This window comes from Periophthalmus magnuspinnatus, chromosome 1, assembly GCF_009829125.3.
Source record: "Periophthalmus magnuspinnatus isolate fPerMag1 chromosome 1, fPerMag1.2.pri, whole genome shotgun sequence".
Taxonomy (NCBI): domain Eukaryota; kingdom Metazoa; phylum Chordata; class Actinopteri; order Gobiiformes; family Gobiidae; genus Periophthalmus; species Periophthalmus magnuspinnatus.
Genome location: NC_047126.1, coordinates 35,007,548 through 35,262,691, shown reverse-complemented (window position 1 = coordinate 35,262,691; position 255,144 = coordinate 35,007,548). Strand labels below are relative to the sequence as shown.

Genomic DNA, 255,144 nt, shown 5'->3' with positions numbered 1-255,144 from the left:
TATTTATTTTTAATGATGTCATTTTAGGTCCTCTCTACGCACCATTCAACTTTAAATGAGTTCGTGTCTCATCATGCACCGCACCTACGCAAAAAAGGGAAGAAAATCGAGTACGCTAATTGTACACATTCAAATGTTCATGGTCCTGTTTATGAGTTTGATTTTACACAAAAAAGGTGAGAGTGGCTCACTGAAAAACTGTTGGCTAATGCTAATGCTAGCTAGCTTGTGACTGTAATGTTATTTAAGAGAAACTTGTTTAACAGCCATCAAGCCCAGGCCTTAGACCCATTCAATATTCTCTCTAAATCACAATAAATGAGAGTAGTTTAATTTTAAACAAACCACGATCAAAATAGTATCTCATTGCCAAACCCATTTTATCTGTCAAAGCCCTGCTCCCTTTCACGTTGACACACTAGTCCAAGGGTGTGAGTGGAACGGGCACTCTTGCTGCTGTGGTAGTTTCAAAGATGTTTACAAAATGGACAGACATCAAATTATCAAGCATGCAATTGGACTTTTTATTGCTCTTTGGAGAAGCTCAGGTCAGCACAGACTGCATGAAGTGGACTGAGTGAGTGTGACGTCACCCACAGCATTCGAATCCAGTCAAATGAAGCTCATCGAGTCTAGCAGTTTTAGCGGTCAATTTGGAGCAGAGTTCCATATTTGGAATTCTGACCATGAGTATCATAGCAACCAAAGAGCCAATCTGGAGTGAGGCTGTTGAACTACTGGTTTAGCAGGGAGCGAGCGCTTAGCAACGCTAGTGTTAATAAAAGGTTTCACATCTTAAATCATGGACACAATAGTGAAATAAAAACCCCAGGATCATGTAGAGGGTTAATATGAACATTTAAGAACAAAATGACAAGTCTGACAGCAGCAGTTACAGAGAGAGGGGACACAGTTTTTACATAGAAAGTGAATTGAAGCCAGAGTCGATGGAACCGGATGTGCGCCCATAATCATTTCCTGTTTGGAATGTGTCGGCTAGCAGGTTAGCTATGTCCATGAGCTATGTCCATGTATAGTGGTCAGGTAGACAAAAGTATCTATTGACTGTACTTTTCTAGCAAAAGAAAAAATATACAGTCTGTCAACGGGCCAAAGCATTGTAGGAGTGAAGATGTTTCGCTGCTCATTGTAGGGTTCTGGACATGCAATAAATAATGCTAGAAGTCATGTTCCAAATTGGAAGTTAGCATGGGAGCGTTTCCAGCTGCAATTCACTTTCTATATAAAAACTGTGTCCTCTCTCTGTACCTGCTGCTGTCAGACTCATTTTGGTCTTAAATGTTCGTATTAACCCTCTACATGATCCTGGGGTTTTTATTTCACTATTGTGTCTGTAAATCAAGATATGAACATTAATAACAGATATATCAGGTGCATTTGTTTTCTGTGGTTGCTCTGGCTAGAGTTAGCAACAGGTTTGATTGACAGCGTTGCTAAGCACCCGCTCCCTGCTAAACCAGTGGTGCAGGCGGGAAAGGGGATTGGCTCTTTGGTCGCTATGATACTCGTGGGTTTAATTCCAAATATGTAACTTGGCTTCAAATTGACTGCTATAACTGCTAGACCCTATGAGCTTCATTCGACTGGAGTTGAATGCTGTGGGTGACGTCACACTCACATTATCCACTTCTTTATACAGTCTATGTTTTTGCTGCATAAACCATGTCTCCATGGTGCCCAAAGTGTTTATTTGAGTTCTGTTTTTGTCGCAGGTTTACTCACTGTGTTTGTTTGTCACTGCACTTTCACTTTGGAGGGTGAAGATTAGGAAGTGTCTCCAGTTCACAGTTTTTTCCTCTGATCTGTTCCCCCTAAACACTCACTCTCCTGCTCGGCTAAATCCTGCCGACTGACAGAAGTTTCAAGCTAAAGTTGTGCATGTGTCACAGGAGAAATCCAGGCTCTGTTAAGTGTGTGTGGATTTAGGAGGAAGTAGGGAGTCGGTGACCTACTGCAGTAACGCTACATGTACAACAAGTACAACAAGTACAACAAGTACATCCATATGGTATTTTGGCTTTGACAAAATGAAAACAGTGATTGAAATACTGAGAAAACATGGATACAGCAAAATGCAACCTCCAACGAACAACAGAAAGAAAAACACAATGGACGGAAGCAGAAGCAGAAAGGACTAAACCAGGACTGAACCAGGACCAGGACTGAACCAGGACCAGGACTGAACCAGGACAAGGACTAAACCAGGACCAAACTGAACCAGGACCAGGACTGAACCAGGTGCAGACCAGGACCAGGACTAAACCAGGACCAGGACTGAACCAGGACCAGGACTGAACCAGGAGGAGACCAGGACAAGGACCAGACAGGGACCAGATCAGGACTAGGGTTGAAAGAGGAGCAGACCTGGTCCAGGAGCAGGACTGAACCAGGAAAAGATTGGGACTAGACTAGGACCAGGACTGAACCAGGACAAGGCTGGGACTAGATCAGGACCAGGACTGAACCAGGAGCAGGACTGAACCAGGATCAAGACCAAGATTGAACCAGGACCAGACTAGGACCAGGACTAAACCAGGACCAGACCAGGACTGAACCTGAACCTGAACCAGACTAGGACCAAGACCAAACCAGGACTGAACCACAACCAGCACCCAATTTGAAGGTGCACTTTTCAGGTGGTAATAAAACAACCATAATGACCTGCACGACCAGTGAAACGTTTGGACATGCCCTCTCATCCAATGTTTTTTTTCTTTATTTTGACTACTTTCTACACTTTATTTACACACAGAAGACATCAAATATATGAAGTAAGAAACATGGAGTTATGTAGTGAAGAAAAAAAGTTAACAAAAAAAGAAAAATCGAAGTTATTGAATGAGAGAGTGTGTCCAATCTTGTGACTGGTAGTGTAAATGTCAGACAGTATCTTTAATGCCATACTGTGGAATCTTCCAGGCAAAGCAATAACATTTCCATGTAGACTAAACACTGTGGAGTGTGGAGAAGCATTACCATTGCTGTACTGTACATCAAAATGTTGACTCAAATGCTCTCCACTGCAATGGCCAGTTTAAGGAAGCCATTTTGTCATTTTCTAGTATATTCTAATGGTGAGCGGTGATCTGAACTGCAATATGTCCATTGATGGGCAGAATACTTTGAAAATGTATTTAGTTATAGAATACTGATTTAAAATATATTTTGGGACGTGTTCTGTTACATGGTCTGATCTGAGTACTGTGTTCTGAATATTGAGAATATTTTACACCAAATTTTATTATATTATAGCAAAAGACGAAGTTCAAATCTGTCAACTGGACAAATCGTTGTAGGAGTGAAGACGTTTCGCTGCTCATCCAAGCCGCTTCTTCAGTTTTGGCCAGAATGCTGATGGCCACTGCCTTATATCTATCTGTAATACAGCTGTCTTTCAATGTCTTCCTCCTTCTCCAGCTTCTGTAAGCAGTCTATGATGTTCTTCTTGTACCCACTGGTAGGTCTCGTTTCAGCAGTTCATAGGTGGCGGTGTCACTGAGGAGGCTGTTCTCGTAATCAGCTGAGTTCAGGATCATGGTGCATCTCCCTTTGTCAGCTGGCAAAATAATGATGCTATGGTCCTTTTCTAGAGCAGTGAGAGCCTTCCTTTCCTCTCCTGTTATGTTGGAGGGAGGAGGTTTGGCGCTGCTCAGTGCGGCTGTTACTTTCAGTCTCAGGTCACCAGCTTCTCCCTCTGTAAGCTTATTGTTTCTAATGGCTGTTTCTGCTGCTGTAATGTAGTCCACTGTTGGGATCTGGTTGGATGTTACAGGGAGGTTCAGTGCTTTGGAAAGTACCTCTCTCTCTCTGACTGGGTAAGCTCATGGTCTGACAAGTTCTTCACCCAGTATTCCCTGTTCCCAGGATGGCCGAGTCCATCCTCTGTCCTCCTGTCTCTCTGATTCCTTTGTTCTTGTAGTTGCATAAACTTCCTAATGTGATATTCTTTGGTTTCCTCGTGTCATTTAAACTGACTTATGGCTATGAAATTGTAGATCCTCTGGGCTATTTCTTCTGGGACTAAGGTGGCTACTCTGCTTTTGAAGCTTTCTATTTTAAACTTCAAGTTATTAATAAGAAAATGCATGATTCTGAGGTCGAGCATTTTCCTAAGGTAGGTTAAGATGGCTGCACTCTGCCCTAGTTCAGGTGCTTTCTTCTGTAATACCTTGGGTATTAACTGATTCTGTCTACATCTGAGGTTAAACTCTAAGTGATTCTTTTTCTCTGCTAATTTCTTGGTAATATTTTCCAATTATCTTGACAGTCTAATGGTGGTAGGCCTGTAGTTCTTATATTATAATTTAAAAATATATCATAATAGGGTCTGTGCTCAACAGCACCCTCAACCTCTCTGTTAGAGTCACTACTTCCTGTCCAGTTTTATTTCTGTGAAGTTTTTGGAGAGTCACAATAAAATGAATAGATATTTAAAGATGAGGCAGTGGACAGGGAGCTGCAGGTGGGTCAGGGGTCAGCGGTCAGAGGTCAGGGGTTAGAGTCAGATACTGGACAGGGAGCTGCAGGTGGACGTCACTGACAAGTTAAACACTACACAAATAGTTGTCCCTCGCTATATCGTGGTTCACCTTCCGTGATCTTGCTGTTTTGCGGGGTTTGTTCGAGTAATTTTGCATGCTTTTTTTACAGTGAACTTTAAAATGTTTGAAGTTTTACTTTGCAGAAAAATGTCTTTCCTGTGTTTTATTTTAGTGCAGATTACAGTTGATGCTAAAACTACCACTGAAACTAGATACTAGTTTGAACAAGTATCAGTAGTGGAATCATTGAGCCTTTATCGACAAGAATGTGTTGGATCTGTTGATATGTTGCATCTGATGTCATCAACATTCCCTGGGGCTGTGATGCTAACTATAGGCACTGTTTTGTCTAAGGCTCTGAGTTAGACTTTAATCTTACTTTTAATTTAACACAATCTGAGCAGAAAGAGCTGACTTATCTGGAACTATAACAGGTGAGCTGATTTGTGCTGTTAAACAAGTCTCTCTCAAATAACATTACAGCATTAAGCTAGCTAGTATTAGCATTAGCCTACAGTTTTTCAGTTTTGTGTAAAATCAAACACCTAAACAGGACCATGATCCTGTATTGATCACAGGCTCCTGAAAATGTGCTCTTTAAATCCATTTCATATTGTAAAAAAAATTAAAACTTTTTTTGGCTGTGTTGCTAATTAGTGCATTGTGTCACCATGGTAATAATGCCTTATACTTAGTCATTATTCATTCACTTCACACTCTAATGGAAGCGAGGCTGCCAATCTGCACCATCGGCCCCTCCGACCACTACCAATCATTCACACACACACCACTTTCATACTAGGCATTGTGGGTGAAGTGTCTTGCCTAAGGACCCAACGACAGAACTTGGTCCGAACGGGAATGAAACCGCTCAAACCAAGTTCGGAGCCACTGTCGTACCATCTAAACATTCTGCCAGTGCACATGTAGAACACCCCTAGTGTGATGTCATTGCAAAGCATCAATATTGGAACCAGTACCAAACCTGATGTGATAATAATAATAAATGATGGACCCAATTTTTGTTCATGTCATTGAGCCAAATTAGTGCTCCCCAGAATTAGATCTGTGTGCATCTAATATATATATATATATATATATATATATATATATATATATATATATATATATATATATATATATATATATATATATATATATATATATATACCACACTAATACAATGTTTGACCCCCTTTCGCCTTCAGAACTGCCTTAATTCTACGTGGCATTGATTCAACAAGGTGCTGATTCATTCTTTAGAAATGTAGGTCCATATTGACAGGAGCATCTTGCAGTTGATGGAGATTTGTGGGATGCACATCCAGGGCATGAAGCTCCCGTTCCACCACATCCCAAAGATGCTCTATGGGGTTGAGATCTGGTGACTGTGGGGGCCATTGTAGTACAGTGAACTCATTGTCATATTCAAGAAACCAATTTGAAATGATTGGAGCTTTATGACATGGAGCATTATCCTGCTGGAAGTAGCCATCAGAGGATGGGTACATGGTGGTCATGAAGGGATGGACATGGTCAGAAACAATGTTCAGGTAGCCCGTGGCATTTAAACGATGCCCAATTGGCACTAAGGGACCTAAAGTGTGCAAGAAAACATCCCCCACACCATTACACCACCACCACCAGCCTGCACAGTGGTAACAAGGCATGATGGATCCATGTCCTCATTCTGTTTACGCCAAATTATGACTCTACCATTTGAATGTCTCAACAGAAATCGAGACTCATCAGACCAGGCAACATTTTTCCAGTCTTCAACTGTCCAATTTTGGTGAGCTTGTGCAAATTGTAGCCTCTTTTTCCTATTTGTAGTGGAGATGAGTGGTACCCGGTGGGGTCTTCTGCTGTTGTAGCCCATCCGTCTCAAGGTTGTGCGTGTTGTGGCTTCACAAATGCTTTGCTGCATTCCTCGGTTGTAACGAGTGGTTATTTAAGTCAACGTTGCTCTTCTATCAGCTTGAATCACTCTGCCCATTCTCCTCTGACCTCTAGCATCAACAAGGTATTTTCGCCCACAGGACTGCCGCATACTGAATGTTTTTCCCTTTTCACACCATTCTTTGTAAACCCTAGAAATGGTTGTGCGTGAAAATCCCAGTAACTGAGCAGATTGTGAAATACTCAGACCGTCCCGTCTGGCACCAACAACCATGCCATGCTCAAAATTGCTTAAATCACCTTTCTTTCCTATTCTGACATTCAGTTTGGAGTTCAGGAGATTGTCTTGACCAGGACCACACCCCTAAATGTACTGAAGCAACTGCCATGTGATTGATTAAATAATTGCATTAAGGAGAAATTGAACAGGTGTTCCTAATGATCCTTTAGGTGAGTGTACATCTTATGTCTGTTATGGTTATTTTACTTCCCAAAAATAGAAAGCATTTCAAGGACATGCAAAACTGGATAGATTGGTGCCACTAATGCACTTTAATAATATGCAGATAAACATTTATAATCACACCTGCTCCTGTTTTTAATGTTTTAAATGTGAATATGCAGATATGTGTTTCGTTTTTGTTTGTATTGTTCTGTATTTGAACAGGGCCCTCATAAAAAAGAGCGTGGTATTCTCATTGGGCTTTTTCTGTACAAATAAAGAGAAATTATATGAAATAAAAAAATGAAATCCTTATGGCCAGACCCAATAAATACAACTGATTCATTTAGGCTGCTTTTTATTTTCCGTAAACAAGAAAATAACACTGGTGCCTGTTGGCCTGGGGACAGTAGGGGCAGTATGTGGAATCAAACCTTCAACCTGTGAGTCAGCAGCTCTCAACACTTTACCAACTTTAAATCACTGTCCTTCGGATCACTTGAAGAACAAAACCACCTTTGTCTACTTCTTTCCCTATCTACCCAAGGGACATGGTTGTTGTGTCCTTGAGCAAGACACATGATCTATCGCCTTGCCTGGTTGTGACAGGAAGGTCACCCTCTACTGTTTACCTGAAGTTCTCTCTAATCACAGCTGTTTTTGTAGATTAGCGTAAACCTAATCTTGAAGCACATCGTCCAGCGTGTGCTTGGCGTTTCTGCACGGCTCTCTCGTTGTTTGACCTCCCCTTTAAGCGTTTCCTTTAATCTGCCATGACACAAACATGCCTCCAGTTTTACAAATCCGTTAGAGACCCTCCCGCTGATCCTTCTTCCTAATTTATAAGAGCTGTCAAATTGTGAAGCAGAGATAAAGATGGGACTTGTTAATAAACTCGTGTGTTCTCTTGAAACCCTCTTCTTTCACACTGACTGAGGTGCTGGTGTTGCAGACAGATTGCGTTCCACATTGCTTCATAATGCCAGTTTGTTTGTGAGACGGTGGCGATGGCGCACATAAAGCTCTACCCATGATTCATTGCTTTAATCAGTCAGCCTCTCCGACCTGGACCCAGTTGGGCTGACACATTACTGCCCGGTGTAAGCGGCGGCTGCATCGATCGTGTTTAGGGTGCTGTGTCTGCTTTTAGGGACAGTTAGGTGGAGAAAGTCAAACAAGATGGTCAAATAAAGTACAGGCAATTAGGTATTTAAGCAACTACTGCAAAGACGTGTGTGTGTATGTATTAGTATGTTTGTGTGTGCTTTTATCTATGTGTGTGTGTTCATTTGGGTGTGTCATGATCCCTGTCAGTCCTCAACTCACCGATCGATCTACCGTCATATTGCACTTTGAACATCTGTAAATAAACCCTGTTAAACCTTTCCCCGAGTCTCTTTGGTCCCTCCTGTCAGTCATTACGACAGAACGATCTGGCCACAATGGACCAATCAGTCTCGGGGTCGGATCAAACGCTACACCGGGCGTTTTGCATCATTTTGGATGATTATTGGACAACACGAACAAACCATCCAGACCCTGCTCGACTGTAACCACACTCTGACCGAGCAAGTTTCCCAGCTCTCCAGGTCTCCACTCTGCTCACTCTCCTGCCCTCAGCTCCCACCGTCGCTGCCATCTCCGGAACCACCGCAGTGCCGTGCCCTCTGGGATCAAGAGGTACCATCTGTGCAACTCTACCTCCAACGCTGCCGCACGGTCTGGAGTAGGACCAGAGCTGCCCTCCTCCAATCCCGGGCCAGGACTAGGTCAGTCCGTTTGGCTCATCCAAAAATATCCCTCTTAAAACAGACTACCGAAAACTCTCTCCTTGCCTCCTGGGCTCCTTCAAGATCACAAAAATCAGTAACCCATCTGCAATACAGGTTCAGCTTCCTTCTTCCCTCTGTATCCATCCTACATTCCACATGTCCCAAGTCAAGCCCGTCCATACCAGTGAATTTTGACCCTTTCATGTGTCTTGCACCGAGGAGAGGCTTCCGTCAGGCCATTCTGCCATAAAGACCCAACTAGTGGAGGGCTGCAGTGATGGTTGACTTTCTAGAACGTTCTCCCATCTCCAGACTACATCTCTGGAGCTCAGCCACAGTGATCTCTGGGTTCTTCTTTACCTCTTTCACCAAGGCTCCTCTCCCCTGATTGCTCAGTTAGTTTGGCCGAACAGCCAGCTCTAGGAAGGGTTCTGGTTATCCCAAACGTCTTCCATTTAAGGATTATGGAGGCCACTGTGTTCTTAGGAATCTTAAGTGCGGCAGATTTATTTATTTTTTTTTTGTAACCTTGGCCAGATTTTGGCCTTGCCACAATTCTGTCTTTGAGCACTTCCTTTGACCTCATGATTCTCATTTGCTCTGACCTGCACTGTGAGCTGTAAGGTCTTATATAGACAGGTGTGTGGCCTTCCTAATCAAGTCCAGTCAGTTTAATCAAACACAGCTGGACTCCAATGAAAGAGTAGAACCATCTCAAGGATGATCAGAAGAAATGGACAGCACCTGAGTTAAATATATGAGGGACACAGCAAAGGGTCTGAATAATTAAAGCCATGTGATAGTTCAGTTTTTCTTTTTTAATAAATCTGCAAAAATTTCGTGTTTCTCTGTCAATTTGGGGTGTTGTGTGTTAATGATGATATATACTTTTTTTTTTTTTTTTTGTACAGTAACGTTCTGTAAAGTCTTTGAAACCACATTCTGAACATCACACAACACTCTCCTGTCCCAGTGTGACCTGCCGTGGCGACATCATATCCACCACACTGGAGCCTTTGTTGCAAATCTTCATTGATTTTCTGGCTGCTCTGTCGTTTATTGCGGCATAAGGAGCATGAATCCATCACCGCTCTTTTCTCCAGAGCTCAGGCCTGTGACGTTACAAACACACAACAGGCTCAAGGTCATCTGAGCCGTAACTGCACTCTGCACTCTGCTGCTGTTTGTGTCTATCTGATGTACATGTGTCTGTCTCATGTATATAGTATGTTTAGCCATTGTCTTTAAATCAGACCTATTCTGAAAAATGGACTTTTCAGAGCTTTTAGACATGTTATAGTTCTTTCCTTCTTATTGAGCCTCTGAAGATTCGTCTTTATGTAATCTTTAATCAAATCTTACTTTCAAGACGCCATTTTACCGGTCTGTCACCGTTTTCACCACTGCACCAGTTTTATTTTCTTAATAGGTGATACTGGTAGGATTTGGCAGTGTCGCGTAGACATTTTGGTACTAACGAAAAAAAATCTGTGGCAGTTATCCATAGAGGGCAATAACGTTTATGGCAATGTCAGCTCCCATTGATCCACAGAGATGAGAACCATAGAGACACAAGCACAATAGGACTGATTTGATCTTTTATGTTTTCTCTGAGCTGGTTATTCAGGGGCCACACTGTGAGACACAGTTACACTCTCATGGTGTTGTTTCCTGTCCTGGTGGCACAGCTCTGTCATCCCCTTCTCTCACAACAAAACTTCAAATCTCATCCTGAAGTTGTAGTTTCAGCTGTGTGTGTATATGTGTGTACATCTGTGTGTATGTGTGTGTATGTCTGTGTGTGTGCGTATGTGTGTTTGAGTGTGCATGTGGGGGTGTATATGAGTGTGTATGTGTGTGTGTGAGCATGTATATGGGTGTGTGTGTGGGGGTGTGTAGGGGTGTGTGTGCCTGTGTATATATGTGTGTGTGTGCATGTGTGTATATGTGTGTGTGTGTGTGCGTGTGTATATGTGTGTGTGTGCATGTGCGTGCTCGTCCTCTGAGGTCATCTCTCGGCTCAGAACACACTGCGTCTGATTCTTCCTGTTTGTGAGACTCTGGGGGTCTTCAGTTTGGGAGCATGAGTTCAGGGCTCTGTCAGTCTTACAGTGACAGCGGGGTGGCTCCGTGGTGCCCCCTGGTGGCTCTAAATGGGCCGTCTCCTTGGTGATGTCACCTCTTCTGTGGCTGCTGTCAAAACATTCTGGCAGGGAGGGATCGTCTGAGGCAGAGCTCGCATGAATCTAACCAGGAGCGGTGCCGTCGTTCCTCAGTGTCACTGTCCTTGGTGTAGTTTTACTGTGTTGATACTTTGGCTCACGGGGGTGTTCTATATGTATGTTTATGGTGGAATGTTGAGCAGTTATCATGGTAATACAATCCCAGCTCATCGTCCTGTTTAGGATTTTGATTTTACACTAAAAGGTGAGAGTGACTCTCTGAAAAACTGTTGGCTAATGCTAATGCTAGGTAGCTTGTGGCTGTAATGTTATGTGAGAGGGACTTAGGTAAGTGAGTACTTTATGGTCAAATTGCATCAAAATGAAGCTCAGATCAAAGTCTAACAAAGCTTCAGACAGAGCAGACCCTCCAGTTAGCATCACATCTCCAGGGTATGTTGATGACATCAGCAAAGTATCAGTATAGTTGTTTGTTTACTGGTTAAACAGCTGCTCACTAGGATTTTAAACAGGACACTTGCTGTACCATTATGAGCCTTTTTTGATGAATCTCACACACCAAAATTTTATATATAGAAACTAGTCAGTAAAAATATATTTTTTTTCTTTTTTATCTGGTGTTCCCTGAGTGAAGGGTACATGCTATACAGTATCTTAAAATACAGCCCCATTTAGCTTGTGTCTCTATGGTTCTCATGTCTGACCCCTGTGAACCATTTTGCTATAATTTACACATTTTAAATCAGAATATTCATCTAAAACCACTCAATAAACGAAAGAAGTCCACTGACTTCCGTGTTCCGTGAGAAACTGTAGTGTCCAATGGGAGCTGACATCGCCGTAAACGTCATCACAAGAAAGCGCCGCATGCTGTTGGCGCCCCCTATGGATAAATGCACATCACACTAGATTTGTACCAAATTGACTATGCAACACTGCTGAATCCTATGAGTATCACTGATTAAGAAAATAAAACTGGAGAAGGAAGTCCGTACATCACAAATCTACAAAATGGCATATTGAAAATAGTGGATTAAAGATTAAACTCAAACATGAATCACTCCAAATACAACTTCAGAGGCTCAATGAGAAGAAGCGACTAGAACATGGATAAACATCTGAACAAAACAGTATGAAGATGATTTATTATTATTATTATTATTATTATTATTATTATTATTATTATTATTATTAGGCCCGAGCCTGGGACAATGTCCCGGCGAGGGACTCAATAAAAACCGCGTCCGAAACCCGGAAAATGGCAAAAATTAAATAGTAAACATGCCCCAACATGCCAGTGAGTGTTGACAAAAATTAGAACTCGATGAGCTCTAAGTGTCACAAAAGCCCTAACCCCGAGAAAAAATAACAAAAGACGACTCGGTAGCGCCACCTCAAACTTTGATTTTCCAGTTTAAGCTGGAACTAACTAACTAACTGGAGACAATAGATGTTTACAGTTTCAGTGTAGTTAGCCCCTCCCCTCAGATAGATATAAGACAGTGGCCACCAGCATTCTGACCAGAACTGAAGGACCGGCTTAGATGAGCAGCAAAACATCTTCACTCCTACCATATGTCCAGTTGACAAATTTTAACTTTGTCTTTTGCTATTATTATTATTATTATTATTATTATTATTATTATTATTATTATTATTATTATTATTATTTGCACGAAATGATATACAATTTACATATGTCAGATTTTTTTTTGGTTCCACAGCGCCCAGCGAACTTTTGAATTGGACCAAAAAAATTACTTTGACATAAACATTTGAAATTTGGCATGGACATTTGGCTTGGCAAACTGAACAAAAAAGCCAATGAGAACATACCTCTATCTGCAACCATGTTACCGTGGTAACATAATAAATGTGTCATTGAAATGAATGGGGTTCAGAGTACTGGACTTTGTTGTAGACTAAATAGATGCTCTACACTCATTAAACTATGGCCTAAAATTCAAGATTGGCAAAAAATGTTGTATTTTCATGTGCAAAAAAATTAATGTTTCAAAATGACTCAATAGTGCCATCTCAAAAATCTAAATACATTGCGGCAATGAGAGACCTTTTTCATCGTAGACAAATGAAATTTGGTACAAACATAGAACATGTCAAGACAAGTAAAAAATTATATTATGACCCCACCCTAAACCCTACAGGAAGTCGTCCATTGTGGGCGGAACCACATTTTTTCAAAATTTTACCTCCCACAATTGAATTTTTTGCGCCTCGGATTTTCATTAAAAAAAAATTGCAAACTGGTCTCAATTAACTAGACCCATGTGGGATTATAGGCTACTCTCCTGAAATTTTTTTAAGTCATAAAATGTGGGTGTGGCCAACCTCGATCCATCCATCCATCCATTTTCTTCCGCTTATCCGGAGCCGGGTCGCGGGGGCAGCAGTCTAAGCAGGGACTCCCAGACTTCCCTCACCCCGGACACGTCCTCCAGCTCCTCCGGTGGGACCCCAAGGCGTTCCCAGGCCAGCCGAGAGACATAGGCCCTCCAGCGTGTCCTGGGTCTTCCCCGGGGCCTCCTCCCGGTGGGACATGCCCAGAACACCTCCCTAGGGAGGCGTCCAGGAGGCATCCTGAGCAGATGCCCGAGCCACATCAACTGGTTCCTCTCAACGTGTAGGAGCAGCGGCTCTACTCCGAGCTCCTCCCGTGTGACCGAGCTCCTCACCCTATCCCTAAGGGTGCGCCCGGCCACTCTGCGGAGGAAGCCCATTTACCCAGGGTGTGGCCAACCTGCAAAGAAAAAATACATTTTTTGGAAGTTTTAAATGACTTGTAACTCAGACATGCAGTTCTCCATTTCCCGGCATTAATATACATTTTGTTCAAAATGTTGATCTGAGTGCAAAGATATACAATTTACATATGTCAAATATTACATTACTCCACAGTGCCCCTTTTTGAAATTTTGAAAGGGTACACAAAAAAAATTACTTTGTCACAAACATTTTAAATTTGGCATAGACATCCCTATTGACATACTGAACAAAAAAGTCAATGACACCATACCTCTATTTTCAAAGGTGTTTCCATGGCAACGTCCGGCATTTCTCATTGAAATGCATGGGTTTTGGTCAACTAGGATGAAAAATATTTACTGTGTCATAGACCATTGAAATTTGGTACACATATTCCTCTCATCATACTGAACAAAAAAGCCAATGAAGACATACCTCTATTTCCAACCGTTCAGGCGTGACAATGTCATAAATGGTTTCATTGGAATGAATGGAGTAGTATTACTGAGACGCTGATTTTGGGGGGAGGGGCGATGTAAGCGGGAACGAAAGGCAGGATCTTCACTGTGGCCTGTACCCCGCGGTCGCAAGGGGTGGCGAGGGCCTTTATCACTGCTTGCAGTTTTAATTATTATTATTATCATACATTATATGATACATTTCAGATTCATCAGCTTTTTATCTGAGATGAGGACATTCTAACAGCTGGAGCTACAGTGGCTAACGCTAGCACCTTTGCACCATACTACTCTATGATCTCTCTGTTAACAATTGGAGCTAAAGTGGCTAACACTAGCACCTTTTATGATCGCTCTGTTAACAGTTGGAGCTAATGTGGCTAATACTAGCACCGTTACACCATAACACTTTATTTCAGAGTGTTTTATTCATAATCAGATCCACAGTGAGATAAACCAGAGCTTCTATATGCTTCATTCAGTCGTGTTGTGTCCAGTTAAACACCTGTCACTGTTTATATGACTCTCCCAGTGCATTGTGGTCTATATTGACTGCTCTAGTGACCAGACCTGAACAATAAATTTCCAAGTGCATTGTGGGAACTTTTGAGTGCACTACATTTTCACCAAGTGGACATTCAGACACCATAAAAAATGTGCGTGGCCCCTAAATAGTGCCCCCTGTGGGAGAGAGTATAGACATTCAGACACTTTTTATTTCATTTGAACTTCTTGTTTTGAAAATCTATCCTGTGTGTCTCCGTTCCCTCTTCTGGTCATAATATTCCGCCTGTTATATTTAATTCCAAAATGGCTGTCTTGATTTTCCCCTCCTTGCTTCTGTAATCACAACAAGGACACGATATGTGCCACTCACTCTGTTTGTCTGGCTCTTCGTCCCAGCGTAAACCCAGCGGAGCCTCCAGTCAATCTGCTCCATAATGAAAATGCTAATGATTTTCCCGGTGTTGCCCCAGTCCTGTCAATCACCCTCACAGCTCCAGTCGCCTCTGGAACCGTCCCAAAATGTCCGATGAGACCACCAGAGAAGATGCTTCCTTTAAAGCTCCTGGATGTCATGTTCTAATGCTGTTTCCTCCTCAAAAACAGACCTGGAGTTGTATTTTGTTTCATTAATTATAATTAGTCTGCATCTCCAAACCTGAAAATGCTCCGTTTCACCTTGTGATGTCATGAAGTGGTAGTTTTCAAAATAACAGCTCCTTTTACCTTTAGTTCAGTAGAGATTGGCAATTCCAGGACTGAAATGATCCAAATGATTCTAGTGAAGGTGTATGGAGTTTATAAACACAGTGGAGACACTTCCTGTATTACCACATGATGACATCACAAGGTGGAACAGAGTGTTTTCAGTTTGAGAGAAGAACTCAAACTGTGTCATATGGGCCCTTTAAACAGTCTAATATGGGCCCTTTAAGTTGCAGTTGGTTTGTGAGAAAAATCAGTAATGAATGACTTTGAGTGCGGCTTTGTTTGACCAGACAAAAGGCAAGGCAAGGCAAGTTTATTTGTACAGCACAATTCGTACACAAGGTAATTCAAAGTGCTTTACAGAATAAGAAAGACATTAAAATCACACAAATCAAAACATAAATAATCACAAATAATCATCATAAAATTAACATTAAAAGAGAAGAGTGCAGAATAAAAACCTGTCAGTCATATGCACAGCTAAACAGAACTGTTTTGAGTCTGGATTTAAATATTGTCAAAGTAGAGGCCTGTCTCACATCTTCAGGAAGATTGTTCCAGGTTTTAGCTGCATAAAACTTAAACGCTGATTCCCCATGTTTAGTCCTGACTCTGGGCACCAGCAGGAGGCCGGTCCCTAAAGTCCTCAAATTGCGAGATGGTTCATATGGCACTAACATGCAAAAGCAGGTTGAGGTGTAAAATCGAGAGCACAGAGAAAGAATCACCCACCTCCAGAGGCAGGAATCACACACACACACACACACACACACACACACACACATACACCAGCAAACACGCGCACACACACAAACACACATACACAACAGTAGTAGTAGTAGTAGTAGTAGTCGTAGGAGTAATAGTAGTAGTAGCAGTAGTAGTAGGAGTAGTAGTAGGAGTAGTAGTAGTAGTAGTAGTAGTAGTAGTAGTAGTAGTAGTAATAGTAGTAGTAGCAGTAGTAGTAGTAGTAGCAGTAGTAGTAGTAGTAGTAGCAGTAGTAGTAGGAGTAGTAGTAGTAGCAGTAGTAGTAGTAGTAGTCGTAGGAGTAATAGTAGTAGTAGCAGTAGTAGTAGGAGTAGTAGTAGGAGTAGTAGTAGTAGTAGTAGTAGTAGTAGTAGTAGTAATAGTAGTCGTAGGAGTAATAGTAGTAGTAGCAGTAGTAGTAGTAGTAGTAGTAGGAGTGGTAGTAATAGTAATAGTAGTAGTAGCAGTAGTAGTAGTAGTAGCAGTAGTAGTAGTAGTAGTAGCAGTAGTAGTAGGAGTAGTAGTAGTAGCAGTAGTAGTAGCAGTAGTAGTAGGAGTAGTAGTAGCAGTAGTAGTAGGAGTAGTAGTAGGAGTAGTAGTAGTAGTAGCAGTAGTTGTAGTAGTAGTAGTAGCAGTAGTTGTAGTAGTAGTAGTATTAGTAGTAGTAGTAGGAGGAGTAGCAGTAGTAGCAGTAGTAGTAGTAGTAGTAGGAGTAGTAGTAGCAGTAGTAGTAGTAGTAGTAGGAGTAGTAGTAGTAGTAGCAGTAGTAGTAGCAGTAGTAGTAATAGTAGTAGTAGTAGTAGCAGTAGTAGTAGGAGTAGTAGTAGCAGTAATAGTAGGAGTAGTAGTAGCAGTAGTAGTAGTAGCAGTAGTAGTAGGAGTAGTAGTAGTAGTAGTAGGAGTAGTAGTAGTAGTAGGAGTAGCAGTAGTAGCAGTAGTAGGAGTAGTAGTAGTAGAAATAGTAGTAGTAGCAGTAGTAGTAGGAGTAGTAGTAGTAGTAGTAGTAGCAGTAGTAGTAGTAGTAGGAGTAGCAGTAGTAGTAGTAGTAGTAGTAGTAGTAGGAGTAGTAGTAGTAGTAGTAGTAGCAGTAGTAGTAGTAGTAGTAGTAGTAGTAGTAGTAGTAGCAGTAGTAGTAGTAGTAGGAGTAGTAATATATATATATATATATATATATATATATATATATATATATATATATATATATATATATATATATATATATATATATATATATATATATATATATATATATATATTGGTCATATGTGTTTGTTCTGCTGCTTCTTCTGTCTTTTGTGGAGTTGTGTTATGTTTGATAATTATTACTATGACATATTTGCTGCAAACACACACTCGGGCTCTTGTTCCGTGGCCGCAGATTAAATGAATCGTGTTGCCATGGTTGCGTGACACTGGAGCGCTCTCAGAGGACATGATGGGAGTTCCCTGACTCGACTCCTCGCCTTGAGTCCTCGTCTGGACTCTCGCTCCGACAGTAGCGGCCTGCGTGCATCACTTGATTAGAGCCGTGCTTTGTTTACACATTCGTCTTCTCCGCTTTGATCTTGCAGCAGGATGCATTGTGGGACAGGAAGTGTTTCTGACCTTTGCTGACTTCAATAAGGGAGAATCGATGAGTGTTGTTGTGCGGATAAGCAGCCTCCCAAATTGCCTTGTAATACGCCGTGCACAGAGATGATGTTTTAAGCTCGTGTTGAGAGCTAATGGGGAAAAGTTTCATCACTTGTTTTGTTTCATTAGTTTCATTTCTGTGCTTAGCAGATCTGATTCCTCTGAGAATATTTTTAAGCAGGCTCGTGTGAACAAAAGTACAGTCTTCCCTGGTTCATCGCGGGGGTTAACTTCCAAAATCAGCAATAGGCAAAATCTGAGAAGTAGAAAGCTTTTTTTAAATAATTATTATATAAGTTTTAAGGCTATAAGACTCCTGTCCACACACTTTATACACTTTTCTCACACAGGCATTAACATTTTCTCACATTTCTCTCTTGTTTCTACAGTCTCAAAGTTCAAACCTTTGTAGATTTTTAAAAATAAGCACAGTATTATAAAATTAAACTATGTACTGTAAATGAAAATTATAGCTTTTATAAATACTGTAACAAATTTAATTTTAAGTAAAACTGCAAGCAGTGATAAAGGCCCTCGCCACCCATTGCAACCGCGGGATACACGCCACTGTGAAGATCCTGCCACTAGCTCCAGTTTACATCATTATACAGAGGTATGTTTTCTTTAGCTTTTCTGTTCAGTATGGCAATATGGATGAATATGCCAGATTTCAAATGTTTTTGATAAACACATTTTTTTTTAGTTCCATTCAAAATTTCAAGAGGGCACTGTACAGCAATGTATTGTGTCAAATATGTAAATTGTATATCAATGCGGTCAGATCATTATTTTGAACAAAATGTATATTAATGCTGGGAAACTTCATGTCTAAGTTATACACAAAACAGCATTTTTGTTTTACATGTTGGCCACACCCACATTTTTTTTACTTCAAAGGAGTAGCCCATAATCCCACATGGGTTTAGTTCTTTTGGACCAATTTGCTAGGTTGTTGGATGAAAATCCATGGTGTAAAAAATTCAAATGTGAGAATTAAAATTTCAAAAAAACTGGGTTCCGCCCACAATGGCCGACTTCCTGTAGGGTTTAGGGTGGGGTCATAATATCATTTTTTAACTTGACTTGACATGTTTTATGTTTGCACCAAATTTCATTTGTCTACGATGAAAAAAGTCTCTCATTGCTGTAATGTATTTTGAGGTGGCGCTATTGAGTCATTTTAAAACATAAATTTTTCGCAAACCTTGAATTTTAGGCCATAGTTGGATCAGTGTAGAGCATCTATTTAGTCTACAACAAAGAGCAGCGCTGTGAACCCCATTCATTTCAATGACACATTTATTGTGTAACCAGCAGTATGTCAAGGGGAATGTGCCAAATTTCAATTATCTATGAGGAATTAGTCAAAAAAAAAAAAAAAAGAAAGAAGAAAGAAAAGAATTGGGGTTGTTACCGAGTCATTTTTCAATGTTTTTAAGTACAAATTTCAAAAAACAAAAAATGTTGCCAATCTTGAATTTTCTCAATGGTCTCAATTTGGAAAGAAATGGAATTTTTTTCCACCTATTATTTTTCGCCTAAACCATAAAAGCTAAAATCATCTGACTTTCTCATATTGTGCCCCATCACAAATAAGGCCTCTGTGAATTTTTTCACATGTTCGTGACAAATCGATTGTCTTCTATGAATTTTTGAAAATTAAATTTGAAGAAAGCGTATCATTGCGTCTCAAATCTGCATAAATGCTGTAGCAGTAGTAGTCGATCCTTCAACCTTTGGTTTGGGGGCCAACACTCTACTACTACTACTAGCCAACGTTAGAGCGTTGACAAGTAGTAGTAGCAGTAGTAGTAGTAGTAGTAGCACTAGCAGCAGTAGCAGAAATAGTAGTCATTATAGAAGCCTAATGGTGGTAGTAGTAGTAGAAAAGCCAAGTAGATGAAATAGTAGCCACAGTAGTATTAGTAGCAGTCTTCAAAGTCTAATAGTTGCAGTTGTAGTAGAAGTTTGTAATTGTGTACCATGTTTTCACACAATAATATAAGGCAACTTAGTGTAAAAGTATTCAAAGTATTTAGAACATAGTACATGTAAAGTAGTAGTAGTAGTAGTAGCAGTAGTAGTAGCAGAGCCGCGGTATAGGGATGAAAGAGCCGCATGCGGCTCCAGAGCCACTGGTTGCCGCCCCCTGGCCTAGTCCCTCTTTATAGGGGAATCATGGAGTACGTGTCCCCTTTAAGAAGATGAGATTTTCTGCAGATGTGAAAATGAAACATGTTTTCGTGCTGAGCTGTGAGGCCCACATGAATTCATTTACCCTGAATAAAAGATTATCAATGGCCATAATCCGGTGAGTGTGCCTTGAGTGTGTGGAGCGTGTGCAGTTTAAGCCAGTCTGAAGGAGCCCTGTGACAGCTGCGTCCCCCATTACTCACCCTGTCATCACCCCGACATTCTGAACATGCAGCACTGGGACTGAATCAGAGAAGCACATCCAGTAAAAGAAGACGAGCTGGTGCTTAGGGAAATCCAAGAGAACATTCAATGTGACCATAGGCTCCAAATTCACCCCTATAACTGCTAGCCTCGATGAGCTTCATTTGGAGCCGAACGCTGTGGGTGGAGTCATTCTTACTTAGCCCACTTGGTTACACAGTTCGTGATTGTGACAGAAATATATCTGACTGCCCAACTGCATAAATGATGAAAAAGAGGGTGAAACTGTTCAGTGAGGTTCATTGGGTCTAAAAATTATTTTTTGTAGATTCTTTCTCAGTCCAAGGTTTAGTTTGCTTTCATCCCTAACAGTTTGGACTGCTCGCTGGCGCCTGAGAGTGGTCACATGATGTTGCTGTGACGTGTCTGGTCAGCTGATTTAAACAGCTTTTGGCGCTGTCTTGCTATTGGTGGAGGCAGGATCACAGCACCATCTGCAGTCTGACTTTTTCAGATCAGTATTCCAGGTGCGTGAGACTAAAAGGCCCCCTCGTCCCGGTTTATTGTCCTGTGGACATGTTTCTCTATTTCTGTTGCCTCCTTAGTCGAGCGACAATGTTTGTTGTCCTTTGTCCCAACAATGTTTGCTCCGTCCCAGTCCAGAATGTGGTTTCTTTTTTACAATAATCAGAAATGGCCAATTTCCACCTGGGATACTGTCCCGAAGAAGTCAAGCTGCAGATGGCGCTGTCGTCCTGTCTTCACCAGTAGGAAGACAATTTAAATCAGCTGACCTGACATGTCGCAGTAACACCTTGTGACCACTTTGAGGAAGACTGCTGGTGAGCAATCCAGACTGTCAGATATAAAAACAAACTAAACCTTGATCTGAGAAAGAATCTATAAAAATATCCATCCATCCATTTTCTTCCTCTTATCCGGGGCCGGGTCGCGGGGGCAGCAGTCTAAGCAGGGACTCCCGGACTTCCCTCACCCCAGACACGTCCTCCAGCTCCTCCGGTGGGACCCCAAGGCGTTCCCAGGCCAGAGAGACATAGGCCCTCCAGCGTGTCCTGGGTCTTCCCCGGGGCCTCCTCCCGGTGGGACATGCCTGGAACACCTCCCTAGGGAGGCGTCCAGGAGGCATCCTGAGCAGATGCCCGAGCCACCTCAGCTGGCTCCTCTCAACGTGTAGGAGCAGCGGCTCTACTCCGAGCTCCTCCCGTGTGACCGAGCTCCTCACCCTATCCCTAAGGGAGCGCCCAGCCACTCTGCGGAGGAAACCCATTTCAGCCGCTTGTATCCACGATCTTGTCCTTTCGGTCATTACCCAGAGCTCATGACCATAGGTGAGGGCAGGAACATAGATTGACCGGTAAATCGAGAGCTTCGCCTTCCGGCTCAGCTCCTTCTTCACCACAACGGACCGATACAGCGACCGCATCACTGCAGACGCTGCACCGATCCGCCTGTCAATCTCCCGCTCCATCCTTCCCTCACTCGTGAACAAGACCCCGAGATACTTGAACTCCTCCACTTGAGGCAGAGACTCACCACCCGGAGAGAGCAAGCTGATTCTCATCCCAGCCCCTTCACACTTGGCTGCAAACCCCAGGTTCTTCTTCTATAAAAATACACTATATATATATATATATATATATATATATATATATATATATATATATATATATATATATATATATATATATATATATATATATATATATATATATATATATATACACATCAGCGAAGCAAACACCATTGTACAGAGTCTGGTGTGTCTTACCCAAGGACTCAATGACAGCATTCATCTGTGGGAGCTGGAATCACACCACCAACCTGCAGATCAGTGGACAAGCACTCTACCAACTGAGCCACTGTCATCCCAGTCCAAAGGTATTCCCATATTTTTTAGCTCGTTTGGCAATGAATTTTAAATAGCCTCCAAAATCACTTAGTTATCGGAACAGTGCTTTTGTATTAACACATTGTCTTGTCGTTAACTGCTGGATGAGACTAAAACAAACCCGGGCCGCACTAGACAAAGGAGTGTGTTCTTTGGTTGTGCTCCGTGTGCTGGGGCTTTTAAGGCGGAGGAGGCATGAGGCTGCTTTAAAGTAGAGATAGCTCATTAGGCTCAGAGACAAGGAGCACAGGGACCTTTACAAAGAGGAGCCGAGGACACGAGCCGGAACAATCGGAGCCAAACATCTATGTGCCAACACGAGGATGAGGCGCTGCTTCTGTCACCTGTGGCTAGCCCTACACTGTGGAAGCCATTCCTACAGAGCGCTGTGGAGATAATGTCTATATTTACTCAGTGTGATGCTAAACAGATCTGAAAGCTTAAGCCTCGGGGTTTTCTGCAAAAGCTTCTTAGACTGTGATGATTCTCCTGCATATGAATGGTACTATGTGTGTGTGTGTGTTTGTGTGCGCGCACCCACATGTGTGGCAGGGGTGTATAGCATTGTGGGGACCAAAATCTGTTCCCATGATTCTGTGAAAAAAATCCTCATAATTTAAATTTCTTTATAATCAGAACTGTGCAGAACTACTAGTCCTTTCTTCTCGTTGAGCCTCTGAAGTTGTATTTGGAGTGATTCATGTGAGTAATCTTTAATCCACTATTTTCACATTTTGCCGATCTACTCCCCGTTTAACCTCCACCAGTACACTCCCACTGTGACGTACACGCCCACTGTGATGTACACGCCCACTGTGACATACACATTTCCTTCTTCAGTTTTATTTTCTTAATCGGTGATACTTGCAGGATTCGGCAGCGTTGCATCATCATTTTGGTACAACTGAAAAAAAATGTGCTGCTCTAAAGTGGTGTGCAGCTGTCCATAGGGGGCGCCGACAGCATGCGGCACTTTGTTGTGATGATGTTTACGGCGACATCAGCTCCCATTGACACTACAGTTTTCTAACACGGAACTCAGCGGACTTGTCTCTTTTATTAAGTGGTTTTAGATGAATATTGTGATTAAAAATGTGTAAATTATAACAAAATGATCCACAGGGATGAGAACCATAGAGACTCGAGCACAATAGAACTAATTTAAGATTTGCTATGGTTAGGGTTAGGATTGGTCTCATGGAAATAAAAATAGGTCAGTGTATGTGTTTGTGTGTGTGTGTGTCTATGTGTTTGCGTGTGTGTGTTTTTGTGTGTGTATAGATATATTTGTGAGTCAGATATTCACAGCGCACACACAAACAGAAGGTGTAAATCCCTGTTTGCTCTGCAGGATTCTTGCTGATGGAGCCAAAACTATAGAGGTTATACACAGACGTCATTTTATTTGAAAAATGCTCCTCAGCATTCAGACTGAGGAAGAACTGTGGAATTATGGGTAGAACAACAGACTAAATGTTTTTTTTTTTCTTTTTTCTTTAAGTGTTTTGAGCTTTTATAGGAGAAAAAGTCATTACTCACCACTGACTCTGATGCTGTCACTCTCAGAATTCAGACTGTAGTGATGTCGTCTGCGTAACCTCTGTACCCACAGCCTGCAGACAGGGGGCAGTATGTGGGTGCTGAGCTGTCAGTCAAATCCACATGTAGCAGAACAAGTGATGCGTGAAGGATCTCACTGTCATTTTCTTTCCAGACAGGGCCTTCCAAAGATCAGCGCTCCACAGGGCTCCAGCTCCGCTCCAGGCAAACACTGTCCTCTGTGTTTGCACTTACTCTTTTAAGATTATTTAAGAGTCTGTCAAATTAACACGATGACGTTAAAAGGTTTCATGGCTGGGTTTCAGACAACGTTACAACATTTTACAGGCCAATCATATTTAATACAGATGGGGATAGCTAAAATGAATAACACAGTGAGTTCTTGGGTCTAATCACTAGTAGAAATGATCAAGTTCAACATTTGTAAATTTATCTTTGGGATATTTCATGGCAAAGTACAATGTAATCAATGGGGAAAACTGGCTCTTGCTTATAGACAAGAAGTGGACTAAGTGAGTGTGACGTCACCCACAGCGTTCCAAATGAAGCTCATCGAAGCTAACAGCTATAGGGATGAATTTGGAGCTGCGTTCCATATTTGGAATTCTGACTGCGCGTGTCAAAGAGCCAATCCAGAGCAAGGCTGATGCAGGTAACACCTGTCGGTTTCTGTTTTGTTCCATAAAGAACAGGCACAGAGGCACAGGAATCATACTGTAGATCTTTATTGTTAGTTACAGTAATACAGACGGGATAAAGGCAACGTCTGGCAAAATTAAAAGCAGAGTCTAAAGCAAAGTCAAGTGAGTAGAGTCTAAAAAAGAGTATAAATCAGAGTCAAGTGAGTAGAGTCTAAAAGAAGAGTATAAACCAGAGTCAAGTGAGTAGAGTCTAATGCAGAGTCTAAAGCAGAATCAAGTGAGTAGAGTCTAAAGCAGAGTCTAACGCAGAGTCTAGTGAGTAGAGTCTAAAGCAGAGTCTAGTGAGTAGAGTGTAAAGCAGAGTCTAATGCAGAGTCTAGTGGTAGAGTCTAAAGCAGAGTCTAAAGCAGAGTCTAGTGGGTAGAGTCTAAAGCAGAGTCTAAAGCAGAGTCTAGTGGGTAGAGTCTAAAGCAGAGTCTAGTGAGTAGAGTGTAAAGCAGAGTCTAATGCAGAGTCTAGTGGTAGAGTCTAAAGCAGAGTCTAAAGCAGAGTCTAGTGGGTAGAGTCTAAAGCAGAGTCTAAAGCAGAGTCTAGTGGGTAGAGTCTAAAGCAGAGTCTAGTGAGTAAAGTGTAAAGCAGAGTCTAATGCAGAGTCTAGTGGTAGAGTCTAAAGCAGAGTCTAAAGCAGAGTCTAGTGGGTAGAGTCTAAAGCAGAGTCTAACGCAGAGTCTAGTGAGTAGAGTCTAAAGCAGAGTCTAGTGAGTAGAGTGTAAAGCAGAGTCTAATGCAGAGTCTAGTGGTAGAGTCTAAAGCAGAGTCTAAAGCAGAGTCTAAAGCAGAGTCTAAAGCAGAGTCTAAAGCAGAGTCTAATGCAGAGTCTAGTGGTAGAGTCTAAAGCAGAGTCTAAAGCAGAGTCTAGTGAGTAGAGTCTAAAGCAGAGTCTAAAGCAGAGTCTAGTGAGTAGAGTCTAAAGCAGAGTCTAAAGCAGAGTCTAAAGCAGAGTCTAAAGCAGAGTCTAGTGGGTAGAGTGTAAAGAAGAGTCTAAAGCAGAGTCTAAAGCAGAGTCTAATGCAGAGTCTAGTGGGTAGAGTCTAAAGCAGAGTCTAAAGCAGAGTCTAGTGGGTAGAGTCTAAAGCAGAGTCTAAAGCAGAGACTAGTGAGTAGAGTCTTAAAGCAGAGTCTAAAGCAGAGTCTAAAGTAGAGTCTAGTGAGTAGAGTCTAAAGTAGAGTCTAAAGCAGAGTCTAAGGCAGAGTCTAGTGGGTAGAGTCTAAAGCAGAGTCTAAAGCAGAGTCTAATGCAGAGTCTAGTGGGTAGAGTCTAAAGCAGAGTCTAGTGGGTAGAGTCTAAAGCAGAGTCTAAAACAGAGTCTAGTGAGTGGAGTCTAAAGCAGAGTCTAAAGCAGAGTCTAAAGCAGAGTCTAGTGAGTAGAGTCTAAAGCAGAGTCTAGTGAGTAGAGTCTAAAGAAGAGTCTAAAGCAGAGTCTAAAGCAGAGTCTAGTGGGTAGAGTCTAAAGCAGAGTCTAAAGCAGAGTCTAGTGAGTAGAGTTTAAAGTAGAGTCTAAAGCAGAGTCTAAAGCAGAGTCTAGTGGGTAGAGTCTAAAGCAGAGTCTAAAGCAGAGTCTAGTGAGTAGAGTCTAAAGCAGAGTCTAAAGCAGAGTCTAGTGAGTAGAGTCTAAAGCAGAGTCTAAAGCAGAGTCTAGTGGGTAGAGTCTAAAGCAGAGTCTAAAGCAGAGTCTAGTGAGTAGAGTCTAAAGCAGAGTCTAAAGCAGAGTCTAGTGAGTAGAGTCTAAAGCAGAGTCTAAAGCAGAGTCTAGTGGGTAGAGTCTAAAGCAGAGTCTAAAGTAGAGTCTAAAGCAGAGTCTAAAGCAGAGTCTAAAGCAGAGTCTAGTGAGTAGAGTCTAAAGAAGAGTCTAAAGCAGAGTCTAAAGCAGAATCTAGTGGGTAGAGTCTAAAGCAGAGTCTAAAGCAGAGTCTAGTGAGTAGAGTCTAAAGCAGAGTCTAAAGCAGAGTCTAGTGAGTAGAGTTTAAAGTAGAGTCTAAAGCAGAGTCTAAAGCAGAGTCTAGTGAGTAGAGTCTAAAGCAGAGTCTAAAGCAGAGTCTAGTGAGTAGAGTCTAAAGCAGAGTCTAAAGCAGAGTCTAGTGGGTAGAGTCTAAAGCAGAGTCTAAAGTAGAGTCTAAAGCAGAGTCTAAAGCAGAGTCTAGTGGGTAGAGTCTAAAGCAGAGTCTAAAGCAGAGTCTAAAGCAGAGTCTAAAGCAGAGTCTAAAGCAGAGTCTAGTGAGTAGAGTCTAAAGCAGAGTCTAGTGAGTAGAGTCTAGTGAGTAGAGTCTAAAGCAGAGTCTAGTGAGTAGAGTCTAAAGCAGAGTCTAGTGAGTAGAGTCTAAAGAAGAGTCTAGTGAGTAGAGTCTAAAGCAGAGTCTAAAGCAGAGTCTAGTGAGTAGAGTCTAAAGCAGAGTCTAGTGAGTAGAGTCTAAAGAAGAGTCTAGTGAGTAGAGTCTAAAGCAGAGTCTAAAGCAGAGTCTAGTGGGTAGAGTCTAAAGCAGAGTCTAAAGCAGAGTCTAGTGGGTAGAGTCTAAAGCAGAGTCTAAAGCAGAGTCCAAATCAGAGTCTGAAGTAGAGTGTAAATCAGAGTCTTATGAGTAGAGTCAAGTGAGTAGACTCTATAGCAGAGTCTGAAGCAGAGTCTGAAGCAGTCTCAAGTAGAACCTAAGGCAAAGTCTCAATCAGAGTCGAGTCAGTAGAGTCTATTCCAGAGTCTAAAACATAGTCTAAAGCAACCCTCCCAGAGTGGGGGGTCAGTCATTCCTGTATGAAAGGAAGTATGACCAGAACGTAGCTGCTATCCTCCGTTAGTGCGATATATGGCCACAGCTGCATGAGAAACAGAACATTTTGCAACATTGTAAGAAAATAGTCAATGTATTATATTTGTATATTGTCCACATCCCCCTTCTCGCCTGCACTGCTGCTTTAGCAGGGAGCAGGCCCTTAGCTACACTGTCAATCAAACCTGTTGCTAAAGCTAATGGGAGTGATCTTGGGGAAAGAATGCACCTAATTTGTCTGTTATTAATGTTCATATCTTGATTTACAGACACAATAGTGAAATAAAAACCCCAGGATCATGTAGAGGGTTAATACAAACATTTAAGACCAAAATGAGTCTGACAGCAGCAGTTACAGAGAGAGGACACAGTTTTTACAGAGAAAGTGAATTGGAGCTGGAGGTGCGTTCATGCTCACTTCCTATTTGGGACGCAGCAGCTAGCACACGTGTCAAACTCAAGGCCTGTGGGCCAAATGCGGCCTGCCACGTCATTTTATGTGGCCCGCGACAAGGTCAATTAAAAGGTATGACTGTCTTAAAATATCAGTTTATCAGGAGATACACAGTTACACAGTCATTTTTTTTTTTCAGATCAATGCAATATTTATAACTTGAATAAGTATACAAAAACAATTAATTAACAAGATTAAAAAGTAGTTGCATTTATTTTACGTTAAATTTGGTTACATTTATACTGTCTTAAATTATATCTGGCCCTTTGAGAGCAGCCATTTTATTTATGTGGCCCTCGTTGAAAATGACACCCCTGAGCTAGTTACCTATGTCCATTTATATATACAGTTTATGCTCCTGCATCTGTTAGTATGACATCATCACATCTGAAAAACACCAATCGTGAACTTTATAACTTGAAACTATAATAGTAAGTATTCGTTTCTCACAGTACAGTTCAGTTGACAGTATCACTAGTTATCTAATAGCAAAGTTTAGTTTAAATATGAACTACTTTGTGTAGGAATCATGCTGTAAACATAAACCTGCCTGATTCATTCCCGGCTGGGCCTCTCTACAGCTTTGACTGTGTTCTGGTGCTGTCCATGGTGCTGAAATCCTGAACTGGAGCTTTGAGGCTTATAATGCTGCAGACAGAAGGCTGTTGACAAAGCAATCTTTAATAATTAGATACGCTTTTGCTGTTACACATAATTAACTGTTCTAAATAATTAACGTTTGCTAACAATATATGTTTACATTTTATGAATAAACCAAACTAATGTGACCCTTTTTCAATAAAAATGTCGTGGAAATGATCTGTAACATTAACACCAAAACGTACAAGAAGACTGTTTATTATGTTTGCACCAGTAAACGGACAGTCTCACTACTGACACTGAGTTTCTGCTGCAGTCGGCCAGAGCCATGGGGTAAGAACAGTAAAATACTGCAAGGTCCAAGCCTTCTAAGCTCAGAGAGGTCACACCTTTACATAAATATCTGAGTACAGGTAAAGATGATCAAAAAAATAAACATGTGAAATAAAACAGCAGACATGTATGTTTTTATTATTATTATTATTATTATTATTATTATTATTATTATTATTATTATTATTGTTTTATTTAACCTTTATTTAACCAGGAAAGTCCCATTGAGATTACTAATCTCCTTTTCAAGGGAGTCCTGGGAAAACAGCACAGTTACATTTCATTACACACATTTTCAACACACCTCAAAATGGATTCTTAAAAGCAATTACAAATCATAGACTTAATTTCCAAACCTGTAAATGGAAAGCACAAAGTTACCTGAAGCCTTCTGTGAGACTAAAGGATTCGACAAAGACGAGCGTGGCTTTGAACACTTCTTGCAGTGTATCTTGGACAATGGAAAAACTACACACAAAACTAACATTTCTACCACAAAAAGCTTTTCATTTGATTCTGTATAAACAGGAGCTGAGTGTTTTTCAGTCAGTTTGGTTTATATTTCTGAGGTTAACATCTGGTTGGTCATCATTTCCGCTTTCCCCTGAAGCTCTTCTTCTGAAGCTCTTAATTTGAAAGCACCAGCCGGACGTGGAAGCCGAGCTCCGGCAGCTTGAAGCAGCACCAGAGCACCAGGCAGTGCCACTGGGCCGCCACACTCGCTCTCTCCCGCTCTCGAGTTGCGCCTCGGAGCTCTGCTCTTGCAAAAGCAGCGCACATGAACGTGTCTCCTTTGGAAAGCGCATCAGCTCGCGTGAATTTCACAAGGAGCCTGGGACATTTTTCTCCTTTGTGGACCCTCCAGTTTCGCTGTGAACCTCGGGGTTTATGGAATAAGCTGGAGACGTTATGATTACGCGCGGATAGCGGGACGAAGCGCATGAAACTTTGACTCGGAGCAAGGCACTTTAGAATCTTTTAACTGATGCTTTGTGTTTTACCTGCCCGCTGGAAAGGACGTCCACAGAATGTCTGACCACGTCCACTTACAGATGTGGTGGAGCTCAAGAATGCAGGGGGTCTCGTGTTTTGGAAAATGACTGGCAGCATCGACGCTAAAATAATGGTCAGAAGATGTCTACTTACCTTCAAACCGTTCAGGTGAGAGGCGCGTTTCTGTGGCTGACCGCGTGGAAACATGAAGAACAGGCTCATGTCAAGCTGTCCACGCGAGCCACACGCCCCTTATGAAACGCTAGACACCAAGGAGCATGTAGTTGTAAAGCCCGTGCCATAATGAGACGTTACGTAGAACCAAACGACACGCGCGCGGCAGATGTTTCCCTCAGAGAGGGGCACATCCTAGGAATCAGACTGGTTTAAGGTTTAATAGATGAATCAGGTTGTTTCATAAACGAATCAGGTTGGTTTCACGGGGATGAAGCCGTAAATCCCGTAAGGAGTCTAGTTGTAGCTCATAGCAGCGACTCGAGCGCTAACTTGGTTCCATCGTGAGCGCCAGGGCTGTTGTTGATCGGATGCAGCGGCTGAACTGCTGGAGGTTTGGAAACGCCACGGCGACTGCTAAAGACGTTGTGGTTTTGTGGGTTTTTAAAGGGAGGGTTCCTTTGTGTCCATGGGGGTGCAGCGCGTGCAGCTGTAGCCTCCTGTTTATAACTCATTCATTTTTCATTTCTCTTTGCTTATACAGAGAGAGCCCAATGAGATCAGCACACTCAGAACAATGCAAAAGCACAACACATAACTGCAGAACTGTCCATTTAAAACAAAACAGGAGCAGGTATAAGTATAAATGTGCATTAGTGGCACCAATCTGTCCAGTTTTACATGTCCTTCAAATGTGTTCCATTTTTAGGAAGCATAATATAACCAAAAGCTTTTTTTACAATGTTAGTTCATCCAGTTCATCAGTTTGTTTGTCAGTTTGTTGTCGTAGTCCCTTATAAACACATTTTATACAGTTTTGTTCTCTTCTGTCAAATAGCGATGGACAGCCTACTTTTCCATAGAGTGAACAGTGATGGGTTTAAACTCATCTCCTTTTATGGAATGAAGAGCTGATTGAACCACTTCATGACATCACAAGGTGGAACAGAGCATTTTGAGCTTTGGAGATGTAGATAGACTAATAATAAAGTGTTACTCAAACATGTGTGAATGAAACTAAACACAACTCCAGGTGTGTTTTTGAGGAGAGAACAGGTTTAGAATATGACTTAAAGCTACAAGAGTCAGTTTTGTGTTATATATGACCTTATAAGATAAATGTGGGCTTGATCATCTGCCAGAATCGAAAACAAGAGTCATTGTAGACGAATGCGTAACCGAAGTCATCGTCCACCTGTTGTTTTTGTTTTATTAATCTCTTCATACACTTGTGTATGTGTGAAGTAGCCTACATTTTGAGTTAACCCCAGCTGTTTAATTATAAACTATATCACAGACCGACCAACCAGCTCAATGTGTGAACAGCAGGTTTTGAACCTTGAATCCACATGTCGTCAGCTGCAGGGTCTTGCTCTGAACATGAATAACTGTATTTCCTTTGTCTGAGGGGAGCTCGCAGTGGTAGATCATCTTGGTCCCATCATCAAGTGTGATCACAGGGAGGATGGAGACATTCAGAGGCATGACTGCAAACTGTACGCACAAGCTAACATGTTTTATATGTGTACGTAATGTGAAAATGGCTCTTTTTAAAGAAGTGGACTGAGTGAGTGTGATGTCACCCACAGCGTTCAGCTCCAAATGAAGCTCATTGATGCTGGCGGTTATAGGGACCAATTTGGAGCAGAGTTCTGCATTTAGATTTCTGACTGCGAGTATCATAGCAACAAAAGAGCCAATCTGGAGCAAGGTTGTTGAAGGTAACACCCCTTCCCGCCCTCACCGCTGATTTATCTTGATTTACAGACACAATAGTGAAATAAAAAAAAAACCCAGATCATGTAGAGCAGGTTAATACAAACCTGAGACCTTTAAGACCAAAATGATGAGTCTGACAGCAGCAGTTACAGAGAGAGGAGACACAGTTTTTACATGGAAAGTGAACTGGAGCCAGAATCGATGGAGCGGGAAGTGCGGCCATGATCACTTCCTACTTGGAACGCGGCAGCTAGCAGGTTAGCTATGTCTATTTATATATACAGTCTATGGTTCAAAACTTACTGCATGCCGCTCTATACTGCCTCCGGTGGTGCAGTTACAGTGAGTAAATTCAAGAAGCTGCAGGTTGTGTGTAATGATGAAAGTCCCACACTGAACGCTGTGATCAGAAACGTTGAATGTAAATGTACGAATGCACCTGAGGACTCACAAAATGAAGTTTTAAACATTTTAATAATGCCTGAGCAGAGCAGTGTCAGACATAGGTATGGATTCTTCCATGGCTAATGCAATACTGATTAATTGGAATATGGGGAAACCGGTGGTCGATATGTAGGGTCGATTTTTATTATTTTTGTCAAATTATGTTAGAATAGTTCATAGCACAGCGTTAAACATACCTGTCTCCATGGGGACAACCAGTTGCACCACTGGGCCAAATTACAAGTCAGATCTGTGGGTAGGCGAGCTCCTTTACAGTAGGAATCCGTGTTTGTCAAGGTATTTTTGAGCAATAAAAATACCAGTAATGATTGTTGCTGGTGTTTTTTTCAGACCAAGGTTTAGTTTGTTTCATATCGGATGGTTTCGGCCGTTCGCTAACGCTCTTCCAGCAGGTGGTAACGAGATTTAAACGGGTTTTGACTTTAAATTCACAACGAACATGCCTACAGTTCCTTTTTACCTTCAACAGAGCAGCGTTTGAGCAGTTATCTCTTTGCATTTAAATGTTCAGATAAACCTTTGTGTGTATTTTTTAGACTGCAGAATGACCAAGACAGGATTTAAGGCAGGTGTATCGGCCCATTTCTACTGAGAGGTACACGTTTGATCTCTGGAGGAACTGGAGGAAGTGCTTATATGGACTATAGACCATTATTCTTGTTGTATTTGTTTTTAGTTTTTAGTTTTTTATATGGACCTAGACTTACTTCACAAATCACCCTGCACCCACCTTCAGGCTGTAGCATGAGTATATGTGTGAGGAAGCCAATTAGCTGATAGCAGATCTCTCCTCTGATCCAATTAAAGGGAGCCGAGCGTTTACTTTAGGCACGTTAATTAAAGAGTCGTGAGGCAGGACCAAGGTCTAATCCCCCTATCGCCCACCTAATGCTACTTTAGAAGAAACGACAAAACGATAAGAGAGGGAACGATCGCCCCAGGACGGCACCAGATCAGCCCGAGCTCCTGTATCGCCGCCTGATCTCGTGCATCAGAGTCTGTGAGATGGAAACGGCAACTGAACATTTTAGACAAACTATATTTTCACTCTCGGATCAAAAGATAAAAACTGATTTTTTTAATAGTCCTCATTTTGCATCTTGTCCTATTTAACTTTGCTAACCTGTTTAGATCTCCCAACAAAGCATGGCCCTATAAGTGTTGTATTTATCTTATTTACCGCCATCGGGTTGTATTATTTTGCATGAGGCTGTCGATCTTGACAGTAAATCAGTTCTACATGGATTACAGAGCTGTTTTAAAGCCTCCAGAGAATCGTAAGGTGTTGACTTGTTGGCCACATTGGAAGCTGATATCTAATACTGCCACAATCTGTGTAAAAAGTGGACTAAGTGAGTGTGACATCACTCACAGCATTCGGCTCCAAATGAAGCTCATCAAGGCTAAAGCAGTTATAGGGACAATTTGGAGCAGAGTTCCATATTTGGAATTCTGACTGTGAGTATTATAGCAAACAAAGAGCCACTCCAGAACAAGGCTGTTGAAGGTAACACCTTCCTGTCCGCACCGCTCGTTTAGCAGGGAGCAGCACTTAGCAACGCTGTCTGTCAAACTTGTTGCTATCGCTAGCGGAAACAACCTTAGAGAAAGAAGGTGCCTGATCTGTCTTTTATTAATGTTCATATCTTGATTTACAGACACAATAGTGAAATAAAAAAACTAGGATCATGTAGCGTGGGTTAATACACTGCCTGGCCAAAAAAAATGTCACCACCAAAAAAAAAGTTACGCACTCTAATATTTTGTTGGACCACGTTTAGCTTTGATTATTGCACACATTTGCTGTGGCGTTGTTTGAATAAGCTTCTGCAATGTCACAAGATTTATTTCTGTCCAGTGTTTTATACATTTTTTTGCATTGATGATGGTCGAGTCTGACCGCTGCACAAAGCCTTCTCCAGCACATCCCAAAGATTCTCAATGGGGTTAAGGTCTGGACTCTGTGGTGGACACTCCATGTGTGAAAATGATGTCTCATGCTCCTGAACCACTCTGTCACTATTTGAGCCTGATGAATCCTGGCATTGTCATCTTGGAATATGCCCGTGACATCAGGGAAGAAAAAATCCACTGATGGAATAACCTGGTCATTCAGTATATTCAGGTGTCAGCTGACCTCATTCTTTGAGCACAGACTGTTGCTGAACCTAAACCAGACCAACTGCAGGAGGCTCAGACTTATTTGCTTAGTTAAATCCAGGTGGTGACTTTTTTTTTTTTGGCCAGAATGTGTACGAAAATTTAAGACCAAAATGACGAGTCTGACAGCAGCAGTAACAGAGAGAGGGGCCACAGTTTTTAAAATAGAAAGTGAATTGGAGCCAGAGTCGATGGAGCCGGATGTTCACCCTTGATCACTTCCTATTCGGAACGCGGCAGGTAGGAGGTTAGCTATGTCCATTCATATATACAGTCTATTGTCTATCAGTATCAGATCGGTGTGTCTCTATTCGTATTTATTTCTATTCTTGGCATGATTGCGCAGAGTGGAGCTTGAACAGAACAGATGGGCTATAATATTTGCTTATTTCATTATGCTGTCGAGGTCTGGGAGGGACAGCACAGTAAATGAGCACATGGCCAGATGTTTGGATGCTTCTGGTCTGTTGTAAGCACACAGCGTACATGGAGCTTATTCGTGTTCTCAGACTGGAGCGGTCAGCGGTCAGTGGTCAGCTCTTGTTGCTCTCATCATTATTGTGAAGCACATTCTCTATACAGTGTCATTTCAGCACAACATAAATCTATACACGTGCTCTAAGAATTGTTCTGTTTGGACCCTGCAGTGGTTCATATGTTTTTAGGTTTCTTTAAATGCACATAGGCAAAGCAGCTCTGTGTTTGTGTAAAGTTTATGGATCTGAGCAGTCACCCTCTGCTCAGTTTTGATGTATCGCTTTGGAAAGACGCCACTGCTCCTTTTTATCTCGATTTCTCAAACTTTTGACATAATAGGAGGCCGGCTCTCTCACTTTTTCAATGCGTCTCCTGGCTTGTTTAACAGACTAATGATTCAGTTGCAGTGGCATGAGGCAGAAGTTAATCTTTCATTTCATTCTGAGGTGTTTACTGGGCCTGTTAAAGGAGCTCTGTGGAACTTCTGGTGGACGGTCGGCACTGAGACACAAACATGCCTCTTTCTAAACACAGAAGTGTCTTTGGTGAAGTATTCATTTTATTTGTATAGAATTTAACATGTTGTCAGTGACATCCACCTGCAGCTCCCCGTCTATTGTCTGACCCTAACGGCCTGACCTCAGACCTCTGACCCCTAACCCACCTGCAGCACTCTGTCCACTGTCTCATCTTTAGATATTTATTAATTTTATCATGACAGAGCCTCACAGAGATAAAACTGAAAAGGAAGTAGTGACGCTAACAGTCAGGCTGCCATTAATTAAAGTACGACTGAATCTTGATGAAGGTACATAAAAATCAGCTTATGTTTCTGTCGTGTAATAAATGGGTTGAACACTCCTCTGGTCTGTCCTTGAAGCCTCCAGACCGTGTCCCACATCGGCTCTGTCAGGGAATATAAAGTCACGCTGGACGGGAGCCAAGCCACAGCGCCGTACTTAACAGATTATTCACATCGTCTTCATATCTTTGGGTCAATCTAAGCAGAGCCTATACTGTTGATGGGAGCGCAGTGTTCTCCTCTTCATCGATATTAAGAGCTCTTGAGGAGGACTTTGCGTGACTCTGGAGTAGGAGTGTGTATTTGCACCAAGCCCAGCCCTCGCTCGGGTTTGGAGAGGAAACGATGGATGTGAATAATGCAGGTGTTTGTTATGTTGGTGTTTGAGTTTTGAGTGCGACCTGTGTGAGGTGGGCCCTGCGTTATGGAGGAAGCCTTAATGAAGTCCACACAAGGACTCAGTGTTTCATTATGAGCGCGACGGTACCTCAGTTGATAGAGTGTATGTATGAATGGACATAGCTAACCTGCTAGCCACCATGGTACAAATGGGAAGTGAGTATTGCCGCACTTCTGGCTCCATCAGCTCCAATGCACTTTACATTGAAAAACTGTGTCCTCTCTCTGTACCTGCTGCTGTTGGACTCGTCATTTTGGTCTTAAATGTTCGTATTAACCCTCTACATGATCCTGGGGTTTTTATTTCACTATTGTGTCAGTAAATCCAGATATGAACATTAATAACAGACAAATCTTTCCCTGAGGTCACTCCCGCCAGGGTTACCAACATGTGGACTGACATCATTGCTAAGCCCCCGCTGCCTGCTAAACCAGTGATGCAGGCGAGAAGGGGCGTTACCTTCAACAGCCTCGCTCCAGATTGGCTCTGGTTGCAATGATACTTTTGGTCGGAATTTCAAATATGGAACTCGGCTCTAAATTCACCGCTATAACTGCTAGCCTTGATGAGCTGCATTTGACTGGAGCCGGTCCATGCTATCGACATAAACATCATTGGTTGAGCTGTGCAATTCCAGCTCTTACAGATGAATACTGTCGCTGTTTCCTTGGGCAAAATACCCGGCTCGACCTCAGTGTCTGTGTACACCGGTGTATGAATGTGTGAGTGAATGGGTGAGTGGTTTCTTGATAAAACACTCACCCATCCGTTCCTATATAAAAATGAGACTATTTACCGCTGTAGTCAATATAAATACTATAAATTGTTATTTACCAGGACACATTTTAAATCAGATAAAGATAAAAATATGCAATACTGATGCTCACTGAAGGCTTAGATAAACAATATTTACTATTCTACACCAGCACAGTTCACTTTAAATCTCCACCTACAAATGTTAACGTGCACAACCTCTCATTCAGTGTTTTTTATTTTTTATTTTATTACTTTCTACACATATAGAAGACACCAGATATATTAAGTAAGATATATAGAATTATGAAGTAAAGAAAAAAGGTTTAAGCCTATTTCTTTTTATTTTATATTCAGACCCTCAAAGTTCCACCCTGTATTCAGTAGAGATATTTAACTTGTTTCTTTACTACATTCAATTTCAATTCAATTCAATATATTTTTGTAATGCCCAAAATCACAACAGTTGTCTTGAAGGGTGTTCATGTTTTGGTTGAAACCGGAGTACCCGGAGGAAACCCATCCAGACACGGGGAGAAACATGAAAAACTCCACACAGAAAGGCCTGGGCGACCCGGGGATCGAACCAAACCTTCTGCTGTGAGACATGAGCCACTCAGCCACCGTGATATACACACAAAAACAAACAGGAAAATCAAACAACAGGAAAAATCTGATAAAACAAGAAAAATCGGCCAGGCGAGGAGGAGGAGAGCCGGGCGAGGAGGAGAGGGAGGCGGGTGGAGGAGAGCCAGGCGGGGAGGAGGAGAGGGTCCAGCTGTCATCAGGGCATCTGAAAGAGTTACACTCCACAGGGGGAGTGGGACAGGGGACAACATGTGAATAGCATATTTCTTATTTCTCATATTTGATGTCTTATGTTTGTATATTAAATGTAGAAATGTAGAACAAAGGAAACAAAGAGAACAATAGAGGGAGCCAGCAGGGCCATTAAAGGTTGAATGCAGGCCATTAACCCTTTAATGGCTGAGCACACTATAGACCAGTGTGGCTCGCCTAGACTTTTATTCTTTTTAGCCATAAAAATCATGTGAAAGGAAGTATCAGAATGTACTGCATTTTTTCACTCAACTACCTCAATTTTACATATTCATCTGTATTTTTTCTTTGACTCATCGAATAACTGACTGGGAAAATCCCCGCGGCACCTGTGCTCTGATTGGTCATCTTCAAGGGACAACGCAGGCAGATTACTGTAATGACAGTAAAATATTTAAAGAGCCCCATGCCTCTGTTTGAGATCATCACTCCTACAATGATTTGTCCAGTTGACAGATTTTACTTTGACTTTTACTATAGTAACTATAGTGTAGTACCATTACCACCAGGAATTGTTGTGTGCAAATTACAAACAACATAATTAGTGTATTTATTTATTACCTGGCAACACGGCACGTTTCACTGCTCTGTGATGTTTGTATGTTCTTAGTGTCACTTACAGGATCTGATGACTACAGAGAGTTTGGATGTGCATTCCCTCTTTGGTCCCATCACGGTCCTCGTTCACACACACACCCCTGCACACACCCACACACCCACACACACACACACACACACACACACACACACACTTGAAGCGTTTCTGATGGGAGCTGCAGATATACATTTCTCCAGCTTATAAAACGAAGCTCTCCACTGACTGCTTTTCCTCTGTATTCCCCTTTTTGTTCTGCACTAAATCCTTCAAGGCGGCTTCTCTGCGTTTGCTTTGAAGGAGCGTTTTCCACCTTGTTACTGATGGAGAGACCGTGGGCTGTTCCGTCCAGCAGATCAGAATCACACGAGTGTATAATAAGATAACCTTTGATCCATTTAAACTGGAGAGAGTGGCTTAACTAGAGCGGGATTTACTCTCACACAAAAGAGCTGAAAATCAAGCCTTTCAAAGTCCCAGGCTGCGTCTCTCGGGAGCTCGCACACAGGGACACACAGGGACACACTGGGTTACAGTCTCTTCTCCCTTTGGAGCTTTTTGATGCAGTTTCAAAAACACCATGAAGGCAAGCTGCACTTTTGAGGAGTCTTCTTAAACATGTCTCTCTTCACCAGCTCACACCAGTTTTTACTTAAAGTGAAAGTTGAAATGGAAAAATATTCAGCAAATATTTAAAATTTAGACTTCATTCAAATAAGTCGGTATAATCCCTCAGTCGTCCAGGTCTGATCCGTAGTAAAAGCCAAAGTTAAATCTATCACCTGGACAAAAAGTTTTAGAGTGAAAACCTTCGGCTGCTCATCCAAGCCACTTCTTCAGTTCTGATCAGATTACTGCTGGACTCTGACTTTTCACACAGATATAAGGCAGAGTCCAGCAGTAATCTGACCAGAACCGAAGAAGGACGAGCAGTCATCTTCACTCCTACAATGATTTGTCCAGTTACAGATTTAACTTTGGCTTTTACTTTGAGTAATAATAATAATAATAATAATAATAATAATAATAATATTAATAATAATAATAATAATAATAATAATAATAAAGTGTAATCTGTCAAATCCCAGATGTTTTGGCCTGGTTCATGTTAGTATCTCTGTAGTGGCTGTTTCCACATGATAAATAGCAACATTACTATAGTCAGTCTCAATGATGAGTCATAGATGTTAAATCAGTCCTATTGTGCATTTTAAATCACAATATTCATCTAAAACAACTTAATAAAAGAAACGAGTTCGCTGACTTTCGCTTTAGAAAACTGTGGTGTCCGATGGGAGCTGACGTCGTCGTCAACGTCATCACAGTGGGCCTGTATGTCACAGTGGGTGTGTATGTCACAGTGGGTGTGTATGTCACAGTGGGTGTGTACGTCACAGTGGGTGTGTACGTCACAGTGGGTGTGTACGTCACAGTGGGTGTGTACGTCACAGTGGGTGTGTACGTCACAGTGGGTGTGTACGTCACAGTGGGTGTGTACGTCACAGTGGGTGTATACGTCACAGTGGGTGTGTACCGGTGGAGGTTAAACGGAGGTAGATAGGTAAAATGGCATTGATTTAAGATTACTCAAACATGAATCACTCTAAATACAACTTCAGAGGCTCAATGAGGAGAAACGACTAGAACACGAATGAACATCTGAACAGAACAGTTTGTGGAGTAGGTCTGATTTAATTATGCAGTCCTCAATGTGGTAATTGTTGTGACAAGACTTCTAAGGTAGCGCTGGTGTTAGCTAAAAGGATCTTTAGCTTAAAGATAATATGACACAGTTGTGGATCCAATTAATGTAAGTTCTGTTTCTTTTTCAAAAAATTATTCATTTATAAAGTTACATAGACCTCTGCCTTCCATCTGAAATCGTTGCATCGATTTCCAGACTGCTGTGGAAGCCTATTCTCATGTCAGATGTACAGACCCTCTTTTCTTGTTACTCTTGGCTCTTAGCACTCCCCATTTCCTCCTGCTTTTGATTCGTGAATAATCCGGTTGGTTGCGGGTGCTCTGGGGTCTCTGTTCTCGCTGGTTTTGGCAGCGGTCGTCCCCCTGAGCCCTCCAATAACGTCAGTGTTGTGGAGTGCTTCGCCCTTTGGCTCCTGTCTTTGCCTCTCCTCTTCGTGATGATTGCTCTATTTGTGCTTCAGGAGCGGGCTACTGTTCCTCCACTGTCTCGGATCCGTCTTCAGTGGCTTTGAGCGCTCGCTCTTTCTCTCTCTCCATCTTTCTTCTTTGCCCTTTTCCTCTGCCTGTCCATCACTCTGACTGCAGGGTCCCCACACATCCACATGGAAACATGGAACATGGACATGGAAAACGCATGGAATATTAGAAAAAGGGCCAAATGTCCTGGAAAATAAATATCTTCTCCTTGAAAAACCTCTAAAAACCACAAAATCCAGGAAATTACTCTTCTCTTGTACAAAATTTCTTGGTGGCGGACCCCCACGTACAGTTGTCCCATTGTTTGTGTTTTAGGAGCGAAACAGTACCATCCTGCGTATTCAACACTAAATACTTTGAATATTTTGGGGTGACCTATGTCTAAATATACGATGCAATCAGACCAAGTGAATTTATTATTTGACCCATCTGCAACATACCAAGATGCTGTGATTATGTCAGTGATGTCCTGTGAAAGTCCTGGAAAAGTCCTGGAAAGGTCCTGGGAGAGTCCTGGAAAATGATTTCAAGCAAAGTGTGGGACTCTTCTGACCGTCTAAGCTGTCTGTCATAATGGTCCACTTTACTCTTCACATTACAGCACTGTCAGCTCAGACCAGGTGCTGAGGCAGTAGTAGCTCTAGTGCAGACTGTTGTTTTGTGCTTGGGCAAGACCATAGACTGTGTATATAAATGGACATAGCTAACTTGCTAGCTGCCAGGTTCCAAATAGCAAGTGACCGTGCTTCCGGCTCCATTAACTCTGGCTCCATTTTGCTTTCTATGTAAAAACTGTGTCCCCTCTGTTTGTCACTGCAGCTGTCAAACTCGTCATTTTGGTCTTAAATGTTCGTATTAACCCTCTACATGATCCTGCCATTTTTATTTCACTATTGTGTCTGTAAATCAAGATTTGAACATTAATAACAGACAAATCAGGTGCCTTCTTTCCCCGAGGTCACTCCAGCTATTGTTAGCAACAGGTTTGATTGACATCGTTGCTAAGCGCCCACTCCATGCTAAACCAGCGGTGTGAGGGGGAAGGGGCGTTACCTTCAACAGCCTCGCTCTTGATTGGCTCTTTGGTTGCTATGATACTCGCGGTCAGAATCCCAAATATGGAACTGAGCTGCAAATTGGCCGCTATAACTGCTAGTCTCAATGATTAAACCAGGACTAAACCAGCACTGAACCAGGACTAAACCAGCACTGAACCAGGACTAAACATGGTGAATCATCATTTGAGTTCTGTGCAGTTAAAACCTGGAAGTCTTCCTGAAGATGTGAGACAGGACTCTACTTTGACATTGTTTAACTCTGCACTCAAATGGTTCTGTTTAGTTGTGCATATGACTGAAAGGGTTTATTCTCTTTAAATGTTACTTTTATGATGATTATTTATGTTTTGATTTGTTGTATTGTGATTTTATTGTCTCTCTTATTCAGTAAAGCACTTTGAATTACTTTGTGGACTGATTGTGCTTTACAGATAAACCTGCCTTGCTTTAAATTGACCGGTTGGGCAGTGTAAATAAAGAGAACGAGCTTCACGTTTTGTCCCAAATGAAATGTAACCAAATGCCGCTTTCCCCATCTCATTTCTCCATTTTCCCCCCTCGCCATCCGCACGTCTCTGGCTCTAAAGTCGAGCCTAAATCACTTCTGTGTGTGTCCGTTGCAGGATATTCGTGGTGGGGATTGGATTCTTCAGCCTGTGCTTCCTAATGACCTCTCTGGGGGGGCAGTTCTCAGCCAAGAGACTGGGGGACTCCCCGTTCACCATACGCACCGAAGGTAATAACACTCGCTATGTTTGTTTGCAACGTACACGGAGATGCTGCTGTGCCAACACTATAACTCCATACAATCTAATCAGAGTAACTGTCAGCTTACACGCCCATCGGAACAAATCAGAGAGACAGAATTTATAACCCATGACATTCATGAAACATACGGAGAGATGGGTGGTCACGGCGAAATCAATAGGGCTAAGATAGTTGTTGTAAATGTATTGCTTTGGTCCTGAGCGGTGACTGCGCACAGCCTTTCTCCGTCTCATCAAGTCGAGTGTTTCTCAAACTGAGGGGCGGGTAACACAGATGGATTCACACAAGTCTTTTAGCATTTAGAGTGGTCCAGTTTTTTTTTCTCTCTCTCTCTTTCGGATGCTGATAGTGTTTCTCAGGCCCATTGGCAGATATTTGGGGGTTTGGGGCAAGAACCCGCACATGGGCCCCTCTCTAATATGAATAAATAGGAACAGAGATCAACCGATATTTTAGGCAGCTTTTGTTAATCTTCCACAAATAACGTTATTTAAACTTACTACAACCTCCCCCCTACCCCAAACTTTTAAGAGAGCTGTGTGGTCACGTTTTGCATAGATATCTCTTTTTATGAAAGTGTTTTAAACAGCAAATCGAACAAACACAATATCATTCTGTGGTGGAAATTTAAGGCCGATAGCTGATGTGCAAAAAAGGCCAAATGTCGGCCCCAAATATCCGTCTATCTCTAAATAGGAAGTGGGCCCAATTCTCACAGACCCCTTTTTCCCCCTTTGTCGACGCCCCTGGTCTTTCTCCTCAAATGGAATTGTTCAGTTCATTTCAATTAAAAGATGAATTAAAAAAAATGTTTCTACCACATGGACGTGCTGCTGTTGAAGGTTGTATTAACTGATTAAAAACAGACAGGGGGCGCTCATTTCAAGACTAAGGGACAGAGGGGGGCCCATCCAGGATAGAGGGGGCCCATCCAGGACAGAGGGGGCCCATCCAGGATAGAGGGGGCCCATCCAGGATAGAGGGGGCCCATCCAGGACAGAGGGGGCACATCCATGACAGAGGGGGGCCCATCCAGGACAGAGGGGGGCCCATCCAGCGGAGGATCCAGGCCCACAGAACGGGGTCAGGGCAGAGGAGGTGCATCTAGGGCCCAGTCTGCGCGGTTTTCATGAATCAGGCATCAACACTTATCATAAAATATAATGTAGGGCTATGGGAGACTAAGAGCTTGTTTGAATATGGCATTTGTTTTATTCATGAAGGACTCTAAATGAACACAGCCTCATTTTTGATCAGCCCCTGCGTTTACAAACTGATTTAAGATTTTTAATTATTTTGTTATTTGCAGAGATTGACATTTAGCCAAGCAGCAGCGGCAGCAGCGGCCTTGTTTATTAAGCTCTGTCGACCTGTGAATAAGAACCCTGAAAAAGCGTTCTCGCATTTTAAAGACACAGCGCGTTTGTTTGTATGTGACGTATCTAGTTTATTTAATCGTAGGCAAGGCAGGTTTATCTGTGTAGCACAATCAGTCCACAAAGTAATTCAAAGTGTTTAACAAAGACATTAAAATTAAAATACAACAAATCAAAACATAAATAATCATCATAAAAGTAACATTAAAAGAGAAGAGGCAGAATAAAACCCTTTCAGTCACATGCACAGATAAACAGAACCATCTGAGTCTGGATTTAAACATTATAAAAGTAGAGGTCTGTCTCACATCTTTGGGAAGACTGTTCCAGGTTTTAGCTGCACAAAACTGAAATACTGATTCATCTGGTGTAACTTTTGTTTAGTCCTGGTTCAATCCTGTTTACTCCTGGTTTAGTCCTGGATGAGTCCTGGTTTAGACCTGGTTTAGTCCTGTTTCAGTCGTGGTTTAGTCGTGGTTTAGTCCTGGTTTAGACCTGGTTCAGTCCTGTTTCAATCCTGGTTCAGTTCTGGTTTAACCCAGGTTCAGTCCTGGTTCAGTCCTGGTTCAGTCCTGTTTCAGTCCTGGTTTAGTCCTGATTTAGACCTGGTTTAGACCTGTTTCAGTCTTGTTTCAGTCCTGGTTTAGTCCTGGTTTAGACCTGGTTTAGTCCTGGTTCAGTCCTGATTTAGTCCTGGTTTAGACCTGGTTTAGTCCTGTTTCAGTCCTGTTTCAGTCCAGGTTTAGTCCTGTTTCAGTCCAGGTTTAGTCCTGGTTTAGTCCTGGTTTAGTCCTGTTTCAGTCCTGGTTTAGTCCTGGTTTAGTCCTGATTTAGTCCTGTTTCAGTCCTGGACCCTGGTTCAGTCCTGGTTCAGTCCTAGATCAGCCCTGGTTTAGTCCTGGTTCAGTCCTGGTTCAGTCCTTGATCAGCCCTGGTTTAGTCTTGGTTTAGTCCTGGTTCAGTCCTGGTTTAGACCTGGTTTAGTCCTGTTTCAGTCCTGATTCAGTCCTGGTTTAGTCCTGGTTTAGACCTGTTTCAGTCCTGGTTTAGACCTGGTTTACTCCTGGTTCACTCCTGGTTCAGTCCTGGTTTAGACCTGGTTCAGTCCTGGTTCAGTCCTGGTTCAGTCCTGGTTTAGTCCTGGTTTAGACCTGGTTCAGTCCTGGTTTAGACCTGGTTTACTCCTGGTTCAGTCCTGGTTCAGTCCTGGTTTAGTCCTGGTTCAGTCCTGGTTCAGTCCTGGTTTAGACCTGGTTCAGTCCTGGTTTAGACCTGGTTTACTCCTGGTTCAGTCCTGGTTTAGACCTGGTTCAGTCCTGGTTCAGTCCTGGTTTAGACCTGGTTCAGTCCTGGTTCAGTCCTGGCTCAGTCCTGGTTCAGTCCTGGTTCAGTCCTGGTTTAGACCTGGTTTAGACCTGGTTCAGTCCTGGTTCAGTCCTGGTTCAGTCCTGGTTTAGTAATGGTTCAGTCCTGGTTTAGACCTGGTTTACTCCTGGTTCAGTCCTGGTTTAGACCTGGTTCAGTCCTGGTTCAGTCCTGGCTCAGTCCTGGTTCAGTCCTGGTTCAGTCCTGGTTTAGACCTGGTTTAGACCTGGTTCAGTCCTGGTTCAGTCCTGGTTCAGTCCTGGTTTAGTAATGGTTCAGTCCTGGTTTAGACCTGGTTTACTCCTGGTTCAGTCCTGGTTCAGTCCTGGTTTAGTAATGGTTCAGTCCTGGTTTAGACCTGGTTTACTCCTGGTTCAGTCCTGGTTAAGACCTGGTTCAGTCCTGGTTCAGTCCTGGTTTAGACCTGGTTCAGTCCTGGTTCAGTCCTGGTTCAGTCCTGGTTCAGTCCTGGTTCAGTCCTGGTTCAGTCCTGGTTCAGTCCTGGTTTAGACCTGGTTTAGTCCCGGTTCAGTCCTGGTTTAGACCTGGTTCAGTCCTGGTTCAGTCCTGGTTCAGTCCTGGTTCAGTCCTGGTTCAGTCCTGTTTCAGTCCTGGTTCAGTCCTGGTTTAGACCTGGTTTAGTCCCGGTTCAGTCCTGGTTTAGACCTGGTTCAGTCCTGGTTCAGTCCTGGTTCAGTCCTGGTTTAGTCCTGGTTCAGTCCTGGTTCAGTCCTGGTGTAGACCTGGTTCAGTCCTGGTTTAGTCCTGGTTCAGTCCTGGTTTAGACCTGGTTCAGTCCTGGTTCAGTCCTGGTTTAGACCTGGTTTAGACCTGGTTTACTCCTGGTTCAGTCCTGGTTCAGTCCTGGTTCAGTCCTGGTTTAGACCTGGTTCAGTCCTGGTTCAGTCCTGGTTCAGTCCTGGTTCAGTCCTGGTTCAGTCCTGGTTCAGTCCTGGTTCAGTCCTGGTTCAGTCCTGGTTTAGACCTGGTTTAGTCCCGGTTCAGTCCTGGTTTAGACCTGGTTCAGTCCTGGTTCAGTCCTGGTTCAGTCCTGGTTCAGTCCTGTTTCAGTCCTGGTTCAGTCCTGGTTTAGACCTGGTTTAGTCCCGGTTCAGTCCTGGTTTAGACCTGGTTCAGTCCTGGTTCAGTCCTGGTTCAGTCCTGGTTTAGTCCTGGTTCAGTCCTGGTTCAGTCCTGGTGTAGACCTGGTTCAGTCCTGGTTTAGTCCTGGTTCAGTCCTGGTTTAGACCTGGTTCAGTCCTGGTTCAGTCCTGGTTTAGACCTGGTTTAGACCTGGTTTACTCCTGGTTCAGTCCTGGTTCAGTCCTGGTTCAGTCCTGGTTTAGACCTGGTTCAGTCCTGGTTCAGTCCTGGTTCAGTCCTGGTTTAGACCTGGTTCAGTCCTGTTTCAGTCCTGGTTCAGTCCTGGTTTAGTCCTGGTTCAGTCCTGTTTCAGTCCTGGTTCAGTCCTGGTTTAGTCCTGGTTCAGTCCTGTTTCAGTCCTGGTTCAGTCCTGGTTTAGTCCTGGTTCAGTCCTGTTTCAGTCCTGGTTCAGTCCTGGTTTAGACCTGGTTTAGTCCTGGTTCAGTCCTGGTTCAGTCCTGGTTTAGACCTGGTTTAGTCCTGGTTCAGTCCTGGTTCAGTCCTGGTTTAGACTTGGTTCAGTCCTGTTTCAGTCCTGGTTTAGTCCTGGTTCAGTCCTATTTCAGTCCTAGTTCAGTCCTGGTTTAGTCCTGGTTCAGTCCTGTTTCAGTCCTGGTTCAGTCCTGGTTTAGTCCTGGTTCAGTCCTGTTTCAGTCCTGGTTCAGTCCTGGTTTAGACCTGGTTTAGTCCTGGTTCAGTCCTGGTTCAGTCCTGGTTTAGTCCTGGCTCTGGGCACCAGCAGGGGGCCGGTCTCTGTAGTCCTCAGAGTGTGAGCTGGGTCACGTGACTGTCACATGTGGGAGTAGCTTGATGGCAGTAGTTTGATTCATGATTAAAGATGGCCGCTCAAGTGATTTGAAAAAGTCCCAAAATTCACAGTAGCGGAGGTCATTGTTCCGTGTGGTTGGTTTGGTGTTTTGGGGCTGTGTTGGTTTGGCATCACACTGGGGTCCTGACTCTCAGCAATGAAATGGCTTTAACACCAGCGGGGGAGTCACATGACACATGAGGGGAGTCACATGACACATGAGGGGAGTCACATGACACACGGGGCAGCGGGGGAGTCACATGATACATGAGGGGAGTCACATGACACATAAGGGGAGTCACATAACACATGAGGGGAGTCACATGACACATGAGGGGAGTCACATGATACATGAGGGGAGTCACATGACACATGAGGGGAGTCACATGATACATGAGGGGAGTCACATGAGGGGAGTCACATGATACATGAGGGGAGTCACATGAGGGGAGTCACATGACACATGAGGGGAGTCACATGATACATGAGGGGAGTCACATGATACATGAGGGGAGTCACATGAGGGGAGTCACATGATACATGAGGGGAGTCACATGATACATGAGGGGAGTCACATGAGGGGAGTCACATGATACATGAGGGGAGTCACATGAGGGGAGTCACATGACACATGAGGGGAGTCACATGATACATGAGGGGAGTCACATGACACATGAGGGGAGTCACATGACACATGAGGGGAGTCACATGATACATGAGGGGAGTCACATGAGGGGAGTCACATGATACATGAGGGGAGTCACATGATACATGAGGGGAGTCACATGACACACGGGGCAGCGGGCGAGTCATTTTCTTACAGTGGGGGATATTTTCTCACTGTGTATTTTGCTCCTCTTGTTTTATCTTGTACTGTATTTGTTGCTAGTACTTGTACATTTATACCATTTAAATACTGTCATTGTGTCCTTGGGCAAGACACTTATTCCACATTGCATTGCTGTCTCTGTACACTAGTTTATGAATGTGTGTAGGGGTGTGTGTGAATGTGTGTATGAATCTGTGTGTGTGAATATGTGTGTGAATATGTGTGTGAATGTGTGTATGAATCTGTGTGGGGGTGTGTGTGTGGGGGTGTGTAGGGGTGTGTGTGTGGGTGTGTGTGTGAATATGTGCATGAATGTGTGCATGAATGTGTGTATGAATCTGTGTGTGAATGTGTGTGTGAATGTGTGTATGAATCTGTGTGTGGGGGTGTGTGTGGGGGTGTGTGTGAATGTGTGTATGAATCTGTGTGGGGGTGTGTGTGTGAATGTGTGTGTGAATCTGTGTGTGGGTGTGTGTGTGAATGTGTGTGTTAATGTGTGTGTGAATGTGTGTGTGAATCTGTGTGTGAATGTGTGTGTGAATCTGTGAGTGAATCTGTGTGTGAATGTGTGTGTGAATCTGTGTGTGAATCTGTGTGTGAATGTGTGTGTGAATCTGTGTGTGAATGTGTGTGTGAATCTGTGAGTGAATCTGTGTGTGAATGTGTGTGTGAATCTGTGTGTGAATGTGTGTGTGAATCTGTGAGTGAATCTGTGTGTGAATGTGTGTGTGAATCTGTGTGTGAATCTGTGTGTGAATCTGTGTGTGAATGTGTGTGTGAATGTGTGTGTGAATCTGTGTGTGAATCTGTGTGTGAATGTGTGTGTGAATGTGTGAGTGAATCTGTGTGTGAATGTGTGTGTGAATCTGTGTGTGAATCTGTGTGTGAATCTGTGTGTGAATGTGTGTGTGAATCTGTGAGTGAATCTGTGTGTGAATGTGTGTGTGAATGTGTGTGTGAATCTGTGTGTGAATCTGTGTGTGAATCTGTGTGGGGGTGTGTGTGTGAATGTGTGTGTGAATGTGTGTGTGAATGTGTGTGTGAATCTGTGTGTGAATCTGTGTGTGAATGTGTGTGTGAATCTGTGTGTGAATGTGTGTGTGAATCTGTGTGTGAATGTGTGTGTGAATGCATTTGTGGTTTCTTGAAAGAAAAGTGCCGTATAAAAATCATATATAAATGTGACCATTTACCATTTTTACTCAGGTAGAGAATCGATTCTCAAAAGTACAAACTGATACTGATACTTAAAGTAGTATTTGCTACTGCTACTATTGCTTCTACAACTAGTACTACTACTACTACTACTACTACTACTACTACTACTACTACTACTACTACTACTACTACTATTACTACTACTACTACTGCTACTACTGTTACTACTTTTACTACAACTACTTCTACTACTGCTACTACTAGTACTACTGCTACTACTACTATTACTACTACTGCTACTACTACTACTACTACTAGTACTACTACTACTATATCTACTACCTCTACTACCTCTACTACTTTTACAACTACTGCTACTGCTACTTCTACTACTACTACTGTGCCTGTGTATTCACTCCAACCACAGACAGGTCAGAATATGAGCAAAACATTTTACTGCAGTTTTTGTCACATTGTGGTAATGGAACATAAAGTAAAAGTAGTAAATGAGATGAGACTTCACACTGAGCTTCATTTAAAACTGAAACATGTTGGAACACGTCTCAGTCACTGAAATCAGGAGCGTGTCTAAACTGTGTGCACGTGACGTCAGAGCGAGTGCGAGCTAATGGGCCACAGCGGTGGAGGTCACTGGGGATTACGGTGATAAAGTAAGATTAGCGAGTTTGTGTGCTAAATTAGGATTAGCGTTTATGCCGCTCTGGAACGCAGTTGATTAATGAAGTAGCTCCGGCTTTAGCCTCGGCAGACATCTGGAGGAGCTCATTAAACACCGGGTCCAGGACGGCCCCCCCACAGGACCTGTCTGTGGACGTGGACTGAGTGAGTGTGACGTAACCCACAGCGTTCAGCTCCAACTGAAGCTCATCGCAGCTAGCAGTTATTGCGGCTAATCTGGAGCAGAGGTTCATATTTGGAATTCTGACGGCAAGTATCATAGCAACCAAAGAGCCAATCCAGAGTGAGGCTGTTGAAGATAACGCCCTTTCCCCCCACAACACTGGTTTAGCAGGGAGCGGGCGCTTAGCAACACTGTCAATCAAACCTGTTGCTAGCGTTAGTGGGAGTGACCTTGGGGAAAGAAGGCGCCTGATTTCAATGTTCATATCTTGATTTACAGACGCAATAGTGAAATAAAAACCTCAGGATCATGTAGAGGGTTAATACGAACATCGGAAAACACGCCCATGATCACTTCCTGTTTGAAACGCGGTGGCTAGCAGGTTAGATCTGTCTTTGTCTTATTGCATCATGTTTTTGTCCCCACATGCACTACCAAAACGCTTAAATATTCAGCACTCTAGCTTCAGACTTCCACGCCATCGAATTACATCATAGATCAAACATTTTTGCTGATTTTAAAGTCTGTTGATGTGCGTTTGTGATGAGCTGGCAGGAAATCGGCTGTTAAATGGGGCGACAGAGGCAATGTGGGACAAGACGGGGACCGGAGAGACTGGAGAGAGGGGCCCATCTGCCTCGCTCTGCAAATCAAGCCGTGCAAAAACAACTAGGCCTTTCATTAAGTCTGGACTCCCACAGTCAGAGGAGCGCACACACACACACACACACACTGAGACGAGCCGCACGTTTCATTAGCTACATGCTAATTCTGCCGCACTTACAATGAGGAGACACACAAACACAGCTAAAGGGCCAGTGCTCCAGGGAGGCGGAGCCGATCGTTCTGGTTGATTTCTGCCTCTCCTGTAGGATTCGCACGTTTGGCATTTTAATTGTAGAGTTGTTCATTATGGGTAATTACGTGGTATTGTATTGCATTTCATTTAGGGCTGCAGCTAATGACTTTTTTTTTCTTTTGGCGACAAGTCAATATTATTCTGAATGATCTTTTCGAGTTCATGCAGGTGACGTCACAGCTTTTGGAACTGGTTTAGTGAGTGGAAAAGGTACAAGAGAAGAACAAATATAAAAAGTCCACAACTCTGAGAAATATATAGTTTGTAGCTAACATCAGGGGAGTCCAAAGGGAAGGAGGCCAAAAGGTTCTGTTGTCCCCAGCCCAATGGTCTTAAGGGCCCGAATTGGACTCTCTTCCTATTAATTTTTTATTATCGTGGGGGGGGGGGGGGCAAAGTGAGGCTTTTTGCCCCAGGTTCCCAAAATTCTGTCCACGGGCCTGACATGTAAACATAAACTGGGTAAAGAAGTGACGAGTGTGACGTCACCCACAACTTCAGCTCCAAATGAGGCTCATCGAGGCTAAAGCCGTTATAGGGGCTAATTTGGTGTCAAATCCGACCACGAGTATCTTAGCAACCAAAGAGCCAATCCAGAGCGAGGCTGTTGAGTAGGGCTGGGTATCATTGAGAAGTTGCTGATACACTACATACCTCGATTCATATATCTTGATACTGTGCACTTTTGATTCGATACAATATGATACGATATATTTCAAATCCATTCAATATGATTCAGTGAAAAATGAAGGCTTTCAGGACACTTAATGATCAAACTTATTTTCACACAAAATAAATATGAATTTTATTTATTTTTTATTGATCTTCCATTTATTGAAGATGAATGAACATAACAAAGTGCATTTTGTTTTGTGCATTTGACCAACTAAAACACATCAGACTGTTCCATTGTCCAGTATTCCTCATCCACAGCTTATAAGACGACCACATTTACATGGAACAGGGACGTGCAGTTTACAGCTCTGAAGGATCACAACATATTAACTAAATCACAACTGTGATACTAAGTCTTTGTTAGACCAAAGTTAATATGAAATAAACCTGTTTTAATCATCAAAACAGTCAATCAAATGTTCTGTATAAACGAGTTTCTTTCCTCTAAATAAGCCACACAAATGTAGTGCTGTGACAGAATAATTTGGTCAAGTATACAAAAAAAGATCAACATATTGACACAGCAGCCCACGATATTGATAGTGTGTCATTAAATGAAACGATACGGTATATCGATATTTCAATACTTTTGCACACTAATTCTGTTGATGGTAATGCCCCTTCCCCAACATTATAACATAGATCAGAAAATAACGTAATATGGGCCCTTTAAATATGCCGTTTCAAATACACAACAAAATTAAACTTAACAAATGAGTTTAACTGTTCTAACGTTTCCTCATCACAAACAGACCTGGAGTTGTGTTTTGTTTCATTCACACATGTTTAACACACAAACCTGCAGATTTAGGCTGAGTTCTTCTCTCAAACTGAAAACACTCCACCTTGTGATGTCATCATGTGGCAATACAGGAAGTGCTCCACTGTGTTTTTAAACTCCATACAGCCTCATTAGAATTATTTGGATCATTTCAGCACATGGACCTGCTAAACTCTACTGAACTAAAGGTAAAAGGAGCTGTTCACTTGAAAACTACGTGTTACTCAAACATGTGTGAATGAACCAAAACACAACTCCAGGTGTGTTTTTGAGGATTGAACTGCATTAGGTTGACTGTTTACTGCACACCACACTGCGCACACAGCATTTTGATTCCTGTAAGCCTTTTTATATTGACTGTTTGGTGGAAGATCTCACCCCTGAAGCTGATAATCATCTGGAAGATGAGCAGACATGTTTTTTATTTCAAATCCAACCAAATCATTTCAGTTATTTTTGGTTGGATTTGATCTCGTTTACACACAATGACAGGCGTATTTGTACACAGCTTTGTCACCACAGCTCAAGTCATTGTGATCGTGTTGGTATTAGCTTAATTTGAACATATCCCGCTGCCGGGGATTACGGGCTCGTGCTGGAGGTGAGAGATGTCAGGTTTCCATTTAAATCCCCTGCTTTGCTCTGTATTGCACGAGCTCAGGCAGTGTAGGGGAAAAAACAAAACATGGAGAGGAACTACACATCAGATATTCCTCAGGTACAGACTTCTGAAATACAGTGGTCCCTCGTTTTATCGCAGGAGTTATGTTCCAAAAATAACCTACAATAGGCTTTATTTTTTACTGTAATCCCCCTCACCACACACTTTATACACTTTGCTCAGACAGACATTAACATTTTCTCACATTTCTCTTTTGTTTAACTGATTAATAGTGACTCAGGTGTATTCCACAGTTCCTCTGACTGTGCCTCTTCATCCTGGCATCGCTTGACATTGATTGATTGATGTAATAAAATGAATGGAGCTTATGTATATAAATCAAATATTAAATCTTTCAATCGATGAGTTTCATTTGGAGGTGAACGCTGTGGGTGACGTCACACTCACTTCTTTACAGTCTGTGGGTAGAACATATGTCAAAGTTATAGTTAAAATACACAAAAATCTCACCTCAATCAAGTTTTGTATAAAAAAAAGATAATAAAATTACATTATAAATTAACTACTACTTTGAATAGTATTTTTTTTACTACTACTACAGTACAAATTGGCAGCAGTACTTGCACTTTCACTTTAGTAAAAATGTTCTTTCCCACGGCCTAATCGCTGTCAAATTGTCACACCCGGTTTGTGTACACGGTCAAAGAAAATGAAACCATAATTAAAAAGACACATATTAGCTGTAATTCTCCGTCTCAAATATTTAAAAGCTGAGGATGGTGTTTGCTGATCAAAGCCGGTCCCGGAGGATTATGTAAGTCTGGTACATTAACAAGACTCCAGCAAGTCCCCAAACTCTGCCTGTGTTTGTTTAGCTGAAGATCTCGGGCTCCTCGTCGTCCCTGTGGGCTGCCGATAGGAAACCAGCGCAAACATGTTCCTGCCTTGATGAATTATCCTCCCTTTTATCTATGTAGGTCTCACGGCAACCGCCTCGGAAGTGATTTTAATATCCAAGGAACATTTTGTTGGGAGACGCCACATATGCTCAGAGCCGAAAGCGAGTGAGACGAATGTTTGGCTTATTTGCTGCTTTAAACATTTTTTTCCCGCACATTCTGACAGGAGAAGAAGATCCCCAAAACATGTCCTTACTTTGCCTTTCATATAAAACAAAGTGCAACTATTGAAATAATAATAATAATAATAATAATAATAATAATAATAGAAAGCTTTTAAGTGCCCAGTTCATTATCTTTATTTATACAGCAAGACCCAATGACAGCATGTACGCTCTGTTTAAAATACAATAGAAACCATAAACTGTATGTAAACGGACATAGCTAACCTGCTAGCTGCCATGTTCCTAACAGGAAGTGATCATTGGTGCCCTTCCAGCTCCATTGACTCTGACTCCAATTCACTTTCTGTGTAAAAACTGTCCCCTCTCTCTGTAGCTGTTGCTGTCAGACTTGTCCCGCTCTACATGATCCTGGGGTTTTTATTTCACTATTGTGTCTGTAAATCAAGATATGAACATTAATAACAGACAAATCAAATGCCTTCTTTCCCCGAAGTCGCTCCTGCTACGGTTAGCAACAAGTTTGATTGACAGTGTTGCTAAGCTCCCACTCCCTGCTAAGCCTGCAGCGGTGCGGGCGGGAAGGGGGTGTTACCTTCAACAATCTCACTCTGGATTGGCTACTCATGGTCAGAATTCCAAATATGGAACTCGGCCGCAGATTGGCCGCTATAACTGCTAGCCTCGATGAGCTTCATTTGACTGGAGCCAAACGTTGTGGGTGATGTCACACTCAGTGAGTCCACAGGAGTGACCTCGGGGAAAGAAGGTACCTGATTTTTCTGTTATTAATGTTCATATGTTGATGATCATGATAATCACTTCCTGTTTGGAGCGCAGTGGCTAACAGGTTAGCTAAATCCATTTATATATACAGTCTATGGGCTAATCCTTAGCCTTACGCAGACATGTGATCTGGTATTAAATGTTCATTAAAGTGTTGTATGTTTCAAGCTAACGTGCTAACAACTTCTCATCTCCCAAGGCTCAATTTCTTGCCTCTTTCATGCTTTTCTTATTCAGGTTAGCAGTTCATCTGTAGCACCCATTCTCTACAGTGATTTTTTTTTTTTTTGTGCCTTGGCTTCATGTTGAACAAATCTGGCGTGACGATCTCGGGCATGTCAGCAGCACAGATAGAGTAGGTCTTGTTGCCTGGGGGACGCTTAAATAAAATGTGCGTGAGCCTGAAGAGGTGAACAGGAATGACCAGATAAGGAACAAGAGACGCAGCAAAACGTTTCATGTGTTTGAAGGCGACATTGACCGAAATTCAAACCTTGATTCTAATTTTGGATCTAAGTGACATGGTAGACAAATCCAAACAGTATAGCAAAAACAGCATAAATCAGCCCTGTTGTGCTTGAGTCTCTTTGGTTCTCATCTCTGTGGATAATTTTGTTATAATCATCCACATTTTAAATCACAATATTTGAAAAAAAATACTTAATAAAAGAAACAAGTCAGCTGACTTTCGTGCTAGAAAACTGTGGTGTCCAATGGGAGCTGATGTCACCGTAAACGTCATCACAACAAAGCACCACATACTGTCGGCGCCCCCTATGGACAGCTGCACATCACACTAGAGCAGCACATTTTTTTTCATTTGTACCAAAATGACTGTGATGCTGCCGAATCCTACGAGTATCACCGATCAAGAAAATAAAACTGGAAAGGAAGTGTGTACATCACAGTGGGCGTGTCACAGTGGGCGTGTACGTCACAGTGGGCGTGTACCGGTGGAGGTGAAAACATCTGATTGGCAATATGGGGTCTAGAAAATAAGAGATTAAAGATCACTCAAACACGAATCACTCCAAAAACAACTTTGAGAGAGTAAACAAGAAAGAAACATTTTGCAGAATAGGTCTGATTTAAAAGTGTAGCACCAATTTTGCCATAAAAGTGTCATTTTAGGCAGGTGGTCACCCACGGCCTTTTAGCAGAGCTGAAAAGGAACTAATTAAGCCGTACTGACAAAAATTCAAACCTGGACTTTAGTTTTGTATCCCTGTGATAAGATTCTCAGACAGTACTTGGGCTAAAGGTGCTAAAGGTCCCTGAGCATGAGACTCAAGTATCTCTCAGTACCTGGAGTGGACTGAAAACTCCCGTTGAACCCGTGTTAAGAACATTTCACTCAGTCTTTATGTTCTTTGTATTTCCATCAACTCTTTTTGCAGCTTTTTGCAGGATTTCATTATAAACTCTTGATATTCACATTTCGCATACCTCCAAAACAAGAATGAGATTAGCTACTTCTGCAGCCGATTTCGATACTATGACGTTAATAATCTGCCAGTATGAAATCAACTGACATCAGAGCGGAGACTGAATACAGCACCATTTTTCTTTAAAACAAAAATAAAACAAAACAGAACTGATCCATATGTGTTTTGTAGCAGGTGTTTATCCCTCATGTAACAGAACAGATTTGAAAGGAAAGTTCAAACATTATGAGACTTTCTAAGCTGCTTGCGATCAGGAAATAGCCTTATTTAATCAGTTTATTTGCCAAACAAAGATATTGGCTGGACCGATATTTGGAAGTCGATATCTGATCTCAGTAGTGTCCCGATGTGTCCACTACAAATACGGCGACCATGGCTCAGTACATGGTAGAGCGTTTGTCCTCTGCTCCAGTGGTTCAAATCCCGCTCTCACAGATTAATTTAATAATCTGTTAACAAACTTTTATACACACACCTGCACCTGTTTTTAATGTTTTATAAGGGTTTGCTTGTTTGATTAGTTTATTTTTCTGTTTGTCCAGTGGTCCGTTGCTATATCACGGTTCACCTTTCGCAGTCTCGCTGTTTTACAGATTTTTTTTTTGTGTGCAATTTTTTATGCTTTTTACAGTGTATGAACGTACATTGTGTTCTGCGTCAGTACAGAATACATTCAGACAAATTTACATAAATGTTGGATCGCAGTGTGACTCTGAAGTGCTGTATGTTTCCAAGTTTTCTCCCCGACAAAATCCACAATGTCAATGAAACGTTCAGTACCGACAAAGGCATCTGCACCTGTGCCCAAAAGGCCGAGGGAGATGCTAACCATCGCAGAAAAAGTTGGACTTCTGGACATGCTGAGGGAAGGCAGAAGTTACATATCTGTAGGGGGCGCCATTACGGAGCAAAAAGGGTTGTAACTGCAACAAGACCATCATAAGGATGGAGATCAGTGACTGCAGGAAAAAGAACACTACACTGGATACCAACTTCATCTGCACAAAGGTCAAATGATTTATGAACCCTTTGCTGACAGCGATGACATTCATGACAGTGAGGAGCAGGATGATGCTCAGGCCATCGATGAGTCCTTTTCACACAGTACCAAGCCCATTCAATGCCAGCAAGGGCTGGTTTACAAATTTTCAGAAATGCCTTGGACTTAAAAGTGTTTCTCTGGAGACTAATATATGTTCTTCACTCGGAAAAAGACATTACAACGGAGGTGTGCCAGGACAAAGAGGTGCAGTCAGAGGAGCTGTGAAATACACCTGAGTCACTATTAATCATTTCATATGTGTCCAGTCGTAGGTTGATCATTAAAATTCAATTTGTTACAGTATTTCTAAATGCTGTCATTTTTATTTACAGTACAGTATAGTATTTGGTTTTGTTCTATAATACTGTGCTTATTTTTAAAAATCTACGGAGGTTTGAAGTTTGAGAGAGTTTAAACAAGAGAGAAATATGAGAAAATGTTAATGCCTCTGTGAGAAAAGTGTATAAAGTGTGTGGATAGGGGTTTTACAGCCTTAAAAAATATATAATAATTGTAAAAAATAAAGCTGATACTTTGTGGATTTTGCCTATTGAACATAATCCATAATAAATGAGGGAATACTGTATTGTATTTTAAACCGGGCGCCCATGAAAAAGAGACCCCAAATCCTCTCATTGGCTTCCCCTGTGTAAATAAAAAGATAAAGAATACCATTGTTTTTGTGTCCTTGGGCACGAAACCACCTCAGCACTGGTGTGTGAATGTGTGATGGTGATAAACATGACTTTTACCATTTGCTCCACTGACAAAACCCACACACTCCCCAAAGACAATAGAATACCTTTAATATTGTCAAGATTAGCTCCCGACAGCTTTAAACCAACACAAACCTACCTCAGGAACTCCGCGCCCGCACTTAGCCCACCCCTGACGCCAACACAGAGCAACGACGAACCCACCCGCCATCTCCACGCGGCGTTGTTCTGACCTAAGCGCTATTATCCTGCTGTAAATGAGCAACGTCTCCACAGTGGATCACATTATGGTTATGTCTCCTGGAACCGCGTGGCCATATGCTGTCTCAATTACCCACAATGCATCAGGCCTTTGTCTCGTCGGCATTGTCGTCGTCGCTTCCTCCGCCGCACACAGAACGTATTGCTTAATGGTGTTTATGGAACTGCGTGGACCCTCTGGCAGACCCGCTGCGCTTGCCGGGGTCGTCTCGTTGGCTCTGTGTTGACAAAGGCGGCGTTCGTGTGCTCGTGTGCTGCCGCGGCTGATAAGGCCATAAACGCCGTACACCGAGCGTGACGTTTTTTTAGTGTTATTATTTCTCTCCTCTAGCCAATCTCCCGGTGCCGCTCCCCGCTGCACCTCCGCTCCCCGTCGCACCTCGCCTCTTATTCCAACAGCCCCAGAGATGAATACATTAGGGCCAGCATGAGTCAGAATAATTGCACAGTAGCACTTTCTTTGTTTTGTTAGTTCACTTATTCTGGACACTGCCTTTCTCGCCCTGAAATAATTCTCTGCAATCCCCAGGTGGATGTTTCATTTGAGGAGAATATAATCGTCAAGTTTGTAAAGAGTTTTTGGGAAAAGTTATCGAGAAATAGAACAAATAGAATACACAAGCTGGGCATAAACGAGCAGAACATGAGTCTTCTGACTGAATAAAAATGCACATATTACTAAATGGAGCGGTTGCCTAGCGCTGGCTTACAGTTACACTATGGCACTTTCCAGCTGCTAACACTGAAGCGAGCTAAAGCTGAAGCCTGGTTTGTTTGGGGAGCGATCCACGCTCATCTAATCCTTCAAAGTAGCTAACCGGAGTTGGCGCTGAGTTGCCGTAGAAACAAGCACTCTTGTACAAACTTAGAAGAAGAAATATTGCAGTAAACGATAATATTCAAAGTACTTTAAGCCAGAGGATTCAAATAAACCAATCTTTAGACCGTCTCATAAAAGGCCTCCGCTGCAAATAAACAGCAGAATGAAACAGTAAAGAGCCGCACGAGCGACTTATTCCCCGTCTCCTGCTCAAATCTCATCGTCTTACATAAAAATGTCAAAAATCTCCCCACTATTGAAAAGGAACTGTACAAGTGATAAATACTGAGCCCAAAGTACATAGTTTCAACTGAACGATTGTGAAGAGCTACTCCCTCCTGCTCCCTCCTGCTCCCTCCTGCTGTTGCCTGCTCCCTCCTGCTCCCTCCTGCTCCCGCCTGCTCCCTCCTGCTCCCTCCTGTTCCTCCTGCTCCCTCCTGCTGTAGCCTGCTCCCTCCTGCTCCCTCCTGCTGTTGCCTGCTCCCTCCTGCTCCCTCCTGCTCCCACCTGCTCCCACCTGCTCCCACCTGCTCCCTCCTGCTCCTTCCTGCTCCTTCCTGCTCCCACCCGCTCCCTCCTGCTCCTGCCTGCTCCCCTTCCTCCTCATACTCCCACATGCTGAACAAACATCTGTGGAAGTGCATCATTATTCCCACATTATTAAAATGATCTCATACAGTTTGTATCATGCACTTTTCAAATAAAACGTGAAATTTTTCTTTAGGACTCACGGTAGAAATGCATGTTTTTCAAAGTTAAAATAAGAATAATGTGACACACTGAAGGCAAACCGTTTAAAGCAGGTGGCAGACACCAGGAAAGTTCCATAGTGCAGCTTTAAATGTTTGAATGAAAGATTTACTACACTACACTACAAACCATACAACTGTCTGTGTTTTTGAGTTTTGTTTTGAGCTGCCCTGGACAGACTGACGGAAGCATTACTGACAGTTGTCCCTTTAAAACACACATGTACACACACACACACGCATGCACACACACAAAAACACTTACACACCCACACAAACACACATACACTTTCACACACACATTCACACAAAAACACACACACATGCACACACACACGTACACACACACACACACGCAAACACATACACTCATACACATTCACACACACACACGATCACACTGTGACCAGAGCAGTCCAGAGTCATGCCCGAGTACAAAATAGTTCTTACTAAAAAAACATCCAGTTCCCTCATCCATTATCAGGCAAATGCTCTAGAGCTGAGCCACAAGCGTGAAGCTCGATCCACAGATCCAGCATCAAAAGAACGCACTCGTCTTTTAACAAGAACAAAGGAAACATTTTTACTTTACAAAAATAGGCCATTTCAGGTAAAGTTTTTCATATTGTGAGTCGTGTTGTCAATCGATGCAGCCGACTGGAAGAGAAAACAGCTGCTGGCACAAGAGCAGAGGGAGCCCAGCTAAGCAGACAAATGCATGCACAGGTTAGCATAAATAAAACATGTCCTCCTCACTGTTTTTGTATTAGGGCCACAGTGACACACACGCACACGCACGCACACACACACACACACGCTGCTCTGTATTGGAAGCACTTTATTAGATGTGGGACTCGAGAAGCAGTCGCACGACGCCTCTGAGGCCACGGCTATTTCAGGGAATCCAGTCTGAACAGGAAGTGCTCTGTCTCAGGGACAACAGACAGCACAAAACAAAGGTTGAGAATTGGAAGCTTTGATAAAAATAACTTGGCTCCTCCTCCTCTGTACTGCGTCGCGTTCATGTTGTGCAGATGTGGCATTTTTCTCTCCTTGTGTCTGTTTTCTTATAGAGTGATCTGTGTCTGTGTGAGGCTGTGATTGTTGGAAATTAAAGAGTTGAAAGTGCTCAAACTGCAGATGCACTCTTTATGTTTATGTTTATGTCACCATTGCCCTCAGCATAGACTGTGTATAAGTGGACATAGCTAACCTGCTAGCTGCTGCGTTTCAAACAGGAAGTGATCGTGGGCGCACTTCTGGCTCCAACGACTCTGGCTCCAGTTCACTTTCTGTGTAAAAACTGTGTCTCCTCTCTCTGTAACTGCTGCTGTCACTCATCATTTTGGTCTTAAATGTTCGTATTAACCCTCTACATGATCCTGGGGTTTTTATTTCACTATTGTGTCTGTAAATCAAGATATGAACATTAATAACAGACAAATCAGGTGCCTTTTTTTCCCTCTCCTGCTAGCGTTAGCAACAGCTTTAATTGATAGTGTTGCCTAGCGCTTCTCTCCTAAATCAGCGGTGTGGGAGGGAAGGAGCGGTACCTTTAACAACCTCACTCCAGATTAGCTCTTTGGTTTGCTATGATACTCACGGCCGTCACTCAGCTCCAAATTGTCCATATAACTGCTAGCCTGGATGAGCTTCATTTAGAGCTGAACTCTGTGTGTGACATCACATTCACTCAGTCCACTTCTTTAAACAGACCCTGACATAAAATATCACATCATGTACACCACCAGTCAAAAGTCTGGACATGCCCGCTCATTCAATGTTTTTATTTTTCTTTAGTTTTACTACTTTCTACACTTTATACACACACAGAAGACATCAGATATATGAAGTAAGATATATAAGGTTATGTAGCAAAGAAAAAAAGGTAAATACGTTTATACATATTTTATACTCAAATCCTCCCTTTGCTTTGTCGAAAAATATTGAATTTATTACATAATTCCATATATCTTACTCACAGACTGTGTAAAGAAGTGGACTAAGTGAGTGTGATGTCACCCACAATGTTCAGCTACAAATGAAGCTCATCGAGGCTAGCAGTTATAGGCGTGAATTCGGAGCGACCATGAGTGACGACCATGAGTATCATAGCAACCAAAGAGCCAATCCGGAGCAAGGCTGTTGAAGGTAATGCCCCTTCCCGCCCACACCACTGGTTTAGCAGGGAGTGGGCGCTTAGCAACATTGTCAAACAAACCTGCTGCTAACTCTAGCGGGAGAGACCTCGGAGAAAGAAGGACCTGATTTGTCTGTTATTAATGTTCATATCTTGATTTACAGACACAATAGTGAAATAAAAACCCCAGGATCATGTAGAGGGTTAATACAAACATTTAAGACCAGAATGAGTCTGACAGCAGCAGGTACAGAGAGATCTCCATCTTTGTAGATGTTACAGACTAATAATAAAGTGTTACTCAAACATGTGTGAATGAAACAAAACACAAGTCCAGGTGTGTATTTGAGGAGGGAACATTAGACTTACATGACATAAAGCTCACAAGCGTTCATTTTGTGTAATATATGACCTTCAAAACTTACATTTCCACAATTTATAATCTATATTTAATTAAAATATAGATTAATTTTCCATAAAATGTCAAATAATGACATTGTTTTGTAACATATTAACTCATTATTCAGTAACAGATCATAAATGAGTGACTGTGTGTAAACAGAAGCACACAGTGTGTCCCCTGGCTGTGTTTGTGCCGCTTTTTGGCCGTGGGCTCTTCTCTCTCAGGAACACTTTAAAATGGCGTCACCTGTCAGCTCCGATGATGGTGCCGATCCATTCCACTTTTAATAAAAGACGTGTCGAGGCACAATAGAATCAGCGTTTTAGACCAGCACCTCCCCGATCCCTCACTCTGTGTTTCTGTCACATCCTCAGAGACGAGCGGATCTGTCTGAGGAGCCATGAATCATCTCATTGTCACGGCTTTATTATTATCGGGGCTGGTTACAGTCAACACGACATTTTGTAGTGGCAGAGTGGTTAGCTATAGTGACGGAACGTTGGGCTCTTTTACGTTTATTTCAAAGAGTCGTTCACTGCTCTTTTACTATTTATGACAATTTAAGCCAAAGTGAGAACTCATTCATCCATTTTCTTCCGCTTATCCGGGGCCGGGTCACGGGGGCAGCAGTCTAAGCAGGGACTCCTAGACTTCCCTCACCCCAGACACGTCCTCCAGCTCTTCTGGTGGGACCCCAAGGTGTTCCCAGGCCAGCCGAGAGACATAGTCCACTCATTTTAACAACAAACTAAAAACAAAGAGAAATGACCAAGCTAAGATTGGCTTAAAATGGTTCAAACTGAAAGTGTTTACCCCACAGACTGTATGAAGAGGTGGACTAAGTGAGTATGACGTCACCCACACCGTTCGGCTCCAAATGAAGCTCAATGAGGCTACAGCAGTTATAGGGCCAGAGTTTCACATTAGGAATTCTGACTGTGAGTATCATAGCAACCAAAAAGCAATCCGGAGCGAGGCTGTTGAAGGTAACGATCCATCTCACCCGCACCGTTGGTTTAGCAGGGAGAAGCCACTTACCAAATCTGTTGCTAATGCTAGCAGGAGCAACCTCTGATTTGTCTGTTATTAATGTTCATATCTTGATTTACAGACACAATAGTGAAATAAAAACCCCAGGATCATGTAGAGGGTTAATATGAACATTTAAGACCAAAATGACGAGTCCAACAGCAGCACTTACAGAGAGAAGGGACACAGTTTTTCAGTAGAAAATGTATTGGAGCCAGAGTTGATGGAGCTGGAAGCACACACATGATCACTTCTTATTAGGAGCACAACAGCTAGCACGTTAGCTATGTCTATGGTCGTGTATAGTATAGTTGATATGGTATTTATTGTAACAGGCCTAAACTACACTGCCTGACCAAAAAAAAAAAGGTCCCACACTCTAATACAGGGGTCGGGAACCTTTTTAGCCGAGAGAGCCAAAAAAAGTCACATATTTTAAAATGTATTTCCGTGAGAGCCATACAATATGTTTTAACTCTGAATACAACTAAATGTGTGATTTTTTAAACAAGACCAACCATTTTAGAGTATAAGAAGTCTCTGACTGTATTGTTAATATTTGTTTTAATAACATCTGTGGGAGCCAAGTTTTGGTTGACGTTTGGTAATGCGCAAATTCAGAGTGTTAATATTTTAATGTTAATAAATGATGTTTTATGTTAATATTTGATTTATATGTATACGCTACACTTGTTTTATTGCATTAATGTTGATTTTGGAAAATATCTTAGGATTGTCATTATTGAAGTTTTATGTAAATATGTTACCGTCACTTTAAGAGCAATAGAGCGCACAAGGAAAAACAGCACGCGCTGTGAGAACGTGTGAGGCAGCGCATAAAGACGGAGCCAAATGGTTTTCTTACTGTAGTATTGTTCATTTTTGAGAATTACTTGATTTGATTACTTCTGTATTTATGTGTAATTTATTCATTACTTATTGTGTTCACAAATGTCAGCTAAGATTTATCTGAGAGCCAGATGCAGTCATCAAAAGAGCCATGTCTGACTCGCGAGCCATAGGTTCCCGACCCCTGCTCTAATATTTGGTTGTTCCGCCTTTAGCTTTGTTTACCGCACACATTTGCTGTGGCATTGTTTCGATTTCGCTTCTTCAATGTCACAGATTTATTTCTATCCAGTGTTGCATTAATTTTTCGCCAAAATCTTGCATTGATGATGTTAGAGTCTGACCACTGCACAAAGCCTTCTCCAACACATCCCAAAGACTCTCACTGGGGTTAAGGTCTGGACTCTGTGGTGGACAATCCATGTGTGAAAATGATGTCTCATGCTCCTGATCCACTCTGTCACAATTTGAGCCTGATGAATCCTGGCATTGTCATCTTGGAATATGCCCGTGTCATCAGGGAAGAAAAAATCCATTGATGTGATAACCTGGTCATTCAGTATATTCAGGTGTCAGCTGACCTCATTCTTTGAGCACAGACTGTTGCTGAACCTAGACCTGACTCATACCTATATGCTCATACATATTTGCTTTTTTTTTTTTCTGGCCAGGCAGTGTATTTCCATTTCCACACCCTCCCCCAGAAAAGTTACTCTGTGTACTTTAAAAATACTACATTTAAAAATACCGGCTTTAATCATGGTTTTAGTCATATTTCTGATGTGGTATGGGTCTAACGTAGACCTGGTTTGGTCCTGTTTTACGCCCTCATTAAGGACGAGTGTGTTCAAATTCCACACGCTCGAGTCCAGACATGAGCACGTGGAAATAACGACCTCCCTGAGACCAACTCCAGAACAGAAACATACCAACGCTGTACTTCTCATTATCATCATCATTATCGTCATTAAAATCATTACATCTCAGTGGGGAATGGAGAGAGGAAAAGACGAAGCAAAGACCAGAAGAAGTAAATAAACAAATGGGGGACGAGATTTTATGAACGTTTGATTTCTACGGTACTTTTAAAATACAACTGATGGTGCCCAAAGACAACACAAAAACAACAACAAAACCAAACAGAAAATACAACACACAGGCAAAGAAGTACGGGAAAAAGTATGACATTTTGTTACACAAGTAAAAGTACTGATACATAGGAAAAAAGTTACGTGAATAAACATGAAAAAATCACATGAAAAAATCTACTGAAGTAAAAGTATTAAAGTACCAGTTTAAAAATGCACTTTAAGAGTAAAAAGTATTTCACACAAGTGTTGTTAAATGGAGTGATATTGATAAAAAAAAATAGACATCACAGCAATAATATGAGAAGAAGAGGAGAGGAGGAGACAAGGAGAGGAGAGAAGGAGAAGAGGACAAGAGGAAGAGAGCAGGAGAGAGGAGAGGAGGAGAAGGAGAGGAGGAGAGGAGGAGAAGGAGAGGAGGAGGAGAGGACAAGAGGAGGAGAGCAGGAGAGAGGAGAGGAGGAGAAGGAGAAGAGGAGCAGGAGAGGACAAGAGGAGGAGAGCAGGAGAGAGGAGAGGAGGAGAAGGAGAAGAGGAGGAGGAGAGGACAAGAGGAGAGCAGGAGAGAGGAGAGCAGGAGAAGGAGAGGAGTAGAAGGAGAAGAGGAGGAGGAGAAGACAAGAGGAGGGGAGCAGGAGAGAGGAGAGGAGGAGAAGGAGAGGAGGAGGAGGAGAGGACAAGAGGAGGAGAGCAGGAGAGAGGAGAGAAGGAGAAGGAGAGGAGTAGAAGGAGAAGAGGAGGAGGAGAAGACAAGAGGAGGGGAGCAGGAGAGAGGAGAGAAGGAGAAGGAGAGGAGGAGGAGGAGAGGACAAGAGGAGGAGAGCAGGAGAGAGGAGAGGAGGAGAAGGAGAGGAGTAGAAGGAGAAGAGGAGGAGGAGAGGACAAGAGGAGGAGAGCAGGAGAGAGGAGAGGAGGAGAAGGAGAGGAGTAGAAGGAGAAGAGGAGGAGGAGAAGACAAGAGGAGGGGAGCAGGAGAGAGGAGAGGAGGAGAAGGAGAGGAGTAGAAGGAGAAGAGGAGGAGGAGAAGACAAGAGGAGGGGAGCAGGAGAGAGGAGAGGAGGACAAGGAGAGGAGGAGGAGGAGAGGACAAGAGGAGGAGAGCAGGAGAGAGGAGAGGAGGAGAAGGAGAGGAGGAGAAGGAGAGGAGTAGAAGGAGAAGAGGAGGAGGAGAGGACAAGAGGAGGAGAGCAGGAGAGAGGAGAGCAGGAGAAAGTAGATATTGATTAAAAATGAGACACATTTTGGTCACAGAAACAATATAATACATCAGTTTCTTAACTTTTCTTCAAAATGTTGTCTTTTTATTTTTGTTAGTTTTGTTTATTTTTGTGTATTTATTTTTGTTTTGCTCGAAACCGAAGTTTGAACTAGAAAACTTGAGTAAGGATGTTTCCACAAACATGGTAAAAATAACCCCTCAAATCATATGAAAAGGACTTTTTACTTTTTAGTCCTGCTACTGCTCTCAAATGTACTCAAGTAAAAGTAAAAAGTACACACTGTAAAATGTACTTAAGTAAAATACAGCTTTATTACAGTACTTTGTTACCTTTCAGCACTGGCAAAGAACAACAAAACAATAAAACACCAAGATCCTGTCGAAGTTGAATCAAACGCCGAGAGAAGAGGTTGGCTTTAAACTGATCATTTTGTAGCCTGTGGTTTTGTAACAATGTGGTGTATTTCTTTGCGTTCTACTTAATTTGTTTGTTTTATCCGTCTCACATTCTGTTTGCTTGAGTCGTCATTACTGTGCGTCTGAGGCGGAGGACGGCACTTCCATTTCATTTGGAACATAAGGTTTGGCTCGGCCCCTGAGAGCTGATGTGTGTGATTAACCCAGCGTGATCGATCTGTCTCATTTGGTTAATGCTTCTCAGAGACGGCCTCTGTTGTTCTGCCGAGACGGAAACGTGCCCAGCTCAGCATCTCAAGCCTCAGTTCAAATGACACGTAAACCTTCATGATGTCACACCGCACGCAGGACTGTCAGCTCTATTAACACTGCAGTCTGTGTGACGTTACATAAGACTGTTTGTGCTGCTTTGTGCAAATGAATTTCCACACTGTGTTTAGAGATAGAGCGATATACTGGGCCGATATTTTCTGGTTTTAATTAATTAAACTGTATCGGCCTTAAATCTGAGTAAAGAAGTGACTGAGTGAGTGTGACGTCACCCACAGTGTTCAGTCAAATGAAGCTCATCGAGGCTAAAGCAGTCATAGGGACCAATTTGAAGCAGAGTTCCATATTTGGAATTCCAACAGCGAGTATCATAGCAACCAAAGAGCCAATCTGGAGAGAGGCTAATGAAGTTAACGCCCCTTCCCGCTGTTGCTGCTGGTTTAGCAGGGAGCGGTCATTTATCCCTATTGTGGCAGATGCTATCGTCGCCAGTAGAGCGCGGTTGTGGACTTTTCATTACTGTAACTTCACAACCAATTGTACTTCATGTAAATTCAAACGGCATCTCAAAGCAGCGGCATGGGGCTGTTTAAATATTTTACTGTCATTACAGTAATCTGCTTACGTCGCCCTCGAAGATGACCAATCAGAGCGCAGGTGCCGCCTCAGTTATTTGATGCGGCAAAGGAAAAATACGGATGGATATGTAAAATAGAGGTAGTTGTGTGAAAAAATGCAGTACATTCTGATACTTCCTTTAGCATGACTTTTATGGCTAAAAAGAATAAAAGTCTAGGCGAGCCACACTGGTCTATAATGTGCTCATTCCTTAAAGGGTTAAATCTGTTGCTAACTCTAGCAGGAGCGATCTTGGGGAAAGAAGGCACCTGATTTGTCTGTTATTAATGTTCATATCTTGATTTACAGACACAATAGTGAAATAAAAACCTCAGGATCATGTAGAGGGTTAATACGAACATTTAAGACCAAAATGAGTCTGAAGGACAGAGACAGAGAGAGGACACAGTTTTTACATAGAAAGTGAATTGAGTCGATGGAGCCAGAAACGCGCCCATGATCACTTCCTGTTTGGAACATGGCAGCTAGCAGGTTAGCTGTGTCCATTTATATAGACAGTCTATCATTATGGCTGACCTTTTGCCTAAAAATTTAATCATATCATATAAATCATATCATAAATCTTAATTTGAACACTTCAGTGCAAAGAGGTAACAGCTCAAAACATGACTACAACTCTCTGGTTTATGATTTCAAAAATGCTGTGAGTAAGTTTGTAGTCATTTGAGTTACATAATTTGGGGAAAGTAATCAAAATCTGCCTTAAAATATTGTTAGAGCTTATCAGCCATTGGTTTCTCTAGAATCGAAATAATCGGTATCAGCCATGAAAAAAAAAAAAAATCGAGCGATCTCTAGCCATGTTCATTACAAAATATTATAAAAACTGTCCACAGCACTTAACTCCATTTTATGTGAGTTTCGAGTGAGGCGGCAGCGAGCGCCCTCCTCTGAGATCACTGTTCAGACTGAATTATAGATCGCTTCACTTGTTTTACAAAAAGTGTGTCAGATCTCATTCGACACACAGCTGCTGTAAATGGAGCTTATGGTTGTACAGGCCAACGAGAACACCATAGACCGTTTATATAAACGGACACAGCTAACCTGCTAGCCGCCACGTTCCAAACAGGAAGTGATCATGGACGCACTTTTTGTCTTTGATTGACAGCGTTGATAAGTGCCTCGCTCCCTGGTTTAGCGAGCGGGAAGAGGCGTTACCTTCAGCAGCCTCTCTCCGGATTGGCTCTTTAGTTGCTATGAAACTCATGGTCAGAATTCCAAATGTGGAAGTCTGCTCCAAATTAGCCGCTATCTGCGAGCCTCGATGAGGTTCATTTGGAGCTGAACAGTGTGGGTCACACTCCCTCAGTCCACTTCTTCATGCAGTCTGTGGTTGTAACTACCTGAATACACTCCAGTGCTAACCTTTGGCTCATAGGCTCCATGTTTTTTCGCGTGTGTGCTGTTTGCAGTGTATCTCCTGCACTCACTGTTACTACACAGTGACATCTATAACTCCACCAATTAGCTTGTCTTGTCTTGTCTGCGGGAAGAGAAAGAGCCCAGAGTAAACCGCCGCTACCTCTAAACAAAGACGGCTCCTTTCTGCCGCTCCACAGATCGATACAAAATACCAATCAGAGCCACCACTGTCACCGGCTCACACATACGACTGAGATAAGTGCTGCGTCCAGCCTCTTGTCACCAGTTTGTTGAGTAAAAGGTCCTGACTGAGGGAGCTTGGTCCAAACGGGGGTGTGTGTGTTGATCCAGATAATACCGGACTTTTATAAGTGCAAAACAAATGAAACACTTACAAACCCTGGATGACAAATTAAATGTGTATCATTACATGAATAGTAAAAAAGCAGCTTAAAGAGACACTTGAACGCTTTTTGTTAAAGGGCCATATTACACTATTCTCTGATCTGTGTTCTGATGCTGTTTCCTCATCACAAATAGGCCTAGAGTTGTGTTTTGTTTCATTCACACAAGTTTAACACACAAACCCTGCATATTTAGGCTGAGTTCTTTTCTCAAGCAGAAAACACTCTGTTCCACCTTGTGATTGTCCAACCATCCATGTTCTTCCTCTTATCCAGGGCTGGGTCGCGGGGGCAGCAGTCTAAACAGTGACTCCCAGATTTCCCTCACCCCAGACACATCCTCCGGAAAATAAAACATATTATGCATTTTTAGGGTTGTGAACTTAAACATAACTGAACTAATTGTAAATCACAGTGCTGATTTAAAATGGCTCAATAGAGGATCAGTTGACTTTCTGTTCTAAGCTGTAGAACAGACGCGCAGCCCCTCCTTTTCGTGACGTTTGAGCAAATTTACATGATTTTATTAATTAAGGTTCTGTGGCATTTTTTAATCTGCCATGTTTGACCCGGAGAAGGAACGTGTAAACAGACACTTCCTTTATGCCCAGCCATACAGGATTACTTAAACATGCCTGGATCCAGAACACACCACTTCAACGCTTTACCAAGATGTGAGCCTGATCAGCGGAGAATCTGCTTGTTTTCAAATGGGTCAGGGACAGGTGTAGTCCATCTGTAGCGAAAAAAAAAAAATAAGAAAATGTCACAGGAGGCTGAAAAACATGCCTGACAAGCCTGAACTGTTAATCTGAGGTGAGAGAAATGTGATTTTTATTTGCAAATTACAGGTGATCAATGAGTGCCTTCGTTTCACACGTGTCATTGAAATAAACAGATCTGATTGGACTCTCACGTTTGACCGGGATTGAGACGCAGCAGAGGGACAGGAGACCAGACTGATATAAAATTGTAAAAAAATACAGTCTGTGTAATCCCTCAGTTGTCCAGGTATGATCCACAGTAAAAGAAAAATATAAACTGCTTGCTTGTTTGGCTGCTTGTCTGCTCTGGTCAGATTACTGCTGGACACTGCCTTATATCTGTCTTTTACTAGAAAAAACACAGAGCGATATGTGTCTGGATTTGGAAATATGACTTGAATGACTTTTATAACATGTTTAAAAGCTCTGCTTTATGTCATATACCTTTAATAATGTGTGTGCAGGTCGTCTCACAGGCCTTAGTGCGTAGAACACATATAATCTAATAGTACAACTTGCACTTGGCACGGCCCGTTCTCTCACATTAATATTTGAGCAGATTAATCCATAATTGATTCCACATCCTCTGGGCTTTATTAAGTGTTTTTGCCTCCATGCACGTTAGTGTAATTACTGCACACTACACAACATGGGACCATATGTTTCTATGTGAACGTTCAAAGTGTGCGAGCGTTGAGGGTCTGCACCAGTATGGACAAGAGAAGCACTTTGTTGTTCCTTAAGTCATTGTGTAACTGCTTGTGTCAGCACACCTCCTCTTAGATACTGTCTCGATAATGCGCACGGCGAGCATGTGCTGAAGTGCTACACTTACACGGATGTGGACATGTTTTTCACCCGGGCCACAGGGACACAGTTCTGTGCAGGACAGTGAGCGTGCCGACAGATGTGAAAGCCCTCTGCAGATTACGCTCCCTGTGGAAACGGGCCAACTGGAGCCAGGGGTCAACACTGGCTTCCAAAAATATTAGCTCTTCTGCTGCTTGTCCTAGTTGTCAGCCTTATTTATAGAATCTCTGAGCGTTATGACATTAACTACTTGAAATGATCTTTTAGTTATAAAACAGACCAAGTGGCTGCTCAGTGCTATGGGTGCGAAGCATAAACTGTATAAAGATGTGGACTAAGTGAGTATGACGTCACCCACAGCGTTCAGCTCATCGTTGTCCGCTGTTATAGGGACGAATTTGGAGACTGCGAGTATCATGGCGACCAAAGAGCCAATCCAGAGCCAGGTTGTAGCAACGCTGCCATTCAAACCTGTTGTTAACGCTAGCAGGAGCGACCTCAGGGAAAGAAGGAGCCTGATTTTTCTGTTATTAATGTTCATATTTTGATTTACAGACACAATAGTGAATTAAAAAACCCAGGATCATGTAGAGTGGGTTAATTTTAAGACCAAAATGACGAGTCTGACAGCAGCAGTTACAGAGAGAGGGACACAGTTTTTATATAGAAAGTGAATTGGTGTGCTCATGATCACTTCTTATTTGGAGCACAGCAGTTAGCAGGTTAGCTACGTCCATTTATATTAACAGTCTATGGTATGAAGACACGTAGGTGGTGGTTTTGAAGTCTCACTGTCACTACAGCAGTGTGGCCTGATGCAGCAGAGATGGAACTGGCAGCATTTGGGTTAAAGGAATAAAGGACAGGATAGGTCATGATAACACATTTTGAAGTTCGATATATCGCTGAAGTAAATATAGACAATAAATAATAATATTGAAACAAATTTATGCCACTGACACAAAAACCCAAGAGCAGATTTAAACCACAAAAACTATTATAACTTTACAATAAATGTAAATTAACATTTACAATGTTAAAAATCATGAGCTGTGATAAATAAACGGCAGAATGAAACACTTTAGTTGCTAGTTTGTATCTGTAATGAGTCAGACAAGTTATTCATTCAAATGTTTACAGCTTAAATCTCATCATTGAGCCTAAAAATAACCAAAAATGTCCCAGTGGCACAAAGAAAATATACACATGATAAATATTGACCCCAAAAAATATAGTTCCAGCTTCACATATTGAGTCAATGTAGTGATTGACAGGTGGATTAGCCAATCAGGGACCAGACCTGCAAAAACATTCTGTAGAATCAAAGAGCGAAGCCTAAACTTGGTTAATCTGAGGTCATTTTATTTGTAAATCACAGGCGACCAATGAGCTTCTTTATTTCACATGTCACTGAAAAGAACAGATTTGATTGGATGATCATATTTGACTTGAGACACAGCGGAGGATGAGGGCAGCAGATAAAAAATATAGTCTGTGTAATCCCTCAGTCGTCCAGGTCTGATCCACAGTAAAAGAAAAATATCAAATCTGGCAACTAGACAAAAAGTTTCAGAATGAAGCTGCTCGTCCAAGCCACTTCTTCAGCTCTGGTCAGATTACTGCTGGACACTGCCTTATATTTGTATTTTAATATAAAAAACACAGAGAGATCAGTCTGGATTTGTGAGGCAATAAATAATACGACTTGAATGACTTTTATAACGTCTTTAAAATCTCGTCAAAGTCCATTTTACACCACATTTTACCCCAAAAACATATAGTTCCATCTTTCATATATTGAACTTTAAGTCGCTGTGGTGATTCTGAAGACAGGCCTGATAAAACAATGCTGTTCTGAGAGTTTAATCACTTCTTCCACATTGGTTCACATTTATGAACTTATGAAGCTAGTGCCATGTTCAGTTTTTCTTCATTTTGTGGGAAATACTCAGAGAACAACAATACTTCAGAGCTCTATCTGCTGCTGACAGTTTCGGTGCTTGGATCTGCAGACACCTCTGACTGCTCCCAAAATGCTGTTTATGCTTTCTGAGGTTTGACTGAGCCGTGCGCTAACAAGATTTGTGCTAGCCACAACACATTTCCACACCCACAGTCAAAACTTGGCACATTTACATATTAAAATGTGCCAACTCCACTGTGAATTTTTATATCTTTGACATTTTCACTATTAAGCACATGTTCAGCTGTCTCGTTGGAAGACGCTCTGATATCACCAGCTAAACACTTTCTTTGGAGTTTGCAACTCGTCCTGGCCTTAGGACTGGGGCACATGTCCATCCTAACTCCACTCTCGTTTGACACATCATTACCTGTAAGTCACTGTGCAGCAAGTGTCAGTCCTATAGAGTGAGCCAGAGACAGAGGGAGGGACTGCTGTGTCTGCTCAAGTCTGTAGTCTTTGCAGTGCAGCGTGGGAGGAGAGTGGACACACAGGTCAGGAAACTGAACGTGTCAATCTTGAACGCATGTGAGGAAAGGAAAGATAAGGAGAAGAGTGGACACCATGTTTGTTATAGTTTTGAGATGAAGCATCTTTTAAAATGTCTTCTACAGCTGCTTATCCAAGACACTTCTTCAGTTCTGGTCAGATTACTGCTGGACACTGTCTTATATCTGTCTGAAGGGAGGAGCTAACGACACTGAAGCTAACACACTTGTTTGTTTACAGTTTCTGTTGGTTAGCTAGATCTATCTAAGTGCGAACTGTGCCCGAGTCATACATAGCGTAATCATTCAGGCCCCTAATGGCTGCTCTCACATCTATTAGCATACTGGCTATTAGCATACTGGGTAGCCCTATTGTTTTCTTTGTTTTGATTTATGTCTGAGGATGGAGTTATAAATAGAAGATGATGATGATGATGATGATGATGAAGATGATGATGATGATGATGATGATGATGATGATGATGATGATGATGATGAAGATGATGATGATGTCATCTAAGGCCTGATTTCCTGTTCAAACATGGATTGTCTTTTCTTGTTTTTCTATCTGTTTTTCTTTGTGTATTTTTGTTTTGCTCAAATTCTGAACATGTTAAAAATAAACCCTCAGCCTTTTCAGCAGGTCTCAAACTATAATCATACTTTTCAGTCCTGTTCAAAAATGTTGTGGAGTAGAAAGTACAGATACTGCTCTCAAATGTACTCAAGTAAAAGTCAAAAGTACACACTGTAAAATGTACTCAAGTATAAAAACATCAAATTAGTACTTAAGAACAGTACTTTACTACTTGTACTTCATTACCTTCCACTGCTGCCCGTAGCTGGACCTGCTTGTCGCCATGGAGCTAGTTTAACGTGATTCTGTGGAACATCTCAGCAAATCTCCATGGAGACGAAGAGACAAGGACACGAGGAGACAAGGAGGGACTGGACCATCAACATAAACGTGAACATCCATCCATTTTTTTCTGCTCATCTGGGTCCCGGGTCACAGGGGCAGCAGTCTCAGCAGGGACTTCCTTCACCCCAGGCACGTCCTCCAGCTCCTCCAGTGGGACCCCAAGGCGTTCCCAGGTTAATATTCCCATCTATGTCACGTTTTTTGAATGGATGTCATTCAAAGCAGCACAAAGGCATCGACTGCACATGTTAAAGCGTCTGCACTGCTACACGACGCATTGTGATGTGTCCTACTGATGGAGGGGGGGCTTTAGGCGCAGCTGTATGAGATAATGAAGCTAGTCTCGTCTACAGGCTTCTATACAGAGCAGTTATCCATTCAGTCATGTAGAAAAGAGACTGCACATAATCTCAGTGTTCAAAAGTACAACGAAACATTTTACAACCATGTCTCTATTGGAATGAAAAATGAGCAGAAGTGATCAGATATAAACACTTCCAGCCTGTGACTGTACGGAGAGATGAGGCTGCGCACGCTGCTTTGGCTTGTTACTGCAATCAAAAACAAGGTCGTCCCAAATGTCATCGTTCCATTTAAAGACAAACACTCGAGAGCCAGTGTAGTAATCAGGAAGATGCTAACACTGCCTGAGAGGTGGCTCTGGTGCGCGAAAGGAAGAGCAATCACTTAAAAGACTCGGCACGTTTTCAATTGTCCTTCGCTGATGCTAATTATGATGGTGTGCATATGTTTTTGCATCAAAGGTGATGGTCCAGTGTTCCCTCGTTTATCACGGGGGTTACGTTCCAAAAATAAGCCACAATAGGTGAAATCTGTGAAGTATCAGCTTTATTTTTTACAGTTATTCTATATGTTTTGCAGCTGTAAAACCCCTCACCACACACTTTATATACTTTTCTCACACAGGCATTAACATTTTCTCACATTTCTTTCTTGTTTAAACACTCTCAAAGTTCAAATCTTTGTAGATTTAAAAAAATAAGCACAGTATTATAGAATCAAATACTATACTGTGCTGTAAATAAAAATTACAGCTTTTAGAAATACTGTAACAAATTAAATTTTAATGATCAACTGATGACGTTAGACACATAAGAAATGATTAATAGTGACTCAGGTGTATTTCACAGTTCCTCTGACCGCGCCTCTTCGTCCTGGCGCTGCTCCACTGTTGTGTCTTGTAATGTTCTTTTTCCTGCAGTCACTGATCCACAAAGCTGAAGCAGACTCCATCCGCATGATGGTCTTGTTGCAGTTACAACCCCTTTTTGCATCATTGTTAAAACTTATTGCTGCTGTCGTCCTTATGTTATTTTCCTACAGGAGACACGGCATGTCCCTTAGCCAATCTGGCTGCAGAACACAATACACATTCATATAAAATAAAACATTTCACTTTCACAAAAAAAATCAGTGAAACAGCGAGACCGCGAAAGGTGAACCGCGATATAACGACGGGGACAATTGTACTTCTGGACTGAAGGAGAGCTAAGGAAAGAGGTTACGGACGTTGTTTATCATGATCGTGGTATACCGCTGATTCTGAGGGGCCAAAACCATGTGGGCGTGGTCTGAACACCTTTGTTTGCAGTTTCTTTCCATGCTTAAAAAAATAAATAAGACCACTAGACTGTGGGGCTCAGCTGGTAGAGTGCTTGTCCAGTGCTCTGAAAGTCGGTGGTTTGATTCCCGCTGTCTCGTGTCCCTGGGCGAGACACTTGACCCGCTTCACCCTCAGTGTCTGCGCCTGTGACTGTTTACCATTTAAACTCTGATATCTTTGTCTGTTGGGTCTAGAAATGTCACAATATTAAAAATAGTACGGTGATTACTGTGAGAAGAAACATCCCAAATAAATAAATTGAATAATTAATAATTCTGTCATTTTGATATTCATACCTCCATAACTGAGAATTGTGCAGAGTTTAAACCAGATCAGTTCTTCAAATTGTTCCGTTCAGATGTTTATCCATATCTTTAATCCACTATTTTCAAGACGCCATTTTGTCGATGTACCACCGTTTAACCTCCACATGCCCACTGTGACGTACACAGACGCTGTGACGTACACAGACACTGTGACACGCACTTCCTTCTCCAGTTTTATTTTCTTTTTTTTTTTTTTTTTTTATTTTGAAGAACACCCAGTGACATAGAAACACATACAATATTTACAGCTTACTATTTACAGAGAAAGTTGTGTTGATGTGTAAAAGTGTTAGGGGGGGGGGGAGTACAGTACGGTACCTGCATTATTCTGTCTTGGTTGGTTTTCTTTGTAAGTATGCGTGTGTGTGTGTGTGTGGGGGGGGGGGGGGGGGGGGGGTGTATGAGTGTGTGTGCGGAGATAAAGAAGTAATACTAATAATATTAATAATAAAAGTAAAGATAACGATAACAGGTTTTATTATTGCTGTCATACTCAGTGTTGGTCAATATTGCTCTATGTTAGTTTTGTGGTCCTAATGGTGGTATTGGTTATTTAGATTTAAATGTAAAATGTGTGTGCATGCGTGTCCTGTACAATGCATTAAAAGAGGCAAGGTTTTGGTGAGCCCGCACTCAAGGGGCAGTACCCCCTAGCAACGCGCCCATTCCTTGCTAACCCTAATCTTTTTATGTATTTGTTGTCAATTATTATTATTATTGATTAATAATTAATTTATTATGATTAATAATTGTTATTATTGTGTGTATATATATATATATATATATATATATATATATATATATATATATATATATATATATGTGTGTATATTTAAATTATTATTTAATAATTCATGTTCTTTATTTTAATATTTAATATGTGTGTTTATATTCATCCATTTATTTATCTCCATCAGAACCACAAATTAATTCAATAAATAAATTAGTTAATGAATAAGGCAATAATAATGACAATAATAGTAGTGACAGCAACAATAGAAACGTGTACATACAATGAAAACAATAACACAACAATAATAGTGATATACAGCAATAGTGGTGGTATGATTGCAATTATTGTAATAAAGTTTACATAATGTCGTGTGTGTGTGTGTATGTGTGTGTGTGTGTGTCTTTGTAGGAATGGGGGGGTGTATAGGAGTGTGCGTGGCATTCTCATAATTACTATGTTAATGGTGTTGTAATAGTCTATTGGTGGAGTTTATGTTGTTGATATTGATGACTGATTGAAAACAATATTGAAGTGGTTTATGAATGGTGTCCAGGTTTCCATGAAAGACGGTATGTCATCCTCAAAGTATGCTGTCATTTGAGAGGTTGAAATGTGATGGATGAGTGAGTTAGACCAGTGTTTGATGTTTATTGACTGTTTTGATTTCCAGTTTTGTAGAATTATTTTCTTGGCGATAGTTAGAGATGTCAACAAACTGTTTTTATATTTAGGTGGTATGGTGAAAGTTGTAATAATGCCAAGTAAACATAGGGATGGGGAGGGAGGAATTCTGCAGCTCAGGATGTCTGTGAGTTTGTGTGTAACTGTGTTCCAAAAACCCTGAACTGGTGAACATTCCCAGAGTGCATGTAAATAAGTGTCTGTGACTCCCATGGTGCATTGTGAACAGGTGTCTGTGTCTGTTAGTCCCATTTTGAATTTCTTGTATTGGGTGATGTGTGTCCTGTGGATAACTTTGTATTGGATAAGTTGTAGATTAGTGTTGGATGTCATTGAGAATGTATTTTTGCAAATTTCTGTCCAGAGTTCGTATGTAGGTGGTGTATCTATATCTGTGTTCCATTTGAGTTGTGGTGCATGTATTATATTGTCTGAATGGATAAGTTTGTATAGTTTGGAAATGAGTTTCTTTGGTTTCTTGATATTCTTTATGTTTTCTAATAGTTGAGGGGGATCCAGGGTATTATTAGTTATATTAATCTTGCTTTGGATAATGGATTTGATTTGTAAGTATTGAAAGCGATTATTGTTGTTGATTTCGAACTGTTCCATAAGTTGTCTAAATGTTATGAATTTATTGTTGTGGAATAAGTGGTGAAGGTGAGTGATGCCTTTTTGTTCCCATGTGCGATAGTGAAGTGGGGTACTATTCATGTGAAAGTCAGGGTTGTGCCAGATGGGGGTGTATTTACAAGGTGCCGTGGAAGAATTAGTTAATTTTAAGGCTTTCCACCAGGCTGTCAGAGTTGTTGAAATGACTGTGTTCTTGAAGCAGTTATGTTTTTTGAGAGTAGTATTCATTGAGGGTATGTCTGCCAAAGAAAGATTTTTTAAATATGACTGTTCCAAAGAAATCCATGTGTTATTATTGTATGTTTGTCCTGTCCACTTAACTAGATATTGTAGTTGATTTGCCAAGTGATAGTGGATGAAATTTGGTGCTTCGAGGCCGCCTTGTGCTTTGTTTTTTTGTAATGTTGAGAGTTTGATTTTTGCTTTTTTGTTCTTCCAATAAAAGTGTATCATTAATGAGTCTAGTGTCTGAAACCATTTGTCCGGAGGTGTAGCTGGGATGTTTGCAAATAGGTAATTCAGTTTGGGGAGGATTTTCATTTTTACTGATGCTATTCGTCCTATTAGTGAAAGTGGTAAGTTTGTCCATCGTTCAAGGTCGTTTTCTATTGTTTTAAGCAGAGGGTTATGATTAAGTGAGAACAACTCTGACAGCCTGGGGGAAATGTTAATGCCTAAATACTTAATGTTACCTGTGTGCATACCAGGGAATGAATCCTGAGCTGCAGAACTTCCTCCTTCATCTGAGAGAGGGAGTATTGTTGATTTGTTCCAGTTGATAGTGTAGTCTGATATGGATGAGAATGTATTTATAATTTTGAAAGTTTCGTGTAATGATTGCTGTGGTTTTTGTAGGTACAGTAGAATATCATCTGCATATAGGCTGATTTTATTATGTGTGTCCGAGACGTATATTCCTTGTATGCTGTTATTTTGGCGTATTGCTACTGCAAGCGGTTCAATGAATAAGGCGAACAGCGAGGGAGAGAGCGGGCATCCTTGTCTAGTGCCCCTGTGCAGTGTGAACGAAGGTGAGGTGATACCATTAGTTGTGACTGTGGCTCTAGGTGAGGTATAGAGTGTCTTAATCCAGTGGATAAATGACTCCCCGAAGCCAAATTGATGGAGTGTGTGGAAAAGAAATGTCCAGTTTACCTTATCAAAAGCTTTTTCTGCATCTAATGAGGTTATGATTGTCCTGATATTTGATTGTTGAGCGATATTGATGAGGTTGAATAATCTACGAAGGTTGTCTGAAGAGTTTCTATTTTTGATAAATCCTGTTTGGTCGGGGTGAATTAATAGTGGTGTAACTTTTTCTAGCCGGAGGGCAAGTGCTTTTGTAATGATTTTTAAATCTGTATTAAGTAATGAAAGAGGTCTATAGCTGGTGGGTTGGGTTGGGTCTTTGTCTGGTTTAAGTAATATTGTTATGGCTGCTGTATTCATATGAAGAGGGATTTGAGATGTATTTTTTATTTCAGTCACTGTCCGGTTGAAAAGTGGTGATAGTAAATTCCAAAAGTGCTTATAAAATTCAGGGGGGTATCCGTCGGGACCGGGGGCTTTGTTGTTGGGCATCTGAAGGAGGGCTTTATGGAGATCTTGCAGTGATAATGGTGCATCTAAGAATTCAGCCATATCGGAGGGTAATTGTGGTAGGTTTATGTTTTGGAAAAATGATTTAATTGCTGTTGGATTGGATTCTTTTTCTGATGAATATAAGTTCTTGTAGAACATACGGAATGTGTTATTAATTTCTTGTGGATCATGAGTGATTTGATTTTCAAAGGTCTGTATTGATGGAATTATTGATTTGTCTTTTTTTCTTTGAAGTAAGTTTGCAAGATATTTACCAGATATATTATGTTTTTCAATAAGTTCATATTGGAGTTGTTGCATAATAAAGTTGTTTTTTTCCTGTAAAATTTTGTCTAGTTGTAGTTGTGTGTTTCTCAATTCAGGCATATTTCCGTTTTCTGTCAATGTTATTATCTTTTGATGTAATTGTTGTTCTAATTCTATTTGTTTTTTCTTTTTGTAGGTTGAATATGAAATAATTTTCCCTCTTAAATATGCTTTACCGGTTTCCCAGAGTGTTATTGCAGTGGTCTCCGGGGAGTCATTCAGTTCCATGAAGGATGCCCACTCCCTCTCTACCATCATATTGAATACTGAGTCTTTGAGTAGTGAAAGATTGAAGCGCCATCTCAAGGAAGGTTTGGTGTAGTAATGAAATTGTAGTGTTAGACTGACTGGTGCATGGTCACTAATTGAGATAGGATGAATTGTGGTTTCTTTTATATTAGACAAGAGAATATTGCTTATGAGGATATAGTCAATTCTTGAGGAAGAATGATGTACCGCAGAAGAGTGTGTGTATTGTTTTTTGTGTGGGTGTGACAATCTCCAACTATCGCCAAGTCCAAAGTCTGTCATGTATTGTTTTATTGTGTCTGTGGAATGCCAGTGTCTATTATGTCCTGCGATGTGTGAGCGGTCAAGGTTTGAATCCAGTACTGTGTTGAAGTCTCCAGCGATGATTATATTTGAAGCTTCGTTTAATTTTGAGAATATACAGTGAAAAAATGAGGGGTCGTCGGTGTTAGGTCCGTATATATTAACTATTGTAAATTTATTGTTGGACATGGTGCCATTGATGATGACATACCGTCCCTCAGGGTCAGTTATTGTCGAGAGATGGTTGAATATAAGTTTGTTGTGTATTAAGATTGATACTCCTCGTTGTCTGCTGTTGTATGTAGATGAATATATACTGTTAAATTCTTTAAATTGTAGTAGATCAAGATCTGAATTTGATAAGTGAGTTTCTTGTAGAAGGCATATGTCTGGTTTTAGTTTATGAAGTTCGCTGAAGATTTTTTTCTTTTTCGCCTGTGTGCGAATGCCACGCACATTCCAAGTGACAAATGTTAATGTGTTTGGTGTCTGTATGCACATGTGTTTGTGTTAGGTGTGCAAAACCAAGACAGAGCAGACAGTAAATGCATCATTTGAATGAACTGATAACAGGAAAAAAATGTTGAAACTTGAAAATAAGAAGTAGATATAAAATAAACAAAATTGGATAGGGGGTTGAGAAAAAGAAAGAAGAGGCATGGCAGTATATGTATGTCTGCAAGTGAGTGCGAGTGTAGGAGAGAGAAAGAGAATGAATAAAGATAAAAGGGAGAGTCATAGTCCAGAGCCATTGGATAGAGTTATTAACTGGGAGTGAGGAGACTAGTGCAGTTCTATATGTCTAAAGTAGTTAGTTGAGACCTGGGTTATATGAATCAGTTTTGTATATGAGAGAGCGAGCAAGAGAAAGAGGGAGAGAGTGCGCGTGTGCATGCGTGCGTGCGTGCGTGTGTATGTCCGTATGTCTGTGTCTGCGTGCGTGTGCGCGTGTCTGTGTATGCGTGGGGGGAAGAAGGGATGTATGTATGTGTGTCTGTAGGTTCTGTGTGTTGTTGAGTTATGGAGAGGTTACAGTATTGGAAAGTTTAGTAAAGCCAAGGGGTTATTTCTGTATTCCGGTATAGCTGTCCATTTATGTAAAGTTTGTCCGAAACAATGATTGCAGTTTTATTTTCTTAATTGGTGATACTCGTAGGATTTGGCAGCGTCATGTCGTCATTTTGGTACAAATGAAAAAAAATGTGCTGCTCTAGTGTGATGTGCAGTTATCCATAAGGGGAGCTTTCTAACGTGGAAGTCAACAGATTTGTTTCTTTTAAGTAGTGTCATAACGGCGGGGTTGGGGGTGGACCAAAGACGTGCAGGACTCGGGACAGGTTTATAGTGTTTTATTTACAGTTAGTGATAAATACAAACAATAGTCCAATAATCCAGCAAGAGATGCGGGTAGGGTGTGAGCAAGAGCCAGGGGCGTGTCAGGGAGATGCTGAGACGGGAACAGGGATCTGCCGGGAGCGGACCAGACTGGGAACAGAATCGGAGGAAGCAGAGCCTGAGCAGACAGGAGAGCGGGAACCGGAGCCGGGGCGGGGTACTGCCGGGGTCCAGGACAAGACAAGGAGGTGAAGGTAAGAAGTTGACAATACCAGAGCTGGAGCACAGAGTCAGGAACAGAGCCAGAAGCCAGGAGCTAGGGAGGTCAGGAGAACCGGAACCTGGGAGGCAGCAAACTCCAATTAGCATCAAAAAGAGCAAGAGACAAAAATGCAAAAATAGAGCAGGTTTAATCACGTTGACACGCGGACAATCTGGCACTGAGTGTCTTCTTCCAGCTCCTCTTAAGCACGGCAGGTGGTGGTGATTACCCTGATGGGACACAGGTGCGTGTGGGAGGAGCCGAGGACTCCGCCCAGCTCCAGGTTCAGACAGGTGAGGGAGGGGGAAGAGCACACAGGAACGCAAAAACGGAGCAGAGATACGTGCCTCATGACAAGTGGTTTTAGATGAATATTGTGATTTAAAATATGTAAATTATAACAAAATCCACAGAGATGAGAACCATAGAGACACAAGCACAATAGGACTGATTTAGAGATTCTGCATCAAATTACCAGATCAGTGTGAACATCAAGTTCATCAAAATCAAATAAAAGCTATGAAACGGTCCAAGTTTGGCATCCTCCTATTTTCACTACTACCAAACAGAAAAAAGACGTCTGAGAATAAATCAAGAAGTACGATTTGAACAAAGTTTGCAAAGAAAACAACGAAACATCCTGACTCTGAAGTGTCAGACAAAAGCCCGATTACAGCGCTAGCTTCAGTCTCTGCACTGTCTTCCATCACTTTGAAACAGCAGCGCTCGCAAAAGAACTGACACACAGCCCGTGTTAATAGGCCCTGTGGCTCCCTCCACGTCTGCCGCTCTGTAATATCCTCTCGTCTATGGCCAGTCTCCTTCCTGAAATCCAATTTGGCTTGACATGCTCGGACTAATGGTTTGAAATGCCCAAATCAAACGCGCAATAAATATTTAAAAAACCTCTGAACAAAACGCAAAGACCAGGTCGATTCTTCCTTGAGCCGGTTCCATGTTACTACACCCGGCCTTTCCCCTTCACCGGGCGCAAACAGCATCCATCTTGTTTAATGCTCCTTACATCTTATTAAATTGTCTTCGAGATCATTGGTATTCATTGTGTTTACTTTATAGCTAGCGCCATATTTCACTAGCTGCACGCTCCATTTGCTGTATTTTCATTTGCTTAAACCACACACTAAAAGTTCCCGATGGAAGCCAACCGAGTCTGCAAAAAAAAACAAAAAAAAAAAACACATCCAAACGATACTGCTTGGCGCCGTAATAATTAAACTGCATGTAATCTGTGCTAATTGAAAGTGGGTGTGTGAACGAGCGGAGGGGCCGGTGGGGGACTCTGCGGCGCTGGCGGGGTTCTAAGGCGCCGCTCTGTCTGCTCGCTGAGGGATGCGGGCCCGGTTTTACTGTTGATTGTATTGGGTCCTTTACGGTGGGGAAAAGGAGGTGGGAGAGAGCAGCGGAGATGAGGAATCAGGGCGAAGGGCGAGGAGACGGGGAATGGAAAACGTGGAGGATATGAGAGGACATATGAGGGACTGGCGCTGACGGTGTCGATATCGAGCGCTGATACTGGTGTTTTTATTGGCTTGGATCAGATGTAGTGAACAGCATCGTCCACACGCTAATGTCGCGGCTAAAGCTAAAGCTAAAGATCGGAGCAGCTTAAACACAGACTAAATGTATAAAATGTGTTTATAAAATGTATTAATAAGGGGCTATGACGACAGAATCTCAATATCTCACCTGTTTGTTGAACTTTTAATACAAGATCTCATTATTTTCTATGTCTAAAAACTGGGCAATAGAGAGGAGGAGAGAGGGAGCGAGAGAGAGAGACAGCGAGAGGAGAGAGAGGAGGAGGGAGAAGAGAGAGAAAGAAAGAGGAGAGGACGAAGAGAAAGAAAAGAGAGGGAGTGAGAGAGGGGGAACATAAGAGATGGAAATGGACTACATCTGAAGGACATGTAAAACTGGAGCCACTGCAGCACTTTAATAATGTGGAGATAAACATTTATAATCACACCTGTTTTTAATGGACCTGTGCAGTTACGTGTTGTGTTTGTTTTTGTTTGTATCGTTCTGTATTTAAAAGAGAGTCTGGTGCTCTCATTGGGCTCTCCCCGTATGAAATGAAAAAAACATCTTTAGACCATTACTTCTGTCTGAGGTCGTTAGCCACACTGTCCTCACAAACACGCAAACACAAATATTATATTTATAGCTCTTATCGAGTCCTCACTTTGCCTTCGTTCCTGTTCGGCTGTGTGTTTGTGTGTTTCTGTGTGTGTGTGGGTGTGTGTATGTTGGGGTGTTCCTGTGTGTTTGTGTTTGCTCTCGGGGCCCAAACGACACAGGTCCCCAGTTAATTTAGCTGTGTCAACTCCCATCCAGCAGCCTCTCCTGTCACTGCTCATCACAACAAAATACTTTTCTGTCTCATGAATATTCAAACAGCCCTTAAGCCAATCACAGCAGCAGCCTGGTGTGCTGTAATATACAGGTGTGTGTGTGTGTGTGTGTGTATGTGTGCGTGTATGTAGCAGCCTGGTGTGCTGTAATATGCAGGTGTGTGTGTGTGAGTGTGTATGTGTGTGCGTGTATGTAGCAGCCTGGTGTGCTGTAATATACAGGTGTGTGTGTACGTGTGTGTGTGTGGGTGTATGTGGGGGGGGGGGTGTGTGTGTGTGCGTGTATGTAGCAGCCTGGTGTGCTGTAATATACAGGTGTGTGTGTGTGAGTGTGTATGTGTATGCGTGTATGTAGCAGCCTGGTGTGCTGTAATATACAGGTGTGTGTGTGTGAGTGTGTATGTGTGTGCGTGTATGTAGCAGCCTGATGTGCTGTAATATACAGGTGTGTGTGTGTGAGTGTGTATGTGTGTGCGTGTATGTAGCAGCCTGGTGTGCTGTAATATACAGGTGTGTGTGTGTGAGTGTGTATGTGTGTGCGTGTATGTAGCAGCCTGGTGTGCTGTAATATACAGGTGTGTGTGTACGTGTGTGTGTGTGGGTGTATGTGGGGGGGGGTGTGTGTGTGTGTGCGTGTATGTAGCAGCCTGGTGTGCTGTAATATACAGGTGGGTGTGTGTGTGTGTGTGTACGTGTGTGTGTGTGTGTAATGTGTGTATTTGTATGTTTTTTGTGTGTATGTGTGTGTGCGTTCAGTCGTGTCATATTTTCCATACAGTTCATATCATTATCACTGCTGTAGAGACAGTGGGCTGTGATGATCACGCCCCCTGGTGGGTGGAGAAAGCAACATTCTGTTTATGTTTTTGATAAATATTTTAAATTATTTCACATGTAGGATGTGAGTAACAGGTACAGTCACAATCACACATTCTGAAGCACGACACATTGCTACAGAGAAATGGATCAGTTGTGTCTTTTTTGTAAATAAATGCTGTTTCCAGTCTCTGCTCTGGGGCTTGGGGCTATAGTAGACCCGTCACAGTGACACAGTTAGAAGTTCGCTGAAGTAAATATAGACGATAAACGATAGTACTGAAACTTTTTTTTTTTTTTTTTACAAGACTTGGAGGTGTGATGCTAACTACTCTGCTCTATCTGAAGTGCTGTTACTCAAGTTAGACTTTAATCTGAGCTTTGTTTTAACACAACCTGACTAGAAAGAACTGATTTATCTGAACTCCCAACAGGTGAGCTGATCTGTGCTGTTAAACAAATAACATCACAGCCATACGCTAGCTAGCTTTAGCGTTAGCATTAGCCAACAGTTTTTCAGTGAGTCGCTCCACCTTTTTGTGTAAAATCAAACATCTAAACAGGACCATGAACTGGGACTGACACACTTTACACAGAAAGTGAATTGGTACTAGAGTTGATGGAGCCAGAAGCACGCCCATGATCACTTTCTGTTTGGAACGCGGTGGCAAGCAGGTTAGCTATGTCCAGGCAGAACACCCCTAGCATGATGTCACTGCAATGTACACAAGTGGACAAAATTGTTGATACCCGTCGGTTAATGAAAGAGAAACAGTGGTCACAGAAATAACTTGAATCTGACAAAAGTAATAATAAATAAAAATTCTATAAAATTTAACCAATGAAAGTCAGACATTGCTTTTCAACCATTCTTCACAAATATTTTAAAAAATAACTCATGAAACAAGCCTGAACAAAAATGATGGTACCCTTAACCTTTTGAGGCCAACACTGCAATCAAACGATTCCTGTAACTGTCAATGGGACTTCTGCACCTCTCAGCAGGTATTTTGTCCCACTCCTCATGAACAAACTGCTCCAGTTGTCTCAGGTTTGAAGGGTGCCTTTTCCAGACGGCGTGTTTCAGCTCCTTCCAAAGATGCTCAATAGGATTTAGCTCAGGGCTCATAGAGGCCACTTTAGAATAGTCCAGTGTTTTCCTCTTGTCCATTCTTGGGTGTTTTTATCTGTGTGTTTTGGGTCATTGTCCTGTTGCAAGACCCATGACCTGCGACTGAGACAAAGCTTTCTGACACTGGTCAGCACATTTCTCTCTAGAATCACTTGATAGTCTTTAGATTTCATTGTACCCTGCACAGAGTCAAGACACCCTGTGCCACTGTGAACATAGTGGAAGCTATAGAACATAGCTGATGTGTCTTGGCAAAAAGTTCCATTTTTGTCTCATCTGTCCATAGGACATTCTCCCAGAAGCTTTGTGGCTTGTCAACATGTAGTTTGGCAAATTCCAATCAGTTTTTTTTTATGATTTGTTTTCAATGGTGTCCTCCTTGGTCGTCTCCATTAAGTCGACTTTGGCTCAAACAACGACAGATGGTGTGATCTGACACTGATGTTCCTTGAGCTTGAAGTTCACCTTTAATCTCTTTAGAGGTTTTTCTGGGCTGTTTTGTTACCTGTCATATTATCCGTCTCTTTGATTTGTCATCAATGTTCCTCCTGTGGTCACGTCCAGGGAGGTTGACTACTGACCCATGGATCTTAAAATTCTGAATAATATGTGCAACTGTAGTCACATGAACATGAAGCTGATTGGAGATGGTCTTATAGCCTTTACCTTTAACATGCTTGTCTACAATTTTCTTTCTAATCTCCTGAGACAACTCTTTCCTTTGCTTCCTCTGGTCCATGTTGAGTGTGGTACACACCATGTCAAACAGCACAGTGACGACCTGTAGCTCTATATATAGGCCCACTGACTGATTCAAAAAGATTGTAGACACAAGTGATGCTGATTAGTGGACACACCTTGGACTAACATGTCCCTTTGGTCACATTATTTTCAGTCTTTTCTAGAGGTACCACCGTTTTTGTCCAGGCCTGTTTCATGAGTTTTTTGTTTTTTTAATATATATAATTCTGTTGAAGCATGGTTGAATAGCAATGTCTGACTTTCATTGGTTAAATTTCATAGTTTTTTTCAGATTGAAGTTATTTCTGTGACCATTGTGAGTTTTTCTTTTTTTTTTTTCATTAACTGAAGTGTACCAACAATTTTGCCCATGTGTGTATCAATAGCACAGACTACAACATGTTCTTGTTTATTATTCTAAAATGACAGAAAAAACATTTTTGTCATGTGATGTAGTTTTCAACAGAAGAATGCCTCCACCTGTGCTCACACCTGTGCTCACACCTGTGCTCACACCTGTGCTCACACCTGTGCTCACACCTGTGCTCACACCTGTGCTCACACCTGTGCTCACACCTGTGCCCCACCTCTGCTCACTCCTCTACTCACACCTGTGCTCACACCTCTGCTCACACCTGTGCTCACACATCTGCTCACACATCTGCTCACACCTGTGCTCACACCTCTGCCCCAACTCTGCTCCACCTCAGACGAGTGTTACTCCGTCCTGATCTTGCTTTTGGAGCTGTGTTCATCGAGCGAACACAAGGTCATGTGTTTTCACTGGCACGTCCTTCATACATTCTCCGTCACACATGTATTACTGCACACGCGCTCTCCTGTGGCACCGCCCCCTGCTGAGTGGAGGAGAAGGGAGTTGTTTCTGATGGTGCAGTTGACACAGATCTGCTCTGTTTTCAGCTCACATGAAAAGCGTCTATTTGAACGGGCCGCGAAAGGATTTGACACGGCAAAGTCACAGCGGTTTTGTATTGTGAAACTCTCTGCCGTTTCGATCAGCTCGAAGCAGAGCACAGACGCACCGTGATGAGTTCATAAGAGCATTTTAAAGCTGCTCCATGTGTGTAACGTCGATGGATTTTTGCAGGGCCACTGGTGTGACTCAAGTGATGAACACTTTAAAATGACTTACATCGTTTACAGCAGCATAAAAGTGGGCCAAAAGTTTTTGTTCTATCAAATTTTACTATTCATATGACTCATCGCTCAAATATGCCCTCATTTTAAATTGAAACAGATCTGAATAAATCGAGCCAAACTCTGTGTTTTGTAGATAAAAGGGTTTTTTTTCAATACATATCTGGGTTTTGGACCATTGCCTCCAAATCCAAGTTTTGAATTATGTAGTTTCCTTTTGTTTTGCTAAACAACTTTGACAGTGAACTTCGGGGCCACAGTAGCTCAGCTGGTAGTGTGTTTGATCCCTGAGCTGAAGGTTGGCAGTTCAAATCCCACTCTCAACATAAAAAAAAAACAAAGCGTCATTGGTAGAGTGGTCAATTTACTGAGCCACAGGCTGGTGGTGCAATTCCAACTGCCTCTGAGACAAGGATTTTTTTTTTTAATGAGAGACATACTAATTTGATAATGGTGTATTCTGGTATCTTTAGACCAGTGGTTCTTAACCTGGGTTCAAACCCTTGGGGTTCGGTGAGTCAGTCTCAGGGGGTTCAGCGGAGGTCAAGACACGCACCCGACTCATATGATTTGTGGACTGCGAGCGTCTCCAGAAGCCGGCCGTGTCCCAATTTGACAAATGCATGATTCGGTGTGCCTATCGAAGCACCCGCCCGACTTAAATGCGCCGTTCGAACGCAGCAAGCGTTTAAGGGGACTTTGGTAAATTGAGACACAGCATGAGACACGGCCAGAGTGATGCCCCAGCATTGACTGGGAGGATCCCGGCGACAACTGCGCTCTGATTGGTCGTCTTCGAGGCACCGCAGAAGCACATTACCGTAATGACAGTAACATATTTAAAGAGCCCCATGCCTCTGCTTTGACATGCCATTTGAATTTACATGAGAACGCAATTGTTTGTGGAGTTACGGTGTGTGTTAAAATGTTAAAAATAACAAAATAGCATAAATACAATAAGTTAATTATTGGAATACATAAGATTAAAAATTAAAATCATTTCAGTGTGGTAGTGTTAAAAAAGGTCATGTCTTTGTTAAAAAGTATGTATGTAATTTGTTGTGAGTTCATGCATTGTACTGGTTTTATTCTTTGAACACAGTGATGTTAATGCACGATTTATTTTGTGCACCAGTAAAACACACATGTGTCTTGAATTTGAAAAAAATCATATTTTATTTTTCAATAAAGAAGGGTTCGGTGAATGTGCATATGGAACTGGTGGGGTTCAGTACCTCCAACAAGGTTAAGAACCACTGATCTAAACAAAGGTTTATTTCCTCACTTTCTATAGATGTAACCCCGTATCCAGAGCAAACTGACTGTTCTGACACACACACACACACACACACATTCACACACCAGTGTCTGTGTACACTGTTGTGTGAATGTGTGTGTGAATGGGTGAGTGAATGTGTGTGTGAATGGGTGAGTGAATGTGTGTGTGGTTTGTTGATGTAAAGTACTTTGAGTGACTTGAAACGCGCTGTATAAAAATCTGACCTTTTACTAAAGTGAAGTAAAGCAAAAAATAATACAAAATATAATGAAACGCATTTCTATATGTCTGTTGTATCCCTCAATCAGGTTTCATCTGCAGACTGTATAAAAAAGTGGAACTCTGGTGTGAGTATCATAGCACCCAAAGAGCCAATCCAGAGTGAGGCTGTTGAAGGTAACGCTCCTTCCGCCCACACCGCTGGTTTAGGAGAGAGCGGGCACTTAGCAACACTGTTAATCAAACCTGTTGCTAACGCTAGCAGGAGCAACCTTGGGGAAAGATGGCGCCTGATTTGTCTGTTATTAATGTTCATATCTTGATTTACAGACACAATAGTGAAATAAAATCCCCAGGATCATGTAGAGGGTTAATATGAACATTTAAGACCAGAATGAGTCTGACAGCAGCAGAGACAGAGAGAGGAGACAGTTTTTACACAGAAAGTGAATTGGAGCCGGTGTTGATGGAGCCGGCAGCTAGCAGGTTAGCTACATCCATTTATACATACAATATATGTTTCCATTCCATTTTTTTATTTTTTATTCTGTCAATTTTTAAAACTTGTCCAGATAAATTTTCTTCATGTCATATTATTTTTTATTTATTCATTTATTTTTACTAAAACATCAAGGCTCCAAATCACAGAATGGACCGTGCAAAGGTATGTTGTCTTAATTGTGAGTCAGTTCAGCTGTGCGGTTTGCGAGCTTACAAATAGATCCAGATAGATCAGACACGGTCCGTCCCTCGTGCATTCTCCCTGAAACACACGACCCAGGCCCAACGCTCGTGCTCCCTCAGTTTTCAGCCGAGAATTTACTCTGTAACAAGAATTCTATTCACGCTTCACGCAGTTCGCTCCTCGAGAGACTTTCAGCCCCCATGCCGGTAAATATTCACTTGAGTTGTGTGGGATACGGCAGCCCTTTAGGGACACATGCAAGCCTATATAATGTAATTCAGTGTGAGTTGCAACAGGGGTTCAAGGCTAAGATTTCTTCATTCGAGGGTTATAGACTGTTTGTGTGTATGTTTCTAAGGTGAATTATTCCGGGCCGTACCAGGGGAGGCCAAACCCAGCGTGGAGAGAAAACTAGCTATTCCAGTCTTGTTAGCAGCTGCTTTTACACTGCCGGAATCTCAAGTGTGGAATTTTCTGATACGTGGAAGAGGCACGGCTTTGACTTTTGGTTAAAAATGAACTTAGTTTATCCTTAAGAGCATGGTATCTCTGCACAACCTGTTTTTCTAAATATTCTTCTACACTCTGGGAGTATTTATTTAGAATGTTTATTTCGATTTCTTAAAACCAGTTTTTAAGTACACGTTATACATCTTTGAATATTACGCTTACAGTTCAGTTGGTAGAGCGTTTGTCCATTGATTTGAAGGTTGGTGGTTTGAATCTCGCTCTCTATGTTCATTCATGGGACGTTTATATCAGCAGATTGTGCAGGACACACTTACTCCTCCATAATGTTCTCTTCTAGGTTCTTGTTGTTTTTACTTATAACAAAGTACAAGACTATAAGAACATTAAAATTATAATTATTCATATCCAGACCATTTTAAACTGTCAGCAACTTCAATAATAAATGTTCACTTTTTTATACAGCAATTCTCCACCTTAAAGTCACTCAAGCTCTTTCCATCAAGGAGCCACTCACACATTCACACACATTCACACACCAGTGTACACAGACACACTTAAAGACACTGTGTTTAAGTGTTTTGCCCAAGGACACAATGACAGTATTCATCTGTGGAAGCTGGAATTGCACCGCCAACCTGTGTATCAGTGGATCTGACCCCTCAACCAATGTTGTTCACAGATTTTACCAGTGGAGCTACTATAATAATTATAGCGATATAATTGTTAATAGCGATTATTTTGACCATGATGATCGAGACACCATGCCTGTAGAAGAGCGGTCATAGGTTGGCAGTTCAATCTAGACTCCCTTAGATGAATGCTGTCATTGTGTCCTTGAGCAAGACACTTAATCCCACCTCAGTGTATGAATGTGTGTGAATGTGCGAGTGGTTCCTTGATGTAAAGCGACTTGAGCCTTGCTGGTGGGGAAGTGCTGTACAGTGTGTCCTTGTTTATCACAGGAGTTATGTTCTATAAATAACCTGCTGTTAAGGCTGTCAAACCCCTCACCACACACTTTATACACTTTTCTCACACAGGCATTAACATTTTCTCACATTTCTCTCTTGTTTAAACACTCTCAAAGTTCAAACCTTCATATATTATATCCCTCTTCCTCAATGGTTCTCTTTGTGTTGTTCTCGTGCCTCTGCTCCAGCGGTATCCACAGAGGCGCCTCTCTGTGCAGAGAAACATTTAAGTTCAAAGCCTTTCTGAAATTTGTCGGTGCAGAACGTTTCACGACATTGTGGGTTTGGTCACTGTTCATTAGTGACTTCCTCTACCTTTAGGCCTGTTTTAAATCCCTGTGGCTCCATAGTTTCTATTTATGTATCATTGTGTCTATTTTAGTGTGAAGATAGAATCCATCCTAAAACTTTGCTCTTCAAAGTCTTGTACCTGAAAGGCAACAGTGGCTCAGTTGGTAGAGCGTTAGTCCACTGATTTGAAGGTTGGTGATTCAAGGTTGGGGGAGTGGTTCCTTGATGTAAAGTGTTTTTAAAACATCTCCCCTTAGACCACATCTAAACTGCTCCTCCGTAGTTTGAAAAGAGGAGAGAAATACAAGTGTTGATGTCATCAGAGCGTCACCAGAGCGTCATTACAGCCTCTGCCCGTAAAAAGACATGGCACTGAGTCTGGGACAGTCACATCTGCTGCTGTAAATGTGAAGAAGAGTGTGAGCCAGGAGGAGGGGACTGTGGGGCCGGAGGTGGACACCATAGGCCTGTAGAAGACTGTGAGCCAGGGCGAGGACACCGTGGGCCCGTAGAAGACTATGGATCTGAAGGACACAGCTGAAGCAGTGACCTTGTACAGGGCCAGGAGGAGCTGGACCCATTGGCTGTAACTGCCTGTCAGGGTGCAACCTCGGGATTTGACAGAGTGTCCAAACCAAATAATCCAGGTGTTTGTGTCATCACCGAGGACCTGATGTCATTGCTGAGGACTTGGTGCAGCTCTGATTAATCTCACTGATGACACTGTATCAACTTATGTTTTATAGAAACATTTTCTAGAAGCGTTGGAGCTGCAGGTCATAACAGTCAGGTCTGAAGCTGTTTCAAAGGCTGCACTTAGAAAACAGCGAAGTTTGTCATTATCATTCCTCTGTACAGCGTCACATCCTGCATGTTTCATTATGTAAATCAGATCATTCAGTTATTTTGAGCTCTATTAACATATTCTGAAACACATGCCATTATTATAAGTTTAGCAGTTCATATTTCAGTTTTCGCTCCATTGTTAACAGCCTGGATTACAACGCTCCTCAGAAAATCTAATTTGTTTATGTATTTTCTTTGGGGATTTTTGCTTGGCAAATCCCAACTGATCACTCTGTATTTTTTCAGTCTGGTCCTCTCTCCCTCTGCTGCATCTCAACCCGGGCCAAACGTGATTGTCCAATCATACAGTGGCTCAGTGGTTAGAGCATTGGTCTCCCAACCCGAAGGTCAGAGGATTGAGTCCTGCTCAGACCAAGTTCCGTCATTGTGTCCTTAGGCAAGGCACTTCACCCACAATGCCTAGTATGAAAGTGGTGTGTGTGCATATGCTGGGGGTTGGAGGGGCTGATGGTGCAGATTGGCAGCCTTGCTTCTGTCAGTCTGCCCCAGGGCAGCTGTGGCTACAATAGCAACTTACCATCACCAAGTGTGGAAATAAATGAATAATGACTTTAGTGTAGAGCTTTGACAAGCCTGTAAAGAGCATTACAAGTGTAACCCATTATTATGTGAAACAAAGGAGCTCATTGTCGCCTGTGATTTACAAATAAAATCACATTCCTGTCACCTCAGATTAACAGAGTTTAGGCTTCGCTCTTTGATTCTACAGCCTCCATTATTTTCGATACAGACGGACTCCGCCTGTCCCTGATTGGATAACCCACCTGTCCATCACACTCATTTGAAAACAGGCAGATTCACCGCTGATCAGACTCACATCTTTGTAAAGTGTTGAAGACGTGTGTGTTCTGGATCCAAGTTTTCACCACATCCATTTCTATAAATAAAACACAACAAAAGCCAAAACCAAACCAAAAGCGTTCATTTTCCATCTTGAGGCTTCACATTGTCTAGACGGCACAAACACCCTGCTACGATGACAGAGTGGAGTGGAAGATGTGTTTGCTCAGGAAATTGGAGATCAAGCCTTTGATACAGGTGAAATATGGAGGCATTTAAACTGTTAGACTCGGACGGTTCAAGCTCCTGTTTGACATTCAGAGCTTAGGTTTACAAAAGGACATTACCAGCCAAAGCATTTTAGAATGTAATATATCTACAAAGGTTGGGGTCATCTTCAGCCCACCCATCGATTAGACTAGTGTTTCCCAAATAGGAGCACGGGGGACACTGGATGGTATTTGAAAGTTAAATATTTGTTATAGTCCATTTTGCATCTTTAAGAATGTCTCTGTAGGATAAATTTGATGAAAATATAACAGTTATAATTATCAATGCACTAGTTAATGGATTTATAATTACTTAGGAAAATCCTGGACTCCGGGCCCCAGGTTTCTGTGGATGGGCCTGCTCATACTTAGCTTGTTGTGTTATTGTTCTGCAGTGCTGGGAGGAGTGGAGTCTCGAGGAGTCCTCAGGAAGATCAGTGACATGTTGGAGGTGATTCTGAAGAAGATGGACACTCTGTCTAAACTGGACAACAGCTCGAGCAGCGACGCACGCCGCCTCCACGAACTCAGCTCTGTCATCAACAGGTATGTAGCATTTACACCTGTCGCTGGACTTCAGATGACATCACAACATTCTGAAGGCCAATCATATTTAACACAGATGGGAGCAGGTAAGGCAGGTTTTTGTTGTAACACAGTGAGTTCTTGGATCAGTTGAAATGATCAGGTTCAACATTTGTGCATTTACATTTTTGGATATTTCATGGTGAAGTACAACATTGATAATAGGAAAAACTGTCTCTTGTCTCCAAAATAATTGTGATTAACAATTATATAATAATGAATAATAATAATTAAGTTTCTGAAAGTATTCTGAAAATTTATAAATACAATTTTAATATTATGAATAAGTTGTGTTTAAACAACTGTCATCAACTGTCCTGTACTTTGTTATCAGTGACAACAACAACACATTAGCTGAGAATATTATGGATGAGCAGGGCTACAATACAAATTAATAGGAAGAGGGTCAAATTCTGGGCCCCTAATACCCTGGGGCTCGGGACAACAGACCCTTTTGTCCTTCCCCACATTGACTCCCCTGCGAATAAGTGTTTTTTTCTGCACATTCTGGAGATATAAAGGTGATTATCTTTTGTTGTTCTCACAATTATTTAAAATGTCCCACAAACAATTATTGTTGACCTCACAATAAATTATGATTGTTTATTGTCCCGTGCCTACTATACCAGCACATCATCAGCCTCAAAGCACAACTACTGGTACAGCGTTTGTCCACTGATTCAAAGGTTGCCGGTCTGAATCCTGCTCTTGACTTAAAACACCATTGGTAGTGCGGTCCAATCCACTGACCCACAGGTTGATGGTGCGAATCCAGACCCTGCTGCATCAGTGTCAGTTCCAGGCTCCATCCTCAACCAAGTACAAATAAATAAATAAACACAAACCAACAAAGTCAATTTTTTTTTTTTTGGGATTAAGCCACTTTCTTTTTCTATTTTCCCAAAAACCTTGTAATTGACTTTGACAGTTAGGAGCCTAATGATATTCTTCTTAGTTCTTTGAAACTGTGTCATACTTTCAAATAAATCCTGCGTTGTCATAATTAACTTTTAGAACACTTTAAGTCCATAAACGGCAGATTTAGATTAAGTCATTAGGAACAATGAATGACACGTGTACATCTCCATTTCAAAAGTTTTACATTGTTTTACATGTCTGAATGTCCACATTATCTCCTACAGGGGGCACTATTTAGGGCACTGTTCACCAAACAAAAGGAAGCTAAGCTAACAAACGCTTAGGCTCCGGCGTAGGTGTGCCAGCGGGGGCAGCACCGGGCTCACACTATTTAAAGGCTCCTGGGTGCAAAACAAAAGGGACCAGGAGCGAAACTGTGAAAAGAGTACTTTACTAAATATATAACAACAAGAAACAAACTAGAAATAGCAAAAATATACAGGAAAAAATAGGACTACCTTGAACAGAACTGAACTGAACTGAAACTGGGAAAAAATCCAGGGGAACAGTGCCCAAACCAAACACATGGAACTTACTCATAATTCATCATTCAAGTTGTGATTATTAATCACCAGAACATTTTTAAACTGTCAGCAATTTCAATAATCAATCAGTCAAACTTTATTTATAGAGCCCTTTCTGACACTCAAGGCGATCGACGTGCCAATGAAACCAACACGATGTAAGAACATTCAAAACTAAAGGCAAGTTTATGTGGGACAGAAGTGTTTTACAGAATAAGAAAGACATTAAAATCACAATACAACAAATCAAAACATAAATAATCATCATAAAAGTAACATTAAAAGAGAAAGTGCAGAATAAAACCCTTTTAGTCCTGGTACAGTCCTGGTTCAGTCCTGGTTTACTCCTCAGAGTGTGAGATGGTTCATGTGGCACTAACATGTCGGAGATGTTCCATGCTGGTCCATGGAGAGACACACAGAGCTGCTTTAAAGTCTATTCTCTGAGCCACAGGAGCCAGACACCTGAGCACAGGACACATGTGTGAAGTACTTTCTGGTTCTAGTCAGGACCCGAGCAGCAGTGTTCTGGATGTTCTGTTCTGTGTTAAGGCTCGTTTGGAGAGGCCAGTGAGCAGGACATTACAGTAGTCTAACCTACTGGAGATAAATGTATGGATGAGTCTCTCCAAGTCTGGTTTTGACAGTTTACCTTTGATTCTTGACATGTTTTTAGATGGTGAAAAGCTGCAGATGCATCACTAAGTGTTAAAAGCCAGTTTGAATAAATACATTTTGAGCGTGGATTTAAACAGGCCAGAGTCTGTGATAGTGGCAGATCAGGTCTTGTTTTTGTTCCAAAGTGTGGGGCCAGCGACAGAGAAAGCCCCATCACCCCAGTCGTTAATTATTTTGGCACAATATTCCAGTGTAGTGTAGTATGTCCATGTGCAGTCCTGTTAGCGTGGCTCTAACTGTTGCTTTTCCCTTTTGCGCATATCAGCCCCTCCATCTCGATAACACACTCCTCTCTTCCCTCAGTTTGCTCTGTTACATGGCGCTTGTGAAAATTGCTGCCTATTATGGTAAAATGGCTGCTGCAAACAGGCGGCTCCGGAGTGACCTTGCTGCCGTGGCGTTTCATTACACCGCTCGCTCCTTTGCCCGCATCACGCCAACGAACCAATTCCTCTTGTCTGTCTAATGGCATCTTCGTTTCACTACACGCCATTTTTAAATTTGCCTGTGTTGCGTCCGAGGTGATGGGATACACTCAGACAGAAATCCCTGGACTTCCCTGGATCTCGTTAAATGGATCAGACGCTCGGGGCCACTGGGGCAGAAAGATGGGACGATTAATGCGCGCTGGCGTCGGTGTTAACTGCAATCAATGTGCGGTAATGGGCTCTTTAATGTGGAGGGAGCAGTGCTAGTGTCACTACAGCGCTGGGGTCTGCTAATCCATTAGGGGTGTAAGCGTGTCTATTGTCACCTGCTGGGGCGGTGACCATGACCATAGCGGATATGTTCTGTCTTTAAATCTTTAGAAGGAACCTATTTCATCCAGAACACTGCTGCTTGGGTCCTAACTACCATGGACCAGCACCAAAGTGCATCTCCCACATGTTAGAGCTATATGACCACTCTGAGGACTAAACCAGGACTAAACCAGGACTGAACCAAGACTAAACCAGGACTGAACCAGGACTAAACCAGGACTAAACCAGGACTAAACCAGGACTAAACCTGGACTAAACCTGGACTAAACCAGGACTAAACCAAGACTAAACCAGGACTAAACCAGGACTAAACCAAGACTAAACCAGGACTAAACCAGGACTAAACCAGGACTAAACCTGGACTGAACCAGGACTAAACCAGGACTAAACCAGGACTAAACCAGGACTAAACCAGGACTGAACCAGGACTAAACCAGGACTAAACCTGGACTAAACCAGGACTAAACCAGGACTGAACCAGTACTAAACCAGGACTAAACCAGGACTAAACCAAGACTAAACCAGGACTAAACCAGGACTAAACCAGGACTGAACCAGGACTAAACCAGGACTAAACCTGGACTAAACCAGGACTAAACCAGGACTGAACCAGGACTAAACCAGGACTAAACCAGGACTAAACCAAGACTAAACCAGGACTAAACCAGGACTAAACCAGGACTAAACCAAGACTAAACCAGGACTAAACCAGGACTAAACCAGGACTGAACCAGGACTAAACCAAGACTAAACCAGGACTAAACCAGGACTGAACCAGGACTAAACCAGGACTAAACCAGGACTAAACCAAGACTAAACCAGGACTAAACCAGGACTAAACCAGGACTGAACCAGGACTAAACCAGGACTAAACCAGGACTAAACCAAGACTAAACCAGGACTAAACCAGGACTAAACCAGGACTGAACCAGGACTAAACCAAGACTAAACCAGGACTAAACCAGGACTGAACCAGGACTAAACCAGGACTAAACCAGGACTGAACCAGAACTAAACCAGGACTGAACCAGGACTAAACCAAGACTAAACCAGGACTGAACCAAGACTAAACCAGCACGAAACCAGGACTAAACCAGGACTAAAATAGGACTAAACCAGGACTAAACCAAGACTAAACCAGGACTAAACCAGCACAAAACCAGGTCTAAACCAGCACAAAACCAGGACTAAACCAGCACGAAACCAGGACTAAACCAAGACTAAACCAGGACTAAACCAGGACTGAACCAGGACTAAACCAAGACTAAACCAGGACTAAACCAGGACTAAACCAGGACTGAACCAGGACTAAACCAGGACTAAACCAGGACCGAACCAGAACTAAACCAGGACTAAACCAGGACTAAAATAGGACTAAACCAGGACTAAACCAAGACTAAACCAGGACTAAACCAGCACAAAACCAGGTCTAAACCAGCACAAAACCAGGACTAAACCAGCACGAAACCAGGACTAAACCAAGACTAAACCAGGACTAAACCAGGACTGAACCAGGACTAAACCAAGACTAAACCAGGACTAAACCAGGACTAAACCAGGACTGAACCAGGACTAAACCAGGACTAAACCAGGACCGAACCAGAACTAAACCAGGACTGAACCAGGACTAAACCAAGACTAAACCAGGACTGAACCAGGACTAAACCAAGACTAAACCAGGACTAAACCAGGACTAAACCAGGACTGAACCAGGACTAAACCAGGACTAAACCAGCACGAAACCAGGACTAAACCTGGACTAAACCAGCACGAAACCAGGACTAAACCAGGACTAAACCAGGACTGAACCAGGACTAAACCAGGACTGAACCAGGACTAAACCAGGACTAAACCAGGACTGAACCAGGACTGAACCAGGACTAAACCAAGACTAAACCAGGACTAAACCAAGACTAAACCAGCACGAAACCAGGACTAAACCAGGACTAAACTAGGACTAAACCAGGACTAAACCAAGACTAAACCAGGACTAAACCAGCACAAAACCAGGTCTAAACCAGCGCAAAACCAGGACTAAACCAGGACTAAACCAGCACGAAACCAGGACTAAACCAGCACGAAACCAGGACTAAACCAGGACTAAACCAGGACTGAACCAGGACTAAACCAGGACTGAACCAGGACTGAACCAGGACTAAACCAAGACTAAACCAGGACTAAACCAAGACTAAACCAGCACGAAACCAGGACTAAACCAGGACTAAACTAGGACTAAACCAGGACTAAACCAAGACTAAACCAGGACTAAACCAGCACAAAACCAGGTCTAAACCAGCACAAAACCAGGACTAAACCAGCACAAAACCAGGTCTAAACCAGCACAAAACCAGGACTAAACCAGGACTAAACCAGCACGAAACCAGGACTAAACCAAGACTAAACCAGGACTAAACCAGGACTAAACCAGGACTGAACCAGGACTAAACCAAGACTAAACCAGGACTAAACCAGGACTAAACCAGGACTGAACCAGGACTAAACCAGGACTAAACCAGGACTGAACCAGAACTAAACCAGGACTGAACCAGGACTAAACCAAGACTAAACCAGGACTGAACCAGGACTAAACCAAGACTAAACCAGGACTAAACCAGGACTAAACCAGGACTGAACCAGGACTAAACCAGGACTAAACCTGGATTAAACCAGCACGAAACCAGGACTAAACCAGGACTAAACCAGGACTGAACCAGGACTAAACCAGGACTGAACCAGGACTAAACCAGGACTAAACCTGGACTAAACCAGCACGAAACCAGGACTAAACCAGGACTAAACCAGGACTGAACCAGGACTAAACCAGGACTGAACCAGGACTAAACCAGGACTAAACCAGGACTGAACCAGGACTGAACCAGGACTAAACCAAGACTAAACCAGGACTAAACCAAGACTAAACCAGCACGAAACCAGGACTAAACCAGGACTAAACTAGGACTAAACCAGGACTAAACCAAGACTAAACCAGGACTAAACCAGGACTAAACCAGCACAAAACCAGGTCTAAACCAGCACAAAACCAGGACTAAACCAGGACTAAACCAGCACGAAACCAGGACTAAACCAGCACGAAACCAGGACTAAACCAGGACTAAACCAGTTGAATCAGGGTTTGACTTTTGTGCAGTTAAAACCTGGAACAGTCTTCCTGAAGATTAGAGACAGGCCTCTACTTTGACAGTGTTTTAATCCTGGCTCTGTTTAGCTGTGCATATGAGTTTTATTCTGCCTCTTCTCTTTTAATGTTGCTTTTATGATGATTATTTATGTTTTGATTTGTCTTTGTTATTCTGTAAAACACTTTGAGTTACTTTGCGGACTGATTGTGCTGTATAAATACTCTTGCCTTACTTATTTTCGTTGGAATCTTCATATGTTACATTGGGCTCCTGGTGAACACAATATGCTAATAATATTAATACAATACAATATTAACACTTCTCCAGAGGATTTATAAGGCAAGACTTTGCAGGCGAGTAGGAAAATTTCAATTTGAAACTTGTCCTGTCGTTTACTCACATAAATGTAAGAAACAAACGTATAACATTTTTTTATGCATTAATGTTTTCATGTAAAAATAATAATGGCTTACACTTGTAATGTGCTTTTTCAAAGCCTCTCAAAGCTCTACACTATAGTCATTATTCATTCATTTCCACACTTGGTGATGGTAAGCTACTATTGTAGCCACAGCTGCTCTGGGGCAGACTGACGGAAGCGAGGCTGCCAATCTGCACCATCGGCCCCTCCGACCACCACCTATCATTCACGCACACGCCACTTTCATACTAGGCAATGTGGGTGTCGCACATAAGGCAGTTTATGTGTAAAAATGGACAAAACTGACAATTTTTGGGACATTCAAAACAGAAACATGAAAACATTTCTTTTGTCTTTTTGTTGTTATTTTAAATCCTAAAAAATGCACAGTTGGGATTTTGGATACTTTATTTCATTTTTGAGTGAACTAAATCTGATTTAAAATTTGCCTAAAAATTCTAATTTCGCCTAATTTTTTGGAGTTAAAACAGACTTGGAATTAGGTATGAAAAAATCCTTCTATACGATTGGTCAAAATGGTGTTATGTCTGAGATTGTAAAGTCTGGTGTGTGTAGGTGCTTTACTTCACTTTAAGGCCTGATCCTTTTGTCACGTGGCCAAAATGCATTTCAAGAAAGTTACACTGTGCTATATAAGTCTATGGAGGCACGGGGATTAAACTAAATATTCAAACATATTTCGGGGGAAACGTGGATAGTTTGGTAATTTTCACACGAAAGCTTGTTGCTAAGAGACGAAACTGACCAAAAAACACAAATTTTCTCCTCTTATTAAAATCATAATTACAGTTTCATGCATCACTCCTTCCTCTTCAAACAAATGATCCTTCCTATTTTGAAGAATTTCACGAGGATCATTTCCCCAATGCAAAGATGTATTTTTATTTTAATTGCTTAGTTACCATGCCAACATAGTACCATTGCCATAGCTTGAAACCCATGAATAGCTTCACCTGAAGCAAGGCCGCCAATCTGTGCCTGGGAGGTGAAGAGTCTTGCTCAAGGACATAATAAAATTTGCCATTGAACTTTGTACTTTTCCTTTGGGATTGTCTTTCAGGTCCTAGCGTGGATGTTTAACATGAGGGGATTTTGTAAAGTTTTTAAAATATGAGCAGCGAAACGTCTTCACTCCTACAACGATTTGTCCAGTTGACAGATTTGAACTTCGTCGTTTGCTATGGATCAGACCTGGACGACTGAGGGTCTACACAGACATCGACGGGCAACTGTATATTCAGAAAGTGTGCATTGTTTGGAGCTGGGAGAGAATTGCCAACGTTCCCTTTAAATGTGAAGCCACTGCCACCCTGTAATGGCATAAATAAATCCTGCTAATGCTAATGCTAATGGCAGTCCAAATAAAGTCTTAGAGCATATTTGGAATCATTTTATCATTATAAGTATTTGAAAAGCAAAGAAATGGTTTGAATTACATGTTCCAGCTCCACATAACTGCAAACTGCTCTCATAATAGTGGCTGGTTGTGGTTGAGAGCGTTCCTCTGGATAATAATGGGTTTGAGTGTCTTTGAAAAACTCCAATCCCATAAAATCAACAATCTAAATGTGCTGCAATTTGAGGCTGGTATTGTGACAGGAGCCGTGTGAATGGAGCCGGGAGTCAGGCCTTTGTCAGGACCAGTGTGGAGATGCCAGCACAAAGAAAACCCTATCGACAGAGAAAACCAGGGGCGTAGTACATGTTTCTTTACAAAAAGAAACAACATCTGATTCTCTGTAAAGATGAGGCATAGTGCTCTTTAACATATCTGGAGGTATTGAATGTTCCACAGCATAGCATTAAATGTATCTGTCCGATTGCCAGTATTTCGATTGATCAAAAGCGTAGTCAGCTTGGCCTGCACGGTATCTGCTTGCTTCCATTGAGATATGCAATGTCGAGGAACGTTTTAGACAATGCATGTATACAAGCAGTTGCAGACCCTCCACTGGAAAAGTTACATAGTGTACCTTTAAAGGTCTTGTATTACAAAAAAGTGATTATTGTGAGCATTAAGTCATGTTCTAATGCTGTTACCTCCTCAAAAACAGACCTGGAGTTGTGTTTTGCTTCATTCACACATGTTTGAGTAACACTGTATTATTAGTCTGTTACATCTCCAAACCTAAAAAAACAAACAAAAAAACACTATTCCACCTTGTGATGTCATGAAGTGGTAGTTTTCAAGTTAACAGCTCCTTTTACCTTTAGTTTAGTAGAGATTGGCAATTCCAGGACTGAAATATGAATATTCAAATGTTTCAAGTGAAAGTGTAGGGAGTTTAAAAACACAGTGGAGCACTTCCTATATTACTACATGATGACATCACAAAGTGGAACAGAGTGTTTTCAGTTTGAGAGAAGAACTCAGCCTAAATATGCAGGTTTGTGTGTTAAACATGTATGAATGAAACAAAACACAGCTCCAGGTCTGTTTGTGATGAGGAAACAACATTAGAACATATATGGGCCCTTTAACCAGCCTCTACATGTAGGGCCACTGCATGTGTGTTGTGCTCTGGCGTTGGTGCATTTGAGGTAACTCTTATTAAACACAGACTGGGCGTTGGACCAGGCCCGGCTGAGCGCTGCCCTCAGGATTAATGCCCCACATTCATTTGCATAAACACATATTGCCACAGCAGACACAGATCCGGCAGCCAGGATCTGTATCTATAATGAGGCCAGAAGTCAAAAACTGGGAACTCTTTTTCAAAGGGACTTCAATAACAAACCTGCACATTTACCCAGAATAAAACATGTTTAAAATGTCTATTAATAACTCAGATATAAGATGTAAGGTAAAGTTATTTAATATTTATAGAGCTGCATCTCTCCTGAAAATGTGGTCTTGGTCTACGTGAATGTGTAAATTTAGTTCAGTCAATGGCAATATATATGTTTTATAGATAGGTAATAGGTCGCCAGTGAGTTGTTCAGGTCTTGCGCGGTGATTCATGCTTTGGGGTTGTAAATTTGGCAGGACAATATGGAGATAAAACCTGAGTTGTGACCTCATCCCTGTAATGCAATTTTGGAGAAATTGTCAGAGATCGATCGTGCTTCTGAGTCCGTTCAATAACGCTCCATGTTCAGTGTCCCGCCCGCTCCTCCCATTGGTCAGTTTCTGTCATGCTCTGAGTGAGTGACAGGTGGAATTAAGAAATCACATTCAAGGGTGAGAAGCATACATTGTGTATATAAATGGACATAGCTAATCTGCTAGCCGCTGCGTTGCAAACAGGAAGTGATCATGTCCGCGCTTCCAGCTCCATTGACTCTGGCTCCAATTCACTTTACATTGAAAAACGGTGCCCCCTCTTCCTGAGGACTCCTCGAGACTCCACTCCACCCAGCACTGCAGAACAACAAGACAACAATCTAAGTACATGCAGGCCTGTCCACAGAAACCTGGATTCTTGCCCCGGGCCCCCCTCTAATATAAATGAAAAGGAAGAGGGTCCAATTCTGAGCTCCTGCCCTAAATTGACATAGCTAACCTGCGTTGCAAAGAGGAAGTGATCATGGACACGCTTCCGGCTCCATCGCCTCTCGCTCAAATTCACTTTCTATGTAAAAACTGTGCTCCCTCTCTCTGTACCTGCTGCTGTCAGACTCATTTTGGTCTTAAATGTTCATATTTACCCTCTACATGATCCTGGGGTTTTTATTTTACTATTGTGTCTGTAAATCAAGATATGAACATTAATAACAGAGAAATCAGGTGCCTTTGAGGTCGCTCCTGCTAGTGTTAGCAACAGGTTTGATCAACAGTGTAGCTAACCGCCTGCTCGCTGTTAAACCAGTGGTGTGGGCGGGGAGGGAAGTTAAGTTAGTTAAGTTTTACGTAAATATGTTACTGTCACTTTAAGAGTGACGAGGAAAATAGCACACGCTTGGGAAACGTGCTGAGTTGAGGCAGCGCATAAAGATGGAGCCAAATGTTTTTTTCTTACTGTAGTATTCTTCATTTTTGAGAATGACTTGGTTTGATTAATTCTGTAAAAAAGGATTTTGCAAAGCTGTGAATTTCTCTTTTTACATCAAAGTCCAGTGGAAGTGATTTTCTCTTCAATACAAAATACACGAGTAACACCAATGGACATCACAAAAGCAGGCCTCAGCCCGCACAGAATGTGTTCAGCCAAATTTACATGAATGTTCAATCGACACTACAGCAAAGCGACGCCAGGATGAAGAGGCACAGTCAGAGGAACTGTGGAATACACCTGAGTCACTATTAATCAATTAAACAGGAGAAATGTGACAAAATGTTAATGTCTGTCTGAGCAAAGTGTATAAAGTGTGTGGTGAGGGGTTTTACAGCTTTAAGATATATATAATAATTGTAAAAAATAAAGCTGAATATTTTGCAAATTTCGCCTATTGCGGGTTATTTTTGCAACGTAAGCCCTGCGATAAACAAGGGAACACTTTAATGCCTTTGCCTTTTGTTTTTAGAACACATACGGCTTATATACCATTTTATCCCTCAACACTTCAACATGGTGGTTCTCAGTCTCCTTTTCCATTACTCTGGGAGAGCTTCACACTTGGCTCACCCATTTTTATTCCAACATATTTTCTTACTGTACGAGCCCGGTGCTTTCAGCCATTCTTTTTCCATTATTTTCTCATCCTCTCCTCCTGTGACTGACAGCCAAATGCATTATGAGTTTCACCACGTTACATGCAAAAGTGTGATTTTCATCTGAGGGGAACAGGGCCTAAAAAAATAGCTCTTAAAAATCCAGGGCAGTTACTCAGAGGGCGACGGTCTCGTCTCCGGGCGAGCTTCATCGGCGGTGACACGCTCGTGTGTAGCGACGAATGGGACGTGATGTTTGAGACCACAGGCTGCAATTCCCCCATAGGGCAGCCACTCGTTAGAGCAGCAAAGTGAGGGAAAATAACGAGGTAGGCAGCCGAAGAAGGAAAAACGAAAAGAAAAACGGAGAGATAGGAACCAATGAGGCGAGTTTTCAGTGTTTTACCAAGCATAGAGATGAGAGTGAAGTGCTCCCTTAGGCATAGGGTCCCTAAAGAGGTGTTTGACTTTACCTATTCCCTCTACTGTAACTGTGACTTTGATCCCAAGAGCCCAGTGAGATAATCAAAAAGGAGTTTGTTCTCCATTTACAAGCCAACGATCCAACGGTGATGCAACTAGTTAAAAATAAAAATCAGACCTATGCAATGCTGGTGTAATGCAAAAAACTACTTTTTTAAGTTTGATGACAAGTTTGAGTCAAGAAAATGTTGTTTTGTTCCTTCAAAGCACAAAGAAAATGTTCTCAGGACTGGCAATAGATGATATTAACCAATGTAACTACTAAAAAAATAGAACATGTAGGGAAGATGAAAGCCGCCATTTTGATTCTGTCCCCAAGGTCACATTTTGGATGTGTTTGGATTGTCTTAGCAACAAGTAAAAGTACATGAAATGCACTTTTAATGATGTAGTAATAACAATAAAAGTAAATGTTATTTATAGGTGCCTGTTGAAGCCCTCAAGGTCACCTAACAGAGCAGATTAAAAACAGTTCAACAGAATCTTAAAATGCATTAGAAGAAAAAGTGAGTGTTCAGGTGCAGTAGCTGTGTGGGAATAGGTCAGTTTTCAGATGGGATTTAAACAAAGGAAGAGACTCTATGGCACGGAGGTAGGTTGTTCCCATAGTTTGTGTAAAGAAGTGGACTGAGGGAGTGTGACGTCACCCACACCGTTCAAATGAAGCTCATAGAAGCTAGCAGTTATAGTGGCCAATTTGGAGCTGATTTCCATATTTGGAATTGCGAGTGCGAGCATCATAGCAACCAAAGAGCCAATCCAAAGCGAGGCTGTTGAGGGTAATGCCCCTTCCCGCCCGCACCACTGGTTTAGTAAGGAGCGGTCGCTTAATCACACCTGTAGCTAACGGTAGCAGGAGTGACCTCAGGGAAAAAATGCACCTCTTTGGTCTGTTAATAATGTTCATATCTTGATTTACAGACACAATAGTGAAATAAAAACCTCAGGATCATGTAGAGGGTTAATACAAACATTTAAGACCAAAATGAGTCTGACAGCAGCAGGTACAGAGAGGGGACACAGTTTTTTGATACAAAGTGAATTAGAATGCACCAGCTAGTGTGTTAGCTATGTCCATTTATATATACATTCTGTGGTGGTTCCAGAGGTAGGGGCAGAGCGGCTGAAGGCCTTTGCCCCCATGGAGGTCAGATGAGCTGGAGGCGTGGAGAGGGGGGTGTATGGTTGGAGCAGATCTGATCGGTGAGGTGGTGTGAGGTGGTGTGAGGCGGTGTGAGGTGGTGTGAGGCGGGGTGTGGTGGTGGGAAATTGTGTGAGATAAACTGGGAGCCATTGGAATTCTGTGAGGATGGGGCTCGAGTGAGGATGCGAGTGGTGGAAATCTGTACCAGCTGAAGTTTGTGAAGTGATTTTTGGAGTAGGTTGAAGAGAAGCGAGCTGTGAGTAGTCAGTCTGGGATGGGACGAGGGCAGAGCAGGGAGGAGGTAGCTGATATGGAGGAGGTGAAAGTAGGCTGACCTGCTGATGTCATTGATTATGGGGTGACACCCAGACTCTTAACCTGAGGGGAGTTTTGGAAAGTTGTATTTATTTTATTTTATTGGTTATTTGAATAGGGGCATATACAACAAACATAGATTAACAATTCAGTAATATGATGCTTTAAAATATTTCCATGTAGGGGCAAAATATGAAGGGGCGGGTATAAAACGTAAGTGTCTTAACTGGGACCAAACTAGTGAAAAAATTTAGATATTTCGGATGGTGCAATGATGGGAACTGCCTCTCTCTCCTTTTCTCTTTCCTTCCCTCTCTCCTTCTCTACCCCCTGCGTCCTCCCATACTCCCTCTCTCCTTCTCTCCCCCCTAGCCCCTCCCATACGCCCTCTCTCCCTGTCCCTCTCCCCCTCAGAGGTGGAGAGGTGTGCATGTGGAAGATCTGACCTGTGAGTGGAGATAAATGATGAAGAGGAGTGGCCCCACGACAGAGCCCTGGGGCACTCCAGAGGAGACGGGGCAGGGATTCGTGTTTTCTTAACTGGACAAATTGGATGCGGTTGGATGTGTATAATCTGAACCAGTTGAGAGCAGAGACAGTGATGCCCATTGAAGCCTAATCGATGGAGTGAGCAAGTCGACGAGAATAAGGATAGTGAACCGAGCTCATAGTGATTTTAACCAGGGCTATGTCTGTGCTGGGGACGAAATCCAGATTGAAATGTTTCACTGAGGTTATTGGAAAGACGGTTTTGAATCTGTCTGCATAACAACTATTTTTTCAAGGACTTTGGAAAGAAATGTCAGGTTGGAGATAGGTTGGTTATAATTTTGTGACCCTTCTGGCACATCCGAGCTGCAGTATCCCCCACACACAGAATCTTTTTGACTTTGTGGATAGAACTCGTGCACTATCATCATTACACGTGCACTATCAGTTGTGGCTTTCTATAAATGAGGCGCGCTAATTGTCATTGTCACTGTGTTTTTCACTTACGCTCCCAAAGTAAACGAAAACCAATATTCTGTCAACTGGACTAGACATGGGACGATATTGAAATTTTCAGTGACTTTACTTTTTTTTTTTACTTTACTTTATTGTCCCCGAGGGGAGATTCTTTTCCACATACACAGAGTACATCTGACACAGATAAAAACCAAACATCACAGTTACATAGACACATTACAAAAACAGACATTATGCCTCAGCGGGGCCTGTTGTTTAAAAAGGCAATGGCTGCTGGGATCAGGCTTCTGTCGAACCGTGCCCTCCTGCACCTGATCGCCCTGTACCTCCGTCCTGAGGGCAGAGGGGTTAGATGGTCCTGGAGGGGGTGAGTGGAGTCCTGTATTATGGAGAGTGCAAAGCGTCCAATAGCCTGATTATTTAGATCTGTGAGATTGGGTGTGGGGAGTCCTATGATTTTAGCAGCTGTGTGTTACTTTAATGAGTTTGGTCCGGTTTGAACAGTAAGCATGTTATAGAAGCAGGTGGAACAGTACAGTAGGATGGGCTAATGGACTGACGATTCTCACGGGCAAAATAATTGCGATTAACGATTATATCATAATAATGATTAAAGTTGTTGTGGATATGAATAATTATAACTTTAACAGATAATATTATGGATGAGCAGGGCTCTCAACTGAAATTTGAAGGCGATAAGCTTCACATGGCCCCCCTGTAATACAAATTAATTGGAAGAGAGTCCATTTCTAGCCTCCTAAGACCCTATGGCCCCGGACAACAGACCTCTTTGTCCCCCCCCCCCCCCCCCCCCCCCCCCCCCCGTTGACTCCCCTGTGGATAAGTAGTTTTTTTTCTGTCCATTTTGGTGATATAAGGGTGATTATCATTGTTGCCGATTATCACAATTATATAAAATGCCCCATTGTCGACCCTTTTTATCATGATGAATTATATTATTGCTTATTGTCCCATCCCTAAACTGGACACAAAGTTTTAGAGTGAAGACATTTGACTATTTCTTCAGTTCTGGTCAGATTACTGCTGGACACTGCCTTATATCTGTCTGAAGGAAGGAGCTAACCACACTGAAGCTAACGCACCTATTTGTTTACAGTTTCTATTTGTTAACGAGGTTTATTGAGCTACTTTAAGCGTGAATTGTCATGTTTTGCATAATCATTCAGGCCCCTAATGGCTGCTCTCACATCTATTAGCATACTGGCTATTAGCACACTGGCTAGCCCTATTGTTTTCCGTGCTTAGGTTCAGGTCTGAGGATGGAGTTCTAAATAGGAGATAGATGATATCTAATTCCCCATTCCTGTTCTTCACTCAAAAACATTGAGTCCAGTTACAGAATTACATTTTTCTTCCACTGTGGATCAGACCTGGATGACTGAGGCATCACACCGACATCTTACACTCCGAAAGTTTTGTGTGATATGTTCGGAACCTAAATGTTTAAACTTATCAGATATGAGCAGCCTTTTTACTCAGTTGCACACTGCAGTGGACCATCATTCTTAATGTTTTGCTAATGCAGTTTTACTAGTTTCCACTTGCAGACTTCCTCATAGAAAACATTGTTTTCTGTTTATTTATTCAGGCAAAATAGAGGATATAGAGCATCAGCAGTTCTATAAGGAATCCAGCAGAGCAGTTACCTCTACTGTTAAATCGGTCCTATTGTGCTTGTGTCTCTCTGGTTCTGATCTGTGACCCCTGTGGATCATTTTGTTATAATTTACACATTTTAAATCATAATATTCATCTAAAATGACTTGATAAAAAAACAAGTCCGCTAACTTTCACATTTGAAAACTGTGGTGCCCAATGGGAGCTGATATCGCCGTAAACGTCATCACACTAGAGCAGTACATTTGTTTTTTTATTTGTTCCAAAATGACTACTCAACTGCCGAATCCTACAGGTATCACTGACTAAGAAAATAAAAATTGAGAAGGAAGTGTGTACATCACAGTGAGCGTGTACATCACAGCATTAACACGACAACACTGATAACACAATACCAGCACTAACACAATAACAGCATTAACACAACAACAGCGCAAATACAATTACAGCATTAACGCAACAACAGCACTAACATGACAACAGTGCAAACACGACAACAGCAGTGCTAACGTGACAAAAGCACCAACACAACAACTGCATTGCTAATGCAACAACAGCGCTAACACTACAACACTACACTACAACATTGCTAACAGGGCATCAGAGCTAACATGACAACAGTGCTAACACAACAAAAGTGATAGAACGACAACAGCGTTAGCACCACTATAGTGCTAACACAGCAAGACACAACACAACAACAACAATAATAAAATGACAACAGCGCTAACACCACAACAGTGATAATATGACAACAGCACTAACACAGAAACAGCACCAACGCCACAACAGGGCTAACACAGCAACAGCGCTAACACAGCATCAGCGCTAACACAACAACTGCGCTAACACAACAATAGCGCTAACACAAAAACAGCACTAACACCACAACACTAACACCACAACAGCACTAACACCACAACACTACTAACACCACAACAGCACTAACACCACAAAACTACTAACACCACAACAGCACTAACACCACAACACTACTAACACCACAACAGCACTAACACCACAACACTACTAACACCACAACAGCACTAACACCACAACACTACTAACACCACAACAGCACTAACACCACAACACTACTAACACCACAACAGCACTAACACCACAACACTACTAACACCACAACAGCACTAACACCACAACACTACTAACACCACAACAGCACTAACACCACAACACTACTAACACCACAACAGCACTAACACCACAACACTACTAACACCACAACAGCACTAACACCACAACAGCACTAACATCACAACACTACTAACACCACAACAGCACTAACACCACAACACTACTAACACCACAACACTACTAACACCACAACAGCACTAACACCACAACAGCACTAACACCACAACACTACTAACACCACAACACTACTAACACCACAACAGCACTAACACCACAACACTACTAACACCACAACAGCACTAACACCACAACAGCACTAACATCACAACACTACTAACACCACAACAGCACTAACACCACAACACTACTAACACCACAACAGCACTAACATCACAACACTACTAACACCACACCACTACTAACACCACAACAGCACTAACACCACAACACTACTAACACCACAAGAGCACTAACACCACAACACTACTAACAGCACAAGAACACTAACACCACAACAGCACTAACACCACAACACTACTAACACCACAACAGCACTAACACCACAACACTACTAACGCCACAACACTACTAACACCACAACACTACTAACAGCACTAACACCACAACAGCGCTAACACCACAACAGCGCTAACACCACAAAACTACTAACACCACACCAGCACTAACACCACAACAGCACTAACACCACAACAGCACTAACACCACAACAGCACTAACACCACAACAGCACTAACACCACAACACTACTAACACCACAACAGCACTAACGCCACAACAGCACTAACACCACAACACTACTAACACCACAACACTACTAACACCACAACAGCACTAACACCACAACACTACTAACACCACAACACTACTAACACCACAACACTACTAACACCACAACAGCACTAACACCACAACAGCACTAACACCACAACAGCACTAACACCACAACACTACTAACACCACAACAGCACTAACACCACAACAGCACTAACACCACAACAGCACTAACACAACTTTGTTTCCTCTGTATAATGATCCATGTGCTCTGAGGATGAGGTCTTGTTCCAGTCTTCATTGCTGTTTTTCTCCATGCTCTGTGGCACAAAGTGAAAGTGTTTAAATCAGCAGAGCTCATCATCAGGACCATTACACATCTGACGCTGACACTTTAGACTCAAAGTCTCCTTTATTCTGTAGATGTTCTTCAAAGAGTTTTACGACTGTGAGCGAGTGGCCTTAGTCGGTGAACGAGTTGGCTCTTTTGAACAGCTCCTTAACGTGGCTGGAACTGGAACTCATTTTTTAAAAGAACCAAATATTTTATGCATTTTTAAAATAGTTAACTCTGAATCGAAAACATATTTGGCATCATGATAACAGTTATGTTTTATTATTATTACTATTATTGTAGTGCATTTTAAACATGCCTGAGCCTTGGCCGTGTCTCTCAGTGATTAGTTTGTAGTTAAATGATTCTCACAGTGGTTTGTGTCACATAAATACACAGTAAAAGAGCCAGACTTTTGAATGGCTCTTTGAAACTATGACGATTCGGATCTCGCTAAATAACCAAACATTCCACCTCTAGTCGACTTCTTCACACTATGCTGTATCAGACTGGTATCGGTATTGGTGAGCACACTTAGGCAAAGTATCGGTACTGAAACAACACTAATATTTTGTTGTTTGCAGAGGAAATTATGATACAGTGGTCCATCTCTATACTGCAGTTCACCTTTCGTGGTCTTGCAGATTTTTTTTTTATAGTGTATGAACGCGCATTGTGTTCTGCATCCTGATTGGCTAAGGGATGTGTTTCTCTTTGGCAAAACCCACAATGTCGATAAAACGTTCTGCACCAACAAAGGCGCCTGCGCCGAAAAAGCCGAGGGAGATGCTAACCATCGCAGAAAAAGATGGACTTCTGGACATGCTGAGGGAAGGCAGAAGTTACGCGGCTGTAGGGGGCGCCATTACAGAATAAATTAATCTTTGGTTTGTCACATAAAGAAGGTGGAAAATAACATGACGACAACAGCAAGTTTTATTCAGTCTGGGTCGAGTCTGGGTTGAGTCTGGGTTGAGTCCTGGTTTAGTCCCGGTTTAGACCTGGGAGTGGATCTCTCTTTCACTGTGGTTCTCCTTGAGGTTTGGGTTTTTGTGAGTTGTTCCTGCAGGAGTAGAGTCGGAGCACAGGAGGTGCTCTGGGACATGTCGCTCTGTTATTGACCAGTGTATGTTTCACTGTTGGATTTTTCTAAGGCACTTTTGGTTACATCCAGGACATTGTTCAGCAATTCTGGACTTCGAAATTGTCACAGTAGGCGTGTACGTCACAGTGGGCGTGTCAAAGTGGTCGTGTCACAGTGGGCGTGTACGTCACAGTGGGGGTGTCACAGTGGGCGTGTACCTGTGGAGGTTAAACGGGGGTAGATTGACAAAATGGCGTCTTGAAAATAAAATATTAAAGATTACTCAAACATGAATCACTCCAAAAACAACTTCAGAGGCTCAATGAGAAGAAATGACTAGAACATGGGTCACCAACACGGTGCACCAGGTCGCCCCCAAGGACGACATGAGTCGCCCGAAGGCCAGTTCTTAAAATAACACAATTCACTAATGAGTTGAATCTAAAATTTTATTTTATTCTGTTGCTTTTTTTTTTTCATCACCCTCGCATTTATATAAATGACAATATCTTAAAAGTATGTTCATTATACCTGAAGTTTAGATAAATTAAAGTGAACTCTAAAAAAAAAAGATCACTTTCACAACAAATTTTACAACTGACACCATGACAGAAAAAGCCCTGAGCTTTATAAAGGCAGCTTTGGGTAAAGCAACAGTCTTTTTTCACAAGACCAGCAAAAAGTCACAAAAAGCAAATGAGATTTATTTTAAAATATGTAAGTAGATTTTTCTTTAACATTACATAATTGATAACTTAAATATGGTGCAACATAGTTTGTTTTGTTAAAAAGGTCAGTGGCTCGTGAAAATGGGACACATTTACTATCAGATGTAGTGAGTGATCATCTGAAAATTTAACAATTACTTAGATTAATAAAGTTAAAGTACTGAATACTGATATCTGTTTCCCACCTTGCTGTCATTGTTGTTGTGAGAAATCATTAACATTATCAGTGTCTTCACATGGATGATTATCATTAATCAATATTAATAATGTAGAACTAAAGGCAAACTGAGCAAATGTGTTATTTCAGAAGAGCGTCTCAAACTGGTAGTCCTTCGTACAACTAAGTGCCCATGAAGTATATATTTACTTTACTGTATATTTGTATATTGTTCCTGTGTTATATTGCTCACATTTTATATTGTATTGTATCATATTGCTTATATTTTATATTGTATTTTTCACCTGTTCAGGGACTACAGACGGAAACTAGCTTCGGCTATAATCTGGTGCAAAGCATCTATTAATGTTTTTTTGCACACTGTCCCTTCAAATAAACTAATAAACTAAACTAAACTAAGTAGCTCTCAGTTTCAAGAACGTTGGTGACCCCTGCACTAGAACATGGTTAAAGACCTGAAAAATATTTTTTTTCTGATTTTATACCATATTTAAAGATTATGAGGCACAACGTGTCACTGTAAAGTAATGGCACATTTGTATTTATCAAAGTAGCTTTATACTGTTAAATTGAATTATCCATAAGTCGAACTGCGTCGTGACATCGCCCCATGTTTTATTTGAATGAGACGCCATTACAAAGAGCATTAACCGTAATAAATAGAAAAACACTGTGGAACTTATTTCATCACGTTGCAGTGTAAAAGTCATAACTGAACATAATTTTGTTGTTGTGCCAAATGTTGTTCCTTAAATATAGACAGTGGAGGAGACAGAGGAGGAGACGGAGGAGACAGTGGAGGATAATGGCTCGGTTGTTGTGGAGAGTGTAATAAAGATGAGATCATAAAGACGAACAAACTCACTTAGCACTGCTCAGAATGACACTTAAAGAGATGAGAATGGAGGGAGGAAGCGGAGGAGAAGGAAGAGGCTGAGGAGACAAAGGAGATGGAGGAGGTGGACAAGAAGCAGGAGGCTAAGGAGACGAAGAAAACAGAGGAGACGGAGGAGGTGGAGGCTGAGAAGAAGGAAGAGCCTGAGGCGGAGGAGACGGAAGTTGCGGAGGCGACTGAAGAGACTGCACACTGCCTTAGTCTCTGCTCACATGGACCAGACCAGCAGTAAATAAAGTACCTCCCCCTGAGGCCTGTGCACACAGCACCTCCCCCTGAGGCCTGTGCACACAACACCTCCCCCTGAGGCCTGTGCACACAGCACCTCCCCCTGAGGCCTGTGCACACAACACCTCCCCCTGAGGCCTGTGCACACAGCACCTCCCCGAGCACACTGCGGCCTGTACACACAGCACCTCCCCCTGAGGCCTGTGCACATAGCACCTCCCCATGAGACCTGTACACACAGCACCTCCCTGTGCACACTGAGGCCTGTGCACACAGCACCTCCCTGTGCACACTGAGGCCTGTGCACACAGCACCTCCCCGAGGACACTGAGGCCTGTGCACACAGCACCTCCCTGTGCACACTGAGGCCTGTGCACACAGCACCTCCCTATGCACACTGAGGCCTGTACACACAGCACCTCCCTGTGCACACTGAGGCCTATGCACACAGCACCTCCCCGAGCACACTGAGGCCTGTGCACACAGCACCTCCCTGTGCACACTGAGGCCTGTGCACACAGCACCTCCCCGAGCACACTGAGGCCTGTGCACACAGCACCTCCCCCTGAGGCCTGTGCACATAGCACCTCTCCGAGCACACTGAGGCCTGTGCACATAGCACCTCCCCCTGAGGCCTGTGCACATAGCACCTCCCCGAGCACACTGAGGCCTGTGCACACAGCACCTCCCCCTGAGGCCTGTGCACATAGCACCTCCCCTAGCACACTGAGGCCTGTGCACACAGCACCTCCCCCTGAGGCCTGTGCACACAGCACCTCCCCCTGAGGCCTGTGCACACAGCACCTCCCCGAGCACACTGCGGCCTGTACACACAGCACCTCCCCCTGAGGCCTGTGCACACAGCACCTCCCCGAGCACACTGCGGCCTGTACACACAGCACCTCCCCCTGAGGCCTGTGCACATAGCACCTCCCCTAGCACACTGAGGCCTGTGCACACAGCACCTCCCCCTGAGGCCTGTGCACACAGCACCTCCCCCTGAGGCCTGTGCACACAGCACCTCCCCGAGCACACTGCGGCCTGTACACACAGCACCTCCCCCTGAGGCCTGTGCACACAGCACCTCCCCGAGCACACTGCGGCCTGTACACACAGCACCTCCCCCTGAGGCCTGTGCACATAGCACCTCCCCTAGCACACTGAGGCCTGTGCACACAGCACCTCCCCGAGCACACTGTTGGTTTCTGTTATAGAGCACCTCCCTTAGTCGGTCCGTCCCACACTGCATCACAGGTCAGTTCCAGTAAATCCAATGATATTGTTTCTTTAGCAAAACAGTGTTAATCTTTATTCAGTCAAATCTGTTAGAAAAAAATACAGATCTATATTAACGTATCTGTGTTAAAATTAGAAAGCAAGCTAGATACAAAAAGCTCAAATATTCAGACCCCCTCCTCCTCCTCCTCTTCCTCCTCCTCCTCCTCCTCCTCACAGTGGTCTGCCACGGAACCTTCTTAAGGTGCTCCGGCTCCTCAGGGACTCATTTGGCTGGAACACCAGAAAAAGTAAAAATGTAAACAAGTCAATTACAAGCCAATGCACTTACTCATGTGTTTTATTACAGGCCACTTTAATTGCAACACCATTTAAAATAATTAATGAACATTTGAAACTTATTTGCGTATTGTCATTTTTACTTGTTAGCTTTAAGTTTAGGCCTGTATAATGGACTAGCTACATTACATACCCGTAATATGAGGACAAAGTAAAAGTATTTCACACAAGTGTTGTTCATTTAAGTGTAATTGTAGTGATATTGATTAAACATGAGACATATTTTGGTCACAGTAACAATATGAAGCAATTTCTTAACTTTTTTGCATTTGTTGAAGCTTGAATTCGAAAACTTGAGTCAGGATATTTCCACAAACATGGTAAAAATAACTCCTCAAATCATATGAAAAGTACTTTTTACTTTTCAGTCCTGTTCAAAACTGTAGTGGGAGTAGAAAGTACAGATACTGCTCTCAAATGCACTGAAGTAAAAGTAAAAGTACACACTGTAAAATGTACTTAAGTAATGTACAGATACCAGAAAATTCTACTTAAGTGCAGTACTTTACTACTTGTCCTTTGTTACCTCCCAGCACTGGCCCAGACTCACCTGCTCCTCCTGCGTTTTTATTCTACAGTTCTAGCTTCATATTTCACATTTAAGTTAATGTTATGAAAAATGACACTAAAAAACCCCAGAGAAACATCAAGACCGTGAAGGGTGAATCGCGATATAGCGAGGGACCATTGTACTGCAAATTCAAAACTTGTAGACTAGACTCATTTGACCCTGAAAAAGCACTTTGTATTGTTGTGTTAAGTAATTCCGACCATTAATACAGGTTGGACTGAGCGTTACTAATGTGTGATAATGTAGCTTCGTTTTCCTGGGGGTTTTGCCATCTGCTGATTACACAAACTCATAAATGAAAAAGGAAGGAATGATTTATTTAAACGGATATGTGAATGGATGCCGTGTGTACAAGCAGTGGTGGCCGTGTAGTGAGGCGTTTGAAAATACGCCCGTCTGCTCACACAATGCATTCACACCACAAACAGCACCGCACACACATCTCCATCATGTGAATGGAAAGTCTCACTCGGCGAAAGTGGTATTAGCAGCTCAGGTCCTTTCCTATTTCACGCTCCAACCAAGTGTCAACCAATTTGCATTCCTCGCTAATGCTCGGGTACGAGAGAACGTGGTGACCAAGAACAACTGCTGCCAGAAGAAATCGTATTCAAGTAATGGCTCACCACGAGATATTCTGCCGTCTTGGCCATGAAACCCACTTTCTTCTGTTCTATTGATTTGTGCTGTGTTTATTTTGCAGAATTCAACCTGCCAGTCTGGTGGAGAGAATCCAAGCAATAGCCCAAAACGTGTCCAACATGGCCAGCAGGGTGGAGCAGATCCTTCAGAACAGCATCGTCCAAGGCAGAGGTAATTAATACATTTGTTCATTAATTAACATTTCTTTATACAGTGTTCCCTTGTTTATCACAGGGGTTATGTTCTAAAAATAACCCGCAAAAGGCGAAATCTGTCAGCTTTATTTTTTACAATATTTAAATACATTTTTTACCCCTCACCACACGCTTTATACACTTTTGTCAGACAGGCATTAACATTTTCTCACATTTGTCTCTTGTTGTCATTGATTAATAGTGATTCAGGTGTATTTCACAGTTCTTCTGACTGTGTGTCTTTGTCCTGGCTTCTTTGCTGTAGTGTCGATCGAACATTTATGTACATTTGGCTGAACACATTGTGTGCGTGTTGAGACCTGGTTTTGTGTTGTCCGTTGGTGTTACTCATGTATTTTTTTGAAGAGAAAATAACTTCCACTGGACTCCGAGTTACAAAATTTTAATTCCTTTTTACAGAAGTAATCAAACCAAGTCAACAATACAACGGTAAGAAAAAAAATTGGCTCCGTCTTTATGCTCTGCCTCAATTCAGCACGTTTCCCAAGCGTGTGCTCTTTTCCTCATTTGTGCTATCGCTCTTAAAGTGACGGTAACATATTTACGTAAAACTTAAATAATAACACTTCTAAGATATTTTAACATCAACACCACCACGTCAACACATCACCAACGTGGCTCGTTGGTCTAGGGGTATGATTCTCGCTTCGGGTGTGAGAGGTCCCGGGTTCAAATCCCGGACGAGCCCTGCAATGAAGTTTAGACTTACTTTATAAGTGCCAGGATTTCCTTGGGCAAGGCTTAATGCTTTCTATGCCTGGGGAAAAAAAACACTTATCTGGGATTTCCCCACTGTGGGACTAATAAAAGCATATCTTATCTTAAAGCAAATATTACATATTTTAATATGAAATTATTCATGTAAAACATAAAACAACATTGATATCAAAATATCAACACTCTGTAAATTTGCAGCATTATTACATATGAATTAAACTCCCACACATTCTGTGCTGTGCAGGAGACGCGGCACAGAGGAGATCGATTGCAGGTGGTCTGCAGTGCCTTGGCCGGTCGGGACGCAGAACACAATGCACGTTTATACACTGTAAAAAAGAGTGTAGAATTGCACTGGAAAAATCCGCGAAACAGTGAGACCGCGAAGGGTGAACCACGATATAGTGAGGGACCACTGTATTTTGAACTTTTATTTAACCAGGAAAGTCCCATTAAGATCCAATTTCCCCGATGTTTTTGACAATGTCATTCAGATAAATTTAGCTTATTGTGGATGTCCTGCTGAGCTGACTCATAGAGTCATCTTTAAATCTTTTTTGCCATTTCCTGAGTTTGTATCTTGCTTCCCTGTGTCCGTCACTCCCTCTGCCCCTGACGCTGTGTTTTATTGTCTGTTGCCATAGTGATGTTTTGTAGTCACGATATGACAGAGCGGCTCAGACTCGCTCGGACACCACGCACATAACTCAAAATTGCACACGGGGATCCAAAGTTCCAAAGCTGGGAAATATGTAGGCCATACAGCATAAGTGTTATTCCAATTCAAAATGCAAATCAGTGTACAGTTGAAGCGTGGGGTTTGGTGTGTTAAACATAGACGGGATGTAAGGGATTAATGTGAGATTAAACCAGCCTCAGAACACCAGCTCTAAAATCTGAAGTACAGTCTCATAACTGGGTATTATAACTCAACCATGCTATGAAATAAAAGGTTTGATTGAGTGAGAAAAATGTTTCGTTAAACGCACACACAGCTGGACTCGCGCGCAGCTGTCAGCTTGTGTCGGAGCGACTGCTGTTAAATAAAGAATACAGCAGAGATGTGCACACAGCCCCAACAGCAAATGTGTTTTTAAATGCTTCTTTTCACCAGAGACACAAATCAGTCCTGACAGCAGCAACATCACACGAGGAACGAAGAATTATACAGTTTAGTTTCAACAGATTCAAGTGTGTGTGTGTGTGTGTGTGTGTGCTGTTACCTCAGAGCACTGAGGGATGTGTGTGCATTTACTCTAATGAAAATGTACTGTGGCTTAAGTAACACATACAAGAACACACGCACATGCATAAAGACACATACATACATCCATACACACACACATACACGCATAAAGACACACACACACACGCACACACATTCAGCCATAATCATAATCATGAAGCATTTAATGCTTTAATCCTCAGTAATGACTCACTTTGTTAACACTTATAATAAAACACATCTACAAATCATTTATAAATGTTTAATAAACATTAACTAAGCATGTACTAAAATGACTTACTCATGACCGTGACCATAGGTGAGGGCAGGAGCATAGACTGACCAGTAAATTGAGAGCTTTGCCTTTCAACAGTTCACTTTGGATAAGGACAGAAAGCACACGATCACCGATACAAGTGGCCAGCCAAAATGGGTTTCCTCCACAGGGTGGCAGGGTGCTCCTTTAGAGACAGGGTGAGGAGCTCAGTCACACAGGAGGAGCTCGGAGTAGAGCCGCTGCTCCTCCATGTGGAGAGGAGCAGCTGAGGTGGCTCTGGCATCTGCTCCGAATGCTGTGCTCATGTCCCACCAGAAGGGTGGGCATGAACACCTTCACCGGGGAAGACCCAGGACTGGGACTGTTGTTGTTGTGGCTCAATTCAATGGTTGTACACTTCAACGTACCTGTGTAGACCCTCAGTCGTCCAGGTCTAATCCATAGCAAACAACGAAGTTAAATCTGTCAACTGGACAAATCTTGTAGGAGTGAAGACGTTTCGCTGCTCATCCAAGCCGCTTCTTCAGTTCTGGTCAGAATGCTGGTGGCCACTGCCTTAAATCTATCTGAGGGGAGGGGCTAACCACACTGAAACTGTAAACAGCTATTGTCTCCAGTTTCAGCTGAAACTACCCTATTCAGCCCTTAACAACCCTGCTATTGTTCTCATTGTTCTGGGTCTGAGGATGGAGTTGTAGATGGGGGAGAGATTATGTCTCAGGCCCCCATTTCTGTTTAAGGAAGGATTCTCTTTCCTAACAAAAATAGCTTCTTTAACTCTCCTCTCAAATCATTTATTTTCTCTGGCTAAGATCTGAACTTCACTATCTTCACAGGAGTGGTTAGTGTCTTTAAGATGGAGATGCACGGCGGACTGGGGTCCAGAGGAACTCTCCCGTCGGTGTTGGTACATCCTCTTATGGAGCAGCTGTTTAGTTTCTCCAATGTAACACTCACTGCACTCTTCACTGAATGGAGTAGACACATTACTTTGTTTATGGCTCGGAGTTTTGTCCTTAGGGTGAACCAATTTTTGCCTTAAAGTGTTTGTGGGTTTGAAAAAGACAGGAATCTCATACTGTCTGAAGAGTCTCTGAAGTTTTTCAGACACACCCTCAGTGTAAGGAATAGTAACACCTCTCCTTCTAGGTTCAGATTCCCTGTTGTCCTGTTTTTAGCTCTCTTAGATCTATTGAAGGCCCATTTTGGATATCATATATTGGATATTATAAGAAAATGTACCTTGTTTCTCCGGTAGAAGAAGGGACGCGTAGTGCATGATGGGATATAGCAGTCAGGGAAATGTGCTTGGATGCACACTTTGTTCACAGCCGATCTCCATGGAAAAGCAGGTGTTGGCTGTATTTGGCTGTGGGGTGCATGAAATGGGACAGGCCTTTACGCGCCGGAAGTGACGTGTCTTTCAAAGGGTGTCCCTGCTCCAGATAAGAGGAAGAAAATGGATGGATACACACTCATTAACAATACTACTACAACAACAACTACTACTACTACTAATAAAAACAACAGTCATCATCATTTACAAATATGGATACAGATTTTATGACCTATTTACAGAACATTATTTAGGCTCATCTACAAAGAATTTCCAGATTTAACTACCCGTGTACTGAAATGACCTATTTATTTACAATGTTCCATACTAATGCTGTAACGATTTATTCAATTAAAATGGTTGACTGGGTAAGTCGACTACTACATTTATAAATATGAGGTAGTAATTGTCCCTTAAACTCTTATGTTGTGTTGCATTGTTTCCTCTGAAGACACAGGGACACAATGGAAGCGCCTTTGTGGTTTAGTCTAATCACAGATGAACCGAGGAGCTGGGAGCAGAACACATTATCATACCGCTCATTCAACTGTACTTATCTACAGCACGACACGAGTGAGGCATCAAGAGGAAATGCAGACAAAATGGCTTCCCTCGGGCATCAGTGACATGTTTTGTAGAGAGCTGAATAAGTGAGGATGGTTGACCACGCTGTCATTTACTGTATGAGATGTTACTGTAGAGACTGTGGCTGTGATCACTGTAGAAGAACCATTCTGGCTCATGTAGGCCACCTCAGAACTTCTATTACTAATACAAGAGATCGATCGATGTGTGTTTTTCCCTGGTCGATGCTGATTGTTTAGAATCCAGAGAAACTGATGTCTGAACTGGGGCAGATTTAGGTCACTGCAGTGAAGTCAAGTTTGTGCAGAAACTCTTTGGGCTGAAGTGTTCAGATAAAGCTTTGTTTTGTGTATATTTTCATGCAGATTAGGCAGCTGGTTGAACTGGTTGGTGTTGGGCCTGAGCAGGCTGATGTTGTGCCCGTGGGGCTGGTGTTGTACCCATGGGGCTGGTGTTGTGCCTGCCCGTGGAGCTGATGTTGTGCCCGTGGGGCTGGTGTTGTACCCGTGGGGCTGGTATTGTGTAAGTGGGGCTGGTGTTGTGTAAGTGGGGCTGGTGTTGTGTAAGTGGGGCTGGTGTTGTGCCCGTGGGGCTGGTGTTGTGCCCGTGGAGCTGATGTTGTGCCCGTGGAGCTGATGTTGTGCCAGTGGGGCTGGTGTTGTGTAAGTGGGGCTGGTGTGGGGCTGGGGTTGTACCCGTGGAGCTGATGTTGTGCCCGTGGGGCTGCTGTTGGGTTGGTGTTGTGCCTGTGGGGCTGGTGTTGTGCCTGTGGGGCTGGTGTTGTGCCTGTGGGGCTGGGGTTGTGCCCGTGGGGCGGGTGTTGTGCCCGTGGGGCTGGTGTTGGGTCGGTGTTGTGCCCGTGGGGCTGGTGTTGTGCCCGTGGGGCTGGTGTTGTGCCCGTGGGGCTGGGGCTGTGCCCATGGGGCTGGTGTTGTGCCTGTGGGTCTGGTGTTGGGTCGGTGTTGTGCCTGTGGCTGTACTTGTCTCATATTTGTTGAAACTCCATGTGTAAGTGGCAGTGTTTGTGTTTGAGAGCTTCAAACCCTGGGGAAGACTTATGTGGAGAATGGCTCTTTTTCATTAGGCAAATGGAAACAGACAGAACCCAGGGAGAAGCAAATGTGTCGGTTTGGAGAGAAAATAAAACGAGGCAATACTTTGAACGACAGGACTGCACACTGAGGCTGGATTGGGCCATTACCGTACGATGCGTCTGTCTTTCCCTGCTCCGTCACTCTCACAATGTCCCGGCGGCAGAGAGGAAGTTAGCCAAACCATTGGAGCAATTAATGTAGTGCGTGCAGGCTAACGGAGGAAGACCTGGAACCCTCCTGCGTTTTTAGATAAAGTACGAATGTGTTAGCTCCAATGAACAGCACAATGCAGCCAATATGTGCAATGAGTCGATTTCTACACCATCACTGCACATACGACAGAATGACAGACCCACAGACAGTATATGGCTGTAAAATGCTCAGTTAAATGGAGAAACTCTATTAGTGTGAATTATACTGTGCCCTCTTCAGATGCAGGGGTCAGTACTTGCACAATCATTTTCTGAATTAATTGAAATTAACCTAAGGCTAAAATCAGTCTATGATACGCCACATGTCCTGCTAAATGACCTCGGAGAGAATGCAGCTGCGCTGGAGAATAAAAATCCACATTAAGGCCAAATATTATGGAATAATGAGTCAGCGGTGAAGGAACACGTACAGTAAAATGTGCGTATTTTCCGGAATAGAAGTGTCACTTTTTTCATAGTTTGTCCAGGGGTGCGACTTATACTCAGATGCAACTTAAATGTGAAATGATTAAAATATCATTACTGTCACACTGACAACTGCGCGAGGGCACTTGGGCTTGTTAACCAGTATGATAGCCACGTAGAAGTGGTGCTTCTTCCGGAGGAGGCGGAGTTGTTCAGAAGTGACATCGAGGATGAAGAATTCAATGGATTTAGTGATTTGGAGTGAGATCCAGAGTAAACGTGTTAGCTTGTTTTGTATGCTTTAATTATCTGATTAACTGTTAATATCTTAAGTTAAAATACCAGACATTTATTCAGTTCTGTCTATGCTTCATGTAGCTGAATAAATATGTGTTATGTAATGGTTGATGATACATATTATAGTTCATTTGTTTGACCAACAGATGGTGCTGGTGTGTTTTAATACCTGTTATAAAATTTACTTGACTCGTATTCTTTTATACATTTCATATTTAATTTCCTCCTTTTTTAAATTCCCCCTTCATTTATAAGACCATAAATGCGATAATTGTTCATTTGGAACAATATTGTAAATGTTTAGTTTATCATGAGTCTAGTTTAAATTCGTGAACTTCCTGTTTTCCGGTTCAGCCTTTTACTCTAATGCGAAGTCTTACCTGACAAAGCATTAAGAAACAACTGAAGAGTAAAATATAAACTTTGGGTTCATCGGTTTGTTTACTAGCAGGCCAAAGTGCTATGTATATTTTCCATGCGTTCATGTACAGTTTTGTGTGTATAAGTAATACGAGCCAGAGCTTATGAGATATTTGATGTGTTTGCTAGTTCTACGGTGTGAACTGTGATGAAGAAGACCACAGTAAACATCAAAGAAAAGAACTCTCGTGTCTCTCGTGTTTGTGGACAAGTGGCATATGTTACGTTAGCGTAGCGTATCTGATTAACTGTTAATATCTTACGTAAACACACCAGAGACGTATTTAGTCTGTTGTTTATATGTCACGTTAGCGTGCAGTACTGCCATTCAGCCTGTTCTTCTCTATTTTATTGTTATTATTAAAACTTGCCTTTAAAGATAAAATGTCTGTTCTTGATCTCAGATTTGTAAAATAAATTTCCACAAAGAATGTGACTTATAGTCCAGTGTGACCTATATGTTTTTTTCTTCATTATTATGCATTTTTTCACTGGTGAGACTTTTACTCCGGAACAACATATAGTCTGGAAAATATGGTACATGTATGTCCCGGATAAAGTGGAAAAAAATGGTATGCATACTGTATAAAAAAATAAATGATGATTACAAATTAGAGGGGGCCCATGTGAGGCTTTTTTCCCCCCTGGACCCCCAATGGTCACATTTTTCTATAGCTTTGCCACCTTCAAGGCACTCAAAGCACTTTACAACAAGGAACCACTCACCCATTCACACTCAGGGCGAGCCCAAGTGGATCTGACCGCAACCAATGATGTTTATGTCGAGAGCATGATTTGAACCACCAACCTTCGGATCAGTGGACAAACACTCTACCAACTGAGCTACTGTCGCCCCCAAAATATCTGTCAACGTGCCTGGCTGTAGTGCTAGCTATATTATGCAATGATTTTACAACTTTTGTCCCTTCTTTCAACAGCGAGAGAAGGGTCATCGAGCCAGTGTGAAGTTCCTAGAGATCCACGCTACCCAGAGTGCCCTGGTAAAGTTGACGTAAGTCTCAATTTTTATGTAACAGATACTGTAAACAGATAAATGTGTTAGTTCACCTGTCTCCATTCAGAACCACACACTGTGTAAAGAAGTGGACTGAGTGTGACGTCACAGTCAAATGAAGCTCATCGAGGCGAGCAGTTATAGCGGCGAGTCTGGAATTCCGACTGCGAGTATCATAGCAACCAAAGTCTAGCAGGGAGCGGGTACTTAGCAACGCTGTCAATCAAACCTGTTGCTAACGCTAATGGGAGTGACCTCAGGGAAAGAATGTGCCTGATTTATCTCTTATTAATGTTCATATCTTATTTTTTACAGAGAAAATAACAAAATAAAAACCCCAATCATGTAGAGCGGATTAATACAAACATTTTAGCAGCAGTTACAGAGAAAACGATGACAATTTTCAATGTAAACTGAAGTAGAAGTCGAATTGGAGTCGATGGAGATCATTTTCTATTTGGAACGCGGCAGCTAGCTGATTAGCTATGTCCATCTACATCATCAGTCTGTGGTCAGAACTGAAAAAGCCTCTTGGATGAGCGGCAAAACATATTCACTCTACAACTTTGGTCCAGTTGACAGAATGACATTTTTGTTGATGTGGAACCTGAGTGAACTAAGCTATTACACAGTTAGATTAGTTTTGTGTTATCAGTGAATTGCTTTAATTTTTCTATCAGGGAAATAGATTTTTCTCAACTACTACTGCTACTTCTTTATACAGTCTATAGTTGTATATGCCATGTTTTGTCTTATGAATTGTATATTGTGTTGTTTATTCTCTCAAATGTCAAATTAAACGTCCTTTCTAAAAGTCCTTTCTTCTTGGATGTTTGGTCACAGTGGATGCGCGCTCGTTGGACCTCGGACCCCTGCTATGCCTTCTACGGTGTGGACGGCTCTGACTGCTCCTTCCTCATTTACCTGAGTGAGGTGGAGTGGTTCTGCCCCCCTCTGGCCTGGAGGAACCACAGCAGCCTCCCGACTCAATTTACTCAGCAGCAGACTAAAGCTCCCAGGAGACAAGTGAGTAACATTTTGAAAGGATTTTCACATAGATTAACCCATTCAACAACGACTCATTATCGCAGCATTTCTGACAGTTGTACATTAAATATTAAATGAATCTGCAGTCCAAAACTTGTTTGAGTCTTCTTCTGTAAACGGTGTTGGGAAGTAGCTGTTTTTAATCCTATGTTGTGTTTTTAAACTCATTTAAATGCAACTTTATGTAAAAATATTCTAAGTGTTCAGAATACAACACTCTGATTCAGGGCCGTCAACTGAAATTTGGTGGCCCAGGGCAAGAAACCTCACATTGGGCCCCCTCTGATATAAATTAATTAGAAGAGGATCTAGCTCTGGCCCCCTAAGACTCTGGGGCCCATTATTACAGACCCCTTTGTAACCCCCTCGTCTCCCCTACTCTGATTGGCCCTTGTATCGGAATAAGTTACAATATATGCTTTAATACAGGTGTTCAGTATTCTGCAATTGAATACATTTTCAAAGTATTTTCTTCCCATCAGTGTCTATAAATGCATAGTTGCTACAAAATTCATTTTCTTTGTAAAGAGTAACTCGAAATTACTGTTGTGCATTTACTATAACTTAATTATTCTTATGTTCAAGAACCAATTCAGATACATGTGTCATTACCATAGACTGTATATAAATGGACATAGCTAACCTGCTAATGTGTTCCGAATCAGAGGTGAGCTCCATCGACTCTGGCTCCAATTCACTTTCTATATAAAAACTGTGTCCCCTCTCTCTGTAACTGCTGCTGTCAAACTTGTCATTTTGGTCTTAAATGTTCGTACTAACCCTCTACATCATCCTGGGGTTTTTATTTCACTATTGTGTCTGTAAATCAATATATGAACATTAATACCAGATATACCATCAGGCGCCTTGTTTCCCGAGGTCGCTCCCGCTAGCATTACCAACAGGTTTGATTGACAGCGTTGTGAAGTGCCTGTTCCATGCTAAACCAGCAGTGCAGACAGGAAGGGGCGTTACCGTCAACAGCCTCGCTCCGGGTTGGCTCTTTGGCTGCTATGATACTTGCGGTCAGAATTCCAAATATGGAACTGACCGTCAAATTGGTCCCTATAACTGCTCTAACCTCGATGAGCTTCATTTGGAGCTGAATGCTGTGGTGACGTCACACTCACTTAGTCCACTTCCTTACCCAGTCTGTATTCATCTTCCTAACTGCTCTCTCCTGCTGTTCACCAAGGCTGTTTAGAGATAAATAGTTGTTATCAGAAAAATGAACAGATTAACGGTATTAGTTTATTTCTGGCCATTATTATATCCCCAAATGAAAAAATAAATCCCACCTCCAAAGAGCAAATGGCAAATACATTTCCAGAATAGTTTTTCATTACACTATTCTCTCGATGGTTTGCAGAGACAGGCAAAATGTTGCATCACCGAAGAAAATAGCTTTTATTTAAACAACGGCACTAGCAGATGGCGTTTATATATAAAGTCAAACATGTCCTCCCGTTTGCATCACCCTCTCTCATTTCGATTAGACTTCTGCTTTCCACACTGATTGTCCTGTTTTTTCCAGGCTGCTTTTCGAACCGATCTCTCCGTATTATTGGACCAGGTGGGAACCGGGAAAGAGTCCCTGAGTTTTATGAAGCGCAGAATCCGACGTCTGGCTCAGCAGTGGGCCACAGCTGCAAACCACCTGGACGCCAAGCTGGAGCAGAGGTGGAGAGACCAGAAGAAGGTAAGAAGAGCGGAAGGACAATGGGATTTTGAACCGCGTTTACCACAATGCAAATACAAACTGACTTAAGGATGAAGTAATGGATAAATCAGACATTGTGTTCAAGTTCTTTGATCAGCTAATGGACTCTCACGTGGCTAATGGTATTTGGCGTGAATGATGCACGATGCAGTGAACAAGACTGACCCAAAAGTATAAACAGTGTAAAGTGTAAAGTAAACGGAAATAAATCTAGTGCCCAAACCTCCATGTCAAAGACTGTTCTCAGAAGCTAAGCAAGGCCGGGCCTGGTCAGTATTTAGATGGGAAATTAGGTGGAAAGTGCAGTTCCTACACTAAATCAGCTCTTTATAGTCAGATGTGTTAAAATAAAACTCAGGTTAAAGTCTAACAGAGCCTCAGACAGCGCAGTGCCTCCAGTTAGCATCACACCTCCAGGGAATGTTGATGACGCTAGCTGCGAAGTATCAGTATTCCCTTCGTTAGGCTTTTAAAAATGATTATACTGAAAGTTTCCAATAGAAAGCTCATGAATGTTCCGTATATGTTTGCATACATTGTGTCAGAGTGAAAAATGGAGACGTGAAAACTATAGGGCGGCTGTATTATGCAGATGTTCCTGAAGTGAAATGAGGCTTTAGGTGGTAAGGCTTCGGTCTGGAGTCTGAGTGATTGAGGACTTAATGATCGCTTGTCTATGCCGGCGTGTGCTGCTTCTGTAATTGCGGGGACTTTTTCTATATAGGTTAAAAAAGAAACACTGAATAAATGTGAAATCAAACCTCAGTATTTGGCAGTGCTCTCTGGGGTATGGCAGACACGCAGTTTGTTCAGAGATATAGAGTTAAATCAGATCTAGTTTGCAAAATCAACTTTTCAGAGCTTTTAGCCGTGCTATAACTGTTTCCCTTTCTCATTTACCATCTCAAAGTTGTATTTGGAGTGATCCATGTATCAGCAATATTTATTCACATATTTTCAAGACGCCATTTTTCTGTTTTCACCGCCACCGACATACGCGCACTGCTCTGTTCTTACTTTGTTCTCCAGTTTGAGCATTTTTTTTGTTTGTTTGTTGTTTTTTGTAATCAGTGATGTTTGTAGGATTCAGCAAAGTCTCGTAGTCATTTTGGCACAGATGAAAAACAAATCAGCTAGCATGATGCAGGAGCGGCACCAGACATTTTTAGTTGGAGGAGCTCACTCAACATGTTCATTTAGAGTCCTATATGGATGCGAGAGCCCTGCCTTTATCCTGCTGTTTTATACAAATTTATATTTAGTTACCTCCTGTAGTGATTTATAAAAGCTAATATGGAATTCTTGTTTTATTATAGTCTCATTTTAAACACTCTGCGGTCGCCATTTGAACATTTTTACTCAAGATTGGATGTGCTACAAAAATGTGGCAAAAATCTTTAGGGGGGCTTGGAGGAGCATTGGCCATTCTAGGAGAGGGTGGGGCCCCATCAAGCCTCAAGCCCCCCCCCCCCATTGCCCCTGGACTGATGTGCAGCTGTCCATAGGAAGTACTGATAACTTCACAGCTCTTTGTTGTGATGATGTTTACGGCGACATCAGCACCCATTGGGCTTTTTCTCTTTAATCTCTTATTTTCAAGATGCCATTTTGTCAATCTATCCCCGTTTTCAGCTCCACTGGTACACACCCACTTTGACACGCCCACTGTGATGTACACGCCCACTGTGACATATGCACTTCCTTCTCCCGTTTTATTTTCTCAATCGGTGATACTCGTAGGATTCAGCAGCGTTGCGTAGTCAGTTTGGTACAAATGAAAAAATGCGCTGCTCTAGTGTGATGTGCAGTTTCCATAGGGGGCGCTGACAGCATGTGGTGCTTTGTTGTGATGACGTTTACGGCAACGTCAGCTCCCATTGGGCTTTTTTGAGTTTTTTAATACGGAAATGAGTGGATTTGTTTCTTTTATTAAGTCGTTTTAGATGAATATTGTGATTTAAAATGCCCAAATTATACAATAATGATCCACGGGTTTCATAGAATATAACTATCGAGCAGACACAAGCACAATAGGGCTGATTTAACAATAAATGTGGGCAACGTCATGCTGGGAGCTGCGGATAAAAAGGAGGCAGATTCTGAAGGAAACCTGTGTCAGCCTCCCTGTGGATCCTGTGCATACGGCTGTTTGAAAGGACTCCACTTTTTAAAATGCCAGGGAAGAGAGTACGCGATTAAAACTTTGCGAGCTGTGAAAACTTCAGCCCATAACCTTTTACAGTTAACTTTGAAGTTTTATCATCCACTTGAGCGTTTGTGTCACATTCTGCCAGCACTATGAAAAGTGTTATGGTTACATGCAATACATTTGGTTAGCGCCACCCAGGGCTGTGCTTTTAATCAGGTTTTAATCGAGATTCAGGCTCTAATCATCACTAATATGGTTGGGGATTTTTACTGGCAGGTCTACAGCCAATTTCCTGTCAGTAAAAGCATGTGGTTTGGAGCTGAATTCAGACTTTAGAAAACAAAATCTGGGTATTTTTTGAGGTAAATGGAAATATTATATTATTATAAGTCTTGTCTTGTTCAGGAAAGACAGAGAGTGTAGCAGTCACAAGTTTGGACACACCCCATGGACTGTATATGTTAATGGACATAGCTAACCTGCTAGCTGTCGCAGTCTAAACAGGAAGTGATCATGAGTGCACTTCGGCTCCGTCAACTTAACTTTTGATTGAAAAACTGTCCCCTCTCTCTGTAACTGCTGCTGTCAGACTCGTCATTTTGGTCTTAAAATACTTGTATTAACCTGCGCTACATGATCCTGGGGTAGAAAGTAGTAAAAAAAACACTGAATAAGAGGGCGTGTCCAAACTTTCACTGGTGGTGTAAATAGATGAGTTACATACATGACCTAGCGTGCTTATTTCAATATCTGTCTTTGTTTGTAATAAGACAAAATATAATTAAATCGAAAATCATCATATTTTTTGCCATTTTACCAAATCTCTTGTCACCTACACAGAAATTATAACTAGACTTCAGGGATGTTTTGGTGCTGGAAAAACAGCTGAGGTTTTCTTATCAATAGACCATTGAGGGACCTTTGTCTTACTTAACCTTATCGAAAATAATGAAAGCAGATTAATCCATAAACCTGCGTGTGCAGCGTTCCTCTGCCTCATCCCGCGCTCCAAACTGAGTTAACATGGTGGAAATAGGCCCTGTCACAGTGATGGATGCCCCTCTTTCTTCTATAGTGCATACGGGGGATTTGTTTTCCTCTATCTGCACTCTGGGGCTGCCTCGACAGGAGATAGGCCTTACAATGTGCCTGCGCTATCTCTCCAGCAGATGTCCAGCTGTCTGTATGGGCTCGTCGGGCCTGTCAAAAGCTCTTTGTCGTAATCATTATAAACACGAGTCAAATGCATGTGTTTGTGTTCTGAGCTTAAGACAGAACGCACGGGACTACTAACAGGCTCACTGATAACAGCTCCTGGAAAAACCTCTGATTTATTATGTGCATGTTGTATATGCAAGGTCTGGAAGTTACTGAATACATTGTTCCCTCATTTATCATGGGGGTTATAACTGACAATATGCAAAGTCCACAAAGTAGTCAGCTGTATTTTTTTTTACAATTATTATATATTTTTTAAGGCTGTAAAACCCCTCACCACACACTTTATACACTTTTCTCACACAGGCGTTAACATTCTTGTATAAACTCTTGTATAAACACTCTCAAAGTTCAAACCTTCATAGATTTAAAAAAAATAAGCACGGTATTATAGAAGGAAACTAAACACTATACTGTACTGTAAATTAAAATGCCAGCTTTAGAAATACTGTAACAAATTAAATTTTAATGATCAACCTGCGAGACTGGACACATATGAAATGATTAATAGTGACTCAGGTGTATTTCACAGCTCCTTTGACCGCGCCTCTTCGTCCTGGTGCTGCTCCACTGTTGTGTCTCATAATGTTCTTTTTCCTGCAGTCACTGATCCACAAAGCTGAAGCAGACTCCATCCTTATGATGGTCTTGTTGCAGTTACAACCCTTTTTACATTTTGTTCAAACTTATTGCTGCTGTCGTCCTTATGTTATTTTCCTCCTTCTTTATGTGACGAACTGAAGATTCATTTATTCTGTAATGGCGCCCCCTACAGACATGTAACTTCTACCTTTCCTCAGCATGTCCAGAAGTCCAACTTTTTCTGCGATGGTTAGCATCTCCCTCGGCCTTTTGGGCACAGATGCCTTTGTCAGTGCAGAACATTTTATCGACATTGTGGGTGGTGAGGGGTTTTACAGCCTTAAAATATATATAATAATTGTGAAAAATAAAGGTGACTACTTTGTGTATTTCCCCTATTGCGGTTTATTTTCCAGATTAAAGTTGTTAGGTTTTTTATGCTTTAGTTATCTAATTAACCATTAGAATCTTATGTTCATGTTCTGTTCTGACACGTTTTCAGTTTGTTGTCTATGTGTTATCTTAGCTTGCTGTTCTCTAGTTTGTTATTATTATAACTTACAGAGTGAAAATTAAAAACAAAAAGGGTCTGGACTTAACCCTCTGTCTTACGTCTCACAGATGAATCATCTGGATCACAGATATTAAGATAAGAATTGTGATTCTCCTCAGCTACGTTCTAAACTTGCCTTAAGTATTCTGTGGACCTCTTTTATTTTGAGTCTAATCTACATCTCTCCCATTTGCAGCGTTCAACCAGGAAGCAATTAATCTTTTGCTGCATTATACTTTCAAAGCAGTGTTCTCCCCCTCTCAGCTCATATCAAACTTAATCAAAAGCGCAGGTCAAACACACAGCCCCACAGCCCCCGTGACGAAACCTGCTCCGTATAACAAAACTCCACACTCATTTTTGTTGACATCAAAAATATTTATAATTGAATGGAGACAGCGGAAAAGGCTAAAATGGCTGACAAGCATTGGCTTTCTTTTTTGCAATTTACTTTTACTCTCTGTGGGCATGTTCTTGTAACTGTCTCTCCATTGTATTACTTGGCCTGTAACTGGGGCAGTGTGCAGGACCACAGCATTACTATGGGAATGAAAAAGGTGAGGGTAAGGCATAGACAGTATACAAGGACATAGCTCACCTGCTAGCCTTTGCATTCCACGTAGGAAGTGATATAAATGAGGCTTTCTCTTAAATTGCAACCAACGGAATTAATAAATATATTAAAAAGTAGTGGGCCCAAAGGTGAGCATGGGGCACTCCTTAACTTAAAGTTAGAAAAAACCCGACTGATAAGATTAAAAATGGAGCTTTTATTTAAATGTACTTAAATTTACTTCAATTTAAATCATTTAAATTAAATTGTAACTTGATTTGAAACTACCTTTTCTAAAACTTTTGCAAGACAAGGTCAGTTAGATATTGGCCTGAAATGATTTACATTTGTAGTTGTCCCACCTTTATGTAAAGACAGAACATGAGGCATTTTCCATCATTCTGGTGTAACTGCCCTTTCCAGAAACACACAAAAAGGTGTTAGTAGGCTTTATTGCATGAGTTCTGTTTGGTGCTCAGACCCTGGCAGAAGTCATTGCAATGAAGGGGCGTGGCTAGTTAGGTGACGTTTGGACGTTTTTCTCCCCCTGGCATCTGGACACTAAACGTGGTGGAGGTGAGGCTGAGGTGAGTGAAGCTGATGAATGAGATGATGAGGAGCTAAGGGGGTGCTGCCATTTGGGCATCTGCGATGGAGGCTTAAATAGGGCAGAACACAGACTGTATAAAATGAGGGTGACGTCACCTACACTGTTCAGTTCCAAATGAAGCTCACCGAGGCAGTTATAGCGGCCAACGTCTGCATTTGGAATTTCGACCACGAGTATCATAGCAACCAAAGAGCCAATCCAGAGCGAGGCTGAGGAGACATGCAGATACTAAAAACAAAGTGCTATAAAGGAACACATCAGCCAATGACAGAAAAGTGTCTCTGACGTTTAAGTATTCCTCACTGACTCTGAATGTTAATGACAGATTTACTATAACATTAAATACAGTTGTGAATATGCAAACTCTTCACTAAATGGCCCATCTGTTCTCCCCAGGCAGGTAGATTCGTTAGCTAAGATTAATTGATGATTGATCTGCTGCAGAGAGGCAGGGTAATGAGCAGTCTAAGTAAAGAGGTTTTTCTGTTGGATGTCTGTGGGTTTTTTGACTGTGCGGTATTTGTGAAACTTGATTTTACTTCTAAATAGTCTGGAGGTGTAAAAATATTAAAGCTGAAGTATCTAACTTCTCCAGTTTTGCATAAATGAGTAAACTTGGCTTTTCCCTTGTAACAAAGTGGATTATAAAAGTCAGCCTGCTGTTTTCATTTAATTACCAAACATTTTATCTATGCAAGCTTGTAAGAAAGAGACGCTTTTGCCACTGAAAATGGCCGTTCTAAAGCTTTGCTAATGTGTGCCGTAAGAACAAGTTAGAGGATTTAAAGGCCCATATTACACTGTTTAAAGGCCCATATTACACAGTTTTAAAAGGCTCATATTACTCTATTCTCTGATCTGTTCTAATGTTGTTTCCTCATCACAAACAGACCTGGAGTTGTGTTGTGTTTCATTCACATGTTTAACACACAAACTCTGCATATTTCGGCTGAGTTCTTCTCTCAGACTGAAAACACTCTGTTCCACCTTGTGATGTCATCATGTGGTAATACAGGAAGTGCTCCACTGTGTTTTTAAACACCATACACCTTCAATAGAATCATTTGGATGATTTCAGTTGTGGAATTGCCAATCTCTACTGAACTAAAAATAAAAGGAGGTGTTAACTTGAAAACTACCACTTCATGACATCACAAGGTGGAACAGAGCATTTTGAGCTTTGGAGATGTTACAGACTAATAATAAAGTGTTACTCAAACATGTATGAATGAAACAAAACACAACTCCAGGTCCGTTTTTGAGGAGGAAACAGCATTAGAACATGACTTAAAGCTAAAGAGGCAGTTTTGTGTTATATAGCACCTTTAAGTGTAAAACATAATTTATAAAGATGTGTATGCACTTCCTGTATTACCATATGACATCACAAGGTGGAACAGAGTGTTTTCAGTTTGAGAGAAGAACTCAGGTTTGTGCGTTAAACATGTGTGAATGAAACAAAACACAACTCTAGGTCTGTTTGTGACGAGGAAACAACATCAGAACACGGCTTGACGCTCACAAGAGTCACTTTTGCGCAAACAGCCCCTTTAAATGTCTACATCCTTCATTCACGGTTTGAAAATCAGGTACCAATGAAATTTTTATATCGTTCCAAATATGAAAACTCTCAAATTGTCTGTGTGTTTTTGGTTCATTTTGGCCTGCTCGCTCCTCGCTCTTTGCCTGACTCACTGGTTTTGTCAGGTGTAACCGACCTCTGTTCCCAGAGGACAGCAGCATTTGAAGATCTTTGCACAAAGAAACAAAAAAAAAAACACCAACCTCCGGTGAGTGAGCCGAGCCTTTAGCCTGAGCACGCAAACAGAGGAGGAGAGCTGGATCTGTAATCCCCCGGCGCACACCTCCACATTCACACATTCTGCATTTGGAGCGCTAGAAGTAAAGTGAATAACGTGCTTTGGCGTTGTGTGATCAAACCCGAGGAGCTGCAGATCGAGTTTTAGAGCAGCTTCTTTTGTCTCTCTCGTGGAAATAGGCACAAGTGTGTTGGCAGTGAGAGCCGCCCACACCGTCTTCTCGTTGTTTAAAGCTTTGATTTGCTCTGTGTGATGTAAGGGTTACTCTTCCACAGTCTCGCAGATAGGCTTCGCTAAACTACTTTCTAATCTCTGCGCATATGGAGGTATTAGCTTTTGTAAATAGAGATAGATTTAGTCTAGTGGCAACAAACTGCTCACACCAGACTGTGTTTTGACTAGCTTCTTTTAAATAAAGAACTGTAAAAAAACATAAACTAACTATACATATTAGAAAAACAGAACCAGAACTTAGATTCCAAACATAGACTGTTTATATAAATGGACATAGCTAGCCTGTTAGCCGCCGCGTTCCAAACATTAAGTGATCATGGGCGCACTTCTGACTCCATCGACTTATCATTTTGGTCTTAAATGTTCGTATTAGTCCACTCTACATGATCCTGTTTTTTTAGTTTTTTTTATTTCACTATTGTGTCTGTAAATCAAAATATGAACATTAATAACAGACAAATCAGACACCTTTTTTCCCTGAGTTCATCCCTACTAGCGTTAGCAACAGGTTTGATTGACAGGCTTGCTAAGCGCCTGCCTCCTGCTAAACCAGCCTCGCTCCTGACTGGCTCTTTGGTTGCTGTGATACTCGCTGTCAGAATTCATAATATGGAACTCTGCTCCAAATTGTCCCTATAACTGCTAGCCTCAGTGAGCTTCATTTGGAGCTGAACGCTGTGGGTGATGTCACACTCACTTAGTCCACTTCTTTATACAGTCTGGGGTCCTAACTAAGGTGATGCTAAGGTAATACTTCCATTTGAAATATTACTGCACTCAGATCTTACCATTAAAGTGGCACTATGGAGATTTAACTCCTTAAAAGGGCCCATATTACACTTTTATCTGATCTGTTCTAACACTGTTTCCTCATCACAAACAGACCTGGAGTTGTGTTTTGTTTCAGTCGCACATGTTTAACACTTTAACACACAAACCCTGTATATTTAGTCTGAATTCCTCTCTCAAACTCAGACCTTGTCATCATGTCGTCATGTGGTAATACAGGAAGTGCTCCACTGTGTTTTTAAACTCCATACACCTTCAGTAGAATCATGTGGATGATTTCAGTCCTGGAATTGTCAATCTATACTGAACTAAAGGTAAAAGGAGCTGTTAACTTTAAAACTACCACTGCATGACATCACAAGGTGGAACAGACCATTTTGAGCTTTGGAGATGTAGAGTAATAATAAAGTGTTACTCAAACGTGTGAATGAAACAAAACACGACTCCAAGTCTGTTTTTGAGGAGGTAACAGCGTTAGAACATGACTTAAAGCTACAAGAGTCAGTTTTGTGTAATGCAGGACCTTTAAATCATACAACCCTATATCATTTAGTTTTTTGTCATTATTATTTAGGCCGTAAAGAACATGCATAATCAAAGCACACTTAATACAGACAGTATTTCCAGTCCCATTACCGACCTCAGCCATAGCATCGTTAAAATCCTTTTTCATTAAAACTTTCTCTCAAAGCCATTATCTCATGTGTGTCTTCTTCCCATATTTATTTAATTTATTTATTTATTTTGCTGTGTTGCTATGCCGCTGCCAGAAACGCATATCTCCGTCTGTCCTTCGTCTTTGCGATGAGCCAAAGCCAAAAGCCTGAAGAGTGAATGATGTTAGCGCCACCTGATTTTCACTGGCGCCATCTGCCACCCAAACTGTAATCACATTTCACTTATCTTTGTGTATGAAGCAGACGTTAATAGAGCGGGCTTATGAGATCAGGGGACGTCACACAGCAGCGGAAAACACTCTACTACTTGGCAGAGTTTATGCCGCCAGGCAAGTCTTCCACGTGTTTAAGAGGTTAATGACAGGCTCTGGAAACATGTTTGCTCTTCTGCGGCCGCAAACTGTGTTATAGTATGTGCAAATATTTATATGCTTATTTGTCAACTTATTTTTTTTTCTGCAAATTAGTATTATTATTATTATTATTCATGTCCAAATGTCCACACTCTCTCCTACAGGGGGCATTATTTAGGGATCACACCATTTTTTGTAGTGTCCAAATGTCCAGTTTGTGAAAAAGTAGTGCACTCAAAATTTCCCGCAGTGCATCTTGAAAAGTAGTGCATCAGTGGTCACTAGACTGGTCAAGACCACAATGCATTGCGAGTTGGAAAAACAACAGCGAGGCGACAGATTTTTAAATGAACACAGCACCAGAAGCTGTTTTTTTCACATTGTTGATCCTGATTATGAATGAAACGCTCTTGAATAAATCATTGAGGTGTAAAGTTGCTAGCGTTAGCCACTTACCTTAACCATGAAAATCACCAGGTGTGTATAGTTCATTCAAAATACAGAAACATGCTCACGGAACTTCAAACCAAGAAGAGGGGCCCTTTTTACTGTTACACACCTGGGATACTGTCCCGAAGAAGTCCGACTGCAGCTGGTGCTGTCATCCTGCCAACACCGATAGAACATATTAAAATAAATGAACGGAAAACCAGATGAACCTCATTGGACCAAGCCCAACTCTGCGATCCTCCCAGATCAGACGAGACTTGGCATTCTCGTGGCGTTTTGGCCACATTTGCTGTTGTATAGAATTATACATAAAACTTGTGTTTCTTCAGTGGCTATAATTTTGACAGCTGATGCACATTCACTCACAAACACAAATCTGTCCTCACAGATGGAGCGCCCTATATGGCTGATTTAAATTCAACAAATGTGCCGGGGAAATTAATGAACCACAGAAACCTAAACTTTCTTGGCCCTGAGACTATTATATTGAGCTTGGTGAAAGTTTTTGGCTCTGCTCAGCAGCAGGACCAGCAGTACGTCTCCGTGCTGTGTTTAGTAATCAGGATCACTCTACAGAGAGCCACTCGGAGGTGGGTCTAATCCACTATAAAAATCTCGAGTAGTCCAAGTCTCTGTGGGTTACACTCATTATGCAGGTGCTGGGTGGACATGAGTTACAAAGGAGATAATGTGGTCGGAGTTTATATGGGAGGACCCGCTAGAGCTAAAGCCACGGCTCTTCTTCAGACAATACTTGGCAAATATTCACCGCAGTTTTTTAAAGAGCCCATATTACTTTATTTTCTGATCTTATAATGTTGTTTTCTCCTGGAGTTGTGTTTTGTTTCATTCACACTACACACAAAACAAAAACCCTGCATATTTAGGCAGAGTTTTTCTCTCAAACAGAAAACGCTCTGTTCCACCTTGTGATGTCACTCCCCCTGGAATCTTACACAGTACGGCATTACACTTATCTGTCACCATGGAGACAAGCAGGTGGCACAGAGGAGAAAAAGCCACTTTTAGTATTTGTGTTTTTTTTTCATTTCTTGCTGTGTGTGAGCAGTGAGGTGAACATCTGGGTCAGATCTCTGCTAATTCCCAGTGCGTCCAGTTCCCGGCTCGTCCTTGCTGACCGCTGCACATGTGGCCCTTAGGCCTCCCAGAACCCTCTGTTTAATGGATTTCATACTGAACCCTCTAATGAAACAGAACCATGGACTCGTTTCTATTGAAGCATGAGGGGATCATTCAGAGAGGATTTCAGAGAGCTACTTTTTCCATAATTTTCGTTTCTGGGTGAATTTCTGATGATTTTAATCCTGAAACTCATTAAAACATTTTGAATGGCAGAGGCTTAACGTTCAAGGAGCTTAGCTTTAGGGAATATGGCAATATGTATGTGTAAGATAATGCAAATTGAATTGGTACAGTTATTTTCATGCTCTGATGTTCGGACTTTTTCTGCCTTTTATAGCGCTCATGTAGTTCATTTGTGTTTGTGTTATTCCTGCTTTAGTCTATAGTGATCACACAGTGTGTAAAGAAGTGGACTGAGTGAGTGGCCCGCACAACGTTCAGCTCCAAGTGAAGCTCATCGATGGTAGCAGTTATAGGGACGATTTGGAGCAGAGTTCCATATTTGGAATTCCGACCGCAAGTATCATAGCAACCAGAGAACCAATCCAGAGCGAGGCTGCTTCTTGCCCACACCACTGGTTTAGAATGGAGACCAAAGACCAAAATTAAGACCAAAATGAGGAGTCTGACAGCAGCAGTTACAGAGAGAGGGGACACAGTTTTTACACAGAAAGTGGATTGAGCCAGTCGATGGAGCAGGAAGTGCCCTCATGATCACTTCCTGTTTGGAGTGCAGCAGCTAGCAGGTTAGCTATGTCCATTTATAGAAACAGTCTATGATAGTGAGTTTGGATTGTGTAATTGTTTCTGTCTTTCTTTCTTTCCTGGATTTGTGCTTGTTTTGGGTTTGAGTTAAGCGCTGGTGGGACGCTTAGGGCGGGGCTTAGATCTGCAGATATACAACAGTGTAACTCCTGTGAGGAATGACAAAAAAATGAATCCACCAGTATATTTTTAAATTGATAATATTCAGACAGTATTATGGCAGTTCAGCAGAAATGTGCTAAAATCAGGGGCAGCGTCAGAGCTTTAGGTGGGAGGAGCTAAAGGGGGCGCTAACATCTTCAATGTGGTGCTCACATGTTCATTTAGGACCTTTTAACAAATGTTTGTGTTGCAATTTTAGCTAGTTTAAATGTAGTTACCCCCTGTAGTGATTTATAAAAGCTAAAATGGAATTTTTTTGGAATTTTGGTGTTTTAGGTTTTGTCTTTTTATCGTTTTGGTGCAGTTTTGTAAGTGCTATATTTGCGTAGACGCTTGTTTTGTTCTTGATTTTTAAATATACTCGTGGAAAAGCGCTGTGTAAAAATGTGACCGTTTCCCATTTAATAGCGTCATATTGACTTTCCTCGTGTGTCTTGCAGATCCTGGTGCACGTGGGCTTCCTGACAGAGGAGTCTGGAGACGTGTTCAGTCCGAAGGTGTTGAAGGGAGGTCCTTTGGGAGAGATGGTCCAGTGGGCAGACATTCTGACCTCTCTGCATGTACTTGGGCACAACCTCAAGATCTCCATGTCACTCAAAGATTTGCAGGGGTAAGTTTATAAGTGTGAGAGTAAACCAACGCTTTCGATGAGTTTTTTTCTGTGTCCTGGTGTCGTGTGTGTTCATTTAAACGCAGTATCTTTATGTCAGTATACTAGATAAGCCAGTACAGTGGTCCCTCGTTTATCATGGGGGTTACATTCTAAAAATAACCTGTAATAGGCGAAATCCACAAAGTAGTCAGCTTTACTTTTTACAATTATTATATATGTGTTAAGGCTGTAAAATGCTCTTAAAGTGACGGTAACATATTTACATAAAACTTAAATAATAACAGTTCTAAGATATTTTAATATCAACATTGATGCAATAAAATAAATGCAGCTTATGTATATAAATCAAATATTAAATCTTTCTATATGAAATTATTCATGTAAACATAAAACAGCATTTATAACAAAATATCAACACTCTGCATATTTGCAGCATTATTACATATGAATTTAACTTAGCTCCCACACATTCTGTGCTGTGCAGGAGACGCGGCACAGAGGAGATCACTTGACGGTGGTCTGCAGTGCCTTGCCAACACAATGCACGTTTATACACTGTAAAAAAGAGTGTAGAATTGTACTGCAAAAATCCGCGAAACAGCAAGACCACTAAGGGTGAACCACGATATAACGAGGGACCACTGTTATGATCAACCTGGATACTCTAACTGGGATGTTTTGGTAGTATCCAGGGCACTGTGAAGTCTGCAGTATCCTGATTTCTCACAGTTGAGCTGTACTGAGCATGTACAAACTGAAGTAACAAATCTGGTAGAAGCTGCAACTTTCCCAAAACAACTCATACATCTACCAGAACTTTAAAGCTTTAAATTATATTATTTTATAGAAACAACCTTTAATGCCCATGTTTATTAAGTATATCTTGTTCCTTTGTTATTAGAAACAGGCTTAAGTTACCAAAATGTTTAGCTCCTTGCCATATCTGTGCCATGTTTGCCACAGCAACTCCTCTGAATATCCCGTACATCCAGATTCCGCATGTACAAGGGCTTTGGTTTTTCTGAGCACATGTAAACATCAGAGCCATGTCTTTACAAACATAACACAAGGTGGCACATGTGATTTGTTTATGGTGCTGGGACGTTTTCTCATACGGCTTGCTTAGTGCAAAAGACTGCTTTATCTTGGGCTTGCTATAGTTTTTCTTTTCGCAACTTGCCCCTGATGTTCCACAACTTTGTTTAGCTTGGATTTTTTGGATTCTTATGTATTCTTATTTGTGGACCTTCTTTAGGTGATAGAAGACTTTTGTTGTGTTGCCGTTGGGCACGGGAATAGTTCTGTAGCATAGTTTGCATATGGCCGTCTTCTTCTCCGTGTCAGACCTCTTTTACCCCCTCTTTTCCCTAAAAGTGCTTCTTCTTGCCGTGCCTGCATAGCTCTCTCTGTCTTTTGCGACTCTAGGTATGAAATTTCCACCTGTTGCGTGTCCATTGTTCCGCACTCATGAGTTAAGTAATGTAAATCATATCGCAAACCAACGCGAGAATCGAAGAACGTAAAGCACCTTCATGTCGCAAAACCACAAGATGGAGTTTCTTTGTGAAAAATCTTTTTATTCTTCTTTATTTTCACTTATATAAACTTAGAGTATGACAAGACAACACTAATACAATCGTCACAAGCTATTTCATGATTCATTTGCTTAATAATTGATAAAATTAGGTTAGAAACGATAGAAGAGAAATGGCACGATAGACACTTTTCCATCGCCCCCACAATATGTATCGTCATATCGCCCAACACTAGAACAGAAGAAGTTACAGAAGGAGTAATAACTCGCTGAGGGTTTGGGAGCACATTTTAAAACATTAAAACTCGTATTCTAACAGTGCAACTTATGAAAATGTGTAATACGCATGTTTTTAAATTCAAGATTCAAGATAATTTTAATCATTTTCATTTTAGTATTTTGTCTTTGGGTTTACTCATGTTTCAGGGCATGTGTATCTTCTAGCTCGCTTCTAATTGTCTCATAATTAACAGCGTCACCACTTAACCCTGCCGTCCTCGGGGCCCTAAGGTTGTGTTGATTAAACAGTTAGAGTATCGACCTGTTTTGGACATGACTCCCCATCCCTGCGTTTGGGTCTAAGCTCCCATCCCCCCCCCCGTGTCAGCGGACGTCTCCATGTTTCTGCTGACGGACACAGATACAGAGCCAAACTCTTTGCTTTGCATTCACGCCGTTGGATGGGTGTAAATCTGCAGCGTAGTGAAAGCTCCCATAGGCTGGCTCTGTCTGGGCGAGTAACAGCTTCATGCTCCAGACTGGATAAATCATGTGACGTGTCGTGCTTCCATTAAGATGAATTGAACGCAGTTGAAATATGAATAGGTTTGGAAGACAACCCACCCCACACCCCCATCCTCTTCCCCCTGGGTTGTCTTTGTTTAGCCTTGATTAGACCGATTCTCTTTGTTTTGGAGTTGCCATTGATCATTTTGACGACACAGGTGGGGGCCGTAGATCAATATAATTATGTCTTCAGAGACCTCGGCATTTTGCGCCTAGCCTCGCCCATGACAACTCTCACAAATCATACAAGAAGTATTGTACAATTCAGCAGACGTACAGCGTGTCAGCGGGGAACTGGAAAAAGTGCGGGGAAAAATCCTGAGTGGAATTTCGTATTTTAAAATGAGTTTATGGATCAATGAGGCTGAGACGGAGGTTGTGCTGTTTGTCCAGGACAGTGTGACGGGTCCTCTGGTCTCTTGTTGTCGTCCTGCAGTGAGGGATCTTGTGCAGACTGTATAAAGAAGTGGACTAAGTGAGTATGATGTCACTCACAGCGTTCAGCTCCAGTCAAATGAAGCACATCAAAGCAACCAAAGGGATGTTGAAAGTAACGCCCCTGTCTGCCCACACTGCTGTTTTTTTTAGCAGGGAGCGGCCGCTTAGCAACACTGTCAATCAAACATGTTGCTAACTCTAGTGGGAGAAACTTCAGGGAAAGAAGGCGCCTGATTTGTCTGTTATTAATGTTCATATCTTGAATCACAGACAAAATAGCAAAATAAAAACCCCAGGAACATGTAGAGCGGGTTAATACGAACATTTTAAGACCAAAATGAAGAGTCTGACAGCAGCAGTTACAGAGAGAGGACACAGTTTTTACATAGAAAGTGAATTGGAGCCAGAGTCGATGGAGCCAGAAATGTGCCCAAGATCCCTTTCAATTTGGAACGTGACTGTTAGCGTTTTAGCCAGTGTTGGGCACCTTACTTCAAAAATGTAATTATTTATAGTTACAAGTTACTTCTCCCAAAAAGTAAACCCAAACGTTTTTGGGAGAAGTAACTAGTTACTAGGCAAAGTAACTATGCCGTTACTTACTATGTTAAAACAATAAAAACACAACAGATTTACTTTAACATTTATTTCACTTTAACAAATTGAAATTATATTGTATTTGTTTACAAGAAAATTATAGAATGTGTCAAAAATAAAAAATATATATAAAAATAGTATTTGTAGTGCAAATAAATCAACATGTCACACAATTTTAGACAACTGTACTTCGAGTATTTTCTACATTAAAATAAACAATTCAGTATAATACTGAAAAAAATAATTGCCATGTGTTGCAAAACTAAGGCATTCAAATGTAAACCTGTAATAAAATAATACAAAACCTTTAAGCTTCTCTGGTCATACACAATTCTCTGTCCAGTATTCAAAATAATATTCAGTATATTAATGACTCTTATTTCAACATAAACTGAACTTTATCCAACCCTTGAACATTCAGTAAAAGATTCACACAATCCCTACTAACACTTATCCATCCTATTGATTGGACCAGTGGTTGTATCTTAGAAGCAGAATCTTTCAAACCTCTGATCTGAGCCTGTTCCTCTTTGGAGAGAACACAGTCACGTTTCTGATCAAAACACAACTCGGACCTAATCCGCTGTGAATGCACGTGTGGACAGGACATCATTTCCCATCATGCATTACGCGTTTGTAGTCCATGCAGGCGGCTGCAGTCGGTCCGTTAGTGAAAAACAACGCAGTTAGTAACGCCATTATAGTTTAACTCCATTATTCCCAACCCTGGTTTTAGCTATGTTCTTTTGTATATACAGTCTATAATTCAAACTGGACAAGCACATTAGCTCTGTGCAGTTTCTTTCAGTTGCTACAGTAAAGCTCTACCTTCCACAGCTAGATTTAAAAACTCAATCCACACATTTGTAACGTGGCATCTGGATTATTGTGATTCTTCATCTGTGGGGCTGGACCAGGGCTCCCTGCAGCGCTCACAGAATGTCCAGAACACAGAATGTCCAGAAAACAGAATGTCCAGAACACTGCAGCTTGAGAGACAAACTAAAATGCAAGACACATTAGGCCTGTTTCATATCGAGTCAATTCAAAATGTTCTTGTGTTTACATGTGTGACTCTATGTGTTCAGTCTGCAGTCTGTGTCTAAACTGCTCTCTACACTCTATGGGTCCTCTTTATCTGAGGGAGTTTAAGACTAGATGGAAAAACTCGCCTCTTCTCCCTGGTATTTAACACTAGACCCGCCTCTTCTCCCTGGTATTTAACACTAGACCCGCCTCTTCTCCCTGGCATTTAACACTAGACCCGCCTCTTCTCCCTGGCATTTAACACTAGACCCGCCTCTTCTCCCTGGCATTTAACACTAGACCCGCCTCTTCTCCCTGGCATTTAACACTAGACCCGCCTCTTCTCCCTGGTATTTAACACTAGACCCGCCTCTTCTCCCTGGTATTTAACACAAGACCCGCCTCTTCTCCCTGGCATTTAACACTAGACCCGCCTCTTCTCCCTGGCATTTAACACTAGACCCGCCTCTTCTCCCTGGTATTTAACACTAGACCCGCCTCTTCTCCCTGGCATTTAACACTAGACCCACCTCTTCTCCCTGATATTTAACACTAGACCCACCTCTTCTCCCTGGCATTTAACACTAGACCCGCCTCTTCTCCCTGGTATTTAACACTAGACCCGCCTCTTCTCCCTGGCATTTAACACTAGACCCACCTCTTCTCCCTGATATTTAACACTAGACCCACCTCTTCTCCCTGGCATTTAACACTAGACCCACCTCTTCTCCCTGGCATTTAACACTAGACCCACCTCTTCTCCCTGGTATTTAACTAGACTGGACATCTGGGTGTTTTATTGTTCTGTTTTTGTTGACATTTCTGTGAAGCGCTTTGCTTAATTTGTTTTAAATTTGCTACATGAATAAATTTGAATTGACTTGATCAGCATAAACATCTGAAAGGCTGAGGGTGTTGTTATGGTAACCGTGTGCATCTTCTTCGCGTCGTTTGCTGGTGAAGTCGGCTAATCCAAATGGTGTAATGTAACCGAGTGTGAAAGATGATTGGCCCACAGGTAATGACCTATGCAGAAACTGGAATGACTTCATTGTAAATCACCAAGTGAAAGAAGTGGGCCGTTGTACTTTCCGTTGGCATTTGGATTCACACTCTTTTACGACACTGGCGGGGAAACAGCACGGCCGGATTGAGTGCGATGTCAGTCGTGGCACTGAGCATGTCACACTGGTCTGGCACATTTGATTTTCCGTGGACTCTGCCTTCAGCCAAATAAAAGTCAAGGTTAAAGCTTTATTGTGAAGCTGTCACTGTGTGAGAAGTGCTTCACCTTTTCAAATAGGTACTTCTGAATGTGTTCTCCACCGACTGAGGAAAAGTCAGGTTCTTATCTTTGTACATCATTTAACATTATGCTTATATGAGTTAATTTATCATTTCAGGCTTTAGTTACGTAAGAATAAATACATCAGGTCCTATTTTACATACCTCCTCAAAAACAGACCTGGACTTGTGTTTTGTTTCATTCACACTTGAGTAACACTTTATTATTAGTCTGTAACATCTACAAAGCTCAAAATGCTCTGTTCCACCTTGTGATGTCATGAAGTGGCAGTTTTCAAGTTAACAGCTCCTTTTACCTTTAGTTCAGTAGAGATTGGCAATTCCAGGACTGAAATGATCCAAACGATTCTGGTGAAGGTGTATGGAGTTTAAAAACACAGTGGAGCACTTCCTGTATTGCCACATGATGAGATCACAAGGTGGAACAGAGTGTTTTCTGTTTGAGAGAAGAACTCAGCCTAAATATGCAGGATTTGTGTGTTAAACCTGAGTGAATGAAACAAAACACAACTCCAGTCTGTTTGTGATGAGGAAACAACATTAAAACAGAGATCAGAGAAGTGTATAATATGGGCCCTTTAAAACAGTGTTATATGGGCCCTTTAAAGGATTAAATCACCAACTTTTTTTTTCTTTTTCTGATATTAAAAATTTTAAAACAGTGTCATAGGGGCCCTTTAAATAGAGTAATATCAGTCCAAGTATCAAGTATCAGTCCATTTTTAGGTACAGCTCCTACTTACAGTCTGTTTAAACTGTAGTTCTGTTTTATCTTCTGATTTCATATGAGCATTACATCCTCTGCTGCAGAGTGACCTCATTTGGCTAGCACCGGCCGCTTTGATCATTAGCTCCAGTCAGCGCAGCACCAACCCAATTACCAGACAATCCTCCAGGTGGAAACATCAACAAGTCGCTATTATTCACACTAATCTCACAGAGGAGCAGAGGTCAGAGCGAGCGTCCATCCAAACCTGGGAACCAAGAACACGGGAAACATTTTTAGCACAGGAGAAATGCAGTTAAAATTGTGTTGTTTTGTGCAGTTTGGGTAGGACGATCATTTGGACATTACACTGCCTGGGCAAGAAAAAAAAAAAATTGCTTAGTTAAATCCAGGTCATCTTGGAATATGCCCGTGTCATCAGGGAAGAAAAAATCCATTGATGGAATAATCTGGTCATTCAGTATATTCAGGTGTCAGCTGACCTCATTCTTTGAGCACAGACTGTTGCTGAACCTAGACCTGATCAACTGCAGCAACACCAACCTAAGTGCTTAGTTAAATCCAGGTGGCGACTTTTCTTTTGGCCAGGCAGTGTATGTGTAAATATGTTGTAAGCAAAATAAGTTGTTTGTTTTGGTTTTTACATGATCTGTTGCCTTGTAGTAAACCTTCACTGTATCTGTAATGGTTCTCCTGTATGGAGTTGGTAGTTCAAATCCTGCTCTCCTCTGTTCCTTTTTATTTGAAATCTTTTTTTTGTTTGTTATTTTTTTGTTGTTATTGTGTCCGTAAATCAAGATATGAACATTAATAACAGACAATCAAATCTGTTGCTTCCGCTAGCAACAGATTTGATTGACGGCATTGCTAAGCGCCTGCTCCCTGCTAAACCAGCCGTGCGGGCAGGAAGGGGTGTTACCATCCACAGCCTCTCTCCAGATTGGCTCTGAACCTTGGTTGTGAACCTATCACTATGATACTGGTGATGGGAATTCCAAATATGAACCTCTGCTCCACATTGGCCGCTATAACTGCTAGCCACGATGAGCTTCATTTGGCTGTGGGTGACGTCACACTCCCTCAGTCCACTTCTTTACACAGTCTATACTTTTAATGAATAAACATAAACCTGAATAGTCTCTATATACACTGCTTGGCCAAAAAAGTTGCCACCTGGATTTAACTAAGCCAATAGGTACGAGTCAGGTCTAGGTTCAGCAACAGTCTGTGCTCAAAGAATGAGGTCAGCTGACACCTGAATATACTGAATGACCAGGTTATTCCATCAATGGATTTTTTCTTCCCTGATGGCACGGGCATATTCCAAGATGACAATGCCAACTTTTTTTTTTGGCCAGGTAGTGTAGCTTGTATTTTTACAATTTATACGTGTTTTTAAACTAAACTGCACTGCCTAAAAAAGTCATGGCAACAAACTGCGATGGAACAATATCCAAATGTGAGGGTATGACATTGTGAGAGGTAAACAGAGCTTTCCCTTTTAAAATAATTTAGTGTGGATTATTACTGTCATAATCCAAAGAATTAACATTTCAGAATGGTTAATAACAGTTATTTCTTTATGTAGCCTGCACTGAACTGGAGCAAAGGATCATGGTCTGTGTAGTTCCCTCTGTTTTTAGCTGTCACAAACATTCCATTTAAGTAAAGGAGCCGACAATATCATTAATAAGACAGGCTCAGTCTTATTATGAGACACTTGTGGATCTGACCTCACAGTATTTCAGTTATTGTAACTTCTCTAGTAACAAATATAGACGTGAGGAAGCACAGTTTGTTCCACAGTCTGTGTAAAGAAGTGAGTGTGATGTCACCCACAGCGTTCAGCTCAAATGAAGCTCATCGATGGTCGCAGTTACAGTGGGTACGGAAAGTATTCAGACCTTAAATTTCTCACTCTTTGTTATATTACAGCCAAATGGTAAAATAATTTAAGTTTTTTTTTTCTTAATTAATGTACACACAGCACTCCATATTGACAGAGAAACACAAAATTGTTGAAAATTTTGCAGAATTATTAAAAAAGAAAAACTGAAATGTCACATATCCATAAGTATTCAGACCCTTTGCTCAGTATTGAGTAGAAACACCTTTTGAGCTAATACAGCCATGAGTCTTTTGGGAATGATGCAACAGGTTTTACACACCTGGGTTTGGGGATTCTCTGCCATTCTTCCTTGCAGATCCTCTCCAGTTCTGTCAGGTTCGATGGTAAATGTTGGTGGACAGCCATTTTCAGGTCTCTACAGAGACCTAAAAATTGAAGTCAGGGCTCTGGCTGGACCATTTAAGAACAGTCACAGAGTTGTCCTGAAGCCACTCCTTTGTTATTGTAGTTGTGTGATTTTAGATGTGTGCTTAGGGTCATTGTCTTGTAAGGTTAATCTTCGGCCAAATCGGAGGTCCTGAGGTTCATCTTTCCTTTGATTGCAACCAATCGTCCTGTCCCTGCAGCTGAAAAACACCTCCACAGCTTGATGCTGCCACCACCATGCTTCACTGTTGGGACTGTATTGGACAGATGATGAGGAGTGCCTTTTTTTCTCCACACATACAGCTTAGAATTAAGGCCAAAAAGTTCTATCTTGGTCTCATCAGACCAGAGAATCTTATTGCTCACCATCTTGGAGTCCTTCAGGTGTTTTTTAGCAAACTCCATGCGGGCGTTCATGTGTCTTGCACTGAGGAGAGGCTTCCACCAGGCCACTCCGCCATAAAGCCCCAACTGGTGGAAGGCTGCAGTCATGGCTGACTTTCTAGAACTTTCTCCCATCTCCAGACTGCATCTTTGGAGCTCAGCCACAGTGATCTTTGGGTTCTTCATTACCTGTTTCATCAAGGCTCTTCTCCACAGCCAGCTCTAGGAAGGATCTGGTCATCCCAAACATCTTTTTGTAACCTTCTCCAGATCTGTGCCTTGCCACAGTTCTGTCTCTGAGCTCTTCAGGCAGTTCCTTTGACCTCATGATTCTCATTTGCTCTGACCTGCACTGTGAGCTGTAAGGTCTTATATAGACGGGTGTGTGGCCTTCCTAATCAAGTCCAGTCAGTTTAATCAAACACAGCTGGACTCCAATGAAAGAGTAGAACCATCTCAAGGATGATCAGAAGAATTGGACAGCACCTGAGTTAAATATATGAGGGACACAGCAAAGAGTCTGAATACTTATAGCTGTGTGATATTTCAGTTTTTCTTGTTTAATAAATCTGCAAATATTTCAACAATTTTTTGTGCTTCTCTATTCTGGGGTGGTGTGTGTGCATTAATGAGGAAAAAAATTACTTCAATGATTTTAGCATCCATCCATCCATCCATCCATCTTCTTCCGCTTTATCCGGGGCCGGGTCGCGGGGGCAGCAGTCTAAGCAGGGACTCCCAGACTTCCCTCACCCCGGACACGTCCTCCAGCTCCTCCGGTGGGACCCCAAGGCGTTCCCAGGCCAGCCGAGAGACATAGTCCCTCGGCTGGCCCGGCTCCGGAGGAGCTGGAGGATGATTTTAGCAAATGGCTGCAATATAACAAAGAGTGAAAAATTTAAGGGGGTCTGAATACTTTCTGTACCCACAGTATAGTGGCTAATAGAAACAAGTTCCAAATTTGGACTTCTGACCACAAGTATCATAGTAAGCAATCTGGAGTGAGGCTGTCGAAGGAAGCACTCCTTCACGCTGGTTTGGCAGGGGGCAGGCGCATAGCAACGCTGTCAATCAAACCTGTTGCTAATGCTAGCAGGGGAAAGAAGTCGCCTAATTTGTCTGTTAATGTTCATATCTTGATTTACAGACACAATAGTAAAATAAAAACCCCAGGATCATGTAGAGGGTTAATACGAACATTTAAGACCAAAATGACGAGTCTGACAGCAGCAGTTACAGAAAGAGGAGACACAGTTTTTACACAGAAAGTGAACTGGAGCCAGAGTTGATGGAGCCAGAAGCACGCCCATAATCACTTCGTGTTTGGAACGCGGTGGCTAGCAGGTTAGCTATGTCCATTCATATATACAGTCTATGTTTTGTTCTTTTTAAATTTACAGCACAGACAAAAGTGTTTTCTAAAAATATATTTATATCCAGGGAAAGCATCAAGTCACAGGGCTCAAGTCAAGTCCCGAGTCATTGACCTTCAAGTCCACATCGAGTCCCAAGTCTTAGTCCATTTTATCAAGTCAAGTCTCAAAACAGTGACCTCTGACAAACCTGCACTTTGACAAGCTCCAGACACCATTTCCCTTTTTTTTTTTTTTCCAAAATTGCAGTACTGATATGAAACTACAGTTCTGTGTGTTGTATGGAGTAAGAAAACTGAATCATCCCACTGAGGCTAATTACTGAGCCAATCCCAGCGTCTCTCGGAAAGCATAGTTCATCAACGCACACACTATGGCTGTATCTCAGGTAGAGGCAGCGCTGTGGAGGTGGACGGCTCTTTCTGTTCAGTTTTGTTCTAAAGCTAGCCACTGTTGCCCCGAGCTAACTGCAGACTCCAGAGCGTTTGTTGTTTATCCCAAATCACTGTGCCGTTGCTTCACACTAACATCGATTTTTTTACAGCCAATACACAACAGTTTGTGCAGGGAAACGTGGCAGGACTTTCACAAGATATAAAGCATGTAAAACGGGACTGAGGCAAATACACTTCTGGCCAAAAGAAAAGTCGCCACCTGGATTTAACTAAACACATAGGTTGGGGTTGCTGCAGTTGGTCAGGTCTAGGTTCAGCAACAGTGCTCAAAGAATGAGGTCAGCTGACACCTGAATATACTGAATGACCAGGTTATTCCATCAATGGATTTTTTCTTCCCTGATGGCACGGGCATACTCAAAAATGACAATGCCAGGATTCATCAGGCTCAAATTGTGAAAGAGTGGTTCAGGAGCATGAGACATCATTTTCACACATGGAGTGTCCACCACAATCAGACTCGACCATCATCAATGTGAGATCTTGGTGAAAGATTAATACAACACTGGTTGGAAATAAATGTTGTGACATTGTAGAAGCTTATCGAAACAATGCCACAGCAAATGTGTGCGGTAAACAAAGCTAAAGGCAGAACAACCAAATATTGGAGTGTATTGACCTTTTTTTTTTTTTTGGGAAGGGGGGGGGGGGGGGGGGGGATTTTTTCTTGGCCAGGCAGTGTATGTCTTTATATTAGTATTAAGTCCATAGGGATGTGTTGTTTTAAGAAATAAATATAAGAAGAAAACATTACAGTCTCTTTATCTGTGGTGTCAAATACGAGAGTGGCTCTGCGTGAGCTTCATATCGATGTGGGGGCCGAGCAAAGCGGACTCTGGGAACGCTGCCTTACAGGTTTTAGTCGTGGAGTTTTATTAGAACGTTTATTTATGCTTATAGTCACATTTTTTGGTTCAGAATCTGACCTTTCCACCAAAACAGTAACTCATTTGCATATTCATTAAAAACAGTGGAGGCAGAACATTTTAAATGTGCTCCTTCTGTCAAGGTTTTGCTTTTGATTTCAGAAATAATAATAATACATTTTCAGAATAGGTCAATAATTAGCAAAAAATATGTAAATAAATACGAAGAAGCCATTTTGTCCTCATTAAAACAATAAATATATTATGATTAATAAATCGACTGAATATTTCTCGGCAAAGGGTAGATACTTTGAGGATACTACATAATTCCAGGATTACTACATAGAGTGGGGCAAAAGTATTTAGTCAGCCACCAATTGTGCAAGTTCTCCCACTTAAAAAGATGAGAGACGCCTGTAATTTTCACCATAGGTTCACTTCAACTATGAGAGACAGAATAAGAAAAAAAATACCAGAAAATCACATTGTCTGATTTTTAAAGAATCTATTTGCAAATTATGGTGGAAAATAAGTATTATTATTATTATAACTATTTGGTCAATAACAAAAGTTCATCTCAGTACTTTTTTATATACCCTTGTTGGCAATGACAGAGGTCAAACATTTTCTGTAATTCTCCACAAGGTTTTCACACACTGTTGCTGGTAGTTTGGCACATTCCTCCTGCAGATCTCCTCTGGACCAGTGATGTTTTGGGGCTGTCGCTGGGCAACAAGGACTTTCAACTCCCTCCAAAGATTTTCTATGGGGTTGAGATCTGGAGATTGGCTAGGCCACTCCAGGACCTTGAAATGCTTCTTACTCCTTCGTATTCCAGACGGTGTGTTTGGGATCATTGTCTTGCTAAAAGACTCAGCCAAGTTTCATCTTCAAAGCCCTTGCTGATCAAAAGAGGTTTTCCGCATTCATTCTTTCCTTTACATGGATCAGTCGTCCTGGTCCCTTTGCAGAAAAACAGGCCCTAAGTATGATGTTTCCACCCCCATGCTTCACAGTAGGTATGGTGTTCTTTGGATGCGACTCAGCATTTTTTTGGTTTGGTTTCATCTGACTATATGACATTCTCCCAATCCTCTTCTGGATCATCCAAATGCTCTCTAGCAAACTTCAGACGGGTCTGGACATGTACTGGCTTAAGCAGGGGGACATTTGAGGATTTGAGTCCCTGGTGGCGTAGTGTGTTATTGATAGTTGCCTTCGTTACTTTGGTCCCAGCTCTCTGCAGGTCATTCACGAGGTACTCCCGTGTGGTTCTGGGATTTTTGCTCATCGTTCTTGTGTCATTTTGATCCCAGAGACACTTGTGGATCTGACCTTAGTCCCAGATCAAGAGAGATTATCAGTGGTCTTGTATGCCTTCCATTTCTTTACACCAAGCTCTTACCTATTGCAGATTCAGTTTTCCCAGCCTGGTGCAGGTCTACAATTTTGTTTGTGGTGTCCTTTGACAGCTCTTTGGTCTTGGCCATAGTGGAGTTTGGAGTCTGACTGTTTGAGGGCGTGATAACGAGTAAGAAATGTTTGTTTGTTGGTGGACAAATACTTATTTTACCAAGGAATTTACTAATTAATTCATTAAAAAGTTCTACAATGTGATTTCCTGGATTCTTCCCCCCCATTCTGTCTGTCATAGTTGAACTGAACCTATGATGAAAATTACAGGCCTCTCTCCTCTTTTTAAGTGGGAGAACTTGCACAATTGGTGGCTGACTAAATACTTTTTTGCTCTACTCGGTATCATACTTCATATATTTGATGTCTCCTGTTTGTATATAAAATGTAAATAAAGACATCACCACATTATCTCACAACATCACTAAAGCTGCAGGGAGCACTAGACAAAGAGTTGACTGGGACAGCTAAATATTTGAACATCTAGAGCCAGTGGTGGAAAGTAACGAAGTACAAGTAGTAAAGTCCTGTACTTAAGTAGAATTTTCAGGTATCTGTACTTTGCTTAAGTACATTTTACAGTGGATACTTTTGACTTTTACTGCAGTACATTTGAGAGCAGTATCTGCACTTTCTACTCCACTACATTTTTAAACTGGACTGAGAAGTGAAAGTACTTTTCATATGATTTGAGGAGTTATTTTTACCATGTTTGTGGAAACATCCTGGCTCAAGTTTTTGAATTCAAGCTTTGGTTTTGAGCGAAACTAAAATAAATACATAAAATTCAGAAAATGGATTTGTGTTGCTACTGTGACCAAAACATGCATCTTTTTTTTTTTCTTTATCATTTGAAAAAAATAAAAATAAAAATAATGCAGTCGCTGTATCGATTAGTTTTGGTGAAGAAGGAGCTGAGTCGAAAGGCAAAGCTCTCGATTTACCTGTCAATCTACGTTCCTACCCTCACCTGTGGTCATGAGCTTTGGATAATGATTGAAAGAACAAGATGGAATCAAGCGGCCAAAATGAGTCTCCTCCACAGGGTGGCTGGCTGCTTTAGGGACAGGGTGAGGAGCTCAGTCACACGGGAAGAGCTCGGAGTAGAGGCGCTGTGCCAGATGCCTCCTGGACGCCTCCCTGGGGAGGTGTTCTGGGCATGTCCCACTGAGAGGAGGCCTAGGGAAGACCCAGGAGCTGGAGGCACTATGTCTCTTGGCTGGCCTGGGAACGCATTGGGGTCCCACCGGAGGAGATGAAGGACATGTCTGGAGTGAGGAATGTGTGGAAGTCCCTGCTTAGACTGCTGCCCCCGTGATCTGTAAGAGGAAAAAGATGGATGGATAAACAACATGAACAGAGCAAACGAGGCACATACACATAATAATGATAGTAAAGGTGGTATGAAACAAAAAAAAAAAGTTGTTTTAGTAATTAAAATAATGATAATAGTAGTAAAATATAAATAAAAGACAATGAGGAAGTGGGGGACAGACAAAAAGTTGTTAATTATTAAAACAATACAAAATAATTAAACAATATCATTTACCCAGCATCAGCTGATATGTTTTTATTCACTGTTGTAGAATATGTTCATGTTTCCCAAAACTTGTTGAGTTTATATGTATCACTACATTTACACTAAAACAAATGAACAACACGTGTGTGAAATACTTTTACTTTTTACTCTTAAAGTACATTTTTAAATGGCTACTTTAATACTTTTACTTCAGTAGATTTTTTCATGTGATACTTTTACTTGACCCAGTGAGAGCCTGATGTTTGTTTTTTCCCAAATGAACTGTAGGTTGTCTCTGCTGTTTTTTGGCGCAGACTGGATCCAGTGACTTTGATTAAGATTAAGGCTCTTTTTATGTTTTATTTCTCGATATAAACCAGAAAATGATTCAAGCCCCAAAATGGAGGCAGGACTACAGCGCCCTCTGCAGTTTGACTTATTCTTGGATTAAGGAGATAATCGAAATACAAAAACGTGCCCACTAGACTGTAAACTGGGATAAGGGGCCATTTTATTCTCACACATCTAGAATACTGTCCTGAAGAAGTTTAAATCAGATGAACAGACACATCACAGGAGCATCACGAAACCACTCTGAGGAAGAGACATAGACTGTAGGTATAAATGGACATAGCTAACCTGCTAGCTGCCACTTTCCAAACAGGAAGTGCACGCTTCCATCGATTCTGGTTCCAATTCACTTTACATTGAAAAACTCTGTCCCTTCTCTCTGTACATGCTGCTGTCAGACTTGTCATTTTGGTCTTAAATGTTTGTATTAACCCTCTACATGATCCTGGGTTTTTTTATTTCACTATTGTGTCTGTAAATCAATATATGAACCTTAATAATGCTGAAGGAGCATTACCTTCAACAGCGTCACTCCGGATCGGCTCTTTGGTTGTTATGATACTCACGGTCAGAAACGGAAACAGCACCTGCAACAGAGCTGTGAGAGGGAAGAATCACAAACCCACTCAAACCTGAATGTTAAAACATGTCATGAAGTGGTAGTTTTCAAGTTAACAGCTCCTTTTACCTTTAGTTCAGTAGAAATTGGCAATTGCAGGACTGAAATCATCCAAATGATTCTAGTGAACCTACACTAGAATCATCAGCACTTCCTATATTACCACGTGGTGACATCGCACGGTGGAACAGAGTGTTTTCAGTTTGAGAAAATAACTCAGCCTAAATATGCAGGGTTTGTGTGTTAAACATGTGTGAATGAAACAAAACACAACTCTGGGTCTGTTTGTGATGAGGATAGTGTCATATGGGCTCTTTAAAATAGAGTAATATGGGCACTTTAAAAAGTTTGATGGATTTGTGCTCCATAACTTCTGAAGTAGCAGCAGATGTAAATTCAGTATTTTTTCTATGTTCTGTTTAAAAATAGACCAGCAAATCAATACAGGATTATGTAATGCATTTTTATATTGTATTATGTTTCCATAGCAGCTCATGATCGTATTTTATGAGAATTTGTTGTACTTTGCCTGTATTTACCTTCCAACTGATCGACATTCCTTGGGGTCGAGGTTGACAGTGGCTCAGTTGGTAGAACATTTGCCCAGCTGGTTTTGTGCATTTGTGCATTTGGTTTCTTCAAACTTGGGACGTCACCTCAAATTAAAAGTGCTAAAAATAAGTTTCAGCCATTTCAGTAAGTCTCAAACCATAAAGAAAAGTACCTTTTACTTATCGGTCCTCTGCCCCCTCTCGCTCTTTGAGGTCTGTGGTCCAGTCCTCTGCCCCCTCTCGCTCTTTGAGGTCTGTGGTCCAGTCCTCTGCCCCCTCTCGCTCTTTGAGGTCTGTGGTCCAGTCCTCTGCCCCCTCTCGCTCTTTGAGGTCTGTGGTCCAGTCCTCTGCCCCCTCTCGCTCTTTGAGGTCTGTGGTCCAGTCCTCTGCCTCCTCTCGCTCTTTGAGGTCTGTGGTCCAGTCCTCTGCCCCCTCTCGCTCTTTGAGGTCTATGGTCCAACTGTCTGATCAGAACCTGCTGATGGTTCCTCACAGTCATTTTCGACCAGTGGAGACCGTTCCTTCCAGGCTGTTGCCCCGAGACTCTGGGGTGACCTCCCGCTCTCGTTGCGTTCACTGGAGTCTGGTGATGCCATCAAAATCCGACTCAAAACGGTCTTATCTGGTCAACAGTTTTAAGGTGCACTAGTTTTAGTTGTTGCTGTGACTTCATATCGTTGTATTCACCTTATTCTGGAAGTCACCAGGGTCACCATAGTCATTTGGGTTGTATTATCTGGTAAGGAGCTGCTGATCTTGACAGTAAATAGGTTCTGTTGGGGCAGAGCTGTTTTGAAGCTTCCAGAAAACATTCCATAAACATTTGACACAAACCAACCAACTTTATATAATATTTTAGCGTCAAAACTTTTCCCAAATTCTCCATCGAAAGGAACGGGATTCTCACATAACCGGAAGTGTCGCCCTAAAGAAAGTGTGGTTTAGTTGCATTTACAGGAAAAAGGGGGCGGGGCTGAATAAGACCACTTGACTCTGTTGTATGTGTGTGTTATTTTTACGAGTTTTAACTTGTTGTCTGTGAAAGGTGCTATATAAATAAAAGTTGCTTGCTTGAGTGATCAGATCCGCAAGTCGGCGGTGCAATTCCAGTTCCCACAGATGAATGGTGTTGTTGGGCAAGACACTTTAGCCCCTTCGCCTCCTGTGTGTGCGTGAACTTTTGTATGAGTGTATTTGAGAATGAGTAAGTGGTTCCTTGATGATAATTCTACAGAGCAGTGTTCAGAAAGAGGAGTTTTTGAGTTTTCCCTCATGACTACAGTAGATGCTTATTTCCATCACAATGAACAGACATAATTGGTATAAAATTGCAATGCTATCCCACCGTTGTCTTTGCCACAATCTCGTTCTTACTGCATTTCGTCGCCTTTACGCTCAGGCGAGAAGAATGAGCAGTCTATATCTGTCTTTGCGTTCAGGTAAAGCCGACAATACATCACCAGTGCCTCTGTAATCTAATTGGCACCAAATCCTGGCTTATTTCCATTCACATACTGCTGTGTTATCCCACCGAGGAGGAAGTGCGCAGTCAGCAGGAGACGCTAAATATCTGAATTACATTAACTGGGCTGGCTGCTGTGTGTGGGCAAGTAAATGGTGCGTAATACCTTTGTTTTGCGGCTAAATGAAGGGCGTTCGCTATGGCGTTTGTCACGGGAAAGACTTTCAAATCCAGTCTCCAGTGCGGTAGTAGCATTAGCATATGTGAATATCAGGAGGGCCCAGACAAAAAACTTGCAGAACGTGGACTCAGCACTTCTGCAGAGTCTTCTCTCTTCCCCCTGAAGGATTCACCTTATCACACTCCCATCCGTCCACCTGCCCACCGACAGCCTTGGGAGTCAGACACAACTGTTCAGCTGTAGTCGAGGTCAGATCTGCATAATGTAACACTAATTTCATTTTCATTTACATAGCTAATTGTTCCTATGGGTTATTACTTCAATGTACCATCGCCATCTGTGTGGGCAGGGCTCCAGAGTGCCGCTAAAATGATGCTTGGGCAAATCCTCATCCCTTCTCCTGTGTCCTCTCTCCTCATTTTACACACCGATTAAATTATATGGAACACGCTTAAAAGATTGTTTTAATTGACAACTAAAAGAAAAAAAAAAAGTTAATTCACTTGTTCTGCCCTCACCTCTGATGAGATCATAGACTTTGTAAGGAAGTGGACTAAGTGAGTGTGACATCACCCACAGTCACTCCAAATGAAGCTCATCACGGCTAGCAGTTATAGCAGCTAATTTGGAGCAGAGTTCCGACCGTGGGTATCATAGCAACCAAAGAGCCAATCCAGAGCGAGGCTGTTGAAGGTAACGCTGCTTCCCGTCTGTACCTCTGGGTTAGTAGGAGTGGGCGCTTAGCAACACTGTCAATCAAAGTTCTTGCTAACGCTAGTGGGAGCAAACTCAGGGAAAGAAGGCGCCTGATTTGTCTCTTATTAATGTTCATTTCTTCTCCAGGATCATGTAGAGCGGGTTAATACGGAGGGTACGCAGTTTTTACAAAGAAAGTGAATTGGAGTCGATGGAACCAGAAGCGCAGCCCATGATCACTTCCTATTTGGAACGTGGTGGCTAGCAGGTTAGCTATGTCCATTTATATATACAGTCTATGGTTTAATGCCATACTGTGGAACATAGGAAACCTTTAACATTATAATTTAAATAATTATTATGTCCGTTGCTATACATCCTGATATATCTGCTTCACTGCATCCAGATGATTGTAACAAGTGTCACAAATTTACATTTTCATTCAAACTTTCCCTGTTCTGAGAAGTCCATTTCTCAGCCACCCACTTGTATAAAGAATCCCATCCACTTTATAAAGTCAGTTAAAGGTTGAAGGGAGGGAGTGTGTTTTCTGTCTCATCTCTTGTTCCCACAGTGAGTGCTGAGCAGCGTTCCAAGAGCCTTCAAAAAAGTAATTAGAAATGGACTGCACAGCCACAACTACGCAGGGCAAACTCCTGTCCCCTTTATATAGCAGACTGCGGCCAAACGGCATTTACAAAACAGATATCAGAACATAACAAACATGAGCCACACGACAGGACAGATGCTCGAGTAAAACCTGAGGAGAACCTCCAAACAGACATCAGAACATTACAAACATGAGCCACATGAGAGGACAGACACTCGATCACATCAGCTGCACTTTTAATAAGTAGCCTGAACATCACTGACGTCTTTTTCGAGATGTGTAAACTCCAAACCATAGACTGTATATATAAAGAGGCATAGCTAGCACACTAGCTGCTGCGCTCCAAATAGCATGTGATCATGGGTGCACTTCCGGCTCCATCGACTCCATTGATTGCTGAGCCTGGACATTTTTATGTTCATATTAACCCACTCTACATGATCTTGGGGTTTTTATTTTGCTATTTTGTCCATAAATCAAGATATCAACATTAACAAGAGACAAATCAGGTGCCTTCTCCCCCGAGGTCTCTCCAGCTAGCAGGCTAGCAGTTATAGGAGCGAATTTGGAGCCAAGTTCCATATTTGGAATTCCTACCATGTGTATCATAGCAACTAAAGAGCCAATCTGGAGAGAGGCCGTTGGTTTAACAGGGAGCGGGTGCTTAGCCACGCCATCAATTTAACCTGTTGCTGTGAAGTGTGAAGTGAATTAGAGCCAGAGTCGATGGAGCCGGAAGTGTGCCTATGATCACTTCATGTTTGGAATGCGGTGGCTATCAGGTTAGTTGTGTCCATTTATATATACAGTCTATGGTTATAGCGGAGGAAAGAGTCTTTAGTTTGACTCATTATCGTTGAAAATAACACCTTCACTAATGCCGTTATACTTACTCGACTTTATTCCCAGCACTGGGGCTGAACAGAATGAGGCAGTTTCAAAGTTCTCTGTCGGACCTGAGTTGTTTGAGCGAGTATCGAGGGGTTAAGGGAGGTCAGTCTCCTGGGGCAGCAGAGCCAGAACTGTTGGCTCTATAGAAATACAGAGAGGAAAGGAAATCCAGAGAGACATAGACAGAATATAGTGAGCAAAGAGTGTGAGGTCCCATAGGAGTCTGTCTGCTTCTGGGCACTGGACAGGGGAGCACGCCGTCCCTCAGGAGCACGCCGTCCCTCAGGAGCACGCCGTCCCTCAGGAGCACGCCGTCCCTCAGGAGCACGCCGTCCCTCAGGAGCACGCCGTCCCTCAGGAGCACGCCGTCCCTTGTGGCTTTACCATTTTATTAACTATTAAACTGACTGGCACTAGTTTGACTCTCTCAGATTAGGCTCAGCTGGCTCTTTCTCAGTAGACAGTGGTTGATGAAGTACTCAATTATGAAAAATGTGCTACTCTAATGTGATGTGCAGCTATCTATAGGGGGCGCTGATAGCATGTGGCGCTTTGTTGTGATGACGTTTACAGCGACGTCAGCTCCCATTGGGCACTTAAACTTGTCTCTTTTATTAAGTGGTTTTAGATATTGTGATTGAATATTGTGATTTAAAATGTGTAAATTATGACATAATGATGCAAGAGTGTCAGATATTATAACTATCAAGACACAAGCAGAGTATACATCCATCCATTTTCTTCCTCTTATCCGGGGCCGGGTCGCGGGGGCAGCAGTCCAAGCAGAGACTCCCAGACTTCCCACACACCAGACACTTCCTCCAGCTCCTCCGGTGGGACCCCAAGGCATTCGCAGGCCAGAGAGACATAGTCATTCCAGCGTGTCCTGGGTCTTCCCCGGGGCCTCCTCCCAGTGGGACATGCCCAGAACACCTCCCTAGGGAGGCGTCCAGGAGGCATCCTGAGCAGATGCCCGAGCCACCTCAGCTGGCTCCTCATGATGTGTAGGAGCACCGGCTCTACTCCGAGTTCCTCCTGTGTGACTGAACTCAAGCAGAGTATGATCTGATATTAATCTTTAATGCATTTGCTTTGTAAACATGGTTCACAATGCCAGATAATGCCTCTTACAGTTTGATTTACTAATGAAAAAAACATGGGTCAGTATTTGGCACCATTCATTCATATAAACATCATGATTAAAAGTAATTACCTTGCGCTGCAGATGCCACAGGGATGTTCACTACCTGCCCAGCGAGCGCCTGTCTGCATTCAGACAGACACAAACTGAAATGAAGTATGTTCACCTTCGACCCAGTGAAGCATGTGACTTAAGCTGAACACTTACACTGAAGCCATCTCCGACAGCTCTCATTAGTCACATGGCAGGCCTGTTATCTGTGAGGAGACAACGCCCTGAGTCAAGTTATGGAGAACTTTGGTGCGTACGTCCCATAGACTGTATATATAAATGGACATAGCTAACCGCCGCGTTCCAAACAGGAAGTGATCGTGGCCGTGCTTCCGGCTCCATCGATTCTGGCTCCAATGCACTTTACATTGAAAAACTGTGTCTCCTCTCTCTGTAACTGCTGCTGTCAGACTCCTCATTTTGGTCTTAAATGTTTGTATTAACCCTCTACATGATCCTGGGGTTTTTATTTCACTATTGTGTCTGTAAATCAAGATATGAACATTAATAACAGACAAATCAGGTGCCTTCTTTCCCCAAGGTCTGATTGACAGCATTACTAAGCAGCAGTGTGGGCGGGAATTGGCAATAGCATCAACAGCCTGACTCCAGATTGGCTCTTTGGTTGCTATGATATTCACCGTCAGACTTTAGAAAAAATGGAACTCTGCTCCAAATTGACCCCTATAACTGCTAGCCTCAATGATCTTCATTTGACTGGAGCCCAACACTGTGGGTGACCTCACACTCACTTAGTCCACTTCTTTATACAGTCTATGCTACGTCCTTGGATTAGCACTAACAGCAGACGCGCTGCTCGCTGATTCTGTCTCTGTATTTTCTTCATAATAGCTCTGAGCACTGTCAAAACCAGTCTCCAGCGCACGGCGGCATACCTGACACCCGCTCGCCCTCGCTGTCAGAGACAGGTCCATTATGGAGCAGTCAGCCTTGAAATGAGTCTGAGCAAAGAAAGGTTTAATTTGGTTAAATATTAATAAATCAGTCGCTTTACTGCAACATTTTTGCTCCAACTTTGACTGGTGTTTTGCAGTGATAGTTTGTAGTATTATGGGAAATTCAATGAGAAATGTCCATAAGGTCTACAGAGAAAAAGTTCAAACTTAAAGAGGCAAAATATCACAAGATGGTGTTGTTCATGTGCACAGCGTCTCGTAGCAGTTTGATTTTGCCATTTCTTTTGGCTTGGATCTGTTTGGCTTTTGTCCCAATTGCAACTTTTGTTTTGGAAATATGCAATTTTTTTATTCATTCATCCATTTTCTTTTGCTTATCCGGGGCTCACGGGGGCATGAGATTAAGCAGGGACTCCCAGACTTCCCTCACCCCAGACACTTCCTCCAGCTCCTCCAGTGGGACCCCAAGATTCAGGACATGCTGGAGGGACCACGTCTCTGGGCTGGTTCAAGAACGCCTTGGGGCCACCTCAGCTGTTCCTTTCCACGTAGAGGAGCAGCGGCTCTACTCCGTTAGATATGTGATTTCTGTGTATTTCTGTACTGATATTTCTGATATTTCATATTTCATGTTGTGTGTGATGCACAAACCTCACTACATTTACAAGCCTCATATCATAACATAAAGATGACACAGTTAAGATTCATAGTGAGAGAGGGAAAGAGAGAGGGGGGAGGGGAAAGAGAGTGGAGAGAGGAGGGAGGAGAAAGAGGGAGGAAGGAGAGAGAGAGGGGAGGAAAGAGGAGGAGAAGAAATAGGGAGGGAGGAGAGAGAGAGGAGAGGAAAGAGGGAGGGAAGAGAGAGAGGGAAAGGGGGGAGGGAGATAGAGGGAAAGAGAGAGGGGGGAGGGGAAAGAGAGCGGAGAGAGGAGGGAGGAGAAAGAGGGAGGAAGGAGAGAGAGAGGGGAGGAAAGAGGAGGAGAAGAAATAGGGAGGGAGGAGAGAGAGAGGGGAGGAAAGAGGGAGGGAAGAGAGAGAGGGAAAGGGGGGAGGGAGATAGAGGGAAAGAGAGAGGGGGGAGGGGAAAGAGAGCGGAGAGAGGAGGGAGGAGAAAGAGGGAGGAAGGAGAGAGAGGGGAGGAAAGAGGGAGGGAAGAGAGAGAGGGAAAGGGGGGAGGGAGATAGAGGGAAAAAGAGAGGGGGGAGGAGAAAGAGATCTGAGGGATGGAGGAAAGAGAGGAAGGTGAGAGAGAGAGGGAAAGAGGGTTGTTTCACCATAGTGTAAATGAAATATATCAGAGCATGCGCGGCGGCGGCTCCTTGACGCTCATAATCATGATATAATCCACCTCATTGATCAGGACTACGCTGACATCAGTCAGTGTCTACAGTCAGGTCATGTGACTTGTAGGAGAATCACTCATCTCCACTGACGGCTCTGGGTTTCAATCGTCTGTTTTATTATGATTATGGAAAACATTTAACAACGACAAGCCAAAACATTATGGCCACTTCAGAAAATGGGCGTGCGGTTCACTGGCTGAGAGAGAGGGAGGAGGGGGGGTTGAAAAAAGAAGAGAGGGGAGAGAGAGAGAGAAAGAGAGAGGAGGCAAAAGAAAGAGAGAGAAAAGAAGAGAGGGGAAAGAAAACAAGAGAGTACAGGGTGAGAAGGAGGGAGAAAAAGGAAAGAACAGAGAGAGTCCATGAGGCATCCGGAACAGATGCCCGAGCCTCCTCAGCTGCTCCTCTCCACGTGTAGGAGCAGCGGCTCTACTCCGAGCTCCTCCTCACCCTCTCTCTAAGGGAGTGCCCAGCTGCCCCACAGAGGAAACTCATTTAAACGCTCGTAACCTCCATCTTGTCTGAAATACAGTGTTCCCTCATTTCCCAGGGGCTACGTTCTAAAAATAACCTGCAATAGGCGAAATCCACAAAATGAAAGCTTTATTTTTTACAATTATTATATATGTTTTAAGGCTGGAAAACCCCTATCCACACACTTTATACACTTTTCTCACACAGGCATTAACATTTTCTCACATTTCTCTCTTGTTTAATTAATTAATAGTGACTCAAGTGTATTTCACAGTTCCTCTGACCGTGCCTCTTTGTCCGGATGCCACTCTATAATGTCGATCCAACATCTATATAAATTTGGCTGAACTCATTCTGTACTGTACAGGAGATGCATGGAGCAGATTGATTGACAGTGATGTACAGTCCCTTAGTCAATCAGGACATAGAACACAATGCATGTACACTGTAAAAAAAACATGTACATTTGAATTTAAAATCTCCGGGAAACAGTGAGACCGTGAAAGGTGAACCACGTTATAGCGATGGACCACTGTACCTGCTAATACCAAAGTTAAAATGATTCTAAGATCTTATCTGAAGCTTTTTTCTTAAAGGCCCACTGTGAAAGTTTCATTCTGGGATGTGAGACGGCTGCGGTGCAGGTCGATAGGGGAGGGAGCACACACAGACACACACACTCATACACTCATTCAGCCAGATGAGTCAACACGCTGGTGTGTGTGTGTGTGTGTGTGTGTGTGTGTGTGTGTGTGGGCTGGTCACCGCTCCTCTTCGCTCTCGACTGGCTCAGATTAAGTGCTTCAGCTCTCGAGTTTAGAGAACTCCGTCTGCTGTGTGTGGACTTGTTCCGTTCACACTGGCTGGGCACACTTAAAGGTGCACTGTAGCACTTTTCTGGTGAGAGCAGTGGCATACCCCTCAACAGAGAATGTACATACATGACCTTTAACATATAGAGAAAATGCTTCAAAATTATCAGTTTTCTGCTCATCTCATGTTTAATTTCAGATTCTAAAATGTGATGATGTTTCTTTCATATACTGTATATATAAATCGACATAGCAAACATGCTAGCTGCCGCATTCCAAATAAATATTTTGGTCTTAAATGTTCGTATTAACCCTCTACATTATCCTGGGGTTTTTATTTCACTATTGTGTCTGTAAATCAAGATATGAACACCTTCTTTCCCCGAGGTCGCTCCTGTTAGCGTTAGCAACAGGTTTGATTGGCAGCGTTGCTAAGTGCCCGCTCCCTGCTAAACCAGAGATGTGGCCAGAAGGGGTGTTACCTTCAACAGCCTCTGGATTAGTGATTAGACCCAAGAACTCACTGTATTACAGCACAAATCTGTGTTGTAATACCGATGTATATTACAACACATCTGTGTTACCATCGGCCTATAGAATGCTGTGATGTCATCTGAAACCCAGCAGTACTTCTGTTTGAAAGATTTTTTGGATCGTACTTTTGTCTAAAGCTTTTGCATGATTTAAATACCGCAACTCTAAATATTCTTATCGGCCCAGAATTGAAGAATTCATATTAGCGGGGGACATGTGAAGCTTCTTGCCCCCAGGCCGCCCAAATTTCTTTCGACGGGCGTGGCAGGCATTACGAGGTTAATTAGCGATTTTGTTTACTTTGCCGCCTGTATGAGCCAAGAAAGAAGGTATAAATTGTGTTGTAAATTTAGAACATTTTGGTGTTCTAATGGCAGTTACTCTGGGTATTGGATCACATCCTGAATAGCCCTTAAAACTGCATTAAAATCTGACTTATTGCGTTCCTCATTAGCTCATTGTGATTAATGCAACACTACTACGCAGTCCCATAGTAATGATGGACCCGGCCGTAATTTAGTTTTTATTGTTGGTCTAAACTGGTTGCTCACATAGCGTCCTGCTGTTTATGCTCACTGTGCCTGTGTGCGAGTGCATTTCCATTTCCCCGGTGTTCCGCCTTCACCTCTGATACAGTCGGCTCCTCTTCTTGATTTAGTGGGATTAGATCAGATGTTGCTGACGCAGGGAAAAGCACAGGCTGCTTCTGTCTTCAGAGACTAAACAGGAGTGGCCTTTATTAGCACAGCTCTCACATCCAGAGATGTATGTGTGTGTGTGTGCTCTGTGGGTGTGCGTGTGTGTGTGTGTCTGTATATTATGTATGTGTGTATGTGCTCTCTCTCTCTGTGTACTCGATGTACTCTGTGTACTCTGTGCTGAGCCCCAGGCCTCTGTCTTCAGATGTGTGTCCTGTGTGTTCTGTGTGTACTCTCTGTGTGTTCTGTGTGTACTCTGTGTACTCTCTGTGTGTTCTGTGTGTAGTCTGTGTACTCTCTGTGTGTTCTGTGTGTTCTGTGTGTACTCTGTGTACTCTGTGTGTTCTGTGTGTAGTCTGTGTACTCTCTGTGTGTTCTGTGTGTACTCTGTGTACTCTCTGTGTGTTCTGTGTGTAGTCTGTGTACTCTCTGTGTGTTCTGTGTGTACTCTGTGTACTCTCTGTGTGTCCTGTGTGTCCTGTGTGTACTCTCTGTGTGTCCTGTGTGTCCTGTGTGTACTCTCTGTGTGTTCTGTGTGTACTCTGTGTACTCTCTGTGTGTTCTGTGTGTAGTCTGTGTACTCTCTGTGTGTTCTGTGTGTTCTGTGTGTTCTGTGTGTAGTCTGTGTACTCTCTGTGTGTTCTGTGTGTACTCTGTGTACTCTCTGTGTGTTCTGTGTGTAGTCTGTGTACTCTCTGTGTGTTCTGTGTGTTCTGTGTGTAGTCTGTGTACTCTCTGTGTGTTCTGTGTGTAGTCTGTGTACTCTCTGTGTGTCCTGTGTGTCCTGTGTGTACTCTCTGTGTGTTCTGTGTGTACTCTGTGTACTCTCTGTGTGTTCTGTGTGTAGTCTGTGTACTCTCTGTGTGTTCTGTGTGTACTCTGTGTACTCTCTGTGTGTCCTGTGTGTCCTGTGTGTACTCTCTGTGTGTCCTGTGTGTCCTGTGTGTACTCTCTGTGTGTTCTGTGTGTACTCTGTGTACTCTCTGTGTGTTCTGTGTGTAGTCTGTGTACTCTCTGTGTGTTCTGTGTGTACTCTGTGTACTCTCTGTGTGTTCTGTGTGTAGTCTGTGTACTCTCTGTGTGTTCTGTGTGTACTCTGTGTACTCTCTGTGTGTCCTGTGTGTCCTGTGTGTACTCTCTGTGTGTCCTGTGTGTCCTGTGTGTACTCTCTGTGTGTTCTGTGTGTACTCTGTGTACTCTCTGTGTGTTCTGTGTGTAGTCTGTGTACTCTCTGTGTGTTCTGTGTGTACTCTGTGTACTCTCTGTGTGTTCTGTGTGTAGTCTGTGTACTCCCTGTGTGTTCTGTGTGTACTCTGTGTACTCTCTGTGTGTTCTGTGTGTAGTCTGTGTACTCTCTGTGTGTTCTGTGTGTACTCTGTGTACTCTCTGTGTGTTCTGCGTGTACTCTGTGTACTCTGTGTGTTCTGCGTGTACTCTGTGTACTCTCTGTGTGTTCTGTGTGTAGTCTGTGTACTCTCTGTGTGTTCTGTGTGTACTCTGTGTACTCTGCTGATCCTGTGCCTCTGTCTTCAGGAGATGTGTGTTTTATTTCACTAATTGAGCCAAATTGCTTTTGCTTTTCCTTTAAAAGCTCTCGTTTAACTTGAGATCCAAAAGAGGATTATATTTGTATGAGCTTTTATTAGAGGCAAATGTTCAGTTCCCGGGAGTGCGGGAGCTGGACCAGTGCAGGTGACAGGATCAGATGATGATACGCAGATGAACCGGCACCGAACAGGATGTAGATAAGCAGACGATCTCACACTGAGTGTCTGGTCCTGGCTCCACTTATGCTCCACAGCAGGTGGGGGTAATTGCGCTGATGCGCTCCAGGTGTGTGCGGGAGGAGCCAGGAACTCCGCCCAGTTCCAGGCTCAGACAGGTGAGGGGAGGGGGAGAGCACACAGGGAGACAGAAAATACAGGCATCATGACACATTCACACACACATTCATCATATACATTCACACACACACATTCACACACATTCACACATATACATTCACACACACACATTCACACACACATTCACACATATACGTTCACACACACACATTCACACACACATTCACACATATACGTTCACACACACACATTCACACACACATTCACACATATACATTCACACACACACATTCACACATATACATTCACACACACACATTCACACACACATTCACACATATACGTTCACACACACACATTCACACATATACGTTCACACACACACATTCACACATATACATTCACACAAACACATTCACACACACACATTCACACATATATGTTCACACAAACACATTCACACATCAGTGTACACACTGGGTGTGTACACTGATGTGTGAATGTGTTCACCAATCTTCACCAACCTTCAGATCATTGGACAAACGCTCTACCATCTGAGCCACTGTCGCTCTTGGCGACAAGAGGTTATAAAAGTTATACAGCCACATAAAAGATTATTGGGTGAAATGTTTAACATCACAAAGACATGGACTTTTACAACAACAGCACAAGTTCTGAGGTTCTGAAGAGGGATACTCATGGTGATTGGTGCTGGAAGAGAATTTGGCTTCAAAAACATAAAAAAAAAAAAATCTCAACAAGAACATTTTTACAAAAATGTAAAAACTTTTAAAATCTTATAACGTTTAACAGGATCCAAACAAACACCCGACAACGTCACCCCAGGGTTCACCTAGAGAGTACTCAAAGTAATGCAAAGTCTAATGCACGAAGTGGGCTTAAGTGAATACAGCCAAGAGACAGGTCCAGTTTACTGAAGGAAACTAAATAATGAAAAAAAGCAACTCAGGTGACAGGAGCGACAGGGGCCACAGGGGCAACAGAGGCGACAGGGGTGACAGGGGCGACAGGGGTGACAGAGGCGACAGGGGTGACAGAGGCGACAGGGGTGACAGAGGCGACAGAGGCGACAGGGGCGACAGGGTCGACAGGGTCAATGGAGGTGACAGGAGCAACAGAGGTTACAGGGGTGACGGTGGTAACAGGGGTGACGGGGGTGACAGGAGCAATAGAGGCGACACGGGCAACAGAGGTGACAGGGGCAACAGGAGCAACAAAGGCAACAGGGGCAACAGGAGTAACAGAGGTGACACGGGCGACTGGGGTGACAGGGGAAACAGGAGCAAGGAGTGACGGGGGGAACGGGACGACTGGGGTGAAGGGGGTGACAGGGGCAACAGGAGCAAGAGAGGCAACGAGGGCAATGGGGTAACGGGGATGACAGGAGCGACAGGGGTGATAGGGGTGACGTGAGCGACAGAAGCGACAGAGGCAACAGGGACGACAGGGGCAACAGGAGCAACAGAGGCGACAAGGGTGACAGGAGCGACAGGGGCGACAGGGGTGGAGGGGCGACAGGGGTGACGAGGCAACAGGGTTTTATCAACTACAGCCCTAATTACTCATTGGAGTGTGGTTTTATGTCTCAGTACATCTTTTTAAGGATTCAAAATGGCTGTCATGTGGGGTTACAACTGTTAGCTAGCTTCTTGTAACAATGACTTATGTTTTTGCCATGACATAAAGATTTATGTAACAGTAGAGCTCGACAGACACAGATACAAAGCCATGTGTTTCCTCGATCTAGTTTATAACCACAAGAATAAATGTTTTTGTGAATGTGCGTGAATGTTTACTTGCGTTATATGAAATTGCACTGAAATTATCACTCATAATACTACAGTTGATGCCGTACCTTGCCTATATGGTGGAAGTCACCATGGCAACATAATGCACACATTAGCAAATACTGGCAAAAAAGCTTTAAAATTGTCTGAAACTAAAAGAAAACCCACAAAATAGATTTAAACAGCACATTTTAAGGTCGTTGAGATCAATCTGAGCATTCATGGTCCTGTTTAGGAGTTTGATTTTACACAAAAAGGTAAGAGTAACTCACTGAAAAAACTGTTAGCTAATGCTAGCTAGCCTGTGTTTGTAATGTTATGTGTGAGGGACTTAAACAGCACAAATCAGCTCACCTGTTGTAGTTCAAATAAGTCAATTCTTAATGGTCAGACTGTGGCTCAGATGTTACTAATTTGAGTAACAGAGCTTTAGACATGGCCATGCCTACAGTTAGCATCACACCCTTGGGGAATGTTGATGACATCATCTGCGCAGTATCAGTACACGTCTGATGATCAGATATCATTTTCTTGTGTTGAAATATGAACTTGGTCCTTGGTCCTGTGACTCCCTCCGACCTTCGAATGTGGAAAAATTATGATGTTTCCCAAATCCCAACGTAGAACTGCTCCATCCTCCATGTCGGCGTGCCCGTCATCTCGCCATCCTGCCACCCCGCCATCCCCACGCAAACACAAATAATACAAATACCCTGGCTTGTATCGCTCCCTCGCTCGCCCCTGGTACCACACTTGTCATCTCTCCTTCCTCAACAATGCTCCAACCACTCTCTTTCCTGTAGCTTTTCATGTGAGCATTTTATTATCTCAGACAGGAGAGTGTGTGTGTCTGTGTGTGTGTGTGTGTATGTATATATATATATATATATATATATATATATATATATATATATATATATATATATATATATATATATATATATATATATACACACACATTTCTCATCTCTGATTCATCTTCCCCTCCACTGCTCTCTCCATCTCTGTCCTCCCTCCTTTCTTCCTCCTCTGTCGGTGTTTACGATGCCTCAAGGCTGTCTTATCTGCTTTGCCCCGGCTTAGCTGATAACGTGGCGCTGTCGGCTGGTCCTGCCCCATATATGTGTGTGTATGTGTGTGTGTATGTGTATGTGTGGGGGTGGGGGTGTGTGGGGGTGAGTGTGTGCATGTTGGGGTGTGTGTGTGTGTGTGTATGTCGGTGTGTGTAGGTGTGTGTGTGTGTAGGGGTGCGTGTGTATGTTTGTGTGTGAGTGTGTGAGTGCGTGCATGTTGGGGTGTATCTGTGTGTGTGTATGTCTGTGTGTGTGTATGTGTGTGTGTGAGTGCATGCATGTTGGGGTGTGTCTGTGTGTGTGTTTTTATGTGCGTATGTTTGTGGGTGCGTATGGGTGTGTGTGTGGGTGTGTGTGTGCGCGTGTGTGCATCTTTTTGCATATAAGCAGTTTGATCTGTTTCCATAGTTACACATCAGTGTGTGCGTGTGTGTGTGTGTTCGTGTGTGCGTCCATGTGCATTCATATGTGTGCGTCTGTGTGATTGCTCTGTTTCCATAGGTTCACATCAGATAACAGTGTTTATCAAACACAACCAGATTTTCTACCTTCATCTCTTTCTGATCTTTTTGATTTTAGTTGTTGCTTTTTATTGGGGGAATGAAGTAGAAGTGATTTATAAAATGATACACTCTATTATAATGCCTGTCCCCTGTACTGTCCCCTATGTGTGTGTCTAAATAAATGCATGGCACAGCTGGTCACAGAGGCAGAGATGACCTCGGGTGACCCTTTGTCGGCTTACAGTCTGCACTTGACATTAGCTGACAAAACTGCCCGCTCTGTCCTTGCTCTGACTGTCACAGAATAACTCCCAGCGCACAGACACCGTTTGAGCTCCACGTGGGGATGTAGCAAATAGCTCTGCAGTTATCTTGGACCATTGGCAGCCTTCAGCGCACATTATTTGCCTGTTGTTAATACATACTGTACTGTATAGACTGTATATATAAATGGATGTAGCTAACCTGCTAGCCACTGCATTCCAAACAAGCAGTGATCGTGTCCATATATGGAACTCTGCTCCAAATTGGTCACTATAACTCCTGTGCTGTGGGTGACGTCATACTCACTTGGTCACGTCTTTACACAGTCTGTGGTCTTATGTTTGCACCATTTGAAACTCCACTACATCCTGAGTCTGCACCCGGGTCTGGTGTGTTTGTGTGTATTCAAGCATTTTTATTGCTGAAGAAAACCTTAGAACATGCACTACACACTTGTCTCCATGGAAGTACGTTTAATGTCATACTTTGGAACATTCCAGGCAAGATTAAAGTGAGGTATTGTCCCTTTAAGTTCATGAGTATTTTCATTCCATTCATCCGTATGATACTCAGACTGAGTACACAGACTGAACCACAGACTGTTTATACAAATGGACATAGCTAACGCATTAGCTGCTGTGTTCCAAACAGGAAGTGATCATGTGTGCGCTTCCGGCTCCATCGACTCTGGCTCCAATACACTTAACATTGAAAAACTGTGTCCCCTCTCTCTGTAACAGCTGCTGTCAGACTTGTCATTTTGGTCTTAAATATTTGTATTAACCTGCTCTACAGGATCCTTTTATTTCACTATTGTGCCTGTAAATTAAGATATGAAGATTAAACACAGACAAATCAGGCATCTTCTTTCACCTGAGGTCACTCCTGCTAGCGTTAGCAGCGGGTTTGATTGACAGAGTTGCTAAGTGCCTGCTCCCTGCTAAACCAGTGGTGCGGGGCGGGCGAGAAGGGGTGTTGCCTTCAACAGCCTGGCTCCCAATTGGCTCTTTGGTTGCTATGATACTCATGGTCAAATCTCGACTTCAAATTAGCCACTATAACTGCTAGCCTTGATGAGCTTCATTTGGAGCTGAACGCTGCGGGTAATGTGACACTCACTCATTCCACTTGTTTGTACAGTCTATGTTAATTACAGAATGTTGTTGTGTGTTTGCTGTTACTCTGTTAGTCTCTCACTGATGGGAAACTGAAACCTCCAGCTCCACCATCACACACGCTAACACTCTTTAATGGAAGCACGGTCAGACCTGAACGCACAATGCTACCACAATGTGTCGAGTGCCTCCGATCTGCCACAGTAGATACCCAGAGTCCCCTACCTCTCAGCTTGGGCAACTTCAGTGATTTACATTACACTTACTGAAGAATTTACTTCAGCTACCTGATCAACACAAACAAAGCATAGAAAGAACTGTGTACCGCTGCAGTTTAGGATGAGACTGACACCCGCCTCTTCTCCCTTTCATCTAACACTAGCTACACTGGATGTACAGGTGTTTTATCCTTCTGTTCACATGTATTGTGTTACCTGTATACAGTGCTCCCTGGTTTATTATGGGGGTTACATTCTAAAAATAACCAAATAGGCAAAATCCGCGAAGTGATCATCTTTATTTTTTACAATTATTATGTATGTTTTAAGGCTGTAAAACCCCTCACCACACACTTTATACACTTTTCTCTGACAGGCATTAACATTTTCTCACATTTCTCTCTTGTTTAATTGATAGTTAGATAGATAGTTTAATAGTGACTCAGGTGTATTTCACAGTTCCTCTGACCGTGCCTCTTCGTCCTGCCGCTGCTCCGCTGTAGTGTCAATCAAACATTTATGTAAATTTGGCTGAGGTCTGGTTTTGTGTTGTCCATTGGTGATGCAATAAAATAAATGTAGCTTTTGTGTATATATCAAATATTAAATCCTTCAATTTGAAATCATTCATGTAAACATAAAACATAAAATATCAACACTCTGCATATTTGCAGCATTATTACATATGAATTAAACTTGGCTCCCACACATTCTGTGCTGTGCAGGAGACGCGGCACAGAGGAGATCGATTGCAGGTGGTCTGCAGTGCCTTGGCCGGTCGGGACGCAGAACACAATGCACGTTTATACACTGTAAAAAAGAGTGTAGAATTGCACTGGAAAAATCTGTGAAACAATGAGATCGCGAAGGGTGAACCGCGATATAGCGAGGCACCTGTCAGTTAAACCCAGAATTTTACATATATTATATAAAAAGGCACATGCTTGTTTTTTTTTGTTTTTTTTTTCTGACGTCTGGCAAGAAATCAGACTAAATTTTCTAACTTTCTGTTTCTGAGAAAAAAAAGTGTGTTGTTTTATATAGGGTATGTAAACTTCTGATTTCAACTTTATGTGTGTGTGTGTGTGTGGGTGGGTGTGTGTGTGTGTGTATTCCTTTCCTTTCTGCTCTTGTGCTTCTAATCACATCCTGTTAAACTGCGGCTCAGAGGATCAATACAGTATTACAGCATCATACTGTTTTGAATGGCTTTGTTACATGGCTCTTTGCTCCGGAAGAGCACGGCTCGTTACGCACAGAATGGAGAGAACCACTGTAATCTGAGCCGTATATCGACTGGACACACTTCATTTACACCAGTTCACATTCAAATCACTGTGAAATATTGTGAAAACAGACTTTCAGGTTTCCAGGGAAGCAGAGCAATGCTGTTTGATTAATCACTGCACCAGAGTCACTCTCATGTCCTGAGAATGTCCTTGTAACGTGTTTGTCAGTCTGCAAGAGTCAGGAGAGACAGAGGGTCAGGAGAGACAGAGGGTCAGGAGAGACAGAGGGTCAGGAGAGACAGAGGGTCAGGAGAGACAGAGGGTCAAGAGAGACGGACAGTGAGGACAAACAGCTTCAGGAGAAACCGTAGACTGTATGAAGAAGTGGATTGAGTGATTGTGATGTCACCCACAGCGTTCGGCTTCAGTCAAGTGAAAGCTCATTGAAGCTAGCAGTTATAGCGGCCAATTTGGAGACCGCAAGTATCAAAGCAACCAAAGAATCAATCCGGAGTGAGGCTGTTGAAGGTATCGCCCCTTCTCGCCCACACCGCTGGTTTAGCATTGAGCGGGGGCGCTTAGCAACGCTGTCAATCAAACCTATTGCTAACGCTAGTGGGAGCAACGTCAGGGAAAAAATGCACCTGATTTGTCTGTTATTAATGTTCATATCTTGATTTAGACACAATAGTGAAATAAAATCTACAGGATCATGTAGAGGGTTAATACGAACATTTAAGACCAAAATGAATCTGACAGCAGCAGGTACAGAGAGAGGGAACACAGATTTTCAATAGAAAGTGAATTGGAGCCAGTCGATGGAGCTGGAAGTGCGCCCATGTTCACTTCTAGCTATGTCCATTGGCGGACGTCACACTCCCTTATGCCACTTCTTTATACAGTCTATGATTTGGAAACAAACAAACAGCAAGCTCCTGAAGGAGGCTTGTCGCTTCCATCGTATCTTTGCAGAGCTCTATTTGGGAGGATTATGTGAGCCAAGTCGTTTTTACGTGTATTCGTTGAGTGGGTTGTCAGCTATCACTTCTGTTCCATAAGTGCTCATTTTTGTGTGTGAAAAGGATAGCAGTTTAGCCTCAACAACTCCATCGTTCTGAATGCACCATTTCGTCAGATAGTTTGATTCTAGGCTGTCAGAGTGTTTTGATTGCAGCTGTGTACGTCTCCTTTTGTCAGGAGCTTGTGCACAGCGCTCACTAGGCCTGTCTCAATAACACATGTTGAAGCACAGTATATCACCACAGAGATATACTGCGATAAATGATACTATTGAAACTACTTTATACCATTGATACCATTAAAATACAGCAAGATAATGGCCAAATGTATTTGTTATTTGTATAGCACAACTGATCCACAAAGTGATTCAAAGTGAATTACAGAACAAGAAATCACAATACAACACTGTTCCAGGTTTTAGCTGCATAAAACTGAAACACTCATTCCCCATGTTTAGTCCTGGTTTAGTCCTGGTTTATTCCTGGTTCAGTCCTGGTTTAGTCCATGTTTAGTCCTGATTTGGTCAATGTTTAGTCCATGTTTAGTCCACGTTTAGTCCATGTTTAGTCCATGTTTAGCCCATGTTTAGTCCTAGTTTAGTCCTAGTTTAGTCCATATTTAGTCCGTGTTTAGTCCATGTTTAGTCCATGTTTAGTCCTAGTTTAGTCCATGTTTAGTCCATGTTTAGTCCATGTTTAGTCCATGTTTAGTCCTAGTGTAGTCCATGTTTAGTCCATGTTTAGTCCATATTTAGTCCATGTTTAGTCCATGCTTAGTCCATGTTTAGTCCATGTTTAGTCCATGTTTAGTCCATGTTTAGTCCATATTTAGTCCATATTTAGTCCATGTTTAGTCCATGTTTATTTCATGTTTAGTCCATCTTTAGTCCATATTCAGTCCATGTTTAGTCCATGTTTAGTCCATGTTTAGTCCATGTTTAGTCCATGTTTAGTTCATGTTTAGTCCATGTTTAGTCCATATTTAGTCCATGTTTAGTCCATGTTTAGTCCATGTTTAGTCCATGTTTAGTCCATGTTTAGTCCATGTTTAGTTCATGTTTAGTCCATGTTTAGTCCATATTTAGTCCATGTTTAGTCCATGTTTAGTCCATGTTTAGTTCACTAAACGCTGCTCTCTCTTTCATACATCGGTGTAGTGATTATCGTGACAGGCTTAGCACTCACCACACACACAGTATTTCATTTCAATGCCTGCTTTTCCTGTGCGTTGCAGATTCCTCGGCGTGCCCCCTGGCAGAGGCAGTTGCCCGCTAACTGGCCCGCTGCCCTTTGACCTCATCTACACAGACTACCATGGCCTGCAGCAGATGAAGCAACACATGGGGCTCTCGCTGAAGAAGCATAAGTGAGTACGAGGCTTTTTGAATCCCCAGCTCCTCTTTGTGCGGTGATGGAGGTGTGTGTAGCTCATTGCCTCCTCCAGCAGGCTCCTTTACTGGCTGTGTTTATGGATTCATTATGGCTGGTAATAAGGTGTGCTTGTCATTGTCCAGATGCCCAACAGTAACTCACTGGGCTTGTTTAGCTCACAGTCTGTCTGCCGCCGCTCTGTTTTAGCCAATCGTTGTTCCGCATTAATCAGAAGAGTCATGGGTATTTTTGGAGGTCATCTTTTATCTCTCTGGTCTGTTTTTATTTATCTTAGTTTGATCAAAAGATATTTAGACACAAGGACAGGAAAGGGACGGAGGAAATAGAAGTGTTTTGTGTTACTTGAAAATACTGTCTGTAAGATCTGTTTTACAAGAACCTGTGTGCTAGTTTATCGTCTTACAAACACAACTGAACCTGGCTTACCCTGGGTGACAGTGGCTCAGTTGGTAGAATGTTTGCCCACTGATCCCAAAGTTGGCGGTTCACATCCTGCCCTTTACGTTAACTTTATTGGTAGGTAGCTAGTCCTGGTTTAGCACTGGTTTAGTCCTGATTTAGCCCTGGTTTAATCCCAGTTTAGTCCTTGTGTACTCCTGCTTTAGTCTTGGTTTAGTCCTGGTTTAGTCCTAGGATAGGCCTGGTTTAGTCATGGTTTAGTCCATGTTTAGTACTGGTTTAGTCCATGTTTAGTACTGGTTTAGTCCATGTTTAGTACTGGTTTAGTCCATGTTTACTCCTAATTTAGTCCTGCTTTAGTCCCAGTTTAGTCCATGTTTACTTCTGGTTTAGTCCTGCTTTAGTCCATGTTTAGTTCCAGTTTAGAACTGGTTTAAACCTGGTTAAGTCCTGGTTTAGAAAGGGTTTAGGCCTGGTTTTTAGTCCTGGATTAGTCCATGTTTAGTCCATATTTAGTCCTGGTTTAGTCCTGGTTTTGTCAATGTTTAGTCCCGGTTTAGTCCTGCTTTTGTCCTGCTTTAATCCTAGTTTAGTCCATGTTTGGTCTTGTTTTAGTCCCTGTTTAGTCCTAGTTTAGTCCTGGTTTAATCCTGGTTTAGTCTTGGTTTAGTCCCCGTTTAATCCTGCTTTAGTCCATGTTTAGTCCTGGTTAATCCATGTTTAGTAATGCTTTAGTCCTGGTTTAATCCATGTTTAGTCTTGGTTTAGAACTGGTTTAGTCCATGTTTAGCCCCGGTTTATTCCTGGTTTTTAGTCCTGGTTTAGTCCTGGTTTTTAGTTCTGCTTTAGTCCTGGTTTAGTCCTGTGTAGTCCATGTTTAGTTCTGGTTTAGTCCTGAACTGAACCTGGCTTAACCTGGGTAACAGTGGCTCAGTTGGTAGAGCGTTTGCCCACTAATCCCAAAGTTGGCGGTTTGAATCCTGCTCTTGTAGATATCATTGGTCGGGAGCTCTTTGCACTGACAGTCTTATCTCATAACCAAAAGTCCTTTTAGGATCAGCCCTCTCCACACTGGTCTGTATTTGCACATGAGAGCTTCTATTGTAATTTTTCACATAATGTTTGAGTTATTTTAAACGTGTAAATGTGGATGGTTTGATTGTAAATGGATGGATTCTTGGATGTGTTTTAATAGTTTGTAATGTGCCCGGCAACTTCAGATGAAAACAAGCTTTTGCTGTTGTAAAGCATCTCTTCTTTTATGAGATTAATGTGTTTGCACATGCTTCATGTTAAAATAAACCAATAAACTAACATAAACCATTTGACCTTCAGATAGAGGGGTTTCTCATTCTTAGTTTATGGACAGGCCTCATGAAACTCCAGATTCACTCCCTGAGCTGCAGAGGCTGCACTAGCACTGAGTCATGATTGTCAGCAGGTTCTGGAGTTTAGGTAGTGACCAATTAGATCAGAGAGAGGAATTTTAGTTTTAAAACAACTGGATTTCAACTTTGAAACTGGCAGCCTAAATGAGAGAGTCATGTGAGGCTCATTCTGCTTTCGGATTGGACAAAACCACTTGTGTCTTGGGACACAGTTTGATGTGTTTATGGCATTTAAAATCAAAGTCTTCCATATGTTTCCCTCAGTCGTTGTAAGACCGTTTCTGTACATCTGTGTGACATGTTTGTTGAATCTCGGGGGAGCTGTTTAGATTCACTCTGATGCCGCACACATCGACAAATGAGATAGCCTTAAAAAAAAAACGTGGGCCTGAAAGTACGTTTGAAGGAAGCAACGTGAGTGCCATTTTCTAAAAGCTTTGCTGTGTGTGGCATCACAAAAGTGTTCTTAATGGACTGTGGTAGAGCTACAAAGAACCCAAAACTAGGCCACAGCCGCCACGGGACCCGGGCAGAAAAACAAATAAGGCTCAAAATGGAAGTCTGAGATTTGAAACCTCCACAGAACACTGCACGCACTCACATTTGGATCAGACCGTACAGTGCTGATGTTTGGAGTGTGTGGAGAATGGAGAGACACCACAAGAAGCAAACGTGCAAACTCTAAAAACATGAAAAGGTTCTGAAGGCTGGTCTCAACATAAACATCATTGGTTGAGTGACACATCCACAGGTTGGCGATGCGATTCCAGCCCTCACAGATGAGTGCTGTCATTGTGTCCTTGGGCAAGTCATTTCTTGCCCACCTCGCTCCCGTTGTCTGTGTGCACTGGTGTGTGAATGTGTGTGTGAATTTGTTTGTGAGTGTGTGTATGAATGTGTGTGTGAATATGTGTGTGTGAATATGTGTTTCCTTGTGGTTCCTTGAGGTAAAGCGCCTTGAGTGACTTGAAGGTGGAAAACTGCTGTATAAAAATAGTAAAAGCTGAGTAAAACCTGTCATTGGACAACAACAGCTTTTGTTTACAGATTCAGCCTTAATGACATCCATTCAAACTTTAATGGCCCAACTGGCTCACTCTATTGTTCTCTTTGGTTCCTTTGTTTACTTTGGGTCTGAGGATGGAGTTATAAATTGGGGCCAGGTGATGTCTCAGGTCTCCATTCCTGTTTAAGGATGGATTGTCTTTACTAACAAAAATGACTGCTTTAACTCCCCCTAAACCATTTCTTTTCGCTGTAGAAATATGTGACCGTTTACCATTTACATTTCAAAAGTCTAAAAGTACATTCAAAATGACTGAATACTGATCCTTTAGTATAAATATTTTTTTAAAGTCCAGCCTGTGGAGCCACTCTCACGGTGACTTTGTCCGCTCTTTCTTTCATTGTCAGAAACTATAACACTTTATTATGAAAATGTGTGGTCCATACAGGCCTGTCACGATAATCACACATTATACACCCACAATTCCAATGAAGTTGGACGCTGTTTGAAACTTAAAAAAAATACAGAATACAATGATTTGCAAATTCTTTTCAACCTATATAGAACTGCATAAACTACAAAGACATGATATTTAATGTTCAAACAGATACATTTTATTGTTTTTATCTAAATATTCACTCATTTTTTGATGCCTGCAGCACGTTCCAATAAAGCTGGGACAGGGACATATTTACCACTGGGTAACATCACCTTTCCTTTTAACAACAATCAGTAAGCGTTTGGGAACTGAGGACAGTAATTGTTGAAGCTTTGCATGAGGAATCCTCTCCCATTCTTGCTGAATGTACAACTTCAGTTGCTCAGCAGTCCGGGGTCTCCGTTGTCGTATTTTGCACTTCATAATGTGCCACACATTTTCAATGGGAGACAGGTCTGGACTGCAGGCAGGCCAGTCTAGTACCTTTACTCTTTTACTCTGAAGCCAGGCTGTTGTAATCAGTGTTGGGAGTAACGGCGTTAAACTATAACGGCGTTACTAACTATAACGGCGTTACTAACTGCGTTACTTTTTCAGTAACGGAGTAATCTAACTAATTACTTTTCCCAGCGTCGTAACGCCGTTACCGTTACTGACAATAAAATGTGGCGCGTTACTTTTAATTGAGTTCACTCTGCTCTTCATCAGAGTCTCAGAGATAAAAGGATGTTTGAGATGAGGCGGGCGCAGATACGACGCCATCGATCGGTGCGCGGTGCATGCCGGTCAGTTTTGTGTCCAAGATGCCACCGACTTGCTCTGACGTAACTTGTGCGCCGGTAACGGGAAGTTTTTGAGCGCAGCAGCTCTCCACCGACTGCGGCCGCCTGCATGGACTACAAACGCGTAATGCATGATGGGAAATGATGTCCTGTCCACACGTGCGTTCACAGCAGATTAGGTCCGAGTTGTGTTTTGATCAGAAACGTGACTGTTCTCTCCAAAGAGGAACAGGCTCAGATCAGAGGTGATTAATATTTGAATACTGGACAGAGAATCACAGTGTGTGGCCAGAGAAGGTTAAAGGTTTTGTATTATTTTATTACAGGTTTACATCTGAATGCCTTAGTTTTGCAAAACATGGTAATAAATCTTTTCAGTATTTTACTGAAAGCACTTTATTGTTGCTGTTTATTTTAATGAAGAAAATACTTGAAGTACAGTTGTCTGAAATTGTGTGACATGTTGATTTATTTGCACTTCAAATGAAATGTTTTATATTTTTTTTATTTTTGATAAATTCTATAATTTTCTTGGAAACAAATGCAAAATAATTGCAATCTGTTAAAGTAAAATAAATGTTAAAGGTTCACATCTGTTGTGTTTTTATTGTTTTAACATAATAAGTAACGTGGAGTAAAGTAACGCGGAGTAGTTACTTTGCCTAGTAACTTGTTACTTCTCCCAAAAAGTAACTGAGTTACTAACTCAGTTACTTTTTGGGAGAAGTAACTTGTAACTGTAACTAATTACATTTTTGAAGTAAGATGCCCAACACTGGTTGTAACACGTGCAGAATGTGGCTTGGCATTGTCTTGCTGAAATAAGCAGGGACGTCCCTGAAAAAGATGTTGCTTGGATGGCAGCATATGTTGCTCCAAAACCTGGATGTACCTTTCAGCGTTAATGGTGCCTTCACAGATGTGCAAGTTCCCCATGGGCCCTAACACACCCCCATACCATCACTAAGGCCCTAACACACCCCCAGACCATCACAGATGTTGGCTTTTGAACTTTCCACTGATAACAATCTGGATGGTCCTTTTCCTCTTTGGCCCGCAGGATGTCCATTATTTCCAAAAACAATTTGAAATGTGAACTTTTCAGACCACACTTTTCCACAGGTGAGCTCGGGCCTAGAAAAGGCAGTGGTGTTTCTGGGTGTTATTGATATGTGGCTTTGGTTTTGCGGGGTACAGTTTTAACTTGCATTTGGAGATGTAGCTACGAACTGTGTTAACTGACAATGGTTTCCTGAAGTGTTCCTGAGACCATGTGGTAATGTCATTTACACATCCATGTCTGTTTTTCATACAGTACCACCTGAGGGATCGAAGGTCACAGGCATTCAATGTTCAATGTGCAGAGATTTCTCCAGATTCTCTGAATCTTTTGATGATATTATGGACTGTAGATGATGAAATCCCTGTACGTCCCTGAAATCCCTGTTCATTGAGAAACGTTGTTCTTAGACTGTTGGACAATTTATTCACACTGTTGTTCACAAAGCAATGAACCTCGCTCCATCCTTCCTTGTGAATGACTGAGCCCTTCGGGGATGCTCCTTTTATACTCAATCATGACATTCACCTGTTTCCAATTAGCCTGTTCACCTGTGGAATGTTCCAAACAGGTGGATTTTAAGCATTCCTCAAATTTGCCCCTGTCCCAGCTTTATTTGGATATATCAAAGTGAAAATGAGTGAATATTTGCATAAAAACAATAATGTTTATCAGTTTGAACGTTAAATATCATGTCTTTGTAGTTTATTCAGTTCAATATAGGTTGAAAAGGATTTGCAAATCATTGTATTCTGGATTTTTTTAAGTTTTACACAGCGGCCCATCTTCATTGGAATGGGGGTTGTACATTATACATTTCAGCCTGTGCTCTTCCAAAAATTTCCTACAATCACAGCTGAACTCCGCTCAGCCTGGGTGACAGTGACTCAGGTGGTACAGTGTTTGTCCGCTGATCTAAAGGTTGGCGGTTTGAATCCCGCTCTCAACATAAACATTATAGATAGTGGTAATTTTATATGTTTGAAGGAATAATCATTTTTGGGGGTCAGTATTTATCTGTCTCTTTCTCGTCTCTCTGTCTCTCTCATCTCTGTCTCTCTGTTCTCTCTCGTCTCTATCTCTCTTGTCTCTCGGTCTCTCTCGTCTCTGTCTCTCTTGCTTCTGTCTTGCTTGTCTCTATCTCTCGTGTCTCTGTCTCTCTCATCTCTGTCTCTCTTGCCTCTGTCTCTCTCATCTCTGTCTCTCTTGTCTCTCTTGTCTCTGTCTCTCTCGTCTCTCTCTCTCTTGTCTCTGTCTCTCTCGTCTCTGTCTCTCTCATCTCTGTCTCTCTTGCCTCTGTCTCTCTCATCTCTGTCTCTCTTGCCTCTGTCTCTCTCATCTCTGTCTCTCTTGTCTCTTAATCTCCTTGTCTCTGTCTCTCTCATCTCTGTCTCTCTTGTCTCTCTTGTCTCTGTCTCTCTCGTCTCTCTCTCTCTTGTCTCTGTCTCTCTCGTCTCTGTCTCTCTCATCTATGTCTCTCTTGTCTCTTAATCTCCTTGTCTCTGTCTCTCTTGTCTCTGTCTCTCTCATCTCTGTCTCTCTCATCTCTGTCTCTCTTGTCTTTTTGTCTCTCTTGTCTCTGTCTCTTGTCTCTCATCTCTCTCTCTCTTGTTTCTATCTATCTCGTCTCTGTCTCTCTCATCTCTGTCTCTCTTGCCTCTGTCTCTCTCATCTCTGTCTCTCTTGCCTCTGTCTCTCTCATCTCTGTCTCTCTTGTCTCTTAATCTCCTTGTCTCTGTCTCTCTCATCTCTGTCTCTCTTGTCTCTCTTGTCTCTGTCTCTCTCGTCTCTCTCTCTCTTGTCTCTGTCTCTCTCGTCTCTGTCTCTCTCATCTATGTCTCTCTTGTCTCTTAATCTCCTTGTCTCTGTCTCTCTTGTCTCTGTCTCTCTCATCTCTGTCTCTCTCATCTCTGTCTCTCTTGTCTTTTTGTCTCTCTTGTCTCTGTCTCTTGTCTCTCATCTCTCTCTCTCTTGTTTCTATCTATCTCGTCTCTGTCTTTCTCGTCTCTGTCTCTCTTGTCTCTGTCTTTCTCGTCTCTCTCTTGTGTCTGTCTCTCTGTCTCTTTCGTCTCTCGTCTCACCCTCTGAACAGCAGACATTGCCAAATGCCAGTGGAGTTGCGTCTAATTGTTTGCTGAGGTCGGCGTTGTGGTCTTGTCGTTCTCGTGTGAGTTCTGTTCTCGCTAACACAATGTGACGAGTGCTGTTTGCACCACACACTGGCCTGTTCTTCGCTTGAGGCAACGGCTGAATAGATTATCACGATGTTTTAGTAATAAAACTGAAAAATCTACTTACTCTTACATTTATCGCAAGAGGCAACTTTACAATGAGAACATTGAAAACTTGAGACAGTTATTTATTCAAAGGCTGAGCTATAACAATGTTTATATTGATTAAAATTATCTGTACGGCATCCCATTAGATTTTAATGCTCTACTGTGTTTCTTTTTATATACATAGTTTTGTTTTGTTTTTGTTTTTTTTGTTTTTTTTTCAGCAGAACAATTTAAACTATTTACAAGAACATTATTAATAAGTAAAGGCCAAAGTAGAGAGGCTTGGCTCAGGAAAGGTAATGAAAGATGGGTTCACAGCATAGACTTTATATTTAAATGGACGTAGCTAACCTGCTAGCTGCTGCATTCCAAATAGGAGCACACTTATAAAAAAACGGTCTCCCCTCTCTCTGCTACTGCTACTGTCAGACTCGTCATTTTGATTTTAAATGTTTGCATTAACCCAATCTACATGGGGTTCTTATTTCAGTATTTCACTATAGTGAAATAATCACTATTGTCTCTGTAAATCCAGATGTAAACTTTAATAACCCCGAGGCTGCTTCCCCTAGCATTAGCAACAGGATTGATTGACAGTGTTGCTAAGCGCAACACAAAATGACACACAAGTGTGAAGTGTAAGAAAATATTTTACGAATTTTCCAAAAAAAAAAAAAAAAAAAAGAACTTAAAAGTGCAGCATGCAAAAGTATTCAGTCCCCTTTTTCTTGAATGCAACCAACTGCTTTTAGAAGTTGCCTGATGATTTTGTAAAGATTGAATGTTGACCTAATGACTAAAAAGAGTCCACCTGTGTGTAATCTTGTCTCAGTATAAATGCAGCTGTGCTGTGAAGGCCACAGAACTTTGTTAAGAGAGTGTTGGAGAGCAAACCACAAAATGAAGTCAAAGGAGCACACCAAACAGGTCAGAGAAAAAGTTGTGGTGAAGTTTAAAGCGGAACTTGGATTTAAAAAGATTTCCCCAAGCGTTGAACATCTCAAGGAGCACTGTTCAATCCATCATCCAGAAATGGAAAGAGTATGGCACAACTGCAAACCTACCCAGACATGGCCGTCCACTAAAACAGAACGAAGACACTCATCAGAGATGCAGCCACGAGGCTCATGGTGACTCTGGAAGAACTGCAGAGATCCACAGCTCAGGTGGGGGAATCTGTTCACAGGACAATTAGTCGTGCACTACCAAAATCTGATCTTTATGGAAGAATGGAAAGAAGAAAGCCATTGTTGAAAAACATCCATAAGAAGTCTCGTTTTACTGTTCACTAGAAGTCATTTTTGAGGACACAGCAAACATGTGGCAGAAGGTGCTCTGGTCTGATGAGACCAAAATCGAACTTTATGACCTAAAAGCAAAATGCTACATGTGTAGGAAAACTAACACTGCACATCACTCTGAACACACCATCCTCACAGTCTAACACAGTGGAGGCAGCATCATGCTGTGGGGGGGGCTTTTCTTCAGCTGGAACAGGGAAGCTGGTCAGAGTTAATGGGAAGATGGATGGAGCTAAAAACAGGACAATCTTGAGCTTCATTTGACTGGAGCAGAACGCTGTAGGTGATGTCACTCTCATAGTTCACTTGTTTATACAGTCTGTGGTCAACAGACAAAAGCTTAGACAGTCTGACATAACCATGTGACTAGCGGTGGGCCCACTGCCACATCTTCAGAACCTCTGAGTCAGTTCATTTTCTCATGGGCTATATATAGCTCTAGTGCAGGTTCAGAGCAGACCCCTTCCTCACAGTTCTACTCCTCTTCGTGGTCGAGTGCTGTTAGCAGAGCAGCGTCATTAATCAAGCCATAGAGCCGTAGAGCTGTGGAGCTGTGGAGCTGTGGAGCTGTGGAGCTGTGGAGCTGAGGGGGTGGGGTCTGGGGTCTGGGTTGCCTGTAATTACTGTAGCTTTATGTTACAATCAGTAGCTGCATTATTGAGCCTGACCAGTGCAGCTGTGGTCAGCGTTAGTCTAGCATTTGTCATAAAGAACTCAATTTGGTGTTTCAAAGTTTCAATTGCACTCGAGTCAGTGAAGTGAATAAGAACTTTAGTAAATTTATAACACTGAGAGGAAGAATACAGGCCTGAAATATTAAATGTATATATCAACATCATCATCGGTGGCGTCATCATCATCGTCAACATCATCATCATCATCATCATCATCATCATCAACACTGTCATATTAGTCATCATTGTCGTCATATTAGTCATCATTGTCATCATCCTCATCATCATGGTCATAGTCATCATCGTCGTCATCATCATTGTCATCATCGTCATAGTCACCATTATCATCATCATCATTGTCGTAGTCACCATCATCCTTATTAACGTCATTATCACCGTTGTCATCATCATCATTGTCACCATCATCATCGTCTTCATTGACGTAGTCATCATCATCATCATAGTCATCATCGTTGTCATCGTTATCATCATCATCATCATCAACGTTGTCATCATCATTGTTGTCATCGTTGTAGTCATCACCATCATCATCATCATCAACATCTTTATGGTTGTTGTCATCATCATCGTTGCTGTCACCATCGCCGTAGTCATCATCATCGTAGTCATCATCGCCGTAGTCATCATCGCCGTAGTCATCATCATCGTAGTCATCATCGTCGTAGTCATCATCGTCGTAGTCATCATCGTCGTAGTCATCATTGTCGTCATCATCATCGTCACAATGGCCTTTGAAAGTGGCGTTTTCCTGCTGACGGCTGGAATCCTCGACCTCAGGCTTTTTCACACACATATATGAAGCTTACAACATACTGACAAGGCGTACTCTTCCTCATTCATACAGATCCCCATTTTATAACAAGTAACCATAAGACGAGCGTCAGTAAAACAGATATGGTCACCATCATCGTAACATCGAGCAATATGAGGTTTTCCATTGCCGATGATAATGCCGATATTGAGCCATTTGCTTAGCTCTGCCAATACTTTCATACCGATATATTAGTACGATTTAGATCATTTTCCCCATAATTAAATGATTTGAAATGATTACTAACATAAATATTGTTTATACTACATTACACTATGGAACAGCGCCCTCTGCCTCAGTCCCTGGTGTTTGGCTGTAGCTCGGCAGGGCATCTGGGTGTTTAGTTGTTGTTTTATTTTGTGTGTTTTTGTTTGTTGCTGCTGGATGATGGACGGATGAGAGGGATGTTCAGAGAGTCATGTGATCCTGGAACAGGTTTAAAGGAAGTTGTCACATGATGAATATAATAAAGTATAAATTTGAAGTATTTGTATTATTGTCTGAGACCTCTCTCCTCCTCCTGATGTTTTTGTTGTTGTTGATGTTTTTGTTGTATTTTAAATGTGTCATAGAAATCAAGTTGAACAGAACTGAACACTTTTTACTGCTATGTATAATTTAACTACAGTAGACAAAAGTAACTGGGTGTGGTGTGTAGAGTAAATATTATCACTGGTTCACTGTGCTGTTTATTAGCTCATGTTTTAATGACCCTGTCTGTTTAAACTGTGTCACTGGGATTATGTCACATGTTATTGTGTCAGTGGCAAAAGTAGTTTCAGTATTATCATTTATCGTGATATCTCTCTCTAGCATTATTGAGACAGATCTATCCTCTACTAACCTACATGCAGCTGTACAATCTCAGTTTGTGCATGGCATCATCACTCTAGTTTTGATATAAAGCCTTATGTTGAGCCCAAACCAGGTATCGACCGAGGCTGGAGGTTTAAGGCTGATATCCCATATGCAAAAAAGAGTAAATATTGTCCTGTATCGGTCTCTGTCTGATGGTCACGTGATGAAGTGAGGTTTGGTTTGAATATGAGTGAAAATGTCTGGACCATGGACAGCTCCCACACCGGAACAGAGAAGGAGGAGAGATTCGGCTTAAAACATAGCAAAGGTCCCAGGAACGGAGTATACATTTGAGGTATCTGTACTTTACTTAAGTACATTTTACATTGTGTACTTTTTACTTTTACTTCAGTACATATGAGAGCAGTATCTGTATTTTCTACTCCACCAAAGTTTTTTTTTTTTTTATTATTGTCTGAGACCTGCTGAAAAGGCTTAGGGTTTATTTTTAACATGTTAAGAATTTGAACAAACACAAATATATTTAATAAAATCTCTCTCCTCTTTCTCTCTCATCATCTCCTCTCTCTCCCTGTCTCTATCTCCTCCTCCCTCTCTCTCCTCCCTCCCTTTCACACCTTGCCCTCTCTATTCCTGCTTTATTCCTGCTCTATTGCCTCCTTATTCCCTCTCTATTCCCACTGTATTCCCACTTTATTCCCACTCTATTCCTGCTCTATTCCCTCTGTATTCCTGATTTATTTCCTCTCTATTCCCGCTATATTTCCTCTCTATTTCCTCTCTATTCCCTCTATTCCCACTCTATTTGGCTCTCTATTCCCTTTCAATTCTCACTATTCCTGCTCTGTTGGCTCTCTATTCCCTCTTAATTCCTGCTCTCTTCCCACTTTATTCCTGCTCTATTTCTGCTCTATTCTTGTTTTATTCCTGCTCTATTCCCTTTTTATTTCTGCTCTATTCTTGCTCTTTTGCCTCTCTATTTCATCTTTATTCCCGCTCTATTCCCACTCTATTCCTGCTCTATTGCCTCTCTATTCCCGCTCTAATTCCACTCTATTCCCTTTCTATTTCCTTTCTATTCCCGCTCTATTCCTGCTCTATTCCCACTTTATTCCTGTGTCTTGTCCCTTCACCCTTTGCCCTTCGTCCCTTGTCCATCATTTCATGTCCCTCCCCCTTCACCGCTCGCCCTTCGTCTCATGTCCCTCGCCCTTCACCCTTTGCCCTTCATCCCTTCACCTCTCGCCCTTCACCGCTCGCTCTTCGTCTCATGTCCCTCGTCCTTCAACCTTCTTCACGGCTCCTGTTTCATTTCTCCTCCTTTGGGACATCTTATCTCAAGGTGCCGGCGTTTTTACCCTTTCACTCCGAGAACACTTGGGCCAAAATTCAAGACAAGTGAAGCCAGCTCTGGGTTTTAATAATTCAGGTTTCGCGTGGCCTTTACAAACAGAAACCCTCTGTTTACCTTCAGATGGCAGCTCTGGCGTCAGGATTCACTGGAGCAAAAATAAATCCAGGATTTTTACAAGATGAACCTGTTTCTGACCGGCCCCGTTTGGCTCAATTTGGGATTCAGTGTGTTTTCTTCTGCTCATTCCCTTTCAAGCCTGAAAAAGAATCTCCTCCTTTCTCCCTCTCTCACTCCTCTCTTATTCTGCTCTCTCCCTGTCTCTCTCCTCCCTCCTTCTCTCACTCCTCTCTCTTCTCCCTCTCTCACTTTTCTCGCTCCATGTCTCTCTTTCCTCCCTCCCTCTCTCGCTCCTCTCTCGCTCCTCTCTCGCTCCTCTCTCTCTCCTTTCTCCCTCTCTCACTCCTCTCGTATTCTGCTCTCTCCCCGTCTCTCTCCTCCCTCCCTCTCTCACTCCTCTCTCTTCTCCCTCTCTCACTTTTCTCGCTCCTTGTCTCTCTTTCCTCCCTCCCTCTCTCACTCCTCTCTCGCTCCTCTCTCTCCTTTCTCCCTCTCTCACTCCTCTCTTATTCTGCTCTCTCCCCGTCTCTCTCCTCCCTCCTTCTCTCACTCCTTTCTCTTCTCTCTCTCTCACTTTTCTCGCTCCTTTTCTCTCTTTCCTCCTTCCCTCTTTCCTCCCTCCCTCTCTCGCTTCTCTCTCGCTCCTCTCTCTCCTTTCTCCCTCTCTCACTCCTCTCTTATTCTGCTCTCTCCCCGTCTCTCTCCTCCCTCCTTCTCTCACTCCTCTCTCTTCTCTCTCTCTCACTTTTCTCGCTCCTTTTCTCTCTTTCCTCCCTCTCTCACTCCTCTCTCACTCGTCTCTCTCTCTCCTTTCTTCCTCTCTCACTCCTCTCTTATTCTGCTCTCTCCCCGTCTCTCTCCTCCCTCCTTCTCTCACTCCTCTCTCTTCTCTCTCTCTCACTTTTCTCGCTCCTTTTCTCTCTTTCCTCCTTCCCTCTTTCCTCCCTCCCTCTCTCGCTTCTCTCTCGCTCCTCTCTCTCCTTTCTCCCTCTCTCACTCCTCTCTTATTCTGCTCTCTCCCCGTCTCTCTCCTCCCTCCCTCTCTCACTCCTCTCTCTTCTCTCTCTCTCACTTTTCTCGCTCCTTTTCTCTCTTTCCTCCTTCCCTCTTTCCTCCCTCCCTCTCTCGCTTCTCTCTCGCTCCTCTCTATCCTTTCTCCCTCTCTCACTCCTCTCTTATTCTGCTCTCTCCCCGTCTCTCTCCTCCCTCCTTCTCTCACTCCTCTCTCTTCTCTCTCTCTCACTTTTCTCGCTCCTTTTCTCTCTTTCCTCCTTCCCTCTTTCCTCCCTCCCTCTCTCGCTTCTCTCTCGCTCCTCTCTATCCTTTCTCCCTCTCTCACTCCTCTCTTATTCTGCTCTCTCCCCGTCTCTCTCCTCCCTCCTTCTCTCACTCCTCTCTCTTCTCCCTCTCTCACTTTTCTCGCTCCTTTTCTCTCTTTCCTCCTTCCCTCTTTCCTCCCTCCCTCTCTCGCTTCTCTCTCGCTCCTCTCTCTCCTTTCTCCCTCTCTCACTCCTCTCTTATTCTGCTCTCTCCCCGTCTCTCTCCTCCCTCCTTCTCTCACTCCTCTCTCTTCTCTCTCTCTCACTTTTCTCGCTCCTTTTCTCTCTTTCCTCCTTCCCTCTTTCCTCCCTCCCTCTCTCGCTTCTCTCTCGCTCCTCTCTCTCCTTTCTCCCTCTCTCACTCCTCTCTTATTCTGCTCTCTCCCCGTCTCTCTCCTCCCTCCTTCTCTCACTCCTCTCTCTTCTCTCTCTCTCACTTTTCTCGCTCCTTTTCTCTCTTTCCTCCTTCCCTCTTTCCTCCCTCCCTCTCTCGCTTCTCTCTCGCTCCTCTCTATCCTTTCTCCCTCTCTCACTCCTCTCTTATTCTGCTCTCTCCCCGTCTCTCTCCTCCCTCCTTCTCTCACTCCTCTCTCTTCTCCCTCTCTCACTTTTCTCGCTCCTTGTCTCTCTTTCCTCCCTCTCTCACTCCTCTCTCGCTCGTCTCTCTCTCTCCTTTCTTCCTCTCTCACTCCTCTCTTATTCTGCTCTCTCCCCGTCTCTCTCCTCCCTCCTTCTCTCACTCCTCTCTCTTCTCCCTCTCTCACTTTTCTCGCTCCTTTTCTCTCTTTCCTCCTTCCCTCTCTCCTTCCTCCCTCTCTCCTCCTCTCTCTCCTCTCTCTCCTCTCTCCCTTTCTCCTGTTCCTCCTGATTATGAATAAAACATTCTTAAATAAACCTTTATGATGTAAAGGTGCTAGCATTAGCCGCTTTAGCTCGAGCTGTTAATAGAGTGAATATTTCCACATCTCAGACAAAAAGCTGATGAATCTGATATGTTTACGTCAGATACGGTGTGAGATAATGTATAGTCCATGAAGACTTCAGTAAGTCTAAGTAAGTGGAGTGGACGAGGGGTCAGGGGTTGTGGAGTGGACGAGGGGTCAGGGGTTGTGGAGTGAACGAGGGGTCAGGGGCTGTGGAGCGGACGAGGGGTCAGGGGCTGTGGAGTGAGCGGGAGGTCAGGTGTGTCAGGCTGGAGGAGACATTCAGACAGTGTTTTTTGTCCGAATTTTACATCCATTTAGGTCAGTATTTGCAGGGCCACATATTTAGACACACATTCCCCCTGCAAGGCTTCATAAAATCAAATGAACAAGTGAAACAGTAAAAATAGATGTAAACCTCAGACGTGTCCACAGCTCTGACATGTAGCTCACTGATCTGTTTGTAGATTCTTACATAACATCTGGAGTCTTTGTGGTTGCAGGTGTCACATCCGAGTGATCGACACATTTGGAACAGAACCGGCCTATAACCACGAGGAGTATGCCACACTGCACGGCTACAGGACCAACTGGGGCTACTGGAATCTGGACTCCAGACAATACATGACCATGTTCCGTAAGTCGACTCAGATACACACGAGGTAATGCAGACGACATCACAACATCCTGAGTGTTTAGAACGAGGCAAGGCAGGTTCATCTGTACAGCACAGTCCACAAAGTAACTCAAAGTGTTTTACAGAATAAGAAACACATTCACGTCACAATACAACAAATCAAAACATAAATTAGCATCATAAAAGCTAAATTTAAAGAGAAGAGGCAGAATAAAACCCTTTCAGTCGTCTGCACAGCTAAACAGAACTGTTTGAGTTTGGTTTAAACACTGTCAAAGTAGAGGCCTGTCTCACATCTTCAGGAAGATTGTTCCAGGATTTAACTGCATAAAACCCAAATGCTGATTTAGTCCTGGTTTAGTCCTGGTTTAGTCCTGGTTTAGTCCTGGTTTAGTCCTGGTTTAGTCCTGCTTTAGTCCAGGTTTAGTCCTGGTTTAGTCCAGGTTTAGTCCAGGTTCAGTCCTGGTTTAGTCCTGGTTTAGTCCTGGTTTAGCCCAGGTTTAGTCCTGGTTTAGTCCTGGTTTAGTCCTGGTTTAGTCCTGGTTTAGTCCTGGTTCAGTCCTGGTTCAGTCCTGGTTTAGTCCTGGTTTAGTCCAGGTTTAGTCCTGGTTTAGTTCTGGTTTAGGCCTGGTTTAGTCCTGGTTTAGTCCAGGTTTAGTCCTGGTTTAGTCCTGGTTTAGTCCAGGTTTAGTCCTGGTTTAGTTCTGGTTTAGGCCTGGTTTAGTCCTGGTTTAGTCCTGGTTTAGTCCAGGTTTAGTCCTGGTTTAGTTCTGGTTTAGGCCTGGTTTAGTCCTGGTTTAGTTCTGGTTTAGGCCGGTCCCTGAGAAAAATTAAGCCAATAAAACCAGAGAAACACATTTAGTCTGTTGTTTACCCATAATTTCATAGCTCTGCCTCAGCCACTGAATTTTGAGGGGCATTTTTCAAATAAAACAATGTCACGGCATAATCTTTATTACATTTTGGGGTTTTCTCATGAATTTGAGCTGGGGAACAGCACATCGCAGACCTGATATGTCAAAGGAGCAGCTCTTAAGTGTCTCACAGTTTTCTCAAAGATGATAAAGTTTGGCAGCGTTTCTGAAATGAACAAAAGCCGTGTGTGTGTTGTAATGTGCTCTGACAGGTCTGGCTGCTGCTCACATTAATTGGGAATAATGTGCTGGACGTCTCTATTTTTAACCTCCGAGCTTCAAAAACATATCACCGCTTTGCTTGTGTTTTCTGCCTTATCTCCCATGATGCTCCTCTTCTGGATAACCTGCTCTTTTTGTTCTTATTCTGAGCTTTAGGATATTTATAATGTAACATGGAAATGTAGTAATTTAATACGTAGCACACACAATATACCTTAAAGCGCCTGTGACGGTTTGGATGACTCATTTTACTAAAACAAAACTGACTCTCAGGAGCTTTAATCCATGTCCTAATACTGTTCTAGACCTGGAGTTGTATTTTGTTTTATTCACACATGTTTGATTATTATATGATTATTATTAGTCTACATCTCCAAAGCTCAAAAGGCTCTATTCCACCTTGTGATGTCATGAAGTGGTAGTTTTCAATTTAACAGCTCCTTTTACCTTTAGTTCAGTCAAGATTGGCAATTCAAGGACTGAATTATCCAAATGATTCTAGTGAAGGTGTGTGGAGTTTATAAACACAGTGGAGCACTTCCTGTATTACCACTTGATAACATCACAAGGTGGAAGTATTTTCAGTTTGAGAGAAGAACTCACTCTAAATATGCAGGGTTTGTGTGTTAAACTTGTGTGAATGTTTGTTTGTCAGAGAATAGAGTGATACGGGCCCTTTAAGAATTATATTTAAGATTTAGTTATAAATGTTAGCATTTGTTTCCTTGTTTGGCATTAGTTTTAGGTTTTCATCCTCGTTGTAAATCATGAAATGACACTGGGGAATTCCATAACTGCTACCTAGCAACCATGTGGTACACAGGCTAAACCTCCTCTAATGACACAGAGATTATTAGTTAAATGTAAAAGAGAACACATGGTCTCAGCAATCCTATACTTATATACTTATATATAATATGTATACTATAATGATAGCAGTTTATAATGTGTTGTATTCATATGTTTTGATTAAAGTCACAGTTCAGCACCAGTTAGGCACAAATCTATGTTATTTAAAGTTTTGAGGTTACCTCCTGATTCGTTTGGACCAGACGGCACTGGAATACAAACATGTTCACAAGACTCATCCCAGCAATGACCTCACTGACATGATGTAACACAAACATATTCACAAAAATGACCTCACTGAAATGATGTAACACAAACATATTCACAAAAATGACCTCACTGACATGATGTAACACAAACATATTCACAAAAATGACCTCACTGAAATGATGTAACACAAACATATTCACAAAAATGACCTCACTGACATGATGTAACACAAACATATTCACAAAAATGACCTCACTGACATGATGTAACACAAACATATTCACAAAAATGACCTCACTGACATGATGTAACACAAACATATTCACAAAAATGACCTCACTGACATGATGTAACACAAACATATTCACAAAAATGACCTCACTGACATGATGTAACACAAACATATTCACAAAAATGACCTCACTGACATGATGTAACACAAACATATTCACAAAAATGACCTCACTGACATGATGTAACACAAACATATTCCCACTGAACTGGTGCGACTCAGATTGAGTGTTTCTTCTTCCCTTCGGTCTCATTAACAATCTGTCTGCACTGTCTCCCTCACTTTCTCATTCCTTCACTTCCTCACACCCTCACGCCATCATTTTCTCACTCTTCTACTCCCTCACCCTTATTCTTTCACTCCCTCTCTCTCTTACTCCCTCACTCTCTTGCTCCCTCATCCCCTACCCCTCACCTCCTCATTATTTCACACCGTCACTCTCTCGCTCCCTTCCTCCTCTGCATCAGCCCATCTCCTCCCTCACTCTCTCACTCCCTCAATCTCTTACTCCCTCCTCTGCATCGGTCCATCTCCTCCCTCACTCTCTCACTCCCTCAATCTCTTACTCCCTCCTCTGCATCGGTCCATCTCCTCCCTCACTCTCTCACTCCCTCACTCTCTTACTCCCTCTCTCCCTCCCTCCTCTGCATCGGCCCATCTCCTCCCTCACTCTCTCACTCCCTCACTCTCTTACTCCCTCCTCTGCATCGGCCCGTCTCCTCCCTCACTCTGACACTCCCTCACTCTCTTACTCCCTCCTCTGCATCGGTCCATCTCCTCCCTCACTCTCTCACTCCCTCACTCTCTTACTCCCTCCTCTGCATCGGTCCATCTCCTCCCTCACTCTCTCACTCCCTCACTCTCTTACTCCCTCTCTCCCTCCCTCCTCTGCATCGGCCCATCTCCTCCCTCACTCTCTCACTCCCTCACTCTCTTACTCCCTCCTCTGCATCGGCCCGTCTCCTCCCTCACTCTGACACTCCCTCACTCTCTTACTCCCTCCTCTGCATCGGTCCATCTCCTCCCTCACTCTCTCACTCCCTCACTCTCTTACTCCCTCCTCTGCATCGGTCCATCTCCTCCCTCACTCTCTCACTCCCTCACTCTCTTACTCCCTCTCTCCCTCCCTCCTCTGCATCGGCCCATCTCCTCCCTCACTCTCTCACTCCCTCACTCTCTTACTCCCTCCTCTGCATCGGCCCGTCTCCTCCCTCACTCTGACACTCCCTCACTCTCTTACTCCCTCCTCTGCATCGGTCCATCTCCTCCCTCACTCTCTCACTCCCTCACTCTCTTACTCCCTCCTCTGCATCGGTCCATCTCCTCCCTCACTCTCACACTCCCTCACTCTCTTACTCCCTCCTCTGCATCGGTCCATCTCCTCCCTCGCTGTCTCACTCCTTCACTCTTTCATGCTCTCCCTCCCTCCTCTGCATCGGTTCATCTGCTCCCTCACTATGTCACTCTCTCCCTCACTCCTTCACTCTCTCACTCTCTCTCACCCTCCTCTGCATTGGCCCATCTGCTCTCTTACTCTTCAGCTCACACTCCAGATAACTCCTTTATGGGGTTTGTGTCAGAGGAGCTCAATGACACCGAGAAGAGGAGCATCCAGCAGAACAAGGTCAACAACATGGCGGTGGTTTACGGCAAAGAGCCCAGCATGTGGAAGGTAAAGCACAGCCCCACCATCCGATCAGCTCTGACGGTCACTCAAAGCACTTTACGTCAAAGAGCCGCTCACCCATTCACACACACATGCACACACATGTACACACCAGTGTACACAGACACTGAGGTGGGAAGGGGGGGTTAAGTGTCTTGCCCAAGAACACAGAAACATGACAGTATTCATCTGTGAGAGCTCCAATCACACTGTCAACCTTTGGTGGATCTGACCTCAAAAACTCATTCACCAAATGTCCATAATAGGCTCTTTGCACAACAGCGCCCTCTACCTCACTGTTAGCGTCACTACTTCCTGTCCAGTTTTATCTCTATGAGGTTTTTGCCGAACCTGCTAGCCACCACGTTCCAAATAGGAAGTGCTCATGGGTGCGCTATTGACTCCATCGACTCGATCGGCTCCGATTCACTTTAACTGCTGCTGTCAGACTCGTCATTTTGGTCTTAAATGTTTGTATTAACCCTCTACATGATCCTGGGGATTTTATTTCACTATTGTGTCTGTAAATCAAGATATGAACATTAATAAGAAAAATCAGGCGCCTTCTTTCCCCAAGGTCTCTCCTGTTAGCATTAGCAACAGCTTAGTTTGACACTGTTGCTATGATACTCGCGGTCGTAATTCCAAATATGAACCTCTGCTCCAGATTAGCCGCTATAACTGCTTTAGCCTCGATGAGCTTCATTTGAGCTGAACGCTGTGGTGACGTCACACTCACTCAGTCACTTCTTTACACAGTCTGTGGATGGTACAAAATCATTGCTTATTTTCAATATCATGGTAGATTTGTCAGTTCTTTTTTATGTAGAAACTGGAGGTTGATCTCTTTTTTAAACTGATCCTCACAAAAGTGAAATGTGCTGAAACATATCGTACTCTCTGTAGTGCTGGAACAGTGGAGCAGCAGTGACATTCGATACCTGCTGTGTTGGGCCATTACGGCTCACAGGCTTGTGGTTTCATTTACACATTTGAGCCCAATTTGCAAGCAATTTTCCTTTCAAATACACTCTTCCCATAATGCAACATTCCCCAGGCTTTTGTTGTTCAAGTCATTACACTCATGCTTTCTTTAGATGCAATTTTGCAAAGTGGTTTCGCTTTTTTTTTTTTTTTTAATTCGCCGTAGCAACAAGAGTAACAGCAGTATGTTTTATGAGTGTCCTAAGTGCTCATGTTTCAGTGATTTCCTCTTGACTAATGTTTTCTGTTTGTGTGCTTCTTTCCATGGTGCACCACTGGATCTGGCTCAACGTTCTTTACTACAGCTTCAGGTAAGACTTAATATCACAGCCACAGACTGTTCATATAAATGGACATAGCTAACCTGCTAGCCGCCGCGTTCCAAACAGAAAGTGAATGTTACGACCCAGCATGTCTAGGGTCAGGGAAGTAACAAAAACAGATGTAAAAATGGTGAAATAAAGTAGTAATTTAATGTACAGGGTTGTAAAAGGTAACAAAAGTGGACTACAATATTTATGTAAATGTATAAAACAAAAGAACCTAAACTAATAAACCAAAAATAACAAGTTTTATGTCTGGGAAAACTGGTCACATAGGCTTATTAAACACAAAACACGAAAACAAAACCACCAGAAAATCAGACACAGGGACAAACAAGGGACTGACCAAATGAGACACATACAGAATGGCAGACTGTACACACACAGGCCAGCAGCTCCGAACAGGTGAGCTCAATCTGCTTAAGTAGAAGGAGGAGCTGCAGGTGAGACATTGTCCTGGCGGGGAAACAGTCGTTCAATCAGAGCGAGGGCTCACACAGGATTTCATGGAGGAAAGGGACAGATTCACACACACTAAACATAACAAGCAAATACTAACAAATGAAAAGATCTGAAGGCCTGGGGCTGTAACAGTGATCATGGGCGCACTTCCAGCTCCATTGGCTCCAATTCACTTTCTACTGAAAAACTGTGTCCTCTCTCTGTAACTGCTGCTGTCAGACTCGTCATTTTGCTCTTAAATGTTTGTATTTAAATTATTATTTTTTATTTCAATATTGTGTCTGTAAATCAATATATGAACATTAATAACAGGCGAATCAGGCGCCTTCTTTCCCTGAGGTCTCTCCCGCTAGCGTTAGAAGCAAGTTTGATTGACACTGTTGCTAAGCGCCCGCTCCCTTCTAAACCATGGAATTTAGCGGGGCACTACCTTCATTAGCCTCGCTCCTGATTGGCTCTTTGGTTGCTATGATTCTCGCGGTCGGAATTGCAAATATTGAAATCTGCTCCAAATTGGCCGCTATAGCTGCTACCCTCAATGAGCTTCATTTGGAGCTGAACGCTGTGGGTGACGTCACACTCATTTAGTCCACTTCTTTATACAGTCAATGATCAAAGCACATGCAATTACTTTTTCTATTATCTAAATACATATTTTTTCTATATCTTCTATTTACTGTTGTACTTTTTAATACAGAGACACTTAAATACCAAATTTAATGGCGAAAACTGCAGTTCCACAGTTTGCACACAGGCTTTGACCTTGAGCCTTGCATCCTCACACATAACCTTGTAAAAAGCCAAGCAGAAGCAGAAGGAAATGGTGATCCAGTCTGCTCTGTGGTTCCCTCTATGCTAATCTTTGTTGTCTGCTGCACTTAGCACTTGAGCTAATCTCCTAATTGGCTGGGAAAATCCTAGCGTAGGAAGCTATCGATCGGTACAGCTTCCAATTACAGCAGCAGGGGGCCTCGGCACAGAACAAGGAGAGAGTAAACTGCTAAACGTGGGTCAGCCACTCAATCGCAAAACCCCTGGGTCCTGCTCTGCTCGTGATGTAATGGAGGCCGTTTCTGTCCTGGCACGCTCCTCTGCTTTATGTTTTACCTGCTCATCAAACTTGCCTTTGAACCACAGCCTTATAGTCGCTGTTATGTGTAAAATGCTGTGTATCTATGGAAATCACAGGAGATAAAGCACCTCAGAAAATATCATAAATGAACGGATGGCGTGTTTTGTGCGAGCCGATCACTGTTAGAGGAAAGAAAGTGTAGATTTTCTGATTTATTTGACTAATTTGACTTGTGTGATTCGTTTTAATACAAATCCCGTCTTCTCAATGTCCGTTTTCGTCTGATCTCGGAAGCGAAGCAGAGTTGGTCCGGTTTGGATGGGAGACCACTGGGAATACCACGTGTAGGACAACCGTCCTGGTACAAGCTGTTGATATGTCCTTAGGCTAAACACTTGCCTCGCTTATATATCAATGTTGTGAGCGAGTGATTGGTGGTGGTCGGAGTTTAAGACTGAAACATTGGTACCGTAGACTTTATATACAAATGGACATAGCTAACTTGCTAGCCGCCGCGTTCCAAAGAGGTGATCATAGCGCTCCTCTGGCTCCATCAGCTCTGACTCTAATTCACTTTCTATTCAAACGTTGGTCTTAAATGTTCGTATTAACCCTCTACATGATCCTGGGTTTTTTATTTCACTATTGTGTTTGTAAATCAAGATATGAACATTAATAACAGACAAATCAGGTGCATTCTTTTCTTGAGGTTGCTCCCTCTTGCGTTGTCAACGTTTGATTGACAGTGTTGCTAAGGGCCCGCTCCCACTTTTTAGATTTAGTGTTTGGAGCTTTTACAGGAGAAAATGTCATTACCATTGACATTCACTAATAAAGGTCCAAAGGCTGTCGTGTCATCTGCATAGCCTCTATTGATAGTTGGGGGGTGTTCTTTATGTATCACTATGGTGGAATGTTCAGCAGTTACCATGGTGACACAATGCACACATTAGCAAACACTGACACATTTTTTTTAGAATACTCTGAAAACTCTAGAAAAAATACAATGGATTTAAAGAGCACAGTTTCAGGAGCCTGTGATCCATGCGTTCATATTTAGGAGTTTGATTTTACACAAAGTTGAGAGTGACTCACTGAAAAACTGTTAGCTGATGTTAATGCTAATGCCAGCTAGCTTGTGAAAATCAGCTCACCTGTTCTAGTTCCAACCAAGTCTTCCTTGTCATATTATGTGTGAATGAAGTTCAAGTTAAAATCTAACAACCCACAGACATAGCAGTGCTTACAGGTAGCATCACACCCTCAGGGAATGTGGACGACATCAGCTTCAAAGTGTCAGTTGCTTCTTTTCTCTGACCTCTCCCTGCAGGGTAAGGAGGGCTTTCTTCAGATCCTGCATCGTTACATGGAGGTCCACGGCACAGTTTACTACGAGACCCAAAGGCCTCCTGAAGTCCCAGCCTTTGTGAAGAACCACGGCCTCCTGCCTCAACATGAACTGCAGCAGCTGCTACGCAAGGCCAAGGCAAGAACCATATTATCAGAGCCATCTGTCTCAACTCAATGTTTTATGTTTAAATCAGCCCTATTGTGCTATAGTCTCTATAGCACAATAGGGCTGCTATGTCTCTGTAGTTCTCATCTCTGTGGAACATTATATTATAATTTGCACATTTTAAAATCACTTAAAAAAAGAAACAAGTCTGCTGACTTTGACGTTAGAAAACTGCGGTGTCCAATGGGAGTTGATGTCATCATAAACATAATCACGACAAAGTGCCGCCTGCTGTCGGCGCCCCCTATGGATAACTGCACATCACACTAGAGCAGCACATTTTTTTTCATTTGTACCAAAATGACTATGCTACACTGCCGAATCCTAAGAGTATCATCGATTGAGAAAATAAAGCTGGAGAAGGAAGTGCGTACGTCACTGTAGTCTAGTATGCACTAGTGAATGTGTCACAGTGGGTGTGTACGCCACAGTGAGTGTGTACGTCAGAGTGTGCGTGTACTGGTCGAGGTCAAACGGGGGTAGATTGGCAAAAAGATTACTCAAACATGAATCACTCCAAATACAACTTCAGAGGCTCAATGAGAAGAAATAACTAGAACATGGATGTGAACAGAACAGTTTGCAGAACAGGTCAGATTTAAACCTTGTTCCTCCTCTCTCTTTCTCCAGCTCTTCATTGGCTTCGGTTTCCCCTACGAAGGACCTGCTCCTTTAGAAGCAATAGCCAATGGTTGCATCTTTCTGCAGCCCAAGTTCAACCCCCCACACAGCTCTCTCAATCATGAGTTCTTCAGAGGCAAGCCCACATCCAGACAGGTGCCGTTGCACACCAGCTGTCAATGAATCGACTCGACAGTTTGTATAAGTGTCAGTAACTTCTGATTTGTCTGTGCCTGCATGTCAGGTCTCCGCTCAGCACCCCTACGCAGAGCAGTACATCGGCAAACCTCACGTCATAACTGTTGACTTCAACAACACAGAGGAGTTTGAAGCAGCTATTCGAGAAATCATGAGTGCCAAGGTACACGACTTTTCACTTGTATTATCTATAATAGTACTTATCTGGGGCAGGGTCGCAGGGGGCAGCAGTCTAAGCAGGGACCCCCCTCACTCTGTGGCGGAAACTCATATCGACTGCTTGTATCCGCCATCTTGTCCTTTGCACTGTGTTCGATTTGACTATTTGACCATGTTATTTCATTGTTTCATCAGAGGCTTAGTTGGATTTTCAGTCCCCACACAAACATTTGAGAACCAAACTCACCTGAAACTGAACTCAAGTGAAACTGAACGGAAATAGAACTTTGTAACTTTTGATAGAGAGCTACTGTGACTTTGCCAAATACCATTTTGTAGAAACTATAGGATTATATAAAAGTATATAAGTGATTGTCCTGCAGAGCTGCACTGAGCTCATGTGGACAGAAAGAAAATATGAGTCCGTGGGGCAGAGCCAAGAGGGAGAGAGGTTAATTAAGAAGTCAAGAGGGAGATGAAATCAGTTTGGGCCGAATGAGAAATGGAAAAAGAATCAGGAGAAGGAGCAGACGTCCTGGCTGGATGGAAACATACGTCATTAGGGCATTAATTACAGTTAAAATGAATAACATCTTTAGAACTGTGCTTGTCATTAAACAGCCCAGGACGGAGAGTTTCATTTCACGCAATGAACTTCAAACGCTTGAGTCATTAATAGTTAAATGCTGCGTAAGAAACGTTTGAATATGCAAATGCAATATGAGGTGGGCTAAGCGTCTTGCACAAGGACACAACGGCAAATATCATCTGTGGGAACTGGAATCGCATCGCTCTACCAATGGCACTTTCAGGTCGAGAGTGGGATTCAACCAACAGAACAACCGTCGTACAGTCCTTTCCATCCATCCATTTTCTTCCGCTTATTCTGGGCCAGGTCGCGGGGGCAGCAGTCTAAGCAAGGACTCACAGACTTCCCTCACCCCAGACACGTCCTCCAGCTCCTCCGGTGGGACCCCAAGGTGTTCCTAGGCCAGCTGAGATACATAGTCCTTCCAGCGTTTCCTGGGTCTTCCCCGGCGCCCCCTCCTGGCGGGACATGCTCGAAACACCTCCCCAGGAAGGCGTCCAGGAGGTATCGTGAGCAGATGCCCGAGCCACCTCAGCTACTTCTCTCGACGTGGAGGAGCAGTGGCTCTACTCCGAACTCCTTCCGTGTAACTGAGCTCCTCACCCTGTCTCTAAGGGTGCACCTAGCCACCCTGCAGAGGAACCCCATTTGGACCGCTTGTATCTGCGATCGTGTCCTTTCGGTCATTACCCAGAGCTCATGGCCATAGGTGAGGGTAGGAACGTAGATTGACTGATAAATCAAGAGCTTTGCCTTTCGATTCAACTCCTTCACCACAATCCTTTAAATGGTGAAAATATGAACATCTTTCACTATTTTATCTTTCACCATATATTACCATACAATCTGTTTTTTCTGTGATGGAGCTCTGACAGCTGACTCCAGATCATTTTCTTGTCTAAATAAGGGCTGAGTGACAGTTTAAACAGAACGTTCCTCTTACGGTGACTCCACGCAGACACAGTGCAGACATTTAGCAACAACGCACATGTGTGTGAAGCAAAGGGGATTGTGCCTGTGTGGAGCCGCAGAGCTGTCAGTCGCAGAGCCACAGAGCTGCAGATAGAGCCATAGACAGAGCCACAGAGCCACAGAGCCAGAGACAGAGACACAGAGCTACAGACAAAGACACAGAGACAGAGCCAAAGACAGAGCCACAGAGCCAGAGACACAGCCATAGACAGAGACACAGAGACACAGAGCCTCAGAGCCAGAGACAAAGACACAGTGACACAAAGAGACCCACAGAGCCACAGGCAGACACAGAGACACAGAGCTACAGACAGAGACACAGAGACAGAGCCAAAGACAGAGCCACAGAGCTGCAGATAGAGCCATAGACAGAGACACAGAGCCACAAAGCCAGAGACAGAGACAAAGAGCTACAGACAAAGACACAGAGACAGAGCCAAAGACAGAGCCACAGAGCCAGAGACACAGCCATAGACAGAGACACAGAGCCACAGAGCCAGAGACACAGAGCTACAGACAAAGACACAGAGACAGAGCCAAAGACAGAGCCACAGAGTCAGAGACACAGCCATAGACAGAGCCACATAGACAGAGACACAGAGCTACAGACAGAGACACAGAGCCACAGACACAGACAGAGCCACAGACAGAGACACAGACAAAAACAGATACACAGACAGAGACAAAGAGCTACAGACAGAGACACAGACAAAGACAGAGACACAGAGGCACAAACAGAGGCACAGACAGAGACACAGAGGCACAGACAGAGCCACAGACAGAGACACAGAGCTACAGACAGAGACAGAGCCACAGACAGAGACACAGAGGCACAGACAGAGACACAGAGCCACAGACAGAGACACAGAGTCACAGACAGAGACACAGACAGAGACAAAGACCCACAAAGCCACAGACAGAGCCACAGAGCTACAGACAGAGAAAGAGGCACAGAGCCACAGACAGTGACAGAGAGACACAGAGTCAGAGACAAAGCCACAGAGACACAAACAGAGCCACATAACTACAGACAGAGGCACAGAGCTATAGACAGAGACAGAGACGCAAAGCCACAGAGCCATAGACAGAGACACAGAACCACAGACAGAACCACGGAGCCACAGAGCTACAGACAGAGCCACAGACAGAGCCAAAGAGCCACAGAGCTACAGACAGAGCCGCAGACAGAACCAAAGAGCCACAAAGCAACAGACAGAGCCACAAAGCCACAGACAAAGCCACAGAGCCACAGACAGAGGCACAGAGCCATAGACAAAGCCACGGGGCCACAGACATAGCTACAGAGACAGAGCCGTAGACAGAGACACAGAGCTATAGAGCCACAGACAAAGCCACAGACAGAGCCACAGAACCACAGAGGCACCGGCTCGCTGCTCCCGTCTGTCAGGTCTCTTCACTGCAGTAGCTTCAGCAAATAGCCACATGTGCGTGGCTTCCTGGTAACGCATGCTGCAGTGATACCTCCCCCTACAGGACGCTCTAACTCATAACAGGCGAGCTCTGTGGAGGTGAGCTGCTCCTTCATGTAGCACAAAGCAATATCCCTGTGTGGAGTAAAAGAGATTTTGTGTTTTTTATATCAGGCATCAGGAAAGACACATCTTAAACTAATCTGGACCCGGATTGTAACAGGACCAAAGCGTCAGACTCAAACTGAAACTGAATTGGTTTAAAGGCCAATATTACACTGTTTTAAAGGCCCATATTACACAATTTTAAAGGCCCATATTACACTGTGTTAAAGGCCCATATTACACAATTTTAAAGGCCCATATTACACTGTTTTAAAGGGCCCATATTACACAATTTTAAAGGCCCATATTACACTGTTTTATAGGGCCCACATTACTCTGGTCTCTGTTCTAGTGGTGTTTCCTCGTCACAAACAGACCTGGAGTTGTGTTTTGCTTCATTCACACATGTTTAACACACAAACCCTGTATATTTAGTATGTATATTGAGTTCTTCTCTCAAACTGAAAACACCTTGTGATGTCATCAAGTGGTAATACAGGAAGTGCTCCACTGTGTTCTTAAACCCCATACACCTTCACTAGAATCATTTGGAACATTTCAGTCCTGGATTTGCCGGTCTCTACTGAACTAAAGGTAAAAGGTTAACATGAAAATTACCACTTCATGACATCACAAGGTGGAACAGATCATTTTGAAGTTTGGAGATGTAGACAGACTAATAATAGTGTTACTCAGACATGTGTGAATGAAACAAAACACAACTCCAGGTCTGTTTTTGAGGAGAGAACAGCATTAGAACATGACTTAAATCTCACAGGAGTCAGTTTTGTGTGATATAGGACCTTTGAGTTAAATAGAAGAACAAGGATTATTTGGCTCTGCGTTTGTATGTGAGACACATCAATGAAAAGATTTTTTTTTTCTCATTTTCATTTTTTGCCCTTTGTTCCTGTATGAAAATTGCATAGATAAAACATTTGAACATTTGGATTTGAACTAGCTAGACTTTTAATAGACAGTGCTGCAGAGGACTGAGAAGAAGAAAAGAACATACAGTGGAAAGGAGGGCATCTGGCTTAAAATATACTTTTCACAGCAAGGATTTGGCATCTGCTCTGCACAGTCTGAGCAGATGGTCTCGATGTATCCACAACCATCTTCTGTTTAAGTGTAACTAAATAAAGTTGGATAAGAGAAGGCGTTTCAGGTGCCGTCTGCTGCGTACCCGCTTGTGTGCTTGTTTTGTGTTTGGATTTACAAAGCAGATTAACACGAGGCTCTGATCAGATTTGACTTTTGAAATAGCGTCATCTCGGCGTTCTTGCTCCTGTGGGCGTTCACTTATGCTCGGCCCCAGTCTGATTTCACACACGGCTAAACTTCAGACTTCCGCTGATTCGGCGTCAGAAATGCAATTCTCTGAGTCTTGTATCATTTGCCGACCCAGGTGTTTGTCAGCGGGGCGGAAAACAAAGAAGTTCTTCCATCTTGCTCAGGTCAAGACTTTGCCTCCATTTTCTTTGTGTCTGTTTCTTCTGTTTGGACAGTGCTGGGGTTTTTTTTCTTTATTTTTATTACTTTCTACTTTAAATATGAGCAGAAGACATCAAATACATAAAGTAAGATGTATGTTGGCTCATTCGGTCGATTTTTTTGTCCACTGATCCAAAGGTTGGCGGTTTGAATCCCGCTCTCAATGCAAACAGCATTGGTAGAGCGATGAATACTGTCGTTGTGTCCTTGGGCAAGAGGAAAATCGGTCTCTATGAACTGAACCTGCATAGTTCCAAAAAGATCAGAGAAGACAGAGAATCAGCTCCAGACTCTGAAACTGTCTGCAGGTTTGACAAATTTTACTAGAAATTTGAAAAAGTACATTTTAGATAATCAAATTTAGTCAGTTAATTTGTATTGTTCTGTCTCACTGTAAAAACCTGCACATAATTTATTTTTTTTAAATTGGTTTGGGCTGTGGGAAACATACTGTATTGGACATGGGGACATTTATTGTATTTTACCGTTAATGTTCATGATGAACAGATAGTCTTATAATCTTATGGTAATGAAATGTGTAATTTAATGTGTGTTCACCTGCCCAGGGACTGCATATGGAAAGTAGCAGTAGCTAAATCTGGTACAAATCATCCCTTCTTTTGTAAGATTAGTAAATTTGTACATGGTCCCTGACAATTAAAGAATAAAGAAAGAAAGAACAGACGCTCCCACTACTGACACACAGAGTTTCTGCTGTAGTCGGCCAGAGCCATGGGGTAAGAACACTTAAATACTGTGAGGTCCACGCCCTTCCTCAAGTACAGTTTGCGTTTAGGTCAGTCTGGCTGGACATTTGGCCTTCTAAGCTCAGAGAGGTCACACCTTTACATAAATATCTGAGTACAGGTAAAGATGATCAAAAAAATAAACATGTGAAATGAAACAGCAGACATGTAAATGGAAAGCACAAAGTTACCTGAAGCCTTCTGTGAGACTAAAGGATTCGACAAAGACGAGCGTGGCTTTGAACACTTCTTGCAGTGTATCTTGGACAATGGAAAAACTACACACAAAACTAACATTTCTACCACAAGGGCAAACACCACAGTCACCCTGAGCATTCAAGGCGAGACAAGTTTATTTGTAAAACACAATTCGTACACAAGGTTATTCAAAGTGTGTTACAGAATAAAAAAAGACATAAAATCACAATACAACAAATCAAAACATAAATAATCACAAATAATCATCATAAAATTAAAATTAAAAAAGAGTGCAGAATAAAACCCTTTCAGTCATATGCACAGCTAAACAGAACCATTTGAGCCTGGATTTAAACAAGGTCAAAGTAGAGACCTGTCTCACATCTTCAGGAAGAATGTTCCAGATTTTAACTGCACAGAACTAAACGATGATTCAACATGTTTAATCCTGGTTTAGTCCTGGTTTACTCCTGGTTTAGTCCTGGTTTAGTCCTGGTTTAGCCCTGGTTTAGTCCTCAGAGTATGAGATGGTTCATGTGGCTCTAACACACAGGTGTCAAACTGAAGGCCCGCGGGCCAAATGTGGCCCTCCACATCATTTCATGTGGCCCTCGACAGGGTAAATTAAAGGTATGATCAGGAGATACACAGTTACACAGACATATTTTAACATTTACGAAAATGCATATTTAATATTTGTAACTTGAATAAGTAATAAATACAGAAACAGTTAAACAAATTTAAAAAGTAGTCAGATTTATTTTACATCTGGCCCTTTGAAAGCAGACATTTTGTTAATGTGGCCCTCAGTGAAAATGTGTTTGACAAACCTGCTGTAACATGTCAGAGATGTTCTTCGGTGCTAGACCATGGAGAGACTTTTACACAAGCAGAGCTGCTTTAGAGTCTATTCTCTGAGCCACAGGAGCCAGAGACCTGAGCACAGGATGCATGTGTCAAGTACTTCCTGGTTCTAGTCAGGACCCGAGCAGCAGTGTTCTGGATGTACTGCAGCTGTGTTAAGGCTCATTTGGAGAGGCCAGTGAGCAGGACATTACAGTAGTCTAACCTACTGGAGACAAATGCATGGATAAGTCTCTCCAAGTCTGGTTTTCACAGTAAACCTTTGATTTTTACAATGTTTTTTAGATGGTGAAAAGCTGCAGATGTTATTGATTTGATGTGGCTGTTAAAGTTCAAGTCTGAGTCCATTATTACCTCTAGATTTCTAACCTGATTTGAAGGTTTTAGAGAGAGAGACTGGAGGTGACTGCTGACACTTTCTCTATGTTTCTGTGGGCCAACGACTATGACTTGAGTCTTGTCTGAGTTTAGCTGGAGTGTCATCTGCAGAGTTGTGGCTGGAAACATTATTGCTGCGTATTAATTGGCCTAATGGCAGCATTCAATGACATTTGGATTTGAAAATGATGTTGAGATTCTGAATGTTCTATCCATTCATTTTTTGTATTTATCTGGGGCTGGGTTGTGGGGGCAGCAGTCTAAGGAGGGACTGGATCAGGGAAGTCTGGAAGTGTCTTGGGCAGGGGTGTCCAAACTCTTTTCACCGAGGGCCATATCTTGAAAAATATTCAACACGGAGGGCCAGTGGATAGTTCAGATGGGTGTATTTACCATAGTTTTGAGTTCATACTTTAAATAAGGCTTGAAATATTAATATTAGGTCTGTTTGACAATGCAATGTGATGTTATTTAGGTTATATTGGTAGGATTACTCAAATTTGCCATAAAAAGATTATGATCAACTGAGCCAGTTCAACTGAAGGCCTGTGGGCCAATAAAAATTGGTCTGAGGGCCGCATTTAGCCCCCCAGGCCATAGTTTGGACACCCCTGGTCTAGGGCCTAGACACGTCCTCCAGCTCCTCCAGTGGGACCCCAAAGCGTTCCCAGGTGAGACAAGAGACATAGTCCCTTCAATGTGTCATGGGTCAGATGCTCCTCTCCATCTCAGCTGCTCCTCCCGTTGACTGAGCTCCTCACACTGTCTCTGAAGGTGCGCTCAGACACACTGCGGAGGAAACTCATATTGACCAGATTCTGAATGTTGCCATAGCGATAAGTCCCTGAAGAGGCTGGACAATGGGGCATTCTTTTAAAGAAACAATACCCCTGGAAATGGACACATGGATTTAGCCATTTTGCTGTGCATGGATTAGTTCTGTATGTTCTTGTATTTTCAGGTTGAGCCGTACCTACCTTATGAGTACACGTGTGAGGGTATGCTGGAGAGAGTACACGCCTATATACAGAACCAGGTAAGTCACCCGCTCTCTCTATTCTGCTAAATATTTCATCATCTGTTCCATTCTACGCCCAGACCAGTGCTTACAGCCTCTTAAGTGTGTGTGCCTGACATGTATGTAAGCAGTCTTTTGATGAATGCACGCTTAAGCTCATTAGGAGCTACAAATTCACCCTGGAGGCCTGAAGCAGAAGGCCCGCTGACACTAATGAGGAGGGATGAGTGAGGAGGAACACGAGTGCGGCTCTGACTAAGATGGAGGATGTGAATAGGACTTGGTACAGTCACATCACAGGTTCACATTGTGTCTGCTGTGCCTCCCACCCGGCGACAGATGCTACGCCAATAAAGGGCCATTATCTGGACTTATTTTTATTTGGCCAATTTATCAGCAATATGTTTCAGCGCAAATTATGATCATATGCAGCAGTGTTATTACCATAGACTGTGTAAAGAAGTGGACTAAGTGAGACGTGTTCAGCTCCAAATGAAGCACATCGCGGCTAGCAGTTATAGCAGCTAATGTGGAGCAGAGTTCCGATTGTGAGTATCATAGCAACCAAAGAGCCAATCCAGAGTGAGACTGTTGAAGGTAACGCCCCTTCCGTTAGGGGGAAGCTGTCACCGCTTAGCAACAGCGTCAATCAAACTTGTTGCCAGCGCTAGTGGGAGTGATCTTAATGTTCATATTTTGATTTATGGACAAAATAGTGAAATAAGACCAAAAATAAGACTAAAATGACAAGTCAGCAGCAGTTACAGAGAGAGGGGACACAGTTTTTCAAAAGTTAAATTTAGTTGGTGGAGCTGGAAGGGATGATCACTTCCTGTTTGGAATGCGGCGGCTAGCAGGTTAGCTATGTCCATTTATATAAACATCTATGGTCATTACTGAATATAAGATACTGATAATCCTGAGCGTGTTTCATTTTCTCCATGTTTGTTTGCTCATTGGTTTGATTGTATGAAATGAAACGTATTTTTTCCCTGTGCGGATATTTTTTCACTTTCTGTTTTAACTTTCAAGCTGAATTTCACCCCGCTACAGCATTGTTACAATTCATTATCAGAAGAACCTCATTGGACTCATTGGTGATGTTTTTTGTGTATTTCAGATAAATTAGCAGGTTTTTTTTTTCATAATTTCCGCACTCGTCTCCCATGTTGGTTTCTCATTCGCTCCCCTCTGCTTCCTCATTCATTATACCTCAAGGTCTGGCTCCGTGTGGTAAAAGCAGTCGTATTGAGCTGCGTTTGGAGCTACCGGCCATGTAGCAGCGGGAAGGTCATTTCTACATGACGTTTCATCCATGTGGCTACAGCAACGAGGAAACTGTGGCCATGGCAACCACACGTGACTCCTGGCATGACACAGACTACATATTTATAATGAGAGAGAGTGGCGAGGTTACAGAGTATAGTTAGACTTTAAAATGACGAGTTAAAACACAGCTTGAGGTGTATTTTTGTGGGTTTTATTCTCAGAGAAGTATATTTTGCATCATTCAATGTTTTTGGTTTTTTTATATATATATTTTTACTATGTTCTACATTTTAGATACATACAGAAGGAATCAAATATATGAAGTAAGATATGGAACCTGCAGTCTTTGGTGACTGGCTAGATGAACAGGTTATTCCATCAGTGGATTTTTTCTTCCCTGATGGCATGGGCATATTCCAAGATGACAATGCCAGGATTCATCGGGCTCAAATTGTGACAGAGTGGTTCAGAAGCATGAGACATCATTTTCACACATGGAGTGTCCACCACAGAGTCCAGACCTTAACCCCATTGAGAATCTTTGGGATGTGTTGGAGAAGGCTTTGTGCAGTGGTCAGACTCTAACATCATCAATGCAACATCTTGGTGAAAAAATAATGCAGCACTGGATAGAAATAAATCTTGTGACATTGTAGCATTGTGTACATTGAAGCTTATTTATATATATATATATATATATATATATATATATATATATATATATATATATATATATATATATATATATATATATATATATATATATATATATATATATATATATATATATATATATATATATATATATATATATATATATATATATATATATATATATATATATGTATATATGTATGTATATATATATGTATATATGTATGTATATGTTTGGAACGTGCTGGCTAGCATGTTCATTTATATCTACAGTCTATGGTCCAAACTTGACTGGTAGTGTATGTTTAAACACCACTTTACTACATATATTGATTTATGTAGTAAAGAAGAGCTTATATAAGTCTACTAAACAGACAAAGCAAAGGGTGGACACTTTTTTTTTTCTTTTGTTATTGTGAACTCCCTCCTGAACTCAATATTTTTTTCCTTGTTACATAACTCCATACGTCTTTCTTCATATGGTTGATGTCTCCTGTGTGTATATGAAATGTAGAAAGCAGTAAAAATAAAAAGTATAGAATGAGGGGGCGTGTCCAAACGTTTGACTGGCAGATTATGATAAATATATATATCGTACAGTAGAGTGTTTATAGGATCATGTATGTTCGAGTGAATATCTTGTTAGTCCGCTCACTAAATGTCTCTGACCCCCGCAGGACTTCTGTGCCCCCGATCACCCCTTCGTCCCGGCCAACGTGTCCAGAAAGGGCACAGCTGGCGTGGGCAAGCAGCTTGGACCTATGTTCGTGCCCCTGTCCAACTCCACTGCACTGGGATGGTCACCGAACGTGCCCCCGCCCGCCGCCTGGCCTCCTCTGAGGGCGCTCCGTCTGCTTGTGTCTCAGGAGGGACAGTCCTGTGTGGAGGCGTGTCAGAGGGCGGGGCTCGTGTGTGAGCGTGCGCACTTCCACTACATCAACAGCAAGGAGGCTCTGCACGCGTGAGTATATCATAATCAGACCCTTGCTGTGAGCATTATAGTGCTCCACTGTGTTTTAAACTTCATACACCTTCACTAGAATCATTTGGATGATTTCAGACCTGGAATTGCCAATCTCTAGTGAACTCAAGGTAAAAGGAGCTGTTAACTTGAAAACTATCACTTCACACTTCTGGAACAGTCTTCCTCTGCATATAAAGGAGAGCCCTACACTGAGCTTTAAAACACAACTGAAACTATGGCTGAAAACAAACTAGTCATGTGACTACTGGGCTTTTGTTTGTGCTGCTTGTATTGCATGTTGTATTTTTTATGTATTTTCCTGCCTGGGACTATGGATGAAAACTAGCTTTGTAGCTAAAATTTGGCATATTTACACCTGTTCTATACTGATGTTCATTTATGTGCATTGTCCCCATCAAATAAATAAATAAATCATGACATCATGAGGTGGAACAGAGCATTTTGAGCTTTGGAGATGTAGACAGACTAATAATAAAGAGTTACTCAAACATGTGTGAATGAAGTAAAACATAACTCTAGGTCTGTTTTTGAGGAGGTAACGGCATTAGAACATGACTTAAAGCTCTCAAGAGTTTTGTGTAATATTAGACCTTTAAAAATTATTTAAGTTTAGTAACTTCTTAAATCAGACCTATTCCACAAACTGTTCTGTTCAGATGTTTATCCATATTCTAGTCGTTTCTTGTCATTGAGCCTCTGAAATTGTATTTGGAGTGATTCATATTTGAATACATTTTAATCCAATATTTGTAAGACACTATTTTGCCGATCTACCCTTGTTTAACCTCCACTGGTACACGCCCACTGTAACATACATGCCCACTGTGACGTACAACACAACCACTGTGACGTATACGCTCCCTGTGGGGTACATGCCCGCTGTGACGTACACGCCCACAGTGACACAACCACTATGAGGTACACGCTCACTATGACATAAACGCCCACTGTGACATACATGCCTACTCTGACGTATACACACACTGTGACATACTTGCTCATTGTGGCGTATGCACTTCCTTCTCCAGGTTTATTTTTTTAATCGATGATACTCGTTGCGTTGCGTCGTCATTTTGGTACTAATGAAAAAAATGTGTTGCTCTAGTGTGATGTGCAGCCATCCACAGGGGGCACCAACAGCAGGCGGCACTTTGTTGTGATGATGTTTACGGCGACATCAGCTCCCATTGGACACTGCAGTTTTCTAACATGAAGTCAGCGGACGTCTTTCTTTTATTAAATCGTTTTAGATGAATATTGTGATTTAAAATATGGAAATTATGACAAAATGATCCACAGAGATGAGAACCATAGAGACAAAAGCACAATAGGTCTGATTTAATTAATACTCTAATCCTGAGTCTTAGTTAAGTAATTAAGCCCGAATCATTCTTACTAAACAATTAAGGCTACTTAAGGTGAGTGGTTCTTTGATGTAAAGTGCTTTGAGTGACTTGAAGGTGGAATGGCTCTATATAAAAATGTGACCATAACCATTTACCGTGACGTGGAACCCAAACCTTAAGGTGTGGATTAAATTAGTTCTAAAATATTATGAATGAAATCTGACTGATCGCACGTGTTAGAGAAGGCTGTACATATATAAATCTTTTATTTCTGTAGTTAATAATATGGAAACAGGGTGTGAAACTGCCTTATCCCATGTTATTTCGTTCGTACCATGTTGTGTCTGAGCTGGAACGTGTGATCGTTTCATTTTTTCTGTCAAATCTCCATTTTACAGATGTTCACAGCTGGTTCCTCAGGGCTCTACACATGAACGGCAGGTAAAAGCTCTTAATCCTGCGCCAGTCTCCGGTCTACAGGTCTACACATTTATGAATAGAACAGCGGTGGATTTGTTACTCGAGTAAAAGTACAGATACAGAGGAAATTTCAAACCTAAAAACACTTTAAGACAGAAACTGTTTCACCCAAAGGACAAAACCTACGAACCATAAACAAGTAATGTAGTCTACTCCATTCAGTGTAGTGAAGAGTGCAGTGATCATTACACTGGAGAAACTAAACAGCCACTCCTTAAGAGGATGTACCAACACCGGCGTGACCGTTCATCAGGACCCCAGTCTGCTGTACATCTCCATCTCAAAGCCACTAACCACTCCTTTGAAGATAGTGAGGTTCAGATCTGAGCCAGAGAAAAGAAATGGTTTGAGAGAGGAGTTAAAGAGGCCATTTTTGTCAGGAAAGAGAATCCTTCCTTGAACAGAATGGGGGCCTGAGACATCATGTATCCCCCATCTCTAACTCCATCCTCAGACCCAAAGCAAACAAGAAAAACGATAGGGAAAACCGGTGAGCTAAAATGTGGGAGAGCACCCATTAGGGGCTTGAATGATTATGCCAAGTATGACTCAGGCACAGTGCATAGTGTAGCTCAATGGACCTAGCCTACATACAGAAACTGTAAATAACAGGTGTGTTAGCTCCTTCCTTCAGACAGATATAAAGCAGTAATCTGACCAGAATTGAAGAAGCGGATGAGCAGCCAAACGTCTTCACTCCTACAACTTTTACTCCAGTTGACAAATTTTATATTTTTCTTTTACTTTCCAATGTAAAAGTTGTATAGAACAACCAGGAGAAATTTGACATGTTTCCTTGCTCCCGAACGCTGCATTAATGTTGTAGTCAAGACCAAACTAATCGAAACCAAGACCTGTCCGAGACCACTGTGTCCCGGGACCAGGACCCAACCGAGTCCACGGCCCATTGAGACCATGGCCCATCATCATCACGACCCATCGAGACCGTGGTCCATTGATGCCACGGCCCACCAAGACCATGGTCGATTGACGCCACAGCCCACCAAGATCATGACCCATCGTCATCACGACCCGTCGAGACCATTGAGGCCATGACCCATCTAGACCACAGCCCACCAAGACCATGGCCCATACAGCTATTTTGGCACAGATATATTAATGGGTTTATAAATCTGTCTCCATTTCATCTGATCAGTGCTGATTTAGGCTTCAAATAAGACAAACTGTACTTCACTGAAACACTCATGCTCCTCTTTTGGACCCTCACCCACAGCTTGAGAACCCCTGTTTCAAGCCAACGTTCACTGGCACAGAAAACTGATTCAAAATGTGTCGGATTTTAAGCATGTGTCACAGCACTTTTGATTCACATTTATAACTGGACTTACACAATCTTAATTACAGAGATGTTTAGCAGCGTCACAAACAGGCAAAGTGCATCCACATTTGCTTGTACTTTGAGTCGACGCCGTGGCAGAAGTTTGGATTTGTTTTTGCTCATTCAGATTCATTTTGTTCTTCTGATCAATGCGTAATGAGGATACAGGCTATATGAGCTATATATGCAAAGAGGAGCCTGGAAGGACTTTTTATAAATCCAAGTTTGACCCATCGCTGTAACGAGGGGACAAGCCGTGTGCTGGGCCTGGGGGGGTCCACGTCGGCTGACTCCAAACGAGCACACAGGCTGCAGTTAGAAGCCCCCGGTGGTCCCAGTACAAGTTTATAGCTGACAGCAGTAACTGCAATGAAATTTGATCTCACAAGACCAGCTTTGAGTTTTACGACCACAGGCTGTGTAAAAAAGTGAACTAAGTGAATGTGACGTCACCCACAGCATTCGGCTCCAGCCAAATGAAGCTCATCGAGGCTACAGCAGTTATAACGGCAGATTTGGAGATGAGTTCCATATTTGGAATTGCTATCACGAGTATTATAGCAAACAAAGGGCCAATCAGGAGCGAGACTGTTGAAGGTATCGCCCCTTTCGGCTCGCACCGCAGGTTTAGCAGGGAGCAGGTGCTTAGCAACACTGTCAATCAAACCTGTTGCTGTGACCTCTGGGAAAGAAGGCGCCTGATTTGTCTGTTATTAATGTCTGTTATTAATCTTGATTTACAGACACAATAGTGAAATAAAAACCCCAGGATCATGTAGAGGGTTAATACAAACATTTAAGAACAAAATGATGAGTCTGACTGCAGCAGTTACAGAGAGAGGGGACAGATTTCAATAGAAAGTGAACTGGAGTCGATCGAGGAGGAAGTGTGCCCATGGTCACTGTTACTTAGTGAACAATTTAGAACGATATTAAAATAGTAATTACTGTGACAGGCCCCATATTCAGCCCCATAAACTCAATATTTGTGTGTATTCTTAAAATCAAAATGTATTTGACACTTGTTTGTGTGAAATCCCATCACAAACCTGCTTGAAGAGGAGACGGGTATTTACTGAGTTGTGGGTTGCCGCACTCTGCAGGAGAACAGAGAGTCTGAGCCTCAAAGACGGAACAGTTCCACCCTGTTGACTCTTACTCACTGCTCTGGTTTCATCCTGAGTGTGTGTTTTTGTGTGATATTGTGTGTGTGTGTGTGTGTGTGGGTTTACCGCCCCCTTTGTTGTCATTGTCTGCTCTCATCCTCTTCGTCTCTGACACCTCGTACCTGCCTCATCCTCCTCCTCTTGTTTAAACCGTGGCACACATGAGTGCTCACAACCTGTGACTTTTCTTTTTCCATTTTTCTTCCACTGAAATGGTGATGTATTTTTTCTGTTATGTATTAAGTATTGCACTGGTGTGGCTCAGTGGACAATCTGCACACATTAGACTTGATGCAATGCCAACACAATGTGCACGTGTGCACGTGGTCCATGTCCCAGTTTAGTCAAATTCGCCAACTTCACATCTGGCTGAAGAGTTATTGTAGTGCTCTAGGAATTATTTTTGTGTCTGATCCATAGACTGTATAAATAAATGGACATAGCTAACCTGTTAGCCATGCGTTCCAAATAGGAAGTGACCATGGGGGTGCTTCCGGCTCCATCACTTTCTTTGTAAAAACTGTGTCCTCTCTCTATAACTGCTGCTGTCAGACTCGTCATTTTGGTCTTAAATGTTTGTATTAACGATGATTACATGATTATGGGGTTTTCATTTCACTATTGTGTCTGTAAATCAAGATATGAACATTATTAACGGACAAATCAGGCCCCTTCTCTCCCCTAGGTTGCCCCTGCTAGCGTTAGCAACAGGTTTGAGTGACAATGTTGCTAAGCACCGGCTCCCTACCAAACCATTGGTGCAGGTGGGAAAGGGCGTTGCCTTCAACACCCTCGCTCCTGAGTGGCTCTTTTTTCCACATATGTAACTCTGCTCCAAATTAGCCGCTATAACTGCTAGCCTCGATGAGCTTCATTTGGAGCTGAACGGTGTGGGTGACGTCACACTCACTCAGTCCACTTCTTTATACATGGCTCTGTGGGATCATTTTTGTGGATTCTGGAAGAGGAATAATCTATATCTCACGATCAAATTCATTTAAATAAAACTGGGAAAAAGTGTTGAGTGACAATGCCACCGTCTTAGATTCTGCATTAAAATAAAACAAATAACTTGATGACTTGAGAAATGATCTGAGGTCTTGAATGTTGGTTGATATCAGTATTACTAACAAACCTGCAAGGCGAGGACGGGACCGGGAATTATATATATATATATATATATATATATATATATATATATATATATATATATATATATATATATATATATATATATATATATATATATATATATATATATATATATATATATATATATATATATATATATATATATATATATATATATACATATATATATATATATATATATATATATATATATACATATATATATATATATATATATATATATATATATATATATATATATATATATATATATAAGTGGTCATTTTCAAGTTAAAGTGGTCATTTTCAAGTTAACAGCTCCTTTTAGTTCAGTAGAGATGTGCAATTCTTGGGCAAATTATTCTCATGAAGGTGTATGGAGTTTAAAAACACAGTGGAGCATTTCCTGTACTACTTATCTTAGCTTAAATATACAGGGTTTGTGTATTAAACATGTGTGAATGAAACAAAACACAACTCCAGGTCTGTTTGTGATGAGGAAACAACATTAGAAAACAGTTCAGTGAATAGTGTAACATGGGCCCTTGAAGACCTTTCACTTACACGGAGGTCTTAAATGCTCTCCACTCCATAGATCCAGGGGAGCTGATGACCTTTTTTTCATTATAGATTAAGTCTTTGTTCATGCTTTATTAAGGTGTAGATCTTATAAAGTGTTACAGGTATCTTTCATCCATTGACCTGCTTTTGCTAGTCTTTCTCTACATTCTTGATATGGCATCTTTCTTGACTTATCTTGGGTTGAAATGTATTTGTTACATGTCTGAATGTGTTTTTTCTTGTTTCTAGACTGGAGGTGCAGTGTGAGGTGGTAGACTCGGAGATGAACCACATCCTGCCTGCTTTCTCTGTGATGAGGAGAGAGTGTGGTCTCCAGAGAGAGGCTCTGCTCTTCAGCTGTGCAGGACACTCCCCCAAATACAGGCGTCTGTGCCCCTGCAGGGACTTCCGCCAGGGACAGGTGGCGCTGTGCCGAGACTGTCTATAGTGACTGGACATGGAGGCAGCCCACCGGAGGCCAGTGCAGTTGGAAAAGACACACCTATGCCCAAAACTGGATAGATCTGGGCTAGATTTGGGGTTAGGCCATCTCAGAACGTCTTTCCTGTGGTGGACCAGGCTGGAGACGTGGTGGACACCAGAGAGTTTGGTACTAAAGTTGCCTATGACATATATTTTTTTCAGATAAAGAACAGAAGGGAAAATTCCAATCTGATATGGTCAAATGCATTTGAAATTCCTCTTACAGCTTCCTGTTTTGTTTTCTTAAATCAGACCTATTGAGCTTGTGCCTCTATGGTTCTCATTTCTGTGGACCATTTTGTTATAATTTACACATTTTAAATCTCAATATTCATCTAAAACCACTTAATAAAAGAAACAAATCCACTGACTTCCACATTAGAAAACTGTGGTGTCCATTAGGAGCTGACGTCACTGTAAACGTCACCACAACAAAGCACCGCATGCTGTTGGACATAGAGCAGCACTTTTTTTTTCCATTTGTACCAAAATGACTACTCAACACTGCCAAATCCTATGATTATCACGATTACGATCGCAAAATGGCATCTTAAAAAGAAGTCATGTAAAACACTCCAAAAACAACAAATTTTAGTCTAGTTTGCAGAATAGGTCTGATTTAATTCACAATTATGAGTCCCATTAATCATGTTTTATTGTTTGTGCATGTCTTTATGACACATGTAATGTCAATAACACACATTATTTATTCCACAAAATCGGGATCAGTGAAATTCCAGAAATTCCTAAATATAGCATTTGTATCTAGAGGTCTGAAGGGGAGCCAAAACGGGCCAAACTAAGTCAAGTGCAAAAATGATTTCTTCACATTTAGGCTCTAAGTGCATACGACAGGTTAGACTGGAAATATCACTACAACAGAGCTAACATTTTAAGACGACCTGGTTTGAACAGTTTGTGAAGTTTATCATTTGACTGTATGTATGTATGTATGTATGTATTTATTTATGTATTTATTTATTTATTTAAAAAAGGGAGCATGTGCAATTACAATGTTGCCATTTGATGCATTGTTCCAGACATTTCCAGCTGTAGTTTCCTGGAACAGAACGAAACACAGACATTTGACAAAACACAAACAAACAAAGTGACAATGGGCTGAAACACGAAAAAGTTAACACACACACGCACACACACCCCCACACACACACACACACCCACACACACACTCATACAGAGTCAGAACCACTGTGTAGAACCTTCAGAGATGAACCCTTACACTTCTGGGGGCTCTTTAAATGTTTTTTTTTTTTGGTTCAGTCTTAAACCTTTGATTGTGACACATGACTTTATGGAGTCCAGCAGCATGTTCCACTGTGTGAGGCCTTCACTGAAGAAGCCTAGTGTCCAGCTCACAAAGTCCTGTGTAAACAAGGGTCAGAGCTGATCGAATTTACTCAATATTACTACAAAAATAAAAATATAGCTAGAAAAGGTGTCCGTGTGGGTAAATTGTCCCTAAATTTTGAAGTTTGCTGGTTCAAATCCTCTCTCGACCTAAACATTATTAATTGAGCTTCACAATATAGATCCACTGACCTACAAGTTGGCGGTGCGATTCCAGCTCCAACAGATGAATACTGTTGTTGTGTCCTTGGGCAAGACACTTAACCCACGTCGCTCCCAGTGTCTATGTGCACTATTATGCGTGTGAATGTGTGTGTGAATGGGTGAGTGTTTCCTTCCTGTAAAGCACTGAAGGTGGAAAATCGTAAATCGTTGTATAAAAATCTGACCTTTCAACGTTTTTTGCGTAAACTGCCTTTTGACTGATGTAAAACTATGTTAAATATTCACCATGGTTCTGTCCCGCGAAATGAGGTACTAATTAGAAAAAGAAAACCTGTCGTATGCACTGCTATTCTCTCGTGCGTAATCATGCAAACTGCAAAGGGAGCGACACGTCTCCGTCAGGAGACTATTGTGTCTCAGTGGCTCATCTTCAGGTGTGTCATATGGAAAAAGTAACCTCGGGTCAATAACCAATCTCCACGGTGGACATTGACAAAGGCGTGATGGACAGCTCGGTTATCTGTGTCACCCCCTCTGGCCCCCCCTAGTGATGGACACAGACATTTATCAGGCCAGGCCCCAGAACGGAGGCGATGCGGCCAAACGCAATCATCTCTCTCAAAAGAAAGCAGGGGGCGGGGTCAAAGGACAGGGATTAAGGGAACAAGATTATTTTTCAATGAATAAGCCTTCAGAGTTTGAATGTGAGTTTTTGTCCTGGAGACTTTGTGATGGAAATATCAGAAAATTAAAAAAATCTGAATGACTCCAAGTTCCTGGATTGGTTTTACTGTGTTTGCTGTTCATTTCACTCCAATGTATGTGTTCATTTTATTGATTCTGGCTTCATTTCACTTTCTTTGTAAAAACTGTGTCCCCTCTCTCTGTAACTGCTGCTGTCAGACTCGTCATTTTGGTCTTAAATGTTCGTATTAACTCTCTACATGATCCTGGGGTTTTTATTTCACTATTGTGTCTGTAAATCAAGATATGAACATTAATAACAGACAAATCAGGAGCCCTCTTTCCTGAGGTTGCCCCTGCTAGCATTAGCAACAAGTTTTGAACAACCTCGCTCCGGATTGGCTTTGGTTGCTATGATACTCAGGGTCAGAATTCCAAATATGGAACTCTGCTCCAAATTGTCCCTGTAACTGCTAGCCTAAATGACTGATATGTCCTGTCACGATAACACAGTTTGAAGTTCGATATATTGCTGAAGTAAATATAGACGTTAAACAATGATATTGAAACTAATTTACGCCACTGACACAAAAATCCAACAGCAGATTTAAACCACAAAAACTATTTTAAATCTATAATATTGTTAGAAATCATGAGCTGCAATAAATAAACAGAATGAAACACTTTAGTCATTAGTTTGTGTGTGTAATGAGCCAGACAGGTTATTAATTCAGACTTTTACGGCACAAATCTCATTGTTTAGACCAAAAATAACCAAAAAATTCCATGTAGTGCAAAGAAAAAGTCCATATGATAAATATTGACCTCAAAAATATATAATTGCAGGTTTCACATATAGAACGATGCGTCCATACAGTGATGATCATGACAGGCCTGGTGAACATGACTGATATGAACTCTCCTTCCTCTTTCTCTCCACAGCATGTTTTATGCCCCATATTTGGACACGTTTTACACTTTCTCCCCAGAGTCTCCTCAACCACATTCACAGCATCAGTGTGTTTTGTTAGTATTGTGTTTTTCATTTGTCTCTACGGCGCATTTGAATTTAATCACTGGTATTTCAGAATTCTTTCAGCTCATTAATAACCCAGATGTCATTACGGCACAAACACTTTACGGCGGCTCTGTGTTATGGGCTGAATGCAATGAAATGAAAGAATAAACGTCATAAATGCCAGAGCAGTTTCATCACATTCTCATTGAGCTGATTTTTTATTAAAACGTGTCACCTCATTCTCACTGGGATTTGATACCAGCACCATTTCAGGCTGCACTGAGTCAGTTCATATTTTGGGTTTAGAATGATATGTTTATTGGGGAATTCCAGTTATTTTACAAAGACAAGGATGTGCGTCTTTCTGTTTTATACCACAATTAATATTAGAGCAAAATGTTCATTGTGACATGGACAAAACCGATCCGTGGCAAAGCTGTTGAAGTTAACGCCCCTTCCAGCCCGCACCAGTGGTTTAGCAGTTTAGCAACACTGGCAATCAGACCCGTTGCTAAGAGCCGGAGCGACCTTGAGGAAATGGCGCCTGTTATTAATGTTTATATCTTGATTTACAGACACAATAGTGAAATAAAAACCCCAGGATCATGTAGAGCGGGTGAATATTTATATAACATTTAAGACCAAAATGACGAGTCTGACAGCAGCAGTTACAGAGAGAGGACACAGTCAATGGAGCCTGAAGTGCGGCCATGATCACTTCCTGTTTGGAACACGGCAGCTAGCAGGTTAGCTATGTCCATTTATATACACAGTCTATGAGGGAGACAGAATTTATAAATGTAACTATACAAACATACGCAGAGTGATCCCAGTGAAGACGGACATATAAAACACAGATCAACACACACCTCATGACATCAGCAGGTGGAACAGAGTTTTTTTGCTCTTGAGAAGGAGGCCGACTGTGTATGCGGTTTTGATATTTGATTCGGCAATTCACCATTAGGCAAGAGTGGGTATCCGTAGGGCTTCTGTAGAAAAAGTAATCAGGCATTTTACCATTATTAAGCTATTCATTTGACCATTTCTTTGAGTAGGTAGTGTAATCAACAACAAAAAAAAACAACTTTCCAATCCACCCTAAATAAAATAAATATAGATGTGAACGTGTACGTTTGAAGAATAATGGGGAAAAACACACAGTAATATAAAGGGCCCCAAACTCAAACTCGCCTAGGGCCCCCAGACTGCTAACTCCACCACCGGAGAGAACAACATTATAACATACCCAGCTTTATATAGCCTAGAGCGCAACGGTATTTCACATAATATTAACCACACTTAACCACAAAATCAAGCTGATAAAAAAATGAAAAACTTTATCTGTGTCTTCAGCTTTTCACTGGCTCTCTGAGTGAGCGTTTCCATTTCCATTTTAAGAGCAGTCTTTAGCTGAACTCAGGGTGACTTTCAAACTTTTCGATACAAGGCCACACGCTCCAGATGGGTTTGATGTATTTTTTCCAGCGGCTAGATTTCATATTTTTTACAGATCCCATTGAAATGCTTTTGAAGGACTTTAACAGGGGCCTGCTATGTCACTGAAGAAGTGATCAAGGTAATGAAACAGAAAAAAACGAACTGGCATGGTATTCATTTAATTGGCTTTTGATAAAGGTTAATTCTGTCTTCAATTTGAAAGTTAAAATGAGCTATTCTTTTCTTTTTATTCCTTTGTCAGACAGAGATGTTTGTTTACCTGCTTCAGGGTTTAACTTCCTGTAGCGTTCCTCACAAGCGTCACGTAATGGTCCAAGAAGCATAAATCGAGACGAGAGAGTCTACATCTTGTCACACACATGGGATGCAGTCCTGGAGAAAGCGTCAGACAGTAGAAGGCGTAAACTTCAACTACTATCTGGCAAAAGCAAGTAAAGCAGCGTACAAGACATGCCATGACACCATCACTACACCATCACTACACCATCACTACAACATCACTACACCATCACTACAACATCACTACACCATCACTACACCATCACTACAACATCACTACAACATCACTACAACATGACTACACCATCACTACACCATCACTACAACATCACTACAACATCACTACACCATCACTACAACATCACTACACCATCACTACACCATCACTACACCATCACTACACCATCACTACAACATCACTACACCATCACTACAACATCACTACACCATCACTACACCATCACTACAACATCACTACAACATCACTACAACATGACTACACCATCACTACAACATCACTACAACATCACTACACCATCACTACACCATCACTACAACATCACTACAACATCACTACACCATCACTACAACATCACTACAACATCACTACAACATCACTACACCATCACTACAACATCACTACAACATCACTACAACATCACTACAACATCACTACAACATCACTACACCATCACTACAACATCACTACAACATCACTACACCATCACTACAACATCACTACAACATCACTACAACATCACTACACCATCACTACACCATCACTACAACATCACTACAACATCACTACAACATCACTACAACATCACTACACCATCACTACACCATCACTACAACATCACTACACCATCACTACAACATCACTACACCATCACTACACCATCACTACAACATCACTACACCATCACTAGGCAAGGCAAATTTGTATAGCACAATTTGTACACAAAGTAATTCAAAGTGCTTTACAGAATAAGAAACACATTAAAATCACACAAATCAAAACATAAATAATCATCATAAAATGAACATTAAAACAGAAGAGTGCAGAATAAAAACCTTTCAGTCGTATGCACAGCTAAACAGAACTGTTTTGAGCCTGGATTTAAACATTGTCAAAGTAGAGGTCTGTCTCACATCTTCAGGAAGATTGTTACAGGTTTTACCTGCATAAAACTGAAAACTGATTCCCCATGTTTAGTCCTGACTCTGGGCACCAGCAGGAGGCCAGTCCCTGAAGTCCTCAGAGTGCGAGATGGTTCATATGGCACTAACATGTCAGAGATGTACTTTGGTGCTAGGCCATGGAGAGACTTATACACAAGCAGAGCTGCTTTAGAGTCTATTATTTGAGCTACAGGAAGAGACCTGAGCACAGGACACATGTGCTCGTACTTCCTGGTTACACCATCACTGCACTGTCACTGACCACCACTACAGCATCACTACACTACACCACACCATCGCTGCACTACATCATCACTACACCATCACTACACTACACCATCACTAAACTACCACTGCACTGTCACTACACTATACCATCACTACAGCGTCACTACACCATCACTACACGGTCAAAAAACTACACCGCCACACCATCAGTACACTCCACTGTCACTACACTGGCACTACTCCACCACTACACCATCACTATACCATCACTCATGCCCTTATTTGTATTTGTATTTATTCAGTGTGTTTATGTTGCACTTTTTCACCGAAGCAAGTTCCTAGTTTGTGGCAATAAAAGTCTTCTGATTCTGATTCACTACACCGTCACTTCTCCACCACTACACCGGCACTTCATCATCATTACATTGTCACTACATCATCACTACACTGTCACTACACCGTCACTACACTGTCATTACAACATCACTACACTGTCACTACAACATCACTACATCATTACACCATCACTAGATTGCCCCATCACATGACTCTTGTGAGGCTACAGGAGATGAAACATGTGACACACGTAAACAAACTCTCCTGTCTGACAAACAAATAGCTAATTCTAAGATTAATTTAACTTGCTACGATTACATTGATGGTTTTATCAGCACGGGCCAAAACAACAGGAAGATTTTGATATGAGTAATGTGAAATTATAACATTTGTGCCGTTATTTAAATAGTTTTACTGATTAAATTGTAATATGGTAGAGAAAAAAATGTTAAAAGCCAGTTTGAATTTGACTGATTGGGCTGATGACACATTTTGTTGATGAGGAAACATGTTTCCAGATTACCCTTTCGTTTGTTCCCTCCATTAGTTGAATAGTAAACAAAAGTAAACAGAATGAACATGAAATACATTATTGTGTTTGGTGTGTACATTTAGATAAAGGACATTTATGATGCCTTTATCTACAAAGCAGCAATAATGGGCTTATTGTTGGATTTACTGTTCAGAATCTAAATTACGAGCTTATTCGTGTGTTTATTTCTGCTGTTTAAATAACGATTCATCCATAGGACACATGCAGACCAATATTTGGATTGTGTGGACAAATGCATAATGCACAAATGGGAATTTTCCTCTTCGATGGACCAGGACCTTCAGCAGACACTGGAGCAGTTTGAGCCGAGTGTGAAGCGGCTGGGATGAAAGTCAGTGAGTCTCTGCCTCAAGTGGAGGAGTTTAAGTATCTCAGGATCTTGTTCACAAGTGAGGGGAGGATGGAGCGTGACAGTGACAGTTGGATCGATGCGTCTGCAGCAATGCGGTTGGTGTATCAGACTTTTCATGGTAAAGAAGGAGCTGAGTCATAAGGCAAAACTCTCAATTTACCGGTCAGTCTATGTTCCTACCCTCACCTATGGTCATGGGCTTTTGGCAATGGCCGAAAGGACATGTATACAAGCGGTCAAAATGAGTTTCCTCCGCAGGGTGGCCGGGCGCTCTTATAGAGATAGGGTAAGGAGCTCAGTCATGCGGGAGCAGCTCGGAGTAGAGCCGCTGCTGCTCCATGTGGACCGCTGAGGTGGCTTGGGTTTTCCAGATGCCTCCTGGACCTACCTGCAGGACCCAGGAGCTGGAGGGACTGTGTCTCTCAGCTGCCCTGGGAACACCTTGGGGTCCCACCGGAGCTGAAGGAAGTGGGTGAGGGAAAGCTGGGAGTCTTGGCTTAAACTGCTGGCCCCAGATAAACTGAAGAAAATGGATAGATGTAATTTTCTTCTAATAACATTCTCAGTTTTGTGATTTCTTTGCCTTTTTTGCCTTATTTTGTAATTGCTAATGTTAATTCAGAGGTTGCTGTTGATGATACAAACATATTACTATTTACAGGATTAAATGCTTTCTTTGATTTAGTTTTGCGCTCCCCTGTGGTCTCTTCACAGCGAGGTGTAGGGCTGTTCTCTGCTCTGCTCTAATCTGCTGAGAGCTACAGAAATACTTCCAGGCTCAATGTAGAAGAATGCTCATAAAATGTACATCGTCCCAGTTCAACCATTAGCGTGGACCCTGTGTGTGCCATTACGGCCGGACTAAATGCTTAGTCAGTTACTTAGTAAAACTTGTAACAATCATTTTCTTTTGAGGAGCTCCACCTTTTTACCATGAAGCACAGTGAAAAAAATCTGTTAAAGTGTTTTATGCTTAGAAACATAGGGGATAAGTAGTGATTTTATTTTATTTATTTATTTATTTATTTTTGTTGTACATTAGCATTTGTTTACCTGCTTTACATGCTTCACTTTCTGTAGTCTTCCTCACAAGGGCCATGCAATTATTTAGTGACTGTGCAGTGATGGCGTATTGACGGTATAGATGGTGTACTGTAGTGATGATGTAGTGACAGTGTAATGGTGGTGTATTGATATGATGGTGTAGTGATGTGTAGTGCAGTGATGGTGTAGTGCAGTGACAGTGTAGAGTAGAAATGGCGTAGTGATAGTGTAGCGATGTGATGGTGTAGTGATGATGTAGTTATGGTGTAGTGATGGTGTATTAATAGTGCAGTAATGGTGTAGTGATTGTGTAGTGATGGTGCACTGATTGTGTAGTGATGGTGTAGTGATTGTGCACTGATTGTGTAGTGATGGTGTAGTGATGGTGCAGTGATGGTGCAGTGATGGTGCAGTGATGGTGCAGTGATGGTGCAATGATGATAAAGTGATGGTGTAGTGTAGTGATGTTGTAGTGATGTGATGGTGTAGTGATGGTGCAGTGATGATGTAGTGATGGTGTACTGATGGTGCAGTGTAGTAATGGTGTAGTGATGGTGCAGTGATAGTGATGGTGCATTTATGGTGTAGTGATGGTGCAGTGATGGTGTAGTGAAGGTGCAGTGATGGTGCAGTGATGGTGTAGCGATGGTGCAGTGATGATGATATGATGGTGTAGTGATGGTGTAGTGATGGTGTGGTGATGGTGTGGTGATGGTGTAGTGATGTGATGTGTAGTAATGATGTAGAGTAGTGATGATGGTGGTGTAGTGATGGTGTGGTGATGATGTAGTGACGGTGTAGTGATTGTGCACTGATGGTGTAGTAATTGTGTAGTAATGGTGTAGTGTAGTGATGGTGTAGTGATGATGTAGTAGTAGTGATGGTGTAGTGTAGTGATGGTGTAGTGATGATGTAGTAGTAGTGATGGTGTAGTGTAGTGATGGTGTAGTCTAGTGATGGTGTAGTGATGATGTAGTAGTAGTGATGGTGCAGTGATGATGTAGTAGTAGTGATGGTGTAGTGTAGTGATGGTGCAGTGATGATGTAGTAGTAGTGATGGTGTAGTGTAGTGATGGTGCAGTGATGATGTAGTAGTAGTGATGGTGTAGTGTAGTGATGGTGCAGTGATGATGTAGTAGTAGTGATGGTGTAGTGTAGTGATGGTGCAGTGATGATGTAGTAGTAGTGATGGTGTAGTGTAGTGATGGTGTAGTGATGATGTAGTAGTAGTGATGGTGTAGTGTAGTGATGGTGCAGTGATGATGTAGTAGTAGTGATGGCTCTTCACTTTGAGATTTTTTGGAACAGCGCTGTGGCTTCTTCTCTGGATTTACCATTGTCCTGACAAAAAAGCACACTATTCTGTTTGGTACAGTTTAAGATGAAGGTTATACAAGGTTTTTATAAAATTAACTGTCCAAAAGTAACCTCAAGATGATTCTCAGAGGGAGGTCCAGGGAGCTGCCATCTTTGAGTCCACACAGTGTTATTAACAATGAAAGACCTTCATCCTCATCTTTATCAGAAGCTTTAGACTCAAATCCTCTGACCTCTGTACTGTAATAGTGAAGTAAAGTGACAATATTCAAAATAACTTTCTAAAGCTAAAGGAGGCATTGTCCCCGGGGATGATGGTGAAGTCCCCTGTAGACATCTCTCAGCAGGTGCTCTTTACTCTGCAATAAAAACAGTTTGACTGAAGCTCACAGTCAGCGCTGATCCAGGGCCGAGGCTATGTACACACACCTGACATCAGCATCGTTTTAAACTGTTTGACTGTTTCATGCTCACTTTCAATCAAACTTTAAATACAAGGGTTTTTGGGTTTTTTTTCCCAAACCAACCCCTCAGTGCGATTAAACCATCCTGAAGGCATAGACTCAAGCAGTAAGCACACAGGTAAAGCATACAGGAATAAAAGGTTCTTCCATTTTACTGTTTGTTTTTGTGTGTAGGCAGCACGGTGGCTGAGTGGCAACACTCACAGCAAGAGGGTTTGGTTTGACCCCCGGGTCGCCCAGGCCTTTCTGTGTGGAGTTTTGCATGTTTCTCCCCATGTCTGGATGGGTTTCCTCCGGGTACTCCGGTTTCCCCATCAACCAAAACATGAACGCCCTTCGAGGCAACTGTTGTTGTGATTTTGGGCATTACAAGAATAAAATGAATTGAAATGAATTCCTCCTCATCATCCACCACCACCTGCTCTATTTGAAAAAGAAATAAGCACAGAATTCCTCCTTTTCTTCCAAATTCTCATTCAGACTTGTGGAACAATAAAATGGGAAAATAACAATAACGATAACAATTACATTCTTAATTCTTGGGGTTCAGTTTACACTACACACTTTAAACATCAGATACCAATATTTTTAACAATATCTATGTATGAACCCTTAACACCTCTCGTTAGGAGCAGTATGTGCTATGAAGAGGCTCAATAGATAAAAGTCTTTAAATCTTTGAAATGTGAGCTTCTTCTCTACATTGTCTGGGGGATGAGTATAACTGATGTCACTGAATTTGATCAAATGTCTGACAGTTTTTCAGTGAGTGGGTCCCCTGTAATGCCCCGGCCCTGCATGTTCCGAACCACCCCTGCTAAGTCTGCACAGAGATGTCTTTACTCCAGAAAATGCTAAAAGCTCTGCTACCATCAGTTCAGAGGTTACCATGTGTTTTTTTGTAATACTTTAACCATAGCTTGTATAAAGAAGTGAGTGTGACGTCATCCACAGCTTTCAACTCCAGTCAAATGAAGCTCACTGAGGCTAGCAGTTATAGGGGCTAATTTGGATTGATTTGGAGCTTATCAACATTGTGTTACGGACATAATAAGGAAATAAAAACCCCAGGATCATGTAGAGTGGGTTAATATAAACATTTTAGGACCAAAATGAGGAGTCTGACAGCAGCAGTTACAGAGAGAGGGGACATAGTTTTTCAATATAAAGTGAATTGGAGCCGGAAGTGCACCCATGATCACTTCCTATTTGGAACGTGGCGGCTAGCAGGTTAGCTATGTCCATTTATATATACAGCCTATGGTTTTAACACAGGCTCAGCTCAGATACTGAACACAGTTACTCCAGCTCCACACTGGTTCCATGTTCCACAGCACAGTATTACCTCCCAGATCACGCCTGTACTTTCTTTCTTTCTTTATTCTTTATTTGTCAGGGACCGTGCACAAATTGATTAATCATACAAAAGAAAAGATGATTTGTTCCAGATTTATCTACTGCTGCTGTCCAGGTGCAGTCCCTGGGCAGGTGAACACACATTAACAATACATTTTCAGTTCATCATTAACATTAGCATTTAAAGACAATAAAATAAAATGTCCCCATGTCTAATAGAGTATGTTTCCTTCAGTCTAAACCAATATAAAAAATCATGATGTGCAGGTTTTTACAGTGAAACAAAGCAGTATAATGAACTAAAGTGATATCAACACTTTTGATGATCTAAAATGTACTCTGTGAGCACATGCCACGGCCTTGGATGATCCGTCCATGTTTAGAAAGTTTTAGTGGTCATCATCCATTCAAGTACATCTTCACTTTCACGTGTAGTTGGCCTTGTGTTTTTTTGGCCACGTCTTCTTCTTCTTCTTCTTCTTCTTCTTCTTCTTCTTCTTCTTCTTCTTCTTCTTCTTCTTCTTCTTCTTCTTCTTCTTCTTCTTCTTCTTCTTCTTCTTCTTCTTCTTCTTCTTCTTCTTCTGTGTTGACTGGAAGCGCAAAGCTTCTAACAGTGAAAAAAGCTGACCACATGGCTCATTAGCATATGAAACAGATGTCTTTGGGCACTCACTGTTGCCTCGGGTGGCTCACTAAATCTAGACAGATCAGACAGTGGACAGGAAGCTGCAGGTGAATGTCACTGACAACATGTTAAACACTTTTGCGCAGATTTTGAGTCTTATAAAGCTTCAATTGCGGTGATTTTGATAAAGATTTGAGCTGAATTTTTTTTTACAGAAATAACTGAATCAATTGTTGTTGTGTTTTTGTTTTTTTTTTGCTCAAATTATGAATGTGTTAATAATAAACCCTCAGCCTTTTCAGCAGTTTTCACACAATAATAAAAAATACTTTTACTTTTCAGTCCTGTTCAAAAAGGTAGTGGAGTAGTAGTACAAATACTGCTCTCAGATGTAGCGAAGTAAAAGTAAAAAGCACAGACTGGGAAATGTCCTCAAAGTACATATACCTCAAATTACACTTAACTACAGTACTTTACCTCTTTTACTTTGTTACATTCCACTGCTGGTTGTTTTTGACTTTTTATTTAACTGAATGTGAGGTTGAATTTGCTGAAACTAAAACTGACAGAGACCAGTGTATTTTTACGTGATAATGATCATTACTGATGGAACACCAGACCGTTACTGTTTTGGCAGCTCTTCACTTTGAACTACAGCGTGGAACATTACATCATTTATAACATCGACTTCTGTGTCCGTAAATACAGAAGTGAACATTGCACCACAGTTTACGAGGCTTTCAGCTATATGTTTGTGTAAACTCGAGTCTGAATCAACAAACTGAACTCAAAGCTGTAAACAACCAAGTCCCAGCATAAGCTGTGGCTGTAGAGCACACGTATGTACAGGCTGTACCTCTGCTGGCCACACGGGTGTGCAGCTGAGGCAGGTGATACAAATCTGCTCTAATCACATTTTAATGAGATGTCAGGGTTTTATATATGAGGATTATTAACGTTATTTAAAAAGATTACTCCCCGCTTCACTGTTTTGGCAACAGACGGGTTTAAAGGAACTGTATGAAAGATTTTGATTTTCCATAAACGTGTCCTATCTGTGTCTCAGGGCCGGAGCCACACATGTTTGATGGGAGGAGCTAAAGAGGTGTCTGTGTAATCCCTCAGTCGTCCAGATCTTATCCACAGTAAAAGCCAAAAGTAAAATCTGTAACTACATCCAACAGGCTTCTTCAGTTCTGGTCAGATTACTGCTGGACTCTGCCTTATATCTGTCTGTTAGCTCCTCCCTTCAGACAGACAGTGCATGAGGCTGAGGCCAGATGCTTGAGGCTGATAACAGGTGTTTTTGGCTGAGGCCAGGTGCTTGAGGCTGAGGCCTGGTTTAACAGTAGAGCAGTGCCACACATCAGTCAGAATGTCCAGTTTATGATGAAGATCACGGTGAACTCAAACCCTCAGAGCCACGTGGACCAATGTTTATGTGAATTCAAGATAAGAAACAATAAATGCATTATTATGTCATGACACCTGCTTTTCTCCATAGAGATGTTTTCATGGGTTTCTGCTCCCTGTTTCCTGGGGCATGTGGACTACTTTTTCCATTCAAACTATATAATATTTTAATTTAAATTGTTGTTAATGCAGTGGTCTTATTTTAGCACCTGATATTCCCAGTGGTCAAAATAAAAAGGTCTCACATGCTTTAATCTCTTCAATGATGTTTTCTCTCAAAAAACATTCAATAATAAGCTACATTCTAAAAATGTGATTTGGCCTGGCAAAGAGCGCCAGACGCTGATGTAAACAGAGGCTCACGCAGGTCGTTTCACTTTTCTCAAACTGGTCCCACTGGTCTGTGGACTGTAATAATGTACATTTATTTCTATAGTGCAATTAAAAAACTCTAGCTGACCAAAGTTCTTCGTATAAAAGACAACACAAACAAATACAGAGAGAACATAATACAAAGAAACAGAACAAGAAAACACCAACATCTCCTGTGTCAGTGTTAAAGGTTCTGTATCACACAAACTGACCCCTGTGAGCTCTAAGTCATGTTCTAATGCTGTTACCTCCTCAAAAACAGACCTGGAGTTGTGTTTTGTTTCATTCATACATGTTTGAGTAACACTTTATTATTAGTCTGTCTACATCTCCAAAGCTCAAAATGCTCTGTTCCACCTTGTGATGTCATATAGTGCTAATTTTCAAGTTAACAGCTTTAGTTCAGTAAAGGCAATTCAGGGTCTGAAATGATCCAAATGATTCTAGTGAAGGTGTATGGAGTTTAAAAACACAGTGGACTGTGCACTTCCTATATTACCACATGATGAGATCACAAGGTGAAACCGAGTTTGTGATGAGGAAACTGCATTAGAACATGGATCAGAGAATAGCATGGATCCTTTAAATACCAGGAAGAAGAGGTGGGTTTTGCGTCTGGTCTTAAACTGCATTCGTTCTGTATTTTTTAAACACATAAAAACACATAAAAACCCTTCTCCACACACTTGATACACTTTTCTCACACAGGCATTAACATTTTCTCACATTTCTCTCTTGTTTAAACACTCTCAACGTGTGATTTTTTCAAATAAGCACAGTATTTTACAACAAAACCAAATACTACACTGGTGTAAATAAATAGATTTAGAGATTAGTTGGAGGTGTGCATGGGAGGAGCCTGAATCTCCACCCAGCTCCAGGCTCTGACACAGAAGGAACAGCACAAAACACAAGGCAGACTGGGATCTTGACATAAATACTTGTTTTATATTTTATATTTTATAGTCAGATCCTCAGAGTCTCCTCCTTTTGCTTTCTCAGAAAATATTTAGTAGAGATATTTCACTTTTTTCATTGCCATATATCTTCTATCTTCATCTTCACTCTCTTTCTCCATCCTCCTCTCTCTCTGTTTCCTCCTTCTTTCTTTCCATCTCTCTCTCCCTCTCTTGGTATACATATATATCCTCCTTCTTTCTCCCTCTCTCTCCTTCTCTCTCTATCCTCCTCTTCATCTATCCTTTTTTCTCTCTTTTTCTCTTACTCTCTCGTATATATACTATATAGATATATCCTCCTTTGTCTCTCTCACTCTCTCCTTTCTCTCTATTCTCTCTCTCTTCCTCTCATTCTCTGTATCCTCCTTCTCTCTGTCTATCTTCCTTTCTTTCTCTCAGTCTCTCCTTCTCTCTCTATTCTCTCTGTATCCTCCTTTTCTCTATCTTCCTTTCTCTCTATCCTCCTCATTTTTCTCTCTCTATCATTCTCTATACTCCTTTTTTCTCTCTGTATCCTCATTCTCTCTATCTTCCTTCCTTCTCTCTCTCTCTCCGTTGTGTTTCTCACTTTGTCGTGGTCTTCAGATGGTTTCATTTCAAAGCCGTTGTCACATGGAGGACCCGAGCGTCATTGCCCTCATCTTGGACTCTTTGCTTCAGCTCTCAGCGCTCACAGACCCCTGACCGCTTCAGGATGTGTGGACGAAACACAGAGAGAAGGGAAATTGGTACCTGCCGCTGGAGGACTGGGAGAACGGCAGAAGTGCGACATTGCTCCAAGGAAAATCACTTTGTTTATGTCTCCAGGGCTGTTTTTACCATCTGCTGTCAAAGCTCTGATAAAACCACACCACCAGTCAAAGGTTTGGACACACGCTCTTGTTTAGTCAGTGTCTACTTCCTACATTTGTGATGTCATCATGTGCTAATACAAGTGCTCCACTGTCTTTTTAAACTCCACACACCTACACTAGAATCATTTGGATCATTTCAGCTCAGGAATTTCCCATCTCTACTGAACTAAAGGTAAAAGGAGCTGTTAACCTGAAAACTACCACTTCATGACAACAGAGCATTTTGAGCTTTACAGATGTAACAGAGGTGACACAAGTGAAGTACAGTTGTCCCTCGCAATATCGTGGTTCACCTTTCGCAGCCTCAATGTATCGCACTTTTTCATCGCATTTTTTTTTTTTTTTTGTGCAATTTTACATGTTTTTTAAAAGTGTATGAGAATTGTGTTCTGCATCCTGATTGGCTATGGGACGTGCCTTGTCTCCTGTACAGTACAGAATGTGTTCAGACAAATTTACATAAATGTTGGATCGCAGTGTGACTCTGAAGTGCTGTATGTTTGCAAGTTTTCTCCCCGACAAAACCCACAATGTCGAGGGAGATGCTAACCATCGCAGAAAAAGTTGGACTTCTGGACATGCTGAGGAAAGGTAGAAGTTACATGTCTGTAGGGGGCGCCATTACAGAATAAATGAATCTTCAGTTCGTCACATAAAGAAGGAGGAAAATAACATAAGGATGACAGCAGCAATAAGTTTTAACAAGGAGCAAAAAGGGTTGTAACTGCAACAAGACCATCATAAGGATGGAGTCTGCTTCAGCTTTGTGGATCAGTGACTGCAGGAAAAAGAACATTATGAGACATTACAGTGGAGCAGCGCCAGGACGAAGAGGCGCGGTCAGAGGAACTGTGAAATACACCTGAGTCACTATTAATCATTTCTTATGTGTTTGTGTTATGTGTAAAATTCAATTTGTTACAGTCGTTCTAAATGCTGTCATTTTTATTTACAGTATAGTATAGTATTTGGTATTGTTCTATAATACTAATCTAGGTTTGAAGTTTGAGAGTGTTTAAACAAGAGAGAAATATGAGAAAATGTTAATGCCTGTGTGAGAAAAGTGTATAAAGTGTGTGGATAGGGGTTTTACAGCCTTAAAACATATAGAATTATTGTAAAAAAAAATAAAGCTGATACTTCAAGGATTTTGCCTATTGCAGGTTATTTTTAGAACATAACCTCTGCAGTAAACGAGGGAACATTGTACACAGTCTTAGTGGTTTTAACAAAACATACAAACATCTCCCTTTAAAATAGCTACATGTAAATGGGACTTAGAGATCAGATCACATGATGGTAGACACAGAGGGGTGGCCCTGTGCGTGTGAGGGAATGGGTGTTACTATAGCCAATAATGTAACTGTAAAAGATTCAAATTATTCAATGATTAAAATGAATCAACTCTCCATGTAACCTGACAGTTACATGGAGAGTTTGGATAATAAACGGAACAGCTGAGGCTAATAAGCATCTACCTGAAGAAAACCAAGTTGAGTTTTCAGCTCACACTATGGCGTAAACGCTTTCCCAGAATTGAGTTGTTTCTCTCCTCTACAGACTCTCTTCTCTTCTGAGCCACCTTGAGGACACTTTTCTACTGTCGTCCCTCAGACATTTTTGAAGTTGGCAGAAACGTAAGCTCCAGGTACGGATCCAGCCGCTAACTGAGCTACAGAAACAAGCGCCGCTACCGATTAGGCAGGCAGGGGAACGCACCATTTACCTGAGAACTAGCATGCGTCAAGCACTAGCACAGAATGACTGACAGGTGAGAGGGCCAACCATCAATAGTCACTGCAACAAACTGAAAAGTTTGATTGGTTGTCAAAAAATCCTGTGTTGGACTCGGTCAAGTACAGTTTTTACACTTGGCATGGGTGTGTAAGGTATGCAAGACATACTGACAGTGCTATTAAAATAAATAAATAAAGTGAATGTAAAATTATAATGAATCCCTCATGTATTTGAGTCACTGAGTCAAACCAAACAGTTTCACTGCCCGACCTTTACTGTAAACGCAAACCTTAGCCTAGCAGTGTTTTTGTTGATTTTCAACAACTTCACAATCCAAGTAAAATGTGTATTCCAAATCCAAGGACATCGGCTGGAGATGAACAGTGCCCCTTATTAACCCGTCCCCCCACAAAAATGAACAAGACAACAGTTAAAATGCAATATTTTTGAAGTTTGATATTATTGGCTGCAGTTATGACATGACTTCCCCCTGTCGACTTCCCCCTATCGGCTTTCCTCTGTCGACTTTCCTCTGTTGGCTTTCCTCTGTCAGCTTTCCTCTGTTGACTCTTGACCATAACTTTCCCCTGTCAAGCCATTATTCTAAGTATTATGACATTATTAATGACCCGTATTATTGATGTTGGCCAGTTTTGACGTTATGAGATTATTAGCCATTAGCCATATTTCCATAGCCACACCTTAAAAAGTCAGTGGGAAGGCAAAAATTTGAATTTGTCGTAATCCAAGGAAGTTTGGAATACGCATTGTTTATGTGCCCATGAGCAAAAAAGTTTATGGGGACCAGTGAATTAAAATATGCAGATAGACAAAATCTAGACCTGGGACTTGAACAAACTTGTTCTAGGGTTTTTATCTGACGGTTTTCAAACTGAGGCAGCAGCATCAGGACGTATCTGGGGTCAAAAGTTGTTAAAGTGATTTACATAAGTCTCAGAGTGTGGTCATAATGAGCTCTGAATGAAGCAGCCATTTTAAAGGTATAACATCCCTGCAACATTTTTCAAACATCGTCAAATCTACATGTACCCAATGTAGCGTTTGTGTATTATATTGACCTGGACATAACGAGATATGAATTAGACTTATATATATTTTAAATGACTCTCCAGTGCTCCCTGTTAACATGAGATAGAAAGATTTATCTACAATCTCACAGCAGAAATACTGACTCACATCAAACCAGAGTTGGCAGCCCTCTCACTGAAGCGTGCACTTCATGGTTGCAAGGGTTGTGAAGGCCTTTTATTACTGCTTGCAGTTGTAATTACATTTAAAAATTGCCAAAATTAGGACATTATTGGCCGTTACCGGTTGCTCCACACTGTCTCATCCTCCTCCTCTCCATCTGCTCTCAGAACCTCAGAGGCTGCTCCGCTCCTGCACAAGCCTTCTGTGATTTCCTCTAAAGGAGAAATGGGCCCTGCAGTTCATCTTTTCTTGCTTTAAACTGAGTCCATTTTGCCTCTCCTCCGTCACCTCAGCCTTGTACGCCTGCAGCGATTCACTTTCATTCCCAAATCTGTCCACACAGGTTTATTTTTTCAAGCCAAGCCTATTTTTTCATGATTTGTGCTGGTTGTTGCTTCACAAGTATCTTCCAACAATGCTGACGCGCTGAGAGAGGTGTCTTATCTGGGGGCTTTGAAGTCGAGAGCTGGTGGCAAAATGTCAACACAAGCTAACTCTTTGAATTTTTCCTCTGTGGTGTTCTGAGGCATTTGGCTGATGTTCAGACATTACACTCACTCACAAGATGTACATCAGTGTAAGAGAAAAGTGAAACTGTACACATACATTTCATGACATTCGTTTAGGTCAATGTTGTTGCAGATGTGTGTCCTGCACCTGAGGTCGAACTGTCTCCATTTTACCTTTAACAGAAGTGAAACCTGCTTCTTATCATAGACTGCATATATAAATGGACATAGCCAACCGGCTAGTCACCGCGTTCTAAACAAGAAGTGATCATGGGCACGCTTCCAGCTCCATCGACTCTGGCTCCAATTCACTTTCTATTGAAAAACTGTGTCCCCTCTCTCTGTAACTGCTGCTGTCAGACTTATCATTTTGGTCTTAAATGTTCGTATTAACCCTTTACATGATCCTGGGGTTTTTATTTCACTATTGTGTCTGTAAATCAAGATATGAACATTAATAACAGACATATCATGTGCCTTCTGTCCCTGAGGACACTGCTCCCTGCTAAACCAGTGGTGTGGGCGAGAAAGGGCATTACCTTCAACAGCCTTGCTCCAGATTGGCTCTTTTGTTGCTATGATACTCATGCTAAGAATTCCAAATTTGGAACTCTGCTCCAAATTGGTCCCTATAACTGCTAGCCTCGATGAGCTTGATTTGGAGCCAAAAGCTGTGGGTAACGTCACACTCACCCAGTCCACTTCTTTACACAGACTGTGGGATCTTCAAGATCTCTCAGCTGTTGTTGGGAACTATTGTCTCCATGGAGCTCAATAATGTCCCACCTACTTCATGTCAAATTCAGGCATGCTAATGAGCAGAAGAGGAACAGCTTGTGTTAGTACAATCTACAATTGTTAATAAGCATATTACCTGGTGAAGTATTGTGTGGCATACTAATAGCTCTGAGCACTATGCCTTCTGTTGTACTTCTATCCCAGCTCTATTGCCAAGCCCGTAAAAAGGACGACATATCGTACTTGTGTCTGCTCTATAGTTATAATCTACTACACTCGTGGATCATTTTGTTATAATTTACACTTTTTAAATCACAATATTCATCTAAAACCACTTAATAAAAGAAACAAGTCCACTGACTTCCTCGTTAGAAAACTGCGGTGTCCAGTGGGAGCTGACGTCCCCAAAAACGTCATTACAACAAATCATCGCATGCTGTCGGCGCCCCCTATGGATATGGATCACACTAGAGCAGCACTTTTTTTTCATTTGTACCAAAATGACTGCGACGCTGTTGACTTCTACGAGTATCACTGATTAAGAAAATAAAACTGGAGAAGGAAGTGCGTATGTCACAGTGGGCGTGTACGTCACAGTGGGCGTGTACGTCACAGTACTGGTGGAGGTTAAACGAGGGTAGATCAGCAAAATGGCATCTTGAAAATAGTCGATTAACGATTACTCAAACATGAATCACTCCAAATACAACTTCAGAGGCTCAATGTGAAGAAACAACTAGAACATAAAGATCTGAAAAGTCCAGTTTGTAGAATAGAACTGATTTAAAAATGACACAATAATCGGTACAACAACCAGCAAACTTAAACCAGTTGTTGTGCTACACAGATTTGGTTCGACTTGTATCTGATGTTGAAAAAGAAATGTGCTCCTTGAGTGTAAATTGTCTCTACATAATGTCTGTGTCCAGGTCTGATCTAAAGCAAAAGTAAAATTCAAATTTGTAACTGGATAAAAAGTTGTAGGAGTGAAGATGTTCAAGATGTTTCTTCATTTCTGGTCAGATTACTGCTGGACACTGCCTTATATGGTGTTTGTAATCAGAAACATCTGACTGTAATCAGGACAGTCCTGTGTGATGTAACATAGTACTTGAAATTGCAGAGTCCACTGGAGGCAGCACACACTCAGTTTTGTTTTGTTTTTTTGTTTTTTTAACAGCAAAGCTGCAAATTTACCTTTATTGCACTAAAATTGCCACAAAAAAAGAACTAGGAATAGTAGATCATGCTATTAACATACAGTTTAGTAACAACAAAAAGTTGATTTAGTGTTTTGTTTAGTTCAATTTTAAATTTTAATCACAACGACTACGATAAGTATGTACCACAGATACTAACCGAACCAAACCAAACAAAATAAAAATGGAAAAACAAACATAAAGTTCCATATGCACTTTAATTTAATTTACTGTCTTCCTACTTTCCTTGAATTAAATGCTGACAAAAACAGAGTGTATATAAATAATGAAGTTATTTTTACATCCGCAAATGTGACTCTCCTTGTAGTTGCCAGATATAATAAATAATCAGCATAGTAACCTTGATTTATGCTGTGCTTCTCAGAAAACCCAAGGACACTACTGTTGATGCTTAGAGATATTTTGAATGTGCTTCCTACTCATGTATAGGCACAAATTCATGTTTACTGCACTGAAAACCCACCTCCTCTGTCAGACTCTTCATTTTGGTCTTACATTTTTACCAGCGGTGCGGGCGGGAAGGGGCGTTACCTTCAACAGCCTCACTCCAGATTGGCTCTTTGGTTGCTATGATACTCGCGGTGGGAATTTCAAATCTGGAACGTGGCTCCAAATTGGCCGCTATAACTGCTAGCCTCGATGAGAATCATTTGACAGGAGGTGAACACTGTGCGTGACATTGCACTCACTCAGTCCACTTCTTAATAAAGGCTATGGTTGACCAACATGTGAAATTGGTGAGTTAAAATGTTGGTAACTAAGCGAGAACACTAACCACTCTGCTACTGCTCTGGGATTGGCAGCAGTGCCGAGCATATCGATAATCAAAACATCAAATCAAGATGGCAGTGAGTCTGGAGAAGTGGTTCTCGAGCTCCTTCAGTCCCACGTACTATCCTTTTGGAAACTGGGAAAAACTCAGTGCTGTTGAACTTATGAGTCATGACTAAACATAAACTTTGCAAAAACAGCTCTTCTTTTGCCTGAATATGATCTTAAATTCTGACCGGCTGTCTTTCAGAAAACTGTGAAACCCATGCACTGTGAAAGTGAGAAAATCTCAATCTGATTACTATCTCTCTGAAATATCAAAACATCTGAATGCTTCAGAAGCCATTGTGAAATTGTTAACTGAAAACACAAGAGGTATTGAGCATCACCGTTGTGTTCTTAACTCCAAAACCATCATGGACAGGAGGGGAAACTCTGGACGTTTTAATTTTATCGCCTTTGAATTATTATTATTATTTTTTTTATCTTTAAAGTTGAACGTTGATTACCCCTCTGTGGAATCGGTGAGTCCTGGCTATCGAGGTCATAATTTTAATTTTAAAGCAGTCCCTGAGGTGCTAAAGGCCCTGAAGCTTTTAGACAGGACAAAATGGGCAGGCCTTGATTAAGATAGAGTCGTTCTTTTTGAAGCCATCTGCTGACATCATTGCAAGGCCCATGTCTTATATTTTTAATCTCTGATATCCCTGTCATCTGGAAACCGGCCCTTGTCACCCCACTGCTTAAAGGAGGGGAAGTTCTTCATCATTAAATAGTTACAGGCCCAAATCAAATCTGTCAGCCTTGGCCAAAATGTTAAAATCTTTTGCTATTGAACAACTTGAGGATTTTTTAGTTTGTCACGATGTTTTATCTGGATTCAGAAGACTGCATAGTAGGTCTGACCCTTGATGTAGGGTCAATCTTGATTTTCGATTTGATCTTCCATCTTATTAAAAACAAAACATGGATTTCAGGTATAGAACACAGTGTGAGGATTACTACAGTTTAATTATGTGTTGATATGAGCAATAGTTCCAGATAAATGCAAATTTTAAGTTTGGAATAAGTTTGTGAAATATGTTAAGCCAAAAAGTGTGTGTGTGTGCGACAGATGTCCATGCGCTAAATGAGATCTTAAGTTTAGTCCTTTACTTTCCGTAACTTGGATTATAATGATAAGAAGCACCAGAGGAGAGAAAGAGGAGAAAAGGTAAAGAGCTGAGGCTGGCTCAGAGAGAGGGAGGGCAAGTGAGGGCAGACGAAATGGCACACAGGAGGGAAGGAGGCACTGGATTTTTTTGTCAGATTTAAGTAAAACGTGAGTAAAAGAAAGACACGAGGAGATATAAAGAGACTGTGACTCTGACTCAAAGCATTCACCTAAACAAGAGAACAGTCTCACTGCCACCATTGGCTGTAGACCTGTCCATTAAAATGCATTGGTCGTATCATCGAAAGCCACCAAAGTTTAGATTGTGTTCTGTTGAGCTTTCGCTTTTTGGTACAGCCGTAGTCCATAGTACTATAGCCAAGGAGGAATCAGCTGCACCTGGGGAGGATAAGAGGAGTCAGGACCTGACACTCAGCACCAGATCATCCACGTATCTCTGTGGTACTCCCTGCTTGGCTCAGTTCATTTTTTTTTTTAGCTTTTTGACTTTGCTAAACTGGATACTTTTGCTCCTCGCCAGATCCCGCTCCCTGGACCCGCTCATCTCTCCCGCCTCTGACCCTGCTCTTCTCTTCCGGTACGGTTCGTCCTGTCTCAGTCTCTGCTACTCACGCTCTGTCCTTGGACCACAGCAAACTCCCCGCTCCCAACTCACTGATTGATCTACCGTCATTTTTGCACTTGCACTCCCATAAATAAACACTGTTAAGCCTTTCCTCAAGTTCTGTCTTTTTGGTCCCTCCTGTCAGACGTTACAGAAATTTGCCATTTTCAATTCCAGTTCCGGATTTCCTTGGCACATTGTTGTCCATGAAAATACTCATAAGGTGTGCCCCAAGGCTCTATTCTAGGCCCACTTTTGTTCTTTCTTTACATTAATGACCCTACTGCAAAATGTGATTTTTATACTGATGATACTGCCCTCTACTGCGCTGGAGCCTCATCTGCTGATGGCCTCGGTCAAAACTTCTTTATACAGTCTATAGTTACAACTAACGCAGGCAGATGGAATATGAGGGCAAGCCTTGCCATTGGATTAACTCTCTAGCTAGATTAGCAAATGTCTAAAACCATTTCATAGCAAAGACTCCAGGGTCACGTCTCAGTTCTCTTCCCTCGCTTCCTTCTCCTTGATTCCTGCCCTCGATCCTCCATTTTTCAGCTGTCAATCAAATGTGCTATATTAAGTCATGTCCCAAAGCTCCAAGGAGGCAAAGGAAGGAAACATGAACGAGAGAAGGAAACCACAGAGGAATCATGAGCGAGGGTTTAGGAGGCAGGCATCAGATCAAAAAATATAACTGTATTTGTCTCATTGAGAGGAGTTTGTACTGTAGTGATCAGATAGTTTGTGTTTAGTTCAGAGTTGACACCTTTTGTTGTTCTTGCTTATGTGTTGCTGTTAATGTAACTGCTTTTGTATGTGACACTTGGTTGCCATGGCGATGAGTTCACGTTGTTCTGCTCTTGTTTGGTGTGGGTTACGTTGTGTCATGGGTTCATTGTGTCTCCTCTCTCCTCCTCTTTCTCCACCTCGCTCCTCCTCCTTCCTCTCCTCTTTCTCCGCCTCCCTCCTCTGCTCCTCTCTCCTCTGCTACTCTCCTCTGTTTCTCTTGCTTCTGCTCCTCTCTTCTCTGCTGCTCCTCTCTCCTTTCCTCCTATTTCCTCTGCTCCTCTCCCCTCTGCTCCTCTCTCTTCTGCTCCTCTCTTCTCTGCTCCTCTCTCCTCTGCTCCTCTATTCTCTGCTCTCCCTCTCTCCCCTGCTCCTCTTTCCCCTGGTCCTCTCTCCTCTCCTCCACTGCTCCTCATTCCTCCTCTGTTCTCTAGTTATCCCCTCCTCTTTCCTCTGGTCCTCTCCTCCTCTCTCCCCTGCACTTCTCTGCTCCTCCTCTCTCCTCTACTCATCTGCTCCTCTGTTCTCTGCTCCTCCTCTACTCTACTCTAGGTTTGATTGTCACATAAACGACCAATGAGACCTCCTCCTTACGTGGCAGAGCACCTCTACAGGCCACACTGCCACACTCTTTGTTATAGAGGAGTTTCAATGCTTAATACAAAACTCATTTGTATTGGTATTGGATCAATACTGAGATTTTTTCATTGTGTCTTGGGGATAAAAACATTCACACTATTAGATATAGTAATGTGATGAATGTGGTTTAGATTGAAGGTGACCATGAAACAGAAAACACATAATGTTCTTGTAGGTGTTCATGCTGTGTTTTCAGATAGTCATGCTCTGTGTATGAACGCTGTTTCCGTGCCTGCTTGTGTAGTCATACTCCGTTATGAATTGTGAATGCTGTCTTCATGCCTGCTCGTGTACTCATGCTGTTACTCTGTGTATGAACGCTGTTTCCATTCCTGCTTCTGTAGTCATGTTCTGTGTATGAATGCTGTCTTCATGCCTGCTCGTGTGGTCATGCTGTGTTGCTCTGTGTATAAATGCTGTTTCATGCCTGCTCGTGTGGTCATGCTGTGTTACTCTGTGTATGAATGCTGTCTTCTTGCCTCCTCATGTGGTCATGCTGTGTTACTCTGTGTATGAATGCTGTCTTCATGCCTCCTCGTGTGGTCATACTGTGTTGTTCTGTGTATGAATGCTGTCTTCATGCCTCCTCGTGTGGTCATACTGTGTTGTTCTGTGTATGAATGCTGTCTTCATGCCTCCTCGTGTGGTCATACTGTGTTGTTCTGTGTATGAATGCTGTTTCATGCCTCCTCGTGTGGTCATACTGTGTTGTTCTGTGTATGAATGCTGTCTTCATGCCTGCTCGTGTGGTCATGCTGTGTTGCTCTGTGTATGAATGCTGTCTTCATGCCTGCTCGTGTGGTCATGCTGTGTTGCTCTGTGTATGAATGCTGTCTTCATGCCTGCTCGTGTGGTCATGCTGTGTTATGAATGGTGAATGCTGTCTCCATGCCTCCTCGCAGCAACAAATAGCTGAATGATAAGCCCTTGCGTCCAGTCTTGTGGCTGTCTCATACTTGAGCCAACTTACCACCATCTGTACTGGCTGGCACTGCACAGTGTGACAGTGCTGAGACTGGATCCACTTGGCATGGCACGAGACATCTTCAGTTTGGATAATAACTCAGGGGATGAAATGGGGTGGAGGAGACTTGGCTGTGAGACTGTTGTGGTCTGTGCAGTGTATAACATCATGGCTGACCGCGCGCACGAAGCAGAGTGAGATAAAAATTTTGGCTAGCTCATTATGTTGATGCTGGTTCTAATTAAATCAAGTTTGCGCTTGCTTTTGTTTCCCTGCCTTGCGTTACTTGGCTCGGGCTGAAAGAGAAGCTATAGCAGTAATTGGCCGATGTTTGGCGGGTTTGAAATTCAGAGTTTAATCTTGTTGGATAATACGTGTGTAAGCCCACAAAGCATCCCAATTACTCCGTCAGGGCTCTGCTACGGCGCACAGCCTGGGGAATAAGCCTGTCATGCTAAACTTGGTCAGAATACAGTGGTCCTTCACTATATCGTGGTTCACTTTTCGCGGTCCCCTTGTTTCGCAGATTTTTTTGTGTGCAATTTTGCATGCTTTTTTAAAATGTATGAACACACATTGCGTTCTGTGTCCTGATTGGCTAAGGGGTGTGCTGTGCCTCTTTTACAGTATAGAATGCATTTAGCCAAATTTACATAAATGTTTGATGTTAGCAGTGTGACTCTGAAATACCGGAGAGTCAAGAAGGCATTGAATGGCTCTAGTTGGACGGCTTTGCATTTGAAGACAAACACTTCTGATGCATGTCCAGCCAAAAAAGTTCAGCTTTTGGACGCGCAAACAGAGCGTCTGATGCCTGAACGCTCAAGACGTGCTGCGTCAACGCCAGATTCGCGCTGCTCTGATGCTTGAAGATGCGCCACAGAAACGCAGCACAGCCAAGACGCACATCCACTAGAGATTTTGCATGTAAAATAACATAGGGACGACAGCAGCAATAAGTTTGAACAACAATGTAAAAAGGGTTGTAACTGCAACAAGACCATCATAAGGATGGAGTCTGCTTCAGCTTTGTGGATCAGTGACTGCAGGAAAAAGAACATTATGAGACACAACAGTGGAGCAGCACCAGGACGAAGAGGCGCGGTCAAAGGAGCTGTGAAATACACCTGAGTCACTATTAATCATTTCTTATGTGTCCAAAAACTCCTAGGTTGATCGTTAAAATTAAATTTGTTACAGTATTTCCAAGACCTGCCATTTTTATTTACAGTATAGTATAGTATTTGGTTTTGTTCTATAATACTGTGCTTATTTTGTAAAATCTACGAAGGTTTGAACTTTGAGAGTGTTTAAACAAGAGAGAAATGTGAGAAAATGTTAGTGCCTGTGTGAGAAAAGTATATAAAGTGTGTGGTGAGGGGTTTTACAGCCTTAAAAATATATAATAATATATAATATATAATAATATATAATATTGTATTGTCGATAAACGACGAAACCAACAGTTGTTCTTTAAAAGGTTGAAGGGTCACATTTCAGGTTGCCATGTATGTAAAAAAAACTGATTCAAAACATTGTTGGCGTCATTTTGAACCTCTGCTTTAAATCCAATCAAGCAAAATCTCGCACTGTGTCACCAGGTTTTGTTTGCTAGAATATTCCATGGTATTGCATTACATATCTTGCATTTTCTTCAGTTATACGTGGTTTTATTCCAAAATAAAAACAAATTAAAGAAAACATTGGACTCTCTATTAGCCCATCATTTCATTGCAACCATGGAAACCCACATTTGTTTTCCTATTGGTGGTTTTCAGATTCTACAATGTGATGATGTCATACTCCCAGATGGGGGATAATATTTTCAAGTCTTAAAAAACAGATTTTTTTGACAAGAAAAAGCAAATTTAGACCTAAAATCATCCCAAAAACTGATTTAACAGTTGGCCGCTTTACTACTGTTGACCTGATGTGGATAGATTTAGTGTTTTGAGCTTTTACAGGAGAAAATGTCATTACTCACATTTGACTCTCAACCATAGACTGTATATATAAATGGACATATCTAACCTGCCAGCCACCACGTTCCAAATAGGAAGTGATCATGGACACACTTCCGGCTCTATCGACTCTGGCTCCGATTCACTTTACATTGAAATATTGTCATCCCTCTCTCAGGCGCCTTCTTTCCTCGAGCTAGCATTAGCAACAGGTTTGATTGACAGTTTGGCTAAGCACCCACTCCCTGCTAAACCAGTGGTGCAGGCAGGAAGGGGCCTTACCTTCAACAGTCTCGCTCCAGATTGGCTCTTTGGTTGCTATGATACTCAAGATCGGAATTCCAAATTTGGAACTCTGCTCCAAATTGACTGCTATAACTGCTAGCCTCGATGAGCTTCACTGTGGGTGATGTCACACTCACTTAGTCCAGTTCTTTATACAGAGTGAGGTCTCAACACACAAAGGCAGTGATGTCATCTGCAACTGTTTCTTCTCTGACCTAGTACTGACCACATTTATGAATATATTTACTCATTTATCATAAAGTTTCCCTGCCCTGTGCCCCATCACTCTGCTAAGGTCAAGACACCATTATGGGTCGGCTCATTGTGAGTCTTGTTGCTCCGACTCACCTTTACCATTTCGTCTTCCTGGCGGTCTCATGGTAATGCTCATTTTGATAAGAGGAAGGCGCTGCAGCCAAATAGACCAGGGCCCGGAACAATGGCCAAGCACAGAAACACAAAGGAGACATAATGAAGCAGAGATAGCTTTGTGACACACAGGCAGACAGATGCTGGCAGAGGAAAGGGGGAAAGAGGAAAAAATGGGAAAAGGTGACAAAGGGAAAATTGGGGAAACGGGAAAAAGGGGAAAAAGGCTTCAAGCTGCCATTTTGTGTGTGTGTTTTTATGTCTGTGTGTATTATCAAGGGATCACTTTATTTATTTATTTATTTATTTTATTTGTTTATTTAAAACAAGGATAGTGCATATTGATAATAGTACAACTGCATAATATAACAGAGTGAGCCTGAAGTCTGGTTTCCACCTGCATGCCTTTGCCAGATATACAGACGTCTGCCTGGAAAGAGGGATCACAATGAGATCAAACAATCAAACATCTCACATTGATTTTTTGGTGAGTTTGCTCAGCAGCATCAAAGCAGGTGGTCCTGCTCCTAACCCCCTAACCCCTATCCCCTAACCCCTTAACCCTAACCTAACCCCAACTCCTAACCCTAATCCCTAATGCCAACCTCTAACCTAATCCCTAACCCCTAACCTCTAATCCCTTAAACCTAACCCTTTAACCCTTATCCCTAACCAAATCCCCTACCCTAATCCCTAATCTGATTTCTAATCCCCACCACAGCACTGAGACTGCTCTTATCAAGGTGACAAATGACATCCGCCTGAACACTGATGCAGGCAAAGTCTCAGTCTTGATCCTGTTAGATCTGAGTGTTTCCTTTGACACTGTGGATCATGGGATCCTCTTACAGAGACTAGGGGACTGGGAGGGCATCTATGGTACTGCACTAAAGTGGGTCAAGTCCTATCTACAAAACAGGGAGTACTTTGTTGAAATTGGAAAATGTATATCAGATAAAATGTCCCTGACCTGTGGGGTGCCCCAGGGTTCAATCCTGGGACCCCTGCTGTTCAATCTCTACATGCTGCCGTTAGGCCAGTTAATACGCAGCAATAATGTGTCTTACCACAACTCTGCAGATGACACTCAGATCTATGTCTCACTGCAGCAGGTGAATATGGACCAGTGGATTCACTCTGCCACTGCATCCAACAGATCAGTGTGTGGATGCAAAACAACTTTCTCCAACTAAACTCAGACAAGACTGAAGTCATAATCTTTGGCCACAGAAACAGAGAGAAAGTGTCAGCAGTCACCTCCAGTCTTTCTCTAAAACCTTCAAATCAGGCTAGAAATCTAGGGGTAATAATGGACTCAGACTTGAACTTTAACAGCCACATCAAATCAATAACATCTGCAGCTTTTTTATCACCTAAAAAACATTGCAAAAATCAAAGGTATACTGTCAAAGCCAGACTTAGAGAGACTTATCCATGCATTTGTCTCCAGTAGGTTAGACTACTATAACGTCCTGCTCACTGGCCTCTCCAAACGAGCCTTAACACAGCTGCAGTACATCCAGAACACTGCTGCTTGGGTCCTGACTAGGAACAGGAAGTACAAGCACATAAGTCCTGTGCTCAGGTCTCTAAACTGGCTCCTGTAGCTAAAAAAATAGACAACTCTGCTTGTCTATAAGTCTCTCCATGGCCTAGGTCCAAAGTACATCTCATGTTAGTGCCATATGAACCATCTCATACTCTGAGGACTTCAGGGACCGGCCTCCTGCTGGTGCCCGGAGTCAGGACTAAACATGGGGAATCAGCATTTAAGTTTTATGCAGGTAAAACCTGAAACAGTCTTCCTGAAGATGTGAGACAGGCCTCTACTTTGACAATGTTTAAATCCAGACTCAAAACGGTTCTGTTTAGCTGTGCATACAACTGAAAGGTTTTTATTCTGCACTCTTCTGTTTTAATGTTAATTTTATGATGATTATTTGTGATTATTTATATTTCGATTTGTGTGATTTTCTCCTTATTCTGTAAAGCACTTTGAATTACTTTGTGTACGAATTGTACTATACAAATAAACTTTCCCTAACCCCAACCTTTAAACCCTTAACCCTAGCCCAAGGATCTCAGCCAATTGCGGCCCGGGGGCCCCGAGTTTGTGGCCTCCACCTTAATGTGAAAGTTTCGTGTCAGTGCAGCCCGCGAGTTTGATATGTATAGCACTTTACAGTGTTGTGTGCAGAGCTGAACGAACCTACCAATCACGGTGGGTTATATGGCTCTCGGGGGCGGGACATCGGGTTTGATGCAGAGAAACATTTCTCAATGAGTGAAAGTTACAGCCACGTTGTCATGTTGTGTTTTCTTTCGTGTCTGACTGGTGTTTCGTTTCTATTGGGCACACATTCGTTCCAGCGCTGCGTTCACAGCACTTCAAAAAAAGTTTTTTTTAAGTTGCTGCTGTTATGACCCAAAGGAATCAAACATATTTATGAAAGGACACAGGAAACAAGGACAAGTGTTCAAACAGGTGTTTATTTTTATAGTGCTTCAGTGTCAAAAATGGAAAGACAGGTAAAAAAAACAAAAAACCTTTACAAAACCCGTGTCCAATCAAAAAAACAAAGTAACAAAGGAAAGGGACCATGGTGAGCCGGCCAACGTAAAATAAGGACGAAGCAGTGGACAGGCCAACCCTATACAGAGCCATACGCGAACCGCTGTCCCTAAAACACAACCATAAACTTTCCCTACAGAAAAAGACAAAAATAAGACGTCCAGACGCACCAGGCCAAACAAAAAGCTGAGCTAACAAAAGGCTATACTAAGACGGAGTATAAGGGTCACTTAAATAAAATAATTTATGCGGGTGCTATGAGAATAAAGTCATAGTACTATGAGAATAAAGTCGTAATTTTACGAGAATAAAGTAATATTACGAGAATAAAGTCGTAATTTTACGAGAATAAAGTCATAGTACTATGAGAATAAAGTCATAGTACTATGAGAATAAAGTCATAGTACTATGAGAATAAAGTCGTAATTTTACGAGAATAAAGTAATATTACGAGAATAAAGTCATAATTTTACGAGAATAAAGTCATAGTACTATGAGAATAAAGTCATAGTACTATGAGAATAAAGTCATAGTACTATGAAAATAAAGTCATAGTACTATGAGAATAAAGTCATAATATTACGAGAATAAAGTCATAAAATTGCGAGAATAAAGTCGTAATATTACGAGAATAAAGTCGTAATTTTACGAGAATAAAGTCATAGTACTACGAGAATAAAGTCGTAATTTTATGAGAATATAGGCTGCTGTGCGTGAATGAGTGACCAGTGCGTTATGAAGAATTTGGAGCATTTTGTTCAGATATAGCAATTTCTTCCAAATCTGTCTGTTCCTCCGACTAAACAAACTCAAATACTTGCAGTGTCTCTTCAAAGTACTTATACTGATGATAGTGTGGTAATGGGGGGCTAAAAGACACAGTATTTCATCGTGCATAAACCCCAGTTGAAAGTTTATTTGAACAAAATGCTCCAAATTCTCCATAACACACAACGCACTGGTCACTCATTCACACACAGCAGCCTATTCTCATAAAAATACGACTTTATTCTCGTAATATTACGACTTTTTTTCTTGTAATATTACAACTTTTGTTCTCGTAGCGCCTGCATAATTTTTTAAAGTGACCCTTATACTCCGTCGTATAAAAGAAAAGTAAGGAGCTCAGTGCAGTGTGATGTGTCTGCAGTCACGTACACACCTGTCCGTCGGCAATAACAGTCCTCGGTAACACGGACCAATTATAGGGTCGCACTGTGGGTTTGTGAGTCAAACCCACAGTCCGACCATGTCCGAATTCGCCACATGTACAAATCGAAGTGCCGTTTGAAGTACCCGGCCAACGAAGGGGACTCCTCCATGTACCCGCCTTTGTGCTTAAATGGGGCACGGAGCGAACTTCAACCTCTGTCTGTGCTTATGTAACATATTTTACTTTTATATTGACGGTGCTGAAATAATTAGTCTTTATTTTTTAACTATTTATTATTTAATAGAAGAAGAGTCAAGGTATCACTGTTCGAACGGCACTTCGAACAGTGCATGTTTTTTACAATATTTCCTGTGGAAAACCTAATGTGGCCCAGCCTCACCCAAACTCTGCCTCCAGTGGCCCCCAGGTAAATTGAGTTTGAGACCCCTGCTTTAGGGAGAATTCAATGCAATTTCCCATAGGCACCCGGAACTTAAAAAGTGAAATTGTGAAAAATCCACAATACATATCAACTTAATTCTTGCTGTGCAAAGTAGGGCCTGGGGACTTGTACAACATACATTTTAAAGTTTGGGTTTATCACTTTGCAAACTAAAGTTATAAGCGTTTTCATCTTTTATTGATGCATTCGCATTTTCAGGAGCTCAACAGGCCTAAAGTCATATGAGTGCTCTGCACACACCAACTTAGTTATGAGTGAGTTTGCTGCTGGATTATACTCATTTTTACTTGAGAAGCACCCACAATGTATGAAAGCACAGTTCTGATCACTTATATCAGAGTACAGTGAAGTTGGTGAAAAGGAGCTGTTCAGCTCCTGAAAATGCGAGCTTACTTATTTGCAGCAGTAACATACAAATAATCATCAATGTGATTTCCAGATTTTTTTTAGATTATGTCTCTCACAGTGGACATGCACCAAGATGAAAATTTCAGACCCCTCCATGATTTCTAAGTGGGAGAACTTGCAAAATCACAGGGTGTTCAAATACTTGTTTGACTCACTGTACATACACACACACACACACATACATGCATACACACAAACACAAACTCCCACATCAGGCTTCATAACCACCAGATCGATAGCCTGTTCAAGGATAATGAAAGTGCACTGGATCTGAGAGCGGCTGAGTGACGACGCCTGAGCCTCTGGTCTGATCATAATAGACTTACAGCTCTCCTGTCTTCAGCTCTCTTATTGTAAGTATGTTTTATTTTTCATGTCTCTCTTCTCTCTGTTGTTCAGTTATTAGACATAGACAATCATGTGATCTTGTATTAAAAGTTCTTCTCCACCCCTTCTCTTCCTCCTCTCCCTTTCTCCTCCTCACCTTCTCTTCTCCTGTCCTGTTTCTCTCTCCTCCCTGGATTTCTCTCGGGCCACCTGGATTTAACTAAGCAAATAAGTCTGAGCCTCCTGCAGTTGGTCTGGTTTAGGTTCAGCAACAGTCTGTGCTCAAAGAATGAGGTCAGCTGACACCTGAATATACTGAATGACCAGGTTATTCCATCAGTGGATTTTTTCTTCCCTGATGGCACGGGCATATTCCAAGATGACAATGCCAGGATTCATCGGGCTCAAATTGTGACAGAGTGGTTCAGGAGCATGAGACATCATTTTCACACATGGAGTGTCCACCACAGAGTCCAGACCTTAACCCCATTGAGAGTCTTTGGGATGTGTTGGAGAAGGCTTTGTGCAGCGGTCAGACTCGACCATCATCAATGCAAGAAGTGAAAAATTAATGCAACACTGGATGGAAATAAATCTTGTGACACTGCACAAGCTTATCGAACCAATGCAACAGCGAATGTGTAAACAAAGCTAAAGGCGGAACAACCAAATATTAGTGTGTGATCTTTTTTTTTTTTTTTTTTTTTTTTTTTTTTTTTGGTAGCGACTTTCTTTTTTAGCCAGGCAGTGTATTTCTCTTCAGTAATTCAATGAGACACAAGACTGAACCAGTTTTTCCCACCTGCCGCCATATACCATAAACTCCATGCACACAAATATGGACTGCCCAAAGGACACACTGACAATGACCTAACCCATGGTTCCTGGCTCTACATTAAAGTACACAAACTTAACCCTACCAAACTGAACCCTACAAAATCACTCAATCAGCCGGGAGATCTGTGCAGGTGTTTTGCGGATTTTTTTAGTTCGGTTTTGCGCATTGAGTATGAACGCACATTGTAGACCATTGTTAATCAAACCTCCGTGCCGTGTCTCCTGTACAGTGCAGAAT

At 42.1% G+C, this 255,144-nt stretch overlaps 1 protein-coding gene and 1 non-coding gene across 2 annotated transcripts; both read left to right on the top strand.

Annotated features, from left to right (window-relative positions):
• Positions 1–29,483: 29,483 nt before the first annotated feature.
• Positions 29,484–220,116, top strand: LOC117377397 (alpha-1,6-mannosylglycoprotein 6-beta-N-acetylglucosaminyltransferase B-like). Its single transcript, XM_033973782.2, has 18 exons — positions 29,484–29,548; positions 41,628–41,740; positions 94,421–94,571; positions 118,454–118,563; positions 126,114–126,187; positions 127,034–127,216; positions 128,772–128,936; positions 141,456–141,625; positions 177,962–178,093; positions 193,315–193,448; positions 197,477–197,607; positions 198,891–198,896; positions 201,773–201,928; positions 202,589–202,735; positions 202,824–202,940; positions 210,674–210,748; positions 213,331–213,614; positions 219,911–220,116. Exons 1-18 carry the CDS (start codon positions 29,484–29,486, stop codon positions 220,107–220,109), a joined length of 2,412 nt encoding a protein of 803 aa, XP_033829673.1. The 3' UTR covers positions 220,110–220,116.
• trnap-cgg (transfer RNA proline (anticodon CGG)) lies at positions 119,224–119,295 on the top strand. The gene has a single exon. It is a non-coding gene; the product is annotated as a tRNA-Pro (tRNA).
• Positions 220,117–255,144: the final 35,028 nt, after the last annotated feature.

Coding starts and splice junctions, on each gene's coding strand:
- LOC117377397 (XM_033973782.2), top strand. CDS start 29,484: ATGACTGGCAGCATCGACGCTAAAATAATGGTCAGAAGATGTCTACTT. Junction 201,929..202,588: donor AGCTGCTACGCAAGGCCAAG/GCAAGAACCATA, acceptor CTCTTTCTCCAG/CTCTTCATTGGCTTCGGTTT. Junction 202,941..210,673: donor GAGAAATCATGAGTGCCAAG/GTACACGACTTT, acceptor TTGTATTTTCAG/GTTGAGCCGTACCTACCTTA.